This window comes from Pseudopipra pipra, chromosome Z, assembly GCF_036250125.1.
Source record: "Pseudopipra pipra isolate bDixPip1 chromosome Z, bDixPip1.hap1, whole genome shotgun sequence".
Taxonomy (NCBI): domain Eukaryota; kingdom Metazoa; phylum Chordata; class Aves; order Passeriformes; family Pipridae; genus Pseudopipra; species Pseudopipra pipra.
In genome coordinates, this window is record NC_087581.1 from 31,692,515 (window position 1) to 31,980,872 (window position 288,358).

At 38.9% G+C, this 288,358-nt stretch overlaps 3 protein-coding genes and 2 long non-coding RNA genes across 8 annotated transcripts; 2 read left to right on the plus strand and 3 right to left on the minus strand.

Moving 5' to 3' along the window:
* Positions 1-7,525: 7,525 nt before the first annotated feature.
* SNAPC3 (small nuclear RNA activating complex polypeptide 3) lies at positions 7,526-26,714 on the plus strand. 2 transcript variants are annotated; one of them, XM_064641047.1, is made up of 9 exons: positions 7,526-7,781; positions 14,313-14,390; positions 15,634-15,718; positions 17,701-17,805; positions 18,314-18,463; positions 21,585-21,667; positions 22,896-23,060; positions 24,090-24,197; positions 25,854-26,714. In XM_064641047.1, the coding sequence occupies exons 1-9, from the start codon at positions 7,561-7,563 to the stop codon at positions 25,999-26,001; spliced, it is 1,143 nt and encodes a 380-aa protein (XP_064497117.1). In that variant the 5' UTR covers positions 7,526-7,560; the 3' UTR covers positions 26,002-26,714. The 2 variants fall into 2 exon arrangements, with proteins under 2 accessions (XP_064497117.1, XP_064497118.1); XM_064641048.1 differs by lacking the exon at positions 7,526-7,781 and adding an exon at positions 7,853-7,969.
* A 1,880-nt stretch (positions 26,715-28,594) lies between these two features.
* Positions 28,595-33,265, minus strand: LOC135406684 (uncharacterized). The gene is made up of 3 exons (XR_010426412.1): positions 32,087-33,265; positions 30,272-30,354; positions 28,595-28,868 (listed from the first exon to the last, which is right to left on the minus strand). It is a non-coding gene; the product is annotated as an uncharacterized LOC135406684 (long non-coding RNA).
* Positions 33,266-33,645: 380 nt separating this feature from the next.
* Positions 33,646-68,526, minus strand: PSIP1 (PC4 and SRSF1 interacting protein 1). Of its 3 annotated transcripts, none has more exons than XM_064641045.1 (17): positions 68,509-68,526; positions 67,773-67,953; positions 67,091-67,167; positions 62,796-62,934; positions 58,299-58,415; positions 55,042-55,149; positions 54,157-54,219; positions 52,903-53,002; positions 51,200-51,275; positions 50,098-50,320; positions 49,402-49,520; positions 46,979-47,034; positions 45,777-45,847; positions 40,787-40,888; positions 39,880-40,099; positions 36,911-37,022; positions 33,646-34,433 (listed from the first exon to the last, which is right to left on the minus strand). In XM_064641045.1, exons 2-17 carry the CDS (start codon positions 67,842-67,844, stop codon positions 34,373-34,375), a joined length of 1,716 nt encoding a protein of 571 aa, XP_064497115.1. In that variant the 5' UTR covers positions 67,845-67,953; positions 68,509-68,526; the 3' UTR covers positions 33,646-34,372. The 3 variants fall into 3 exon arrangements, with proteins under 3 accessions (XP_064497115.1, XP_064497114.1, XP_064497116.1); XM_064641044.1 differs by lacking the exon at positions 68,509-68,526 and adding an exon at positions 68,320-68,420; XM_064641046.1 differs by lacking the exons at positions 36,911-37,022; positions 68,509-68,526 and adding an exon at positions 68,320-68,421.
* Positions 68,527-72,582: 4,056 nt separating this feature from the next.
* On the minus strand, positions 72,583-73,942 carry LOC135406680 (uncharacterized). Its single transcript, XR_010426409.1, has 2 exons — positions 73,839-73,942; positions 72,583-73,354 (listed from the first exon to the last, which is right to left on the minus strand). It is a non-coding gene; the product is annotated as an uncharacterized LOC135406680 (long non-coding RNA).
* A 26-nt stretch (positions 73,943-73,968) lies between these two features.
* On the plus strand, positions 73,969-219,974 carry CCDC171 (coiled-coil domain containing 171). Its single transcript, XM_064641049.1, has 26 exons — positions 73,969-74,080; positions 76,750-76,814; positions 77,071-77,224; positions 78,751-78,883; positions 80,335-80,509; positions 82,972-83,153; positions 86,948-87,094; positions 100,302-100,394; positions 101,679-101,839; positions 109,398-109,536; positions 119,189-119,291; positions 123,426-123,529; positions 126,360-126,449; positions 128,314-128,514; positions 130,367-130,534; positions 132,411-132,599; positions 140,574-141,060; positions 141,781-141,897; positions 146,299-146,525; positions 147,174-147,353; positions 148,978-149,163; positions 167,050-167,195; positions 169,964-170,018; positions 182,077-182,208; positions 202,084-202,234; positions 219,445-219,974. The coding sequence occupies exons 3-26, from the start codon at positions 77,178-77,180 to the stop codon at positions 219,588-219,590; spliced, it is 3,759 nt and encodes a 1,252-aa protein (XP_064497119.1). The 5' UTR covers positions 73,969-74,080; positions 76,750-76,814; positions 77,071-77,177; the 3' UTR covers positions 219,591-219,974.
* Positions 219,975-288,358: the final 68,384 nt, after the last annotated feature.

The window sequence follows — 288,358 nt, forward strand, 5'->3', positions numbered from 1 at the left end:
GTAGTGCAGCACAGAAAACAGCCTAAGAGGCCTGAAACACCTTTTTCGGGATGTCCCTTTAGTACTCAAGGCAATACGTTCATGTACAGGCAGACTGGCTTGCCCTCATGTTGATAGTTAGGAAGCCTGTCACTGACATAATGGGAGAGCCTGACAGCCTCAGTGGAGTTTCCTAATTAAAAGTCTAACTATATACAACAGGTGCTCTTATCTTATCTGAACCTGCCTGAAGCAGAATTTTCCCAGTCAGTTTTGTTATCTAAACAATGCTATGTTACTCATAATCTCCTCACTCGGGATACCTCAATGAATGGCACATAAAAGAAGAAAACACAGCATTCATCCACTTCAGAAACTAATCTGCTGTAAGAGACCAACAGGCACAAAGAAAGTTTGCAAAGCAAACTGAAAAATTTTCACACTCAGCTTTTATGCCAGGTGCAGACACTTATGACCAAAAGGCTGTCCAGAAGGTACTCTGTTCACTGACTGTTGGTAGGAGGAGAATGAATGTAGATGGACAATCTCTGGCACTCATTCTGGCAAATTGAATATACATTACTTATTTTCCCCCCAAAAGGCAACAGCCTGCTTTCAACAGAGGTTGTATCATCAATTGGTGTAACAGGAAGCCCTTTAAATTGCACAAAAATTGTTGCTAGGGGTAATTTGTGGAGATGGTCAAAGGCTAAGATGGGGGCAAGACCCGCAGGTGCTGTCAAGAACAATAATCATCAGGCTTAAATAGGGCTGGAATAGGGAGTTACTCCTCAGTAGGACCTGACTGCTGGCACCCTGGGCAGAACATTGTGCCACAGCTGTCTACTCAATAAAATAACTGCCTCCACAATAATTCTGTCCTCTTTCTTCTACTTGCAGGACAAAAAGGGCTACTTGTTCACAACTATGACACTTGGGGGAGAAAAATAATTACAAAAAGGAATAAATAATAGTTTGTTATCTGACAGATGAAGTACATACTTTAAAGATCAACAGGAACTTCTATATGTAGATTTGAATGTCAGAAAAACAATAAATGCAATATAGTCAACAGGCTACATCCATCTCTTTGAGAGGGCAACTTGACCACAAAAGAATAACAAAATTTATGGTGTTACAACCCTTCTGGAGTGGTGAGAATATGCCCTTCAGTTCATCCTCTTCTCATTTAAAAAAGGCAACAAACAGCCATGTCTGTTTTCAAGTCAGTCTCTGTTCAGAATAATTTCTTTCCTTTTCTGTGTTTTTTTGTTTTTTTTTTTTAAATTATACCAAAGTGTACAGATAAATATCTGGTGATGATAGCACAAAATAAGTACAGGAATTACCTAACTGGCACATTGACATAACTTTCTGAAGGTAAAGATAGAAGGATGTTATTTATTTCTCAAATGTCCAGGCAAATTAGTTGAATTAGGTCCTTCGTTTAGGTTTCACAACTAAACTATAACAATTCAAAACAGGATTATTTTGAGATAGGTATAGTCTTGTGTATATCCAAGCCAATGACATTTACACTGATATAAAATGCATCTTACTTTTCTTTGAAAGATATTCAAGAAATAAACCAGGACAACTTCTTTTTCCCAGAGAAGTAGAGTGTATTTCTGTGATCTGCCCTCCAAACCTATAAAACAGAAAACAATGAAGTATAGAGTTATGTCACAAGGTTCCCTTCATACTCTGTAAAGGAAAGTTTAAAATTGGAGGGAACAGTTATGCATCGTGCAAATGAAAGATTTGTTACTGAGTCTTCAGGTAAAGGGAGATGATGGATCAGATAAGACATCTTGCAGAAGCTCAGCTTTAGTCCTGCTTGGTGTCTCATAAAATCTTTGCATGCTTTAACTAGGAAATACTTCTTCTAGAAGGAAAAAAGTGCCTGGAAGAAGTTTATAGTTCCTTAGCTCTTAGTACAAACACACTGGCAGTTTACACCGGCAAAGGGCTAAGTAATTCTGTTGTAGAGCAAGCTAGCCCTGCAAATCTGCACCTTTTCTGTACTGTTTCACCTTCTAAGGTAAACTGATATGTTAAACTGTACCAGCAAACACTTTCTTAGTCTTTTGTTAGATGTGTGAAACAGCTAGACTTGCAAAAGGTTCCTATGTCATAAGAAGTCTGTAGTTTGGCTGCAGGAAGTGAAGTTTCGTTGACTGTCATTGAGATGCAGATCAAATTTTCTGGAAAGAAGACTTAAAGTTTTGATAATTGAAAAATTTTGGCAAAAATTTCCTGGAAGAAGAATGTATATGATAAAGACTACTGTGAACCTTGAAAAGAAAGGCCACCATAGTGGATCAATTACTTAATATATCTTATATCTTTCTCACAATTTTTAAATTTTAAATGTCCCCAAGGCTGTGTTATTCCCCTGATGCAAGAAGCAATTCATGTAACATCCTATTCTTTTCAGGCATTGCCCATGACAACATTCCTCTACAACTAAATCTGAAAACTCAGTTTCACAAAGACTCACTTTTCACAAAATGAATAGTGTATCTGAAGAGGATTTGACTCTCAGGCACTAGGGAATAAAAACAGAGGTTCTCTGGTGTGTAGTTAATATGCAAAAGTGTTTCACTGCACAAACCAGCTTTGAAATGAGAGTGCTGGGAAATTACTGCTGGAGTATAAGTTTGGTATAACTATAGCAGATTGAGTTCTTGGCCAAAATTTTCTTTATGGCTGTGCTAGCTCATGGTTGAAAGTAACATACAATATACTCTACAACTGTAGATGGTGCCTGCTCTGTGATATTACTGCTGCTTTATGTCTGACTTTGTTCCTTATTACAATTATATACCCAAATTCAGCTGTCAGAATAATGTAGTTCAGCAACATTTAAGGCCTAAAGACTAGACCTCTGTTTGATGTGGTTTTGATTGTATACATCCCTGTCATCATCTTTCTCTTACACTTGTCTTCTTTAACTTTCATCAGTTTTAATGGCAGGCAGGAACAAGCATTAGAGATAGATGAAAACCCTTCAGGGAAATAATTCTAACTGCTAAACATTCATGAGAGGAAAGCATCCTGTATTCATTTGATTCTCAACTGGGTTATGTAAAAGCAATATTCAGACATGGAGTAGTTCAGAAATTACCAATAACAGATGTTTCCTTCCCTTTTTTTTTTTTAATTGTTTCTGTGTACCTTGAGTGTATCTTGTCTTTGGACAGAATTCTATTTTAGTTACACAGCTGTTAAATTGCCTGCAGTTTTTCATGTAATCTGTTTAAATAAAGATCTCTACAGAGCCTTTATGACACTTTGTTGTGTATTAATATTTTATTGTATTTATTGTAAAAGTAACATAAGTTATGTTTGTTCCAACAGTAACTACATTTTAGGAATGGATCATTCCTGTTCAGGTGTCATAGTAAAAGATGCTAGTGGCTAACTTTTAGAGTCTTTGATGCAAATATTGTTACATCCCCAGACCGTTGTTCACTGGTATGTTTGGAAGCAGTGACAGGTCAGACTTTGCTAGGCCTTCCCTTTTGTTCCCAGTCCTGGTGAACACCAGGCTGGCTGATGCAACCCTCTGTGAGATCACATTATAAACACTATGGCTTATCTTAGGCCAAATTAAAAAAATTTCATCCAGAAGGGCTGGGGAAGTGCTTTCAATTGGGTTTGATCAGTGCTTTGGGTGCTGCTGTCCAGAAGTCAGCTGCATCCTCAGAACAAAGCCCAGAAGAAGAGGGTATGACAAAGAAAAAACTGACAGCCGTTGAATCCTTATCTCCTAAAATTACAGCCCTGGAACCTTCCCGTATCTCTGTAATTGCTGTGCTGAGGCAATCAGGTTTAAAAGACAGTGACAGTGTTCCTTATCTGCTAAGGTACAAAGATACCATAGAGCTCACACCATAGCACATGGTGTGAGGAATGAATGTGTGAGTAATGAAGAAGGAGAGAGATAATTCTAAAATATTGAATAATAATAATGCTTAACAACAGTTTCCCAAAGGTTTTTTTTAACTACTTGCAAACATTAGGTTTGTTAGTCATGAAACTCTTATTGAAGCTTAAGTGATGATCATGGTGATTTTTCTGCATTGGAGTGGAAGCCCAGGGTACTTTAAATGGCTTTTGTAATTTCCATAATGTGGACAAGGGCTGAGAATAGCATAAAATCTGATTTATGATTGAGGCACAAAATTACCCTATAATAAGCATTACCATGTAATTATATTAAGATTGTGTCTATTAGAACAAGTACTATTCAATACTGCCATGGAATGTGGTTAGCTTCACCAATATCTATGTATTTCTGGGACTGTGTGAATTGAGAAAGGAATGAAGGGTGTTCCTTGTGATAAAAGACTAAGGGGTTTAGTCTTTCCTTTGACCATTTAGGACTGACTTTTCAGAATGGTTATATATCCACAGCATTTACTGACTGTAGCCATAGTTGTGCACATGAAAGCTCTGAAATCAGCCTCTTAAGCTCGCAGGATACCACTGTACTGCAGAATACAGGCTACCTCACTACTTCAGTAGTACATTAGTTACAATTTTTTGACTACTCTTGCATGTACAGTGCTCTTATTAGTTTGTCTTCCAGCTGTCTTTTGTACTATCTCCACTACTCCTCTAAGTCCACTGTTCTTTCAAAGCTTTTTGGATTTCAGCGCTTCTTAAAGAACTCAGCTTAATACCTGCCAAGTTTACACTGCTTGAGTTCTTCACACACCCTTCATTGCTTTACTGTTGAATTATTAAAGTCTGTCCAGCAGAGAAAAGTAAGTACCTCTTGGAAACGTTGAAATGCCCATGTGCCTTATGCCTAGTATATAATAAAGGGCAGATTAATTTCAAGCTATAAAAATAAATAGATCTCTTTGTTCTTAAGAGGATTTGGATTGAGTGGAGTGGCTTTGTAAGTATATGATTTCTTAGTATTGAAGATTGGAAATGAAACAGAAAACATCCATTCACAGCTAAAAATAATCAGCTTTAGTATTTTCAACTTAGCTGCTCCTTGAGCTTCTACTTATCCAGTCTTCCTGCTTGAGGTTTATGTACTTTACAGGTTTTTTTCTTTTTAACTAATACAGAAGAACTCCAAATTCAAGCCTGCCATGGCGAGAAGGAAGAGAGGCAGTGAGGGAAGTTCATAAATCTAACTGAAAAGCCCAAGAGGATTTATTCCAAAAAGCATGAACAACTGCAGCACAGCAGCCTCTTCCAAAGCACACTTGCCTCTGCACCATGGTTGGCAGTGACCACTCTCGTGCTGGGGAATTCTGTGACGTCACTTTGATGAGGTCGTACAAAAAAATTCAGGCCACTGATTTCCACAGTTTCATGTGTTTGGTTTTCCAAAGAAGATTTTTGAAACAAGTATCTTATTTCCTTTCTATGAACACTAAAAATTCCTGATACTTTTCTGGAAGAGTAGGGTTTAATCCTGCTGCTCTTGGCTGAAATTGCTCCTACATGTTTATATCAACAGTGTACTTAGAACAATAGAGCCCTGTCACTTCCACCCTAGATGTGGCTACATCAGATAAGTGATAGAGTGTTTTCCAATTTCAGGCAATGTTGCAAGTACACTAAGGGGAAAGGTATGTTCAGAATGTAAACAAAGCATAGGAGATAAAAACAAACATACAAAAGGCAGGCATGGTCTTGAAAATTGGAATGAGAATTCCTTATGGAACAACTAATAGGTTTCAGGGAGGATACAACAGGAAGTGAGGGCAACAGCCCTTAATCAAGAGCTTCCTCCAGAGCTGAGGAGTGTCAAGATCCACAGAGGTGATGGATGAAGAAAGCAGAGGGTGTAGCTGAAGAAGGGAACAGAGACTGTCAATACTTACAGGAAAAATGAGCTGAAGCTTAGCAGAATTTTCATAATGAGGAATAATAACTGCATTTAAGAGGCAGAGATGAGGGAGAGCTAATAAAGGAATTCAGCATTGAAATGCAGTGCAAGTATAAAGATACTTGCAGTACAAGTGTAAAGTGGGGAAGTTGGAAGGGCTTTACACCATACTGTTATTGCTATAACATGCAGAATACGCTTTTATATCATCTGGCTGGGCTATTACATTCTTATCTCTCCCTTTATTACTTTCCTTTGTGAAACTGCAGGCAAATGTCATCCTATCCTTTCCACACAGCTTGCAAAGACCCAGTTTCCTTTAATGAAATTTTTCTGGTCTTATCCTCACCCCTGGCTGCAACAACCCACCTGCTAACATGCCTTCTCTTTGAGTTTTATTTTCATATATAGAGAAGTAAGAGCTGGGGTTGTTCAGCACGGAGAAGAGAAGGCCTAAGGAGCCTTCATCATAGCCTTCCAGAACGTGAATGGGACTTAAAAAAAGGAAAGAGAAGGAGTTTTTATAGGCAGATAGTGACAGGACAAGAGGCAATGGTTTTAAAATGAAAGAGGGCAAGTTTATATTAGATGTTAGGAAGAAATTCTTTACTATGAGGGTGGTGAGGTGCTGGAGCTGTGGGTGCCCCATCCCTGGAGGTGTTCAAGACTGGTCTGGATAGGGCTTTGAGCAACTTGGTCTAATGGAAAATGTCCCTAACAATGGCAAGAGGAGTTGTAACCAGATGATCTTTAAGGTCTCTTCCAACCCAAACCATTCTGTGAGTCTGTGATTCCATGAATATTTTGGCCTGAAGCAAGTGCGAAGGTTGTGGTTCAACTGGTACGTGCAACAGGTATATCAGGTTAGCTCAATCCAGATTACTTCTGCCTCTTTCTTAACAGGTTGTGCTCATGGTAACTTCATCACACTATTCCAGTGGACATTCTAGGTGGTTGGCACGTGCTTTAATACGAGCAGTGCTAGTAAAGTAAAAGGTTATATATTTCATCAACCTTGTTCATCATATTATAAAACACCTTAAACGCTGTAAAAGGAAAGGTTTCCAAGGCATTTTCACTTTGAGAGGAAAAAATGTGATTTCTCAATAAAGTAGAATGAAAATAGGTCATAGCAGGGCGGGAGTCAGTCTCTTCTCCCAGGTAGCCAGCAATAAGATGAGAGGTCATAGTATTAAGCTGCACCAGGGAAGGTTTAGGTTGGGCATCAGGAAGAATTTCTTCACAGAAAGGGTGATGAGATATTGGAATGGGCTGCCCAGGGAAGTGGTGGATTCACCGTCCCTGGAGGTGTTTAAGGAAAGACTGGATGTGGCACTAGACCAGTGGCCATGGTCTAGCTGAAGTGGTGGTGTTAGATCACAGGTCTACGATCTGAGAGGTCTTTTCCAGCCTATGTGTGAAAGTGTTTGTACCCTGTAAAACCACGCACACGGCGCGGTTTTAATGACTTAAGAACTTTTTTCTTCCGTGGCTGCTTTGGTGTTTTGTTTTTGTGGGCTTTTTTTTTTTTTTTTTTTTTTTTTTTTTCTAGTGAACGCTGCCGGGCGCTTTTCCGCCTCGCAGCACCGCGTCAGCACCTCGGAGCCGCAGCACCCTCACCACTCCCCGCCCCTGGGGCGGTGCTCGCCCTTACCCCGCCCGGCGGCCCCGCCCGCAGCCTGTGACGCGCGGCGGTGGCGGTGCGGCCCGCGGGCCCGGCGGCCATGGCGGCCATGGCGGAGGGGGCGCCCGAGTACGAGTCGGCGGAGCTGTGCACGCGCGCGTTCCGCGTGGGCGCGCTAGGCCGCGGGTGGCGGCGGCAGCTCGGCCCGCCCGACCTCTCACTGGCGGCGGCGCAGGAGGAGAAGGAGGAGACGGACGCGGCCGTGGCGGCGGAGCTGGGCTGTGCGGCGGACACGGCGGCCGAGCTGCGTGCCGTCTGCAGGTGGGAAAGTCCCGGCTGTCTCCAGGCGGGGATTTACGGCGCCGGTGCGAGCGGGACGCCTGTGGCGGGAGGTGGTCGGTGCTATCCCTCAGATGCCGCAGCCGTTCCTCAGGAGAGGTGGGAGGTGCACGAGTAAACACGGTTCAGAGCAGCCTTTTCCGGGCCTGTGCCGTGTGTTTAACGCCCAGGTAAATCATAGAATGTTAAGGAGTCAGTGGACCTTACAGACCATATAAGTACTAACCCCCATGCTATGTGCAGGGACACCTTCCATCAGACCAGGTTGCTCAGAGCCCCATCCAACCTGTCCTTGAACACTGCCAGAGTTCCGACATCCACAGCCTCCCTGGACAAGCTGTTCCAGCGTCTGACCACTCTCACAGTAAAGAATTTATGCCTAATGTTTAATATAAATTCACCCTCTTTCCATTTGTACCCGTTATTCCTTGTCCTGTCACTACAATTCCTGACAACGGGTCTTTTGCTAACGTCCCTGTGGACCAGAGAGAAGGAAAACAGTTTTTTTGGAGGATAGTGCTCAACTGGTGGAAATTTTATGTTACAGTCTTGAATTTGTGACCAAACAGTTCAGCGCTTAAGAAGTTACATAGGTAAATACTTAGCAGCGTAGTACTGTTTGGGTAAAACTTAAAGTATCTGAACGTCTACGTGGTTTTAGGAAGCCCCAGTTGCGAAATGAAGCATATACCTTATATAAAGAAATAAGTTCATATTAACATGGAATCATAAAATCACAGAATGGCTTGGGTTGGAAGGGACCTTAAAGATCATCTCATTCCAACTTCCCTGACATGGGAAGGGGTGTCAACCACTAGAACAGGTTACTCAGAGCTCTATTTAGCCTGTTCTTGGTTACTTCCAGGGATGGGGCATCCACATCATCTCTGGGCAACCTGCTCCAGCACCTCACCACCCTCATAGTAAAGAATTTCTTCCTAATATCTAATCTACTAAACCTGCTCTTTCAGTTTGAATCCCTTGGAAACATCATTTAGATGAGTTCAGATAGCTGGCAGCATACAGTACCTGTTGACCTTCTCTGGGTCCTTAGTTCCCACTGACCTGTTTTATTCAGGGCTGGTGGTGAAGTCAAGAGCTATGCAAGTGCTTTATGTGGGTTGAAGCAGCAGCGTGTAACATGCTATTGCTGGAAGGCTTTCAGGTCACATGGATAGTGAGACTCGTCTCTCACCTGTAGAAAAGGCCTGATTTCAGGAAGTAATTCCTGTAGAAAGCATCACATGTTGCGATTTATCTGCAGCTCATCAGTAAGGAAGATATGCCAGAGTTCTGTTCCTATCTGTATAGCTTTGTGCTTTGGCTGTCAGAATTCTGGTGACTAGCATAATTTTTTACCATTTAGGCTTAGTAGAAAGAGAGGCTGATATTACTTTTAAAGGAGTGTATTCTGCTGTGCAGGAACTTTGGGAATTGTTCTCTAAGCTCTCCCAGTGTAGATGGGATAGTCTCTTGATTGCTCCTGTGCTGCAGCTTATTCTCTGCAGTGATCCTGTCTGTTGATGTTTTCATTTGAATTCCAAGCTGGTCTTCCATGCTTTCTCTATTTTTCCCTGCATTCATTTTGCTTTTTTCTTCCGTTCTGCTTTCTTCAGTTTACAACTGCTGCATTTCACCTGCTGTCTGCATTTGCTGGTGTTACAGAGCAGTGCTGTCTGATGCTGTGTGTACAGTAAAGAGTGGTTATTTGGGAAAAAGGACTGGCAGTCTATGAGGTGGAGAGAACTGATATTCTGACAGCTAAGTTTGTTGGCTTTGCAGGAGAATGAAGATAAACCTGCACATCCTGGTGTGACCTTTCCCCTGCGCAGGCTGGAAATCCCAATCCCTAATCTTCATGTACTTTTGCTTTTAAATTAAATAGCCCTAGCCTCTTGAGTCTCTCCTTAGCGTTGGCCAACCTCAAATCACTACCTCTGATCCCTTTCACTTGCCTGCTCTGAGCTGCTCATATTCCTCCCCTGAGGAGAGATGAGAACACTGGGCTACACCAAGATCTATTCTGTGATATCCTGGAATCACATTATTGGCATAAATATAACTTTATAGGTGCTGAAATGAACACATGCTGGATATAAACACAGATTTTTCTGACTATGAATTATTTCTAAGGGAACTTCTGACAAATTAAGGAGGTTTTCTCTGGGTAGAAGAGAGAGAAGATGTGGATACTCCTAAATCTATTTTTAAAAGTGTTAGATTAAGAGAATCTTTCATGGACTCAGAATGAAGTTTTTCAATATCCATAGTTAAATATTATTTAGAATATAGTGACATAGTGTACACTTAAGTATTCTTGACAATTCAGAGTCTTCTGGTGAGGAGCAATGGTGTAATGTTTAAATGCTGTTTAACTCTTTGGGCATCTCAGTGTGTTGTGGTTGTTGTTGGTTTTTTTTAATTAATTTATTTTATTTTCTTCTATTTTTTCCTGTAAAACATTCCTGCAAACAGAATACAGGAAGAAATTTCCTTCTTCACTCATTTGCATTTGACTCAGTAAGAATGCCTTCCGTATTGCTCAGGTTGTATGCAAATAATCATTATGGAGATTGGTTGCATTTTCACCAGATTTTGGTGAAAATGGTGTCCTTAGCTAGGAAATTCCATCAGTAATTCTCTTAAATAACCAAAGTGTCAGGAGAGTAAAGTTCTAGGTTTTGTTCAAATGTCTCAGTGGTCTGTGAGTGAAGTTTGCCTTGGGATTCATTGTTGGTATTTGACTGAGTGAAGTCCTCAAATGTTGGAGATGCTGAGTTATGTTACTTTGTTTTGTCTTCTGTGTGATTTGTTGTGTGCATGTATGGGGCAGGCTAAGCCTCAAATCAGTGTGGATTTTAGGTGAGGTGAGGCGAGGCTTGCAGGTACCTTATTTCCCTTCAGTCCCAATGGACCTTCTTGTTTTATTAGAAAGGGTAGTTGTAAATATCTCTAGGGATGTGTTATAAAGCTGCATTAAGGTAGCATTAACCTCTTAACGTATTAGTATTTAATATCTTGTGGTATTAGTGTCTCAAAGGTGATGAAAGTACTCCCTTTAAAATAAGTACAATATAAGGAGTAATATGAACACTGTATCTTCTTATTACAAAAGTACCAGGCCAAATACTAAAATACCTTTGAATTTCTAAAACTGAGAAAAATCATTGTGCTGCTAGAATATTCTGAGAAAACTAAAGTCACAGTGATTAAAGGCTTCATTGGTAGTCTGTTTCCTTGTCCACATTTCCACAGAGTTGCTTCTGGGCTTTTTATTTCTAGCCACCTTAAAGTATCCTTCAAGGAGACATAAATTCATGTAACACTTTGCATGTTTTTTTCAAGTGAGATCTTCAGTGATTGTTCCTCATCACTTACACTTCACCTTGAGTTCCATTAAACAGTTTGGCAAATGCTTCCACCTCTGTGGTAGTGGAGTGCTCTGAGTGTATTTGTCTTGCATAGAGAATAGTCTCTGTAGAGACACTGTACTGTGCCTTGCTTGTGGCAGTCAGGAGTGAGGTGTGACCAGTGCAAACCTTGTGTTGCCTGCACTTCTGTCTCAGGTATACGGCACTGATTACTTAGCCGTAATTTCTGGAGGGTTCAGCATATAATTTCCATTTGTAAAGCCTGGTTTCCTCAGGACCGTGGACCACATATTGGCTATGTGGTTCCATTGGCAGCAGTGGAGTTACTCAGGAGGATCTCCAGCGTGGCCTGTGTGTAAGGCCATACTGTAGCATAGCCTTTCAAGGCTTCAGTGCACATGATTACAATTCATATGTAATGAATTATTAGACTGAACTTTAATGATGGCTTTTCCTTCAGAAATTGAGGGTTTCTGACTTTTCAGGAGTGAGAAATTGTGCTATCAGGGCTTAGAAGGGTCCACGGAACTTGTCAGAGGTTCAGTGGCAGTTCCTCTTTGCACTAGCTACCTTTCTGTCCTTACAAGGACAGAGAAGAAGCAGCTTACATGCCCACTACTTTACACAGTGTTGTAATTCCCTGCTTTCTGGGGAATGTTAGTTACTTTCCTGAGGCAGGCAATTAGTGAGCACGGTGTGGATGTGACAGCCAGAAATCCCTGGCCTCTGGCAGTGGAAGGAAGGAAAGCACAAGTACTGATGGTGAGTTCTGACATTGTATGGACAGAAGGGAAATGGGAAACTGTCACCTTTGTTGCAAGTGAAACTTCACAATGATAGGTAATAGACATTTTCAATGCAAGTAACATATGTGATGTTTAAAGAACTGAATACATAGTCATTTCTTCAAAATGTTAGGTCTTCAAGTGACAAGGGCTCTTTGGTGAATGGGATCACTGATCCACATGCAGGAAGACTTAAATAATCTAGACATGCTGTCAATTCTACAGAAAGGGTGAGTTGTGAGTCACTTTGTGCGTTGGGGGATGTGCTTTCCTTCATTAGGTGAGCTGTTCATAACGTGACTCTATGCTGCATGGAGAATAGCGCCATTTGAAAGGCTAGTGTTCTCCAAAGTGCTGTTCTCCTTCTTTATGTTAGTTAAATTACTGTTTCTCAGCTGTGGTACATTCTGCACTTGATACACGACTCAGTTGTCTCTGCCTCCACTTCCTCAAGTGAGAATCTAAGTTGATTCTATTTCCAGGAGGTTGTAGCTGATTGCTGCGTAGTTCCTTTTAAAATAGTGCTTCTGAATGAATCCCCTTTTCTCAGTAACTTAAAAAAAATTATTTTCTGTTTGGGATGAAATCTGTAAAACAGAAAGGTTAAAATTTCATATACAGTTGGATGGTAAGAGACTAACTAAACAATAATAAATTCAAATTATTGTGAATACAGAGTGACTCTATTAGCTCCTTAGAACAAGGCCATCTACCCACAACCAAAATTTTGTCTGACTTTTACTTATTGTCAGCTGATAACAGTTGATTCCAGACTTCTATTTCTCAATCACGGCATATTCCTGTGCATTTTGACTCTACAGGGTTATTCATTACTTCATTCATAGCATTGTTGACATGGGGAACATTATAAGATTATAATGAAGACAAATATAATGAAATAATAAATTGTATTGAGAATAAATGCTACAGTTCAAACGTTTTTCCTGGACTTCACTAGTCATGTATTTGTCCCATAAAGAAATGGGTTTGCACAAGAGTTTGCTGGGATTCAAACTGCAGATCGACTTAGGCAGTGGTATAAGCCCTGCCCTTATATAGTGTGCAGAAGTGGAGAGACAAAAGCAATCAAGTCTGATTCAAAGCAGGTGGAACTTCTCTGTTTTAAATATTTTTTTCTCAGACTATTTTTAAGCTTGAGATAAAATTCTTTTGTGATTAATAGAAAATGCTGCTGGGAAGGACCGCAGAGGGAGGGATTGCATATACTGTTCCCCTGAATCTGGTGTGCAACACTGTACAACCTGAAATGGGAATCCATAAATGGAACCCAGTGGTGAAGCTGCCTTCGGGTTCCTGCTTCTCATACTTCTGCCATTCCACAGACCATGAGAAATCAAAGAGGATAACTCTAGATTTAGATTGGTTATTAGGAAGAAGTTCTTTACTATGAGGGTGGTGAGGCACTGGAACAGGTTGCCCAGAAAAGCTGTGGAATGCCCCATCCCTAGAAGTGTTTGAGGCGAGGTTGAATGGGGCCCTGAGCAACCTGGTCTAGTAGAAGGTGGCCCTGCCGTTGGTGTGGGGGTTAGAGCTATATGATCTTTAAGATCTCTTCAACCCAAACCATTCCATGATTCGGTGATTCTATGAAACTAATACTGTCTTTGAGTCAGAATTACTCTGTATGTTTCTAAAAAGGAAATTGATATTATTAATATGACTCATCTGAAACCTGCATCACTTAATCTGTTTGTGGACCTTTGCAAACACAAGAAAAGTGAGGATGAAAAGGGGCTGAGGATGGAAAAGAGGATACAAGGTAGAGTGGACCTGTCGCTTCTGGCAGAAGTATTGTCTTACTCCTACTGGAAGAAATGGGGCATAATTAGTGCCTTAATAGAGCTACAACAGTTCATGTAAAAATGGTGGCTTGCCCATGTTTGTACTGGAGCAGGGGTGTTAGCTTTGCCATACACATTGAGGTTCTTAATTTGTTTCAGTTGAATCTCTTGTGCCATATATCATCAGAACATCAGAGTAGGTGCACGAGATTTGAAAAAGTGGCATTTTTACTTCATACAAGGTATTGGACGCACATTTTGAACTTAGAGGGCTTGTTAAACCTCTGGAGACAGCTGTGCTCCATTAAGACAGAATGCAAAATAGAGATAGGATTTACCCAATCTCTGTGAAAACCAGATATAAAGGCCAGGACTCTTTGTCTTCTGGTTCTTTATCTTAACAACCATACTGCCCTTTTGCCCTGATTTAGGCTATAAAAGCTATATCTTGTTTATTCACATTTTGCTCTCTTTTTTCCTTTTAAGGATAGATTAACTGATTTTTGTAATGAGGTGAGAAAAAATGTATATTAATTATTTTCTTTTTTGTTCTAGCATTGATATGTTAATGTCTTCTGATAAAGAAGAGGACCCAGATGTTATTTCTGAAGATAGCAGTCTGCTAACTCTTCGGTATGTTGTTATGGTACACTCACACTACCCTTATTTGGGGTGGAGTTGAAAACAAGCACAGAAGTATGGCTGGCTGCTTGTTCTCTTTCCATACAATGGTGTGTTTTCTGAGAAAGTGTGCAGAAAAACTCTAAGGCCAGAAACACCAGATTGTGATAGGATAATTGGTGTGAGTCTTCTGCTTGAATGTTGCCTAGGAATTTTTTATTAAGATATATAGAATGTTCCATCTTTGGAACATAATGGAAAAGCTTAGGATTTCTGGACCTAAATACTTCTGAAATAACAAACTAAGTTTGGAGCATGCAGAGGACTTCTCATTATCATGTGAGTGAGGTTCCTCCAAAGCCTTACGAAAGAAATCTGTAGGTTTTGCCTTTATTAACGCAAAGTCACATTGAAACAGCCAGAGTGTTAAGTACTGATGCAGTAACCAGATAACCTCTTTGTCTGAACCCACTCTGTATGGAATTCATTGATACTACTAGTGCATTTCAGAGGTTAAGCAATATATATTAAGTTTCCATCAGTTAGAGAACTTTGAACTCCTACTTGGCCAGTTCACAGATTTGCTGTACTTTACATAGTACTGATGTAAAGAAATATGTTAAGATTGTGATCACTGTTAAGTCTGATTGTTACTGAAAACCATTAGGAAGGTTTAGAGGGTAAGTAGACTTGTCCTGGAAGTTAAGGATTTGTTCATGCAGTGGTTAAATATATGTATTTTAGTAGGTATTCTGTGTATGATACTCTTTTTTGTACGAATGCTACTGAAATTTTTTTGGGTTTTTTTAAAGTCTATGCCATGGGCCTGAGAATATTTGTGGGGTTTTTTTTCCTTGTGTTTTGCTTGAACATCAATCCAGGGTTTTTCGAAGTGTGGAAGGGATAGTTGAAACAGCTTCCTCAAAGGTAGCAAAGTGTTCTTTTCTAAGACAGCCTCTTCAAACAACATTTTGCTGTTATTTCTTGTAAATGTAAAACTGCCCACAAACAACCTGTAACTTGCACATAAGGGGAAGGAGAAACACAAGCTGAAGTCCACAAGCTAGCCTGTGCACTATCAGGTTTTATGAGAATCGGGAGACTAGTATTTTAAGTTAGTCTGTCATACTAAGACAGACAGGAATCTTGCTCTTTGACAGCTGCTCTGTGGTAGCTTGTGTCATTTAAAAATATACCTAGAGATTCTGCATGAAAGTTGTTGAATGAAATTTTATCTTGTGTTTCTGCCCCTCAGAATTAGAAAGAAGGCCTTAGAGAGGAGAGAAGAAACAATTATTGTGGATCGAGCTTGCAGACAAGAAACTCTTGCCTATGAGATGGTAAGTTCCCTGTCACCTCACAGGCTCTCAAGACAGCCAAAATCCAACTTCTGGTTGGTTTTTTTTTTCCGTCACTATGAAATGTACACTGAAAAGGTTGGTTTGCAGATACAAGTTTGCAGGTAATGATTAAGGTTAAAGACATTTTATAGAAAGATAAGATAGGAAGTCTGCTCCTTAGAGGTGATTAGAACCTAGTTAAGAAGGAATTCCAGCTCATTATCACTGTATGACTACTTTTATTTGGTTAATACTGAAGCCTTTTGTACAGGATCAAGTGTGCTGGGTATCATGTGAACTTATCATAGAGCTAGATAAAATACATAGTGTTTTTGCTCCTGGAGACCTGTGTTGGAAACAAAGCTTTAATGTGTTGGTGAGCTAGTTTCTGTAGGGCTGAAAGAGGAAGACAGTGCCAGCATGGTGGCAGTAAATTTCTAATTCTGAGCTTTGTAACGCAAGTTTTTCAGCCATTTTGAACTGTCAAGAAACAGGAGTGTAGTAATCAACCCCTCAAAAGGCATACTGGAATTTCTTTAATTGTGTTTAGTACCTTTTTTTTTATGATTTCCTCACAACCATTGAAGTCGTAAACAGGAAAACTTAATTTCATAAATTTTCGTAGATTCATAGAATCATTAAGGTTGGAAAAGTCATCTAAGATTATCAAGCCCAACCATTACCTTAACACTGACAGGTCTGCCACTAAATCATGTCCCTAAGCACCACATCTAAACATTCTTTGAACTCTTCCAGGGACAGCAAAGTGCTGAAGTCCATGACTGGAACAAGCAAGCCATGAATTACTGAAAAAATTAGGGACGGGGTATAGTGAGGAAGGAGCCTCATGTGACTCCTAAACATTTTTTCCCCTTGACGTTTCCTGGTCTGTCATGAGTTATCATGTTTCAGCTGTTCAGAGACCCAGGCACATTATATAAACAGCATGATGCAACAGCTGTGCTGTTCTCTTAGCCTGAGGAATATGTGACAAAATATTTGCAACAGAAACCTTCATAAAGGCTTTCAGTGAGTGGTGTCTTACTACTATTTCTGAAGAACGAGCACATGGTCAGTTATTGCATCCTTTAAGCAAGCAGTGGTAACTGGTTTGTGTGTCAGAGCTGGTTGGTGTCCTCGTACAGGATGAAAACAGTAAGAAATACAAGTTTGGAACGTCTTGCATGAAGAAGGGAGATGGAAGCATTAGAGCTCAAGTATCTCTGAAGTCTCATAAGAGTACATGTTCCTCTTACTAAATTTGAGGAACAGTCCATGCTACTGGAAAGTGCTTGTGCAGTCAGTATTTTCTCTTGATTTGTTGGAAAAGGAGGAAACCGCCACATAAAAGTGCCCTCTCTCATTCTTACAGCTGGGCTATGTCTTAACACAAAGTAGCATGGAAATGTAGAGATGCTTTTACTTCTTTTCTAAAACATAGTAGTGTGGCAAGGGCAGTTCTGGGTTTTGGGTTTGGATTTTGGAGAAATTGTGGCCTCCAGCTATGTCTAGATTCCCCAGTAAGAGGAAGTGTTGCACTAATTTTAATTTTCATGTACTTGTTCCTGTGGCTAGTTTCTAGGTTAGTGTTTCTCATTTTGAGGGTTGCAGTCTCCTTTTACATATGAAAGTATTCAAAGAGCATTTCAAAGCATTAAGCAGTGGAAGTTGGTAGCAGATGGGTTCCATGAGGGGAGATTGACAGCAGGCTCTAATTACTTCATGCAGGTCCTCTCCATAGCCAAGGAGTAGCCAGCTACCTTGTAGCAAAGCTGAGAAATGAAGGAACATGCTTGAAACTGGTAATTAGAGCAGTTTGTCACTTTGCCATCTTGGAGGAAGTGGACTGTTTTCAATTCAGAAGGCTACATAGTCAAAAATGAGTTGGTTAGAACAGCATTTCTCAGACTTTTATCCAGAAGCTATGATCTTTTTGTGGTTGACAATATGGTATATGTATGTGTATGTATATATTTTTCCAGGAGTCACATGCAATTGGAAAGAGGCCAGACAATCCAACAGATATAGTCGAGGAAGGAGAACTACTTTTAACTCTGAACATCTTCTATCCTGTTATATTTCAGAAGGTTGGTACTAAATTCTCTAGGTTGTATTTTGATGTCTGTTCCCTATTCAAGTAATATCTTGCTTTCCTAAGTCCACTGAAGATGTGTAGTAAACCCTTCAACTGTGGTAATTTCTTAAGGCTTTTCAGAATCTGGCTTTTATTCTGTTAGTGGTTTACAGAACAAAACTTTTACAGTAATTACTCAGTAGTTAATTTATTTCACAGAAAGCTCAAAATCTGAAACGAAATACATGAAAACTAAAGTAGTCTTTCTGGATTTGTTAAATGACCTCAGACCTTCTATCTTTCCTGCACTTTGCAGTGGAGAATGTGACTTTTGAGTTTCTGAATATAACTAATAAATGTCAGTCTTAGGGGAAGCTGAGGCTAGATGCTGTTTAAAATCTCATTCAGAGAAGTGATGCACCATATGCTGCCAGTAATGACCTTAAGCTGTCAACTGAAGACCAGTGCTGATGCTGACAAGTAATAATTTATCTGAATCTTGTATGCTGTTTCCTTTGTAGCATAAAGATCACAAACCCTATCAAACAGTCCTTGTACTGGGCAGCCAGAACCTCACTGAGCTGAGAGACTCGATTTCTTGTGTCAGTGACCTCCAGATAGGTGGTGAGTTCAGTAGTCAGCCAGACCAAGCACCAGAACACATCAGCAAGGTAAAACTTTCTATGTGGAAACCTCTACCTGTAAAGGAGTTTTGAAAACATACAGGAGAGAGAGAGATAAGAGTTTTGTTTTGTTGTTTTTTATTCAGCACTACATTCACCTGCATTGCCTGTTGGTTGCACTGCAAGTAAATAGAATCATAGAATCATAGGATTAGCTGGGTTGGAAAGGACCTCTGAGATCATCAAGTCCAACCCTTGATCCAACACTGCCATGGTTACAGACCATGGCACTAAGTGCCACATCCAGTCTCATCTTAAAAACCTCCAGGGATGGTGAATCCACCACTTCCCTGGGCAGCCCAGTCCAGTGTCTGATTACCCCCTCTGTAAAGAATTTCCTCCTAATATCTAACCTAAACCTCCCCTGGCAGAGCTTAAGACTGTGCCCTCTTGTCCTACTGCTGGTTGCCTGGGAAAAGAGACCAACCCCCACCTGGCTACAACCTCCTTTCAGGGAGTTGTAGAGAGTGATGAGGTCTCCCCTGAGCCTCCTCTTCTCCAGGCTAAACAACCCCAGCTCCCTCAGCCTCTTCTCAAGGGACCTGTGCTTGAGTCCCTTCACCAGCCTCATTGCTTTTCTCTGGATCTGCTTCAGCACCTCAATATCCTTCCTGAACTGAGGGGCCCAGAACTGAACACAGTACTCAAGGTGTGGCCTCACCAACGCTGAGTACAGGGGAAGAATCACTTCTCTGATTCTGCTGGCCACACTGTTCCTGATCCAAGCCAGGATGCCATTGGCCTTCTTGGCCACCTGGGCACACTGCTGGCTCATGTTCAGCTTCCTGTCAATCCAAACTCCCAGGTCCCTTTCTGCCTGGCTGCTCTCCAGCCACTCTGTCCCCAGCCTGTAGCGCTGCAGGGGGTTGTTGTGGCCAAAGTGCAGGACCCGGCACTTGGCCTTGTTGAACCTCATCCTATTGGAATCAGCCCAACTCTCCAGCCTGTCCAGGTCCCTCTGCAGAGCTCTCCTGCCTTCCAGCTGATCAATGCTCCCCCCCAACTTGGTGTCATCTGCAAATTTGCTAATGGTGGACTCAGTCCCCTCATCTAAATCATCAGTGAAGATATTAAACAGGACTGGGCCCAACACTGATCCCTGGGGGACACCACTAGTGACCAGCTGCCAACTGGATGCAGCACTGTTCACCACCACTCTCTGGGCCCAGCTCTCCAGCCAGTTCCTAACCCAGCACAGAGTGCCCCTGTCCAAGCCGTCGGCTGCCAGCTTTTCCAGGAGTGTGCTATGGGAGATGGTGTCAAAGGCTTTGCTGAAGTCCAGATAGACCACATCCACAGCCTTCCCCTCGTCCAGCAGGCGGGTCACCTGATCATAAAAGGAGATCAGGTTGGTCAGACAGGACCTGCCCCTCCTAAGCCCGTGCTGGCTGAGTCTGATCCCTTGTCCATCCTGTAGCATTACCAAGATGACTTGTTTTGTGCAATGTCAAGAAAAACATCGTCATTTGATATCTTTTCACCTTGCCAATCTTACGTTTTCAGCTCCTTCCTCCCCACAGTCAGACTTTGGAAGAGGCTGCCCAGGGAAGTGGTGGAGTCACTATCCCTGGAAGCATTCAAAAAATGTGTGGATATGGCACTTGGGGACATAGTTTAGTGCTGAACATGTGCATGAACATAGGCTGGGTTAATGGTTGGATTTATGATCTTAGAGGTCATTTACAACCTTTATTCTATGTCCAACCAATTCCTAGGAAGCAGGGTCTCACCATGCATAGTGGTTGCTTTGGAAGACAAATTCTTTTACCATGAATGGCCCCTGCCTCTTTCCCTCCGGTTCTCTTCCGATCACAGCATCATGTAACATGGGATAACCTTTGGGCCAATTTGGATCAGCTCTCCCAAATATATTCCCTCTCAGCCTCTTGCACAGCTCCAGCCCACTGGCCTTGGGAGGCCTGGAAGGACAGCCTTGAACTGTGCAAGCACTGCTCAGCAGTGTATTATCAACTCTACCTAGCCAAAAATGCAGAGCACGCACTACATGGACTTCTGTGAGGGAAGCTGACTCCATCCCAGCCAGACCCAGTGCACCTGATCAGGATACAAAGTACTTTTTGCTGAAATGACAGAGAATTATTGAAGTCCATGCACACACACACAAACAAACGCACAACCATGTCATGGGAGCACTCCCTGGTCACATCTATATAAACAAGACAGACATGCAATTTTGGAATGTCCAGTCACTTCTAGGGTCTCAGAAGAAAATCTAACACCCTTGAAAATTCTTCCTTAATTATGTAGCTTGTCACATGCAGACAGTCCATTTGTGCCATTCTCCTCTGTCAAAACAGTTCACGGCACTTGTACCAGCAGTGCAAGAGTCACCAGATTCCAAATTAACTCCAGAAGCTGAGCTAACCATTAACCTACTGTCACCATATTCTCCACTAACCCATATCCCCAAGTGCCACATGACACACCTTTTCAACATTCCCAGGGATGGCGATTCCACCACTTCCTGAGCAGCTTATTCCAATGCCTGATCATTGTCTACTGGTGGGAAATAGAGAATAAATCTCCTTTTTTTGCTTTTCTTCTGTATGCAACCTTCGCTTTTTCTCATTAAACTGCCTTTATCTCAACCCACAAGCTTGCCTGTTTTATTTTCTTTCTCCAGTCGTGTTGGGGAAGAGGAGTGAGAAAGCAACTGGGTAGCCACCCAAGGTCAACATCTTGCTAATTTTTTAAAAAATATTATTAATCTTTTCTAAAGTCAGTGCCATGCAATTACCTAATTTGTGCAGTGATGCTTATGTTCTTGTTTTATGTTTTTGTAGAAATCTGTAAATGCTATGATGGGGAGAGAAATCAGAGAAAAGCAGTAAAGTAACCTGTGGCTGGAGAACAGTATCAGCAGAGTAGCTGCATAGATGGCAATCATATAAGTCTAGTTGTCACATCAGCATTTAAAGTCAGTCCAAAACTTTTATTAGAAACCTGTAGAATGAGGTTTCTTAATATAATTTAGATACCTAAAATACTTGGATTTTTGACATGTTCTTGTTTAAGGTGTTTAGTCTCTCATAACACTAATGTTATGAGACACAAGTGTTATATATAAACAGTTCTCTCTCTCTCTCAGGATCTCTACAAATCTGCTTTCTTCTATTTTGAAGGCATCTTCTATAATGATAGAAGATACCCAGAGTGCAGAGATCTGAGCAGGTAGGTACAGTATTTGTAGACGTTGACTAAGAAAAACCTTAAGGGAAAGAAAATTTATTTAGTTCCTGTGTTTTAAATACTGGAATATTTAGAGTATAGAGTGGGAATGGACTTTTCATAACTGTCTTTTCAGGTTGAATTGATTTTTACATGGATGTTTAACTTTACTTGCCCTACTTATTCCTTCCATTCACTTCCTTTTTGAAGAGTACAAATCCATTTTTTTACTGCATATCCTGTTTTGCTCTGTTGGGATGGGATTGCTGTGGAAGGTGGCAGATACCAGTTTGTACTGACTTTTTAAGTGCCCTCCCTAGTTATGATGACCATCAAAAGACTGTGAGGTAGAAGATGGGTCAGAGAGACAACAGGCTCAGCTGTGTGAAAGTTGCTTGTTCTGCTCAGTCTTGAAAATATGCTGAATGCCTTCACAATAAAGTCAACACTGGGACTGTGTGACTGTTCAGAAAAGAAATCTGAGATTTTAAGGAAGTATGGACTTGCTTACACTTCTGAGATTTAGGAGATCAAAATGTTTAAAATGGCTGGTATGGAAGAGCTGAGTTTGGACCCTGTTGTTTTGCCAGACTTGTTGTGTGACTTCAGAGAAATTAGTTATTTTACTTCTCTTTCTGTCTATGAGCAACATAGACAGAAATGATCTTTGCAGAAAGGCTTGTGATAACAAACACAGCTTGTAGAACTGAAGTGCCTTGTATGTAGGAGTGTACTTAAAAGCCAAAAAATAAAGAGTGGCCAGTGCCCTTCCAGTGCTAAATTTTGAAAATGTAACTGTGCAGTTGTCAGCTTTATGTTTCTCCTTGACAAAAACAAACCAAAAAGTTTTTTAATACTTTAAAACAAAGTTATTGACCAAAGGAACCAAATAACTTGCTAGTAAGTGGAATTATTGGACTGCTTGAGAAGTGTTGTGCTGCAAACAGTCTGACCTGAGTGGGTGCCATCAGGAGCATATGCTGACTAGAACTCCTCAGGAAACTCTCTGGTGGGGATTTAAAGGCAGATGTTCCACAAGAGCAGTGCACAGTGCTGTGGGGTTGTGGTATTGCTGTGAAATCACCTTCAATTATTAAAATATGTTGTCAGTTGTTTTGATTTATGTCATTTAACTGGTCTCAGTGAAGAGTCTTGCATGTCCCTCAAGGCATCTTTTTCTGTGCATTCACAGTTCATAGCATTCCTATGCTGATTGCCTTTCTGTTTTCAGAACAGTTATAGAGTGGTCAGAATCTCATGACAGAGGCTATGGAAATCTTCAGTCTGTTAAAATGGAGGACTATGTATTTAATGATGTGTCCCTTAAAATTGGCTTTCCATACCTTTTCTGCCACCAAGGGAACTGTGAGCACATAATTATAATCACAGATATAAGGTAAGTTACTGTTCTTTTGGGAGTCCTTATGCAAATGAAAGCAAGCCTTCTGTGGACAAACTTCAGACATGAAATGCCAAATATTTGTTTGACCAACTTATTAGCTTTAAGATTATTCTGCTGCCTTCTTCAGGGCTTATTAAAATTTTTATTCCGTATACATGTGAGTATCTCTGAAATAGAGTAATCTTCCTTGCTTTTTGTTTTCATCTGCATAAAAAGACTGCTTCCTAATTAGCATGGTATGACTGCTATACGACAGGAATGGCACTCACAGGGGAAAGCTCTTTTTATGCGGAGCCAGAGTGTGGCAGATGTACATACTGACTCTGGAATGGCAGGGAGCGGAATGGTGTAGGCTCTGGCTGGACTCAAATGGACTAGTTAGTGTGAGCTTAAAGCTAAGGGGCAGGAACTGAAAAGGGAACAGAGGAGTTAAAATAGTGGGCTGAAGTGGATAGGCAGGAAGGAGAAGGAGGTGGTGGTAATGACTGTGAGGTGGCACCACATCAACAGTAGAACAATGGTGTATACTCTGCTCAGTGCATTACAGGTAGAGAGCACTCCTTGGATTGCCTGTAGTGCGTGACAGGTCATTTTCAGTTCCCAGGAGCCTGATGTACCAAAGCATTGATAATATATGGTGCCTCCCAAGAGGAATACAACCCAAAGACTGGTATAGGTGTTGCAAGTAGATGATCTCAGGATTATGAACCTCTAGAGATTCACCTGGTAATAGTCTGTTAGCCTGTGTAGGAGATAAAAGCTTTGAAAAGACCATATACAGCAGATGATCTGAAGACTTCTGAGTTACTGTGCAAACCGAGTTTACTTGTGACCATAAAATCCACAGATGGTGCAACTAGCAGTCTATCTCCAAATTTTCTTCTGTGTCAAGGAATGTTAAGCAGAAATCTAGTCAGAGTTTACACAGGAATTTAAATCATACCATATTCAATGTCTGTGCTTATCATCAGATAAATTCCAGTGTGGCAGAGTCTTTATTGTATATTATGTATTTCCCTCAAGGCTCATTCATCATGATGACTGTCTGGACAGGAACCTATATCCCTTGCTAATCAAGAAACACTGGCTATGTACCAGAAAATGCTTTGTGTGCAAAATGTACACAGCAAGGTATGCTACATTCTCGATTCTATTATCTTCTTAAATAAGTCTCTCTAGGTGCTGATAAAGTAGAAATCAAAGCTCTGTATGTATTTCATAATAATGATAATAATAACCTTCACTCTTTGAGCAGTTCTCTCTCTAACTAGGAAAAGGCCTCCTGCAGGTAGCGTTCTTTTGGGGTTGATGATTCAGGAGGTTCAAAAGAACTAAAATGATGAAAAGGCTAATTATTTGGCTCATATTGTGTTGCATACATAGAGCTCGGCTCTCAATCAGTTACTTTTGAAAATAATGCTGCATTTTCCCCCTTTGCAAGACATGTGTTGCAAATGCATTTACCAGAAGTCATACAGAGCTTTTGTTTAATCTAGCATCTAAGCAAGAATAGATCTGTCTAATATAGTAAGATCTAGAGATTTTTAAAAGGCATGCAACTTTTTCCACAGGAAACTCCTAACCTCTACCTGAAAACTGTCTGCTCTGTAGTACTTGAAGGAACTTCTTGTGATGCAGATTTTCTGCAGTTAAGAGAGGAGTATGTGAATATGGTGTTCTTTATGCTCTTTAATTTAGATATGAAAAAGACTTTAATAGACAGTGGAAATTCCTCTAAAGGAGTTTCATAGACTAGGCTGGGCTCCCTGATTTTATAGGTCTGAAAGATTTATTTGCAAAATCACCTTTTGCCCTTTTTTTTCCCCCCAGGGTAGCTTATGCTCTCAGCCTTAGTTTGACACAGCAGCTGCATCTTTGCTATCTTGCTCGTTTGGCCTTAGACTTCCCTGGAATCAGGCAAAGAGCCAATTCCCTTTGTGGTGGGAGCCCATCCTAGTGTTCCTAGCAGAGCCCCTAGGATGCCATTACAAGTGGCTGTAATCTGGGAGGCATTTGGCCATAAGGGGAGGTGGAGCCAAAGGTCAATATGGTGGAAAGATGGGGTGGGGAGGGCATTACCAGAGGTGGTGTAAATTCATGAAATTAAAACCAGAATTATGCACTAAGCATAAGTGAGGACATGATAAACCATGGACAGCAGAGCTGCTTTGGCTGGCTGTCCTGTGTGTTCTAATCTTTACAGATAGCATCTGTAATCACTACAGCTGTTAATGACCTTTAGAGTCAGAGCATAAATTAGTTGCTCAGTGACATGGCAGGCCCTCCTTTTACATGTTAACTTGTGTTCATGGTAACTTCAGTGCTTGTGGAGTGTGCAGCAGTCCTCTCCTTCTTTCTTGTCTGCATCATCCAGGTCCTACTTTTAGACTCATAAAGGATTTGGTTACTTCTCAAAGTAGTTTAGGTCAGTCACGTCTGCTCTGTATCACAGTTTCTTACATTAATGGAAAACAGGGTGACTTAAATGGCCACAGGGTGAACAGAAGATTCCTTTTAATTTTTTATTCTGAGGCACTCTACCAGCTACGCAGGTTTGAGGAATTCCTCAGAAGTGCTGCTGTAGTAGCTGGGATTGACAGTGAATGGATGTGGAGTTTGGAAATAAGCTCTGTGCCTGGGGTGGGAAATATGCAATATTGGTAGTACCTGCTCTGTATAATATTACTGGTGTTTGGTGCTGCCATCCCCAACTGTAAGTAAAATGTTGAGATGTTTGTCACAAATGTGTTGGACTCATGAAAAACACTTGTGTTTTGTAACCTGCAGGTGGGTAACCAACAGAGACAGTCTGGCACCAGAGGATCCTTGTTTCTTCTGTGATGTTTGTTTTCGGATGCTCCATTATGATGCAGAAGGCAATAAACTGGGGGAGTTTCTTGCATATCCTTATGTTGATCCTGGGATTTTCAACTGAAACTGCCATGTGCCAGAGTGAATTCAGTGAAAACTACATTGTTGAATCTGTTGCTCTGGCTGTTAAAACCACTGGAGAGCTTGAGTTTTGAGCATACTGCTGGGTTTTGGGTTAGGTTTGTAACCCTCTGCCCTGAGGTGGAAGGAGCCCTTTGCACTTGAAGTCTTTCTGTTATGCTTTCTAAGTATGATTGTAAAAGCTAAGTCAGCATGGAAAAATATAATACACTTTTACAATATTACAGCGTTTTGGAGACTATGGACAAAAAATAGATGTTTAAGAAGAGAACGCCTGGCAAAAGAGCCATGATTTTGAGGAGTTCTGTGCATCCAAGGATCTGTAAACCTCCCAGGATGAGAACATGGACATCTTACCTTGAAAACTCATCATCTATGAATAGGGGGGCAGGGCACTGAATTTGTAGGGAGGAGAATGCTTTCTGAGAAAGCAGCTCAGAATTACGGTTAAATTCTTGGATCTTGCCTGCAAATGGGGGTGCTTGCAATCTGTAAGCTACTGCTGTCCATGGTTTGTGACTCTGAGGACTCATTCTGTGAAGAATAAACTACATTTCACTGATTAATGAACTGTAGCCTGCCTTTCAAATAATTTTGTTAACTGTTTACAGTGCACAGTGTTCACTGTGCACTTTTTTTGAAGTATTCTGTTACTGTAAGTAATGATGTTTTTTATTAAAATGTGACCAATTTGTACTTCCTGTAGTCTGATGTTAAACTGAAGTTCTGTCAAGACAGAATGTACTTTTTTTTAAAGTCTTCTGGAGTTAAGAGGATTATTACTGGAGTTCTTTGCAGTTTAGGAAAGTTTGTAGTGCTAACTGCTTTTCTTTTGAAAACCTGAGCTAATTCTCATTAGTGTAAAGACAGCCTACTCTGACAATCTGCATACAGCAAAGTGACAAACTGAATTCTGTTCAGGTCCTGTAGCTGCAGATTCTTCCAGAGCTTACTTGATTATCTTAGATGTCCTGAAACAAAGGTATCTTGAGCATTTGCAGGACTCCAGTGATCACTCATATACCTGTCTACTTTCTGGTGGTGTATTAGGTCACATGAATATAAATCTGTGCTGTTTTTAGGAACAAAAGAAAAACGGTTAGTTTTTTTTTTTCTGCTTGTAAGCCAGCCAGCTGTTGTATTTTAGCAAATTAAGCACTGATAACAGCAGATGGTGATAGTTCTTTTATCCTACAGGAATCTGCAAAAAATGGAGTACCTTATAAGTGCCTCATAAGCTGCTACTCTTCATCTTTCCCCCACCTCCTCCTCTTTCAGCTGTCTCCCAGAAATATATGGACTTTCCAGTCCTCTTCAGTATTGGATCTCGGATCATAAAGACAGCTGGCATAATTTCTAAATATATTGTTTGCTTGTTTGATGGCTTCTTATGCTGAGTTCAGCATAAGTTCTATGCAGTCAGGTTTTTGTCTGGGGGTTTCTTCCTTTAGCTGTAGGCAAAAGGGAGTGGCCAAAATGTGAGTTTATTCTTTCATTAAAATAATTTGCCTCAGTATGCTCTCTCACCCAACCCACTTACCTTCTTTCCATTAAAAAAGTTGCTGTCAAATCTATTTCAAAATTGGTGTCCCTGCAAATTAAGAGATTTTAGAGGGCCAGTGCCATACTTCCAGTCAGGCAGAGAGAAGCTGGCCACACTCTGGGTGTGGGAGTTAGGAGCATTCAGTGCTTAACTACAAAACAGAGAACTCTTATTAGAAACTTGCTGTTTGTGTGACCTGGTCCTACTTCATATTTAATGATTTAATTTAAATAACAAAGGAAACAAAAAGGTTACGTGAAGTCATAGTTTTTAAAGATACTTCCCAGAAGCTGTCACAGGACAACTGGGTCTGGTCTTGATTTGACATGTCTTTCTGAATTAGTCCTCTAAGTGAAATCCAGCATAGCACTCAGTGTCTGTAACTAAATTTTTATGACACCAGCTGGGTATTTGTGTTTTAGCAACTTGTTAAATGCTGTGAGTTTTTTGGTGATCAGAACTTCAAAGCAGCTTTATTAGTTCATGATGTAAAATGAGAAAGTTTTTTTTTTATAATCCCTCCTCTGTGTGTTTAGTAGTTTAATCTCAAAAGCATTAACCTGAACTTGTGGTTGGCTTTTTGCTTTGATCTTTTTTAAACATTTGGTGATTAGGCAGCATGAACCTCTTCAAGTTATTTCAAACTTCCCAAAGGTCTTGGAGATTCTTTCCCTCATCAAAGTTTTTGCCTTGCTGACAAGATGGTGATACAAAACTCTGTTACTTATATTGAGGAAGAGGAGATGTCCCTCTGATTTACTGCTGCTGTGAAGTTCCAAAACAAAATGTGACTCATATATACAGTGTCACTTCCCAGTGGTAATCAGGCACTTACAATGTTACTCCAAAAGCCCCATGTACTTGAATGATGAGCAACTCAATAGGGTTGCACAGTATTTTAAGCTGTAGTGAACTTGATTCTTGAAGTAAGGATGCTGCTGTCACAGCTAACTTTGCTTTAAATTTTGTGCATAGCTGTGATTTCTTTCTTCAGAAAGAATCAGCCTTATTCCTTATTCCTTATTCCAAACTTAAGTTTGACTGCCTAGTCGGTCTCAACTCTCATAAATTATATTTGTATCTTTCAAGAGACACAGTTCAAGGACACTCAGGCATCTTGGAAGGTGATTTGACCTTCCAAGTCAGTCAGTCAGATTTTGTGAATTTAGGTTAGTTCTGGTTTGTAAACAGTCAGTAAATTCAGGCAGTAAAAGCCCAAGCAGCTGCATGGACAGAGTATGACACAATCAGGAGCTTCATCTCTGCATCCATCTCAACTGAAGCAGCAGCATGGGGACCCATTATCTCTGAAACAGATGTGACAGATGTGTTAGCTCTAAAACACTTGTGTGAAAATTAGGTGGACTTGGCATCCTTGTCAATAACACAGTACCTCTTTTTTTTTTGGTATAAGGGGCTTGATACAAAGGGATGGTCAAAATTGAAAAGTGCTTATGTGAGGATTTCCATTAGCATCTTTACAAAAACAGTTTCAAGGGTTACAGTGAAAGTTGTTTTAGTTTCTTAAGGTTTCAATAAAATACACTTCGTGACTAATGTGGAAACATGAAAAATCCACTGTATAGTAATTATCTGTATTGGAAACTGAATGAGAATGGTGCTTGTCTGATGGTCAGCTGTACAGCCATGTCAGTAGTTCCCCTTAAGAGCAGTTTGTTGTGAAGTGCTGGAGATTGCCAAAACTCAAAATCTGTGGAGGCCAATCATTGTGCCCCTCTGCCGAAGCCAGTTTCATACTGGGGAGCTGCCATGGTGACTGAACTTGCAGGTTTGACTTGAGGTACCCTCTTCAAGACCTGAAGGCTATTCATTTGGGGTATATAAACACCTTCCATTTCATTACACAAGCACATACTCATTTTGCACATGAAAAGCTTTGCAAGCAATTTTAGCATTTAGTAACTATTTGCATGTTTTTTTACTTTGTGTGGGAAACTGCTGTATTCAAAATCTTAATTATACTGCTTTGAACTGAAAGATCTTTCCAAGACGTGTTTTAACTTCCAGTAATCACGTCAGTGGGTTCTGCTTTGTAAAGAGGTTTCAGTATTTAATCATTAACCTTTGTAAGTGCCTGCAGCTTGGGACTTTAATTTCCAAGGCAGCCAAGGTGTTCCTACAAAGTGCTACTGTAACTGACTGCCACTGTGTTTTGTGCTGTCATTCATGAGTGTGAGGCTTTCCCCAGGCACATCTAGCATCTCTTCCCCCTTTGACTGACAGAGCAGTGAAAAGAGAGTTTTAGATGGCTTGCAACTTCACACAGGTAGAGTGGAAATAGTACCAGTTTGTAAATATGGACAGTGTTTTTGTTAAGACTGGTACAGATGCCTGAATGTCCATGTGCTTCTATCTTGACAGAGATGACAACAGAGTAGTTAAGGAATGATGAAAAAATGTATGCAATTTGTAGTCCTCAATACAGTGAGGAAACCTTTAGAAAGCATGCAGCATGTTCTAATATTAAGAAGTCTGCAGTACAAATGTAGCAAATGGCTCCGTAAATCCAGCTGCTGGTGAACAGTGCTGTTTGAATGTTGAAATATTCTTCTGTTGGCTCTCCCACATTACCAAACCCACAATCCTGCCTCATCTTAACATTACAGCCAGTGTACAGAGTATTAAGACCAAAAATAAACACAGTGTGTTGTGCTTAGGGACAGCTTATAGAAGCAGGTAATTTATCCACCTGTAACGCTGTGTAAAACTTCAGTGAAACTACTCCAAATAGACACCAGCAGCAGCTTATGTGTGGGGAGACACCATTGGTCTCTGGAGTGGCATATTTAGCATGGGGAAAAAAAAATCCACTGTTACATATTAAAAAAAAAGTGCAAAGTTGCAAAGATATCTAAAAAGCATTTTTGAACGCAATAAACATAATACTGTTTGTGCAGTGAGGGTCAGGTAATAAGTTCTGATTTCAGGCTTTTCACGCTTTTTTCTGTGCCTCTGGTCACTAGTGGGGATTTTTTTGTTTTGTAAACCATGGAAGTGAAGTGGAGGTTCAGGCCAGGATCCTAAAACTGTTATGCAGTTTACTATTCTAGTTTGTTAAAAAAAGGAGGGGGGAAGAGGCAAAACAAAAAGTAGTTTCATCTCTCCAAATTAGGAGGTAAGAGAATAAGAAGTTACTTCATAGAAGGGTATAATTTCAGTGAAAAAAACCATTATTTTCAAGATAAATCTGTCACTTCCAGATTCTGGAAAACATGGAAGTTTGAAAGCAGTGCTGAAGCTACTGACCTTCCCCTGGTTGTGATGTATGGAGTGCTGGAATTGCTTTTTCCTATTACTGAATATCAAGCTGCTTGGCACTTCTGTAAGAGCAGAACTACAAACAAAAGTGAAGACTGTACCAAGCCGCTGAACTTGAAATGCGGGAAGCCTGTATACTTTGTTTTATTTATGAGGAATCCCCTTTCTCCATACCATGGGTAAGAACAAAAGAACCATAAAAAATCCAGGTGGGCTGACTGAAGAGGCCATGGCAGCAATTTGCAAGGCATGTAAACAATAATGTGACTTCTCAGTAGTGGATACTATGCTGTTTTGGTCATGTCTCAATACTGGAAACTCTTCCTTGTTGAATGGTGCCAGTTAAGGGTTCTGAACTAGTGGTCTCCATCAGGCTGTAATTGTGCTTTACTGTTCCTGCCTCGAAGGTGACACAATACAAAGTGATACACACAGCTGGAACAGTTGCCTTCCCCGATAACCCCATAACAAGATTTGGGTCCATCACTGCTGGTCACTTTGTAAATACCACCTCCTTAGAGCACAGGAGCAGTCAATTTCAAGTAAGCCAGCCAGGTGAGGCAGGAGGCCAGCTTGGTTGAGCAGGAATTTTCTTGGGAGCCAAGGCAGACCAAGAATGTGTATGCCCAGTGGAAGCATGGACAAGGCAACATGGCAGAAATACAGACATGCTGCTTTGCACTGTAGGGAAAAAATTCATGCAGCCAAAGCTCAATTGCAGTTGAAGCCGGCCAGAAATGTGGGAGTGATAAAAAGAGGGTTTTTCTTTAATACGTCAGTGGCAAAAGGCAGTGCAGAAAAACATCAGCCTGTTACAGGATGAGGATGGTCACCTCACAAACAGGGACAGAGACAAGGCAGAGGCTTTCTTTGCCTCTGTCTTCAACACCTATGACGGCCCTCGGGGGTCTCAGTGCCCTGAACTGGAGGACCATGAATGTGAGAATGATCAGCTCCCAGTTGACTTTGAAATTGTGTGGGATCCACTGCTTCAGCTGGATCCTTAGAAATCTATGGGACCTGATGGGATTCATCCAAGAGTACTCATAAGAGCAGGCTGATACCATTGCAAGGTTGCTAAGATTTTGGAATGGTCTTGGGAATTCAGAGAGGTCGTATCAACTGAAATCTGGCTAATGTCAAGATGGGCAGGAAGGATGACCTTGGAAACTACAAGCCTGTCAGTCTCACTTCAGTGCCTGGTAAAGTAATAGAGAAGTTTATTCTGGAATTTACTGAAAAATACCTGAAGGACAATGCAGGCATTGGTCAGAGCCAGCATAGCTTCAGGAGAGGAGAGTCCTGCTTATCCAACCTGATTTCCTTCTAGGACAAGGTAACCCACACAGCTGATCAAGAGAAGCCAGTTGATGTAATCTTTTTGGATTTCAGTAAAGCTTTTGATACTGTCTCTCACAGGATCCTTCTGGACAAAATGTCCAGCACACAGCTGGATACGGACAGGATGTGGTATGTGAGCAATTGGATCATGGGTGGAACACAGAGGGTCATAGTGAATAGGGTGACATCAGACTGGTGACCTGTCACGAGTGGGGTTCTACAGGGCTCCATCTTAGGCCCTGTGCTCTTCACTATATTCATTAACAACTTGGCTGCAGGACTTGAAGTAATACTAATTAAGTTCGCCAGTGACACTAAATTGGGAGCAGCTGTTGACTCCCTTGATGGCAGGGAGGCCTTGCAGAGAGACCTTGACAAGAGCACTGGGCAATCACCAACCATATTAAGTTCAACACGAGAAAGTGACGGATTCTGTACCTGGGATGGGGCAACCCTGGATGTAAATAAAGACTGGGGAATGAGATGCTGGAAAGCAGTGCCACAGAAAGGGACCTGGGGGTCCTGGTCGATGGCAAGTTGAATGAGTCAGCAGTGCCCTGGCAGCCAGGAGGGCCAACTGTGTCCTGGGGGGCATCAGGCAAAGCATCACCAGATGGTCGAGTGAGGGGATTGTCCTGCTCTGCTCTGCACTGGGGTGGCCTCACCTTGAATATTGTGTGCTGTTTGGGGCACTGCAATATAAGAAAGATATTAAACTCTTAGAGAGTGTCCAAAGGAGGGGAACAAAGATGGTGAAGGGCCTTGAGGGGAAGCCATATGAGGAGCAGCTGAGGTCACTTGGTGTGTTGACCCTGGAGAAGAGGAGACTGAGGGGAGACCTCACTGCAGTCACAACTTCCTTGTGAGGGGAAGAGGAGGGGCAGACACTGATCTCTTCTCTGTGGTAACTGGTGACAGGACTGAGGGAATGGCCTGAAGTTTTGTCAGGAGAGGTTTAGGTTGGATATTAGAAAAAGGTTCTTCACCCAGAGGGTGCTTGGGCACTGGAACAGGTTCCCCAGGGGAGTAGTCACAGCACCAAGCCTGACAGAGTTCAAGAAGCATTTGGGTGATACTCTAAGGCACATGCTGTGACTTGGGGTGACCCATGCAGGGTCAGGAAGCTGGACTTTGATGATCCTTGTGGGTCCCTTCCAACTGAAGATATTCTGTGATTCTCTGAAGATTCTTAGAACTATTAAACTCTTAATTTTTAACCTGGCTGGCTGCTATCAAATACCACACACAAGTTGTTCCTAGTTCTGATATCAGGCAAAGTGTGTGTTTCAGAAACAGCTTCCAGAGAAACTTGTACCTGTTGTGTTCCCTTTCATGCCTTCAGGAACTTTTCTTGAAATAATTTACCAGTGTTTCTGTTAAAATTCAAGTTAGGTGTCCCCAAGTTAATGCCAAAGCAATAAAATCAAAATAGTACTAAAATCAGACTCTCATTGCTCCTATGAATGGTTTTGTCTATACAACTCTCTCTTTATTAAATTCTTTAATTCCGTAAATTGTTCAAGACACTGTTTTCCAACCATTGTGCATCAACAGGTTCTGTGAGAATACCACACTTCTTTCCAGTATACTTACTATACCAAAAGCATACCATACAGCCACATTACAGTAAATTGGCACAATGCATTTTGCAAAAACAGAACTAGACTTATTTAAAAAAACCAGTTAGGTATACTCGTACATTAACATTGTAACAGCTACAAAAACGCTGCTTTCAACTCCTACAAAACAGTGAAAAGACATCCCCAGCAAGAGTTGAAAACCTATGGACAAACAGAGGTCAGTATCATAGGAAGAGAGGAGGTTTTATACAAATGAAGCAATTGGAAAATTAGAAGTATTTACACTTTTTCCTGCTATTAGCTAGACAAACATACAATAGTAAGTTAAAAAATATACTACAGCTCTAAGTCCTTTAACTTGTAAGCATTTGCCTTCTAACTGGGATTTCTGACTTTTGAAATGTGTTACCTGTTAATACTGGATAAAACTACTGGCAAAAGTGTTTACATACTTTAAAACCAAGACTAAAGGGGCTTTTATTCCACAAAATTTAACTTTAAAATACTATGCTTATAAAATTATTTAGAATTTCAGCAGTCTATAGATTTCAAATGCAAAACTTAACAATCCTCTTTAATTTGTAATTAAAAAAAAAAATGCTCCTGTGATGTCATTTGTTTTCAAAGGCAGAATCATCTGCTGTCTTTTCAAGCTCTCTCTCTTCACATGTCCTAGAAACAAAATAATGCAACATCATTGACCATAAAAAATGCAGCAAGCAAGACTTACTCCATGTGATTGTACAGTCTAGAGCAAGCAATGCTGATGCACATTTATCACAGTAGATGAAGTTTGTACAAGGAGGCTGGTAGTGATACCAGCGGTAGTATCATACGGAAAACGCTAGGCCCTCATATCTGAAGCTAAGATGGCAGTGATTGGCATCACTATTGATGTATGTGATGGGCTGTGAATAGCAGTCATTCAAAACTCTATTTGTATTCCATTAAAGCAATTCTCCTCAGTCTGCTGCCAAAGGTATGTCAGTTTAGGTGGAAAAGTGCTCTGGCTTAACATACCTTACCACATGTCCCTGCATAGCCAGAAATAATCAATCCACTGTCTCCCAAACACAGGTAACTTCAGGCAGCAGTATGTATTTTTAACAAACAAGAACTGAAAGATATTCTTAAGTGCCAATCAGTTCGGAAATATTACACAACTTCAGTCTTCCAAAATTTTTGACGTACCTCTTCAGAAAGGTACAGACGTATCTCCCCTCTATCAGGAGAAAAGTTCAGAACTGAATAGACAGCACTGTGATTGAAGAGGTTTACAAACTATATGCTTAGAGTCAGCAGTGGGAACCACACAGGTGTTTTTAACATTGATAATACTTATTTTGCTTACTTGTGTCTCACTTCTAAGCAACTGAATACTGTAAATAAAAATGTATGAAAAACACTGAAAGGAAGTTTGTATGATGGAGAGTCTGGAGTGTGCTTGAATTCAGAGCAGGTATGTGGATGTATTTCTCAATATGCAAATATCTGCATGAGGTGTTATAAAATCTGGTTTACAGCTGTTAGCCAACAGTAAATTCAAAGAGACTGTACCGAAGTAGACATAACGTTTTTTTGTAAAGAGGGTTTCTTTCTGTGTTAATGAAAGACTTTGACTGTGTCAAGAGTACAGAATTCAAAGCCACAGCAAACATCACATACACTTAACGATATAAATGTTTATTAGCAGAACATGATACCCTCACTAGCTCATGCATGGAAAATATATTCGCAAGTTCTACAGACACAATCACAATTACTGAAGTATTAAAGGTAGAAATTGTCTTGCCTCAAAGTTACTTTTTTGAAACACTATGCAACAGCCTTTTCCAGGCATGTTGTGTAACTGTCTGGAGTACTGGCCTTACATTTCTTTTGACCAATGTCCATTGAGGTGTCAAACATGCACCCAAATTTCTTAATTCTTTTAATCACAAATACAAAGGGCAATCTGACTGAGATTGTCTTCCTACCACTCAAAAATCCAAGTGTTGTCAGGTTCTAGAAGAAGAATGAGGAAAGAAGCAGGCCATGAAAATAGTCTACCCTGGACAAGCAAGTTTAGTAGTTGTTTTTTTTTAAATACTTGACCAAGTATATTCTATTAGAGGAATAGAACTGAACTACTGAACTGCCTTGATGTTAATGCCAAGTAGTTTGAGTGTTGCACTTTGTTAGTACCACACTGTGTGATTTGGCCAAATCACTTATTTAAGCAGCAGGTTACAATGTCTAACCTGTATGAGGAACCTACACTTGCAACTCCACTATGTTCCTGTAGCATGCTGCTCGCTCAGACCAAATGAATATTTGGCATCATTGGTCGAAAACTCCCAAACTTCTGAAAGCTGTGTAATCAGAAGTCAGTACTTCTGAGGACACCTCATATCAAATACCAAATTAATTTTCATCTTAAGGCGTTTTTTTGTTTTGTTGTGTTTAAGTTTACCTGCATGAAGCTACATTCTGTTGTGTATTTCTCCATATGCTGTAAGAGATTCACTGCCTGTTCTGTTTACAAAACAGCATTTTTTAGTAAGACCAAGGTTTAAATACTTAACCTCCTGACAAATTCAAGCTCTCTTAGGACTTCTTGTCTGGAAATGGTAAGTGCATCAATAAGCATTTGAAGTTCTGGAATTTCTCAGGTCTATGTTCTAGCCTGCAGTTTATCTGCATTTGAGCAATTCTATAGCTACACTGTAGAATACTAATTAAAGCAGCTTGGCTATTGATGAGAATACATGAATTCACAAAAAAATTAATAAATCCCATTAGTTTCTATAAGATTGGGTTCAGGCTTCCTTTGTTTCCAACTTAATAGCATTGAGTAGTCTAAAATAAAGGAAAAAGCTTTTACTTTGCCCTTTTTACTTTTACCACATGCTGATTCTCTCCTACAACAGGACATCCTGCAATTTTGTTAAGTCTCCACTACAGCAGTGAGTGAGATAACTTTTAAAATGTAAATTCGAAACTTAAGCAGAAGATTTACTTGCTATTATCATTCTCTGAAGTTGAGACAAAATTCAGTGAAGAAAACAGTATGCCAACATGGTTAAGTCACCTCAATCTACTGCTGTTCTATTTTACATCATTAAGCTAGAGCAGAACAAAACCTTAGCTCAGCAAGGTTATTAACTCACTTTTTCTTACTGCCAACTTCATGCCTATCTTTCTTTTCCTCAGCGCTTTCTCCATTGTGTTGTAACTGGTTGGTGTCCTGGGCTTCAGACCCTCCATTCAGAACCTTTGAACCTTTAAAATGAAAGTGCAGGAAAGCAGTACTGCAGACAGCAAAACTGTACTCAAAAGCCCCAGATAATTTCTTTATCAAATCAAGCATTATAAGTGTTTTCTCCTCACCTTGATACCCACACACCTGAAACAATACAAAAGACAGCAACTGATATGGTTTCAACTCCTGAAAATTCCATGCAAAGTGCCTCATCCCATAATTCTAGTAATGAGAATTGAACAGCGTATATCTTTCATGCAATTTCAAGTTCTTCTTGTGCTTGCTATGCTACAGATATAGGACTAATGCTTGTTTGTATTCTGACCAGTCAAAGAATATTCACTGCTGAAGTATTCTGTTTACTATTCTAACCTGGTCGGACCATTTATGGGGATTCTTGATACTCTTAACTGTACAAGTTAATAGTCCACCACATATCATTTACTCTCAACTCTAACAAATAAATGTGTGTAATCAAAATATGAGAGTGTATATAAAAAGTAAAAGTGGTTAGCTATAGCACGCAATTTGCAAGCAGGAAAACAAAATATGGAGTAGAAGCTGTATTTAGTGAAGTCCAAGCAGGAATACCTAACTTAATTTCGGTCATGACTACATGCTTTGCTCTGATATTACAAACCAGTGAATTTTGAGTGAACTGCTGAGGAACAAATGACTAAGTCAGAACTGAATCCTATACTTCAAGTTCCAGGTTTATAAAAAAACCCCTCTATTAAACTACTGTACTACAGCAAGAAAAAAATTCACGATGTTTCTCATCTGAATTCTTACAAGCTAAGACATGCTAAAAAGCAGACAAGATCATTTAAAGATGACATTCTAGTAGTGTATCTATTTACACTTGCTCAGAATCAATTCTGAACTTGAATGTTATGGGAGGCATTTAATAAAACAGTAAATGCTATAAATCTCTTGTTACTAAAGGGAATCTGATGCTGTACATCAAGTACAATCAATTACATTTTTTGTGTTTTGTAAAGATAGTCATAGTTCAGCAGTTCAGTTTGGGCAGAAGAGTGCACATAAGGATCAGAATTTCTCTTTATAGCAAATAAAGAAAAAACTACTTCCCTAAAATATCCCCCTACTCTGACAGAAGTTCTTTCCATTCTCTGTGACTGGGTAACAATATGGTATTTAACTGTGTCTTGCTGAAGTTGTGTTAACCTTATCTGGAGTGGCTACACTAGCCACACAATGTGTAGGAAGTCTTTCAGTTTAGCCCTTTGTTAACGTATTCGTTGTGCTGATCACTGGTCTGGGGGAAGATCTGTATGGAACATCTACTACATCACACATTCTCTCACCATAAAATGTTTGGATTTTATCATCATCCTTGCTTCCATAGCAATTAGAAATAAAGTAGCATATCAACTACAGTTTTTCTGAATCCTTGGCATCCTTTATCACCTCAATTACAGTAATTTGTTTATTCCAGATCCAGGTGTGTAATTTTCAAATGATTTCCTAAAACAGTTTTGCTCCCACAGTTCAAGTTCAAAGTAAATATAATTTCTGTGAGGTGCTTGTGGAGATTAAGGATCTAAATAATTTAAATAGATGGGTAGAATTCCTACATTTTCAAGGATTTAAATACATTTGAACACATTTAAAAAGGCAACTATCTATTTTACTACTGATGTATTACTGAGCATGCTTACTATGGAAAGCTTTCAATATTATGCTGTACTTGTACGTTACTGATTTATCTGTGATAGTACTGTTAAGAGCATAAACATTTATTCTCCCATAATAGTAGTTCTGTTAGACTGAACTACTGAAGTTGCATCACAGGAGTAGTACAGAAGTACTTAAAAGTTGCTGCTACACAAGGTAGAGTGTGCATGATACAGGAAGAGGCTAATGAAGGGAATGAAGCAGCTGCAAGTTCCATTGACTTGTGGAAGTCTACGTATGGGAGGAATGGAAGGTTTTGGCTGGGGTAGAGTTAGTTTTCTTCACAGTGTCTAGTATGGGCTGTGTTTTGGATTTGTTTTGGGTTGGTAATAGGGTAACAAGGTTCATAACGCAGAGATGTTTTTGTCATTGCTGAGCAGGGCTTACACAGAGACAAGGAATTTTCTGCTTTTCATAATGCCAATGCTGGCAAGGAGCCTCAGGGTGCATGGGCAGCTGGGAGGGGACACAGCTGGGACAGGTGACCCAAACTGACCAAGGGGATATTCCATACCATATGACATCATGCTCAGTATATAAATTGAGGGGAAGAAGGGGGAAGAGGAGGGATGTTTGGAGTGATGGTGTTTCTCTTCCCAAGTCACTGTTATGTGTGATGGGGCCCTGCTCTCCTGGGGATGGCTGAGCACCTGCATGCCCATGGGATGGATGAACTCCTTGTTTTGCTTTGCTTGTCTGTGTGGCTTTTGCTTTTCCTATTAAACTGTCTTTATCTCAACCTGTGAGTTTTCTATCACTTACCCTTCTGATTCTCTCCCCAGTCCCACTGGTGGGTAACTGAGCAAGTGGCTGGGTGGGGCTTGGTTTCTGGCTGGGGTTAAACTGCAACAATGGTAGTATGTAATTCTACCTCATGTCTAATTTTTTTTTTATCCTGTAATGTAATCAAGTTAGAAAATTTAAAGAAGTAAAAAATGCTAAACTCAATTTTTACAAAAGCCTTTTCCTTCAGGTAATAAGAAATAACATGGCCATGGAAAACATTACACTCTTGAATTTGAAAGTTAGTTATAGCAGTTTTATCCTTGACTATTTCAGTTATGTAAAGGTTTTCATAGATGGGCAGAATTCCTACATCGTGGATGTTTTGAAGCTGTCTCAGAAATTAATAGAGACTAAGTCTTTTATATGACAAAAAACTAAAACCACATGACTTACCTGTTTGGTCCTTTTCCTTTTCCACCTTTTTGTTTGCTCCTTTCTTCCACTGTTCTTTGGTTTTGTTAGCTTCTTCATGCTGCTTCTGCTCAGCAAGTGATTTATTTAGTACTTGGGAAAGAACAGAATCTCCTTCCCCAACAAGAAACATGGTCTTGAACTTGTTATATAGCATTGTAGATTTCTCCATGATAACTTGGCTAACTTTGAATTTCCGTATCTGAAATCAAAGTAATAAAACAATGAGCTTAGGTATTTAAATGCCTATGTAATTTCATTACGCGCTAGATGAAATTCATTTAATCTGAAATGACAGACTTTCCCATTCTCTGATGTATCACAGAAACTAAGAACTGCCAGGTGGGGAAGGACCTTGAGGGATCTCCTTGTCCAACCCTTCATGGAAAAGAGAGCCTGGATCAGGTTAATCGAACCCCCTGTCCAACTGCATCTTGAAAACTTCCAGTGATGGGGACTCCTCCACATCCCTGGGGAGGCTGTTCCAGTGAACAATTGTTCTCACTGTAAAAAAATTTATTTTTTAATATCAAGGTAAAACCTTTCCCAGTGCAACTTGTACCCATTACACTTCATCTTCCTCATATGTCTCCTTATGAAGAGAGAGCTTTGACACTCTCTTTGCAGCTGCCTTTTAAGGTGCTGGAATACTATGATGAGGTCCTCCCTTCAGGAAGGAAAGAACTAAACCCCTCAGTCTTTCCTTAAAAGGGAGGTTCTCCAGCCCTTTGATCATCTTGATGGCCTTCCTTTAGGTCCTCTCCAGCCTGTCTGCATCATCCTTGAACTGTAGGGACCCAAACTAGACATAGTATCCCAGTAATAAAAAAAAGCTGATATCAATTTAAAAAAACATAGAGGTTACTTTAATTAACATTGCAAATCTCACCTTCTTAAGAGTTAGAATCATCTCTGTATGTTTCTGAGCTTGTTGCATTGTGACTTGAAGGGATGCAAGCTCATCAAGAGCCTCAATACACCTGTTCACATCCTGTAAACAAGAAATTAGTTTGAAGACTTAACTGACATGTTAGTAATCTTTAAGTAGCCATACTAAATTAATTTCCATGCTCACTGACACCTTCCTATAACATCCTTAATTTGACTATGTACTTAATTGTAGAATACTTTATGCAGTCAAACTTGCAAACAAAAATTTAACACTAGGTGCCTCTCAGCTACTTCCATAAAAGGCAGATGGTATCTGAGTAACTTGTAACATTTAAAAAGAATTTTATCCTTTCAAAATACAAACTCAAGTTTTATGCTGGTTTCATAATTCTAGTACTTCTATGCTTGAAGCTGTTCTGTCTAGTCAGTCTTTACCATGCACGATTTTTCACAAGTGATTTGCCACTGGGAAGGTAGTAAAGGATATTAAGTGGACTGCAGTTAATATAGAGAACTGTGTCTTTGTAGATTTTTCAGTTAAAAGTTTGATGAACGACACACTGTGCAGGACATACAGAAGGAATTATGTGAGCTTCTGATGCATTTCTAAGAACTAGTGTACTAAAGTCTTCTTTCTATAATACTTCTCATTTTCCTTATCTTCTGCTAGTCTTTATTTTAATTACTACTTAGAACTCAAAAGAGTCATTGCTGGTACAAGTCACAATAATCTTCTGTATCTTGTATAAAGTTGTAGCTTCTGTTCTCAAAGGAAATCAGTATTAAAGAAATTTACTATTTGGCTCATGACAGAATGATTTAGGCCAAATCATGAAAAAATGCTGAAGGGAGAGCTTTCTGAATTTTCTTTAAGGTAAACTGTTTTTTGAGACAAAGTATTGGCATAGACTTAATAAAATAATTTAAGAACAGGCAACACTGGAAACTAACATTTCATACTAACACTGTGGTGTTAGCCTTGGCTAGCAGCCAGATGTCCACAACAGCCACTGCAAACAGGATGAGAAAGCTCATGGTCAAAATAAAGACAGGGATATTGCTTACCAGTTACTGTAATGGGCAAAACAGACTCTACTTAGGAAAATTAATTTATCATCAACTAAAACAGATGTGGGTTGTGAGAAACCAAGACAAACAGTAAACCAACACTTTTCTTTCCCTCCCTCTCCCATGCTCAACCTCACTCCAGACTCCCCTCCCCAGCCCAAGCAGTGCACAGTGGCAGAGGGTCAGTACATCACAGATCCTCTCTGCAACTCCTTCCCTCACACAGTCTGCTTCAGGTTGGGTTCTCCCCATGATCTCCAGTACTTCAGACCAATCTCCAGCATGGGTTCTCAACAGGTCACAGCGTGGTCTCTTCCACAGGTTGCAAGCAGAATACCTACTCCAACAACACAGAGCACCTCCTCCCTTATTTTTTGACCTTGGAGCTTCCTCTGCTGTTTCTCACTTCTTCCTCCCCACCTCCTCCTCCTCTTCTCTGCCCAGTGTGTTTTGCTCTCTGTTCAAGTAAGTTTCCATAGATGTATCTCCATCCTGGCTGAGGGGCTCAGCCATACCCTGCAGGGTTCATTCACTGGAGCAGGCTGGAGCTATCCAGCACAAGACAGCCCCCTGCCCTCACTACCAGAACCTTGCTTCCAAAACCCAAAACAACTCTGTATTCCCAAGTTGTAGTAGCTTGCTGTTCCTCATGCTGCCTACTTCTTCACTCACACTCATACTTTCTTATCTTCACATTTTCTCCAGACTGAACACTCCCAGCTCTCTTTGCCTCCCCTTCTATGACACGTGCTCCAAGCCCTTAATCCATTTTTGTGACCCTTAAGTGGGTGCCCTACAGTAGGTCCATATCTCTATTGTTCCTGGGAGCCCAAAACACGATCCAGTGTCTCATCAGTGCCAAGAAGAGGGCACCCACCATCTCCTTCCATGTTCTGGCAACTCTAATGCAGCCTAGCATGCTGGTTGCCGCTTCAGCCACAGAAGCAGATTGGTGGCTCATGCTAAGCTTGGTGTCCACTAACACCTCAGGTCATTTTCCCACAAACTGCTTTCCACCCACTCAGTGCCTGGCCCGTGCTGGTGCATGGGGTTGTTGTCCAGAGGTGCAGAACTGGAAATTAAGTTCATGAAGTTCCTGAAGGCCCATTTCTCCAGCCTGTCCAAGCCTCTCTGGATGGCAGCACTCCTATCCAATCCTTGATTTCAGTTCCATATAATTTTCAAATTTGCTATAGGTGTGGTCTGTCCCATCATCCCAGTCATTAACGAGATATTTTAATAGTACTGATTACTAGTGACTGGTCTGTAGCTGGACTCCCTGCTACAAATCAGTCTTCTGTGCACTGCTGTTCAGCCAGTTTTCAGTCCACCTTCCTATCCACTTTTCTTAGTCCGGACTTCATGAGTCTGTCTTTGAGGCTGTTATGAGAGACTGTGTCAAAAGCCTTTTTAAACTTGACACAAACTGTGTCCCCTGCTCTCCTTCATTCACCCAGCCAGTCATCCCATAGAAGGATATCAGTTTGGTTAAGCATGATTTCATATTCATTAACCCATGCTGGCAACTCCCAGAGACCTTACTGTACTTTATATTATTGGAAACAGTTTCCAGGAGGATTTGTTCCATCACCTTTCAGGGGATCACCACAGGACTGACTGGCCTGCAGTTTCCTAGACACTCCTTCTGCAAGGTGAGGGTGACATTTGCTTTCTTCAGTCCTCAGGAACCTCCCACTCATCACCATGATTTTTCAAAAATAAAATGGTGTGGATGCACAATGACACTATTAAGCTCTCTCTGCACTCTTCAGTTTATTCTGCATCAGGTGTCACTTTGTTTAAGTGTTCTTTAATTTGATCCTTGTTCTCTGAGCATCAAGGCTTTCCCATTCTTGATCTTTCCACTGGTCTCAGGGACCTAGGATTCCTGAATGGAATTGTACTAGCAAACTGAGGTGAAGACACTGATTTACCTTAGCCTTCTTTTTTACTAGGATCCCAACCCCATTCAGCAGCAGGCTCACATTTTCCTAGTCTTCTTTTTACTGGTGAGGTGCTTGAAGCTTTGTTGTCCCCCATTTCTCTCCCGAGATTTAACTCAAGGTGGGTTTTCATTTTCCTAAGCACATCCCTTCATGCTTGGACAGTGCTTGTATATTCCTCCCTGTTCACTTTTCACTGCTTCCACTTCTTGTATGCTTCCTTTTTTGTGTCCTTACTATAGTCAGGAGCTCTTTGTTCATCTGTGCAGCCTTCCTGCCACATTTGGTTATTCCTTCTGCTTGTGAAGATGAATCAACCTTGAGAATTGCTAAAAGTGAGCCAGATCTCCTGGTCCCATCTTCTCTCCATCACAGTCTCTCAAGAGATTCTTCCAAGCAGATCTCTGTAGAGGTCAAAGTTTGCTCTCCGGAGTCCAGGGATGAGATCCTTTTTGCCCTGCTCCCTTCTACCAGTAACCTGAACTCCACCATTGCAGTCATTGCAGCCAAGGTTGCCCCTGATCTGCAAATGCCTGACAGCTCTTTGCTGTCTAGAAAAATCAGGTCCAGCAAGGTGTCTTGCCTTGTTACCTTCTTCATCACCTATGTTAGGAAATTACCACACTCCAGAAGCTTCCTGCATTGGTGTGTAAGTCTCATGCCCCTTCAGCAGATACCAGGATGTTTCAAGCCTCCAATCAGAACCAGAGGTGTCTCCCAATTGTTTAAAGATGACTTCATTCTCTACTTCTCCCTGATTAGGTGATCTGCGGTTGACATCCTCAGGATATTACTCATATTGGTCTGCTCAATAATCCTGACCCATAAGCTCTCAGTTGGCTTATTAACTGCCCCAGTGCAGAGCTACACGTTTCCACTGATGTTTCACAGAGTTCTTTCATCTTGTCTTCCCAGCACCCATCTTTCCTGAAGAACTTCTCACTGAACCTCTGATATCAATGAAACCGCAGCCCTGCAACTGCAGATATCCAGCTCCCCTGGGTTGTTCCCCCTGCTGTAATGCATTAGTGTAAAGCCACCCCTAAGAGAAAAACAGTTGTGCTGACATTCCAGAAAAGTTGAAAGCTTTCCTCATAATGCTGTGCTGCCAGCACTTCCTCATTTCTGTGCTGAGGTGGTCATGCCAATTCAGTCCTGTTTGGCAGAAGAATGCTGTTGGTTACAAAGTCAGTTCTGTTTACATTACTCTGCTGACATTTGTTTATATCTGACTGCCATCCTGCTCCACACCACTTCCTCCTCTGCTACCATTCCTAGTTTGATGGTCTTCAACCAGGCTGGCCAGGTTGCCTCTTGGCAGCACTACTTTTGGGTGGATCCTGCTACCTCCTAGCACACTTATCCATTCCTTCACAAGTTCTTTTCTCAAGAAAGGAGGCAACCACCTGGGTCCCTATACCTTGACCATCACTCTCAGAGTCATGCAGTCATGCTTCATAATTTCCAAGCATCCCCTGACTAACACCATTGGTAGCCAACACAAAATCAGCAGTAGCAAATAAATAGTCTTACGGCCAGAAAGCTTTAAACATCTGCCAGTAATATTCCAAATCTGAAACTCCAACAAGCAACAGATTTCACTCACTTGACAGTGAGTGGAGTCAGCAGACTGGTGCCCCCAACTCCTTGCATCAGGAAGTCTGCCACTACTACACTCAATGTCTCTCCGATGTTTCCACATAGCTAAGCATGCTGATCTGGCACCAGATGCTTCATTTTACATCATTCCATCTGAATGTTTACAGTAAATAATTTATTATCAAGTATTTTCAAACAAAACCAATTTAATTTGCTGACACTCATTTTTCACTGCCCACAGTAACCACATTTAAACAGCAGTTATCTTTCAAATTTAAAGAATTCCTCTCATTTTCAGAATATTATTTAAAAACAAGCACACAATCACTTCCTACTGGAATTTGACATATAAATCAGTTTTTAAAAAAATATACTTACCAGATTATCAATTTTCAGAGAATTCTTTATTTCTGCATGTATCCTTTGAAGCCTAGAATCCATTGATGTTTCTGAAGATTAAAACAGTATGTATGAATATTTGATAATAATATCAGGTTTGTTTTTGCAGAAACGATTCTACAAATATAAACTTCACACAGAAAGCAGAAGAATATGGGCATGCATCCTACATGCAGGAGGGCAATAAATACACCGTAGGGCTTGCTATCAGAAATAAAATACACAGTTTTTTTAAAACTGAACATTATTAGCAACCCACTTAGTTTTCTCCTTAGGACTTAAAACTGAAAAGAATTTTCTATTCCAATACACAGCTTTCACACTCTAATTGTGGGCTAGCTTAACAAGAAGTTTTAATAAATACTAAGAGTTACAAAGCTGGAAGACTTAAGACAGGACACTTGGATATCAATGATTTGTTTTCAGTAAACTGGTCATGATTCAAGTCCAAATCCACCCAAATAAATTTTCCCAGTACACATGCTTCAGCAGGTGCGAAAGATGAACAAACGTGGCCTACTCTAATTCACATGCCGAATGCCTGTTTGGATTTGATACATATTCTGAACAATACTTCACGCAAACAGAGTTTTCCTTCAAGGCCAATCCATCTTGGATGAGTTTTTGTTTTCCCCCTGCTGTGACACTATGTTGGCTGGAGTCTATGACACTGGATTTGTACTATACTACAAATTACAGCCAGTGGTTTGGATTGCCCTCAAAGATGGGAGTATTGAAAAAGGAGTTACTTATCCCTGTGAAGGTCAGTCTGTGAGTATGGGTCAGTAGAGAAGACCACGGCAACCTGAATCTAAGCCTCCGGCTTAGTAAGAGGTAGTATCTAAATACTTTCAAGAGGTCTCTCAGAGTACAGTGTTATGAGAAGATAGAAAGGAAAAAATGATGGGAATAACTGAAGTGATTCAGTTCAAAGAGTAAAAGCTTTTGTTTCTTGCTCACAAGCAGAAGAGACCAAGGCTCAAAAACTCAAATGATAGTAAAGTCAGAATATCCAAGACCTGTTCTAATGCACTTCAGAAAGAAAGAACACAGGCAAGAAATGCACTGTTTCACAGACCTGAATGGATCAGACATCCCAGCCCACACAGCCACCCTCAGCAGTAAATTCTGCCCAAAATATAATATGACCAAGAAGTACTGTTTAGCTTCTTTAAACTAACCTCTCTTCTTCTCAATCTTCTTAACTTCTGCTTTCTTGCCTTCTTCTTTACTCTGCCTGTGAAAAATGTTAAAGTGTTTTTCCAATGTCGTACACCCTGCTTTTCATACTTTTTTTTCTAATTTTTGGATGAGATGCAAAATTTTGAAGCATTATCTCAGTACAACATTGACATGCAAGAACACAAAGAGACAAACCCAGGTTTTCAAAGGCTGAACAAAGTAACCAAATTAATTAGCTAAGATACTGCTGATAAATCGTCCTACTCACAGCTGCTTTTCCCTAGAAGCAGCAAATTACAGGATTTTAAAAACAAGTCACATTTCCAAACCATATTTTTTGGGGGGTTGCATGTATAAATTGGTAAAATGGCATTGTACAGAACTAACTTTTGGAGAAGGAAAATATTTTTATGAGGATAACAAAAAGAGTAAAACTATTTGACATTTCCATGGGGAATTATGGAAAGATCAATTAATCATAATCAATTCCTATATGACTGATTTTCTCAAATAATTAAATGTAACAGTAAACATATCTTACAAGTGACCATAAAGATATCAGTAATAATTTAAATATTCTTGAAGGAAGTAGTAATAAGGAAAAAAGATTTACTGCAAATGCATTGAAATCTCCTGGATCTTTCTCCAATTGTATCACTGAAAATAATGCTGGGGATCGTGAAAAGCAAAACAAAATTTGTCTCCATCTCAGTTACAGGATGAACACAGGCAGAAATCTTTCAAACACACTTTTAAACTCCTTACTCAGAGAAGATCATGAACTCCTGTTTAGCAATTTCTCAGTCTTGTCTTACTGAGGGGTTTAAAGGCCTCATTTTAGAATTTGCATATTTCAGCATCTCATAACTAAATGTCCTGTGACTAATTTACTTCCTGTCACAGTAATATGTAGGCCTGCATGTCTTATCTTCCATGTTTCTTTCATAATCTATCCAGTTATAGAATCAACACTTTCAAAGTACATAAAACTAGTTTGCTTCAACTGGCAGCACAATCTTAACAGCAGAGACAAACTGTATGGTGTAAAGCACTTTAATTAAATAAATACTAACAAAGTAGCTACAAAGACCAGAAAATGGATACTATGCTGACAAGCAAAGTAATCAAAACACATAACAGTCTATACTATTTTTAGTCAATATTGAGTTTTGTGATATTAGTCATCAGCTATAATTAAATTCATTATGCATTCAGAATCTACTTCTCATTTATCTTACTGAAACAAAAATCTATCTGCCCTCCAATGCATAAAATACGACACCTATTTAAAAGTAGAAATTTGATTATTATAACTAAATCAATATATGACTTGATTTAGTTCGATTGCAGAAATCAATCAGCATGTGTCAGAGTTAAATACTGATATATTAAGAGCTGCTAAGCTTCTAAGGACAATTTAATATCTCTGAAGTTGCTACAGGCAAGTAGAACAACTATGTTAGGTTTCCAGAGGAGTGACAGGAAGAGAAGAAAAAAAAGGGGCTGGAGGATTAAAAAAAAAAAAAAAAAAAAAGACTCCCACAAAACTAGATTCTTGTTAACGAACATGAAAAAGGTAGGATTTTGTTGTTACAGGTAAAGGGGACCATTATTCTCTTCCTTTTTCTCCAAATTTTTACCTTGTTCTCCCTTTCTTCTGCCCTCCCACCAACTGTGGGGATCATGCCTTTGTGGTGGCAGCTTCTTCATTCATTTGCAGAAAAGCTCTTGAAAATGACTCAGATTTCTTCCTACTGTTCCCCTCCTCCTTCCCCCCCAGTTTCTGGCAGGATCTTCTCTCCATTCTTATGCTTGATTCATTTGTGCTAAATTATTTTCCAAATGCAGACTGCTGTTGGTATCACTCAACTGGCTTTGCAGTGCTAGAGTAGAATAATGCTTAATTTTTTTAACTTCTTCTGTCCAACAGCGTGTGCTCCAGCTGCCAGACAGAGAAGGAAATGTTGTCCAGATAACCCTATGCATTCCACATCTGATCAAAAATCCATAACCATGATTTAAGAGGTCCTACCAGTTGTCAATCTAATGTATCTAAAAATTGTAACAAAAATACATGGCTGTCCTGAACAGTTTTTCACACTGACCCCTTTATACATGGTTATTCTTAGGTTAGTTCTAAAAAGAACCACCAGTTGTCCTCTGCTAGGGATTCCAAGTCACTGAAAGATTGACATCACTTAATTTGTATGTTCAATTCTTCCCATCCTCCCACAAAAGAACATACGGTTTAGAGGAACTTTTTACTCTCCCCTTAAAAATTAAAATAGAAAAACAAAAAGGCAAGGGGAGAAAAACAGAACACAGTGCAAACAAGTTTGGAAGTTTTTCAAATATTGTCCCCTCCCATTAGGTTCAAAGTATTCCTACAACTTGTGGGCATCACATGTCAAAATACACTCACGATTCAGATTCTGTCTGTTCCTCCTGTTTACGCTTTCTTTCTGTTACTTCTCTCTCATGTTGGCCTCTTACAACGCCCCTTCTGTGCGCTGCCTGAAAGCTTCTTCCTCCTTTTTTCTTCTGTTTTTATTTAGCATTTAATGGTTGGAAAGAGAAAAGCGAGATTATTGAATTATTGTTTCCGTAAACAGATAAACCTACCTACACAGGTATCTTTCTCTGCTCCATGGAGCAACCTGACAAAAGGTGGCTTTCCCTGAAACTAAATATAATTTCATTAGTCTTTTCTTCCTTTTTTCTTTTCATTGGAAGGCAATGCTAAGGACTAGAAAAATAAAGACATTACAAATTGTTGGCTAGGGACAGCTTTGCACCTTTCAAAAATGTGATTTCAAGCCAAATGTTCTCCAGATGCACCCAAGGAAAACAACATCTGTGTTTCAAGGAACATAGATTAAAAAAAAAAAAAAGAAAAGCCTTCTGACAAAATTAAGGCTACATATAAATTCTTAGAAAATACTGCAAGTTCCTCCAAGAATTATTTGAGGAAATTAAGTTTTGAAACTTCTGTTCTATACATCTGTAAGCCAAGTCACAGGACTCCAAACTTCACTAAGATCTAGCTTTAACTTGAAGAAAGATCTTCAGTGATACTACTTTCCTTTATAATAAGTTTGTCAGGAAAGCAAAATTATACCTTGTCCCCTTCTTGTTCTTCTTCATCTTCAGAATCAGAAGCTGATGTAGAACCCACTTTTGCAACATTTTTCCTTTTTGGTTCAGCCTCTTTCTTTCCTTCCTTTTTATCAAATTCCTTCTTTGATTTCTCCTCTTCCTTCTGACTCTCCTCATCTTTTTTCCCTTGCTTTTTGGGCTTTTCTTCTGATCCTTTTTTCTTTGCCTTCTCCTCCTCATTAACACTAAAACACGAACAGTATTTAGGCACCATGTCCACTACCTACAGCGACTTTAAAAATGACATTTTAACTCAGTGAGCTGATTTTTTTAACCACAGAATATTAAAAATTATGAAATTAATTCACTTTCGGTTAATTTAATGCCTTTTGAAAAAATACTTTGTGTTCTTCTAAAATTAAAGCCCCGTAACTGTGGGGAAAAAACCCCATAAAAATAAATAATAGTATGGAGGCTCCAATGAAAATAACTTTAATATAAGTGCATAGATTCAAACCTAAGAAGTTCGTGGTCAGCAAGTTCTCCACATACATATGGGTCTGCAGGACCAAGAGTGCATATACTGTAAACTAGGTTTATAAAGTGCCCTTATTTAAGGTGTACATATACCAAAACTGTGCATTTGCTAATTTATAGAAAAGTAAACCAATGCCCAACTTTTTCTTGAGTTTGCAGAAGCACTAAGGACTTGACATAAGAACTGAAGACGGCAAAAACAAAATTTAGGTAACTAATAGGGTTGGAATTCCATCAGAAGAGACTTCTGAAACAAAAAATGCAAGAAAAAAAAAATTGCTATTTCAACTTTGTGTGATCTTGTATTTTCTCTTAGTAAATATCTGTCCTCTTCACTCAGCAGGAATTTTGCACAGAATTTACAAGTTAGGAAATTCAAGATTTTCTGTTGCTTGTTCCAGAAACGTAGGACCTTGAGTTACTCTGTATTATAACTACATCAACAGAAACAGTAACTCATACTGAGCACTAATGGGGCAAAAACTGTCAGGAACTCACTGCTAACTATGAAGTCTTAACATAAGGAACAACACTGTTTACAATGAAGAAACTTTAATTTTAGAATTAAGGAAAAAACCGTAACTCACAGGTCACCCTCAGAAAGACATGATGGTTTCACCAACTTGGGTCTCCCTCTTGGTTTTGGAACTTTTACTTCAGAAGCTAGTAGTTATACAGAGATAACAGGTTAGTCCACAGCCACCACCTACTCCTTGTCTATGTGGAAAGATTCTTACTCAACAGACATAAGCTACCCTTAAATCAAATAAGTTAAAGTGTTGGTAGTTTTTCAGCTGACTGGTAAATTAAAAACTTTGGTGTTTTTCAGCCACAGGCTCCAACTACCAATTCTTGTGCTTTTTACAAACCATAGTTAGATTTGTTTCACACATTGCATAACTAATACAAACAAGTCTTAAATTAGACAATGAGAAAGTCTGAAATTAGAGAATTAATTCACTTAGTGCCCACATTAATACAGTTTGTTATCCATATTTTTAGATGTATCATGGGACTTCTATCACTCTTCATGGTAACAACCCACTGTCAGGAAGTTCTACCACCACACTATAGTGCAGATCAAACCCCTGCATTTCCTCAGACTCAGCACATTCTTAGGAGTAAGACAAACAGCATGTCTGTCTTCTTGGCACCTATATACTTCAAATGCTTTTCCAGTACCACAGTGAACATGTGGTCAGGAAACCTAACACTCACTATTTAAAGTCTTGTTGGTCTTAGCACGGAGCACTGCTTAACGAGAGACGAGGACATCATATCAACACCAGAAAAGGCTTTATAGTACACTTTCCAAAAAGGTATTTTATACTGGAGGCAAAAGCATCTCTTATAAATCCTTTCCTGCTCTTACAGATGGCAGTTAGTAAAAAACGGCAAAAAATGGTAAAGATAAAACCACAAATATTAAAGATGTACATTTGGTACATGTAATGAAATGACAGAGGGGCATGAATTAATATTTAAATTTCCTAACAACTCCCAAGGCAAAAGTAAATAAGTCTATTTAACTGTGGTTGCACTGGTTTTACATTGTCAGCAGATACAGATGACTAAATTATTTGTTTCCCTGATTAGATGCTCATACAACGCACTTAACTGCTGCAAGGACTGTTTTCTCTTGTATTAGTTAATGATCAAGATAATCTGCAAGCTTACCATAAAACTTACAATAGATCATTGCTACTTGGAAAGAAACAGGCACTATAGTGCCACCAAATGATTCTAATTATACATGTTAAAAAAGCAAGTTGTTTGTTTTTTAATTTGTCTATCAACCTACAGACTGCCTTAAACATCTTTTTAAACAAGTCTCTCCACCTCTTAGCTTTTTTTCTTGTCCTCAGAGCTCCACCTACAGGTTTGTTGTTCCCCCAGTTCTCTTGTGTTTTATGGATATTCTAACACAATCAAAGTAGTTTGTAGACCTTTAATGTATATAAACCTTTATGGAGCAAAAATGCAGAGAGAGCTCTTATCACATATTTATACTTCAGCAGTATTTTATCAAGAAGGTTTTTCTAAAGGTAATAATTGTATCCAAAACCAGTCTTTAATTTCAAAGACTGAGCATTAATGCTAACAATTTAAATCCATTTATGTCCTAAATTCATCAGTTTGAGATGAGGTTCTCATTATAATCTATTAGCAAAGCCCACCTTTAGCATGAAAAAATACTCTGTAGTACTTTAGGGGAAGGAGACAACTCCCTGACTAATTCTACACAGATATTTCTGTGGTGAAAAAAATTAGATAATTCTTCTGAAGTTACCTGCTGGTCTTCCTCTTTTGGGGCTTACTTTTGGAGACACTGGCATAGGAGCTGCTGCTGCTCCCACTGCTGCTTCCTCAGCTTCAGCTCGTTTTTCAGACTAATTTAAAGAATGAATTTCACAAGTGAAAAAAATACATGACCCCAGTATCTCAATTACTTTCTCAAACAACAGTTTTAAACTTCTAGAAATAAATTATTATGCTATTGGTTGTACACATGAAAAAGTTTCCAAATTCAGTAACAGATTATATTTAAGTATTACTAATTTGACCCTCTCCATACCATCACTACCTGATAAGAAATGTTTCATATAAATTCAACCAGCCCATTCATCTTCAGAACAAACTTATCTTGGTACAATAAAGCAAGGAGATTACTTGTAAGTATTTTTAAGATCACCATAACAGCACACCAAAACCCAGTTTTAAGCAGGCAAGTTCGTATTTCCACCTCCCAAATACTCTTCTTTTACAGTATCCCATTATCACCCAAGCTGCATCAAAGTACCAAGGCAACAGGTGCAGCTATCCAGAAAAATACCTGCTTCCAGCTCTACAGACCAATGTTATTCACCATGAAAAATTGTATGTTGGCCTGCAGCAATGGGACATAATGACCTGTATCTACACAGTCATTTCAGGGGGGTTGGGTTGGAAAGATGGATAGAACTTATAACAAAAGATCTCGATGAAAAGATATGTATCTCCCCGCAGAAACACTCCCTATCCATACACACAGATGAAAAGAATTGAGAAAAATCTCAACTGGAAAAAACAGTCAAGAATTTAGCATCTTGTATGCAGGACAATGAAGAGTATAGGTACAGCATGCAATTTACCTGTGACAAACATACTAGTCACAGATTTTCCCAAATTGAAGACATCACAAAATCACAAATTTGTGAAAAAGAGGAGTATTTCAGATATTGGTTCAGTGTGATAAAGATGTTAAAACATAGACTGTTTTATTAGCAGTCTAGCAACAGTTTATATCTTATTTTTTTCTTACTTGTAATAGTTTTTTTGGGAAAGATGGGAACTCCATATTCCACATCAAGTTCAAACAGAATTAAGACCTGTAAAACACACTCTGGGAAAACTTTCATTTCCACAAATCTTTCTGACATTTGAAAAAGGGGAGAAGGGTGTCAAGCACTTCAACTTATGCATAACCTGTCATTAAAGAAAATAACATTCAGTACTATCACAGCTGAAAAATTCCAGTAAGGGAACTAATTAAATGCATTGTTACCTTTCTTTTTCTTCCTCTTCTAGCAACTTTAGGAATAGAAGCATCATTTGTTTTCACCACATCCTGTGAAGATTAAAAACAGTGCAAAGAGTCTTAACAAAACAAAGATATATATTGAAATTATTCTAAGTATTTTTCACAACTGAAGCCTCTAGCACATAGTTTAAACAAGAATCCTGTAACGTATATGAAGACACTTCCTGCTTTTAAATTATTAAAGTCATTATTATGGCTTTAAACTGAATAAGGGTAGGTTTAGATTAGATATTAGGTAGAAATTCTTTACTGTAAGAGTGGTGAAGCACTGGAACAGGTTGCCCAAAGAAGCTATGGATGCACCATCCCTGGAAGTGCTCAAGGCCAGGTTGGATAGGGCTTTGAACAATCTGTTCTAGTGGAAGATGTCCCTGCCCATGGCAGTGCGATCAGAACCAGATGATCTTTAAGGTCCCTTCCAACTCAAACCATTCTATGATTATCTGGTACTCAGGACTTTTTCTTGAAAGATAAAAAAATAAACTAAGTACTAAATAATATTCTGTTCTAAATAAAGGTATGTAGTGATGTTTCAGTCTGTCTGAAGTCTTTATTTAGTCCTCAAAAAACGTACATCTGCGATACAGAGTAAGTGATAAAACCCACGGTGTTCCACCAGTTTTAATTCAACTCATAGAAAAGTCAGACTAAGTTTCCCCTCTGAAGAAAACTACAGTTCCTGGGAGCTTCAATGAGAGGTCTAAACATGAGTGAACACACAGAAAGTTTTATATAATTAAACAACTCCTGAGACTGTCACAGTAGTTAGTGTCTGAATACTCAGTAATAGATTTACACCAATCAACATATTAAGATCTTTACTGGTACACAGAAAAAGCTCTAACATACTTCTTTAATGTTTTTGTCTGAAGGTGGATCATCTTCCTTTGAAGTATCCATCTCCTTTTCTTCTGTTTCAGCTTCCGTAGGTAAGTTATTATCCCCTTTAGGGGATAACTGCAAAGGGAGTCAACACGGGGTAAAAAAAATGCATTAGGAGGTATTTTACAGTGAAAAGAGAACATGCTAATTACTATCAGGCTGTTCTTCACTTTAAATAGTTTAAGAAGGTAGTGTATCTACAGATTTAAGTACCCACTCAAAGCTTAACTGTACTGGAACACTTCCTCCTGCAGCATCTCTCTTACAAGGAAAGGCTGAGGGAGCTGGGCCTGTTCAGCCTTGACAAGAGACAACTGAGAGGGGACCTCATCAATGTCTCTAAGTATCTGAAAGGAGGGTGTCAAGAGGATGGAGCCATGCTCTTCCAGGTGGTGCCAAGCAATAGGACAAGAGGCAATGGCCAGAAACTGATGCACAGGAAGTTCCATCTGTACATGAGGAAGAACTTTACTGTGAGGGTGACCACACACTGGACCAGATGGCTTAGGGAGGTTGTGAAGTCTCCCTCACTGGAGATAATTAAGAACCATCTAAATGCAATTCTGTTCCATATGCTGTAGGATGACCCTGCTTAAGCAGAGGGTGGGACCAGATGACCCACTGTGGTTGCTTCCAACCTGACACATTCTGTCATTCTGTGTTGAATAACCCTTTGTCTAGTTCAGCCCACCTGTTGTGGCCATACCTCCCACGTTCTTGTGAACCTGCTTGGCAAAAACTAAAACAGCGTGTTATTGTTGTTCTATAATAATATAATATATCATAATAATAATATATAATAATAACAGTGTGTTATTATTCTCATACTAAATCAAAAATACAGTATTGCACCAGCTACTAAGAAAACTAACTCTATCCCAGCCAAAACCAGGAGTAGTAAACAGACCACAAACAAGCTGTTTCATCATTTGTAGATTGTAATTTCTGCCTTTTTTCCTGTTTTGTTGGGGTTTTTAAACCTTAAAAATACTAGGTTTTGTTTCAGGTAAGCAGTTAAGACTTGAAAAAATCAAGTGTTCGTAATAATTTACTTGAAAATAATCAACATTTCCTTGCAGCCTATGTATCTGCGTGTTTTTAAGATTTTCAGTTCTTTCAACTTGAATACTAGTGCCTTATCCCACTTGCAAGCCCTTCTTTTGCAATTCCTTTTTAAAGTAGCTAGTTTTTAAGATCTCAACATTAAACAAAGCAACTATCACACAATATTCCTAATTACCTGAACACATGTAATATCACTGAATCTCTTTACAGAATACAATTTTAAGACAGAAGAATTATTGGCTCTCTAAAACCAGAGGAAACCAGAGTACAAGGACTGGTTAACAGAATTTTATAGCTTTATTACTATAAAAGGAGAAGAAATTTGCTCCGTATTTTGCCTTAAACTGATTGGGACTCATAACAGAAATCTAGGTAAAAGGACCCGTTCAGGATCTTCCACTCCATCTTCATGTTTAAATTGCTCTTACATCTTCCTGTTTCTCTTCCACACTGACAGCACTAAACAGCCTAAAAGCACTTTTCATGAGAAACATGAAGCTTAAGTCATTGGCATCCCCACTAGCACATATTGCTTGAGGCATAAATTCACAGTGAAGCAAACTGATTAATCAGCCCAGTTTAAAAAAACTTTCCCCCTTGCAGTAGCAAATACTAAGAACAAATGCTTTTATCAGCAGTGTGCGTGGGCAAGAACAGCATTGGTTTACTGACACTGTCAGCAAATTATGTGTTGAAGAGTGCTCCTAAGGTATAGTAGACAGAACCCAAATCACCCATAACTTCTGCATGTGGAAGTAGTAAATAAGGAACTCTAGACAGTAACAAGTTCGGAGAAATAATCCATCAATAACCCTGTAGTCTCCAATTCATCAAAACAACTCTCAACATCATCTTATCAGTATACTACCACTAGACTAACTTTTTTCCTCCAATCAGAGGACTTTTTTATTCTTGAATAAACAAGCCATTACAGCTACTGGACACTAACCCCAGATAAGGAACACCTGCTATGTGTTTGACACACCGTAAATTGCTCAGTTGCCGCTATGAATCAATATTAAAGGATGGGCAACAACACTTACAGAAAAACTACATTAAAATCTGTGTAAATAATCAAAATGAAAACAGGCAGAATAAAGGCAAGTCTATTCAAAATAGACTGTTATTTAGGTTATTGGCACTACTTATCGTGTAGAGTAGTAATTTCCAAAAATTAGTTAGAAATAAATGAGATATGATAAATGTACTAGTCCCACCTGCATCACAATTTTTCTCACTTTAGGATTCTATTCTTCTTAAAAACACTGAGAAGAGTTGACAAAACACAACATCTCTTCCATGCCATATGAAAAATACTCCCATATGGAGGTAACAAAACACTCAAGAATAGAGAAAGTTCTAAGCAGTGTACTACACTAGTATTATTAATTGTACAGTACGCAAGGAAGCTTCACCTCCTACAGTACAAACTACATACAGCACCAGTAAGCTGGTGCTTATGATGTTTCAGGCAGAAAAACATTTTTCTTTTTAGTATGAATACAATATATTTTAAAAGAATTAAATCTTGCTTTGGAAGGATTCTAAGGTATGCACACATTTACAAAATGAAGAAGCTGAACTCTGTATAAACTACTGTATACTGATGACTCACAGATACTTTTATGACTCAAGAGTTGAACTGATCCAGCTATCAAATCGTCTATATTCTGATTAGTTGATTAAGAGTATGGCCAAATTCAAACTGATTCCTATAATCTGTTCTGGCAAACACACTGAAGTACCCTTTCAGCCATGACAGACCCTAATGATCTGTTTGGCTTTTCAACAAAAGCCATCATAATTTTAAGTGACAGTCATACCTGTCTATGGTACTAAAAATTCTTCAAAAACTCAAAACCAGAAACTTTAAGCTAATTCTTGGTGATCGGTTCCAACTTCTCCTGCCCAGGAAGTACCGTATGAATTTAATTCATTATTATTTAGAAATATAGGCTGGTAAGAAAATTAATTTTCAAAAACACATATAATACCATAAAAGGAATACAGAAAGACAAAAATATTACTGTAAGTATATCTGAAAAGAAACAAATGCAAGACAGTTACAACAGTAAGCCACTGTTAGTTTAAAATATTTAGGTAAAAACTTGGCAATAAAAATGTTTCTAGCAGAATAAAGCAGAAATTCAGTCACTTACTTTTGGGACAGAACACTTTTTTTTTTTGGCTCCTGCTTTTTCTTCACTCCCTTCAGCAGACTCCTGACTGCTTTCTTCAACGGTTTCATTGATAGGAGGGTTAATGGTTGGATGGGGCTTCAATGTAACAAAAACATAAAAAATGAGATCTAAATCCCTTCCTCAACTGATGTGTGTTCTCCCACATACATTACTAAAGAAAGCATCATGCCAAAGAAACCTTTTATTAGGATTACATGAATATTAAATATATCTTATTTAATTTCCACTGTTTTCAATCTAAATTGCAACTTCCTTATTAAACTTTCAAGCTCTAATGCTGTAACAACTTATTTTCACATTACTAATACTGCAATATAGGGTTTTTCTTATGTGTAATATACCTGAAAGGTAAAAAATTTTAAAAGTTTGTTTTGATCGAATACAGCTTCTGATGCTACTGTAAAGAAGTATATTTTTTAATAATCTATTGATTCTAAGTAATCCAACTACCCATTCCTAAAACGTAAGCAGAAAATATTACAGCAAGGTAATTACAGAATTAAAGTTAAAACCACAGAAACAGAGGAGATAAGGCCTAAAATACTCCTTTTTATTCAATTACATTGTGGATGGCTTTCTCCCTCTTACATATTAGCTGCTTCAAACAAAGCTGGCATTTTTAATTTTCCCCCCATTGAGGATGTGGGTTTGGGTTTAAGCAGAAGCCACAGGTTCCTTTCTCCAATTCCCTTACTAGCAGTTACAAGAAACATCTGCAAAGTATAAATACTGCTCTCAGAACATTCCAGTTCTGGGAATCAAACAGAAAATATGGCTCTCAGAAGGCCATGCTAAAACTATGCCCAGTAAAAGGACAGAAAAACTATGAACAGAATTGCAAGGGAATCCCCCTCCCTTTAATATTATCTTGCATCAAGAACAAAAACTCGATTCTGCCAACATCTTCATTCCCCTCTGACCATACCCACTACTTGTCTGAACACAAAATTATCTACTCATTCTGAATTTTTAAGCTCTGACACCTACTGTGTTTCCTGCTACTGTCCAGTAACTGTGTTTCACTTAGCTCTAAGAATCTTTCTTAAAATCAAAGAATTGGATGCAGATAAAACAAAGAGATCGAGGAATATCTTAAGATACATTAATCTCCAAGACCTCACCTAAAAAGTTATTCATTCACCTATGCACTGAATACCAGAACACATTAGCAGGCCATAGTGCACTATTCTACTTTAAAATGCTGTTGGGAAAAGTGTATTTACTCATCAGCGTCTCTATTACCTTTCCTCTCAGTTTTCATAACTAACTATTTGTCTTCACTTTTGAGATCCCTCGCTGCCTACACTGATCACTCATGCTCTGCAACAGCGGGCAGGTGCTGGTGACATGGGTGGAACACAGTCTGTCACTACTCTGAGCTGGCCTGGGTAACTGGCTGGCAAGGGGTGAACTGACCCACCCAACACCCCACCTCACCTGGGAGCACATGGTAACTCCACCCAAGTGGCAAATGAGAAGGAGAAGATGGATGAGACAGAGGGATGCTCATGCACAGAACAATATGCATGCACAGGGCACGAGGGACTCCAGGGAAAAAGAGATGCTACATCATGATGGTGGTAAGTAGAGGCACACAAGGCATTGCTCAAGCCAAGCTCCAGCCCAGAGGGGCTGCCTGAAGTTGAGGAGTAAAAGTAGTGCAGATAGCTTATGTCACTGCAGATTGAACTGTGGGTGGCAGGAGCCCGAGGCAAGAGACCTTGAACTGGCTCCGACCCCTTGCATAACGAAGTGCACAGGGACCTGTGGCACCAGCCAGGTGACCAGACACTCAGAGATACAACAGGAGACAAGGACTCAGCTAGAAGACTCCACATTTCCAGGCTTAGCCTGTAAGGGTATAAATATCCAGGGCTTCCTTTGTTTGGGGTCCCTCCCAGGAAGCACCCAACTCTATTTTTCTGTGGTTGCACCATGATTAAATTATTTTAAGGATCCAGACGTCTGAGACTCTGCTAAAGGAAATAGAGGGTTGAGCCAAAAAGAAAACCTGTCTGACTGTGTGAGTGTGGGGTGTGTAGGGAGTTGACGGAGCACCCGTCGGATCACTGGAGCTTTCTGCTGCTCAGGTGGTGCGAGTGTGAGTGTCAGGGCGGAAAAAACGAAATCATTAGTGTTATCAACAGGATTCTTACACTAAATGCAAAATACAGCTACTAAGAAGAAATCTAATTCTATTCCAGGTGAAACCAGGCCATTACAATCAAGCTCACTTAAACATGCATTCCCCCTTAAGTTCATCAGGGCTGAACAGCCCCAGCCCTCTGAGCCTCACAGCAGAGATGCTTCAGTCCATCATCTTCATGGCCCTTCAGGGTTTCTCTGTCCAGTATGTCTGTGTTCCTCTAGTACTGAGTAGCCCACAACTGGATACAGGACTCCATCCCTACTTAGAAAAATTTCTTTTTCCAGTAATTTTAAGGCTCACTTATAGGAGAAGATTTTAAATAAATCCTGTGGAACAAAAAGGTGTTTTTTTTTTCCTTTTAAGTAAAAATTGCAAAGAATAACCCAATGGCTCTAGATAGAATCTGACAAAGAAAGACGCTGTAAAAAGTGCTACCGCTGAAGCTGAAGAATCTGAATGGAACTCAAAAGGTAAAAGGACCACCCCACAGAAAAGCTGCTACACTAAGAAAACAGTCTGCACATATCTCTTGGCAGCATGTTATGTTATTTCTAATTGGACACGTATTTAGGAATGCCTGAGACGCTACTGGAAGCACTGCTTTATGGAAGTGACTGATTCCTGTAGTGAACAAAACATTAGACAAACCTGTTACTGTTGAATACTTATACCCAGATATTCATTTAGTTAGAATGACTGGTAACATACAAGTTACAGTTCACAGCTGCCTCAGCCACCCACGAGCATTTCTTAATTGTCACAATGAGGACAGCGAGAAGATACAACTTGTATCTTATGGTAGTGTCATAATTTGAAATTGCCCCCCCCCCCCCCCCCCCCCCCCCCCCCCGCTCCGAGAGTGTGGTGGGGAGGGGGCTCAGAGGTGATTCGGTGCCAGGGCAGTGTTCCCTGGAGAGCCAATCACCGTCCATTTTGAGCTTCTGCTCAAAATCATATATGCACAGCACCGAAAGCAGTTGGCAGTGTTGTGCTGTTGGTGTCTGCTGCGTGTAGGTGGAGAAGGCGAGGGCGTGGCTGAGCTCCTTCTTTCCCCGCTCCGGGGGGCAGAGGGGACCCCTGCGGCCCCACCGACTCTGCCTAGGCCAGAGTTGGAGGCAGCATTGAAGTGAGTGTTTGTGAGGTCTGAAAGTTTCTCTCCGGTGTTAGTATAAATTGTGGGAAGGGGTGGGGGAGCCTGAAAATTGGATTTTAGATTTCTAATGTGGCTCAAACTGCTACAGGTAGCAGAAAAAATCTGTCCCTTATGATTACAGTCCTTCTCACTGTCATGAGGGGATTAGCATCTCCCCATATCCTGAAGCAAAAAACTGTACATCTGGAATACATCAGCTCTCAACAACACTTCAGAAACTCCTTAAACTTTATCCATGTTCTCCTTCAAACTAGAAACACAGTAACTTGGGATATCTTATGAAGCAGCAATTAATTGGTGCTGAAATGGCAACCTGGCATGTGTAAGTGCAGCAAATAAAAGATAATTCTTTTTCTTATTACTGCAGTATTGCCTAGAAGACCCAGTATATGATCAGGGTCAGTGTGAATCCAGTGTGCATAACAAAACTAAGAGCTCACAGAATGTTCAGAGAAGGTAGGCAAAGACAAAATTAGCAAGGCAATTTCTTTGTCTTCAGATCAAATTTGGGTCTTTTTATGGGTAGCATTGCACAGCTCAGTCTAAGCTTGGAAGACTTACCAAGAGGTAAGAAATGAGGAACTAATGATGGACAAAAATTGAATAAAGTCATGTGACAGGGGGCAAAAAGCAGACATCACATCGCTTCCAACTGCTAGAATGAAAATACTGCACACTAAGAAAGGATGTACTGAAATCTTACAAGGATACTTGTGGAGAAAGGTACTTGGTTTTAGAATACAGAGACAAGTAAAGTGACCAAGATTTCAAAAAAACACCGCTTTTCAAGCACAGTTCCAAAAATAAGTATCTCAGGAATACATATAGTTCTTGTAAGTACGTTTATGTACATAGTTAAAATAAAACTGATGTGCACTGTAAAAAGTGTTAAACTTTTAGCCTTGTGCTCCAAACCTGTCAACATGATCTCTCATGAGCTTACTATGCTAAGCAGATATCTCCATCTGAACAAACCCCATCCCTTTATGCTATCAATACTAGACACCAATTAAAAAAAAAATAATATATGAAAATTTGTCTAACCTGCAGTTAAATAAGACCAATAATTTATAACCCTACAGCAGGAAAGCACTTATTGCCTTTCTCCCTTCCCACAAAAGCAACAAAGATTTGCAGCCTCTGCATAACTTACCTGCTGATGAGAGAATTTCACTTTGGGATTATTGTCAATTTCCCACAACCCTTCATTAAAACCCTTTCTTTTATTTGGTTTGCCATATTTATCTTTATTTTCTGAGTAAGGGAATATGTCCTTTGGTCCCAAAAATGCCCTTAAGGAGAGAAAGAACAAGATTCACATTTTCAATGGTTAGTCTTTTCAAAGAAGTATCGACCAAATGTTATTAAGATATTAAATTAATCACTACTGTAACAACTATTCTGCTACATAAACATCCTTAGTTTTTTAAACTTTCAACAGCCCAAGGTTTCCCTTACTGCCACCACACATATATAGACTTCCCTCCTTCCCAGAGTGTTGAGTGTCTAAGCAAGAAGTGGTCAATGCTGCATCTTAAGATTGCAGCTGACAGGTCAACCATCTACTGTGAACCAGATCAACTAAAAACCATTTAGCTTACAAACAAACAGAAAGAGCAATTGCTTCCTTAGGAGAAAAAAAAATCAGGCTTAAGTGTGAGGAATAAAGAATCCTTGAATCTGGACAATGAAAAGCAAGAGCACAAGCTAAAGGAGATGAAATGGTTTCAACATTTCAAAATTATTAAATTAAAAATAAGTTGAAATTTAAAGCTTAAGAATATGGTTTGGGACATGAAAAACACCACCTGAATACACTGACTGCCCACATCTTTTCAAGAATGCTATGCAATTCAGCATTAATTCAGTAGTTTTCTAGAGGGTAACAGGACCTCATAACTTGATTTATGAAAGTTAAATAATAAAAACTTTAAGATGTTTCTTATTTTAAGCTTCTCCACGCGCCATTTTCTTCATGAAGTAAACATGAAAACTATTTTACGTAATATACTCTTGTAGAAGAGGTCTTGATGCTCCCTGGGTATCTTTCAGACAGACTCCCGCACAGCGCTATCCCTATTGTAAGCTAACAAATGATTTTACCTATTAGCTTTTCTCACATGATAAAGTCACAGTATCCACTACTAGCTTCCCAGAGTCAGACTTCAGAAAACAAGGTACCATGTTACTGAGAAACAATTTTCTGGTTCATGCTGAAGAACAAAGACTATTTAATTCCTGCTCTCCCTTCACGACCTTTCGAAGTAAGGATTTCACCATAGCAATCCAAATGCTGCTACCAGAAAAAGACCACACTTTGGTGGTACCTTTTAAATTTCACTCTTTGCCTAGATATAGCTTTGTCTGATCGCAAATATATGAGATCCAACTATTTGAAAAGTTGCAGGTATTTGCTTTCTAAAGTATTGGAAGAGTTAATTAAGTACTTTTAAGCTCCACTCCACTATTTCCTTCATCATCCTTAAAAAAAGGAGCTACTTGAGACTTACACCCTACTAAACAAAGGAGAAAAAAAAAAGAACATCTCATAGAAAGCTTAAGCATTTTCACTCCAACAGTAAACACTCATCTATGTGCACAAGGTATTAAGTAAGCCACTGTCAGAACAGACTGCAAATCACCTACCTCTTGGCAAGAGACAGAGACAATTCAGCCAGTGTGGGAAATGTGCACCTGCAAAGCCTATTTACCCAGACCAAAAAAGATGGGGAGGAAGACAAAGAGAAACTGGGAGGGCAAAAAACTGGAAAAACACTGCCTCCCTTCTTCCCTGTCCTTTTTCCAAAGTCTGTAAGCCTCTACCCATATTGATCAGACACCGAAAAACATCTGAAACCAGCTGCTGTGAAAAGGTCACAGCGCTTACTAGGTTGCTGTAGTTAAATCCCCATATACCAAAAAAGAAAAAGAAACAAGAAAATTGAATGAAGAGAGATTATCCTAATACACAGGCTCCAGAAACTAGAGTTCAGTGTGACCTTCTCTCTGTGACCAAATAAAATTTGCACTGATGTGTTTACTGGCACAACATATTCAAATGAAGCTTTTATTAAAATACTGTTTATTTTATTACTCTCCCCAAGCAGTAAAACAGTTGGGTTTTTTTGAAAAAATTATGAGAAAACAAAGAAAAAAGTACAAGATTATACTTGTTCGCAGTAATCTGCAAAACTGAATTAATATTATTCCTAAAAGTCAAGTAAGAATTACTCCCAAACCAGTCTTGTTTTCCTTTTTCCCCACAGTTCCGTTTTCGTGTTGTAACTATCCACTTTTTAGCATAATCAAACTAATTTTGTGGATTTTCAGAGTTGCCACTACTTACAGTAAGCCGAACTGTATATGTACAGCCTACTAACATGCTGGAGGTACAGAGTGTCTAACTTTGCACAGGTGTGTAAGATTTAACTGTGAGAAGCACAGCACAGAACAAGTTTACCAAATTTACTTTATTTCTTATGAAAAAGTACAGAAAATTGTTAACTCGACGTAATTCCTGATGGATCACTAAGTCACTATTTACAACTACAAACCTAAACAAAACATGGAATATCATTCTCCAATTTTACCTGATCTGCTCCTTCCTATTGTTAGTTACAGGTATCTGCTGTAAGCAGTAAGTGAAAAAAAGAAATATAAGAGTTTCACCTGCTACCACTTTACAGAGCACTAGGTAAGCAACACACTTAACAAACACCAGGAGACAGCTGGGTCATGGAACACCCTGTACATCGCTATATGTATGAAATGAAGGCAAGAAGTTTCTCTTTATTCTATGGATCTCTGAAATGCAGCAAACTGGAACCCACAGGCTAACAAAAAGCAATCGCAGTAAAACTTTATTTTGTAACCATATCAATGAGTGAGGACTAGACATTTCAAATTTACTCACGTAAAGTACAAAAAAAACCCCAGTCACCAAATCTTCCAAATTCACTCATCTCTCAGGAGTCTAAGCTAAATCTGAAGTTGGCCATGATGCCTCACAAAATTTGCAAAGATATTTTTAAAGCTTTAGATAAGGAGTTCTGTCTCCCTTACATTCAACCTATATTCCTAAATTTACAACTGCACAAAGCCTCAGTGCAATACAGAATGACACACATATTATCGGAACAGAATCAAAGCAGTATCACGTGTCAGTGGCCAAAAAAAAAACTAAGAAAAAAAAGGCAACCTGCCACATTGTTTAAAACGGTAATTACAAAAATGGACAAGACAAACCTCGCTACGTTGAATCAAATTCCAGGAACCCCTCTTTACTCACAAAACCACACATACACACAAACCACAACCAAACTAAAAACATTAAAGTCATCAAAAGATCTACTGAAAGATGAGACCACTTCAAAAACAAAACCATATGGGCCAAGCATATAGAAATATTTTTCATCAGAAAAATCACTTCTTAAAAAAAAGAACAAAGTAACAAGTGATGTCAAGAGAGTAAGGGAATTCTTTAATTCAACTTCTTGTCTGAGCGTGGCTTACTAAAAGATAGATGCAAGCTACCAGATTAAGGCAATTTCAATAGATTTAATAAAATGAAGAGAAAAAAGCAAGGTCTTGCCATAAAATGGAAGAAATGTAGTACTTGTATACACAACTTTTATCTCTGACCTGCCATTTTATTAAGAAAAACAGAAGAATTAAAAGCACACCAGTACAGGTTTTAGTTTGGGATTTTTTTAAAATAACTCAACAAATGGAGCACTGAACCTGATGTTATAGATCTACACTAACACAACCAGTCATGCTACAAAGTAACACAATACCTTTCAATAAGGCAGAACTGCATAAATCCCAGCATATTAACAATCAAATTCAGCAGTGGAAGATATACAGTCCCTCAAAGCAAATGCCAGCATTGCTGAGAGTCCCCAGAGATCAGTATTTTGCTGGCTGACAGGTGTAAAGCTAACTGCACTTCCTCATTTTTCTCTATAGATCTCATAAAAAATAACAACACCCACAATCCAAAACCTCTCTAGAAAAAAAACCCCACAACAAAACCAACCCCAATACATGATCATCTGTCTGTTTCTCAAATTTTGACTACTTCGCTGTTCTCAGCCTTATTTCACTTTCTTTGAGAATATATTATTGAGCATTTTGAGGATATATAGGACTATAATTAAAACTCATTACTGAAAAAGGAAAAAAACCCATCAGTCATACCACCGTGCGTATGATTTTTTTCCTTCTGATTAACAAAGTGTACACAGTATGCTTATGGTCTACTGTTCACTTGAACAGTTTAAGCAAATGTTAGAGAAGCATGTCTTGACAAAAGAGACTAATTTAGGAAGAGCTGGTCTGTTAATTAATACAATAGTTAAAAACACATTACATTCAGAGAAGATGATAACTTCTTGTCACCGCATTTTAGAATGAAAAAAATATGACCCCTAAATATAAAGGACTTACGTCTCATGGGTGCCAAAAAAGAAAATAGGCATTTTATTCATAGGAGGTTTTACTGCTCCATCAGGAACTTCATCCACCTAAGGAAAACACAGACCATAATTCAAGTCAAATAACAGTTAAGAACTGTCTGGGGGAAATAAGTAAAAGCATTAAGCGTAATAAACTTTAAAAAAAACCCAAACAACTCCTAAGTCAGCATCTTAGCTAAATACTGTTTTAGCTACATTTCCACAGCCATCAAATGACCCACAGCAGTCCCAGTACCTGGCATGCCTCTTCCATGGGAGCAAGGAGAGCCTACTAAAGGACTGGACAAGAGTAACACTGTCAGAACTTCGTATTTTCCTTTAGCCAAAGAAGAGCAGTTATTTGGGAACAGTATTTTTGCACAGTTAGGGTTAGGGGCCTGCACGGCTCCAGCATCACACTACCATAGAGAGGTCTTCATTCCTGAAAGCCGAGTTACACAAATTAGGACAACTAATCACTACTGAACAGGGCTACTTGTTCGCAGTAGTACTTGTTAGGGGCCTGCAGTGTGACTGAGAAGCCGCTTCCACTCTCGGCAGTACGGCCGTGCCCTCCCTCAGAGGAGGGAGGCTGGAGGCCGGAGGCCCTGTCCCGCACAGGTGTGTGAGCGCATCCCGCACAGAACGGAGGAGGGCGACGAGGGGAGTCTTACCCTGGCCGGCCAATGCGGATAACCTTTCATCTTGGCAAAGATCAGGTCTCCAGGTTTGAAATCTCGGCTCATGTTTTCTCACCGACGTGCCGCCCTGTTACCGCCAGGCGAGCGGGCCAAGGAAGAGCTCTGCGCCTAGAGCACCCGTCGAGGCTCTGCCGGCCGCCCGAGGTGCCCCTCGCTGCCGGGATAAACACACAGGAGCGGTGGGGCAGGCACAAGGGCAACACGCGAGGGCACGTCTGCAAGGCCGAGCGGCCCCGGCCGGAGCTACCGCGCCGCGCCCGCCCCTCGCCCCCGCCGGGAGACCCCCGAGGTGCCACGCGGGCAAGGCCCAGCCGCCCGCAGCGCCCGCCCTCCGCATCCCCCCCAGGCCCGGCCGGCCACCCGCCCCCACGGGCACGATGGCGCGGGAGCGCACCGCGGGGGCCGTATGAGGAACTCTGACCGTCCGCCTGCCCTCCCTCCCTCTCTCCATCCACCCATCAACGCATCCATCTCCCCCTCCAACCTTCCTTTCTTCCTTCCCTCCCTCCCGCCGCCTCACCAGGTCGCTCCCGCTGTCCACCGCCCTGGCTCCCTGCCCGCCGCCCGCCGCGGGAAACACGGTCACGCCCCCCCTCCCGCCTGAGGGCGGCACCGCCCGGCACACTGCAACGCGGCGGCGGGGGAGCTCCGCGCTGGCGGGAGGAACCCGGCGCGGACATCGCCGTAAAACAGACGGCTCAGCTCCCACCTCCGCGCCTGGAAAAAACACAGGCAGCCAGGAAGGGCAGCCGTCCGCCGGCCTCGAGGCAGGGCTGGGGGAAGGAATGGAGCGAGACTCCTTCTCCATTCAGCCATAGAAGTGGTTCGTTCCACCCCAGTGGGGGCGGGGCAGGGGGCGAGGAAGAGGAGCAGGAGGAGCCGTGGTGGCGCAGTCGCGCGGCAGCCTTGGGCCGCGGCGGAGGCGGGAGAGCTGTCCGGGCAGGCATCCAGCGGGACCACGGGCACGGGCGAGTGGGACCTGCCCAGCCGCTCACAGGCTGGAGTGTCTAAGGATTGCCACGCTCGTCTGCAAAGGGGGCGGGTGCCATTGTCCCCGCGGGTTCCTTGGCCTGTCTCCCTCTGCACGAGCTCTTTTACTGAGCCCTCCCGTTCCTGGGCTTCTCATCCTATGTTGCTGCCAGCCCCAAAGCTACTTCTCTTTATGCCTTGACTTCCTTAGCATTCAACAAGCCGTGGTCTCAGTTTCTTAAGTCTACCGAGTTCTTACCTGCTACTCAGTCAGCACTAGCTCCTGAGTCTGGCGGGGGTTTTTTCGTTGCTTTTTTGTTTCTTTGGTTGGTTGATTGGTTTGGTTTTTTATAGAATCATAAATCAGCTAGGTTGGAAAAGACCTCTGAGATCAAGTCCAACCCTTGATCCAACACTGCCATGACTACTAGACCATGGCACTAAGTGCCACATCCCGTCTCATCTTAAAACCTCCAGGGACGGAGAATCCACCACCTCCCTGGGCAGTCCATTCCAATGCCTGATTACCATCTCTGTAAAGAATTTCTTCCTAATATCTAACCTAAACCTCCCCTGGCACAGCTTAAGACTGTGCCCTCTTGTTCTATGGCTGGTGGCCTGGGAGAAGAGACCAACCCCCACCTGGCTACAACCTCCTTTCAGAGAGTTGTAGAGAGCGATGAGGTCTCCCCTGAGCCTCCTCTTCTCCAGGCTGAACAACCCCAGCTCCCTCAGCCTCTCAAAGGACTTGTGCTTGAGTCCCTTCACCAGCCTCATTGCTCTTCTCTGGACCTGCTCTAGCACCTCAATATCCTTCCTGAACTGAGGGGCTCAGAACTGGACACAGTACTCCAGGTGTGGCCTCACCAGCGCTGAGTACAGGGGAAGGATCACTTCTTTGATTCTGCTGGCCACACTGTTCCTGATCCAGGCCAGGATTCCACTGGCCTTCTTGGCCACCTGGGCACACTGCTGGCTCATGTTCAGCTTCTTGTCAATCCAAACTCCCAGGTCCCTTTCTGCCTGGCTCCTCTCCAGCCACTCTGTGCCCAGCCTGTAGCGCTGCAGGGGGTTGTTGTGGCCAAAGTGCAGGACCCGGCACTTGGCCTTGTTGAACCTCATCCTATTGGAATCATGCTATCTCTCCAGGTCCCTCTGCAGAGCCCTCCTGCCTTCCAGCTGATCAACACTCCCCCCCAGCTTGGTGTCATCTGCAAATCTGGTAATGGTACACTCGATCCCCTCATCCAGATCATCAGTGAAGATATTAAACAGGACTGGGCCCAACGCAGATCCCTGGGGGACACCACTAGTGACTGCCAACTGGATGCAGCACTGTTCACCACCACTCTCTGGGCCCAGCTCTCCAGCCAGTTCCTAACCCAGCACAGAGTGCTCCTGTCCAAGCCGTGGGCTGCCAGCTTTTCCAGCAGTGTGCTATGGGAGATGGTGTCAAAGGCTTTGCTGAAGTCCAGATAGACCACATCCACAGCCTTTCCCCCATCCACTAGGTGGGTTACCTGGTCATAAAAGGAAATCAGGTTGGTCAGACAGGACCTGCCCTTCCTAAGCCCGTGCTGGCTGGTGCTGTGTGATTGCACTTAGGATGATCTGCTGCATAACCTTGCCAGGCACTGGGGTCAGGCTGACAGGCCTGTAGTTTCCTGGGTCCTCCTTCCGACCCTTTTTGTGGATCGGCATGACATTCGCCAACTTCCAATCATCTGGCACCTCCCCAGTGAGCCAGGACTGTTGGTAAATGATGGAGAGCGGCTTGGCGAGCTCTTCTACCAGCTCCCTCATCACCCTAGGATGGATCTCATCTGGTCCCATAGACTTGCGAGGATCCAAGTAGCTTAGGAGGTTGCTAACTATTTTCTCCTGGATTATAGGGGGAATTTGGCTTCCTGTCTCTGTCTACCAGCTCCAGAGTCCAGTTGTCCTGAGGACAACCTGTCTTACTGTTGAAAACTGAGGCAAAGAAGGTGTTAAGTACCTCAGTCTTATCCTCATCTTTGGTGACTATGTTCCTCCCCATGTCCAACAAAGAATGGAGGTTTTCCTTGCCCCTCCTTTTACTATTGATGTATTTGTAGAAGCACTTCTTGTTATCCCCAATAAAAGTGGCTAGAGTGAGTTCAATGTTGAGTTTTATGTTTTGGTTTGGTTTTGTTTAACTAGGTTGCTATAAATTCAGACTTTTTGTTACTCCCCTTGTCCTCTCCCTACCTACTCTCTCCTCGCTAGCTTACCCATCCATATTAAGCTCCCTTCTCACCCAGCATTTCAGCCACTGCACACTCCTCTCCCGTTTCTGTCAGATGGTTCCTTGCTGAGCACATCAGCCACCTCCAACATCTGATGCTTTGTTCCACTGACACTTTTGCTCCTTTCTTCAAACAGAAGACCTCAGATCCAAATTTAGATTCACTCGCTTCTTTCACACAGCCTGCCTGTTCTGTTATGTCTAGTTCTAGTTCTTCTGCATCAAAAATTAGCCAGCCTTTCAGCTCTCTGTGGCTTTAACTCTAAGTGATGGTCCCACACAGTGCCCCCTGCAAGTCATTGTACTGTATGTTTGTGCCATACACTAGCTGCCAAAACCTGTCAAAAGCTGTAAGAGTTGTAGCACAAAAGATTACCCCTTATACTGTTTCACAGGGGCAGACCTACCCATTTTGTGCTTGAGTTCTCATCCTCAGTGTGTGGCCTGATGCACAACTTTCAGAGGCCAATTTTCTGCCAGCTGCTCTCTGTGCTACTTACACACAAAGATAAGACCTTGTGAGAAGAATCATCTTACCACTTTCAGCTTTGATACTGAAAATCAAGTTAGGCTCAAAACACCCACTGGAGTTGCCACAGAGCAAGTTGTGCTTTTTCTAGGCTCTCTTGTCCTTAAATGCAAAATGTTCACTTATAAATGTTAACTGCAAAACTTCACACCATCTGTATGACTTTCTTTGAGGTGGGAAAGCTTATATTCCTGACATCAGTTTCCTAGAGAGTTAGACAAGATATCACAAAAAAATAGAAAATCATCAATATATTAGACAGATGAAAAGCTTTCTTCCTATGCACAAAAGAATGACCTCTTGTGACAAAAGTTAGTTAAAAAATAAGACTAAGGTGGACTGTACATCTAGAATTGTTTAGAGGAAGATAAAAGTTGGACAGTGGCGCATATCTGCATTTGTAGACACTTGCAGATATGTACGTCTTTACTTTGCTGTACTGAATCATTCTTATTTCAGCAATACGTAAAGTTTTATACTTTTTCCTAAATGAGAAAGTGTTGAGTACTGCAAAAACTGTGTATATTAATATTTTGCTACACAGGAATTGACAATCTGCAGGAATTCCCTTAGTTAAGTCACTACTCTGTTTAATCATACAGTTATATTTCTCTTGAGCATCAGATTAAATAACTTCACAACTTAGTTTTAAAACAATGCTTTTGGAATCTCTCGAGGATATTATAATTTCCTCAGCCTTTGGAACACTCCTTTGAGTCTGACATTTTTCAGGAATCAGAAGCTTTGCACCTTGTATTAAAATGCGTGAAGAACAGCTGAAAATATTTCTTTTTTTCTTAATTAAGGAAGCAACTCAAGGTGACTTGATGACATGAAAAAGTAGGGTAGGGTGTTATTCAAAAGACAGTAATGTGACTAAAGCATTTTTAAAGGTAAAGAAACCAAAGTATAATTTGGTTTTTTTTAAGAGAGAAAAAACAATTGTTCGAACAAGTTATGTTTTGTATGTAATTGGGTGCATTTGTACATGTTAAGTAACTGTAAGACTGAAGACAAAATACTGAAGCACAGAAGGAAAAGTGTATTTTGTAATCCAGACCTTGTACATGCAAGAGAGTAAGATGTCACACTGATGCTCTTACAAACTTCAAGGACTACATCAGCACTTTTTAGCAAATGGTTTAATTTTGAATGACAGAATCTGTAAGGCTTCAGCCAGACCTACCACCTGGTGCTTGAGTAAGAGGTCAGTAGCCTGATACACATTAAGTTGTTACAAGCCAGGAATGAGCTTCAGAGGTGAAAAACAGTTCTTCCTGTGAGGAGTTGTACATCTGGAGCTTCTCACTTTGAAACAATCATTCCAACTGATTTCCTGTAGGTGTGGATTAGGTCACATTGCAAAGAAGCATGTTGGTGTCATGTCTGCAAGTGAAGCAGTTGCTTCTTTCTCTACCAAGGCCAGACCCACACTTAAGCACCATGTTCTCCTCTCTTTTTTTCCCTGAACATCAAGCACTCTTTCTAAACACATCATCAACAGGTCTTTCTGAAAAATAAGTTAATGTTGAATTCCATGTGTCACATCACTCTGATTTGTTTCCACCTTGAGAAAAGGGAGCTGAGGGGAGACCTTATTGCTCTCTACAACTACTTGACAGGAGGTTATAGCGAGGGGGTTGTGGGGGTTGTTGGTCTCAGAGGTAAAAAGAGGACACAATTTCAAGTTGCTCCAGCGAGGTTTTGGTCGGACATGAGGAGAAATTTCTTCACTGAAAGAGTTACCAACTCTGGAACAGGGTGCCCAGGGAAGTGGTTGAGTTCCCATCCCTGAAAGTATTTAAAAGTTGTGTAGATGTGACACTCAGGGACATGGTGCAGTGGTGTACTTGGTAGTGCTGTGCTAATGGTTGGACTTGACCTCAGAGGTCTTTTCCGACCTAAATAATTCTATGGTTCTCTATATCAGTTGTATTTTTCCGTGTGGAAATAAGGAAAGGTGTTTGTTTAGCTACATGCATGCAGCAATACTTTTATGTCTAAAGTAATTTTTGTGAATCAGTGTAAGAAGGGGAGTGGTAACCTCATTATCCATCTCCCTCATCCACCCTGTTGTGGTTTTTGTCCCATGGTCTTTCCAAATAATTCACCTGTTTGTTTCTCTCAATAATTTGGGTGAAAAATGCGCCGTCCCGAATTGGAGGACATCCACACCTCAATCTGGCTCTCACGTTAGTCATGTCATTTTAATTTCCTTTACGCAGATTATATTTTTGGAATTCAGAATCCCTAAAACGTGTTTGTGATTGCTTACCCAGCTGTAAACATGCTCGGACGCCGGCAGCTTTGGGAAGGAGGGTGCAGCCCCGCTGCCGTCGGGGATGCCGGCAATGACGGCCCCATGATCATGTTCCGCCGCAGCCGGAAGTTGCCGTTGGGAAGGCGCCGCGTCCTTCCCGGCGGGACCAGGAGTTTGCACGGCATTTCCCGGAGCGGCCCCGGGGCGCTGCTGCTGGAGCTCTGTCCCGCCGCTGTTCCCGCAACCCTTCGTGCCAGGTAAAGCTCCAGAGCTGCCAACACGGCGCTCTGCCCCGGCACCGCTTCAGCCAGCGGGCTAGCAGAGCGAGGGGATGCTGCTGCTCTGGTTTTTAGCTTGCTTTAGTTTTTTTGGTTCGCTTTAATGAAAACCTAATGGTTCGTTCAGCCGAAATAAGAGCTGTTATGTTTTTATACTTTGCAGCTCAGGTGTGCTAGTTACGCCTGTTTTAAATTAAATAAATCTGGTTAGATTTAATTTGAGTGATCTCAATCACGGAATGGTTTGGGTTGGAGGCGACCTGAGAGATTATCCAGTTCCATACCCCTCCCTGGTGGGCAGGGACACCTTCCACTAGACCACGTTGCTCGGAGTTCCGTCCAGCCTAGTCTCGAACACGTACAGGGATGGGGCATCCACAACTTCTCTGGGCAACCCGTTCCAGTGCCTCACCATCCTCACAGTAAAGACTCTCTTTCTCATATCCGGTCTAAATCAATTACGTTGATAAAGTTAGTTAAGTGTATACAGAAGTTTGTGAGGAGACTATGACACAAGTTTTGTAGGTAACACCCCTCGAACGTATTATCTCCTCAAGCAAAAACTTCTTATACTGTTTTGTTTAGGTCTTATGAGCCGCTCCATGCCACTTGGGTATTTTTTTTGTAATTGAATTAGCATGTTTTCAGAGTGTATCCATTTGTGTGCTAATAAACTTTGGATATGTATCTTAACAAAGGAATGTTGCATTTTCAAAATCATTAGCATTCCCAGAAAACAGTAGTTACATGTTTTCCCCTGCCCCCATGTGACTTCAGAGTAATTTCAGAAATTATGAATTAGTATTATAAATCATATAATTTAGAATGATGTGGGTTGACAGAGGACATTTGGATTATGTTTTGAGACAGATTTTATTTTTGCTGCAGCTATTGTTTGTTGGATAGAGATAGTGAATTTTATTTTGGAGGTGAAAAAACAGATTTCGGAGAAAATTTTAGTTGTACCAATTTTTTTTTTTTATTTTTCTACTGTTCATTATCAGATTTTGCTAAAAGTTTCAATAAAGCATGAACAAAATATGGTATGAAAAACTAGTTTCATGGTGTTCAGAGCTACATCTTAATGTGAAAATTTGGCACATTTAATAGAGGTATAGTTTCCCATACCATGACACCACATTTTTTTTTATATCCAAGCAATCGATTTTTGTTGAGTAGAATACTCAAAATACTCTGTCAAGACCTTCTTCTCTTATATAACGTTACAGTTTTTAGTGTGTAAGTCACCAATAATTCAATGGGCCTTAAGAGGTACTTAGACAATTATACCACAGTCTGTACTTCAAAAATGAAGACTTTACTGTTTTCTCAGTTGAGATGAAAAGAAAGCTGCATCATTTTCTCTAGGAGTGTGAATGACTGTTGTATGGTAATTAAGTGTTTGGGGTTTTATGAACACATGTACCAAGGTGAATTCTGATGGGTGGATGTTAAAAATCACAAATTTATATAGAATTTATGTTTATATTTATATATATAAAAATCACAAATATATCTAGCTATTCTTTATAAATATACTGGTTTTCTGTAAGAACAGAGCAAAACAAAACCCAAACTCAGAGTTTTTAGAAATAATAAGTCTGGTTTTGCAGCATTTTCTGTTAAAATTATACATTGAAGCTGAAATGTGTTTTTTCCTCTTCATATTTCTAGTGCAGGTTATTAGCAACTGGAATGAATAAAATCAGTTTATAGTTAATATATTATAGCAAGTGCTGCTGTTGGAGAGTATAAAAAAGACATTAAGCTCTTAAGCATCCAAAGAAGGGCCACAAGGATGGTGAAGGGTCTGGAGGGGAAGCTGTATGAGGAGCAGCTGAGGTCACTTGATCTGTTCAGCCTCGAGGAGACTGAAGGGAGACCGTATTGCAGTCTACAGCTTCCTTGTGAGGGGAAGAGGTGGGACAGGTACAGATCTCTTCATTCTCCCAACCAGTGACAGAACTTGGGGAAATGGCATGAAGCTGAGTCAGGGTACGTTTAGGCTGGACATCAGGAAAAGGTTTTGGAAGTGGTCACAGCACCAAGGAAGTGGTCACAGCACCAAGCCTGACAGAGTTCAAAAAGCATTTGGACAATACTCCTGGGCACATGGTGTGACTCTTAGGGATGGTCCTGTGCAGGGCCAGGATGGCCTGATCCGATGGGTCCGTTCCAACTCAGCCAGAGATGGAGTACAGGCTAGTTTCTTGTTTGGACTGTAATGTGGATGTCCATGTGTGGCAGCATCCAAAAACAAACCTTAATGTCTTGTCAATCTTAAGTGTTGAATACAACTTGTTCTTCGTGTTACCTTGCTTTAATTAATGGAAAGAGCTCATTTATGAGTTTGCTGTTCAACTTGAAATAAATAATGGAATTTTTTAAAGTCTGTGTTATAAATATGTTATCTGTATTGTTTGCTTTTTTACTAATAACACTAAATTAGTGAGTTTTTTCTAAGTGGGTTAGAATGGAGTTATGTTCAATTTAGTATTTCTTCTTTATACTCCTAAATATTGCTGATATATAAACAGTAAAGATATGTCCAAGTCAAAAATTTTTAATGAAACATTTGGAAGACTTGCTATATTAAAAGCTGATGTCAGACATCATGCAATCATGGTGTATGCATTTATCTCCCATAGATTTATTTTGAAGAGAAATGGAGTTTGTAATCTTCTTAGGAGAATAGAGAACTCAGAGGATCAATGTAAGCAAACATATTTTTTATCGACATTCTGAAAACCTTAACAGTGGATATTCTACTATATTACTATATATATGTTAATCTACAATATTTAAGCTTAGAAGTACAGTTCTCATTGTTGACTAAAACTGATGTAAAATTACAGTTGGTGGTAATTATTCACATGACGTAGTAACACTGTTTCATAACTGATCATGAGTGTTAACCATAGATTCTTTTATTACATTGCCAAATAAACTAAAGCATGCCTCTGTTACAGGTTTTAATGCTTTTATGATATGGAAGAATAATCTTTGAAACTTATCAAGTAAAAGTCAAGGCTTAGTTTTCCAGAGTTTATAGACTAAAAGCTGCCTACTGGACATCATGAGTTCATCCTCTCCAGTCAACTGCTCTGTCACAGAAACTAAAAGGTGAGCTCCACTTCTGTATTTTTAAGTCTAGTAGTACAGTTACTGGTTTTGTGGTTTATTTTCTAGATCCCTGAAAGTACATAATTCAGACTGAAGAAGATGGTGTGGTACATGCAAGCTATGCCGTGTCAATACAGTCATTAAATCACAGAATCGTAGAATCGCCTCAGTTGGAACGAACTTCAAAGATAATCTAGTTCCAATCCCCCTGCTGTGGACAGGGACACCTTCCATGAGACCAGGTTGCTCAGAACCCCATCCAACCTGCCCTTGAACACTGCCAAGGATAGGACATCCACAGCTTCTCTGGGCAACCTGTTCAGTGCCTCACCACCCTCACAGTAAAGAATTTTTTCTAATATCTAGTCTGAATCTACTCTATTTCAGTTTGAAGCCATTCCTCCTCATCCTGTCACTACATACTCTTGTAAAAAGTCTCTTTCCATGTTTTTTATAGGATCCCTTCAGATATTGGAAGGCCGCAATTAGGTCGCCCTGAAGCCTTCTCTTTTCTAAGCTGAGCAAGCTCAATTCTTCCAACCTTTCCTTGTAGGAGGGGTGCTCCATCCCTCTGATCAACTTGGTGGCCTCGTGAGGACTTGCTCCAACAGGTCCATGTGCTTCTTTTGTTGGGGACCCCAGAGCTGGATGCAGCACTCCAGGTGGGGTCTCACCAGAACAGAGTAGAGGGATAGAGCCCCCTCCCTCGACCTGCTGGCCTCGCTGCTTTGGATACAATTGGCTTTCTGGGCTGCAGGTGCACACTGCTGGCTCATGTCTAGCCTCTCATCCATCAGCACCCCCAAGTCCTTTGTGGCAGGACTGCTCTCGATATGTTTGTCCCTCAGCCTGTATTGATACCAGACATTGTCCTGACTCAGGTGCAGCTTGTGGTGCTCAAACGTGGGTCCAGCTACCTGCCAGATAGTTTTTTTATTTTTTAACTGAAATAGCAGTGGAAATGAAGATAGAGATTGTTTTAGAGAACTAGACCTTTAATTTGTATTTTGTTTGTGATCAGTTGCTTCTCTGTAGTTTATGTATCTTTGAAAAAAAAATCTGGAAGAGTGAGGTTTGCACCCCATATATGCATTTGTTTCATGACAGAGATGTTTTTGAGATGGTAAACCATGTTAAAAAATAAGCCTTACTGTGGAGGCAACCAAAACCTTGCTAGTCATTTTAATGTATGTGATTGGAGTGGTGTTTTTTAAGCATTCTGGAAGTTTATTGAATCAATAAGGAAAATAATGAAAAATAATAAAAAAAATACTGAAATCAACTTTGGGAAATACAAAATGCATATCTATTTTAAGCTCCTGCTGCTACATCTCTTATATCTTGCATAATAAGCAATATATATAACCCTTTTTTCAAAAGAGGAATAGTATGATTCCAACTGCGTGACATAATTTTACTTAAATGAATGTTTAGAACTTAGGACTCAAAATCTAATAACTAAAATAATGGACCATTTAAACTTGAAAGGAATACTCAGTTTTTTTGATAACATTCTTATTTTGCAGCTTACATAATGTGGAGTGTGAGTTACTCCAGAATAGCAGTGAATCAGATTTGGATGCTGTTTTAGATCTGAGACGGAAACTTCTTCAAGCTAAAGCGGAAAATTTAGACTTAACTATTCAACACAATCAAGAGGTAAAGACTTTTGTTTACTTTACTACTCTCGAATAAATGTTTTCTTTTTTCATTAAAATAATACTCTCATGTGGCGGATCAAAAGCACAGTCACTAACTGAAAAATAACAAGGAAGGTGTCACTGTAGAGACCTCATACCTGCTCATAGGAACTGCTAGCACCTCTGCTGTCATAGTTAGTTAAAGGTGGATGTAGGTAACCTGAGCACTTCACAACAGCAAAATGTTGCAGAAGAATTTTGTGCACCCCCAGCTCAATGTAAGAGGTTGTTTGTTTGTTTGTTACTTTTAATCAAGATAATTCCAGGGATCCATTTTATAGAATCACCCCACAGTTGATGGGGCAGTGGGAAAATAATGACTTAACTGAAGCACAAGAGCAAATCATTGTGGGAGAAGCAGGCGTCTCTTAATTTGGGTACATACTCAGATAATAAATGGATATGAAACAGCAAACTTGGTTTTTGGCTGGATTTCGCCAAAAACAGATGAATGAACACCCACATCAACTGCACCTAGCAGACAGCTAAGAGTAGATTTGTTTCCTGTAGTAGTAATAGTACTTCTTCAGCAGCACAATTTAAACCAGGTTATCAGCTGCCAGATTGGCATTAGCAAGTGTGGGAGGTGTACCTAGTAGCAATAAATTGAAACCGGTTACTGCAGTGCCACACTCAGTGGCCACGTTTTCGTATGTTTGCTAATGAGAAAGCTGACATTCGAACTAAAGAAAAGATTAAGTAAGTATTTTCTTTTACTTCATTTGAACATGCTACTTTGTACATGTTCTGAAGAAATACGTAATTTACTTTCCACCTTCTTGTGTTGAAATAGCATGGAATTGATTTTCTGGATCCAGTTTTTGGCAGCAAAGATTACACTATGTTTCTTAGTCTGTATAATATCCCTTTTTAAAGTATTTTTCATTCTTAGTTTGTTCTGTTAACATTAATAGCATTCTGGTTTGATTTCTGGACATTACTGGACTGAATGTTATGCTTGTGCATATACTTGTGAGCTATTAGATATCTGACAGTCTACTGTCCCAATGTAACTGGTTTTGTGAGTGTTAAGGAAAGTTTCACAGAAAATTGTCTGTGAAATATAATGTTTCTGTTGTTGCATTTTTTCCTCTGAGTTGCAGGAAGATGACAGTATTAAAATGTTAATTTTCTTAAGGCAGTGTGTTTTTTGAAAAACAGGGGTATGCTGAATATACATGAAATTCATCCAGGAATAGGATCAGTTTGCATGAAACCAGTAGAAGTATCAAAATGGGCATAAATATGCAGTTGCATGAGTATATTTCAAATTCAAGTGGAATAAGATGGCAGTTGTGAATGGGATTCAAAATATCTTTTAAAAATATTCTGTAGGTGTATTTCTGTAACATTTCACAGTTTTTCACAGGAACGTTTTTGCCAGTTTTCTGAAAGAAATTTATTTTCTAGGTGTCCAACTATGAAAGCCAGATAATCAAATTACGGTCGGAATTTGAGAGAGGAGAGGCCATTCGACAAAGTCTGGAGTATGAATTGGCAGTTGCAAGAAAAGATGCCCATCTGAAGATGTGTACTGCAGAAGAAGAATTAAGTGATGCGAAAAACAAACTTGTGGAACTGCAAGGTAAGTTTCAAAGAAGCAAAGATGGGATAAAGGCTAAATCAGTTCCAAGTCAGTAAGATAAGTGAGAATCAGGGAATTAATTAAATTTTCTAGTTACTGCTCTTTTTCTTGGATCTCTCTTACCCTTCCCATCTTTTATCCATCTGCTTTTGAAAACTCATAAGAGTTTACAAAATTTCTCTCATATGTGGATTAAAACTAACCTGCCAGACCTTTTTTTACCTCTCGCTGCTTACCTTCTGTTATTCCTTCCTGTGTGTCTATGTACAGAGCTGTAATCATGATGGATTTGACTGTCTCCACATCATGGTTATCTCCATGCCCAGTAGTCCTTCTTTTCCATTTCAGGGAAAAAAAAGAAAGAAAGAAAGAAAAAAATCCATTCCTCTTAATTTGTTTGCATATTTGCAGCAGCTTTACTTCCAGAAGTTCTCCTCATACTGCTATTTTCTTTCATCTTTTCAAATGTTTCACGCTTTTCATTGTTCTTATCTGGTTTATTTTCTTCTTGTCATCTTTGTTTCTCTTTTTAAAGGTAATGCATGTTGTGACAGTGGTATATGGAAAGGAATGATTTTATCTAGGCTTTTTTTTTCCTACCACTTTCATATTCAGAAACTCAGATTTCCTTCATACTCCTCAAACAGAGAGAGATTTCTCATTCTTACAAGTAAGTGAGGTGCATTTTTAGTTACCTAAACTGGTATAGTATCTTCTTAATCTAGTACAAGAGATGAATTTGTGAGTTTGATGAACCTTTGATATTCAATGAGGAGTTTGGAGCACTACTCTTGAAGATTTTAACCTTCCAAGAATGGAAGCAGATTCTGAATCTTGCAAGGAGTAAAAGTACCAATTGCTTTTAAAATAATCGGAAGGCTGAACTTTCACTCCTTTGGAGAAACACACGATATATACAAATCTAATGGATTGCAGACTGGAAGAAGACATTTTTTTTCCCTTGGAAATTTCTCTGTGATTGCAAGCTGAAGACTTGAACTGCTAGTTTCTCACCTAGAGAAAAGCTCTTTCTTTCTGTGCATGCTCACTCTACTGCTAATTTCCTTACCAATTTAGAAGTGAGTAGTGCCATGCCAGCACCAAGAGGCAGGACTCAAAAGGGACTGATGCTGATGGAGGAACCACAGCACAGTGACCCCAGTCTGCTATGTTGCCTGTCACCTTCATGAAGGGACTGGGCTAACATGTGGTGAGGGGACTGGTGAACAAAAAGGGTGTAGGAGGGGTTTTGCAGAGACAAGGGATGTTTTCTTGAATGGATGTGTGTATATATGTGTGTGTTAGTTTCTTTCAGCACCATAGCCAAGAATTATAATCTGTCAACTGACAGTAAATTCCATTGGTCAAAATTTCTCAAACTTTTTGTTTCTTTGACAAGTACAAAAAACCTCAAATCATCATTGTGCTTAATCCTTTAGTTTCTTTTCCTTGGTCACTTGGAACCTTTCTCACCTCATGTGGTGCTTTGATGTGACCTCAACAAGGCTTCTTAGACAGAATGCCTCATTTATGCCTTGTCCTCTTCAGTATTTCTCCAAATTGTTTTTCTGCCATTCTCGTTGAATCCGACAGTCTTTTCCTATTGTTGTGTCCACTGACTCTCTGTGTTGTCTTAATGTGCCTCTTCTGTTCTTTTCATTCTTCTCTGACTAGGAAGAAATTTCAGAAAGCTGGGATGATTCGAGATAAAAATCTGTTAGAAAGTGGTGATCACTTAATTGCCAGTGTAGTTAGTTGTGTTCAGTAAAATGAAAGGCCAATACAAAGTATTGTCATCTGAAAGCCAGTTAGTAAAATTAAGCAAAGCTTCTATAAAACTTCCTGCAGGTAATGAAGCTTCCCCTGGCATTTGAGCTTTCACAGAAGAGTATGTGCAATGTTCCTCTATCTCAGGTTGTTTGCTGGGCTGAAGATTCAGATCTCTTGCACAGCTATAAGTTTCACTGGAAAAGCTAAGCCTTTGCTTGCTAGCCCAACATGTCTTAGGTTTACCTCCCTTGCATGGAGCAGGTGCCTGTCTTTACTGTCACTTAAATTGAGCTCAGATTTAATTGATACAGACTAACATCTGCATCAAAAATTACATTTGGAAATAAGCTGGCCAAATGTAGACATCTGAAAATAAATCCTCCATGCTATAGAGAGGTCACTTGAAAGAGTTATCTCAAGTTTTTATTCCTTTCCAAGAGGAGAAGAGTTTTAATTTGTAAAAATCTCTAAAATATTCCTATCTCCTTGTGTGAAAGATGCTATAGGAACACAAAATTTGATAGTTTCTTTGTAATGAAGGTGGTGCTCTCCAGTGCTGGAAGTGTTAATATTCCAGTATATCACAGGATATCACAGTACACTGAAGAACTGATGATCATCATACTTTTTTTTCTGGACATGCTTTGCAGAGCTACTTTTACTTTTTGTTTCTCTTTTTCTGTAAACAATAGTACTCAATGAAAACCTTCGTCAGAAAGCGACGGAGACTGAGAAAATATTTCATAATGCTCAGCAGAAGTGGGAAGAAGAACAACAAAGACTTTCAAGGGCAAAGGATGATATCAGCAGAATTTACAATAATGAATACATATTCCTTCTTAAGGAAAGAAATGAAGTAGAAAGGATTTTGCTGGTATGATATTAATTTTTGGAAAGTTGCATGAGATGATGGCTGGAACTTTGTTGATGTGAGATTTGTAGTGGGTTGAGGTCTTTCTGGTTTAGGAAAAAATCTCCCAAATAGCTAAATACTGCAGAATATTTCTGAAGTATGTAGCCTTAGAAAGTTATACTTAGTGTGTCACAGTCTTTCTTGCTTTGATGAAAAGTGTTGTGGCTGATTTTGATGGTAAACCCCTAAACGAAGGTACCAGTGCAGGGTCCATTTGCACTGTCATCTAATGCCGAGTTAGTAACATCAGGGACACCCAACACCCACTGACTCAATTTCCCTGTTGCTTCCCCGAGTCTGATATCCAATAGCCTATGAATATGAAAATAATTTGTATAATACGAAGACTACATACTTTCAGAGAACCTGAACAATGGTGACGGGATTTCCAGCTGTGCATTGTACATTATTCGCTCCATTCCACATATGAAAAATAACCATTGTTGGAAACTACCATTTGGTTAGATAAAAGTTACCTAATACTAAGAGATCTATTTTAGACTGTCGGTTTTTGTTCTTCACATAGTTAATTTCATCGTATTTCCTGAAAAAAGTAATTTTCGAAATTGTATTGCACTGATATGTATAAATCAGCTGTTAAATGTGTAAAAAGTTATAAAGGTGTAAACTTGTTTTTATTCTTTTTTATACAGTCAAGCTATTCAAAACTGAAATATGTTTCCAAGAAATCAAATAGTATTATAGTATGGAAGTGCTGACTTAACATACCTAGCTTTTACCTCCTCCACAGGGGCACAAACAATGATACCAATGTACTTTAATAATTTTTGTCTGTTTAAATGACAAGTGAAATACATTGTATATTAGCTATGTAATTATACCCTCTGAGGGAAAGCTAGAATGTATTCAGCTGTAGGTATCCTTCATAAAAAGAAGTTTAGTGCAAAGGCTCTGTTAAGGCTGACGGACATTTATATTACATAATGGATGCAGAGAACAGATTGCTTCTAAAAGATCAATTTTTAAAATTTTTTTCTTTTATAGCACCTTTTAAGATGTGACAAACTTGTGTCAGTTGGTCTGGGCACTGGTCAAGCAGTAGAAAATTTTCTGATTGCTTTCTTCCTGCCCAATCAGCTCCAAGCTGGGGATAGTACCAAATAGTCTTCCCAAATGACACTAAACAACCCTTACCTGGCAGCTTGATAGCCAGTTTCTGACATCAGACCTACCTGTTGTATCCCTTAATTATGTGTATTTCAAAACTACTGTTGCTGATTCCTCAGCTGTTTTAAGGCAAGATCTGGAAGGAGGGGTTTATAAATTATGACTTCAAATGTGTTCTAGTCTTTAGTGTTGTGTATTTACAATCCTGTTTAAAATAATTTATAGTTATTCTGAGTTATGAAATGAAAGCTAGATAAAAGTAGATTTAATTGTGGTTTTACTATGTACTTAGAAGTGAGATTCTTAGTATGTATGACAAATCCTGGTTGGCAAAGATGCACTTTATGAACTGTGAATCTGAACTTGGCTATGAAAATGCTCAGGTAGGCATGGAAATGAAGTCAGCTTAACCTACTGAAATTTGTCTCTATGATATGGAGGAAAAGTAATCCTCTCTGCTCTCCAACAGGTTTGTATTGTGCTCTGTTGAGCGTGCTTAATGTGCTGTCCAGTACATGATAAAAAGTGTTGGGGTTCAGTAGTAAGTGCAATAGCATCATCTTGTGGTTAATCAGGATATAATACTCCTTCCCAAAAGCACTCAGTTTTTCCTTAGCCTATTTGTGCGGTTGTGTTGTTTATACACACTTTAAAAAAAAGCAAACAAAAAGGCATGTTTTTCATAAGCAGATGTGTATAGAAAGTATGTGACATGCAGATATACATGTATGTATAACAGGGTTTTTTTTACATGGTGAAGTATGTTTCTCTTTGAACTTCCTAAGGGCAGGTGACTGCTGGAATAGTCTGACACAGTCATACCACATCTGGAAAGTTCATAGACTTTACAATTCTGAAATTCTACAAGTCATGTTGACTTGTTCAAAAAACTTGGTGCAATATTTTTGTCAGTTTTAGGCAGCTAGTGTTAAATACATTTCCAGTATAAAATGTTTTAAAGTCTTGATGTAGTATTTTCCAGCAAGCTATGTATTACTTATTTCATGTGCACTTTTCTCAGCTCACTTTTTTTAGTATGTGGAAGATAAATCTAAAGAGATTAATATTTCTGTATCTTACCAATGTGGTAAAAGTGGGAGTAGTTGTATATTTCAGTGAAAGTAATTTTTTTAGCATGCTGATGGGAAGAAACCTCTTCATTTCTTGATATTACAGGCAAAGTTAGAGGATTAGCTTAAATTTAATCCATATGCAGATAGACTATTTTTGCAATATTTTGATTTACCGAGGTTTACGTTTTTTAATCCACATGCATGCTCCTTGTTACCTTTCCAGAGAATGCCAAAAAAATTGTGACATAGTGCCTGCACATGAAAAAAAACCCCACAAACTTATTTTCTTCACTTAGTAGTTAGTAACACTTAGCACTGTGTTAATAAGGGAGTTGTGATTCTCTTATTGTCGTGTTTGAGTGTCCAAAACATTCTACCTTCAGTCGGGAAGAACTTCCAAAATTCGTTTTCCAAACTTTGGAAAAGACTTATATTTCTTTGATCTTCATATATAAACATGGTTCTGTCAAACTTCAATCTTCCAAAGAATCATTCTTTATGAATAATTCATTTTCTTCTCCTTCTCCTCCCCACTCTGCAGATACCTTATGATTAGTAATTTCCAGGAACAAAATTATGTGATGTAAGAGTAATAGCAGAATTTACAGACCAACTGGTTTATTTTCACAAAATTTCTCTTCCCATGATAAATGGTAGGAGTAAATGAACAGGAGGACTTATGGTAATCTTCCTGTGTTTTGCGCAGAAAGTAATTTTAACAAATTGACTCTCCAGAGGTCCTTCAGCTGAGTCATTAGATTTATAGCTTGTTTCTAATGCTAGTTATGGAAAAACTTACTCCTGTCCACTAGAACAAAGCTATTCTTTTTGAGACTTCTGGGACCTCCAACTGAAATATGTGCCAGACTACTGAGGTTCACTATTTGGCTACTTTCCTCCGCATGTGTTGTGGTGTGAATGAGGATTTTGTAGCAGTGCTGCTGAGTGCAATGGTGTTGGTACTTAAACCAACTTGTAGCTTGGTTCAGCTTCCAAAAGCAGAAATTGTGGTGGGGAACAGCTTAGTTATTTTATTCTTCTGAGAACTTTGTAGTTCATGTATGTAATTTTTTAAGTAATTCAGTTTGTAGGCAGAAGAGTCCTTCACAGAATAGCAGAAATTTGTTTATGGAAGTAACTTTCAATAAATGATTTGATTTGAAGTTCTAATAGTTAAAATAAGAACAAAATAGAGCTTCTGTCCCTAAGTTTCATGTCATCAAATGCACTTAACTGTTTCCCTCTCCATCATTACTATTGAGCTGGGAGAGAGAAGAGATTGGAACAGCAGCCTTGTACTCTGTTAGAGAAAAATTTCCTATGGAGAATTGGCTCTGATTTTAGTATTACCGCAGAAGGTCATGTTCATAGTGAGTTTTGAGCCAACACGTTACCTGTGAGCACATCTGCTGTTGGGCAAGTGGTTCTGCTGGCTTGTGCTGGTGTATTATTTTAATAACTTATTCTGAGGCAGTTGGCTTTCCTCTTTTGACCCTTCTGCTATAATACTTTATGTTAGAAAAAGTATCTCAGAATGCTTTATTTTTTTCCTAGGAGCTGAATAATGAACTGCAAAATATACGCAAGAAATTGAGAGATGTGGAGGTGGAACACAGTGGCTGTAGTGAGGTGCTGAGATGCCAGGCCCGTGAACTTAAATGCAGCACTGAACGAGAGAAGCAACTTAAAAAGGAACTCAAAGTAAGGCTTTTTCATTATTGCTATTAGGCTCAACAGGCATTGACACCGAACAATTTAATTTTTGAGGGATGGAACCTTCCAGTTAGGCTATGAATTCTGTCTACTTGATGAAGAAAATGTTGAGCGTTGGTTTTGCAGAAAAGGCTGAAGAGGTGAATGCCACTTACACTGTGAGCCTGACTTGAGACTGGTGTTTGAACATCAGATGGGAAAAGTTTTATGTAAACATGAAAACAAGGCTAACTTTACTTCAGGAAGTCTGTACATTTCCCCTGACCTCTTAATTTGTCTATCTTGTCTTTTTGGTTTATTGGATTTGCAGTGGAGAATCTGCTGAAGCTGAGAAAATTACTAGATGATGTGCTAGGTGAGGGAATAGCATACTGGAAGATCACAGTGGTGTTGCATTAGCCTCTTCTTATCTGTAGTTAACTGCTACAGGTAGTTTTAGTTTTCCTGTCTGTTGAGTGACACCTAATGCTGAGAAGTCTCAAGTCTTTGAGAATAATATCTTGTAAGTGTGCTCCTTATAATAAACTGCTAGTTTTCTCCTAGGTTTCAACATTTTGGTTGTCCACTTAGAGGCTTTGTAATGTCTATGTTATCTGTATGTACAGTCTGGATCAAGACTTTCTTGGTAGAACATTTGTCATTGCAGAAAAGTATAGTGACTGGATGATTCTTTATCCTTATGTATGTTTTCTACTAAGACATATTTAAATATTTTCTGCAATGAATTTTAAGGAACTATCACTTGCAGAATTTTAGGAGCCCTTAAAGTAACAAGTGACATAGTTTTCAGCAGTGTTTGTTTTCTGTTGTTTTTCTCTTAAAGGCAAAAGAAGTGTTTAAAGCATTGATTTCTAGGTAGGTAGAGTCCTGCATTGAAGCTGAAGTACAAAAGAAAATTCCTACAGGGAAGATCAAAGCTCATCAGCTAAAACCACTGACTTATTGACCAACAAGGTAGACCTTTGTGCCCTCAAAGAGTTCTACTGGAAATCTATTGTCATATATTGTGATCTACACATATTGGCCTAGGTGGAATTGCCTTCAGCTGGAAAGTGCTGCGTACTGGCGGGTTCCAATGACCCTTTTAAAAAACAAAGAGTTTTGCTTCCAAATACTCGAATAAGGGCTCTTCTTGTGACTTCGTGGCTTTTAATATACTAGCATAGGAATCATGAGCTGAAAGGAGGAGGAGCAAGGCAGCAAATTATTTATCTTTCTAAATATTTTGACTGAATGTACCCACCATCTGTAAATTTGAAAAGACAGCACTCAGTTTTTTGAAAATGTACAACTGCTATACCCTAAAGATGGTCATATCAGGGAATGTTACCTATTAACCCATAATCTATAAAATATTTTCTTTGCTTCTTTATTTTTGTTAAATTATTTTAACTTTCTGAATCTCTTAATAACGTCATGAGAAAATAACATATTCAGTCTACAGAAAAATGAGTCTTGTGGTACTTACTGTAAGTATAACTATTTAAGCAGTGATTAAGGAAAAGTATGTGAAGAAGCGTCTTGCATTTGAAAGTTTTAGCAAATTATCACAAATTTCTGAATCAGATAAAAAAGACTACGTGAGACTTCAATACATATGCTTTTGTCAGATTGCATCTCACTTTACCCTCTCAAAAGAAAATTGCATGTGTGTAACTGTCTGAAAGGGCCTACAATAATAACTTTGTAGATGGTGACTACCACTTTGCTGGGCAGCCTGTTCCAATGCTTTACAACCCTTTCTGTGAAGAATTTTTTCCTAATATCTAATCTAAACCTCCCCTGGAACAACTTGAAACCATGTCATCTCATCCTGTCAATTATTACCTGGGAGAAGAGACCGACCCCCACCTCACTACACCCACATTTCAGGTAGTTGTAGAGAGCAATAAGGTCTTCTTTGGGCCTTCTTTTCTCCAGCTTCCATTCACATGGAAGCATGAGAGGATCTCCCAGCTTCCTCAGCTGCTCCTAACAGGACCTGTGCTCCAGACCCTTCACCAGCTTTATTGCCCTTCTCTGGACTCATTCCAGCACCTCAATGTCCTTCTTGTAGTGAGGGGTCCAAAACTGAACACAGGATTTAAGGTGCAGCCTCACCAGTGCTGACTGCGGGGGGATGATCACTCCCTTAGTCCTGCTGGCCACACTGTTTTTTCTAAAAGCCATGATACCATTGGCCTTTTTGGCCACCTGGACACTCATGTTCAGTTGCAGTTGACCAGCACCTGAAGTCCTTTTTTGCCAGGCTTCTTTCCAGCCACTCTTCCCCAGCCTGTAGCACTGCATGGGGTTCTTGTGACCCAGGAGCAGGACCCAGCACTTGACCTTGTTAAACCTCATACCACTGGACTCAGCCTATCAATCCAGCCTGTCCAGACCCCTCTGCAGAGTCTTCCTACTCTCCAGCAGATCAACACGCCTGCTGAACTTGTTTTCATCTGCAAACTGAATTAGGGTGCACTCAATCCCCTCATTCAGAACATCGATAAGACACTAAACAGAACTGGCCCCAATACTGAGCTCTGGGGAACACCACTGGTGACTGGATGTCAACTGGACAATCCTGGACAATCCTCCACCACCCTCTGGGCCCAGCCATCCAGCTAGTTCTTTACCCAGCGAAGACTGCACCTGTCTACACCACAAGCAGCAAGTTTCTCCAACAGAATGCTTGGAAAATGAGGTCAAACGCTTTGCTGAAGTTTTAATAGATAACATCCACGACCTTGCCTTCATCCACTAAGCAGGTCATGATATCTGTATCTGAGCTGGATTTCCATTTGCATACAGAAGCCTTGAAGTAGTACACCCCAGACAGAATGGTATAAGTTTTTTCATGAAGTAGCCCTTTATTTCTTTCTCTCTCTTCATAGAATTTTTAGCTTGTGGGTTGAAATTGATAGATATAGGAGACATCTTCAATTTCCACGCAGAGTACCTTGTGTTAATGGTGATTTGGTTAGCAAATGTGTGCTTAATTTCTTGATGATAGCAGCAAACTTCTCAAGGTGATTGTGTGATGACTAGTGTAATTCTACTTAAAAGCCAATCTTAAAATCTTTTGTTATATGCTACTTGATAAGTAATGAACTCTTTGGAGTTCACAAAACTGTTCTTTTACTACCCTCTGCTGGATATAAGGGAGAAATCAAGGGGAGAATACTTCTTTTTCGGTAATTAAAGGAAATGTTAAATTTAAAACTCTTTCCTTTTGTACGATGGCACTCTTGTGAAGAGTTATATCCAATAGGCTATTATAAAGACGGGAATGTGAAAAAAATCTGCCTGCGCCCTGTTGGGTTTTTTCCTTGTTTATTTTTTTCTTCTTTCAAAATATTGTTCTGATTTTACCCCTCAAGCATTATTCTGATTGTGATCTAAAAGAGAAAATTTCTAGTTTCTGAAGTTAGAAATGAAGGGAAAGAGTAATAGCAAGTTTTAGTGGACTCTTCAGTTGAAAGACAGCTGTTGATGCACTGTCTAACCTGCTAGCTTTCCAGTTTGCCAGTTTGTGATACCAACATGCCATGCCATTGCATGGACATGGAGTCCTTCTGAAATAGAAAACATACTGTGCTAGAAAAATTGAGAATGTGAACCTTAATATCATTCTGCCTCTTTAGGCTAAGATTCAGTAGCCAGAGAAATTATTGATCTAATTCTATTGAACTCATCAAGATACTACTATCTATTATAATCAATTTCCCAGCACCAGTGTCTTTTATTTTAGCCTTTAGCTCCATACCTAATGATGATTCTTGGGAAATATAGAGTAATTTTTATATAAAAATAGTTTTTCTTGTGATGTGTCCAGCCAAAAAGCTGGGTGGGAAAGTAGTTTTGCAATGAGAATGTGGATTTTACCATGAGAAACAGAATTATTAGTTAATAAATTTCAAACTCTTTGCCTTGTTCACAAAAATGTAATGACTTTCTATTGTTTGTTTTATGTGTTTGAGGCTGCCAGCTCTCAGTAAGCTGAACTCAAGGTCTCGAAGTTTTTAAGTCTTTCTCATGAAGCCTGAAAAATGTCCCATAACTTGGTCCATTTAATATCTGAGACTGAGTACATTGTCATATTTCTGTGACTGTTAGTTACCAGTTAAAGACCATTCCCTTAGCTTTCACGTTGCCTTTTCTGCTCCCCCCCACCTTCTGTTATATATTGAGCTTTTCATGTCCTGCTGAAATATGTGTTCTTGTATTATCTTGGTAATGCTGGTATGATGGGGAGATGACTGCAACAAAGACTTGGGTGATGGTCCATATATGTATTTGCACGAGGTGTATGTACAAGCAATACTTTGAGGCTGTGGGTTTATTTCTTGCTGTATCTAAGTCAATGAAACAAGAAATTTAGGTCTCAGCTGAAAACAAAACTAAAACCCCCAAAACCTGCAGACCCGCTTTTTCTTTTTTCTCCTTGTTGCTATAATTCCACCATGAACTGCACGCTCAAGTAAGTTATGGTTTTCATGAGAAAAACTTGCAAAAGCTCTAAGCAGTGCAAGAGAGGACACATTCCTTAGTCAGTTGACAGTACTTTAAACTTTAAACTAGCGTTTGTTGTCTTCTACACACTTCTTGGTGGCTTACCCCTATCCTTAATCTTCTGCTTTCTAGTGTCTCCGCCATGCACAACTGGCATCTAGAAATTCTAGCTACTGTGACTGTATATAGTGTGACTATATTAGTTACTACACACTTAGTATGTAGTTTACTTATAATACATATATATATAAAACTATACTCTTTCTATATATATTTATAAATATATAATACTACATACTTGGAGGATTCTAAGCACTGCAGCTTTCGTAGTGGTATCTCTGTGGTGGCTCCAAAGTTTGTATTTCTCCAGCAACAAGCTCACTGACATAATGACTTGTGCAAAGCATTTGACACTGTCCCACACAACATCCTTGTGTCTAAAATGGAGAAATATCGCTTTGATGGAACACTTGGTAGATAAGGAATTGGCTGGATGGTTGCCCTCAAAGGGTTATGGTCAACAGCTTAATGTCCAAGTGGAGACCAGTTGTTGACCAGGGGTTGGGACTAGTGCTGTTTAACTTCTTTGCTGGCGACATGGACAGTGAGATTGAGTGCACCCTCAGCAAGTTTGCCAATGAGACCAAGCTCTGTGGTGAGGTCGACACACGTGAGGGAAGGGATGCCATCCAGAGAGACCTTGACAGGCCTGAGAAGCGGGCCTGTGTAAAACGCACGAAGTTCAACAAGGCCAAGTGCAAGGTCCTGCACCTAGGTCAGGGAAACCCTGAGTACAAATACAGGCTGGGAAGAGGATGCACCAAGAGCTGCCTTGTGGAGAAAGACTCGGGGGGAAGCTCAGCATGACCCAGCAATGTGCACTTGCAGCCCAGAGACCCAACCACATCCTGGGCTGCATCGCAAACAGCGTGGCCAGCAGGTTGAGGGAGGTGATTCTGCCCCTCTACTCTACTCTAGTAAGACCTCACCTGCATCCAGCTCTGGGTTCCCTAACATAAGAAGCACGTAGACCTGTTGGAGCAAGTCCAGAGGAGGGAGAACCATGAAGGTCATCAGGGGGCTGGAGCACCTGTCCTATGAAGACAGGCTGAGAGAGTTGGGGCTGTTCAGACTGGAGAAAAGAGGGCTCTGGGGACACCTTATAATAGACTTCCAATACCAAAAGGAGCCTACAGGAAAGATGGAGAGGGACTTTTTACCAAGGTCATGTGGTGATAGGACAAGGGGGAATGGCTTTAAACTGAGAGTAGGTTTGATTAGATACCATGAAGATTCTCTGTACTGTGAGAGTGGTGAGGCATTGGAGCAGGTTGCTCATAGAAGTTATAGATGCCTCATCCCTGGCAGTGTTCAAGGCCAGGTTGGATGGGAGTTTGAGCCGGGTGGTCTAATGGAGGGTGATCTTCAATGTTCTTTCCCACACAAACTATTCTATGATTCTATAATAATGGACTTTCTCTCAGAGAGGAGCTTCCTCTTCATAATCTCCTATGTCATCGTGTTATTCAAGTCTAGTTTGAAGATTGTTTAGTCTTACCTCGCTGTCAGACCAAAGTTGTTTCAATACTGTTTTATGTAGCCCTCACAAGGAGTTTGGAGTCACTGAGTCTTGTCTGTGCATGTATAGAGTAACAGTGTCAGTTTGTGTACTGTTAAGGGCTCTACTGAACATGAGAACCAACAGACATCTTTCCCCCTCAAGGTACTGTAGAAAGGGAGAGCAGTTCAGATGGCTTCTCCAGCTGCAACTCAGTAGCAGGTTGGAATGAACTTGGATTTTATCCAAAGGCAAACAAACTGTATCAATTTAGCAGTCCTAATTGGTTTTACTCTTTAACCTAAAGTCAGGCATATGGCTTAACTTGAAGCTTCCAGGCCAGCATACTAGCATACTTGTTTATCCAGTGTTGTGCAGGTCAAGCATGGCTACTCTGTCACTGAAACATGTTTCTCTAGACTTCAGGTACAGGAAATGTGTATAGTGAGGGTTAGCCACACTAGGTCAGGCTGAAAGAACATTAACTTCAATAGTTAAGAATTGTTTGCATTCAAGTAACTTATAGTTAAGGTTGTTTATTTTCCAAACAGGAGATGGCTCCACTTTACCACAATCAAGAGGCATCAGCATTTCTAACACTAGATAGAAGTGGTTGGCACATCTCCCAAAGATGTGTTTAGACCCCCTGGTTTGAGTTATGAGTATAGGGAAATGCTCTTAAGTAGGAATATCTTAATCTGAATATGGAAGCATAGAGTGGGTGGATGATGATCCAGATATGAGTACATGTGTCTTCTTAACTTAAAACTTTATCTTGGCTGAGTATTTCACATAGATGTTGGACGTCAGCTTTGGGAAAGTGTAAGTATCCTGATAACTTTTTAGTGAAGTGAAACTGAAACATCTTGCAGAAGTGGTCTAAATAGAAGCAGAGAAGAGAAAAATTACTTCGATTATTGTATCCAAACATCCTGTAAATGTACTTTCCCTCCCATTGTTTTCTTTGTTGCTTATCTGATAAAGCGTATTTTTATGTAAATGCAAACATCAAACAGCAAATGTGGTACTGCACAAATATAGGATACTGAATTACACTTTCAGTATGGAGTACACCAGTATTCACAAATATTGCATACTTGGAGCAAGTGCTAGGGGCTGAGAAAAGTGGAAGCCACGGAGGACAGTTTGCAAACTGTTAGCATGCAGAAAATGTCTCCTAGAAACCACATTAGCATTGATATACAACAGGACACTGGAAAAAGCAACTGAAGCTTAAGAGATTAGATTAAACATATAGCATGGTTGCCCACAAGTTTTAAGGCTGGCATTGAATTTTTCTTAGTCATGTTTATTTACAGTTTCTCAAAAGTCACAATTCTGTCTGTGCTGTTATGGAAACTGATCCCAGATATCTTTGTTCTTAAAATTAAGACTGAAATCAACTCAGCTTGAATATCTAAGGAAACTTTAGAAATTCCATGAGTTTGCATCTGACATCTAAAGTAGGATGTCTGCTTTCATATATCCTGTTAGGTGAACGTGAAGGTAACAAATGACTGAATCTTGTTGAATAACCAATGTTTTTGATGTTGGATAAGGAAGCACTTTGTAGTCATTGGAGAACTCACTTTCTGGTCCATCATTGAGATGGATTTGGACCTGACAGGAAGCTTTCAATATTGAAGCAGAATGTATTCTCATTTGACTCCCAGATGAGACCTCATGGTCAGGATATCTGTGGCCTGCAAGCTTGCTCTCTATTTTTTCACAGCTTCTTTTTGGAGACAGGCATTGTGTAAACTTTTCATACACATGATTCAGTAAGGATACTGATTCTTACCTTTCATTTGATTCAAAGAGGTTTGACTCTGGTACCACCGTCTTTCTGTTTGTCAGACAGGAACACAGAACTCCTCTCCTGCCTATTTTTCTTTCTGGATTTTTTAGCATGGCTTTACAGGCTAGTCTCATCCCTGACACTTTTCTTTCACTCACAGAATGTGTAATAGATTGTTCTCACTGGTGGAGCATGTAGCTTCTCACTGTGAAGGGAAGTGCATGTAAATAGAGCCTTTTTGAACCTTTACTAGCAAAGTAGAATGGATTTTCTATAGTATTTTGTTGCAGCTGTGTTCTTCCCAGCTGAGTCTTCAGACTCAGCTTGGAATCCAAGTTTTAAGTTCTATGGCTGATGTGCACTTTGATGGGTAGAAATGCCAAGAATCTTTTCCTTAGAACAATCTAAGCAAATCTGAATTTTTTTATATTTAATAACTCTGTATTGCTTAGAAATGCTTATGTGCTAATGGCTAGTTCAATATCTCTCATGAAGTTTTTGTTTTCTGACTAATTTCTCACTGATTTGCTGACATCTGATTTGGTTTTTGTATTTGCTAGATGTATGATGAACCATAAGCTTCAGCAAAAAATCATAGAGCAGATGAAAAAGAGTATTCATTGCTTCACCAGACACAGCATTTACATGACTTCCTCAATTCACATATGTAATTTTTCTGCAAGTTCCTTTAAGCATGTGAGTCTTTGGGGTATAGTATATATACTGGTAAGATAAGACTAAGGTTTGCGTGACTAATCTTCTGAGACTTTTGGGAAGAATACAGTTTATTCTTCATCTTTGGCTTCTAACAATAAAAGAAACTAGTGGCAGATTCTGTCAGAGCCCTGACAGTGACTTGTCTTGAATGAAAAGACATTTTATTTCTTTCCCTGGGTCTTTGTTTTTTGAAGATCCAGTGAACTAACTTAAACAAGATTTTAAAAATCAAAATTGTAACAAAGTGAGGCAAAGTTTTAAAGAATCAATTTCCAGAAGAAGAGGAACTTCAAAATCAAGAATTGGGCATTGATATTCCTAACTTTGTGAAGAAACTCCAGTTTTGAAAAAGTCAGTTTTCTCATACCTTTGTATGGGGATGTGATCTGTAAAATGATACTTACCTGTCAAACAGATAGTTTGATTTCTGGTTTCTAATATAATTTTTCTGTGTATATTGTCTTGAATCTATTTGAATACTTTCCATTGGACACCTATCAGGTGCATCTGGCTCTTCTTTGGTTGGTGTCTAATGTCATAACTCTTTGACAGTAGGCTAGACACACTGTCCTGCTTGCAAATAGGAGCTGTTTCTCCTATTCCAGGGATCATCAGGAATGTCTGTAGCTGAAACATTAATTTTCCCAGTGCTTCTCTTTTTGTACACCTGGTAATTCTACAAGTTAATTCTTCAGTGACTTGTGACAACTCAAGCAAACCAAAGATCTGCATACTTCAGTCAGCAAAGGAGTGATATGTTGGCACTTCTTACAGGTGTCTGCCTGATCCTGCTTCTCTTCCTTTATTGTCTCAGGATTTTCTTAGGACTGAGGTTTCTGTATTTTTGAGAGTTTGTGTTTCCTTTGGACCACATTGCTTGTTCTTGCATTCAGTGTCCATCATGTCAGCTCAAACAGATAGATGCTACTTTTAAAAAGCTATACCAAGAACTGATCCTTATGTGTTCTGTGTCCTAGTTAGAACAGCTGGGCCCAGTTCATCGCTGGATGGGTGTAAGCCAAAACTGTGTATTCTATACCCTTCCATGCCATTTCCCAGAAACTGTTGTCAATAGACTATTCACACCCTCTGCCCAGAGCAGCCTGACTCCTCAGGCTATAAACTAGGTGCTAAGAGGCCTGCGAGATAGGAGGGTGTTTTTGTCCTCACGCCCATTGAGGAATCCCTTGCCCTGAGGGAAGTACTGAGCATTCCTGCCTGAACTGGAGAATATATAATCTTGGAGTCTTGGGACCTTTTTTAACCACTCCAGAGGAAGACTGCAGCTCATCGCTCTCAACCAGACTGAGACCACCACTCTCGACCAGACTGCAACCACCGCTTTTCAACCAGACTGCAACCACCACTCTTGACCAGACTGCAACAGCACTCTCACCAACAGGTTTTCCCCTCTCCTTTTACTTTGGACTCGGGGGGAGCAAAGAACACCACTCTGTTCATGCCCCAGGGTGCTGGGTTATATATTTGGGTTTTGTGGGTTAAAACCAATTGTTTGTCTGTATAATCGTACTTATTGTATTATTTTATTAAATTGTTATTCTGACTTATAATCTCTCTTTTGAGTTGAGTTCATTTCCCCTGCTGGTTTACCTTTAAACCAGCACATTCTGTTAGAGAGAATCTGACTACTCCAGTTTTTAATTCTTGCATATGCCCTCATTCAAGCTATTATTTCTTATTTTTTTTTTTTATTTTTCATCTTTAGACTGATAAAATCTGACAAGTCTAGGGGGTTCCATTTGAGGGGATAGTAAACCATTTTGATGGTGTTTTCCAGCTCTGGTTTCAGCTGAAGAGAGGCTGAGATGAAGGCACAGTTCTACTTTGGAGAGGTACTCAGGAAATAATATTTAGAAGTCAAATTCAGTACAAAGCCTGTGAATTAGTATGTTGTTCCTGAAAACTTTACATGTAGAATCACTTTTTTCATTTCAGTGTTTGGTTTAAGAACAGACACTTGAACAAACCAGACAAAGACAAAAAAATGTTTTGCTCTTTAGAGTATGCAGTGAAATATTTTCAGTGAAGTTTCCATTTCTTCATTTAATTTTTTTAAAAATTATATTTCCCACTCTAAATGTTGTAATAGGTACCTTCCTCGCTGTTTCCTTTATCTTCTCATCAAGCTTAAAATAGAATTACTTTTAGATGGAGTTGTTAAATGTTTAAAAAAAATGAAATCCACATATATTTATTGTTGACTGACCACTTTTAATAGGCTGGCATTATTTTTGGGTAAAAACATCCTGTTGGCAGATGTTCACCTGTTGGAGGATGCCAAGGAGTCCTTCTAAACTAAAGCAGGAGGTAGTTTGCTGATTCTTCACTAGGGGCAAAGCAGATTAGGATGTTTAGAAGGAATAGAGCCTAGACAATATTGAGAGTCTTAAGCAAGTTTTTTTTGAAAGAGTCACAGAATGAGTAAGGTTGGAAGGGATCAGACAGTTCTTGAATATCTCCAGTGAGGGAGACTCCACAACCTCTCTGGACAATCTGTTCCAGTGCATGGTCACCCTCACAGGAAAGAACTTCTTTCTTGTGTTCAGGTGGAACTTCGTGTGCATCAGTTTTTGCCCATTGCTTCTTGTCCTGTTGCTCAGCACTGCTGAGAAGAGCCTGGCTCCATCCTCTTGACACCCTCCATTCAGATACTTGTACACACTGATGAGGTCCTCTCTCAGTTGTCTCTTCTCAAGGCTGAACAGACCCAGCTCCCTCAGCCTTTCCTCATAAGAGAGATGCTTCAATCTCTTATTCATCTTTGTGGCCCTCTGCTGGGCTTGCTCCAGGAGCTCCATGTCTCTTGTACCGAGGAGCCCAGAACTGGACACAGCACTGCAGATGTGGCCTCACCAGGGCTGAGTAGAGGGGCAGGATCACCTCTGGTGACCTGCTGGCAATGCTCTTCCTAAGGATCCCATTGGTCTTCTTGGCCACCAGGGCACACTGCTGGCTCATGGACAGATTGTTGTCCACCAGGACCCCCAGGTCCTTCTCTGCAGAGCTGCTCCCCAGCAGGTCAGCCCCCAGACTGTGTTGGTGCCTGGGGTTATTCTGTCCCAGGTACAGGACCCTGCACTTGCCTTTGTTGGTTTTCAGGCAGTTCTCTACCCGTCTCTCCAACCTGTTGAGGTCCTTCTGAAGGGCACCACAGCCCTCTGGGCTTCGTGTCATCAGTGAACTTGCTGAGGAGGCATCTGCCCCTTCATCCAAGTCACTGATGGAGAAGTTAAACAATAATGGGCCCAGCATTGAACCATGAGGGACAGTGTTGGTTACAGGCCTTGAGCCTCTGGTCAAAACCCTCTGGGATCTGCCATTCTGATGATTCTTAGTCCACCTCACTGTCCACTCATCCAGCCCCCTTTTCCAGAGTTTGCGTTATGATGATGTCATGGGAGACTGTCAAAAGCCTTGCTGAAGTCCAGGGGAATGGCATTCAGTGCTTTTCCCTCATCCATCCAGCCAGTTGCACCATTGTAGAAGGCATTCAGGTTGCTTAAGCACGATTTCCCTTTCCTAAATCCATGCTGACTACTCCGGTCACTTTCTTGTCCTCCGTGTGGACAGACATGGCCTCTAGAATGAAGCACTCAATCATCATTCCAGGGATTGAGGTGAGGCTGACTGACAGGTAGTTCCCAGGGCCCTCCTTCTTCCTCTTTTTGAAGACTGGGGTGACATTCTTATTTATGAGAATAATCTTAGCGTTATGAAAGTACAGTGGGAGTATTTGTGCAGGATTTGTGCATTTTTTTATTGTGTTAAGCAGATAAAACTCATGGCAGGAGGCAAAGTTTAAGCCTTTTGACAGACCTTACTACGGAGTAGGTTTGGTAAGCTCTTATGCTGTTGCTGATCTTCTCTTTAACAGGTCTTCCATGGATATCAGTTTCAAAAGTATTCCCTTTTTTTGTGTATGTGATTATACAAAGTTTAATTTATTGCCAGGAGCTTTTATTTTAAGATCTGCTAATGTTTCTCTTCTTTTAAATGTACAACATGATGTCTCACATACTTACTAATTTGTTTTACTTTTCCAAAATCAATAACTTAGTGCTTTAAAACATTACAGAGTTCAGAAATTTTTGTTGTAGGGAAACTGTGACTAGTCTAGAGCTGCAAAACACTCTGTTCTGGGCACCTTAATTGGAAATCAGGTGCCAGAGCCAACATACTTTTGAAGAATCTTCTCTGTGCTTCGTATCTCATTTATGAAATTTTAAATGCTTGATTGATGCATCATTGTATTTTGGAACATACAGAGTGTGGTTATGTTACCTGAGGTGAGCAAATAGTAAGGGAATAGGTAGAATATTTAACTTGATCTTTCCACTTGCTGAACCTGGCTGCAGTTTTCTTGATTATAAAAAATGCAGCAATAACATAATGCTACATCAATTTATTTACCTAAATAGAAAATATTAATTTCATATTCTATATATGTAAAAATTATTTATATATGTATTTTTTGGTATGGGTTTTCACAGTGCCAAAGTGCAAGCAGTTCAAATGTATCAGGTTGCTGTATGAATGAGCAGAATTGAGCAGACTTTGTCATGTTAACATCTCTCTGGACTTAAATATCCTCAAAATGGTACTTTTAGGCAGCTGCAGTGAGAACAAAGGAACTGGAAGAAAGCATTGAAGCAGAGAGAGCAGCACATTTAGAATCCAATTTCACTTCAAAGATCATCCAGGTAAACTTTTTGGTAAATATTTTGTTCAAGTTTACAGTAAAACAGTTGAAGTTTTGAAGGTACAGTGCTCCAAAAATGTTAAGACCATTTACTTGCTCCAGTGAAAACACTGAATAGATTTTTTGCAATAAGAGTCAGAATTGTAAAGGCTAATGTATAAAAGGAGAGAATAGAAGAATATCTGCTTTTCAGGGAACTTTAAAGTTATTAGAATAAATAATAAAATACGTCAGATTCGTAAGTTTGAGAATTCCCACTAGCATTTAAACAGTGAGGGAAAAGGCAATGTTTCACAATAGTTAAGCACTATACTACTGTTTAAATATCCTGCCCTGTATCTTTTGAATGGGCACTTAGAGCAATTTGGACATAGAGTGCATACATCTGGCTTCTTTAGGAGTGTGAGTTATATAATTACTCAGAGTACATTTGAGCCTCAAAGTTATGATATCTAGACTTACCAGTAAAGATGGATTAAATGAATAAATGTAGTATATATACTACATATTAAGTTCTTGTATTAAACTGTATCACACAGTGTCTAACCCAATAAAGCAATTATGGTTTATTTAAAAACTTTTTTGAGAAAGATAAATGGTGATTGCTTAGTACTAACAAGCCCTTCACAATGGACTTTTGAAAAATTAAGCAAAAAAAAAAAGGAATTTTGGTATATTTTTCTTCTATTTCTGAGTAACAAAAATAGGTATTGCCATTATTCTGTCAGTTATTTTCTCATTTTCATGATTTTCTGTATTTATAGGCACTTAAATTTTAAAAGTGATGATTCAACTAGTAGAAAAGATTTAGTTTCTTTTATTTCCTCTCCATTTTTGCAACATACAAAGCAACTGGGAGGATAACATTCTTAAAATGAGAGACCTGTCATTTATGGGTGAATAACTGATGAATTTTTCTTCCTTGTTTGTATACATGAACAAGCTCAAAGTGTGCTTTATTCTGAGAGGAAGTGTAGCCCTTACTGTTAGTCCCACACTTTCATGTCTATTTAAAAAACAGAATTCTACTGGAAAAATTCAGGAAAATGGGAAAAGCCAGACACTTCCAAATGAGAACAGAAGGTACTTTTGGTTAGCATATCTATTTGTCTCGGTTTTGAACTTTATGTATTCCTACATTTTTACACATGTTCAAAGTTTTTATGTGTGTATAGGCTTCTATGTAGAATTAATAGAATATAGACTCCTGTAAAGCAAAACAGTCCAGCATTAAAGATCGTAATCTTTCCTAACTTGCTTTAATTGCTTTCTTATCACTTGGTAGTTAAGAATTCAAGAACTTGAAGAAGCTGTGCATGTGGAAAAATACAGACGAGCTGAAGCTCTTTCAGATTTAGAAATGATCAGGAAAGAGTTCAAAGAGTTAGAAAATGCATATGAGAGAGAAAAACACAATGCCCAGGAGAACTTGGAAAAACTCAATGAGTAAGTTTCCTTTTAAATTCTTTGTAAAATAGCAGTAGGCAGCTTGATTACCAATTATAGTTTACATTTTGTGTAGTGTTCAGTCAGTATAAAACAACAGAATCTGATGTAATTTCCCAAACCAAACCGAGGTTCAGAACCTGATGTTCCAATAAGAATAGGTCCATGTCAGTAAGCATACATAGTATAGATTGGTAAATAAAGTAACTGATCTGTTACTGATTATTTGCCGAAGCAAAAATGTTGAAAATGATAGTTACAATAGGGTCCTGTCTCCTGTATGTTTGGTAGGAGTGTGGGAAAGCACATGTGGCAGGGTTGGAACGGATCTTTTTTCTTCTGTATAAACTTACATTATTATGAAAATACTATTTTTCAGTGAGCTAGATGAATCTTTCGGAGTCCTGCCTAGAAGTTGTGTGTAATTTATAGTGGATTATCTTCATTTTCAGCTTTTGAATGATGGTGGGAAGTTTTAACTAGGTAACAAAACTAGAAAAAGGAATTAAGTGTATGAGAGCAGATGAAATTACATGGGATTCCTTTATACTCAGCACAATCTGCTGTGTCTGTGGTATTAGATGGTTTCTGGAAGAACGGCTTTGCTATATTCCCCTGGCAGATATAGGATGCACTGTACTGAGTCTTATTCCTTGGCTGAACCAAGTTTATATTGGGGTGAGAAAATGTCAGTAAGAAGAATGGTGTTGGAAGACACAGAACTGAGGAGTTGGTGAAATAAAGATAGCAATTGGTTAAATTTAGGGAAAGAGGGAGTTTAAGAAGACATAAAGTGGGTGGAATACAGTAGGGGTGTGGGAAGAGACTCAAGCTAGTAGAATGGGTTGGAAACGACAGAGTTGGCATCTCTTTCAATCTAGGATTATGCGGGTCTGTACACAATGGTATTTATGGTGACTTATTCATAAGAACAGTAGTGGAGAAAAAAGAAACTGGTTTCCCTACAAAAAAGGAAGTTTGTGGCCTGAGAGAGTCTTTCTATCCTCATGCTTACAGAGATGTTTTTAGTTACATAGTTGAAACGTGCTGTATTATAAACACCTTAAAGCTCTTCATTAAAATAAGATCAAAAGAGGTCTGAATATAAGATTGTGCATTTAGGTAAACCAGAGTGAAAGTGAAAACTTTTTTCTCAAAGAAAAAGAAATAGTTTTTGGGAAAATGTATGAAATACATTATGATAGTAATCTAAAGTGATGCTTCAGGAAGACTGCAGTCTTCACAGGTGGGAAACCGAGTATGTGTATTTCAAGATTCTCTATTGTCCTGAAATAATGTCAGTTAATTAAACTGTAATCTTATCCTGCCTGGTTGTTTTTGCTTTGAGCTTGAGTTTTCTGTCAGCAAATATATGACACTAAACTGATACCAAATTCTTTGCCTTTTCTTGAACTGGAGAAGGCCTATACCATTGACTTGACATTTTATTCCTTTTTGGTTGCTTGGTTTTAAAAAAGCTCCTTTGTGTTCAAAACAGCCGTTTTCAGAGGAATGGCTGTTGCATCACTAGTTTTACTGGCTACTTTTACAGGCTGCTTTCCACTGTCTGAGTTTTTCTGGTAGCTAACTTCCTATTCTTACACAGAATATGGACTATTGTTCTTTTTTTCTTTTTGTTATAGTTTTTTTTTAGTTTTTAGTCTGGTCTTGTGGGTTTTTTCTTTTTCTGGTAGGTTTCCATATTTACATGGTACAGAAAATATGAAAAAATTGATGTTACAGAAGTTTTCTTGAACTACATTCTTCCTGTGTTTGTTCTTGAACCACTTCTTCACTTCTTCCAAGGTTCATCTATGTATTTGAGGTTAGATTAGCCAAATTCATCATCCTCAAGTGAAACATGGAGCTTCTTTAGGTTTTTTTTTGTCTAATGCTTGTTAAGATGGAGTAGTTTTCAGTCTAGAAAAAAAATTGTCGTCTTTTCAACATGACTGCCATAGCATCACTTTCTTTAGTAAATCAGGGAGCTGTTAGTGTGAATATGTTCTGAAAATCAAGAGATGATTACAGAGATAAAGTATAAGCTAATTAGCAGCATTTTTAATAGTAGCTTAAACATCTGTTGAGGAATTTTCCAAACCATTTCCAAAACCAAGATTTGTTTTTTAAATTTTAAAATCTGTTTTTTAACTTTTTTAGTTAAAAACTGTGAACATCCATAAGTAGTAATTTTCCAATTAAGTCTTTGAGAAACTCTTAAAGATATTTTTCTGTATTAGATTATTCAGACCAATGTAAGGATAATGGTTAGATATTGAATTGCATTGTGCATTCAATAATGTTTTGTTCCTTGTGAGAATATTTTATCTACATGTATAAAGCTATTTCTTTGAGAACTGAAGGGATTTATTTCTAGGATATTTTTAATGCACAAAAGTTATACTTTTGAAAAATGCGAAGAAATCTTAAACAAAAACCTTACCCTCAGAAAAGAAAAAGAGAGGATTTTTTTAGGCTCTTGATATGGTTTGAAGCTGGCTCCCTGCCAAGTCTCCAAACCTTACCACAAGAAGTCCCATCCTTGCCCAAACCTCAGGGAGAAGAGGGAGAAAAACAACCAAGAAAAACCGAAACGAGAGAGAGAGCTAAAGCAACATATATATATATAAATATATTTACACTTATGTTACAGTTATATACAATTGAAATATATATACAATTTCACAAGGGAAAGGGAAGGGGGAAGGGAAAAGGAACAAAACCAAAATAATATATATATATATATATATATATATATCCTGATTAGTAGCCCAATATCTAGCAACTAGAAGAGTTAGCAAAGAAATATCTCACTACTCTCCTTGGGACAACCGAGAGTCGCTCTGGAACGATCACCAGCAGCCTCCGTCTCCCAAGGTCGACAAGGCCTTACCAGGCCTCGCTCCCCAACACACAGACTCAACAGCAGGGAACCTGCACCTCCAAGCCGCCGGAAGGAAAGAGAGCGAAGGCCTCTCCTCCTTTCTTCTTATACCCTGGCTTATGTAAAAATTGTAGGGAATACTGAGTAAATCTGGACCCTTCCTTGGTTACAAACTGGTCACCAAGGAAGGCCTAGACCAAACTACCACAGCACTGTATTTCATTGTTTGGAATTCCTGCACAAAATACTTGAATAGGTGTATTTTTTGTGGCTAAGACTATGAAATACAGTTTTTACAATTATGATAGCATTTGCCATAGAAGTGTCAATATTACTGCTTACAGAGAAGTAAATACTTGTGTTTCTAAAATACAACATGAACCTTAAAAAACCTTGCCTTCTTCCTCTAAAGAGGATGATTATGTTCAACGTTTCTTTGCCCTATCTTAGGGAGGTTTTTGGTATAAAACAGAATTTATGCCTACTTGGAGCAACTGTTCTGTGTTAACTGGGTATGAGAACAAATGTTGCCTAATATCCAAACAGTACTTTTCACTACTTGCAATCATGTGTTGATTCAGGCAATTATTCCTAGTGACTTTTGCCAACTGAGTTTTTGAGAGCAAATTGTCCTTTGTAATTTCAGAGAATGCAAACACAGTTAAAACACAATTAAAACAGTAACTGGTTTTGTTAACAGAACTTGAAGAAGCATGAACAGTCTATCCTTAAAATTTTGTTAGTCCAGGCACCTAGATTTCCAGACCTCTTTAAAGATAGGTAGTGAAGGTCAAGCTTTCTCTGAGGTGGACATTAATCTGCTCAGTTCTCTTGAGGTAATTATGTGGGGTGGGCATGTACTGACTCATCAGTTTCCTGTGCCCTTATTATTCTTTGAAGCATACAAGTCTCAGTAACGCTGGTGAATATCAGTGATTGCTTTCACCAGACACCTTCAGAGAGAATACAAGAGCCTTTGATCTACTTACCTTTGAAGGCTCTGGTCCTTGGACTTCAGACAATGTCAGGATCTTGGCTTTTCCTTTTAAGCCATAGTTTGGCATCCAAACATATTTTCTCTTTTTCTAGAAGAGTTGCACGAATTTGTCTTTAAGCCTTAGCCAAATAAAAGTATTAGAAACTTTCATTTGTTGTGCTAGAACACTTGTGTATCTCTTTAGCTGGACTTGATGTACGTAAATAATACCAAAGTTGGAAGCTTTGTAATGCTATGAGAATTTATTTTCTCAGAAAAAAAGTTAGTTGTGATAACTGAAACCAAGCAAACGGGCTTTTCTGGGTTGCATAATTTTTTCTTTTCTCACAAAAAAAGATAATCGTAATAACTAAAACCAAACTAACAGGCTTTTCTGGGTTGTATAATTTATTAATTAGCTCTGAACCCAGTAGCACTATTTAAATTGGAAGCAACATGGGATTTGGGTCGCTGTGTGAATTAACTTTTCAAGAAAAGTGAGAGCATGACATAAAATAATTTGGAGCTGCTTTTGCTGTTTTTCCAAAAGCTGTGAGAGTAGAAGCTATTTTGGGGGGCTGAAACAGGCAAGTTCTAGAAGAACAAGAAGTAACCATCTACAGCTAATTCCAAAAATCAGCCAGGCTGATGCAGAAGCACATAGGTATTTGGAGGACTATATGAAACAATCCTTCAGCTAAAAAGACACATTGATCTATAAGGAATAAATCAGAGTCAGAAAGTGACAATACTGATTCAAAAGCTTCAAAGTTGGAAGGACCTTGAGCCTGTTGTGTTACTTTCAGTTCTAGTGAGACAGGAGTGATAGGAGAAGAGAAAAGGAATGAGTGAGACCTGGGTGTTTCTACTGCTGAGAGTTACATCAAGGATTAGTTGAGGTTGAAAGGAATTGCAGAAGATCTGTAGTCCAACTTGCTGCTCAAACGAGGATTAGTTATGAGATCAGACTGCTCAGGGTTTCATCCAGTTAGGTCTTGAAAACCTGGAGAATGGAGGTGACACAACCTCTCTGGGAACCTGTTCCACTGTTTAATTGTCATTATGTTGGAAAATGTTTCTCCTTGGCTGAACCACTTTGGATTCTGTTCTTGTTCTGTAGCCAAACATTGCTGTGAAGTGACTGGCTGCATCATCTTGATAATCTCCTTTTAGGTATTGGGGGGCCTGTTACAAACCCCGAAGTTATCCCCTCTCTGGGTGGAACATACCAAGTTCCCTCAGTTCTTACATGTATTTCAGCCCCCGAGTATGGTGATGGATATCTCCTTAGCCCGCTCCAGCTTTTCTCCTGTGTTAGGGGGAATATGTGTAGTTAAAACTGGTCATTGGCCTAGACATGCTATAATGAGTACCAAATAAAAGGTGATTACTCACTTCCCTTGATCTGGCTACGCTACTATTAATACAGCCCAGGTTGCTGTTAGCTCTCTCTACTTGTATGCCATGCTGCTGATTTGTGGCTGTGTACCATGGTTACCATGCCCTTTTTGAGCATAGCTGCTCCCCAGCCAGTTACCAGCCACATCACTTTAGGGGGCTCTTGCTTCCTAAATTCAGGTCTTTGCACTTGTCATTGTTGAATCTCAGAAGGTTCATGCTGTCTTGTTCTTTCTCAATGTCTAGAGAACAGCAGCTCTTCTGTTGAGTGTATCAATTGTATTGTGTCATGATCTACTTACACCCAGTTCACTGTTATCCGCAGGCTCTGTGAGATTGCCCTCTTGGCCTAATTCAGGTGATGAATGAAGCTGTTAAACAGATTGTAATACAGACTCTACAGTATGGCACCTCTTACCGGCTACTACCATCTGAGCTTCATCATCAAATAATTTTTTATCAGTGTTGTAGTTCACATATCTACACTGAAGTTCTAACTTAGCTATAAAAATACTCTGTGAGAAAGTGCTAAAATCCTTGCTATAGGAATCTGCTTGCTCTCCTTTTGTCTATAGATCTGGTCATTTTATCATGGAATATAACTGGGTTGGCCAGACATGATTAAACCTTTGTAAATCCTCCCTGTGTTCCCAATCACCTTTGTTTCTTTCATGAGCCCAGAAAATTGTTACCAAAGGACTTGCTTCATAACCTTCCAGGGACTGAAATGAAGCAAACTGGTTTATAGTTCCTTGGCTTCTCCTTTTGCCCTTTGCCGAATGTCTGTGTGACATTTGCCTTTCTCCATTTGCCATGGACCTCCCCCAATTTTTGACTTTTCACAGCGATCATGAGCAATCTCACTGTGACATTGGCCACCTTTGTCAGAACCTTTGAGTGTAGGTGAACTGGCCTTTTCAATTTCTATGGGTTAGGCTCTCACAAGTTATCCCAAACTCAATCCTCACCTACTGCTAGCAATTATTATCCTTTTTGAGCCCTTTTACTGATTGTAAAGGCTTGGGAGGAGACCTTGTCAGGGAAGACTGAGGCAAGAAAGGCATTGAGTGTAGTAACCTTCTCTCTCTGCTGTTGATTAATTAGCTGTTTGTCTAGAAGCCTGTCCATGTTTTCTTTCCTACCTTAACAGAGTGGTAAAATCTCTTCTAGTTGTCTTTGTCATCTTTTGCAAAAATTAATTCTAGGTGACTTTTCTGATACCAGCCCTACATACTCAGGCAGTCCTTCTAAATTTTTCCTTCGATTCCTGTCCCTGGCTGTGTGCTGTATACAATGTTGTTTGGCCTTGTAGTTTTCTCATGAGTTGCCTTTTTTATCCATGCCAGGCTTTCTGTATCATTTGTTTTCCTGAGTACCAGGAGGACTGATACAAACAAGAGCTGTTCGAAAATTTGGATACGCTGCTTTTGAAGTCATGCCATTCTGAGAGGAATTGTCATGGTTTAGGAATGGTATTTCCCAATTTAGTGTTCCCACTGAAACACTCCAAACCACATGCCCCTGCCCACCCCCAGCGGGCTGAAGAGAAGAATTGGAGGCACAAAACATAAAGATCACAGGTTGAGATAAGAACAATTTACTGGAAACAGCAATGAAATAAGACAACAAACTGTAACAGCAGCAAGTACTAATGACAGAGTGTACCGGAAAAAAAAAAAAGTGAATGATTCATATGGAATTGCTCACTGTGGAAGCCCATGACCATACCGTACCATTCCCTCTGCCAGGGAAGGGAGCCCTTCCCTGTTTCTGGAAGATGAGGTGAGGTGATATAGGATAGCCTTCAGGTCCTAGCCATGCCCCCTCCTGGCTACTGCAAAAATTAACCCTGTTGTGGCCAGAACCAGGGCAAGAATATAGTGCAGTACATGGGAACTTTAGAAGCAAGCTTTGTACTTGAAATCAGGGTTGAAGATGCAAGATGTGATATGGTCTTTCTGAAGAGAACTAGAGCGTTAATTGAAATATGATGACTTCTGTTTATTATGTGTAATTTGGAAGCTATATCCAAATGATCAAATTAATTAATGACTGGAAGTCTAACGCAAGCCTTGATACTGGAAAAGAATGTAACCATAATTGAAAAGTCTTTCTTAGAAGGAATATGTAAGTTTCTTCAGTTAAAGAAAAAATAAGGCAAGCAGCTTCAGAAGCCATATGATACATAAATCAGGTGATAACCTAATATGTGTGATACTCGTAGATTATCTTTTAAAAGTATACAGTATACTTGACAAAAATATTTTTGATAAAAATGTTCTAATGTTCAAACTTTTCAGATTAGAAAGAGAGTGTTTCGCCTCAAACAATGAAATGAAAGAAGTCATTGAGGAAAAGAAGGTGGTAATTAAAGACCTCTCTGAGAGACTAGGGAATACTGAAAGAACCTGCAGAGAATTAGAGGAGGAGCTTGCAACGGTAAGACAAAAAGCCTGTGGCACTCCTTGTTTGGGGTTTTTTAAACATACTGTGAACATAATCTGCATTTACTGTGCTGAGCTGTGGAATAAATCTGCCTTTGTGTTACTCTGATTTCATTTATGTTACTTTGTTTTGTAAAACATGAGTAAATATAGCTAATACACTGGAGAAGCCAATTCAAAAATGCTCATTAAGTGATACACTGTGTACTTAACTGAACAGTTATTTGCAGAAAACAATTATTTTGAAAGTATGGCTATGAGTGTAACTTGTGCTTGCATGCCTAATGAAGAGGGCAGTTTGTAGGTATGGATTATGATTTCGTGCAAAGAATATTCCATCTTTCTACCCAGGCTTTTTTCTCTGAAGCTTGATTAGCTACCATTGTAGGCTTGTTTACTTTTATTTCACACAGTTTTAGTGCAAGCATTTGACTGCAAAAATTGTTTGAAAACGGCTTGTTTGAAGGTGACAAAACAGAGGGATTTTTTTGTTTAGTTCTTTTTTGGTTTGGTTTGGTGTGCATTTGGCATTTTGGATGTATCTTACAGGTTTATTTTCTGAAATCTTTTTCCTTTTATATGACCGGCTGGGGCCTTTCCATGGTCTCTATCCACCTCAACTTTGTATTACAAGTTTTGCCATCCTGTTTTATAGCAGTAGGATCAAAGGAAAAATTTTACGATGTCTTCATTAAAGATGCAAATGAAGGGACTGAGTGCACCTTCAGCAAATTTGCAGATGACACCAAGCTGAAAGGTGCAGTTGACACACCTGAAGGACGGGATACCATCCAGAGGTACCTGGACAAGCTCAAGAAGTGGGCCCATGGAAATCTCATGAGGTTCAACAAGATCAAGTGCGAGGTGCTGCACCTGGGTCAGGGCAAGCCCCAGTATGTACAGGTTGGGGGATGGACTGATTGAGGACAGCCCTACTGAGAAGGCCTTGGGGGTGCTGTTGGATGAGAGGCTGAACATGAGCCAGCAATGTGAGCTCCCAGCCTAGAAAGCCAGTTGTATCCTGGGCTGCATCAAAAGCAGCATGGCCAGCAAGTCGAGGGAGGTGATTCTGCCCCTCTGCTCTGGTCTGGTGAGACCCTGCCTGGAGTGCTGCATCCAGCTCTGGGGTCCTCAGCACAGGAAGGACATTGATCTGTTGGAGCGAGTCCAGAGGAGGCCACCAAGATGATTAGAGGGATGGAGCACTTCTGCTATGAGGAAAGGCTGAGAGAATTGGGCTTATTTAGCCTGGAGAAGAGAAGGCTTCAGGGTGACCTAATTGCGGCCTTCCAGTACCTGAAAGGAAGAACAGAAGATGGAAAGAGACTTTTTACAGGTCATGTAGTGATAGGACATGGGGGAATTATTCCAAACTGAAAGAAGGTTTAGATGAGATATTAGGAAAACATTCTTTACTGTGAGGGTGGTGAGGCACTGGAGCAGGTTGTTTTCACAACAGAGAAGTTGTGGATGATTCCTGAAAGTGTTCAAGGCCAAGTTGGATGGGGCTCTGAGTTTAGTGGAAGGTGTTGCTGTTCACAGAGAGGTATTAGAACTAGATGATCTTTAAGGTTCCTTCCAACTCAGGCCATTCTATGATTGTATGAGCTAGGAAACCTTTTCTCTTTTCATTGTGTAGTATCATTTGCGGTATTTCTATACATAGCCAATGTAAACTTGCAAATTTCTCCTCTTCCTTTCCCTTGGAGCTGTGAGTATAGAAGGTAATCATGGTCTGTTCCCTGCTACTGACAGGCATTGTGCTAATCAGTGAGTAGGAGCAGAGACCTGCATCAGAGAGTGTAAGACCCCAGGCCCCGAGCTGTGAGCTCACCAAGGGGTTTTACTTTAAAAATATGCAATGCTCCAACAATATCCACCCTCTGGAATATTGGAAGAACCCTTGGTTCTTTTAACACTTTAAGAGAGAGTGCAAAGGAGAAAAGCCACATATGTTTTCTCGGGAGGTACTTTGCTGGTAAACTTTAGGAAATAAGAGATCTTGGCGAAAGTTTAGAGGGTAACATACAATCAAATTAAAGCATTCCACAAAGCATTGACTTAGCACATGCTAATACATATAACTTAGCCAAATCCAACCCATTTGCTCTCAAGTTACCTAAAATATCAAGAAAGGAGATTAAGAGAAGTAGCAGTAAAGAAAGAGAGAGAAAAAGAGAAAATTTATAGCTACCACCAGGGTCCTGTGAAAGTTCAGCTCCCATGTGTCCAGGTGGCCTGTATTTGCTTTGGCCCCCGTGGCCACACCCCCCCGCCAAGTGGGACTCCTGCTGTTCCAGCCCATGTGGAGCTGGGTTAAAGGCTCTGGAGTGTGATGTGGGAAGTGCTCCTGGTGTCCAGTGACTGACAGCTACTCTGGGGCTGCCCAAGGAGGCTTCAAGGGGCTGGGGTGTGGGACAGGGCATCACCTCACCTTCATGAAATTCAGTCTTACCCCTTCTTCCCCACACACACACTTGAGTTGGTTTGAGCCAATACTTAATATAATAAACCAATGTCTCACAGAGAGTCTTCAGATTTGTTGGTATCTTCTCTTCAGTTGATGGACTTATTCCATACATTGTCTTAGTGTTTGCCACTTTCCAGGTAGATTGGTAATAAATAAATTGAAGAAAAATAAAATGTAAGAACCCTTTTTCTTTTGGGAGAACAAAGCTTCTTCAGTGCAAGCATTAAAGTGTTAAAGACATTTGCTGCCCTAAGTCAACTGGGAAAAATCATTTTATCAGGAAAAAAGGAATAAAAACAAGAATTTCTTAGTAAAGTGTGTTAAACCTGACAAGAATTCAGGACAGAATTCTGTTCATGTTCAAGGTTTCTGGTAATGGCAACAGTATTAAGTGGTATATTCAAAATGGACATTATGTTATTGAAAGGTAAAAGCAAAACAGATTGTCCCACTTGAAAGAAATGCCATGTTCATAGAGCCTGTTGTTTTAATTGTTTTACTGGAATGATTTTAAACCACAAGACTGTCTTGAACAGGTAATAAAAATACTTATTTTCTGAGGAGTTCTATTAGTGGTCCATGTGGGATTAGATTTTTATCACCTTGGGCGACTTTATATATTTCCTGAAGACTTTTGTATTTATTTGGGAAGCAGGAGTGCCTGTGTGTGGTCTTGTTTACTCAGTCTGGACAGCTTTTTTGTTGTTTTGCTTCCCAAAATCAAAAAGCAGAAGGCTATAGCAAAAATTAATTCAGTATACTGTTATTAGGCTTCCCTATACCCACACTAAAATTGTGTGAAAATGTCAGTGTGTTCTCTTACCTTAATTCCCCCCTCCTGGTTTCTTCATCTTTTAATTACTTTTTTATATTTTGTACTATTATTGGACATCCTGAATATGTCCTTTCCACTTCAGGCTGATAATCTTAAATTGGTTTCTCACAGTACTGTTACCACACAAGTTAGTGTTTTTGTTTGTAAAATAATTTGAAGATATACCAAAAAAATTCTTTTGAAGCTTTATATGAAAAAGTACTTTTCTTTTCCTTAATGGATCAGTTGAATGTATAGTAAAGTAGTTATGATGCTTGTAATTTTAAATATCAGCATGCGACAGAAGTTTGCCAGAAATTTGCATGGATCAAATGTTATAGGATCTGTTGCTATCAAACAAAATTGCTTATGAATGTTCAGCATGAGCAGGCTCTCAAGATTTCCATTATGTTTTTTTGAGGAAATTGGTCTCAAGCTTGTAATCATTTCTAGCTAGGGTTTTTAGAAATTTTTAGCTCCAAGAATAGGAATTTATAAGGGTAACCATTGTGATTCAGGACTTGCTTTAAACTGAAACAACCTCAGCTGTATTCCTGTCCCATAGAAAAGAATAAAAGGTGTCCTTAGTAGTTTTAAGTTACTCAGGATATTTACATTTCTAGAACCTAATAGTGAATGCTCTTAGTAGCGGCCAAGCAGGAGATGTGAAACCTTTATTTTAAGAGAAACACGTATTGAAATTTGGAGAACTTGCAAGTACACCAGAATACATATTAGGAAAGTGAAATAATTAAAATATTGTAGTTTAGTATAAATTCCTTTAGCTTGGAAGAAGTGTATATTCATTTCCTCCCTTTTGTATAGATTCTATCAGAACCAGCATGATTTGTGTATAAGTGGTATAATAGATTACAAAGTGATATAATAGATTACACACGGCCTGTCTTTTTCCCTGTGGCATATAAATCTTTCTCTTACAGCCATGCCTGCAGTCATGCACTGTTTATGTCTGAGCTGTCCGTAAAAGCCTTGTAGGTTATCTTAAACTGAATGTCAGAACAGAAGTGTTTGAAAATCTGTTTCCTGGACATGCGCATTAACCAATGTTCTTTAACAGAAGTGTCTTAAGTCTTGACTGAAGAGACAATGAATCACCCTGAAGATTGTGATTCTTTTCTGCAAATTCTGTGGAGTAGAAACTGGTACATGATGGCAAAGATGTAAATGTCAATTATTGTAAATAATTATATAAAGGACAATTTATTGTGGACAGAGCATTTTTTTTCCAAACTAAAAAAATCCCCCCAGTACACAATCCTCATTAATTTTTCACTAATGACTATTAAATGTTGTGTTACCTTGATTCCTGTTTTTCTTGCTTTAGTGCAGAGGTAGAGTGTTCCTAGATGCTATTTCTGTTATTGTCCTAATTTAAGAAGACTAGTCAATCTGAAGCATAAATGATCTACAAAGAAATTAATTTTGTAGTTTATTCTGGAAGAGGTCATTCAAGCTGTGATGTCCCAGTGTTGTACGACAGACATCTAAAAAATGCTTTTAAAGTTGCAGTTTTCAAAAAATTTTTTCTGCTTTGAAAAAAAACAAACCCAAAACCCTGGAGTGATACTTCATAACATTCTCTTCCACCAAAGGTTGTTGCAAATCTCTGTTTAGGAGACAAGAATAGTTCTAATAAAACTTGGGCATTTTGATTAATTTTATTTCAGAGATATTTAATTTCTTGAGAGATTGTATTTAGTGTACACATGGATAGACTCCTATAGAATTTTGGATATTCTAGCTAATATAAAAAAATAAACTCTATTAAGGATTCAGTAGTTAGATAACTTGAGCAAAAATAAAGAGTAGCTGAAGGAGGGAGATGGTCAGTAAGGGTTTTCTTTTGTTTTGTTTTGGTTTTTATACTGCAATTTATGCCTGGTTCTTTAAAATTTGTGCCACTATTCTGTTTTACTGAACATCACTTGAGTAGAACCTGTTTTTTGTGAACTGTGGAACAGTCATTTGGAACCTATTTCTGTAAATGCTTTGATTTGCTGCCCCTAAGGTTAGGCCTGGTAAACATTCTGATACTTCTGTAAAGAATTGACGTAAGTGCTTTTCAAGAGGTATCTGAACATACTGTTCCTTGGTGGCTGTGTGGATAGTTCTGGCTTTGGCATTTACTCTGCCATCACCACATGGGATTTATACTGCAAAGTGAGTGGGTGTATTAATCCATGTGCAAGAGAGCCCCTTAGAGCACCTTGTACCTGTAAACAAAGTAGAGGAAGTTCCTCAGGAATAATGGTGGTTCATTGTAGGACTGGACCCTAATTCCCTGTGTACTACTGCTGGAGTTTTATTAAGGTAAGACCTCAAATTCTTGCCCACATGTTTATTTTTAAAAATTGTTAACTTGACGCACATACGCACATTTGCAGCATCACGTTCTGTGGACTGTCCTAGAAGTATGCATAGAGTTTGCATTTATTTTAGTCAACTGTGGCTTTTGTATGAATACTGAATGCTGAAAAAATGCTGAAAAAAACAATGGAACATCATTTCTGTATTGGAATAGGTTATAGAAAGATACCAAAGTCAAATACTGGTTGTTAAGGAAAATATGTCTACAACCAAGGTAGTACGAAATTGCCCAGATAAATATAAATACCCTTCTTGTGGAAGACTAACTCAATTCTGGCAGTGAGTGGAATAATTTTCTGGTTATCCTTATAGATAAGGATACAAAGTATTTGGAAAAAAGATTTTCTCCTGATGGGGGTATACAGTACATTTCATGAAAAATGCTTGGCTTCTATTTAATTTCTTTAGAAGTGCAGTTATGTTTTGAAATTGATGGTTAAATAAATATGTTGCCAAGTACATTTTCTACCAGAAGTATTTTATCCTTCGTGTTGTTTTGTCGTAATAGGAGCCGTCTTAAGGATATGAAGGGAAGCATTATATATACTAAAATTCAGCATATATTCTGCGTTCAGAAAGTATGATTTTGCTCCCATGATGTTTGGTTTCTGTCCTCCAGTGTGGAATATTTTGTGAAGGAGGGAATTGTCTTTGGGGAGTATAGGAAACACTCCTAGTATATTTTGAGAATTTTAAATTCTCAAGTGTCCATGTAAACTTCACAAGAATAATTTACCGCTGGTCTCAGGGACCTGGGATTCCTAAAGGCAGGTTCTACCAGTAAAGGCTGAGATGAAAAAGACATTGAAAAGGATTTTTCTGCGTCGTAGTCATCAGATTGCTGCCTCATTAGCAGTGGGCCCACATTTTGCCTAGGCTTGCTTTTGCTGGTGATACACTTCAGGAAGCTTTTCCTCTTACTCTTCACGTCCCATGCCAGATTCAACTTTAGGTGGATTTTGGCATTCCTAAGCATATCCCTCTAGGCTATCCCTCTAGGTATTTTTCCCAGGTCACTATGTCTGATCGGCCCTCTTTATGCTTCCTATTAATATTTTAATTTAGTCAGGAGCTCCCTGTGTATCCGTACAGACCTCTTGCCTTTGATTTTCAAGGTCATTTTCAAGGATCGCTTCCAAGGTCAAGAATGGTCCATTCTGCAGGAAGTCGAGCAAAGTCAGCAGAAGCCTTACTTCATGAATATTCTTTCATCTCTTTCTATTAATGTGGTCTGTGAAGCAAACTGTCTTTAAGTAAAGGCTTTAGCAATTTTGTTACGTGATTTCCCTTTTGGAGTAATCTAGGAAACACACTACTTTTCCAGTAGTTCTGTAGGAATAGCATCCCCACAAACATGTTGATGGATGAAGTTGTTGAGAAGGATGTAACTGCATCTCCTGGAATAGTTGAATCTGGACATAGATTATGTTTGACTCAACAGTTGTGGACTCAATTTTCCTTTTCAGAGTGAAGCATTATGCATACTCCCTGTGTTTGTTCAGAGTGAAGATGATTAAGGGATAACAACTACTGCTATGAACTGTCAAGTGGGTGCTTATGGAGAAGGTAGAGCTGAACTCTCCTTAGATGTATGCAGTGGAAGTATGAGAGAAAACAGGGAAATTCTAATTACCTGTAAGAGGGGAAAAAAACTTTACAATGAGGACTGTGAGATATTGGAGCAGGTTTCCTGGAGGGCCATCTTTGAGGATACTCAAAACTTGACTGGACGAGGCTCAGAGCAACCTAAGCTGACTTGGAGAACACCCTGCTCTGAGTGGGGAGCAGGACCAGATGATCTCCATAGGTCCTGTCAGCTTAAATTGTTCCATGATTTTATGACTCTATACATTCTTATTAGATACCTATCAATGAGACATAAGAAATCAGATCAATATTAGACCCTTTGGACTCTTAACCTGTGCCTGGATTTTCAGCACTGTAGTTTACAGTGTTTTTTCTTCAATTTCTGATAATGGGGACAGTGATTGAAAATGGAAGTCAAAATGGAAAGATGCCAAATATTTTGCAGCTAAAATGTAGAGAAACTGGCTAGTCTAGGGAGTTTCCTTTTGGTCTTTATTGCTGTTGAGAAAGAGACTGAAATTGGCTTAGGAAGTGTAGGAGCAGTTAGCAAATAAAGCACGGAGAAGTGGTGAAGGCTGAAAAGACTGGAATACACTGACCAAATTATGGTAAATTAACTAAACAAAAAGAAAAATTGGATGTGGAGATTGAAAGAAATTCTCACATTTGACTTTTCCATGGGAAGATGTTTTTCTGGGGAGATTTACTCTGACCTCTGTGCTGGCATAGTTTACGTAAAAAGTATTTCTTTTATCGTGATGTTATATATTGTTATATTTTATTGGTTTTAGTGTGTGAGATCTTTAGGATGATATCAGTACATGAGAGCAAACTTTAATGTGCTTGCATCCCATAAAATATTTTTACTGGATCTTAGCATTTACAAGCTCTATTCATATAAGTAATTTTATGGAGTAAGAATTAAACCTAGTTATTTTTCAATATATAGAAATGGTTTGGAAAATCTTTATGAACTGTAGTACAAACTCTCACACAAGGAAAGGCATGTAAATGCTACAGGGGACTGAAATACACATATGAATAATATATTAGTTGATATACAGTACATATAATTAAAATTGAAAGAGTAAGGCAAATTTATAAAATATTTAGCTCAATAGTGAAGAACACTGCAGAGAATTAAATGCATTTCTTGGGTTTTTATCCTGACAGTTATATGCTAGCAGTATGTAACAATTTTCATGGGGAGGATGTTTCCCACACATGAGAAAATGCCTGCATCCTTTGACATGCAGTGAAGCATAACTAAAGCGATAGTTTATAGATATACTAGAAAACAGTAGGATTTTTCTCAATAAAAAAAGGTTAATCTTCCATTACCAAGTAGAAATGGAAATTACTCAAATAGGTTTTAGAATTTAGAATGTAAATAAATTGAGCAGTTAAAAGTTATGAGACATCTTTGAGCATAACCTTTGTCATAAGAAAATAGTGAAATTATTTAAATCTGATTTCCTCTGGAACTGGGGGGAGAGGTGGTTGGTTTTCGTTTGTTATTGCTGGTTTTTGGGGTTGTTTTTTAAATTATTGAAATGTATTACTTTTTGTCAGCAGCTAAAGTTGTACATTTCTTTGAGAAGTTAAAACTGCATATACCCAAAAGGACCTTGGTCTTGTCTGGAATGACAGATGCATGTCTTTGAAAACTGCAAGTTATAGTCTTGGTTATAGATTGAAGAAATGATTTGATACAGTCTTTCTATTGTAGCAATTAAATTTGCTGTAGTACCTTTCTGCCCTCAGAATAAAGTCAGTGTCTTGATTTGAACATTAGTCTGCATTTAGTGGACTGCTTTCTTTCAGAAAATACAGTAGTAGGTGTTGAAGAACTCTGCTGCTTTATATTCCGTGCATAAGGGTGAGTTTTTGGTATTGAAGAAATCACTGTCTAGCATGGAAGATATTAACAATTGAAGTAGGCAGGTTTGCAGTGAGGGTAGGTGTGGGATTTGACTGAGTGCCAAATCATGGATTTCTAGCCTGTCTGCCAGTAGTTTGGTGTCTTTCTGGATGTCCTTGTAGGGTGTAACAATAGATTTCATTGCTTGCATAGATGGGCACAATTTAATGTTCATTAAGATATTTTTGAAGCAGAAGGTGATCAAGACTAAGTTTTTCTGCAAATATCTTTTGTTTTTCTTTTGAGTATCTGAAGTCTTTAGTTTTATTTTAAGTGTGTTTCAGGGTTCTTTGTTATGTCATGTTAAGTATCTTGGTCAAGAAGAGGTGTAATAAGAAGTATGGCAGGAATTTAGATTTAAAGGGGAACAAATATACCATTGTGAGATGTATTTTTTCTGTTTACTATTTTAATGTGTTTCATTCCCTGCCCCCCCTTGTCTTGTCTGTATCTCCTGTCAAATAAAGGCCAAGAAACACCAGGTCTTTCTAACAGAGACGTATGAAAACAACATGAGAGAGCTGGAGTTACTCTTGGACAGCTTTGCTATGTCAGGCCAGCGGACAGCAGGTTAGTTGAAGGTATAAAATGACAGATGCATCTGTCAATGTTCCAAAGTCACTACATTGTGGGAATTCTGCAGATGCCTCTTGCATTCCCTCTTCTCACCATGCTTTGATTTGATGACATGATAAGAGCAGTTCTCACAGCAGTCAAATGGCCTTGCTAGCTGAGAGAGGGTGACGGAATGTGGACCTGCTGTTGTCAGCCCAGAACTCGATATACAAATGCTGGGGTGTATATGCCGGTCAGAAAAGGGCTTACTTGCTGTGCTCTAAATCCAACTGAGAAAAAAGTCCTTACAGTATACCTGCAAAGGGAACAGATGTTTTGCTTGAACTGAGCCAAATTCTCAGGCAACCTTCAGCAACTTAAAGGTCATAAATTCAAAAAGGTTGTGTAGGACACTTGATATAACACAATACTTTTACAGTTGATTGTGGACCAGTACTGTATTGCTTTCATTTGATCTAGTACAGAACAAATATTTCTCTATTTTCATTAAAATTAATTGTAAGTCAGTGGTTGTCACTGCTACTCGGCTTTATATGTAATGTATCAAACTTAACAAACTGCTGCCTGGTTAGACATTTGAATTAGTGGCTAACAAAACCAAACTGAACTTTAACATCAAGCTAGTAGTTTTTTACAGGTAAAAGTTGTACACTTTTTAAAATCTTCATTTAAAACAATGTATAAAATTTCTATGATATTTCAAAGATATAAATTCTATAAAATTTCAAAGATATTTCTATGTAATTCCTATTAGAATAACACATACTAGACATGAAATGCTTCCAACTTAGAGTGAAAGTAAACTGGAAGAAAACAGGCAGAATGTGGCTTAAAGAGCAAACAGGTTTCTTTTATATAAATCGTGATGATTTGTTTTTGCACTTTGTAGGAGCAGTAGACATAAATAGATTGTGTAACATCATTAAATGAAGATGCATTTTTTTTCTGTCTTCACAGAATGATTTTTTTTTTTACAGCCTGGTACTGTTAAATTTCAATAAAGGAACAACTTCCTGAGATTTCTGTTGTCCTTAAAAGTCTTTGAATCTGTGATGCATTTGTTTCCTCACATGGGCTATATGATTTTTTTTGTTTGGGAACTGGTATCAGTTTTATTCTGTAATTATACATGTAATTCCTGTGGGCAATACCTATAGATTTACCGTAGATACATCAGTCTGAAAAGCTCTTTAAGACTGTATGTTTTGCACATTCTTGCCAAGTTCCACATGCTCAGAGGGACTTAAGCAATTCTGGCGGGAGCTGGATGCTGCTGCCAGAGTGCAGTTTCCAAAGCAGTAATTGTCTTTCAGGTAGGTTTTCTTTCTCCCTGGTGGTAAACTTTGCAGAGAACAGCTTTGACCTGTTTCTATAACAGTAACTTCAGTATTAATTTGCTTTGTTTGAGGTAAACTTTGAAAAATCTTATTTAAAGAGATCCTTTTTTAAGCTTTAGCATCTCTGCAGAGGCTTTGTTGAGGCAGATAGTAAAATTTAGCTGTGCTGTGGATTGAGTCTTTACAGCTAATATTAAAATAGATATTGACTAAGACATTTGTTCTACATATTTACTATGCTTCTAAGTGTGAAATCTAGTTTTTAATGCTTTTTCATTATTATATTATTACTCTGGGGTACTTATGAATGTATTATGTAGCAATAGTTCTTCAAATTTTAAAAAAAATATTTATTGTAATTATATTTGAAATGAGAATGTCCAGGTGCCAGTAAAAGTAAAAATCTTAAATAAATCTTTGTAGTCTGATTAGCAGGTGAGGCGCTACATGAGCCACACCTGACCTGGCAGTCTTTCTTGTTCTCGTTTCCAACTTTGAGCTCAAGGGGTTGAGAGATCTACTTAAAAATCTGTCAATACTAAAGATCCGGCCCCTTAAGTGCTGATTGGACTGTGATTACTGGGCTATACAGGAAAGAGAAGATGAGACTTTATATTTTTGAGATTAAAGAATTTTAGAAAGCTATTTTTCTTTATACATACCATAATAACAAGCATAAATCCATGTTTTCTCCTTTTTCAGTGACCTTTATAAATTTTCCACAGCATTGTTATTGGGCCATTTGCATGCTTTCCTTTTGTATCTGTTCAGTTTATCATATTTTGCACTTATTCAGCAACAGAATTTGTTCTCAGGTAAATTTGTCTCCATTTCAGGAAAAAAGTAATTGTGGTTGTAGTATTATTAAAAAAAAGTGAAATGGGTATAAAGTTCTAAGAGTGTTAGCTGCTTTGAGTTAGCCTCACCATTTACTGCAGGCCACCAGTACTGTTTTAGCCAAAAATGTAAAACGCAGCACCATATGAGCCTCTGTGAAGGAAATTAACTCTATCCTAGCCAGGCCCAGTACTACTAGCAGAAAGTCCAGAGCAGCAGGTTTAAGAGTTTACTCACTTGTATACTTCCTGATAGTCTTCTATTGAACTTGGCATTTTCTCAAAATTCTACCCTCAAACTCTTAGGCAATACTGGGCATATGCTTCCAGATTTTTTTTTTTTTTTTATATTGCTGACAGAGTGCCTCTGCAGCAGCAGAGTGCCATTTGGATTATGTTGCATGTCTCCTGAATAGTTGTATGAAGATGGACAACATTTAACCATAGACTTGTTTTCAGCTAGTGCAGAAAGGTTGAATCTAGTATTTCTGTTGGCAGACTGAGCTATCTGGAAGTAGGATTGCAGCAAAGGTAAGAAATGACAGCATGGAGAATTTACTGGCAAAAGTCTAGTTTTGGCAAACATGATGTAAATTAATGTTTCTTTGACAGCATTGCAGGTTGGGACTTCATAAGAAATGAAGACCCATTATTTGGACACCTTGATAGAAACTATTGGATGGAAGAAAATGCTTTTATTGACTTAATAGGTATTATTTGAAACTAAATGAGAATTGTGAGTTACTGCTTCTCCAGAGCTACAAGTATGGAAGAATAGTAGTTAATTTTTTCTGTGCAACAGGATCACTGCAAAATGTTCTTACAATGGGTAGCATTGAGAAGGTGGTCTTGTAACTGAGGAGACTGGACTAGAGCCCTGTGTATAGCTGTAGCTGTGGTTAAGTGATAAAAATTATAGTAACGTGTCCCTTGTCACTTTCTTCAAGGTGAAATCTAAACTTCTCATAAAAGGTCCGATTTTATGAATTCTTACATTGATTCTAAGTGTAACATTGCTATTTGGGACATCTTTAGGATTCAGAGGGCTCTGGTGTCCCCTTATTAAGATTTTGCTTTTCCCTGACTCTGTAAAAATAAGTTTATAGATGCTGCATAGTAGTATAAACAGTGCTAACAATGATCTGTCAATAATCTGGTATTGACATGTAACACCAGAAAAAAAAGAAAATGTTGTGACCTCTTGATCGATATAGTGTTGTTTTACTCTCTTAGTGCATTGTGGTACGGTCTATGGAATGGTCAGACTTGTTCATATGTCCTTAATTAAGGCAACCAGATCAGAAGTCTCTGTAAAAATGTTTAATAAATAAGTGTAGTGTGTATATAATGGATATATCAGATTTATAATTGAAAAGTTATGTAGAGCTGTGTAGACAGATAATAGTTTTAAAAAATTATTTCCTTTGGAATGAAATTCAAGATAATTTAAAATGTTTTTAAGTTATGTTTCTCCAAGCATAACATAATGATTTGATCTTTGGCTCAGTAAAGCTTTAAGTGAATGAAGTACTGCATTGACATGCTTAGTCACAACAGCAAAATAATGTCAGAAAAAGTATAACATACTTGACTTTCAGACTACATGCTTTTCAAAATGTTTAATTATGTGGTTTTGAAGTTGGCTTATCTGACTGAACAACACAGACTTGACCATGGTAGGAATTATATGTGAGACTGCATACCAAATACATAAAGTGTTAATGTAATCCAGAATTTACAGGTCTATATCTTGAATTAAGGCTTTTATAGTCTTTCAGCTACATTTGCTGTGAGAGTGTGGCTATTCAGCTGCATCTCTTGTGGCAAACAAGGCTGCTGTTCAGCATTTTGTATTGTCACTGAAGCCCTGACTAGTTTTAATACTTCTCATCCAGGATGAGTAATTTTCTCTCTGTGGCTTTAAGGCTTAATTTTCATTCTGTGTTTTCCTTCAGGCACTTGCAACGACAAAGATAAACCGCCAAGTTGCTCTGTCCTTGAGACTTTGAGGTGTATCTTGACAGCTTACCAGAACAAGCTGGAAGATACCTCTAATGAGGTAACACTTGCAATGTTTGGCTCTATATGTATCGCATTTGGCCTGCAGCAGTACATATGCTTTGCTTGTAAAAAAGGGCAGAAGAGTGGGAATGTTGAGTTGACAGCTTCAAGTATACCTAAAGAAATAATCTCTGTCACTGCTATTTCTCTAAGCTTGCCCTACAGTGAAGTTTCACTTATATTTGTGGAGACAGGGAGTAGAGTTTTTTGTCTTTCTAGTTTAATTTAGTTTTGTTTTCTTGTTAAACCTTTTTGGGATTATTTTTCAATAAATATTTAGGATAAGAAACTATTCATATCTAAGACTTTAGCTAAAAGATGATGATTTAAGAGTGTGGCAGCATATACCGCAATATTCCTAAATACACGGCGCTTGAGCCTCAGTAGTCATTGCTATCAGTTATACAAATGATCATACCCTCTGTACTTTTAAAAACCAGTGTAATTTTTTGGAAAGAGTGTGTTTTCCCTGGAATCTCTTCTGGAGGTATTTTGCTGTCCTTTCACTTAAAATAGGACCACTACAATACTTTCTTTAAGTTATCTGAGAGGATAATGGAAATATTTCAATTTTGGGATTCTTAGGGTTGAAAAAAAACAGATGTTTTCCTTCAGTCCTACTGTCCTTTTATTTCACTGGCTGAGAAGTCAGAGTCTTGCATTTATTTTGTTATTTGTATTGGTAAGGTGACTAAATTACTCCTCTTGTATGTAAATGTTTTATAAACTTGTGGCTTTAAAGGCTGTAGAGAGAAGTTAACTACACCATTAAAACTTTTTGTACAAACTTGTAATTAGCTTATGTTTGCATAAAATTGGCAAATACAGAAAGGCAAGGTGTGATAAGATTGTAAAAATGTCAGTACTATATTTCATTTCTAGGTTTTGTCTTTTGTTTTGACAAATGCATAGTCTAGGTAGTCACTCACAACATTGAAAAAGAAAAAAAAGAAAAGAAAAAAAAGGAGAAGTATATCAGCTTTGCCCCTTTTATTGTGAAAAGAACAGTCTCCCACAAGACCTTTGAGTGTGTTTAATGGACACAAAAATAAGTGACCATGGAAACAATTATACTTTTTAAACAGCAAGCTCTGTTAAGTCTCTCCCAGTGAGATAAGAAAACTGATGTGTATAGTCATTATGAAACTCTTCTGAGACCCAAGTCTGGAAGCTGAAGAGTAACTAGGAACATATTACCCACAGCGAATTGTTATTTGGGAGGAGGAATGTCACGTGATAGGCAGCACAGTTGAAAAGTCGACTCAGCAGGCTTTGGCTTAGTGATGTGCTTTGTTGTGAAACTGTGCCAGAGACAGCAGTGGGGAGACCAAGGGGGTGGCTTCTAAGAAAGCAAAGACAGTGTTCTGACAGAAAGAAGAATGAACTGTCAAGGAAAATAAATCGCAAGCAGAGCAGGACCGACAGATAACCTGCCACAAGACTTCCCAGTAGGACTGCGTGTGACTGACCCTGAAGTTGTCATATGGAGCCAGAGATCACTGAGCACCTTTATGGTGCATAGAAAGGGCAATGCTCTGTCCTTCTTGATTACCCTCGCCCCCACAGAGAATGCTGCTTTTGGGTTTTTATGTTAGATATGTTTAATAATAAAACTTTTTAATAATACAATAATGCACAAGGGTACTATGAAGGGCACTGTGCAGTAAAACCAGGATATTTTAATACACAACAGTAAGGGTGTCGTTTTGAGCAATTATTAGATGTTCTCTTTATAGAGAGATTTTCAACAAGACTCCACATATTGATGAATTTGTTAATGTATGTGTACACCTGGATGTATACTTGAAATATGCTGGTAAACTTGTCATGTGTCATCTTTAACTGGCTGTACTAAACATTAGATTAAATGATCTAGTTCATTCGTGTGACTGAAAGGTGTATAAATGTTTTGATTTTTGCAGACAACTAGCTTCTAACTTTTTGTATAGTGCAGACCACTAGAATGTTTAGGGAGAGCAAAAAGAATAGTAATCCAACAAAAAGACTGGAAATATTCCAGTAGCATTCTGTAATTTACTGTAATTATTTCTAAGGGTTTTGCCAGGTCTGCTGACATCAAAATATAAAAATAAACAAGAATATAATTTCCAAAGTAATTTGTAAATTTTATCAATGGAGTATTTTGCTTCTGAGTTGTTCGTTAAATCTCAGGTGCTTTCAGTAACCTGTACTAGAATACATTTCTAATCCATGCTTTCTTTCAGGCATTTGTATTGCTAGCCTCATAATCATGTAAACAAAGACATATTATTTTGATATGTTATCTTTTCTGAAAGTGCAAAGTACACATTATGGTCATGAGCTACCTCTAAGATAGTTGCTTGTAATCCTACGAAGATTCAGTAGTCACTGTGCCTCTCGGGAACATTGCTGCTTTGCTGCTTTTACAGTATGTGAGTGTTCAGTAAAGACCCATGCTTATAGCTGGACAATTTCTGCGAATGGCCACCGAGTGGAAAACTTGTTTTCTTAAACCACTCCTCAGATCATAATCTAAATTTATTACACTTTCAAGTGCATTTCAGTGCATTTCTATGTTCTTGTCAGATATTTTGAGAGTTAATAAGATAGTTAATAGTGGACTGAGTTTGGGATTCTGCCACTACTCTGTATCTTAAATCGTTATAAAAGAGTTATTTAGTGCTTTTGTAATGGCACATTAATTACATTGTATGGAGTACAAAAACTGTCAAAGGAATTGAAATCAATTTTGTTGTTTTACTTTTATATACAAAGTTCTTCCTTTATATTGAAGGGGTCATGCAACCTTTCTGTAAAAGCCAGTTTGACCTCCATATATTTTACAGTTTGAGAAAATGAAGGCTCTGTGTAAAAAGATGACAAAAGACCTTGAGATATCCGAGGAGAAAGTGTGTACTTTAAGACAAGACCTTAAGGTATGTTTAATGAATTTAGCATAGAATTTTAAAGTTCTCAAAAAATTATCTTTCTGGATTTAAGGTATCTTTCTTATGAGAATAAGTCTCCATATCATTCTGTTCTGTTGAGCAGACTAGTTTACCTTGCAAGCTTGTTAAGCCATGCTGCTTTATTCTGGTTACCACTGTAGACTACACAACTGGTCATTTCAATGATTGTACTTCTGAAATAACTTGAAATACATTTATCAATTTGCAAAATACTGTTTTGTATTAAAATTGGCATCAGTATTTTTTTCTTTTAATATTTTTCTCAAGAAAAGGGGAATTTAATTACCTCTGTTCATATGACGGTATATTTTCTTAAACATATCCATTCCTTTATTAATTTTTTTTGTTTGTGTTTATCAGGTTAATGCATGTAATGCATAAGGTTGTCTTTAACACCTATACAATATGCAGCCTAAAATTTCTTAGAGTAAAATCTACCTGAGAACTGATAAAAACACTTGAGAATTCTTTTCTTTACTTTCTGAACAAGAATTTTTTTTTGTCTCTGTTTTTGGCTGACAGCACTTCTGTGATGTCCTGTCTGGTTACATCAACAGCCAAGGGAGTGAGGAAGTCCTGAGTCATGGTTAAACTTAATCTCCTGACTGGCAGTGTATTGTATTATTGCCAAAATAGTGTGTCTCTAAACCTGGTGTTTTTCAGTCTCTTTTGCTGAGAATATGCTGCGTTATGTTTTTATGCAGTGTTTTTCTGCAACATTCATTGAATCTTCATATTAAGGGCTACTTGCAGATGATGTCTTGTCATCTGATCTGAACTTTCTTTACTAATTTATGTTTGGAAGACTTCTGTTCCAGCACCTGCTTCTGTTCCAGCACCTTTGTAAGACACCTAAGATTTCTGCAACCCATTGCAAGTGATATTTGTATTCTTCCTGAAAAAACTGAGTTTGCTACACACAGATAGTGCTGGTTTTTATGCAGTATGCCAGTTTCAAATCTCTTTAAATTTTTAGTAATAAAACTGTAGAGATAAGCAAAAGCTAGATCCAGTCTGAAAACATTTGTGTTCGAAATTTAACATTGTTTTAATATTTTAATGTTTTCATGAAGAAGAATAAAAGTCATTGTCTAATGAATTGGGAGTATCTTTTCTATTATATTTTCCATATAAGAAGCTACGATTTTGTGAAAAATGAACAATGCTTTCAGTTTGACCTTTTGCAAACTTTAGCAGTGCTGGAAATCCAGTGCTTATAGGAGAGCAAAGCATGTGTATCTGTCCACTCTGTCTCACAAATATTTTGACTGTAAAGGGGTAGTTTATTAATTTCTTTGTTTACCTGGTGAAATTTGGTGCTGGTAACATAATGATTCTATTTATGACCATTTCTGATTATTCAGTTACTTCCCATGGTCAAACCTCCAAAGAGGGTCCTCCCATTTTTTTTTCATGGCAATAAAAATACAGTGAGGAACACGAGCTGTGTTGCTTGCAGACTCAGCTACAACAGATCAGAGATTTACTTAAGAAAATAATGTATGTTTTCACTAGCTCTGAGAGCTTTGCACTCTGCAGAGGATAAGTTGTGTCCCTGCATTCTGCATCTCATTTGTGGGGGTAGAGGGTATTCTGAAGGTCACTGCATTGTGGAGCTTTTACCAGTCAGGGGTGGCCATATTGTCTAGTTACAAACTGTAGAAGAGGCCTATTGTCAATTTTGAAATTCAGATATTGAATTAGCCTGGAATCTTATGAATACATGTGGCTTTATGGCTTTACTTCCTCAGATGATGACCGCTAGACTGAGGTAACATTTCACAGACTAAAATTCTTACCAGCCTTTCTGTTCCATGCTTCTGTCTTACAGGAAACTCAGGATACCCTGGCTGATGCCAGTAAAGAGTTAAATCATCTGCACACTAAGTGTGCAGACAGAGAGACTTTAATAGAAACTTTAAGAACGAAACTACAGGATGTACAACAATGCTGGGAGAAAGAGAAAGTACGTGCCACAGAATCAGAAAATGAAATCCAGAAGCTTACCAGGGCTTACCAGAAGGATATGGAGGTATTACTAGAGACAAGATGACTGTCAAAGAGTCTTTATTTAATCTCAACTTTATACATTTACATACATCAGATGGTTACTCTTAGTCTTAACAGATTTATCTCTAAAATATGATTTTAAGATACATATTTTGAAATATGTATTTAATATCTATGAGATCTCAGGACGTATCAGTTCTCCTTTCTTCTGTATCTGAACTAGTAGCTTAATCATTCCAGCATTTTGAATTTCTGAACAACTGAGTATATTTAAGAGCTACACCTGACGAACAATTCTTTCTTTCTTTCAAACTAAAAGTTAACAAAAATGTTTTACAATTGGAACATAGAGTAGTGTCATTATCATTATTACTAATTCACATATCGTTGAGGTAGTTTTGCATGCAGGCCACAAAACCTAGAAATTCTTATTTGTTATCTACTATGTCATTGTGGTGTGCTATATGAAGGAACGAGTTCACAACATCTTATTTCAGAACTATTATCTCTCTCCTTATATATATTAAGAGATGTTAATTTTGTTGCTTTTTCCCCCCAGTAAAGTGGTTCTGTACTAGCATTGGCAATGATGTACTTTTAGTCGTGCATATTGAGCTCATTACTTCCACAGATTTGGATATGGATGCCAACTGAGTGAAAAGGAAACATTCTTTCCATCACTCTTACAGTCTGGTATTTAAATAGGGTCCGCATGAAACAGCTGAAATTGTTACACACATCAGATAATGATTAAAGTGAAGGAAACTAGAAGTCTGGCTCTGTTGTAAAGTCTGCATGTCTACAACACTGTGGTTGCATTCAACATGTGTGAATTGATTTAGGGTCTTGGAATCCCCTTTTTTACCCCAAATGGATAATTATCATCCTCGGTTTATTACAGCCAAGCAAAAATGTAATGAAGGTGGCACACTGGGTTTTCCTTGGAGAATTTGCAGATCTGTTAGAAAAAAAGTTTAATTACAATTTCTTTTTAATTGCATAAAATGCCATGAAATAATTGTGAGCAACTGCACCTAAGTGTGATGGAAAGGGCTCAGAAAAACCCTAGTTCCCCATCTCCATTATCCACAATTTCTTAATGTAAAACCTCATCCAAGGCCCCTGAAAAACAATGGGAACATTTACAATAATTTGACTTTTGAGGTTGTTGTCTGTTGTTGTCTTAATCAAAGTTGCTAAGTTGCATATATGTACTAAAAGCATGAAGGCTTTAATTTCTGTTGCATGCTATTGTTGCTAAAGTTTATTTATAACCTGCATCAATTTATTATACTACTGGCTAAAATCAGTGTAACTAAATTAGACATGGCTTGTGGAATGTAACTGATGAAGCTATAAGCCCGTTTTATCTGGCCATTTAGTCTCATTCATGATCCATACAAAAACAGTTTTAAAAAGACTTTAGAGTGATAGTTGTATAAACGGTGTGTTGTGCTGCCAAGCCAATCAGACAATTTTCTACATGCTGTGCAAATGTTGGAAGTGGGTACAGTTTGAATGTAACTGGAAGTGTTAACATGAATAAATAAATTGCATGTACTAATAGCATGGAATTTTTTATCTGTGTCAGCTCCTGATTGTGGCCACTGCAGGACTGGTCTTTCTTTATATACTCTATGTCTAATTAGACATAAAGTATAAAAATTAATTAGACAAATTTTGTAAAAACTGTTTTCTTACACTTGTTTTGATATGTATGACTGCAAATATTAGCAATTGAGGAATTTTATAAAAGGTTTGAGAATGAGCTTTGTGGGATTTTTTTCACCTGCTTGTATTACTATCCATATGATGCATGTATTTAGATTCTAACACTGTTTGGGTACAACAGTAAATTTTTCTTTTTGTTTCAGGAAAAACTAACCTTCCTCCATAGCTTATACCAGTGTTTGGTAGCAGGCCGTGTACTTATAAAACAACCAGAAGGCATCCTAGATAGATTCTCTTGGTCTGAGCTTTGTGTAGTCTTGCAGGAAAATGTTGATGCCCTGATCTTAGACCTCAGCAGGGCTAATGAGAAGGTAAGTGTCCTTAGGCACCATCTACCTCTATTAAATTCAGTGACATTTGTCCTCATCACAGTATCATTAAAAAGGACTGACATTCATCTTGTTTCAAAAAAGATTTGGACGTTAATAATTCAATACCATTAATTATGGCTTGTCTACAACTCAGTTTGATGCCATTGCTGTGGGCATGTAAATGTGACTGAAGTCGGTATGAAGTCTCTAAGCTCCAGTTTCAGTGCAGGACATGCTAATAGTACTAGCCAATATTAGCCACAGGGACCTAATTAAAAGAAAATAAATTAATCTTACTGATGAAGCAATTCAAAGAACTTAGTCATTTACGCTAATAAAACAAGTCTTTATTTTACCGTAAAACAGAAACAAAATGCACTTACTCTAGGAATATCATCTTTAAATTATATGTTTATGATTCAGAGGTGCTGTGCCAATGTATTTTTTTCATTTAATTGTAATTTATGTATTATAAAATTTGTATTCAGAAACACAAATAGAAAATACCTATTTTTATAAAACATGTCAATATTTGTTATAGGAAGAAGCTGTACTTTTCTGAATTATTCTGATGTAAGCAAGTTTTCATGGCCTTTCTCCACAGAAATCCCTGCATTTTTAGGAAAGAAAATAAGTTTTTAAATAAGTTAAACTGACTTCACAGGCTAACATATGCCAGTCTTCAGAATTTCAGTTTGTTTTCTGGCTCCATTGATCAGGCCAGTACTAAATGTAGTAAAGTGACTCCAGAACTTGGCTGCCTTGACATTTTGGTTTTGAGTCATAGAAAGGGAAAAGCTCTTTTGAACAACTGTCATCTTCTGGAATTGTTACCACTCTTTTGGCTCAAGTAAAGTGTAGGGATGGTTACGGTGAATTGTTTTAACTCTGCCCATCATTTAATAAATACCCCAGCAGTCAATTGAAATTACTAAAGAGGGATAGGATAAAATCTGGATTATTCAGATTTGATGTGCATTTCTATTTTCCTTTTGAAGTAAAAGAGGAAAGGGAATAGAGGAGAAGGGAGTAAACATTGTTGAGAGTGTTTGGGGGTGTTGTGTCGTATTGTTTCTTGCTTTTTAATTTAGTATGGTTATTGATATTGACTGTGAGGTCTCTAGGGCTCTTTTCATGTACTTACTAGCTTTTCAGGGATTTTGAACAGTATTGTTACCTGTGTTGTACCCTCTTTCTTGAGAACAAAATTTTTCTCTTGCATTTCTGTGTGACCTATTTTCAAGGTATCTTTCTGACATTCCCTAGTAGTAAAAGTGTGTAGATGTGTGTATTTAAAGATCATTGTTAACTTGATTAATTTCTCCGTTTAGTTTGCATGGGAGCTGCAAAGTTATCCACAGAGTGAATCCCTTCACACTTGTTGAAAACACATCATAAACTAGTGAGCTATTTGTGAGAAAAACATTCTGTACGCTAAAATTTCCTGAAATTCTTTCAATACTTAATAACGTCTTGGCTTTCCACTAAAACAAAAATTAAATTAAGGGCTGGTTTTTTACTTATTATTTGCAATTCTTGCAAACTGCTAAAGGACTGGTGTACTCAGATTACTACTTTAGCAGCACAAGATTTAATGCACTTATTTTAAAAAAATACAGGAAGTGTCCGGTTCAAGTTTTCAACAAAAAAAGCACCAAATATCTGCAAGGTTGTATAAGGATGGCAAAACTGAAACCAAATTTTTGTTCATTTGTTGCACAATTCAAATAAATAATCTGTCATTTAATGAATATGTTGAAGAAATTACAGATTACGTTTTCTGCTGGAATAGTCTGTGGTTAAATTAATATGTACAATAAAGTAAAAAGGTGTTTAGAGAGGTAAGAGAATTTCTTTTTAAATGCTTGTCACACAGATATCTCACCTAGAATATATTTGTAAGAACAAGTCCAATACTTTGAAGGATCTTCGGCAGAGCCAGGAAGATGCTTTTAACGAAATGGCTGAACAGATGAAAACACAGGCAAGCTGCTGGCAGAAAGAAAAAGCGTATTTGGAACAGCAGTGCTCAGGTCTCCTTGGGGGAGTTCATGCAAGGGCACAGGTATGGTGCTGTGAACTTCTGATTTTTTTTTTTCTTGTAAATATTTAGTGGATTATTTCAGTAGTTTAAGCCCCTAACCAGTTTAAGGTTGTTTAAAATTAAAAAAAAAACAAACAACCAAACAAAACCCAAAACCCTGTGTATTAACTTCAGTTATAATAAGAAATAAATAACTTTGTTAAAACATTCCAGAGGTGAACTGCCTAATTTGACCTACAGTTGCTAGGGACTCTTTTTTTTTTGAGGATATTAAGGCTGCAAGATTGAACTTTAAGAATTATATAGGGCAGCAGTTATTTTTTCAATGTCATGCTTTGCAAAGACTGTGTAGAGTAACAGTAATGTCGTATCATTGGGGGATAAATTTAGGTATATACATTCTGACCCTAAGAAGCAATTAGCAGTTACAGTGGTAGATTTCAATGCTGTTGAAGGACTCTGTTACAAAAGGAAAAAAAAGGTGAAAAAGTGTAAAAAGTGTAAAACTGTTGCCACTGATTGTTAGAAAGGTTAATTGCAATCTAGAATGTTCGCTGTTATTCTACAACCACTGATCACTATATTTTCAATCACATTCCTTTACATGTGTTTAGATTAAAAGTCTTGTGAAATAGAAGAAATAAGATATGCCTTGTTATTTGTGACTGCCATCTGAAACTTACTTCATCAGAATAATACTGTATTTGACTCAGATTTCAGACTTGGAAGTCTTTCAATGGTAATTTATTAGGAATGAGTTATAATCTTGTAGATACTCTTTGCTTGATATTTACATTTTACATCAGAAATTACAATTGTAGAAATGTCCCTGTGAGTGGAATAAGTGGCATCCAGATTTATATTAAACTTCACCTGTAGTTTCCTTTTATGAAATCATTGCCAAAAAAAAGAATAGTGAATGAAGGCAGCTTAATTTTAATTTTAAAAATGAGATTTCCTTCCTAAAGAAAAAGTGGATTTATGCAATAAAGATAGGGTCTGAGTCATCTCTTTCAGAACTGTAGTATTTTGTGAAAAATCAGTGCAGTTTAGTGTGCCATTCCTTGGCATGGTGCTGAACCTGCCAGTCTTCACAGCTGAATTGTGTAGGAGCATGGCGAGCATGTACTGAAAATGTGTCTCTCTTTTGTGGAGCACAAATTAGGCATGTCTTTTGGAAAAAACCTTTATCTATCAACTTACTGTACAAGACTACTGAGTTTCTAAAAGGGAATTGTTTTCCCTTAGAAAGTCTGGACATGTTTTCTAACACAGCTGGAGTAGTGCAAACTGGTAGTGTGTAATCTAGGTACTGCAATGTCTGTATACACTTAGGTGATTCAACAATCTCTTTTCCATCCAATGTTCCAGTTTGTCTTCTTTACCATTCGGTGTTAAACTATCAAGAAGACAGTCTAATTTCTTCTGGAATTCTAATACATGACTGACTTTGGATTTGCAAATACTGAATTAAGACTTTCCCTCCCTGGGATCCATGAACGTCTGTTATTAGAGCTGCCCTAATCCTGATTGCCTGTTTTTCCAAACTGTATTTGACCTGTTGTATTTTGAGCCTGCTAGCCATATTTGTCTGCAAGGTCTCTGCTCTGTTTGATCAGAGGTGTGCAGACAGACTGTCACAGCCTTATTACCAAAGGAAACAAGGAAAAATGTGCCACTAGTTTTGGAATGTCTTCAAAACGATCTTTTAGATTTACTGACTTGCCAGTGTTTACATAAAGGTACAGAATGCAATATTTAAATTTAATGATTTTAGCGGACTTTATTAATTAAATTTTATAATCAGTGCAAGTGGAATATAATTTGTCAGTATTTCATTGTGCAACTGGGGGTCTCCTCACTCTAGGACACTTATTCTAGCACTACAAGGAAACTGTAGAAATTTGCTGCATTTTCCATCCAAAGATCTGAGTGTAATTGCAAGCACTTTAGTGAACTAACCCCTTGTAGGGTTTAATTCCTTTCTAAAAAGGAAAGATGAGTGATTTTTGCTGTCCTGCACCAAGCTAATGATATTGTTACTTTGTCTTCAACCAGTGTTCCATGACTACTTCTAGGTATTTTCTCGTCAGAAATCCTGTGTCAAGACTTCGTTAGTTTTTTGAATCGTTGCTACATGTGTGAAAACAAACTGAAGTGTGTTAATTCATACTCTCAAGAGTTAACACAGAGCTCTAACTGTGCAGCAGTATCAGTAATGTATCTTGAAAATGATTGTTTTGGTTTATTAAAACTCCAGTAGAGAGTTAGGCCTTTTCAGAATGATCTTCTTATAATTAAAATGTAACACTCCAAAATCTGGAGGTTTTAGTAGCAGTGACACCCGCTACTAAACAGTGCCCAGCCAGTACTGTTCAGGGTCCCTGGTTCCAAGGTAGGATCTATGAATGTTAATAGGTACTACTTCACAGCTGGTACTGTAGATCAAATGGATTATAATCTGAAGGCAATTTCACTGTTTTTTTGTAGGGCAGAAATTCCCAGAGTATAGCCTTATCACAGATCAGCAATAACCAAGGCACTCTATAGATATCACTCTCTGTCAGTGGTCTCCATGTTTGGAAAGTCAATGGAGCTTAAAGTGCATATCCTTTTTCCTTGCCTGTTGTAGCAGGAGTCCAGTCCTCTTGATTTGATAGTGTTCCATTTTGAAAATGTTACTGTGCCTGTTCCTTATACTCACACAAATTATTTATTCAGGCTGTTCACAGTCTCATAGGAAATATCCTCTGAATTTTAACTACCAGTTGTTATTTGCTTATTGTTTAGATATTTATTAATCTGTCCCCAATTTTTTGTGGCAACCACTTAAAATAGAAGGGTTTTGTTCTGATATGCAAAAACATGTTGTAAGAGAAAAATTCTGTAACTACTTTAAAAATGTTAATTCCAACAGAAAAATAAAAGGTTTGCTGAATAAGAAAAAGAAAAAGTCCCCTAGAGAGAAAAAAAAGGGTTTTGTTTTTTTTTTTTCTTTATTTGGAGGCCTTGCTTTTACAGCAAGGCAGGTAAATTAGATAAAGGATATAATATATTGCAGTTGTATCAAAAGTCAGTGCAAAAGGAGGAGGAGGAGGAGTATGTGTAACTCTACAGGTCCTGACCCACTAGGTGTCTTTGGTAGACATGTCTGGCCCTTGTACTTAGACCACAGCAAAGGGAGGACAGGGCCCTTGATGTTGTTTATTTATATGTATAGGTGTCTATATTTGGAAAAATACAAGCGCTGAAATACAGGAATCAGAAACTCATAGAATGGCAGAATGGATCAGGTTGGAAGGGACCACAGTGGGTCATCTGATCTGACCTCCCTGCTCAAGCAGGGTCATCCCAGAGCACACGGCACAGGATTGTGACCAGATGGTTCTTAAATATCTTCAGTGAGGGAGACTCCACAACCTCTCTGGACAATCTGTTCCAGTATATGGTCACCCTCACAGTAAAGAATTTCTTCCTCATGTTCAGGTAGGTGTCATGTGCATCATTTCTGCCCATTGCCTCTTGTTCTGTTGATTGGCATCACTGGGAAGAGTCTGGCTCCACGCCCTTGACACCCTCTCTTCAGATACTTATAGACACTGATGAGGACACAGAATCTCAGAACACTCAGGGTTAGAAGGGACCTCTGGACCTCATCTAGTCCAACCTTCCTGCCAAGGCAGGATCACCTACAGCAAGTTACCCAGGAAACCCAGGTGGGTTTTGAATGTCTCCAGAGAGGGAGACTCTACCTTCCTGGGCAGCCTGTTCCAGTGCTCTGCCACCCTCAACGTAAAGAAGTTCCTCCTCATGTTCCAGTGGAGCTTCTTGTGTTTTAGTTTATGGCCATTGCTCCTCATCCTGTTGTGGGGCACCACTGAGAAGAGTCTGGCTCCACTGTCTTAACATCCACCTTTGAGATATTTATCTGCATTAATGAGATCCCCTCTCAGCCTTCTTTTCTCTAAACAGGCCCAGCTCCTGCAGTCTCTCCTCATAAGAGAGATGCTCCAGACCCCTGATCATTGTTGTGGCCCTCTGCTGAACCCTCTCCAGTAGCCCCATGTCTCTCTTGTACTGAGGACCCCAGAACTGGACACAGCACTCCAGATGTGGCCTCATCAGGGCTGAGTAGAGGAGGAGGATCACTTCCCTCAGCCTGCTGGTCACACTCTTCCTCATGCACCCCAGCACATCTCTGTAATTGCAATGAGACTCAAAGCCCTGTGGCTGCACAAAGATCTCTTGTTCCTCCTGTTTGATCCCCATACTGTGTGCATTGGTGTATAAGCACTTTATAGAAGTATTTGATTGTGTCGATATCCCAGTGGGTGTGCAGAGGGACACCCCTAAGTCCTGTCTTGTGGTTACATCTTTGGGTGCTTGTACTCACTGGAGGTATCCCCTCTTAAGCCTCCTTTTGCTTCTTGGGTGGTCACTGTAGTTTTTATCTTCCCACACCTTATATCTGTTGAGCCTGGCTCTATCTCCATCCCTCTCCAAACCTAGTTTAAAGTTCTCTCAATGAACCCTGCAGGCTAAGATCCTTTTTCCACTTTGAGACAGGAGGATCTCCTTTGTTGTCAGCAGACTCGGTGTCATATAAACTGACCCATGTCCAAAAACCCCCAAATTCTGCTGGTAACTCCAGTCTTTAATCACACCTGTGAATTCTGTGTGATTTTCCTGTTTCTTGCCCCATCATTCCCTGAAACTGGTGCGACAGAAGAGAACACAATATGTGGTCCAGATCCATTGACCAGTTGTCCCAAGGCCCTGAGATCCCTCTTGACCATCTGCAGCCTTTTTATTGGGACTTTGTTGCTACCCACTTGGAAAACCAGTAATTGGTAATAATGAGTGGGCTGTACCAGGCTGGGAAGTTTGTTGTGATGTCTCTTACCCAGGCCACAGGGAGGCAACACACCTCCCAGTGGGTTGGGTCTGGCTGGCATACTGGACCCTCCATTCCTCTCAAAACATTTGCTACTACCTTTCTTTAATTCAGGAGGTCATGATGGGGGAGGTAGGCTGCCCTGCCCTAGATGATCTGTCCAATCCAGATGGACTCTCATTCACGTTCTCATTTCCCTGGTTCTGAGATTCCAGGGTCTCATGCCTATTGTGTAAGGGCACCTGGGAAGGTGAGGTAGTTTGGGAGGGGATTCACCTGCCACCCCAAGCAGAAACCTGTTTCCACTCACCTCGGTCTCTAAGGTCCCCTCCTTCTGCCTGGTGTTGAGAGGGTGGGGATCCATTGCTTCATATGAAGTGGACAGTTGGTGCATTTGTCTAAGGCATGGTAGAGTGTGGCTCCACCACTCCATCTCTTCCTCAGAGTCCCTAATACTTCTTATTCTTTCTACTCCATCTTTCAGCTCTGCCATTAGGCCAAGCAGATCATTGACCTGATCGCATTTCACATAACTGTTCTCTCTGCTGCCCTCTGAGAGCAGCACCAGGCTGTGGCACTTCTGCAGCCTCTGACCTGGGCCCCTGCATGGTTTCGTGAGTGCTCTGTCTGGGTCACACTGTCCTTTGTGGTGTGTGCACAGGAAGCAACTTTTGTCCAAGTGGACAGTGCACCTGCGCTCTCTCAGGGAGAGTGATGATCACCAACTGAGCTAAGTGCTTGAGTTGGCAGCACCTCAGTGCCCTTCCTGCTTGCCCTGCCTGTGCAAATGGCATCACGGTGCCCTGGCTGACATCCAATGCCCTGTTTGCCTGCTCTGTTCATCGTTCTTCTGGTTGCTTGCCCTGCCTGGGGGACAGCTTTAGTACATGTGGGGTAGGCACTGTCTTTGTGCTGCCACCCATGCTGAGTCAGAGCTGCAAAAGGATAACCTTTTTATGTCTCTGTGTCATCATATTTCTAGTTTCCAGTTCTGTTTCCATGCCAGAATAAAGAGTAAGGGCACAATAAGAAGTAAGATAAAGTAGTTTTTCTAGTAGCACCTGATTTTTGTTAAGATTTCTTGGAGTCAGTGAAGCTCTGCAACCCAGTGAAGTGCCTGTCAAAGCTCAAGCACCAAAGGAAAACAGCTTGCCAATGTTTAGGAAGAGAAGTATGTGTCCTTTTCAAAAACTGTGCTTTTAAGCTTTAAAGAAAACACTAGAAACAGTGTGTTGTAAGACAAAAGAAATTATTAGCATTGCAATAAAAGCAAGAAGGTATCTTTTCTTACAAAACTTTTACATTTCTGAAGTCAGAGATTGTCTTATTTACTTTTGCATGTTACCATATGACCGTAAGCACAAAAGCAAGCGTTAATTAGCCAGAGCACTGAATGTTGGTATTGCTGCCAAAGAGCCTTGCAGGGATCACAGTTTGTTTACTTGGATATTGGCGTTTCACCTGTGATGGCCAGAAACCTAAGATATTTTCTAAATTCAGCTTGCTTCTTCTGTTCCTTCCAGTCATGCTATCAGGGTTTTTATCTATAAAAATCAAACACTGTAAATAATGCAGTAGCACTGAAAGTATTGTACATGTTCATACTTAATTTTAGCATTTAGTGACATATGTGGCCTGTAAATTGCATTTTGAAATTAGTAGATCTTTTAGTGGCCTACTCTATTTTTGTATCACTTTAAGTATTTTAATAGAATTACAAATTGTTTCACTCCTAAAAAACTGCTAAAATATTTATTTGGTCAAAGACATTTTGAACTGACATTTTGACTAAGATATAGTGTAGAGGCTTCCATTTTCATTCTAGAGATAGCTGTATATTTTTTTAATTCTGTTGTGCTTGCAGGATGGAGGAGGGAAAAAAATTAGGGTACTCCCCTCATCACTTGCTTGGAACATGTAACAAGTAAAACACATGAGAATGTGGCTGGATGATATCGTTTTACTTCTCTTTTGACCACTGCTAGCAGGAATGATATCACACCATTTTAACAAAAATATCTGTAGCTCTAAGAGAGATATCTGAAACTTAGCATAATCCTCAGTTTTCTTCATCATATGGGCTTGTCATTCCATCCATGTTTTCCTTTTTGTGACCATGGACTGTAAATGGAGCATACGCATTTAACTTGATCTTGTGAGTTCTTTGTGAACAATGCCTAAAGTTTATTACCTCCTAGTACCAGTGGATCCTGTTTAACTGTAGTCACCTTCCCAATCACAAAGGGCTCTCATGCGTCAAGTCTCTGAGGTGACTTAGAGCTCTCAGCATAGTGTCTTGATTCCTTTACAGGAACTGCAGTCTGCATAATCTAACCTTAGTCCTGGCATTCCATGACTTGTTAGCATCTTCATTTTGCTACACCAGTTTGATATTATAAGTCTCCCTCTTTCCCTGTTTCAGGGCATATAGAGGAAAATAAAAAATGTTCTATAACTTGGAAAAACTGTAATGGCACTAGTCAAAATAAAAATATCTGTATTACATTGTTCCTTTGAAAACCCAATTCTTTATGAGACGTAATTAATCTGTGAATATATAAGTAGGGGGTTGATTACAAAGTAATTAAGAGATCACCTTTACTTCCCCTTTTCCAGCTGCTGCCAATCTGTCAAGGTTTATGTTCCAGGGTCTTCCTTATTTTTTTTTTCTTTCCCTTACGCTAACTTTCTTTCTGCTTTGTTGAGCAATGTTCTTTCTGAAATTGGAGGGCATAATTGCTAACTGTTAAGTCAACTCATAAAACTGTATTGTGGACAACCAGATGCTTTTGGACCTTGTGTACTGCAGTAGAAGTGGATTATCATCAGAAACCAGGAATCTGTTTGTAGCTGAAGATTGTGAAAACTTTCCTTGTACTATTGATTCGTTTTCATCTCTAACTGTTTACTAGAAGAGATACTGTCATCATCATTAGTAATAATTTTTGTCCTTTAATGTGTGTTATTTGAATGTGAAAAAATTAATTTTCTTCTTTTTTAGCTTTTGTGTTAGTAAAAATGATTTTGTTGCTTAAAAAAAAAATCTTATTGTTAATATTTATTCTGGCTTTGTTTGTTTGTTTTTTTCTGTTTTATCCCAGGAATACCACGGAACAGCAGAGAAAAATAAGGAAAAAGTGCGTGTCCTTGAAAAAAGTCAGGAGAAATTGGCCCTTGAAAGTGTTTCTGTGAAAAATACGTTAACACAGTTTCAGAAGGAGCATTCATCTCTCTTGGCAGCCTGTGCGCTATTGGCAGGTGCCCTGTATCCTCTCTATGGCCAATTGTGTGCTATGTCTTCCCAAAGAGACCTTCTCCAGGATCAGGTCAACATTTATGAATTAGTGAACCAGAAGATTAGGACCCTAGTTCATGCTCTATCTGATGGTGAAGAAAACAGTCAAAATGAAGTAAAAATAAAGAAAAGAAAATTTCAAGGCCTGATTTATGTATTCCGAAGAGCTGTAATTGCAGTTTTGGCAGCTAAGAGACTTAAAGTTTTAGCCCAATCTTCTAGTTCCCTCTTCATCTGGACAAATGGCTTAAAAGAAGGCATTGGAATTCGAGTTTATGTAGGAGAATCTAAAGGCAAGCATAATCTATCAAGTATTCATAGTTAGAGAATAACATATAATAATATTACTATTAATGGAGTGTAAAGACAAATTTAATGACATTTTGACAAATGTTATTTCTAGATTTGTGATTTTTAGAGTACTTGACAAATGTGATTTCCCCTAAAAGGAAATGCTTAGGCTGTTAAACACTGCAAATAAAGTTGCAACTACAGATGTGAAGTCACACTGTTTGATATCCTTGAAATTTGTGTTATGGATTTCAGAACTAGGTACATCTCCTCTATGTGGTAAATATCTTGAAATGTTCCTACATTATTAATCATCAGCATATTTTTTGAAAAGGTATATCCTCTTATTAATAACTTGTAATGTTTATTTCTTACTGAAAAATGCAAAAAAATTGCTTACTGATTCAGGTAAAGTACTAGTGTAGGATTTCTCAATTTTCTTTAGAGATTATGTAGTCTTTTTGTCACTTTCTGTTGCCAAACCAGCTCATGTTTCCCCCTACAAGGAAAAATGGCATAAGAAATGTTTTCCAAACTAGAAGATTGATCTACTTTTCTGTTTTAGTAGTTCTGGAAGCATATTTAATACAGTCTAAATTGTTCTGAAAGAAGAATTAGTCTTTCCCTTATGTACTTAGTCAATGTCTGAAAAAGCTGGGGATAGTAGTGCCTTATCTAAGTTATTCAGTTATAATGTTGCTAGGTACGATTCTGTTTCACAGGTTGTGAAGAGGAGGAGCTTAACTGTGTTGAAGAACTCAGCTGGTTTACTAGTTCTAACCTCCTTGCTGCTATAATCGGTTCCGTCACTGAGTTGCAGGATGTTATTAACAAATCAGGTAATTTTAAAAGTATATTCTTGTAGTAGAAGATTAAAAAACATCGTTTGCATCTTTAGGATTTTACCTAAACTATTCTGGATCAAATCTCCTGAGACTTATAGTGTTGGAACAAATTAATTTTCTTTAATTGGTGATATCATACTTTATCCTTTTGGTATATAGAGTCATGGGAACAGAAGGTTGAAGAGTGCTTTTAGAAGTATGTAAACAGTCTCAATTGACACAGTTTATAGCAGTCCTTATTTTATGTCTCTCTTGTGTTCCCTCTCTAAGTTTATTTTTAATTAGATTTGTGTCTATGTTCCCTAATTTTCTCAGTCTGTCTTTGTATAGAATTCTACTCTGCCTATGGAAAATTGTAGTGTCAGTTTCTGGAAATGTCACCTCGTTATTCCCAGCTGTTAACTATTTTTCTTAATTTATTTGCAGTGAGAACTGAGGTAAGGTTTTACTTGGTTCATCTGCATTGCTGCCATCCTTAGTTCTCTGGTAACTTGTAGTTTTAAAGTACCAACATTACTGTCACAGAATAAAGGATATTAAAGGAGGGGTAATTTATATGAATAAAGGGAAACAGTAGAACAGAGGGAAGGTGATTCATTTCCCAGAAGCCTAGACAGTAAACTGGTACTAGAAGACTGCCATTGAATCAAAAGCGTTTTGATTCAATTTCAGGTGCTCTCTTAGATCATCCTGTTCTCAGTAACTTAAATTTACATCCTTACAAAGCAAAATTTGAACCCTGTTTCAGAATATTTACAGGGTTTATCATGCAAGTGTGCCTGTGTATAGAGTGTTGTGTAGGAACAGCAAATTGAAAAAGAATCAAGACAAACTCATCAGCAGCACAGATGTGCTGAAGTGACTAGTTAGAATACTGTAAACATCATGATATTTTGCCAATTGGAAATATATGAGAATTCTGGTGGGCTCAATTTATTAGATATCTCTGCATTCAACAGAGGCTTGATTTTTGAGAATTAGGAAAAGCCAAGCTCAGAATGTTATGGACACAGTCAGTTTGGTGATTCTTTCATATCTTATCTCTATTTAAAGTTATTTGCACAGAACCTCAAGGTCTAACTGCTTGTGTGTTACTTGGAATTCTGTTCCTCATGAGATCAAAAGTCTCCTAGGAATCTTTGGTTCAAAAAATAGTAATAAATAATTTAAAGTTTGACATGAAATTTCCAGAAGTATTGGAGTAATTAGGCTCTGAAGGAATATATTAGAACGAAAGCTTCCACACTTAGAAAATTATTTTATGTTCTGTAACTAATATTTTAAGTAGGACTTAAACCTTCAAACTGACATAAAAGAATTTGGAATTTTTTAAAACTGTAAATAGGCAATCGGAGAGGCATCTGGTCTCTTCAGATCTTTAAATAATGACAGTTCCAGATTAGACTGCACATCACAGGAGAAAGTAGGTACAAGAAGGTGCTGTCTATATCAACAAGATGGAATGGTTCAGTGTCTTAAAAATTATGTTTAAAAATGCCTAGATTTTGAAGAGACATTTGGGGCAGTTGAAAGAAACCAAATCCAGATCACTCAGATAATACTGGAACATTTAGGCTTGGGTGTCCTGGTGATTCGAGTCACATTTCTTGATCTTTTAACTTTTAAATATGTGGTTTTGGTTTGATATTGATGTTCACTTCCCTGCATAGTGTTTGTTAGTTTGGTTCTCATTCTAACATGTCTTGGAGTGATCTCTTAGCTTCAGTTTCAATACAACTTCATTACAGTGTTGGAGTTTTTTGGTTTTTCTTTGTTTTTTTGTAAGGTTAATTTTCTAGGTCTGTTAGAACAGCATCTGTACTGTGATAAACCAGAGAAAGTAAAGGCCAAGATTTTCAATATGTATCATCAACTGTTACATATGCAAAACTTTTGAAGCTTGACATGAACATTCTAGTCTTTCATAGTACTAAGTTAATCCTGCTGACTGTTCAATTTCACCAAAACAGAATAAACAAGAATTGTTTTTTTATGTCAGTGAAGTAAGATTTGACACTTTTCATTGTCTTTTTTTTCATTTATTTTATATGACTTAATTACTTTTTGTGATATACATTTATTTGTGTTAATTAATTCTGATACTCATCATAATGTACATAATTTAATGGTTTTATTGTAATTCCTTTTTCCTTCATGACAAGTACGTAAAATGTATATATTTAAACAGTGTATTCTCTTCCCAATTATTATGGATACAGTTCCTTGTGGAATTGTATTAAATTCTCATTTTGTCTTTCAAAGCAGTCAGTGACTTACTTCAGCATATTTCTGTGTATTTACTCCAAGCTATTCTTCATTAAAAAAATAGAGGAGATAACGATTAGTCCCTATCCCAAGAAAGTGCCTTAAGTTGTGGATGCTGAACTCTACTGAATAGTGGGAGTCCTGTTTGTGAAGTAGAATAATCATTTCAAATTGCTACTACACATCTGTAGGAACGGTTATTTTAAATTTAAGGTGAGATTCTAGCCATAGGGAAAGGGGCTGCCATGCTAGGTGCTGCACATATGGAGAAATACTGTGTTTTCTGACAGGCAGACAATCTTATAAACTGAGAATAGCAAGTGGAAATACTAGGAAAAATGATGGAACAGTAGCTCACTGGTGGTGTCCTTGTTTTGATATTTATCAGAAATCATGGCAGAGTTTTTTACATGGAAAGCCATATAAATGTTCTAGTTTTAATTTTAGATTAGTTTCATTAAACATTCAAACTGATGAATGTATCATGACTGGAGTAAAGAGAGGGTCTTTGAAGGTGACTGACAACTCTTACAGGATAATCTGTGATAAGAGGTGAATTGAGGAAGGTAGCTTTTTCTTTTTTTGTGATCAGTAATAGAGAACCAGCATAAGAAAAAGAGAGGACTCTTGGCCAAGGTAGACAGAGCATTACAATAGGAGGTTTTTTTCTGGGTATGAAAAGAATGTGTTTTTTTTTTTTTATTTCAAAGGATGTATTGTTAGTTGAAGTGCAAGATAAAAATGCCTCATAAGATTTTTAACTTTAAAGATGAATAGAAAGAATGCTATCATAGTCATGAAGAAAAGACAGATCTACTAGTAACTGGGATTATAGAAAATGTGTATTCAAAAATGATACTCCATTTGAGCACTGGAATCATTGGAATGGTGGTATTTCAAAACCAAGCAGGAGAATAACTCTAAAAATGGAATATGTGACTTTATCAAGTGCTTTTCTTTTTGTTATTTGCTTATAGATAAATTTCACCTTGTGTAAATGATCTTTATGGTGAAAATTGTAATATAAAAATATTAATAAACATGTTTTTGTGCTTTTAACCTTCGGCTTTTTTTCTTCACAATCTTTAAAAAAAACTTTTTTAACTTAAGCTGTGGTTATTTTTTTCTGCTTATAGTCTTAAGTAAATACTTAGTTCACTGCAGCAACAGGAGATCTGCTGTACCACTGAATGTAAATAAGCTCTTCCATGCTTGTCATCTTACACTGATAGTATCATAAGACAAGTAATGACAGATTAAGACCTGCCTAGCTGAGGGAAAACTAAATTACAAGACTTTTATTAAGGCATAAATAAACCTATTAACTGTTATCTGGAATACCAATTAGTGGAAGGAGCACTGACAATTTTATTTATCAACATTAAACACAATTATTAATTACAGACCTGACGAATCTAGCAGTAAGCAGGACATGTTGGGTGTGCTGGGGCCTTAAGTCCATTATATGAGAAGGATGATTACCAAAATCCTATGGGAAAATAAGTAATTGTAGCTGTAAAATTTTAATTGCCTTGGAATAAGGTAAATTATATTCTCTTGTCTCAGAATATAAATAGTACTGTGTTAAGGTACCAAGCCTCACTAATTTTGAACAGCAAATGACTTAGACATCTGTAGAGGGGAGGGAAGAGGAGCCCGGAAATCCTCAGAAATTTGCATTGTAAATATTGCGATAAAGTGACTTACCATGTGCTATCACATCTGACTTACTTCACCTGACTTGCATTTGCATGCATTCATCTTGCATGGTTTCTGAATTACAAAATTAGAACACCAAAGAAAGTCTTAAGAAAGTATAGTATTGGGGAAGAACATGGTAACAACTGAAAAAATAGTCTTTGGCAAACGAATCCTATTCTTTAAAATCCTATCCTACCCTTCCATTCAAAAAGTGATAAGAGTAGAATTTTCATTGCTAAATACACAATTTGTCCTGTGTCTCTCTGAGATATTCCTGTGAACTCAGTCTTCCAATCTTTAATAGAAATTTCCTACTGAATATTTTAAAGATGTTATTTGTTGTTGCTTTTTTTTCGCTGAAAGAAACTGAAATTAATAACCTACTTGATGTTTCCTTTTTTTTGTTTGGTTTTTTTTTTTTTTTTTTAGATACAAAGTCCTGGCTTTCTGGAAAGTTACTTGTAAGTGCAGCCAGGAACTCCTTTTCAAAACTTATGGACAAGCTGAATGTAATAATGGAGACGGTTCCATTAGACCACAGCAAGTGCATTATTTATTTGGAGAAAGACTCTTTGGTACACAGTCTGGCTCATGGACTTCACAAAATAAATACCCGGGCCCTGGAAGCTGGATTGTGGGACAGACGATCCAGTATGGTATGCATATTTATTGTGCTACTTCATGTAAGCAGTAGATTAATAAAAAGTCTTATGATGAAGCTTCCTTGATAGTACCATTAATTTTGTTTCAGATTGTTTATGAGTCTGTTACATTGAAGTCAACTATGTAGACATTAGAAGCTGATTCGTAACAGCTAGAAGCATTAGGGCATGGATAGTTCTTTTATTTTATTGTCAAAGAATTTTAAAAAAAGATTTGATGTATACAAGAAATTTTTTTTTTAAAGTTCTATCAAAACTATATTTGCTTTATAAGAACAAACTTGCTTGTGGCTTTCAGTGAATGTTAAGGTTCTTTTTTTTTTTATTTTCTGTTTTCTCCTGCTTGGTGTTCTGTCTTTCAGTAAAGATAACCTTCTTCCTTTTAACCAAAATGAAAGGATAAACTTTCTCAGATAATAAGTCTTTTATTGTGGGCCATTTATGAAAATGTTACTTCCTTGAAAACAGAATTTTCAGTAACCCCCAAGAGTAGGTGATACAGATTCACATTTTTACACTCCGGTGTGTCTTTTAGAGATGGAGGGCAAGATGAGAGCTTTGTCTACTTTGCTTGGGTATTATATGTGATTTAACTTATTGCTAAAATACATGGTACATTAATTTATTTCTGACTACTCACAGAAAAACATAGAATCCCTGCAGGAGCAAATATTTGAATTTACACAAAGACTTCATACAGCAGAGGTGGAACGCCGCTCACTGCGTCTACAACTTGCAGAATTCAAATGGGATTTCAGTGAGATGAAGAAAGAAGCTGACAAAGCCCAGGGCCTGCAAGAGCAATTAAATATGCTTAAACAAGTAGGTATATTTGATTAGAGGAGACTGCTTGTAAGAAATCCTTCTTTTTACACTTTTTTTGGGGGGGGAGTATGTGTTCTTTTGAAAAACAAATATAAAATCATTCTCCTAGTAAAAGAATTTTCCAGAAAACTTTCCTAATAAATGTCACTGAACTGGAAGTCAGATGTATTCAGAAATATCTGCCCTCCACAAGATTTTCTTTTTGATTTGTACAATGAATTATTCTGTGTAAATTGCATGTTTGGTTTTCAGCAACCCAGGTCTTCTTCCGTATGTTTGAAATGTTGATGTGATTTATATACCTGAAAAGGATTTTTAGATTTCACTTCAACAGAGTAAAGTCAGCTGGAATGAGGGTATTCAATAAGTACGTTCATGAGCAGTTTATAAACTTTGCGTGGATATTGCTGAATGTTATGATAGACATTTTGCTGTATCTTTGACTCTGGTTTATATCCTAAGCTAGTCAATACAAATTTTAGTGTGCCAAATTCCTCTGACTCTTCGCTATCACTGATGACTTTACTTATGGATTCACTAACCTCTAAATAGCACTGATGACAGGAGTGAGAAGACACAAGAAAAAGGTTCCTTAACTGCTTGAAATCACAGTGTAGTGAGAAATGGATGTGGTGATTGAGGGACTGATGCCATTTGGTGGAGGGACTGATGCCATTGGGTTGTCAGTTTGATCCCTGTCATACTTTTGGAACTGTGCCTTCAATCCGTGGAGAGAAAGAAACTTGTCTTGCTTTAGCATGCTGGAGGTTCATGAAGCACCTTTCCTACTAAGTGTATTTCCTATAGATTGTGTTCAAAACTGAACTCCCATTGGAGCTATTTGAGAAGGTGAATGGATAAGGATTCTTATACATGCTCTACAGGTATATAACTGAAAGAGTTGTATCCCAGAATAGTCAGCATTTTCTGTAGCTGTACCCAACATTGATACTGAAGTCTAGTTGGTAGAACTGTCAGTGTATCCCAATCAAACACTTCCAAGCAGAGAATATTTAACAATTCATGTCACATCCATTCTCTTTTCTGCTCCTAGCTGGTAAAATGTTGTTGTTTTTTTTTCAAACAAACAAGGTTATATCCAGTCATCTTCAGTTTTGCTCTTAATGGGTTTTATTTCTTACGGTTCTGGCACAGTTAGAGAAAATTGTCACAGTTTAGGTTTTCATTTAAGTGTGGACAACAATTTTCTTTAGAGGATTATTTCATCTTTCTGGAATGTTTCTGGAAGGGAAGAAAGAGTCCAGGAAGATATTTACAAGGGTTAACAAAATATGCACTAAAATGTGGGACGTTGATCTGCATATTTCCTTTGAAATATTGTTTCTTTACAACCTACAGTACTAATTTGAATGGAATAATGAATGCATACTGTTTACAGTAGCCTGAATGCTATTTTGAAAAAATACAGTGAATATAGTTGTCTGCCCTCTTATTGCCCCATGGTCTGTCTTTGAGTTAAAAAACCTAACCTAAATAATAATAATCTTTAGCATGCTTTTGTTTTAGAATTTGATATGTTTGCAAGTGGAACTTGGAAAGTCAAGCGTGTAAACAAGTGAACATAGCTACACAATCAAACACAATTTATTTCTCTTAGCAGAAATTGATCACCCATGAGAAGTTTGAAAGTGTATGTGAAGAATTAAATAATGCATTGCATCGGGAGCATCAGGCACAATTGCTTTTGAATGAACAGGCACAACAGCTACAGGAGTTAAATAATAAACTAGAATTGCACTCCAGTGAAGAAGCAGATAAAACCCAAGTATTAAGTGAATCTGTAAAGGTAAGATGAATATTCATCTGAATTAGACACCTGAAATTTACCTTTTGGTAAATAAGCCAAATGTTGCAATTCTTGTGGAAATAAAATTAAAGGAGTAAATGCACACATACTACTTAGTCCATTGGAATTTCAGGGTAGTCAGAAAATACTTCCAAAATGATACTTAAAGGTATAATATCACTTCTCTGCTTTTGGAACTGGGTGGTGTACACCAATATATGTAGTCTTTGAAGTGTCTGAAATTTACAGGAGACATAAGAGACAGCAGTTCTAGCCATCATGAGGTGTTTGCAATTCATAGGAAAAATTAATGAAGAAATACAGGGTTACCTTGATTTTTGATAGAGATCATAATAGTATTTTAAAACCTGAATTAGCTGTTTCCTCAGTGTAATCTCAGAGTAGAGAATGCATTTGTCAGTTTGAAATATGCTAGGTGACAATAAAGAGAAATCATTTTTCATCAGGATTTAGAATTTTCTGCAGACATAATGAGTAATGAGGGAAAAGATGTTGTTATCAGAATCTCTGATAGCAAATGAAGGAACAGAGAGAGTATTAGAGGTTTGAAACCAGCTGGACATGTAACACGGGAAGAGAAGAAACTTTGTGATATCAAGCCAATATCTGGTGACCTAAGCTCTGCAGCTTTATTTATTTTTTATTTAAAGCAAGCTTTGCTGCTTGCATCTGCTCTTCATCCTTACTACTGTCTTTCCATTCCCCAGTATTCTTCTGTGACTTGACAACTCAGCAAATAACACTTCTTCATCCATATTTTGAGAAATAGAAGAACTTGTGATTCTGAGGAAGATTTGGGGAGGAAGCAATAAGAAATGTCAAGAAGCAGGAGAAAAAAAAATTCAAGCTATGACACTAGCAGAAATCTCATAAACCATTGTTGAGAATATGGCAATGAAAATGGGTGTAAAGGAGGGTGACTTGCAGCAGAGTTGAGATTTGAAGTAATACACAGTGGAAGATGCTGAAGGATGTTAAATTTATTAAGGAGGGTTTTCATTACTGGTATTATTTATTAAAAATGCCTTACCTAATGAAAGACAGTGACATTTCCTATTTACCAATTGGGTTTTGTGGCTTTTTTTCTCTCTCATAATTGTCTAACTTTAGGTGTTTCATTTCAATGGAAGAATAAAGTTGTTTAATGTTTTACATCAGGTTGCTTTTTGATACTGTTGCTATTTGTTTCTGATACAGCTGCAGTATATATAAGCCATTAGTCTTGTATTTCTTGAAATCAAACACTGATGCAAGATTTTTTAAGTAGATACTAGTATCGTACAGAAAGGAAGGAATAGAAGAGAGATGCTATTTGAAATCTTTATTGCAGTCTACTTTATACATTAATACGTGGTATTTCACCATGTTTTACTTCATGTAAAACACATCTTTTCATTTGTTCAGCGTAAATGAAAAAGAAGTCAATTATAGGCAATTAAAATGTAGTATGAAGTTTTAAACAACTATATTATATAGATTATTGGATATTGAATTAGATTTTGCAGATTCTGTTTCTTACTAATTAAAGGCTAGTTATAAACTTTTTTGAAACAGTCGTGATCCTAAAATGCATCCTATTTCTGCAATCCTTTAGCAGTTGTTTGCCGCTGGAATAACTTGGTTTAGTATAAAATGCTTGATTATTTCTGGAGCTTTAAAGATACAACGCAATGGAATAAAATAGCTGTTGTGATAGGATGGAGGCTAAGACACTTGACAAAATAAACCTTAAATTTGAAATTTACAACTTACAAGTACACCGATTTGATTCATTGCTTTATAATTCTTCATCCTTTCCATGGAGGAATTCTAAACCAAATTCGAGTTGTAAACTTGAGTGCTGTCCCTCGGTTAAGAGAGCTCTTAATTTCTTCATGAGGTCAATAGTTAGCACAAAATTGCATTGTGGTTGTAGCAGCCTGTGTCTGTGACTGTAACAAGAAGAGAGACAATATCACTCGTGGTAGCGTGGCAACACAGGTTCATAATCTAGTGGTTCTTGATTTTTTTTTTAATCGTGTGTATATGATTTTGTAATGTATACATCCTAAATTGTGATCTCACCTTCAGTTTTTATCGTTGCTTTTTACAGTTTCAAATCTGTGCTGAATAAGTACTTTTGAAATTCAAATAGCAGTCTAACATAAACTACTTTGATATCAAGGGGTAAAAGAACTATTTTTTTATTTTGAGCTCTATAAGTTTTGGTTTTTAAAATTTAAAAAAAAAAGTCTTTATTTTCTCTCCCACAGTATACCACAATCCAACTTTAATCATGTCTTTATTCATGACAGGCAGTAATGGTCTCTATCTTTGCCTTGGCATTTTAACTGACACACCCTTTTCTCCTAGCTACTTGGGTTTTGTGACTTAAGATGTTTGGTTTTTTTGTGTGAGCGTTTTTAGCTTTCAGTTTGCAGTACAGTGAAACAATCACATCTTTGTAATAATCAACCTTGACCTTGTAAGACAATGCTCTTACAATTGTATAGGTTTTCAAGCTCTTAAATAATACAGAAGTATGAAAAAAAAGAACTGTTGCACTGAAAAAAAGTAAAATAGAAAAAATATGCCTCCATCTTTGTCTTAAAATGCAAAATAATCTATCAATCTAGACTAAGTGTATATAAAAATTTGGTGAATGTGGTGGTATACAAGTGAGTTCAGGTGGAGTAGAGTAAGAATAATTTGCTTTGAATTATTTATTCATAATTCTTAACAGGTAAGAAAGGGAAAATTAAAATATTAGATACTTTAAGTTTTGATAGGTTATTTTTAAACTTGTTCACACTTAACAGCAATCAGTAAGGAGATATTTTGGTATTCATGTACTTTCATAAAATAGGCTTATTAAAGGAGTAATACTTAATTTCTTAGCTTTATCAGTTCAGATTTTAATCCTGTATATTTTTATCTTCTTAATGGCATATACCACAGAGACATCCAAAGGAGCCAATTACATTCAAGGTCAGTTGGAACTAGCAACTCTTTTATACCACTTTTTTTTTTTTTAGATGAGGTGAATCAGTAGTTCTGATTCCTCAGTCTTTGAAGAGAAACTTTTACACGAATGCTAAACAGGTATCAGTAACAGACATAATTTTTATTCCTCATACAAGCTGGTCTTAATCCCGTAGAGGTATTTTTTATTTCCTTTTGACAGACGCTGTGTCTATATTTACTTCCTTTTAGGTATGTTAGTACCTGTAATAAAAATAATATATTTTTAAGGTTCTATTTATGGATCAAGTCCTACAGATTGTTAATCGCTCAAGTTATATGTTAAATCATGTAACTTGCTACTGATATGCTTCAAAATAGTCTTCAATACATGTTTTAGAAAACGGTGCCCTAAATATTGGGTTTGTTTAATTTGCTGAGTTTAGTGAAGCTGCCATTTATTTATGACAGCATAAGTGAGAAAAAAATCTCAACCGAGTCCTTCGATAACAGTTATAGAAAAATGTTTTCTGATGGGAAGATTTGGAGTGTTTATTTTCAATAGCTATGTCATTCAAATCATTATATACATACTCTCTCTTCAGAAAATGTAGTATGCTTCGCTAAACAGGCATATCTGAATTCATTAGATTCAGATCACGATTGGGATTTCTACATTTGTCAGAAGTGGATGTTTTCCCTGAGCAGGCTCTCAGTTCTTGGGTGGATTTCAGGTGAAAGTGGTACACAATTTTCTACTTTTCATTACTTTTCCTCTTCATACATTTATGGCCTCATATTTTTCCTGAAAAACCATTTCAAATATATATACAATTTCCTTTATTAATACTATTACACACACACACTTTGTAAGTTAGTTTTATAGTTAACTATTTCTGAAAATTCTAACCTATGGAAAGGCTAAAAGCCTTCACTTATATGAGGAAGACCGAGTGATTTTCATGTTTGTCAAGTAGAAGAGCAAAGACTGCAAGAACACTCTAAGACTGTAGGAAAAACTAAAAACAGAAAGAAGATTTTTTCTTTTTTAAATCTGATATCCTCAGTTGGAAAGATTGTTAGGACTTGGATGCACTGAGGGATACTGTTTCTGAAAACTTATCACTTTGCCAAGAAACTGCATTTCTGTGCATTGCCTGGTTAAATATAAGGCTGTTCTTTAAAGAAAGCTGTATAGCTGATTACCATTAGCATCTAATTTAACAGAGAATTTTTGTTAATGAAATTAGGCATGTTAAAGAGAAGCAAGCTCCCCTCTGAATAGGTTAGAAACTAAAATTTGTAATTAATGAAATGTGGGAGGGTTTTTTTTTTTATTGTTCTGGTTTGTTGGTTTTTGGGGGTTTGTTTGTTTGTTTGTTTGTTTTTTGTTTTGTTTTGTTTTGTTTTTAGTTTCTGTATTTCAATGTTCTAAACACCTAAATAATTTATAAAGTAGGTAAGAATGGATAAGTATTGTCATCTGCCCTATTCTTAGTCAAAAGAGGCAATGTGTTTTCTTATTACAATAAATTACAGGTTAAAGAGGATTGTCAGGTATTTCAGTTTGCATTAACGCTATTTGTAAAATAAGTAGGCCTGTTCATTCTCCTTCTCTGTTACATTACTTTCACTACTACTAACTTCTTAGTCTTCCAAGAGTTGGGCTTCCTAGGCTTCCTTCTAGCAGCTGCTAGAAGGAGCAGCTAGTGAGATAACATACATTGTGGACTGGACCTGAGAACTTTTCTTCACAAAGGGAAAAAGAAGACAATTGTGGTAAAGTCTGCTTTGTATTACTTAATCTGTATTTCAGATGTCTAAACTTAAACTTCATGTTAAATTTTGCTCTTCTGTGGTTTGTCCGTGGAGTTAGAATATCCTGAGTTGGAAGGTACCCACTAGGATCATCAAGTCCAACTCCTAACACTGCACAGGACAATCCCAAGAGTTATACCATGTGCCTGAGAGTGTTCTCCAAATGGTCCTTGAACTCTGGCAGGCTTGGTGCTGTGACCACTTCCCTGGGGAGCCTGTTCCAGCACCCAACCACCCCTCTGGGTGAAGAACCTTTTCTAATATCCAACCTAAACCTCCCCTGACACAACTTCAGGCCATTCCCTCGGGCCCTGTCACTGGTCACCACAGAGAAGAGATCATTGTCTACCCCTCCTCTTTCCCTCACAAGGAAGTTGTGACTGCAATGAGGTCTCCCCTCAGTTTCCTCTTCTCCAGGCTGAATAGCCTAAGTGACCTCAACTGCTCCTCATATGGCTTCCCCTCAAGGCCCTTCACCACTGGTTAGTTTGATTTATTGTCTTACTGCCTGTGTTATTATCTTACTGCATTAAATCTGCTCTTGGAAATAAATATTTGTACTCTCTTCTGTTTAGCACTTTGAAAGCAGATCTTTATGTTACGCACAGTTCTACTAGTTTTGCTTCTCTAGTTAGCTGCTAAGATTCAGGGTACAGGGATTGCCTTATTCTTTTTCTGCTTTAGAGATCACCTCATTAGCAATATTGATCCCTGTATTTCCTCTGTGAACTAACTTATTTCTAGGCAGGTTTTAGGTCTGTGTATTTTCTTTGTTCTGTATCTAGAACATTCATCAGTATGAGCATGAGTAGTCTGGAGCGCATGAAGTCAGTACATGGCCTTTAGAATTGTATTTGTGCCATAGTAATAAGCAGAATGGGAGAAAGAATAAAGTTAAAATTGTGGTTATGAACTCTTTATGAGTTTGCATTAACATGAAGGTCAATACAACAGTTCAAAATGTTGTAGTATAAGGCACACAAACATAATTTATGGGAAGCTCTTATTTTGAAAGGGTTTTGACATTACTGTTGTGTTATTGTTTCATTCCTCTACGTTTCTTCTTTTGTCCAGTTTTGCAAGTTGAATGTTGGTAATAGTTCATTTTAATTTGAGCAATGTTAAGGTTTTACCTTGGAATTAGAATATGTATTCATACCATTGTTTTTTTAAAAATTATGCTACTATACAATATTTTATTGGCTGTTAGAAGGAATATTATTCAAGCAAATTATTTGTTATCTTTTTATAGCAAGAAAATAATAAAATAGTATCCAAATAGCTTCTACTTTACATTGGAAGAAGAATGAAAGGAATTGGGAGTTTATTGCATTTATGTGGAATCTAGTTCAGATGTAAATATCACAGAATGCCGAGTTGGAAGGGACCCAACCCTTAGCCCTGCACAAGACTATCCCCAAAGAGTCACACCATGTGCCTGAGAGTATCATCCAAATGGCCAAGGGAGGTGATTGTCCTGCTCTGCTCTGCTCTGCTCTGGTGCGGCCTCACCTTGAACACTGTGTGCAGTTCTGGGCACCACAATACAGGAAAGACATTAAGCTGTTAGAGCACGTCCAAAGAAGGGCAACAAACAGGTTCCCCAGGGACGTAGTCACAGCACCAAGCCTGACAGAGTTCAGGAAATGTTTGGATGATATTTTCAGGTGCGTGGTGTGACTCTTGGGGATGGTCCTTCGCACAGCTAAGGGCTGAACTCGATGATCCTTATGGGTCCCTTCCAACTTAGAAGATTCTGTGATTTTATTTTGAACATGCTGAAGAGTTTAAGATAACTGAGGAAAGTGCTCTCATCATTAAAGCAATTTTGGTGTAATTTAGGCACTGAGATAGAACCCTGGAACAGGTCGTGATTTCATAACATCACTTTGGTTAATCTTTGAAAACAAGTAATGACCAGGAGTTAGTTTCCAAGTAAGGATAGGTTTACCCTTCTGTAGGATATTGTGGGTTAAGTTTGATAAGCCTGATCATGCTGATCAGTAGTCTGATTCAATAGACATGCTAGTCTGATTTTGATAGTCATTTTAGAGTCATGCACTTAAGCGCACTTCAGGTGTTTCGTGGAAGATGGCAAGTAGCCAAGACAGACAGAACTGTGCCTGGGAATAATGAAACTATGTGGAAACAAGTGTTAATAGTTTGGTCTACAAGTTACTTCTCCACAGATGGTTAAGACCTAGGGTTTTTGGGTCCCCTGTATTACTGACTGGCACGCAGTGAAATCTAGAACACTTTAGACTTTACAGTATAGTAACATTGCCTATTTCGGAGAATACTTTTTATCCTGAGTCTGTTTGCTGCACTGTGCTATTAAAAAAAAAAAAAGTTAAATCTGACATTCTGTTAATGGAGAAAAAGGAAAACTTATATAAAGTAATTGCACGAAGCAGAGCATTTTAATAGTCTTTTAAAAGTAACTTTCAAGATTTTCTGGGTATTCCATTTGTAGGAACTATTTTCCTCCCTTGGGGGAAGGGGAGAATAAATGGAACAATATTGGGATGTAAAAGCTTAATGGTTTTATTGCTGCACTGTAATTATACTAATAAATACCTCTGTCCATGACCTTGGAATTTATGGTGCAGTGAGAAAGATTTATTGACAAGTAATTTGGAAGAAAAATGAGATTATTGTGTAATTACAGTGTGCAGTTATTAAGCATATGTATTTACGTAACATTTATCCCTGTTATTTCAAGACCTTCAACAATGTTTCAGTTTTCACTCAGAAATACTGACAGGCTTCTTGGTAAATCCAGTGCCTGAGAGATCTTTGTTATATTATTGGGTCAACTACAAAGTAACTTTGTTACCTTGAGATGTGCAGAGGGGATCAATAGATCTTTAAAACAGCATGTGATTTTTTAAAGGAAACGTTCTAAACTCTATTTTTCCTAGTAGTATAGATATCAATGTGTAGGACTTTCTACTGTACATGTACTTAATATACAAGTCCTTTATACATAGATTTGCTTCTTGCTGTTGTTTATCAAGGATCTCTCCAGGGCTTCATCATTTTTTCACCTTAGTCAAGTTTTCCCATGATCTCCCTTTCTGTTTGTGTGAAGTTGGAAAGATCTTTATATATTCTTATGAAACTGTAAGTAACAATCTTTCAAATACCTATTGGAATATAATTAAGTATGTATCTGACTGACATAAGGCTGAAACAAGAGACGCACTCTTTTGCACTTTGGTCTGTTTGGCTACATACAATGACAGCAGCCATGCCTATCTTTCATGTAATTTGATCTTTTAATTTAATTTGACACTCCATTAGTTATTCACTCATTTTCAAGGGGAAGATTTTTCAAAATTTATACCATTTTCATCTTCTAAAATCTGTAACTGTGCTATCTGCTTTGAATTATGAAGAGCATGGAAGCTCTTTGAGATAGTAGCAGGGCAACAAACTCAAAACAGAAATTACTCTTTTATTTTGCCCAATTTTTTATGTTGAATTTTACAGTATGCATTTATGACAAATCCAGTGAGGTTCTTGTTGCTACATCTTTTTACTGTCTCAGTTAAAAAGACTTCTAAAAATGTTTTAAAATCTTTCTAGTTTAAGTAAACCCACCTTAATTGTTGGTTTGGGGGGCTTTTCTTTATTTGTTTTTTTGGTTTGTTTGTATTTTTTGTCTGTGGACTTTGCAATATGTAATTAAGTGATTTTAAAATTATGAATTTAGGATTCTCAATTTTAAGTAGCAGTCCCAAGATTTTACTTATAAATAGTACTTCATTGTCCTACAAGAAAATTTCTGAGATGAGAGAATGAAGAAATAAGTGTTCCTAAAAAAAGTTAACAATAATTTACTAAAATAAATGGTTGTGTGGTATCAGCCAATGTGTTTGATGATATTGCATGTTTATTACTCTTGCTTCTGTAGGTGGGTGAAGCAGGCAACTTTCCAAGTTTTGTACCATCATGGTGCCATTTTATTTTACAGTTAGGGAACATACCAAAAGAGAAAAATATAAATAATAATTCAATTTAACAGTTGTGGTGATTTATCACTGTCACTGTTTAACATGCCTCCTTCAGGATCTGTGTGTGCCAAGCTCAGGGAAACTTATTCCTTGTTTAAGCTTTGTGTTCTCAGTTGGCACTTGGTATGACTCAAAGCATACCCAGAGGGAAGTGTGGTATCCAATCAATACGTCTTTATAGCACTTTGATCTCCTTGCTGAATATTGGGATATAATATATCTTCCATGCTTTTTCAATAGAATGATTTAGAAACTGTCTTTTTTATAAGTTAAATTTTGTTTTACTTTATCTGTTCTTTCTGCTAAGTAGACTACTCTCCAGCTTTTAATGGCTGAAAGAAGAGAGTGGCTGGTATAAAAGAGTAGATCTTTTGGTATAAAATTACTTATTTACCAATTCTTTCTTATTTTATTGAGGTTTAAAATATAAAAGAGATAAGGAGAATCAAGTATGTGTGTTTTCTCCCTGCAGATAATTCATGCAGCAGGATGTGGCTGGCCTGATATTAAAACAAAACATGGAAACACATACCTGAATGTACAGTATGGTCAGAACTTTTCTGAAGGGGAATGCAGTATTTGAGTGTAAACTGTGTAAAGTGTTAAATCTTGTGAAGCTCACATTAATGTTAATGCCATGTTAAAAAAAGATTTGTCTAATTAATTAATGAAAGAAGATAAAAAAATCTTGATGAAGCAAGATTAAAACTTTGTGTGGCACAAACTGACATTCTCGGCATTGTCCCTAACTCCTTAATGTGATGGCTCACATTATTGCACTAATGTCTGGTGGAATTGTGCAGCAACCTCTTCCAAGAAATGGCTGCAGAATAACCTACAACAGTAAAAAAAGCTTAACTGGGACCACCAGTGTATTGAGGTCACAGGCAGTATATTTTCTTACTCAGAACTAACTGAACCTTAGGTTCTATTTAGAAAATTTCTTGAAACTGTTCTGAAGAGAAGACATATAGCTAGGGTACTGTAATATTTGTTTCTTAAATATGCTTCTGAAGCTGTGTGTCAGTCAGCCTGACCCTGATGACTTTTTCTCTGTGTCCAGATGCTCCCCAACTTCAGATTGTATGCCTTTAAAAATAAACAGTGGGAATGAAATTGTGATTATTTAGTTTGTAGGTACCATTTTGTTGTCATTGTTAATATTCTTTTTCTGTTGTTTCTTCTTCTTCCTGAATTATTTTAACTGACTGTTAATGTTTAGAAATGTTCCAGAGAAATTGAGCGATACAGATCTAATGCAAGGGTGTTTCTGGAGAACTTAAAAAGTCTCTTCCAGGGCTTAGAAATGTCCCTGGTAATGCAAGATCATTAAGACCAATAGGACATGATGGGAGACAGATGGTTTGAGGCTATGACAGATGACAGACGCTATAATGAAATGCAAGAAATTGGTGCAATATATGGTATCCTCGTAGAAATCCAGCTAGATACTTTTGTGTATGTACATGTGATATAGCAGCAATTGTAAAGTGAAGATAAAATCTTAAGTGCTGTTTGTGTTTTTGTCTTGTATACTGTGTGCTAATGTGCACAATTCGATAACGTATAGCAAAATTAAGCAACAGTATTGCAGAGAGCAGTGTTACAAAGCAGCATCAGAATTTGCTTGTAAAGTTAGTGCCTCGCTTACAGGTACGTGACTGTTATGAAAAGTCGTCTTTTGCAGTAGCAGGTGTAAACCATCTTTTTGAAATCTTGGGATTGTAACAACTATGAGGCTGGTTGTCTACCAGGTTGTAAAAAAAGAAGTGTAACAATGAAAAAAAAGTAAGATTATCCTTTTCCATGGCACTTAAATATCTGATTTAAAGGTGTGAAACCGCCAAAGCACAGAAAATCTGCTGCTTCTGCAGGGCTGGGTCTTTTCTAGTCTGTGGTTGTAGAGAGTTAAGTAGTGCGAAGGGGGAGGAATTTACATTTCTAGGGAGAAAAAAGAAACATCAGTCCTGAGGTAGTGTGTCAGAAATTGAACAAGTAGTGAATGATCATGTACTCATGCCAACATGCATGTGATTCCAAAATTTTATTCCATTTAACTTCAAGGGTTATTCTTAAAACTCACAGTGATAAAGCCTGAGTTTTTCTAGAATTGTTTTTGTTCTATTAAGGTGGTATAATCCCTTTCTGCAGCTTTCCAGTGATGCTGTTGCTTTAAGATCAGAAGCCAAAAAATACTCCAAGCAAATTTAGTATAGAGATAAGATAAAGAGAGCAGGTCTTTAATGACGACCTCCTGGCCCGCAGAGTACAGACAAGATATGCGCACCCCAGGCAGTGGTTCTACAATTTTATAGTATTGTCCATCCAATCCCAGAACTATCCGCCCCTAGTTCCTCCCCTGGCATGCCTCTTTGGAATTTGAGTTGGGAGTCCTAAGATCCCTTTCGGCATCATTTTCCTCTTCTTCACAGCATGTATTGTCCTTTGGAGCCTCTCCAAGGTTCTGGGCTTGAAGGTTGCTTTGACTACCATGGTATCTTGTTGTTCAGGCCTATCTTAAACAGAGATTTTTTTCTACAGATCAACCTTGAAAAGAAGTCTAAACGTGCCTGAAGAATTTAGAGAATTTGACATGAAATGGGGAAAAAGGGTTTAGTGAATGTAACCTACTGTTCTGAAGTGTTCTAAAGTATGACAGACTATACAGCTACATTAAAATTTACGTTTACTACACAATTACTTCTAAAATCTACAAAAAGCAAAAAATCTAAAAAGATCAAAGGCATCATTCTAATGTAATTTGCTTAGCTTAGAAGCTGATAAAAATTTCTAAATTATCATGTGCATAAGTTTTATCATGTACTTCAGCATTTTCCAAAATGTAGTTTAAAAGTAGATCTTATTTATTATCTCTGTTTAGATTACTGTATGTCTGAAGGGCCCAGTGCATCTTGGTATTCAAAAGGGTGTGTCTCAACAGTCCATGAGGGTCTAACCTGTGTGTGGGTGGTTTACATTTTGTGATTACTTCCCATAAAAACTTTTAAAGCTTTGTTTAGTTGTACTTTGAAGCTGAGTGAACACAGGATGTCTCTTCTAGAAGAGGTGTTATTATGTGGAATTATTCAGGAAGAACTACTGTGGTTAAATTAGTAAGCTGGTTTAATTCACAATAACTTTAAAACATACACAGCTCAATGACTTCATAAAGCACTTTCGGTCATACTTTGCTAAACATCTTGAGCTAATACAGTTGAAAAATGTATTCCTTTCTTGTTGATCAGAATAGATTTTCTCTTGAGAAGTGTTTGATGGTAGCAAAGAGATATTAAACCTATCTATAAGTCTTGGAGGCACTGTAATCCATCCTCAACCACTCCAGGTAAAATGCTCGTGGTACCTAAACTTACTTGAATGTCTGAGAGCTATGTTTCAGTCAATAAACGAACTGTTGTCTAGACATACATAGGTAATGCCATTTTCTTTCACAATGTGCGTGCCTCAAATTTCAAGTGCCTTTTTTAAGTAAAATCTCTTGCAAAATGAAAATGTGTGAATTTTCTCCATCCCATCCATTGAGTCATTCCAAAATAAATTTTTATTGAAATGTTTCTTAATACTTGGACTCTGGATCTTGTACAGTAGCTGCATATCACAACTGCTTTTAAAGCTACCTGTACTGTCATTTAAGTCATAATTGTCCTTGGTTGATTGCTTGACATTTTTCTGATACTGATTTGGCTAAACCATAATTTGTGCTCCCATATTATGAGGGTTTCTTATATGAAACAGTCATGAATGATTGTATTTGACATTTTATTAGAAACGTGAAAATATGTCTGCAGGTATCCCTTCATTCACCAGTATTTTGTTGGTGGTTATTTGTTAAAATGATTGTGCTGGTTGGTATTTGTTTTGCTTAATACTCCCCTCAGTGCTGTGTGACCTCCTAACACAAGACACTTTCAAAGACATGAAGAGCCGTTTTGCACCTTGTTAGATACACTGTAACTGTAAGCTATTTTTAACTGCTTCCATGCTTCACATACTTCAGAGAAGAGTCATCGGGTATGTACTTTCTCTCAATGCCAGCATATGAAAAGATTGCTGCTTTTCATATGCTTTTCAGGACAGGGGTCCAGTTGCAAAAAAGGTTAAAAAAATCACTGTTTCTTTCTGCAAAGCAGATACAGCTCATTCAAGTGTCCTTTTGAGCACTCATATTTCTTTTTCTTGAGAAGTTTAAAGGGCATATGAAAGCATTTGTTGTTGAAGGAATATCATGGGCGGTCAGCCTCAGGTTAGCTGTGCTTGCATGAGCAGATCGACCACATGGAGTTCATTTCAAACTGTTTTAAGACACTACTGCAGCCACTGTGAAACACACAGTGAGTCCGGTTGATATTGCAGTTTAGTTTCAATTTGAGAAGTGTAAATCCATCTTTATCCTGACACAGGGCTAAGTGTATGCCTTGGATATGGTTTTTTTTTTTATAGTATTGATGAGAAATCTCAGTTATGAATTTTTTTTTTTTACAATGGAACTTTTCCCCTGAAATTTTTAATTCCCTCCTAATAGAAGAAGCTTCATTTTTTTGTTCTTGTCAAGTAAGAATTCTTTTCAGAAAACATTCTGTGGAAATTTAGCTGAATAATTTGAGCTATTGTACTTGGTTTGCATTGCAGTCATGGTTAACATTAAATATTAATGTAGCTTGTTGTACCTTTTGAATTTGAACCATTTGAAGATGCAAACTTCTCTAGATTACTTGTAGACTGTCTTTTGAGGGGCGCTCAGAGACCATCCTGAAGATTATATTTGCCAACAAGGATAATGGGAAGTCTGTTTAAACTGGATGCAGACTAAACTTTCTGTACCTTTTTTCATTGTGAAATTTTATTAGCTGTGTATGTAGGACAGCTTTCAGAATGTATTTTTTTAAAAGTAATATTTTGCCTCTAAATAGAAAATATACATACTTCATCTGGAAGAGATAATCTTTAATTTCAAAATTAGTTCATAATACACATACTACAGTGTATTTACGTATCTTATACTTCTGTATTGTGTTTATGTAATTTAAATCTAATTTACTGAGAAGTTTAGTCTAGCTTTAGGTGATCTTGGAAAATGCTCTCCAGTATAAATGTGTCACACATGCTTTGCATGAATTTAAGCTGTATGGCTGTCATCATTCATCTGGAGTGCTTGTCCATCTGTTATCTTTCAAACAGAGTGGTTTTTTATGTATAAAGAATAACAATGTTAAGCTTTGATTTATATTTGTAACTGGTTTTGAATAAAAAGATTCCTCACTGGAAAACCTAAACTTGTTAAAGGGAGCTTGTGGAAGGACCAAACGAACAGACATCCAGTGAGATTTTTCTTCAGTGCTATCAGTTGCTTAATGTTCTTTCCAACAACTGTTTTTTCATGCTTGATTTTTGGAGGGAAAAAAGCCTAAATCTAACATGTCTCTAAAGGAAACTCCTTCTAAGGGTTCTGATGAAAGCTGAACTGATCTATGAGATTTTGGTAGATGATAAAGGAAGGAGTACAGTGATGTCTGAATTAGCACCTGAATGCATAAACGTCTGAATTAAGCAGATAACTGGCATTTTATAGAATGCTAATAAATTGGAGTTTGGCTTCTAAGTTGGTTCAGAATCACTTATGCTTGAAAGTGAAAGCTCAGCATCTTCACAGAACTATGTGCAGACATAGTAGGTTTTTAAAACCTTCATTCTTCTTATCATATTTAGCCTCAACTTTCTAACAGTTGTAATTGTCCACAGAAAACATTTCAAGATAAATGCATTATCAGGTTTTGAAATTTTCTTATTTTTGTAAATACTAAGACCTGGGGGGCAAAATAAGGGCTATATTGTGGATTAAGTGAAATATCTCAAGGCTGTGCTTTTCTGATAACTGAACCTGAAGTGACCTTTCTCAGACACAATTACAGAGCTGTATGTTTTTCCTTTAATTTCATCAGGGGTTTAATTAGTATACAAATAAAACTTCCCTTATCTTCCTTTCTACCTAATTGGCTTGTCTTTGCTTATATATGAAGAATGTGAAAATGGGCTGTAATTAGGGTGACCGTGTTAACCTTTTTTCCTCAAATGTACTGTTGCCTAAAGGCCTCAAGGCCTAAAACCAGTGCTTTGGATTATTGCTTTGCAATCACTATGGCTCTCCCATAGGTTTTCTCATGAGCAGAAGGGCTTTGGGTGCTGCAGGTTCCCACTGCTTAACGGGATCTTCATTCTTCTCCCCACTAAATGTTTATTGATTATCTCACTGCTCCACACTCAGCCTCCAACAACTTAATATCAGGTGACAGTCAGGAGAGTTCTCCAAGTAATTAGAGTGGAGCATTGAGGGAACAATTAGGAGCAGAGTTATTAAACTTGATTTATCCTATTCTCTCCTGAACACTTTCTTGGATATCAGAACATCACACTTTCACAATCTACCCTGGCTGAGAAATTAGTGGCTAACCTGCTGCTTATCATTGTTGCCTTGCTGCCTTGAGGCACACCCTCTTGGTTTCAGTCACTCAGCTGGAAATATTAGAGTCCATAAAGTTTATCAAGGGTTTTAATTAGATCAATCTGAAGAAGGGGAAAAAAGAGGCTTACCAGCTATTATTTTATAATACTCCACACTGTATTTGAGCGTTTCCAAGGCTTGACTTTAACCCACAGTAGCAAGAAGCTTCAAGTAGTTGCTGAAACCGCTTTTGGAGTGCTAAAATCAGTTTCCATTTTGCTTAGATATTGAAGTATTGCTGATAGTCCTAATCCTTTGGAGATTTCTGTAAATAATGGTGTTCTTTTTGAATATAATAAAGCTGCTGTTCAGTGAGATACTTAATTTAACCATTTCTATATTGCTTCATCACCAGTTAGTGTGGATTGCTGGTCATGCCCCTTAACAGAGTTAGGCTTCATGCTTTCATCCCTGCTATTGCCTCGTTAATAGGCCCGTGCTTGCAATGGGTAACCTAGATTAGTTAGCAGCTCTCAGAAGATTTTGACACCTAGTGGATCTCTTCACCATTAGTGGTCAGTGATGAAAGCTTTACATGGGAGCAGACAGCTCTTCAACCCCTGTAGAAGCATAACTAGCTTGAAATAAATATGCATAATGTTCCTATTATATTGTCTCTCTCCACTCTTAGACCACTAGGATCTTGGAGCCAAAATCTGTTCCAGCAGCCTCTACATCAAAAATTTCTTGCATCAAAATATTAGCAGGATTATTTATTCTAAATCATCAAAGCTCAGGCTTGTCATCTTAAAAACAGGTTTTTCAATCAGGTGGGAAAGTAGGTTGAACAAAGTGTTGGCACCAGAGACCTTCACTGTTCAATAATTTCTGTTTGTCAAAAGCTCGGAATGTGGGCAGAGGGTAGACTTGACTTGGTTTTCACAACTTTATCCTCAATGCTAACTTAAGCAAGCAAACAGTTAACACAAAACGCAATAAATGGAACAATATAATGTTCTTTATTTTTAAATTAAAAATGGCTCCCATTTTCCATGCTAATCAACATCTTGTTCCTCGGAAAAAACTTTTCTGAAAATCTGATAATTCACTAATTCAGCTGTTCAGACAGGGCTTTAGTAGCTGCCAGTGGCATTAGGGTAGAATTTCTGAAAGCAACACTACCAGTTTTGGGTATCTTTGTGGAGTGGATGAATGATATCTGTGTATTTATCTTTTTTTAGGTGAAAAATATCAAGTGTTCATTGAAAACAATTACCTAAGAGTCTGAATAGAGTAATTCAACCTGGGGTCATTAGAGCAAGAAAAATATTAGCATTTCTGGGGTTAGAGTTTCTTAGATAAACTTCTGATTGCCTTTTTTTTTTTTTTTCATTACAGCTCTGATTAATTTCAGCCTAGATTTTGTAAATTGCTGAACAGACAGTTTAGGTAGCAGTGCTGTACCTTCAAAATACAACGTTGAAATAACTGGATGCTTTTTTGACTTTAGAAATGTGTGAAGAAAACTTACACCAATCAGCAGATTTCAGTTTATTTTGCAGTCTCATGCTGTACTTCATTACTGTGTAGAAATTTTCTCTAGCATGTTGTTTTTTGAAGTACCTTTGACTCTTAGATAGGTCTCTAATTTTTTCAGATTAGTTGAGTTCTCAGCGTCCTCCAAATTTTTACCGGCCTTTTGTATATACTGTTCATGATACATATCCACATCATAGTACATCATCTTCATGTTCCACAGTCCAGGGCAAGTACTCCTGAGTACAAATTATGCAGAGCATTCTCAGAACTTGAGCAGAAAACATCCATAAATTTTGAAAACAAGGTGCAAGAGCTCAATCTTGCAATTATGCAGCCTTCTCTATTCTTCTACGTCTGTTTAGAATATGTCAGGAAATACACCTTTTGTAAAAGAACGTTTATAACCACCTATTATAATTTCTCTCTAAAAAGGCAATTAACAGCTTTAAGTAAAATGAAACATTTAGCAAATTATGAAATCAAATTATTAATACTCCAGTCTGTAAATATATTGATTTATCCCAGCAGAAAGGAGTAGTAACTAGACAGGTTCTTTATTAATTAGTCCTGTGTGCTATTTTTCATTTATTGGATTAATTCTCAGCAGGAATTGTGCCAAATTTTACTTGATGCACTAACAGAGAATATTAGATACTTTTTTTAATCCTGAAATTTCTGAATAGTGTAGAATATTTAAAAAAATGCTTCTTTGTTTATTCCCTTTTTTTGTGAATTCTTTTCTTTAATGTTTATTTTAAGTATCGAGAATATTTTGTGCTCTTTAATGGTGTACTCTTGATTATTGTGTTTAGATCTGATATTTGTAAATATAGTACCTGTAGCACAGTATATGTCCCTGCTTGATCAAAAAATCACTTTATTTTATGAACATATTTGTACATAGGCCATGTACTACAAACTGGGGAGTTGCTGGGTCAGTAATGTTTTACCTAGAGAATTCAGAAGACTTTAGTATGCAATGGTCCAAATCTACTTCACAGTCAGTCTGTTTTCCACTTTGTTTAATAGCCTATGGCATAAGCTGAAGTTAATTATTTGGGCTGACAAGTAACTCTGTTTTCTGTCTGCTTGCAGAGCCTCTCGGAGGCAACAATGGAGCTGAGAAGAAGAGATCGATTTCTGCGTCAGCAAAATAGACTTCTTACCCAGCTGGAGCAGGACAAGCGTTGGCTGAGCAAGAGCATCCGTGATGCAGAGAGTGCCCTCTGCACGGCAGCGAAGTGAGCGCTGGGACCTTGGGGAGATCACTTAAAACAGACAAATGATCAATTCTTACTTTCATGCACAGGGTTTTAGCCTTGGCTAATGTATTGCTAGAAAACAAAAGTACATCTATCTGTCTTTGAAATTCAGGAATAGTCTTTGAAAAAGAAAACTGTTAGTTCAAGGTACTAGATTTAGTTCAAGGTACTAGATATTTTGTTTTCTGTAGTTATCCCATAATAGTGCTCCAGATTCTTGGTCCTGAAATACCAAAAGCATTTTGTTTGCTGATTATCTTACTGACTTGACAACATGCCTTTGGCAGATCCTTAATATTCTGTTTATTTAAGAAACGATTGTTTGTTCTCTCTATTTTCATGTCATTTTTTAAATGGATACAATTTATTTATAATAAATACAGAAACATCAGCTAGATGACAGGTCTTAGCTGCCAAAGGGGGTGAAACCTGTTTTGGACCTAGTCTTATCTGTAGAATAGGATATTTGTGCTGAATTCAGAGAGTTTTGGATTTAGACATAAACCCCATACTTTTTTATACCATAACTTGAAGAGTGGAAGGAAATGTTCAGGGACCAATCTTGAAAAGATTGATAGTCAAAAGGTGTTCTTTGACTTGAATGAGATTGTTACTAACCTCTTACAGTTATATAGTCAGATAAAATTATAAATCCTTTCAGACTTCGTTGCCTATTACTTTTATTGTAGTATGCACTTTGAATATTGTTGGTCCATGGCTAAGATTTAAAAAAAAATCCAATTTAAAATTAAAATTTCTCATTATACCTGAGGTTCATTTGACCTCTGAAGAATAATAGCTTAGAAGCTTTAAGGGTTTTATGCAGCAGCGAAATAATGTAATTAATCTAGTTATAAGTGAAATGTTTAGCAACCTAATTAAAATGACAAATATTATTTGATATGAGTGTATCAAAGCAGATGTGACCTGAAGAAGGATTTGTTCTGAAAAGCTTACCCCTTTTCACCCTGCCCCAGTCTATTTTATGCTCTCTAGTAAGGATCATTCCCTGTGGTCATTCTTGTGTTCAGAAAGGGTTATTTTAATGTGAAGTGGTTTTAAAGTTGACTTTGTTTCTGTATAAAGTGGTTGAATATTGATTAAGAAAGCTCCAGTACCATTTATTGTTTTACAACTCTTAATAACAATTTTTTTTTTCCCATTGGAACATAAGCAAAGTAGCTGAAAAAGAGTTTGCTTTTATTCGGAAAATATTATTTTAATACCTATTCCATAACCTGAGTGATTGTGAGCAGTTGAAAGGGTGTCTTTCAACTTCTTTCCTAAAGTTTTGCAGAGCTTTAAGGACAGCAAGATGGCTAGCTCATTCTGAGAATGGCTATCTTGATTTTCTTGAAGTGGTGACCAGCAGTTCTTTCCACTTTCTTCCAGAGTAGGAAGCAGTATTAATAAATGTGTCTGATAACAGTGACCATGACAGAAATTTAGTAGCCTTTTGGTAATTTGTCTGTGTTGTAGTTTAACCCCCGCCAGAAGCCAAGTACCCAGCCAATCTAGTCCAAAGAAAAGCAGGATCCTAAGAAGAGAAAAGTCTATGTGACAAGCTTTATTAGGAGTGTAAAAGCCAATCCTACTTTTCTGGCCACCTTTCTGTATTTGCTGTTAAGATATGAATCAAGAAATGAGAAAGCAGCAGTCATTCCATGGAGAAAAATGCCATGGGTTTGGGTGGAAGAAAGGAGTCTGGGGGAAGACCTGATCCCTCTCTGCAGCTACCTGAACGGAGGTTGGAGTGAGGTGGGAGTCAGTCTCTTCTCCCAAGTAGCAAGTGATAGGACAAGAGTAAACAACCTCAGGTTGTGCCAAGAAGTTTAGATTGGATATTAGGAAAAATTTCTTCCCTGAAAGGGTTCTCAACTGGAACAGGCTGCCATGGGAAGTGGTGGAGTCCCCATCCCTGGAGGTATTTAAAAGACGTGTAGATGTGGCCCCAGGGGACATGGTTTAGTGGTGGACTTGGTAGTTCAGGGTTAATGGTTGGACTCAATGACCTTTAGATTTTTTTCCAACCTAAATGATTCTGATTCTATGACTTCTGGTTTGGATGCTTTAAAAGCTCAAACAAAATATTCACATAGCTGGCAAAATAAAAGGCAGTCCTGGAATGTTAAGGTATATCAGCTTTTCTGGCATGGATCCCTTTTGAATTCCTATGGTGTTTGGTGGTCATGCTGTCCTTTCTCCGTAGTCATATGGTATTATGCAACTTCAATTCTACTTCTGTCAATTGTCATTTGAGACCAAGGTTTTTTATGGCAAAATAACTGATGAAAACTGTCTTTCTTGCCTATTCTACAAAAAGGTGTAAGAGTATTGTTTCATTCTCCAAACTTCCCTTTTGTAAGGATAGGATCCTTGACTGAACTTCTTTTAGAAATATATGAGAATGTATTCTCTTCCTGCTAAAGCCTGGCCTCCTTTCAACATGCCCCTTATATCTAAAACTGCATATTTCTTCTCCACGAGCATGATAGTTGTTTGTTAATATGCCTATAATTACAGCTGGTTTAATTGGTAATCCAGAACATTCACCATGCCAAATAGTGGCGGATTAACTATTTTTTAGGATTTACATTGGAGATGTAAAAAGGAGAGAGAAAAACAAACAGTTTGAGTTATCAACAATTACTTGAAAAGCTGTGATAGTTAAAAAATAGCAGAAAATGAATTTCTAAGTTAGTAGAGCTTCAGTTCTATAAGAAACTTTTTTTTTTTCCTTGTAATAGAGACAAAGAATTGATCATTAGTCATATGAAAGCTGTGGAAGCCACTCTTCATAAGGTAAGAATCTGGTTTGTGTTTCCGAACGTATCAAAGTTTTACAACGGCTTATTCTCAGGGAAGGAGGAGAGTAGAAATTGTTGTAAAGCAACTTCCTTTCCTTAGAGTTTGTTTCTACCTTCAACTTCTTTTATCTTAAAAAAATATTCAGATTTAGTGAAATAAAATGCATTTTTGTACTACAAAACCATATTGTTTTTAATATAAAACTTATTACAAAATCCGCTATCCTAACCTTAATCACTAGGAGCACAATTTCTGATTACCAAGTGAAGACTATTGGATATCCAAGGCAATTGCTGTGGAGTTAAGTCTCTACTGTGTAAGGCAGCAGTCATTTGCTGCAGTCTCATACATGGTGGCTGTAAAGCCTTTGTGCCTGCTGGTTTAATCTTTGATGTATGATTAAAAAAATAAGGAAGATACAGTAAGCGGTAACCTGTAGTCAAAAACTTTAATGATAATTTTTAAAAGCAGTTTTAAATTGAGTAATAATCTTAAGTGACTTGCACTATTTTGCCCTGGTTCGGTATTTTTGAAAGTCCAACAAAGCTGTATATATTAATTATTTGGGAGATATGACTGTTTTTAACTGTAGCTGTAAAGGTTAGGTTTTTTATAACTGTTTTTAGTCTAGAGCAACACGGAGCAGAATAAGTATTTTTATTACCTTGGAGTGTTAATTTCCCTTATAACATCTTGAATTCTCAGCAATATGGCAATCTATTCCTTATTTTAGTTTCTGTGTTCACCAGAAGTGTTGCTAATTTAATTTTCAGATACCTTTTTTGAGTTTCTCTTTGCATTAATGTTCATGGAAAATGACAGAGCCTAAAACTGTGTTTTAACTGCAGCAAACTGTGCTGGTAGAGACTGTCTTGCTTTGTGCCCCCTCCTTTTTTGTAGTGGCTTCTTTTAAGCCTAAAATGTATGCCATGCAAAAAGTGCTGTGTTTTTGCAGTAACAAATGCAGTTCTTGGCATTGAGAATTTATTGTTCTGGATTGCAAAGTTACATTTTTATTTTGAAAGCTGTGCTGTTATATGCATAAGGACTGAAGTGTTTTGGGGAAAGGTTATAGATAAGGTCACATGCTTAGTAGTGATTATCCTGATGCAGTAAATTGATCAAGAAACAGCCATCTTTTTGTGAAAATTTTAGTTACCACATCTGCTTCTTAGTTTTTGATGTACACAGTTGTTAAGACCAAATAGCATATTATTGAGCAGCAGAATAATTTATCCTTTCTGGTTTGTCAACCTAGAGAATGAGGAAAACATAAGAATTAGACATGACAGGACGCTCCTTTCAGCAGGAACTAAAAAAATTGATTGTAAATAATTCATAATTTGACATACCATTTCTCCTAGAAGAACAAAGGGAAAAAATATTGATCTTTGTTTGGGAAATATCTGAAATGTAAATCCTACATCATAATGGTAGCTAATTACCTAGCGTTAATGAACATGGCTTATGTGTAAACTATCAAGTTTACACTGTTGTTCTTAAAGGGTTTCTCATACAGTGAAAAATCAGAGCATAATGAAGTGGATGAAATACTAGTAAAGGAAGCCCAAACTTCTCTTTTCTCTACTAGAAATTCTGGAAACTGCTTTTATGTTCAAAAAAGAAATGAAAAGAAAATGGATAAAGTTCAGAATCATTTGGAGTTGAATATGTATTACTATTAGCTGCAGTTATATGTACGAGAGTTTGAAATTGAAGATTGTAGTATTTCTACATTGATATATTCATGAACAAATATCCAGAAAATTCCACTGCATCACTTGCAGAATCTGTATTATTAATGTATAATGCTAAATTTTTGCCTATAGACCTCAAAGGGATTTTATAGACATCCTTAGTAATCTTAGTTGGACTGAGGATAAGACAGTATTCTCTGATCCATTAAAGTGGCCTCATTCTTTTCTAACTCTATTCCTATAAGAATTCCAGAAGGCAGCAATACAGGTACTAGATAAATCTGCCTTTGGGCATACAAAGCAAGAAGAATCAGAGCAGAAGGAAACAATCTCTGTGCATGCTTCTAATGCAGCTCTAGACAAGGGATCATTTACACCACTTTCTGCCCCCTGCTGTGCCTGGATGGAAATTCTAGTATCATACATTTGACTAAGTCAAAAAGTGCTTGGCCATGCTTGTGCACAGAATGATTCTTTCAAGACCATTTGAGAGCCACCTTTTATAACCATCACGAATATTTATGGAGCATAAATGTTGAAGAATTTGAGCACTGCATACACTAAGAGAGAAAATATTTTTAGCATCTAGTTCCATATTCTTCATAAATTACAAGATATTCTTTGAAAGGTTATTTTTTGTCTATCCTGGATCTCGTCACATTAGCTATATTTATCCTACTCCTGGAGCTGAATTATTTGCACAAAAGCTCCTGATATCATTAAAATGAGAGATCTTTCTTTGTCTTATACCATCTAAATAGTGTGGATAAATATCTAAATGCAAAATGAATGTTTTAACAAATTAAAAAACCTCAACAGAATATCACCAAGGGCAAACAAAGACCTCAAGAGGATATTGGTTTGGCTCAGTTTTATTTTCAAAATATTGAAGATGACCAAAAGGTAATAGAAAAATGATAATAGACATAAAATAATTTTTAATGAAAGAGTTCCGAGAGGAACATAAAGAGTTCAAACATAAAGAGTTTTCTTAAAAAGTCTTCTAATAGAAAGAAAAAACATTTAAGTGAATGTCTTTTTTTAGAATCCATCTGCAGTCCTTTTTTAATGTATGAAAAATAAATTATTTCTTGAAACACTTTCCTCTCACAAAGTTGAGGTTATTATTTTTGTTATAAATACACCCTTCTTATACTTGCTGATAAACTATCTCTTTATTAATTTCTTCTTACTTCTTAATATCATGTTTGTATAAACAGATTAAGAGACATTAGATCTGTTCACTTTCTATAACTAGATTCTTTAACGTGCATAGTTAATGATGTACTAGTTATGGTAATACCATCAGCAGAAGAAATCATTTTACACTATCTCTACTAAAATCTTCAACTTTCCCTTTATATTGCTTCTTCGTTTGAGTGCTTGTGGTGGGTTAGCCTTGGGCACCAGCCAGAGGCCCACTCAGATGCTCTCTCACTCCCCCTCAACAGGACGGGGGGAAGAGATTGCATGAGAAAGCTCATATGTTGAGATCTAGATTGAATGCTAGTTACTGTCACAGGTAAAATAGTCGACTTAGGGAAATTATTTTATTTATTAAAATAGGTTTGGAGAGTTTGAAACAACAGTTAAAAAATAAGCATTATCCTACCTTTTAAGCTTAACTTTGCTCATGACTCCTTTGCTCGTGCTCTGAGATAGAGGGCCTTGCAGTCAGTCCATAGTAACTACTCTCCTGTTGCTTCTTCCTCCTCATACTGTTTCCTTGAACCAGTGTGGGCTGCAGACCTCCAAGAATACCTGCTCCAGTATGAGCTCTGCATGACTTTCAGTTCCTTCAGGAACTATCCACTTGCTCTGTTGTGGGATCCTTCGTGGACTATGGTGTGGACCTCTCCAGGGGCTACAGGGAAATACCTGATCCAGTGGCTCAAGCATTTCCTCCCCACTTCTTCTCTGACTTTGATGTTCAATCTTTTTCTTCCCTCCTGCTCTCCCTGTGTGGTGTGCTTTTTCCAGTCTGAAATTCATTTTCACAACGGGGCCACCAGCAGGGCTGTGGGGCTCAGCTGTGTCCTGCAGTGGTCTGTTGGTGGTGGCTAGAACTGGCTTTGTCCCATCTTACAGAGGCTGCCCTCCAGCCCCTGTTGCCAGCACCAGGGCCCCTGCACCTGGTACAGTGCTGTAACTGCCTCCTCTTCAGCCTGCCTATATCCCTGTACTCTACACTCAGCCTCTGCTACACACCATTATGGGAAGTTATCCCAGCGAGTCAGCCTTTACAGAGGCAGAAAATTGTTTCTGTTTCTCCTTGTGCTCTTAACTGTTAAAATCTTGACAGGCTTTATAGTCTGTCAGAGTTTTCAGCCTGTCGTGGCTGCTTAAGATTTGGCCATTTTAGCAGGTAAAATACCATGTCCTCACCATTTTTCCTAATACCAGTTAGCAACCTATGCATTCTGACATTTTAGAACAGGTCAGGGATCAAAGCATCTATCCAGTTTGCTCCTTTCCTTTTGGCACTTGGTCAGAAAAATTACTCTTCATTCACTTCTGTAGTGCACTTCATTTCTGCTGATTGAAAGGTTCCTATGCCAGCTGGCAGAACAGCTTCCATGCAGACCTGTCAGCAGTCATGCCTTGAAATCCTTCCGCTGTTGTGTTTCATTGCCTCGCTGCCACTCCTGTTGTCTTGTCTGAAATGTCCCTAAACTGTCTATATATGATTTCTGAGCCCCACAGTTCTATCAGTTGAAAAAAATAGGAATACCATATCATCTATCCTTGTAAAAAATACAAAGACATCTTTCTTTATCTGATTTAATGATGTATTTTTTTTTAATACAGCACGAAGAGACAGTGGAGACAGGGTGAGGCCATTGAATACTTGAGAATTAGTAAGGTTGTAACATTAGATTGTTGTTACTGATGGGGTCCATAGCAATCAAGTGCATTTCCTTAGAATGGCTGTTTTACAGCCTGCGAGGAATTAATTTACAAAAGGTTTAAGTCCATATACAGGTGACTACATCAGTAAAAACAGTATAAGTGCTAATAGTTGTTGGTTTCAGCAAGAAGATCACAAGTTGACCAGGCCCTGGAAGAGCAGAACAGTTATAAGTCTTAAGTTAGCTACCTCAGTTGGACTCCAGTAGACATGACCTGATATACGTAGGTATAGTGATCAGCCACATTTCTCTCAGTTAACTGGGATCTATAGTCCATCATATTATTTATTTATTATTATTATTTATTGTTATTATTTAGTTATCTCAATAGTAATTTAAAAGCTCTTGTTTTAGAGATCTCAACTTAAAATTTTTCCTAGCCTAATCAAATACCCAGAGCCTATTTTTCTATGTGTTTAGACAAACTAACATTAAGAGTGAAGCCTGCTTGTGTTTTCAAGGTCTATCCATCACTGTGGCCCTGGGTTGTTCTAAACTGGCCCTATCAGAAGCGTATTGATGCAAAAAATCACAAAGAAAACTGAATTAGACTGTTTAAATTCTAAATAATTCCTGTAAGAAGTTTATAGTAGGAAACAAGCTATTATTTCTCTGTGCTAAGAAAAAAATGCAGTAAAAATATTACTTTTTCTCCTCCTCCATCTCAAATTAGCACCTCTTAATTTCAGGGTTTGATGAATGACTTTTTTTCCTCCCCTAGTAATCTGACTTTCTCGATCTGTGTTCCTAAAGATCAGTTGTGCAGGACATACAGGTGTTAGCACAGCTGGCTTGCTGATGACAACTCTGTCCATATAGCTGTCTTGTGTGTCATCACTCATATTGTTCAGTGTCATTCTGACCTAGCCAAGCTAAAAATGGTACTCCAGCTCAAGAGGGATTTAGAAACCTTGACAAAGTAAAGATAAGACATTGCCGAATGTCATATCCGTGTGCTTAACTGTTTTCAGTTTAGACATATCTAAATAACTAATTTCCGGGTGCATATTTCTTCTTTATCTTTTGTTGGTTTTTTGGTTTGGTTTTTTGTTTGTTTGTTTGTTTTTGGTTGGTTGGTTTGTGTTGAGTTGGGCTTTTTTTTTTTTGTTTTGTTTTGGTTTGGTTTGGTTTTTTTTTTTGTTTTTTAAAGGCTGAATACTTTGGTGTAGTTTGCCTTCAGTAAGGAAAAATCCTTGTTAGGAGAACTGTGGAACTACTGAATACATTAAATGTTGTTTTCTTCAGACACAGTTTCATTTTCAGTCCAAGGTCACTGAAATCCATTCATAGGGAATGTATTATAGTGCACATCTTGGCAACCACAGCGAAGCCTAGGTGCAGTGGTCATCATTTGCAAAAAAAACCCCACTGGGTCAAATTAACATCTTATTCAACAAAATGTGTAGTGTATGTGTGTAGTAATGTGAGAAAGCTTGAATTATCTTATGAGTAAGTCTGGGATGGTACTCTGCTTTGAAAATTAATTTCCATAATCTTGACTAATCTGGAAGAGGGAAAAAAGAAAAAAAAAGCCAAGCACACCCAAAACATCAGTTTTATGATGTTCGAGATAATCATAATGAGATATGAGATACCTCATATCTCATATGCGATATCTCATATGATATATGTCTCCTTATGCAAATGGTGTTATGAAGGAATTAATGCTCTTTTAGAAACCACCTGTGAAGTGGCTTGTTTTGTAATTAAATGCAGATTTATATGACAGTAATCAGAAAGGATAGTCTCTAAATCTGTATGCTAATACAGAAATTTTCAGTAGTTTTTCAATTTAGTGAAATATTTTATATACCTAATTACATTACTGTATGGCTACCTACAGCAAAGTATGTTGAAAAACTTTAAACTTCCACTATCAACAGAAGTCAGACCCTTGGGCTTGAGGATATATTCCTTCTTTTGATGAAAGACGGTACAATAATCTGCCGACCTTTAATGAGTACTCAAACCTAATTGTGATGGCCATATAACAAGTGTCCATTCAACTCTACCATGTAACTCTTTTTCCCTTTCCCTCCTATTAGACACTATTTTGTCTAAGCAAAATATGTTGTGATTTGGTGTAGTTTGGTTTTTATCCTTCTTGAGGAAAATAAAAGAAGTTTGAGGGGTGTTTTTTCAGTTCATTTGACTAGTTTAGTTCCCAACATCATTGTTCACCTCATTTGCTCTCTAATTGTGGCAATAGTTTTCCAGTTTTCAGGTGTTTGATTTAAAATGCCTTCAGTTTAACCTGTGCAAACTTGTCTCGGGCAGTCTTTCTGCTTCTAGAGTGATCCTTGATTGCTGAAACATCCTGATGGAAAATATGTTGTCCAGGATTATATAGGCCTTCATTCAGCAATATACATATACACTTTCTGAAGTGATTTCCTTGTTTTTGGAGCAGACTCAGACTGGTGTCTATGAGCAACTGATAATAATGGGTTGACTCTTTGATCTAGCAGGGTGCCATGGTTTGTACTTCTTTGGATATTGCATGTGCCAAATCCCTTATCAAATCTTTTGGGGTCTGTATTCCCTTAATGGGCTAACACTTCAAGTGTGATCACTATTTTCCAGAGAGCCCATAGTATTGGGATGTAACATTAAGAAAATAACCTGTATTGGCAATTTAGTTGAAGAACTACTGTTATCAGCACTATTCAGTACTATTGTTGGTGCAACTTCCTTCCTGTATATTCACTTATATTTTCTAGTATAGAGTAAGAAAATATCAATAATTCATAACTAAACATGAAAAAAATAAGAAGTGTTCATGAAGGTTTAATTCTGTCCACCAATGTGTATAAATTTTTTTTCTTTAGTTCCATGATAATTTGTACCACTAAAACAAAGACTTACCCATTCCATTTAGTTACTATATAATTTTTTCTGTTAAAATACTTCTCATTGAAGAAGGCAAAGGACCATGTTCAGTAGACGTGTGTGTCCTTAACTTGTGTAATATGGCCTCCATTGTACATGCTGCGCTGGAGGTATGGACATCATGTGGCTAAATCAGTCACATACTTACAAGGCTGTGGTTAAGACTAAGATGTGGTTTGCATTCAAACTGCTTTCTTCTGTTCTAAAAAGTTCTAGAACCATTTTTGTCCATTATATGTCATATGCAGAACACATAGCAGTATGGTAGAAACCATTTTGTTTTCACTCTTCTAGAATGATTTGTGTATTTGTAGCTTCTGTTATATCAGTAATATGGTCATCTCAAATCAAATAGATTAAATCAGGGTTTGCCATTCACTTATCACCATATCACTGCATTATTGTAGTTCTGCTGCTGCTTAAATTGCAGATGATATGCTATTAAAAAAGTATCAGGAAATGAAAGTATAATAAGCCCAAAGTTTTTTACTCTCTAGTAGTATTTTTTTAAACTAGAATTGGTGAACTTTGAACTTATAAAATATTCCCCTATATAGATTACATAGTGAAATTTATATCCATAAATTATCTTATTTTCATAATAAAAAAACCACTGAATTAGGCACAAAATAGAAACCAAAATCTCAGGTTTGTTGTACCAGTCAGACAGTATCTGGGCACAGACATTAGGAAGGCCTAGGCACATTCTAATATCATTTGCAACTTGCTAGCATTTAGTACCATATCTCTATTGGCATAACTGGACATACCAGCTTGAACTGTGCGGAGGAAAAACACAGTGAGCCCAGAAGTGGTCTGTGGACAAAGCTATTGTTATCTTGAATCAGCAGAAAATTTTGAAGTCAATTTTTGGACGTGCAGAATTAGCCCATCAAATTCTACACCTTGGTTCAGTCAATAACATAACTTCAGTTTATTATTCAGTTTCAGCTTTGATCTGAATTAATGAATACTTTATTGATTTTAATTTGAGTGGCTATAGTCTTGTCTTCTTTGTTGCTGTCTTAATTAATTAAAAAGTTAAACACCATCATAAGTCACTATGCCCCTTTGTTTTAAAATGTTATGAGTATTGTAGTAGAGTTGTGTGGATCTATTTGTGATTTTGCCTGGTTTTGGATAGTATTTCTGTATGGCTAAACTGAAAAATCTAAGGATCATACTCAGCTGTGCACTGTCACAGCACTTAACTATGCTCAGTATAAAATCACTCTAGCAACTTTTCACCATTGCAGCTAAAATTATGTTTACCAAAATCAGAAATAACCAGAATCTTCACTAACATTGGATAAATATACATTTATATAATTTTTCTCTATATTAATTTTAGAGTATAGAGAAGTGGAACTGGTTTTAGACATTTTTAATCATTGCAGTAAGCCTGATTAGCTGATTACGTTTTTTAGATTTTAGCATTATATCTCTAGCCTAAGGAGACGCCTCAGACAAAATAGCCTTGCTTTAGAGTTCATATATATATAAAAAAGAAAGTCGTTAAATACAAAAAAAGCTCTGAAAGTTGCATCTTAAAGCTAAACTACATAGGATGGTTTTCCTGGCTGTCAAGCTTCCAAAAAAAACCCCCTCTTTTTTAAAAAAATAAAATTACCAGTTTGACCTTTGCATCATAGTTCTCTAATGTAAGTCTGTCTGTGAGTATTGTGCTTGCTCCATTAGAAAATGAGGAAATAAACTCAGTTTCCCAACTCTTGTCATTATATTTCTGGATCTCAAAAAGCCAATTGACAGAAGTTATTAAATTAGTTTTTAATTAAGATTTTGTACAAGTATAGTCTATGCAGCATGATTCTGTGTAGGCATGGCCATTGTAGTTTTCCAGTCTTTTAACAGGTAGCCAACTTGAAGACTATTTTCATTTCTAGTGAAACAATGTAATGATATTTGTACAGTATACACCCAGTGTTTTGTTCTTTTTTCTGAATCCTTGTGAGTATTTTTCAAAGGAAAAGTCTGCCTTAATTTGTTATTTCTCAGTATGCATATTGATAATGAGATTTACTCTTTACAATCTAAGTATTTGCAAACAGAAAATGTTGTGTTTGGGTTTTTTTGGTTGTGATCTTCCTGTCAAATATCATAATCTTTAAGAAGCTAATATGTACTTTTCTGAAACAGTGGTATTAATGGTATATGTTTATCAAAATGCAGCCATTTTAAAAAATGGGTTTTATTTTTTATTGTTCAGTGAATGTCAGGCCCCAATACCGAAATGGAGAGTTTGAAACTAATAGGGTTAAAAGGACTTCTACTGTCTGTACTGTGTATGTATTATACCTACATTGCTTATACATTGTTTTTTTCCCTCTAGTATTAGCAATCTGCTTTTGTACTTTGACACAGGGATTTCCCTTGTGAATTTTGTCACAGAAAAAAGAGAATCATCAATATCGCGGTTAAACTTGACTTTCAAAGCTAATAGTATCTCATTTGGGGGCTGAAATTTAATAAATTTTCTTTGATTCTGTTTGAGTTTTTAAACATCAAACAATGAATTGGCCAGGGTGCAGTAAAATATTTAGATCTATTGACTATGGTTCAGAAGGGTAGAAGGCAAAACACTGGTGGTTTGATGTTGATAAATTCTTAGTACCTTAATCCACATTAATGTTTTCTTTTATCTGTGTGCATACTGGCAGCAAAGACACTGAAAAGTTGGTATATATAAGCTATAAAAATGTAAATCGTGTGTGTGTGTGTGTGTGTGTGTGTGTGTATTTAAAGCAATGCATTTTGTTATATTCAGCAAGGTTAACATCTGACCAGAATTACACATGCTGACAGAACACTCTAGAGAGTATATTTGTTCCATAGGACTGTATATCCTGAACCTAGTGCACTATGTGTGCAAAAAATGTGTAGAGGACCTTTCCTGTTATAAAAATTGCATCATAGTGCATATGTTTGGCAGCCACAGGTATTGACAGGAATTCTTTAGGTCAACTTGGGAAATGTAGGGCTCCCTATTCCCACAGAACAGAGGAATGAATAACATAAAATCTTTTCTTCTTTGTGTCAGTAGATTTGCACAGCTTCTTTCAATCAGAGCAGATTTCAAAGGCTCTGCTATTATTTGAAAGATGTTCACTCATAATCAACATTTTAGAAAAATCTAATTTTGTAAGTAGTTACAGAAAAGTAATCTGGGATTTAAAATTAATAGACCTAGGTTTTAATTCATGTTCGATGTGTTCTTGTGGGCAAGAGAGCCTTTAAGAAAAACTGAAATATATTTAAATAGTATTTAGTAAATGGTTTATCTATTGAGTTATGGGTATTTAGTATATATTCAGTTTATGTTTTATTATCAGACTGTATATTGTTTAGTTAAAGACTATGTTTGCAACACTTGCTATTGCTACTCAACACATGCAGTCTACGCCTAATGAATGGATTTCATCTATTCATTTGTACTAATATATATTTGTATGTGTGACTATCCATCTGTATTACAATCTAATGTGACTACTGGGGTCTCCTGGAGGTGGACATGGTAATTTTTGTATTAAATAGAATGAAAAATGGATGTGTGGCATCATATGGTGTACGAACATAGCTGATGCGCCTGTGGAAGTTACGTGTTAAATACATATAATTTCACGTCCACGCTGACAGACTCTGGACACGTTGCGAAACGCGGGGAAGTGTTGGATTTCGGGCAGAGTCCGATGTTTGTCGGTGCCCGAGGACAAAGCGGCGGCGGTGCTGCCGCGCGCGGCCGGCAGGTGGCAGTGCGACACCAAGGGCGCGGGGGCTGCGCGGGGCCGCCCGCGCTCCGCGAGTCCGACCGCCCTCCGAAGGACTGGACATCAATCTGTCTGGGCTTTGTGCAAATCGTAGCATTTCCCACTTCAAATTGGCACGGTCAGAAACTGTACAAAAGTCGATTAATACCACTTAGTGCGTTATTTCTTACAGTGAGTCTGCAATAAGAGATCTAGTAGCGTTTTTTCCTTTTTTTTTTTTTTTTTTTTTTTTTAACCCTTGTTAATTGGAAAGCTACAGGTTAGTTCACTTTGCTTTGTTTGTGGATTATTCATTTTATTTTGGATTTTAACTGAATTGCTACTAAATGAACCTTATTCTGGAGAATTGATACAATCTCCCTATAGTGCACAGAACTCACATGCCAGCTTCTTGCTGGTGTGATCGCATGAACTTTTTAATTTCATAGCTCATGTTTGTTTCAGTTAGAAGTACAACTACTATTGTTTTCTTATGAGGTTTTTACAGGGGACAGATCTGTGAAATGTATATGCCAGCCGGACTAGTGAGCCTTTAGTGTCTCTTATTCTCGTTTCAGACCAGGGGAAGATGCTTTTTCTTCTTAACATTCTCTCCCAGCACTCGGAATTAGAGATTTATTTGCAACGAAAAATCAATTAGTCCTAAATTTATTCATGGATTTCAGGTCCAGCGATCAATGCAAGTCCACTCAGTGGGCTCAAGGGGACCCAGTTCATCCCAGTTAATGTGTCTGAAGGGGAATTACCATTGATGCTGTTTTTTTCCCTTTAGGTCAGAGATCAGGCCTTGCTGCCATGTGCTGCGGCAGCCACGAATGACTTCACCCTGGAGCTACCCAAACTGCACTTAGAGACCTTTTCAGAGGAAGGGCTGAAGGGCAGGCCAGAGGCTGCAGCATTTCAGGTTAGAGTCTAAGATAATCCTGATTCTTGTTTTCATTTTTGGCAACTGAAATAGAACAAGAAGCTAGACTTCTCTGAATGTGTGGGGAACAAAAATCTTCAAAACTATTGCAGTGAACAGTTGAAAGAGGAATAATTTCCATTTATACTGTTGTATATGGTATTTCAGAGATGATGTGAACTTTTAATTCTGCAGTAATAGTGTTAAATAACTGTCAGGAATATGACCATGGAAAAATTCAAATGTTATATTTGAAATGTAATATCACTCTGTGCCCCCCCCCCTCCCTTTAATTTAAGCAAGACAAATTAAAAAAAGCCCATGATTCTTATGCTGCTACGTGTATCAGCAATCTGATTGTATCAGATTTTTTTGTATTATAATTTTAGAATTAACAGTGATTTTTAGCGGTTCTAATTTAAAAGAAACTGCTACTTAGAATACCTTAATATGGAAACTATTTGGTTCATGTAGATTTATAGGTTTATGTTTCAAAATATTAATTTTGTTAGTGGAAACAGTGGGGGGAAAAAGAGAAATCAGTTGAAAATGGACATATTTTCAGCTCTGAAAATTGATGCTGTGCAATGCCTCCTTATTGTTTTTAAGTTTGTTATATCTTCTTCTATACAAACTATACCTTAGTCTTTATAGCTGTACAGAATACATTGTTTTTAAGGGCAGAATATTTTGTTTTTCTAGTGAGAGAACAAAAGGCAGAGTGAGTTCCTAGTTCTTTCATTGTGCTCTTCTGTCTGAATCAGAGGAAAGGTAGTCAAGAGAAATGCAAGGACATTAGACAATGCAAGTATTGCATTGCGTAGTAACCCTTTTTTCTGTAGTAACCCTTTTGAATTTATTATAGGTGTTGTATTCTAGATATAGTATGTAATGACAGGAATAACGTTACAAAATTAAACATTCAAGAAAGACAGATTCTAACTTGGAAATTTCTCATTGTTGCCCTCTTGCATACGTGCGTTTTAATATGACAAAGATTTAAATTATGTATTTCTTTAATAAAGCAATAATATGTAACACCTTCAGATTCCCATGAACTTTAGTTGGCACAGCTGTATGTCTCTAACAAAGGGTATGTTGCAAATGCTTCCCCAGCATAGTGATGATCACTTTTAAAACTGTGCTAAAAGTTCCACAGGTGGCGTCTTTTCAAAGAAGCTGTCATGGAAATCACCAGCTTTTAGATGCTACTTTTCTATTCAGTAATAGCTGTTCAGTGATAGCTGTTGCTTTTTTTTTTTGTCCCATCCCAACTTCTATTCTTTTTTGACCTTACAATGATGACAGAAGCATTTGCAAGACAGCCTATTTATCCTTTCTTTTTAAGAAGATGAAGAGAAACAGAAATATAAAAAGTTACGCTTCACATTTGTACAGAGTGCTTGTGGTATAGATAACACATAGCAATGTATGTGCTGGATAGCTCGTTGGTGGTGCAGTGTTGTAAACCTACTTTTTGTTTGCCTGACAGCTTCAGTTACACTTGGTTACTCTGTGCCTACGCAAACAATACCGAAGGTTCAGTCCATATCACTGTGAAGTTCCTTTTCTCCTTCCCTTTCTCCTTTTCTCTTTTCCTTCTTTTCCTTCCTCTTCTGTCCCTCCTCCTGTCTCTGTCCCTCTCCTGCTCCTCCTCCCCCTCTTTCTTTCCTATCTCTGATTACACAGTGCCTGTTTGATAAGTTTCTAAAGTACATTATAGAGATTTTATTATGAAATTTGCCTTTTATAGCTGGGAATCAGATAATTGATTTTAATTTCACTGTATGTAAAACTATATTATGGACAATCGTCTAATCCTGAATGAGGTGAATGGTTAGTACATTTATATGTTAGAACAGTTAGAACATTTGTATGTTCATACGCATCCTCATAGGTTATCTTTCTTCCAAATTTTTCAGAAAGCAAGTGGCTCTCAAGGTCGTTTTGAATGAAATCCAGTATCCTTAATTTACTTCATGGGCTCAACAGCATTAGAGATCTATATTCCTTGTCATTGGGAATATGGGAAGTCTTAGAATTTTTAAATTGTTGTTGTCTTTGTGTAAATGTTTCTTGTGAAAAATATACTTTCTTTATAATAGACAAGTGCAAAGAAGGTTGACATGATGAACCTAAGTTGCCTGACTGTGAACTAAGCTATCAGAGATTTGGGGTTTTTTTGTGGCATGCTTAATTAAATATCTTGTTTTTTAGCAAATGCATCCAACATTCCAAATACCATGAAGACTTACAGGGCTGATCACACAAACACACAAATTTCATTCCCAAATGAAATAACCATGTAGAAGGTGTGCATCTTTTAAATAGTTTAGTTTACACTCTGACCTTTAGGTAATGAAATTAAATGGTTCATGCACAAAGTTCTATGTATCTTCTCCAAAGCTTACACCTTTCGTAATGGCTCTTGAATCGCAAAATTATGCAGTAGGTTGAAATATTAAGTTATTCAACAAGAATATCCTTGCAGTGAGTATCTTCTAAAACCCTATACAAGTAGTGAAAGTGTGACTTAATTTGTAGGCATTTTTAAAATTCTTGAGCACTTCAAGAGAATTACTATAATAGTTTGAAAATGTCACTTCAAATGGATAAGTAAAGAAAAAGTGGAATATCTCGAAGAGTAAAATATCATTGCTATAGCTTTGAAGCATCTCACCCTGTATGTAATTGCTGTGAAAAATGTTATGTCACAAAGTAATACTGTTTGTTGCTCATTTAAGTTTGAAAGTGGAAAATTATAGTATTGTTTTCAAGCAACTGAAACACAGGAACACAGGATTGTTCTGGCCATGCCTGAATGTTCCTACAAAAAGAGACAAAAAGTGGAACCATATATGAAGTCTTCAGTGAATACAGGATATAGGGTTAAAAAAGCAACTAAAATGACATGGCATTGCTAATTGTAGTAGTCTTGCTTGGCAGATGACTATTTAAATTAACAAATAAAGGTTATCAGCTCTTTCTAAAATAGAAAATTCAATTGTGTTACATCTTTAGGAAGAGAATAAGGTTACTTACTAATATTAACTCTCCCTTCTGAAAGAGTTTATTGGCTCACAGAAAAAGTGGTTCAGAAGATTAATTCTGAATTGTCTCAAATACTTTTACATCAAATATGTAATTGACACTTATGCCAAGAGTTTTTACCTGAAAACAATGAATAAAGCCCCCAAATAAATCATACAAGATTTAAACATTCATGTATAAATAATTAAGCATCAGTATATTCTCACTGTGGGTTTCTTCTGTTTGGAGATATAGACACAGAAGGGTAAGAACTGCTGTGAAAGAAACTTCTTGAAGCAAATTTAGATACCTCAGACACATATGTTAATGTTATGTTTTAAAGCAATTATAGTTGAATTATGCTAAAACTGCTTCTAAATATTTATGAGCATGATACAACATATCTGAAGACATGACTCCAAGTTACTAGTTGAACACACAAAGGAAACCGGAAAGGGACTTGGAGGTGCAGGCTCATGCTAAACGTGAGCCAGCAGTGTGCCCAGGTGGCCAAGAAGGCCGGTGGCATCCTGGCTTATATCAGCAATAGTGTGGCCAGCAGGACTAGGGAAGGGGATTGTCCCCCTGTAGTCGGCAGCGGTGAAGCAATGCCTCAAATTCTGTGTTCAGTTTTGGGCCCCTGATGACAAGAAAGACATTGAGGTGCTAGAGTGTGTCCAGAGAAGGGCAGCGGAGCTGGTGAAGCGTCTGGAGAACGAGTCCTATGAGAAGCAGCTGAGGAAGCTGAGGGGTGTTTAGTGAAGAAAAGGTGGCTCATGGGACACCTTATTACTCTCTACAAATACCTGAAAGGAGGTTGCAGCAAGACAGAGCTTGGTCTTTTCTCCCAGGCAACTAGCAACAGCACAAGAGGACTAAGCTTCAAGCTACGCCAGAGGAGTTTCAGGTTGGACATCAGAGAGGGTGGTTAAGCACTGGAATGGACAATCTAGGGAGGTGGTGGAGTCACCATACCTGAAAGTGTTCAAGAAACAGTGTCCTCTGTTTTTATCACTCTCTGCCACATGCTGTTGTGCTCTGCTGCCTGTCCCCATGTCCTTCCTGCAGATTCTCCATGACACATGTGCTCTCGTGGCTGAGTACTTGCTTGTTGCTGTGCTCACATTGAGGCACATGCTCTTGCTCTCCCTCTCCCTGCATGTCTGCTCTCTCTGCCCTACACATGTTTGTGCTTTCCTTCTGTCAATCTCTGCCTGCTGCTCTGCCTGGGTCTCTCTCAGTCTCTGCCCCTCTCTTCTGCTCCCTGTGCCCATCTTTCCCACTCTATCTTGCTTGATCTACATCAGTCTTTCCGTCCTCATTGTCCCTCCCTCCCACCTGCCCCATCTTGCTTCCTCTGTCACTGTCTTCAGCATGTATCCATCTGTTCATGCAGGTTTAGAAAGTCCACATGGGATTTATATGCACTTCTTTGCTTTTCTTAGGTGTTTTGAAGTAATTTGGAATGAAAAGTGTAGTGATAACATAGAGTAATATAGTCAAGTACTAACATATCTTCAGTGTTAGCATATAATCGTTACAAATTTACAAAGAAGTAGGTTCTTACTGTTTATGCATTCATGCATGATTTAGTCATGCATTAACTAATTGTGTTGTAGGTCCACTTTTTCTAAATAATTTGACAAACATAAATGTAGTTTTAGAAGCATCCTAATTTGTATTTATTTTAACTTGTTTATTAATTTTAGATTTATGCTTAATAGATTAGAAGGTGAAAGATATGCATAATTTTGCTGATAATTTTCTTCAAAATAATAAACACTTTCTCATTCCTGAGTTTGCTTGTCAGTAAAAAAGTTCTTACCAAATTGAGGAAGCAAGTGATTTCAAAGGTAACATTATCATTCTGTCATCAGATTTTATCCTCTGCATAGGGCATGTCTTTCAAACATAAATCAGTTCTGATATGGGGACTTAATAAGAAAAATTAATCATGGAGTAGCTGCTTAAAAATTGGATTATTAGTATTTTAAATCTTGTACTTCTGTTTTAGAGCCATTTGCTTTTTTTCAACGGCATGACTGTAAAAGAAAAAAAATGGTTTTTTTTTCTCTTAATACTAAAGAAGAAGAAACCTATTTTAGAGTTTTGAAGATAGTGCAGCATGCACACACTTCTAGTGTTTTCTTTTTACTTAAACTGTTTCACCAGAGAAGGAACTATCCATTGTATTATAGATGCCGGAATGCTGCCTCCTCTGGAATTAGTTGCTGTTTCTTGTCAGGTAAAACTGGGTCTTCATTTTCCAGGAGTTCTACAGCAGCTTTCAACAGCAACTGGGCTGCCCTCACACTCTTTTCTTCTCCTATCCTAATTAGATAAGACTAATTTCTTAGCTAGTGTCAAAATGTGCTACTTCTAAACTGACTACAAGCCTGCCTTTCAATATACTGTTCAAAGAGAAAAGTGATTCTTTATTACTCTAATGCTGCTTTACACTTCCACTTTGAGCTGAAATACTCATAAATAAGTAGATGTTTTAAACTCACTAAAGTGAGACGACATCTCTTGCGACCCTGACCTTTTGCAGACTTCAATTTGTCAAAAATAAAGTGTGTACAGGACTTAAGAAACAATAATTAACAACTAAGTAAAATCTGAATAACCAGATTGAAGAGATGTAACATGAAGAATTCTAATTTAATCTCCTTGAATGTCTTTTGTCTCCAGATAGCAGCTGTATCATGATGCTAAATATTTAGAAGCCATTTTAGCATAATTAAACTATAAATACTTCAAAACATACTATTAGTTTATACTAGCAAAATACTATTTAAAACATAAAAAAATGAGACATCTTTTAAATGCCAGTGACGTTGGAAATTTGCCTTCTGTAATTTGAATTTCACACCACTCTCCTTTCTGAGCAGTTTTTTCCTCCCTCTTCTCTATGGGATTTTTGTTGCTCTCTCTCCTTTCCTCATTTCCCCCCTCTTGTTATTAACCTCTTTTCCTCACTTTTTCAGCCACCTTTGCACTTCTTGTTTCTTCCCTTGTCTTTCTTTATTCTAATAAATTAGTACAGATAATATGAAGAACCTTCTCACAGGACTTTGTAGTTAGCTGTACACTGTTTACACCCCAACCATGCTAATTAAGGCTTGGCCTTACGGGACCATAAATATCAAAGTCAGTATCTGTAATCACCAGCTAATCAATTACTGAAAGCTGTCTCTTTCTGCCTGTGACACTACTAACTCTTGTCCAGCCCCTTTCATAAGCACTATTAGTTTTGTAAAAACTTTTCAGTAAGATGTACTGATGATTATCTTGAATGCCAAAGTTAGTATATAATCATTTAACCTTCCTGTAATCTTTCTTAATGGAAAATGTTCTTTCTTGACCCTGTCAAGCAATCATGTAGCTATCCGCCTTTGTCCATTTAGAGTTTTTCATACATTTATGTCTGTTGTGTGTTTGTGATCTCTTAGGAATTATCTGTGCTGGTATGCAGGAAAGCTCTGTAAGAACTGTGTAAAATACGATCTTAATTCACTAAGTTTATTTGTTTAGTTTTGCTTCTGCTTGTAATCCTGGGAATTTTTTCCCAGCTGGTTACCAAGTTGTTGCATCTTATAGCAGGAAGCATCTTTCTTGTTTTCTGTTCACTATTCTTTCATGAGAAAAATTACCCCAGAGTCATGGTGATCTCAATATGTACCCAACGCTGCCTCAGTGAATAAGGACAGACTCCTAAATGCTATAATTACAAAAATAAAACATCACAGAAGATATGAAATATAGTTTTCACAACACCTTGTTTGTTAGACAGATTTTCTAATTTTAGAAATCGTTTCTTTCAGAACTGCACAGGTTTATCTGTGCACGGTATCTTCAGAAAAGGAGTAATTTTACCAGATAACTGATGTGACTGTATTTTTTTTGTGCAGTTTATACCACTGTAACACAGACAAGTCCATTCAGAAGCATAGGTGTTTAACTGTTGATAATAATGTGGGTTAAAAATTGAATTCATGAAATGAATACTGTGAAAGATTAGGAATTGTCTGGAGTCCTTTTTTTGTTTGTACTGGTTCTTTTAATTTCAGAAACTAAGAAGAAATACTGAGCAGTAGAAATTAAGAAGGCAGTAGACTTTATTACATAAATATTTAAGTAGCAGAAACAGAATCAGACTATTTTCTATTCTTAATTATACATAAAATAAAAAACCAACTGTCAAATGCTGAAGCTTTTATTTATTTTTTTTCTGCTTAACTGCTTAGTAGTCTGTTATGATAAAACATGTCTTTCTCTTTGTTATTCTTATCAATAGCTTACAGAGTAAGAAAAAATTATTAAATATTGCACTATATTAGTACAAGAATTTTGTAATGGAAGAGAAATTTCTGCCCAGATATTGCATTTGGTGGTCCTTGTAGTTAAAGACCTGAGAAAGGAAGGGTTATCTACAACTTGAGAGAGTTTATTACGGCTTAGTGATTTGCTGATTGATTTCATTTACTGTCGGTTAAGGCTCTCTTAATGTCAGCTTTCTTTGCATAGTGCCTTGAAATAAAGACTGATGAAGATTTTTCAGATTGATGCCACTTACATAAACTGACCCTGATTTGCCCTTCTGCAAGACAATATAAGTGACAGCAGTTAGAAGAAAATACAGCAATGAATTAAGAAAAACACTAAATCTTTCAGAATATAAAACTAGGCATAAAAACCCAGGCTGTTCTGTTATTTCCACATTGTCCTGTATTGAAGAAATAGACTGGGATAGCATCCCAAGTGGTGTACTGCTGAAGTGAAATTTGAAGAGGACAAGCTTTGAAAGGATTAAAAGTTAACCTGTTTTTTTACCAAATTCTACCAATTTGGCCTTATTTATTTTGGTGTGGGTTTTTTGTTTTGTTTTTGTTTTTGTTTTTTTTAAGGGAGTGTGGCTGGCAGGAAGAGTTGTGTAAATTGTGGCTTGTAATTCATGTATGTTGTTACCTGCAAATTTTATTTTTTACATTGTTATTTCGCAGGAATCATAACAAACTGTTTTGAAGCTGTTGTCTTGATTTTTCAATAACTGAATTAATTGATTGGTCTAGTGACACATGTTGCTAGTATCCTAAGATCACAAATACCAACATTATATTGGACTGTGAAAAGCACAAATTCTTAGGTTTCATATGGTCTATTCCTATAGATGTTCCAAGGCTAATATGCTTTAAGTAGGGCACTCAAATTAATATTTGTCCATTGCCGTACCCAATTCTGTTATGGTGTTTTAAAGTCTCCCTTCATTATGGTCTTTTCCCTCATTTTGGTCTCTTCCTGTTAGAAGCAAAAAGGTGGTAAGAAATTAGGGGGTGAGGAGAAAATGGAGGGTCTGGAAGGTACTGTAACTAATGGAAATTTCATGAATGTGGAACTGTTTTGTAAACCTGAATAATGGGGATACACAGCCTGCATGTTGGCAAGTTTACCTGCAAAAGATTGAATGTTTCATGGCTTTTGAAAAGATAATATTCATGGAAGGACCAACATTGTTTATCCTCCTGGAGCCTTGTTAGAACTTAAATTACTTTGGATTGCTTCAACATAATGATCTTTTTTGATAGAAGTACAGTTCTAAAGAAAAGATCAGGAGGGAAGTTTGCCCCCTAGGGGGCAAACTTAAAATGTCCATTTAATACCTGAAGACTATATTTTAGTTTCTCTCTGTTCAGAGGCAGATTTTGTGTTCTTTTCCAGTACCAGCCCCCAACTGGTGGGTCCCCCTCTTTCTGATTGTATAATAATTGACAAATGCTACAGGGAGAGATTAGTATCATGTTATTGCCACAGTGTACAGTGCCAGACTTTCCCTCCATCCAGTTTCCCAATCTTAAATGAATATTTTTTTTAGATTAATATTGTGCAAGCTAAAGATTACAAGTTGAAGTTTAAATTCAAAAGTTTTTACACATGCTTGCAAAGACGACAGGACTGGGTTTTGAGCAGAGAGTCTCCTACATGTCAAAATGTGATGTTTGTCTGTACCTTGGCAAATGTCACTATCTTAGATGCTTGATTTGTTCTGCATTTATTGCACGTGAGACTTGCTGCAAATTTTAGTCCTTTGGGAAATAGTCTGTGGGACTGAGTATACATTTAATGCCTCCAGGGCACGAAGAATAGCAGCAAATCGGGTTGCCCCTGCTTTAAAACAGGTTGGACAGGGGAAATATTAATAAAAAAAAAAATTATAAGAAACTGGGCTAAAATGTCTCCAGAATTTCTCCCAGCCTCCACCATTTTTGTTCATGGACCTTCTGAAACAAAATTAGTGTTTTTGTGTTCAGCACCCGTTCATTTTCCCATTGCTTTTTGAACCCATGTAAAGGTAAATATTCACATGACTTGCAGAAATGACTTTTGCAGCTTAACTACACACTTTCTGAAAAACTGTTTTCTATGTTTATTTTGAAAATGGCTTCTACTATTTCATTTAATATTAATATTGTTAATTGTAATAAATATTCCCAGTTTACCTTATTTATACTAGTCATGTTTTAGCATTGATTGTCACCTCACATTCTTGGATATTCCATCAGAAATTGTTTCTTTTCAGGTTGCTTTCCTCATTTCTGAACTACAAGAAGATGGAAACAGTAGAAATCATTTGTAGTTTCTAGAATTCTTAAGTTGTGGAAGTGGTTTCTCTGTTAGAAACATTCATAGGCACAATTACTCATAAATGACCTAACTGCAGGTAGCAGTCCAGCTCTGAAAAATGGATTAGGAAGTACTAACCAATTAACATAAGAAATAGTTTAAAAAATGCTATCCTCTTGGGTGTTTGTAAGTTAGAGTAGCCTGGGATTCTTGGATAAGAACCAGTTGCTTTTGTTGATCCACCATTAAGGACACCACTCAAGTACATGCTAGTGCAGTGCTTGCATTCATTACCAGATTTGGTAAAAATAGAAAGACTAGGAAGGGCTTTCTCAGTCTCATTACAATAGCCTATGATATGGGATGTTTTACGTCTGATCTTACTGATGAAAAATACTTTATGCTTTCTAGGCAAACTCATCTCACCCGTGCCTATCCTCCTGAGTTTTCTCCCTTCACTGTTGCTATAAGCATCCAGTTCCATTAAAATTCAGAAAGTCACTCTGTATCTTAGGCTTCTAAGGAATTGGATCTAATTGTTGACTCTTGGCTCTGGCCAAGGAAATGAACCATAACAGCCTGTTCTGTACTTGCCAGGCTCCCAACCTAATAATTTGAATCATATTCCGCAATCTCATTTTAAGTTTCCATTTAACGGAAAGACAGTTGATGCATTTCATAGAATCATAGGATTAGCCGGGTTGGAAAAGACCTCTGAGATCATCAAGTCCAACCCTTAATCCAACACCGCCATGGTTACTAGACCATGGCACTGAGTGCCACGTCCAGGCTCTTCTTAAAAACCTCCAGGGATGGTGAATCCACCACTTCCCTGGGCAGCCCATTCCAATGTCTTATTACTCCCTCTGTAAAAAATTTCTTCCTAGTATCCAACCTGAACCTCCCCTGGCACAGCTTAAGACTGTGCCCTCTTGTCTGAAGACAAAGCTAAAAATATTATGTAAAAAGCTCATCTGGTAGCAACACATCTTTGAATTCTTAGTCTGAATGAGGACAACCAGAGGTCTGCCATCAGAAAAGTTAGTCCTTCTTTTGTTAAGGAAACTTCTCAGTCTGACCATTCATGCGACTCTCTGGCAGTCACACTCCCAGTGCCAGAGACTTTCACTGTTGGGACTGAAGCCCCTTCACAGCAGGTGGCTCAGTGAGCCCACGGGTGCTGCACTTGACTCCCTCCCCCCCCCCCCACACTCACACAGTCAGACCAGGTTTCCTTACAGGTTTGGCCCTGTGTTTCCCTTAGCAGCATCTCAGATGTCTCATCCCCTGAAGTCGTTTATTCCTAGCACCGTAACAGAAACAACTCAAGCTGGGTACCTCCAAGGAGGACCCCCAGTGAAGGAACCCCTAGGCTTTTATACCCTCACAGTGTCCCTGCACACAAATCTTGCTCGTTCTCCCAAGTCCTTGGCTCCTGCCCTCTCTCTGTGTGCATCCACCTCACTGACCGTCAGTCTTCATGTCTTTTGTTATTCAGAGGGTTGGCAGTTTCCAGCTCCTGCCTTCTCTCTCAGTGTCCATTCACCTGACTGGCTGTCAACGATTCTCATGACTTTTGTTATCCCAAAGTTTGGCAGTTCACGGCCTCTTGTCTCAGGCTCCTACCCAGAGCTCCATCTGCCTCTCCATTTACAGTTTGCAAGCTGATCTACTTGGGCTGGGCGTATTCCTCAACACTTTAAAACTGTTCCAAGTGAACACCATTCTCACCTAGCTTATTGACCTCTTGCACTGAAGAGGCCAGACTTCGGTATAGTGCAGTCTCATTTTCCACCAACTTTTAGCATATGTTGGTTGAGATTTACACCTTTCTGAGTTGAGCTAATCTGTGATTTTATATGACAAATGCCAAAAAGGCAGACAAACAGAATCATGTTTTCCCAACGAGAGTTTTATTCAGATGTACATCCACTGTTAGTAGAACTTGATATTCAGGGATGATGGGGATTATTTTATTTGATCTTATTCCTCAGATTATGATGGTTAAAAGCAAACTTTGAGAAGAAAATATTTTATTTATATAATACTAAGCTTTAAGGATAGCAAGTTGTCAAGCTCAGCGATGGTGCCAATTTTGTAAGACATTGCCAATATTCTCCAGCTTTTGCTTTGTAAAGGGAGATGCTAATGTGTATGCTCATTGTGAGGATCAGTAGTAGGTGTACCATGTTCTTTAAATTTCCTTTGACTCCTCAGATTTTGGAACATGAGCTGTTGTTACTGAAATTTCTAATAAAACATTTTTATATCATAAATTAGGTCTTGAAAGCAAGTCTGATTGAAAATCTAGCTGTTTGCATGTTGTTGGGGTATTTTTTAGTAAAAATTTCATTAAGTTTAAGCATGTATGAAGCAAACTAGTTAATCACTAACATCTGAGTTTAGGCAGAATGAAGTGAGAACACCTGTCCATCCTGTATGTGCAGTGGACATTAGATTAAAGGTGCGAGGGATGCAATTCAGCTTTTCTTGATCATTATGTTCTCTACAGAGATAGAAACTAGTGCTTTTGCCTGTGCTGGCATCATGAATCTATGTATATAACTGGAGCTTCGTGAAAAGCCAAAATGAAAAAATTAATTTGCTATCCAACCTAATAGCTTAGAATTTCCTTGCAAAACTACAAAATGTTGCTTTATGTAGGATGAAATATCTATGCTGACTTAAAATGCAGCGCTGCCATAAGCATTCATAAGAAAAGCAAAGGAAATGAAGTAGCTATTTCACAAAACTAATGAAGTAGCTATTTCACAAAACTTTGCACCGTTTCCTAGCCCCTAGGACTTCCTAGCCCTCATTGGACTTTAGCATTCACCCAAAATCTGATATAAAGATTAGGACTCAGTAATGAGTGTTTGTGTATGAGCTTCATAATCACAGTTGTCATATTGACTAAATCTGCCAGAAGGGGTCTTTGTCTCTCCTAGTAAATGGCAACTAGAGCAAAGACTACACTCAGCTTTTTGCATGGAAAATACAAAGTGGACACATTTCCACATATGCAAAACCTTTTATCTACTTCAATTTTAAAATGTTTTAATTTACAATTGAGAAGCTGTTTCTCGTGGCCATAAGGGAATAATCTATATCACTTCATAGCTCTAGTCAAAATACTCAAGGAAATGTCTATACTGAGCCCAGATTTTGTGGGTTGATCATGTTCTCTTGGAGTCAGCAACAGACTTTTTCTGTGGTGGTTAAAACGAAGTATTTTTTCATGAGTAAAGCCTATTTCTTTGCTAAGAGTAATTGAAAGTGGTCTTAGTTAACAGAGCACTCTTTAAAACCAATGAAAAACCACTGTTTTAATTTTGAGTAAGCTACAATGTTGGCAAATAGTTGAGTTAGTTACTTAGGTTGGGTAGTTTGTGGACAGCATTTCAAAGAACAGAAAAGTTTTTCAGATTTCACATTTACCTTCCACGTGAAGTTGCTTCAGATTTTTCTACTTAGTAACTTGATAGATTAATGCCTGCTTCTCTCCCCTCCTTATATTGTTCTCCTACACATGCATCTATAACTAGTCAATAGATTTTAGACTTAGTGTTTAGGTAGCATTTATTTATAAAAATTGTTTTGCTTATATAGGATATCTTATCCATATGTAAGAGTTCCTGAAAATAGGAAAGAGTATGCTTTTTAAAATTTATTTTACTTCCATGAATTTGGTTGTGGAAAACAGAATCCTGTACTTCAACTTTTGTACATCTTTTCTGGTTCCAAGATGTCGCTTCAGTGGGCCAAAAGCAACATCATCAAGATTCAGACAACTTGTACTTTCACTTGACATTTCATCTGAATTTTGATGAGAAATTTTACTCTCTTCTTTCTCCTTAAGACTGAATGTGTGATGGGGCACTGTCATATTTTATAATAAAAGTACATCCTGACTTTTTCTGACTGCTGCTGTTTGGTTCCTCTCATCAGTGGTAATATATTATGCTCACACTAAGCAGATTTTCATGCTCACAGTTGAGGCACTTTAATGTGGACTTTATAGTATTTTCATTGACTATCCGTCTCTCTTTGTTTCATCCCTGCCTAGAATGTACACTGCAACAGAAGTTGTAGGAAGGGTACCAGCCTGAAACTTCTTTCTCACTCAAATCATTTGCTTGAAAAATTCCCTCCCTGACAAACTGAAATGTTCTTTTTGTACCAAAATCTTGTAAGAAGATGGGAAGAGGTACAATGTAGTGGTAACATTTTCTCCATAGCTGTAGCTTAAACTAGAAGTTCTTCAGGGCAGTGATTGATTCTCCTTTACATTTTATATGTAACTTTGCTTGACTTAGTGCAAATGACAGGGAGAATGGTCTTTGCATGTAAACATTATTGGCCTAAAAAACCTAATTTTGTTACATGGTAATTTTCTTGCATAGTCCACAGATATTTCTGAGTAGTCAAGGCTGCAGGTAAATCCTTTGCTATGAAATTCTGAGGATGCTTTTCTACCTCATCATACCTACAAATACATTTGTCTTAATTTATCATTTTCTGAAAGATTGATATGATTTTTGAAAATCTTACGCTTTGTAACAATTTTCATGGCAATTATTGTTATGCCCATCTGCTGTGGTTTCCAGTAGAAGCACTTTCCCTTCTATTGCTGTCAAGTTCAATGCTCCCTTTTCAGTTTTCTTGTAGGAAGTCATGTCATTACCTCTTGCAGAGAATCTAGATTTTTATTTAGAGCTTCACTCCCTTGGGCTGTCCTCTGAGACCTACAGGGTAAAGTAATTGTTATTGAAGTGAAGGGGATAGAATTGGGCACCATGTGTGGCACTGAGTCAGCTTTTGTTGGGGGAAAAAAAGTTGTAAGAAAACTGACCTGCTTTTTGGCACATTTAAATTGTTCATGCCACACTTGAATGGAATTGAACAAAATGTTTAGTGTTGAAATGAAATACAAGGAGAATAGATCATTAAAGAAGGGCCAAACAGCTGCAAAAGTGCAATTTTGCTGAATGCTGTTTCCCTTGAGGTTTTTTCCTGATGCCTGAGAAGCTGCTGTATTTGTATCCTCCACTGATGCCACTAGACATTTTGGACTATGGCTCAAGGCAACCAAGATGGATTTTCAAATGCTAAAATGTGTGTGGGAAATTAATTTTATCCTTTCTTCTCCAAACATACCTCTCTTAAATCTATAAGTATCCTGAAATCTTATTTCTGAAAACAAAAACTCATTGATGTATATTTTGTTTTCTGGACTCATTTTAATGAACCTTATTTATGTCAGTTTGAAGCAAGGCATTAATGACAGGTATGCAGAACTCCAGCCAAATTCTGCACCATAAATGAAATTCTCAGTCTTTTCAGATTCTCATGTAAGCAGTTTGCTGTGCTAGAGTTAATCTTTTATTTGTCTGAAGTCCATTTGTTATTCCTTCTCTCGTTCTTTTTTATCTTTTGTATATGTGGGCCTGGGGTATTTTACTACCTGCTAACACTGTTTTTAGTTGAAGAATTTCCTAAAGGGAGAACCAAACAGTCAAACGTGAATTTCAACTTTTTTGTACTTTTTTGGGTTTTTTTTGTAAAGTAGATGGTCTTGTTATTCTGACTGCTGCATCGGATGCTACAAAGTCAATGTTTATATTGTCAGGATGTAAGTCTTTTTGACACCTCTTGATAAGCATCATTTCAACATAGGGTCTCCTTCCTCTAGTTTTGTTCCTTCCAAAGACAAGCTGTGGTTCTGTGATAACAGCAGGCCCAAGAAGATCCTGAGTTGAAGTTATGGATATAAAAATAAAGAAACTGATTCTTAATAACCTGGTATTTTATTTATAACTTTGGAGGAGTCTAAAAGTTTAAATGGAAATTTTTATTCTCTACCACTTGTAACTCATAATCCAAATAATTTCATTTTTAACTGTGTTCTCCATAGTGAGACACGGAGGACAACATCTACATTCTTTTAATTTGGAATTTAAAAGGCCATTTTTATAATGTATAATAAATACATTAAAACATTGATGAGAGGTTTGCTAATTTGCATATGCCAATCTATGTATTTCTTGTCATATGTTTCTGCTATAACTTCATTGAGAGCTGATGTTTGAATAACCTTTGAATTTCATAAATTAATTTTTTAAAAGATTTATCTTCTTTTCATGTTTCCAATTTCTTTAAGATTGTTATGTAATTTGTCAGTATTAGCCATTTTTCTATTTAAATAAAATACCTGTGGAGACTGGAGTCTTTCAGTCTTGTAAATTTAGAGCCAGTAATACACACAAAAGCTGTTTTACAGCATCTACAGCACTGTGCTCCTGAAAATTACTGGTTCTAGAAATGGTGTACAGGACTAGGCAATGATTGGTTATTCAAAAGTACACGGAAGGAACGTTAGAAAAAATTAGTTTTAATGTCCCCTGGAGAACTGTCCTAAGTTTAAGTGTTCTCAGTCCTTTTAAAGATTAATCTGGACGAAGAAAGAATAGCTTCAATATCGCTACTTTGTTGATCTGTAGTTTGTAAACAGCATCCACTTTGTTTTGTTTTTAGTCCCAATTTTGGTTTCTCAGCTTTACCAACATGTAACCTAAGCCAAAAAATTTTTATGCAGTCCTCATATTACAGATGAGACATCTTTGAACAGGTTGTAAGGGCCTTTTTCCACTCAGAATATTCAGAGACCCTTTTTCTAATTGAATAAAGATCTAAAATTTAAAATACTTTCTTCCTTTATGATATGAATAGCGCTTAACTGATTTTTTCAAATTTTTCTGATTTACTTTGTGCTCTAAAGACGGTTAGAGTGCTTTTAGGGATTTTCTAGATGAAGATACTGTTTTCAATGTTTGAATAGCTGTAAAGAAAGATGATCCTTAGAAGTACTTAGACTTAAAATAATTTGTCTGTTAACAGTTAGATTTGAAAATGGAACTTGGGCATTCTTGCAAATTCTGTGTCTAGTCCAGCATCTTCATCATAAAAGCATCTTTTTTCCATGTCAATGTTATGAATATATTTTTAGCCTGTGAGTTGCAACCAGTTATGTGTAAAGTCACGCGTCTGTTTTCATGAGGTTGCCTGTGCCTTGTTTTAGTGTTGGAGCATGGGTCTCCTCTCACATTAAAAACACTTTTGGCTTTGAAGACACTCCTACCGTTTGCTTCTGCCATATCAGTAGCACATGATGTAGAATGTTAAATACTAGTGATATTCTCTATAAAATAAAACATTGTGTGGAGTAAAAGGAAAGGAAAGAGGTTACAGGAAAAAATCACTTAGCATCTGATTGTTTTCCTCTTTTTGTCTTTGATTAATGTGGAGTAATTGCTTATAATTTGTGGTCTTAAAGTTGACAGTCCTATGTAAATTTCAGCTATTAACTTGCATCATGTTCCATCCTTAGGATGACTTTTAATCACTGAATTATGTTGAAATTGAAAGGAACCTCTGGAGGTCATCTGGTCCCAGCCCCTTGCACAAGCAGGGGCACTTAAAGCCAGTAATGTTCAAAATTAGTATTCTTCAACTCCACTGGTTTTGTGGCCTCCTTGGTTAAGTCTTCTCCCCTCTAACTTTCCTATAATACTTGTCTGTCTGAAAATGTTTAACTTTTGAAGTAGTCTGAGTTGCAATAATACTGGTTCCTATAATGTGTGGGGATCACTACCTCTGGCCTTTCTGAACAGAATTAATTTTCTGGTGTCTATTTTTGAAATATTTTCATTTGTAACTGAAGACTATTTTTTATTGTTTTATGTTCTGTTCCCTGTTTGCATGTCATAGTATTGTGAACACATTCAAAAGCAGAAGTGCTCGCTAAAATGTAGATCTTGCAGATGTGTATGAATGTCAAATTTTATGTTATAAAAATTAATCAGGAGGGTTGCTGAAGCATCTTATTGTTGTGTATACTTAAAAGCTATACATACATCTTATTTGTACGTATACTTAAAACCAAAAGAAAACATTCCATAGCAGGAAAGGAAAAAATTTCTACAGAACTAGGTTTGCATTCCAGGAGATTCTGTCAACTGATTTTCTTGATCATGGAACAGTTTTCAGAGGTGCAGATATATTTGTGTCTGTAATATTCAAATAGGGATCTAAATTAAAGTTCTGAACTCCTTTAGAGATGCATTTAGTCATTAGGTGACATCTTGTAATTTGCAAGTGGCCAGGTTCTCTGCCCATTCCCCGTGTATCAAGCTTTCTAATAAGTGGAACTTTTGTATGACATAAAGCAGATAGGTCACTCAATTCGTGACCGACATGAGTTATGTAAAATCATTCGTGCCTTCCAATGGCACATCTGAAAACCCAGTGTATTTACCTTTCTCCATGTCATTTAGAATAAATGTTCTGCACACTCATTATCATGGATTCCATGCCACCCACTGGAAGACCCAAAAATGTTGATTGCTCTAACCTGGTCCTGAGCAAGAGAAATCTAAACTGACCCTGGCTCTTTGCTGGGGAGTTGGGATACACTGGAACAAGTGTGTACCTGTGGGTGTATGAATGCTGCCTTCCACATTGGTAATGAATCATTAGCTGCTGCTAAGTCGCTTCTTTCTGGACTAAAAAGAAATCTAGAACTCTTAGAAAAATAGAATTGCTGTGTCTGAAAATAAAAGCTCAGGAATACATTTTTCCTAGACTGAAAATTTTCAAACTTATTTAACAAGAAAAACAAATTAAATAACTGAGTAGATCAGCAAGGAATTAGAAAACACTATTTCAAATATCTGCATGGACTTAGAGTGGCTGTGGAGCTGTAGGATGACACTGTATAGGTTAGCGGCTTCACTAGCTTTGGGAAAAGGAAGAAGTGAGGAAACATCTCTATATATTCCAGTTCAGTGACAGCTTTAAGTATCATGTGTGAAGTAATCAAAGGAACACCTAAGATTTTTTTTCTGTGAGATTTGAGACACAGCTTGTTATGATGCAATGGTATAAACCTCGTTTATGAGTTACAGGCCCAGTCCGTAGACCTATTTCAACATGCGTCTAATTTTTAACATGTGGGCAGTTGCCATATGTCTGAGAAGACTCTCAGACAATTTTATATAGAGTGTGAGATATATCCACATTCTTCCTTGGTATTGTTTTTGAAGAGCTGCAGCATTTTAGTCATATTGAATGTGGAATGAAAAATTTTACAAGTAGGATCAGAGCTGACAGTGGCAGACTTACAGAGCTATGTGAGTACACTTTTAGGACTAGCACTATAGTATTTAAAACATTTTGGATATTATTTCTGATGAGAAAAATTATGATGTTGTTAATTTGCCACTGCTGTTTTCTACACTTCACAATAAAATATCTTTATTGATTTCAGCTATGTTAACTTTTATTCTGAAAAGCAGTATTGTGTTTGAGAATAAAGAAAGGAAAACAGTAAAAAATCTTTGTGAGTGCCTGTTTGTGGTACTAAGTTTATATTTGTCTATACCACAGTCTTATATTCCAAAAGTCTATTTCATATTATCTGTAATATGTTCTTACAGTAGAACTCACTACAGGTAATTTCAAAGGGGAAAACTGAGCTTATGAAATGTGATTAACCAGTTGTAAAGAAGACCAATAATCTGAACAGTGTTAGACTGTTTAGGGTAGATATAAAGTTACCAGTAGTGTCAAATCATTTGTACTCTCTTGTGCTGCTAACTGTATTATCATTCTGATCAATATTACAGGATTGGGACATTTTTCCACTATATGCATGAAAACAATATATTTTCCCAGCTGTACTGTAATGAGATTATTTACCTTCAGAGGTCTGTAGGTTTACCATGTTTCTTTTGTTTCTGCCAAATTAATTTTCTTAACATGAAGTGGAAGGACTCATTCTGAAAGCATGAAAATTTACCTGAAATTGTGTAGTGATTCTTTGTAAACAAATCGAACACACACTGAGTCTTGTAGTTAAATGAAATGGAAAATAGTATCAACTCTTCAATGCAGGATTGCATGACTGAAAACAGTTTATCAAAACACCTTCTAATTGGGATGCACAGTCATTTGCTTTTCCTCAATGCTATTAATATTTCAGATTTTAGAAGGAATACCATGTTAGACCTCTGTTTAATTGCTGAGACTGAAGTTTTACCTGGCTCAGAACTTTTGTTTCATTTCTCCAATTAAAAAAAATTAGGTATTCTCTATGAATTTGGATGTATGCTTTTGGCATTTAAGTATAGCTTGCCTGGCACTGATGATTTGTTTTACTTTCTAAAGGCCATGATTCAAAGTTTCATGGAACTCTACCAACTTGCAGTTTCCAGAGTTGAAACATTAGTGAGAGAAACAGAATCTCTACAGCTTCACATTGCAGCTCTAAAGTCCAGGCTCCAAACAGCGTGTCTTCATGAAAGTGACCTTACAAATGGTAAGTCTGCTTTTCAAGAAAATTTTGTCATTTGGATGTGGTTTCTTAGTCAGCATTTCTCTTCATGCTGTATAGTTTCTGTAGGGAAATACAATAGTATTTATCTATAAACATATTAGAACAATAAAATTAGTGTCAACTGAATTTTTTTTCAGAAGAGAAAGGGATGATACTAGTTAACAGAGGGATTAATTTTACTACTGTATCTTCTACAAGGACCTGTTCATTGCTGCTGTTGCTGGAAAAGTATACATTGTGATTTCTTTAGTTTTGGCAGTACAGTAAATAGTTGAACTTTGGATCTGAAGAATTGCACCATTTAGCATGTAGCATGTTAAAGAATTTCACCATGTAGCATGTTAAAACAGAATGTTATTAGCTGTTCACATAAACAAAATGTTTATTAGGGGATTTGGATTTTAATGCTTCTCACAAAAGTTACAAAGGTTAAAATCTGATTTCAGAAATAATTTCTGGTCTAAAAATATTGTTACCCACAAAGGTACTTGGATTTGTTTAAGGCTAATAAGGTGATTCTTCAGATCTGAGATCTCTCTCTAGGGGAATTATTGAATACAGATTTATTTGTCTCACAGAGGCAGGAGGCCAGACACGTAAACTGTTATAAACATGTAGCCAAGTATCTCTAGAATGAGACTGTGTAGGATGTGCAACTGGCATACACTTGATGTATTTGTCCTCCATTTTCTTCTTACTTTTTTACAGAGGACAAAGGAGAAAGCTTTGGAGTTTTTTTGGTTGCTGTTGTTGTCCTTCTCTTCTTTTTTCTTCTTTTAGTCTTGTGTAGCAAAGGACCATAAAGAAAATGAGGATTGTCTTTGTTTTTGAAACAGAAGATCTGTAGGAAGAGAGCTGTCACTAAAGCAAATGTCATAAACAACTGGAAAATGTATATTCAAAGGCTGTGACTGTGGCTTTGGTTGTCTCCTACAGAATTATATTAATTTCTTATCCTGCTTCTAACAGCTGGGAAATTATTGTGAATAGAAACTATATTAATCAGTGCTGAACTTCAGTTTTAACATCTTGAGGTGATAATTATTGAATGAAAACTTGGACTCTTTTGATGTTTTCTATTAGGTTTATATGTGTCCTGCTGAGCTTGTGGCCAGTGTAATTTTGGGCTTCTCCTTTGCCTATTATGATTGTTTTTGTTGTTAAATCAAGATGACCACTTGTGTACTAAGATTGGGAAGTCTGCAGAACTTTCAGCAAGGTTTGCTTTTGTTTGGATTGAGAGAGCTTTTAGCAAAGATGTTGCTAGTCCTGTCTATGAAGGACTATCCAGCTGCTTGTTATGTTACAATGAAAACAAACGCCTTGCCTTCCCTAGCTCTCCAAAGCTTGTGATTCAAGGCAGAGCTTTTTAAGTAATTTGTGTCTGCCTGCAGTCTCCATGTAAAGATGATACTATATGTATTGAAGGGATATATTGGCCCTCTGGGAGAACTATAGTTCTTCCTTTAGATGCCATTTAATCTGAATGTAAGCATAAGCATTAGTAGGAAGTGTTTTAAAATTTTAATATAAAGGCAAAAAAACCTCAGAATGAGAGTCTCAGGTTGCTATTGTTGCCGTGAAATTTTGATGCTGAAAAAAATCTCCGGAGCAGTTAATTAGGGGTGAGATAAGAAAGGGTTTATTTTGCCAAGGCTAAGATGTTACATGACGCACACGCCGGCAGTGCCTGAGATGTTACATTTTATAACACCATCCATCCAATCCCAGATGTGTCCACCCTGTGGCCTTTACTCTGGTCCGCCCCGGGTCCACCCCCTTAAAATGGGTCTGGGGTGTATTTCGGGACCACCTCTTCATCCCATCTTTGTCTTCATCAGAGCACAAAGGGTACATAGTTACCTAATTCTTGACCGTATTCTGTGGTTTAGGCCCTGATATGCTGTTCTACCAACAATCTAGGCCTGACAAGAGACTAAACATTTCTGCTATATTCAGGGGTAGGATTGATATAGGGAGCATAGAATGGGGTAAGAGGGTTAAGGAATGTATAAACAAGGGTACTGGAGAAAGGGAAAGGGACAAGGGACAAAGAAGGGAGGGGTTTCTGCTTTTAAAACCTACTTATAAAACTTACAAGTCTTACAAATATTAGAAAAATAAAAAACCATTAGGGGCTTAAGGCATCACTATGAAAAAAAAAGTGATTATGCTATATTTTGTATATTTGGGGTTTCTGTAAAGCTTTTTCCTAATATTTGTAAAAGTTGTATTAAGCATGACACTTTTAATAACTTCAACTATCACAGCTTTGTGGAGTGACTTACATTTTAATATTTCAGGTGGTACTGTTCTGTTCTGATTTTGGGGAAGAAGTTCTGCACTAAATTTCTGTATTAAAATAGAACAGATTTTTTTTTTCTTACTTTAAATGAAAGGGAGTGATGACTTCTTGATATGTGTTTGGTTTCAAAATTAGACAGTCCCCTCCCTCCCCTCCCCTCCCCTCCCCTCCCCTCCCCTCCCCTCCCCTCCCCTCCCCTCCCCTCCCCTCCCCTCCCCTCCCCTCCCCTCCCCTCCCCTCCCCTCCCCTCCCCTCCCCTCCCCTCCCCTCCCCTCCCCTCCCCTCCCCTCCCCTCCCCTCCCCTCCTCTCCCAACCTCTCCTCTATTTTCTTTTCTATTGTTCCCTATTCTTGTATCTCTCTTTTGTTGGTTGGGGGGTTTCCTGGTTGCCATTTTTTTTTTTAAACTTCTGTTTGTTTTTTTTTCTTTACCAAGTTCTTCTGAAATTTTCCTTACATTTCTAAAATGTTATACAACTATTAACATTTTGTGATGGTCTTCCTGCCTACTTCTTGTTCAGCAGCATCCAGTAATATGAACACTATGAATGGACTATGCTTCAAGGTTCCCTGTTAAATGAACACTTGACAGTTCTGAATTCTTACCAGTACTGAATTCTGCTGCTTTTATTCATTTTAATTCTTCTTCAAATACATTAGTTTATTACTATACCTGTACATTCATTCAGAGGTGCAATAATAAGTAGACCTTGAACTGAGAGCTTTTAAGTGCTCTATTGTGCAGTAGTACAGTCATAAGCAATTATTTTGGGGGTGCTGTGGGGCAACATGTGTCATCATATTTAGTCATATGGCAAGCATGTGAATCCATGCTGTCCAAGGCTTTGTTGCTGCAAGCACAGTGTTGCAGGGCGTGGATGCAGTGGCATTGTTTTTCCCCTATGCAATTTTTTTCTCTGTCACCAATTCATCTGTATTGTAAAGCTAAGAACCTGCATCTAACAGGGATACATTGTCCCAAAGTTAGAATTATGAGGATGGAACTGGAGAGAAAGAAAACATTTGCTTTTCCACTTTCTGCATAGGAGAAAGGCACTCACTCCATCGGTGTTGTGTTAAATATCAGAGGGTGTCTTTCATGGGCCAGAGCCATATCTCTTATGTAGCTGGAAGAATTCTTCCCAGATGTTGCAAGAAACAGATAGGTCCTTGATGAAAACTCTCCTTGGCTTTTTCACTACCTCTTGCTAGCCTTATGCACAGTTAAACTTGTTTTGTGAAAGATTTGGAGATGCTTATTTTTAACTTGCCTTGCAAAAAGTCATCGGACTTGTTATGTTTATTGTTACCCTCTTTCTTGATGTGATTTCCTGGAAATAGTCTAGGACAGACTTCAGTAAATACGGACCTCAAATAATAGTAACTTTTGCTCAGTACTGTTAAATGCCAGTGTGTGGTTTAAGTGCTGTGAAACATATGAATGTTCCTAAAGTGATAGTAAGTAAAGAAAATTCTGACAGGTCCACAAGGAAAATTTCTCAGTTATTGAGATGGTCACAGACATGAAAGTATGGAGATATCAGATGGGCAAAAATAGAAAACACTATTCATAGGAGTTAATAAGCTTGAAGTCTCTATAAGACTGAATCCACTAAAGAGTAATATCTCCCAGAAATTATGTTTTTACTGAAATATTTGCATTTCTTACCTGATTTTAAGCAGTTGGGCATCACTTGCCAGCCTTACTGCATAGCCAAGGAATGCAGATACCCCAACGCAAATGCTCACCTGGTCATGTGATGTTGCTTACACAAGTAATAGTTGTAACCAAAGAGTATAAATCATGTAGTTTAAAATAATAATAATATGAAACCGATATTATAAATCACATTATGTAACTTAAGGCAAGGTGTTCAAAACCAGTTACAGTAATCCAACATCACATTTGCTATTTTGTAAAGAATACTTCCTTCTCTATGCAAAAATTTCTTGATACTCAATATGCTAGGTATGTGAACTTTAAACTTGTCAGACTGTTGTAACATATTTGAAAATTACAGTAATTTGATTGAAATGTTGCCTATAAGGCAAAAGGTTCAGTTAATAGAATCCACATGTAATTAAAGTGCAGAACCAAATGTAATCAGACCTCAGTGACTGGTGCCTTCATATTGATAGTTTTACAGTGGCCTCTGGGGTTGAAAGTTTATGTTAAAGTTACTAATGTAGCTATGCTTCAGAAAAAGAGCAAGACAGTTTAGCTGTTTTAAGAGGTATGACAATGTCCCAAAGTGAGAGTCACACAACAAAAGTAGTTGATAGTCTGAATTTTAGGGGTGTCTTCCACTTGACAGGTGGAAGAAGCACAAAACTGCTGGAGTGTTCTAGTCAGAGAATTGCATTCTGCAGCAGCACTGCTAAGTAAACATTCTCATATGGGGGATCTTGCTGTGAGCAAGTAATGGTGTATTTTTTTAATAATATAGTTACTTGATTTGTGTGAATTCATGTTTGAATCATCTGAAAGTTATAGACAAAACACTATGTACCAAGCCACAAAAGAAGTTTTAAAAAAATTTCCTGAACTTAAAAAAAAAAAAAAATATTTTCTCTGGACAGTTTAAGACTCGACATCCTGTGTTAGAGTTCTCTAATCATCACCAGCACAATTTACAATCAGAACACACAGAGAGCCAGTTCAGACCAGCTCATCTGTTGACTTTGGCAGAAGCCCTTAATCTCACTGTGTGCAGCTGCCACTTGAGAGCTGGGGACTCGGCAGAGAGCCGAAGGAGGGTGGGATGCAGAGTTGGTCAAGGCATGAACACATAGGCCTGCTTCATTTCAACAGCCATACACTGCTTTTTTTTATACTCTTTTCATTTTACAGCCTTTTTTTTTTTCTAACCTGAAATTAAATGAGGACCTCTCATGATCCACTGCGCTCCAGGCATAAGAAATTGTAATGTATGGCTTCCAGAAACTGTCCCGTCAAAATGTGCTTCTGATTAGGTGGCTTAATTACAGCTGTGAAAACAATGTTGATTTAGGCCTCAAGATTCCAGTGCATGTCAGCCATTATTAGCTAGCCTTGGACTGAAGCCACCATTTTAAAACTCTGTACCACTAAAGTCACACACTGCCTGACAACTTTTTATTTAGGCAGAAATGTTGCCAGAAGCAACACATTTTATGCAAAATATTTTTCGTTGCGCAAATTTCAAATGTGACACTGTTGATGCACATAAAATTGGTTGTTATGAGTGGACCTCACCAAGTCCAAAACCTAACTTTTGCAAAAAAACCCCCACCCCAGCATCTCTCCCCCACCATTTCAAATAGTTTTTATAAAGTTCGACTGACATAATGCTTAATTTTAATTCCTTTAATTCAGTTTTATTCCGAATCCAGCATGTTGGTTTAACCACCCAATTTTATTGCATCTAAATTTTCCTGACAGTTTCATTTGCTGTTGGGAAATAAAATTGCCATTTTTGCAACATGGGAAATAATGGCTAGTTTCAAAACCAATATGTTTGAAACTTCCTTTGCCTGAAGCAGGTTAAGGCACACAGTCAATTTACTTTAGGGGGAAAAAAGCTCATTAAATAGTTTTTAATATTTTAATATAGTTTAAGTAACTGCTTTCACAATGGGAAGGCTTATTAGGCCCATGTATTTACACCTGCAGAGGGGTAAATGTTTGGGTAATTAGGTGGTTTCCAATAATTCAGTTTTTCAATTGCAGGGTTAATGCTGTAAACACTGTAAATGGACACAATGAGTTTGCTGCATTTAAACATTACATTTCCACTTGTACTATTTTACTTTTCAGTGCTTAAGAAAGACAGTTAGGTGAGGTTAGTTTGTTTTTTTCGTTGGATTTTGTTTTATTTTGGTTTGTTTTTTTTCTTTGTTTGGTCTGTTCTTCGAGTCTCCTTAATGACATGAATTGGCTAAGGAATATGAGTGAATGTGTGTGGGTGTTAACTCTGGGCAGAGGTCGGTACTTTGGAAAAACAAGATCCACTTTCTCACTTCACAGTTGCCATGAAATTCCAAACGTCCATGCTGTGTGGTTTAATGGAAACCATGAAGTTCCTAAATGACTGCAGGTTTGTTCCAATGTTAAGCGCAAAACAAATCTTTCAAGTCATTGGCTAAGTCCAAAAAAAGAGGGGTCATTTTTTTCAGGAAGGTAATCTCCTTTCCTTTTTTTTTTTCCCCTTTGTGGTTTGCATTTCTATGGCATTAAAAATATGTTTCTAGTAAGGTACTGGAACTACCAGCTCACAAACAAGGGTCCTCAGTTCCCAGGACTGAAAACAAGACATTTGGAACCTAAAGCTGTATTCACCTCTTATCCTAAATGCAGGCCAGTGCAACAATTATACCTCCAGGAGAAACTAATTGGAAATGTATTTAGAGAAACTAAAGATTTGGATAAGGAGGCAAGTCTAAAGTATAGGTTTAAGTTTGTCCTGTAACAAATCATCATACATTCATTCTCTGCCTGCAGCAGATTAGCAGAGAGCAAGGCAGTTGAATGCCTACACTTTATTTTATTCAGTTTTTGAAGGAGAAATACTGGAACAAGCCAGTTTTCTGTTTTCTTTGCAAAATGGTATGTAGGGTTTCCTGAAAGTGAATGTTTCAGAAAGGCCCCAGTTGCCGTGGAGGGCAACTGTGAGTTGGGAGACAGCCATGTGATGCCATTTTCCTTATTAAGACACCTTTGCAGTGGTAATATGCAATGAGGTTTTTTCACCTGCTGTGTACATTTGCTTTGTTTGCCACACACCCCTGTTTCTTTTGCCTTCTTTCCACACCTGCCAAAGGGACATTTCCAGCACATCAAATTAAAAGAAATTTTTGTACATTATTACATATATTGTTAATGCTGCAGTAGAAATAAAAGTATTGGGAGTGCTAGACAGGCTGTTATTTTGAGAACTGGGTATTACAGACCAGGACATTTAACCTGCGAAAAAGTTTTTACAAAAGAACAGAGCCAAGGACACAATTTTACTGGCTTTATAAAAGAAAAGGAATATTCTCTACAAAGGCAGACAAATTCACTTCTTTCCAGACTCAAGGACTTTTACTCAGGCCAGAAGGTGCTTCCTTCTCCCTTTTGAAGAAGTTATTTCAAGAAAGAGAGCCGGGAAGCTTCTATTATTCCCTGCTAAACTGTGGGTTAAACATAAAGGGAACGTCTGTTTGTTCTGTGACTCTGAATATGCTGAGAAATTTTTGGAGGGGATTAAAGCATGTGCGTGAATGAGTCTAGCTCAGATACTTAAATGGCGAATGAATCCATGCAATCCAGTCTGTCATCTTCCTGATATTTTCTTGACATTTTAAATTTAGATCCTACAAGGTATACTGTTGTGAATAATTATTTTCTTGTTTTGACAGCTGTTTGGTTTTGTTTCAAACTAAGTATGTAAAGCATTTTTTATAAGGAGAAAATTCAGTGCTGATCTTTAGGCATTAACTTTGATAAACAGTGCAAGATATGTAGATGCAACCTGTGGATTCAGGATGACAGATGGAAAGATTTTTGTCGTCTTTTGTGTTGTTTCTTGTTTACTTTATACCACAGCCTAGACCACAGGGTAACAAAAGAACAAGAGTTTGATCTAGGGCAGTGTTGCAGGAGTCTGCCTCTTTCTCACCTAGCCTGCATCTATGTGCAGCATATGCCCCCACTTATAATGCAGGATGGATAATGTTACATGCACCCATTAAAAAAACCAACAAACCCACGCTTTAATTTTGTAAAGCAAAATCTCGTGTTTAAAAGTTAATGTTTCCCTCTGGATGGCAGAAAGACAATCATAGCCCCAGCACGAGAACGTTTGGTGCCAGCTAGCTGGCAAACTTCCCTCCACAGGAGACAAGTGTCTCTGATGCTCCATCTCCTCTTAGTCTCTGTTTCTGAGGCACAGACTGTGGTAAAGTCATGGCAGCACAAGGCTGGGTATTGTCTCCATCCTAAGTCCACAGCAGACTTCTCTGCTGAGAACTACTCTACTCAGAACTAACCTCACTAGTCCACGCGGAGGAGGGTGGATCCTTCTGAGGTAGTGAGAACATTAAAGAAGGGTGGCTGCAGATCACAGCAGTCTACTTTATTTTGTACCTTTCTAGAACTTATGAAATCAGATTGTTTTTCTGGTGGTTTACTCATGCTCTCTTCCCTTGCCTTCTCATATAATTGTGCATATTTCCAAGTTTTTCAACTGTGAAAAACCTTTGCGTTCGTTTCTGTGACATTTTTGCAGTAATGTGTTTTTTGTCGAAATACACGTGTCTACCTGCTTCCATTTTCTTGCATTTTGTATTTAAGTATGAAAGTTAATGTAAGATATGACAAAAACCCAAACCTTTTAAATATGCTAGAGTGTATGACTTGTGGAGATAAAAAGACAGGAAATTCAGAATTAGTGCATGAAGCATAATATTTCTTAACTCATATTATTCCTGTAATGTTGACATGATTTAAGGGCATACAGTCAGCAAGTTGCATCTTACTGTGTCTTTTTATTGGGTTTTACGTATTTAAGACAGACTGATACTTACCCAGCATTTGTTTATTTATTTATTTGGTTTTGTGTCTAAACTATGTATAAAACCTTTTCATGGAATTCTGTGAAACCAACATTATGTAGTGAAGGCATAGTTTTTGTAGTTGATCTTAGTAAGGACCTATTTTCTGCAGTGACTGGGCTCTGTGAAGCAGCTTGGCCTGTTGAATAAATTAGTCATTGAACAAATTTTAAAAATGTGAAATGAATACTCAGTAGGGTAAAGAGCTTCACTGTCAGCCTAAAGGATGTTATTATGATAATAATCTTGATTATTCAAATAACGCTTGTTTTCTTCAGTTTGTGTAATAGTTCAGTTAAAGAAAGGGATTTAGAAAGAAATGTGTTTCTTAAACTATAATTTTTCTTCTCCCTTTTACAAGAATTTGGGGGTTTTGTTGACTCTTCAGAAATGCCAGCTTTTGGAAACGAAGGATCCTTTTATTTGTTGACAGTCAATTCACCCTTGTTTTTGTATTTGTAATGGAAGGAAGGGTACCTTTGCAATGCACAGTATGATAAAATTTACTGAAAATATGGGCAAGAATAGTGTGGTTAATCACCAGCAGTGTTTCCTTGCTACATGTGATGATATTAGGAAAGCAGTGACATTATGATGATGCAATGGTTCCAGTTCATCCTTTTCAGATGGTGTAACTTCTTCAATTCCTAAAAGAATTCCTCTTTTTAGAGAGGCAGCTATAGAGCTTTTAAAGTCATGTTACTCTAAGACACCACACTTCTGGACCTGAGTCTCAATTGAAATTGGCCCATAAACCCATAGTTTACTCAGTAAATGTCGCCATAAAGCGACTGTTGCAAGACTGGCCTCTCTTAAATTTGTATGTTCACCAGTACTTTGAAAGCCTTTTGCCCTATCTAGGTGGTGCAGGTGATTTGACACATACAGCCTCTGAAAGCCAGAACCCCAATAATGAAATAGTTCACTAATTTTTCAGCTTTTGTTGAGTATTGAGGGCCTCCTTTGATCACAGAAGCTTGTATAGTGGTTATATGCTTATGGTCAGGGACTTTCAAGACTTGTGTGACATCAAGTTTCCTTTCACATGGTCTGTTAAATCTATTGTACTCTTTTGGGAGTCTGAGGATGTACTGTAACTTAACCAGGACTTTGCAAAGCTTCTTGACACTTGAAGTCCTCCATTTTAATTTTAATTTGTGTATGTCAAAACATCCTATTGCTTCAGGTATTTCTAGTTTAATTTAATAACTTAGTGAAGTTTACTACACTTTAAATAAGAGATTTTTTAAAAGAATGAAATCTAATCAGGAGCTCTGAGTGAAGGAATTTAATTAATAATTCTAGAATGTACAAGGCATGCCAAATTATTGAAACATCCCTGTTTTCTTTTTTTTTTTAGAAAACTCATTTTTTTTTAAGTTGTGTTACACCTTTCTTGTTTTGCAAACCAAAAAGCTTAAAAAATCTATCTCCAAGCCTTCTCCAATGTTCTTCATGACTCTTCTGATAAAAATTTTACGTGCCTGTTGAAAGTTTGGAGTATTGTATGTGTTGGTGGTTTCAGTATTTTGAGCCAGTTTTTTTATTTGTTTGTTTGTTTGTAGTGTTATATATGGTGGTAATGGTGTCTTTTTTTGTCTAGTTGGGGGTTTTTATTGTTTTTAACTCTGTGCTTTCAGAACACACATTTGGCATATATATATATATGAAAGGATGAAATTCAATTAGGATTTTTTTTACTGTTTATTCACATAATATATGATTGGTATGCAGGAAGTATTAGTTTCCTTTGTCTAGTGGACTTACTCAAACTGCAAATTCAGCCTCACAGAAAGTGATGATCTAGATCTGAGCTAACAGCAGTTCTTAGAGGCTGTGCTCAGGAATCTAGGAAGTATAAAAAGTTCTGTTGAAGTAATTATTATATTTTTTAATTTATTTTTATTCTGAAGTATAGTTGTATATATAAATTCAGCCAAACCCAATAGAGACAGTAAACCTAGCTCACCCACACTGAAGTTGTTTATAAATGATAAGCTTGATTCCTTGCCCACTTAGTGTAATTTGGATCTTGCATTTATGAAAGACCTATATGTTAGCCATCAACTGAAATTTAGCCTAAAATATTTTTTCTAGGCTATTCAGATATCAACTGATACTTATAAGCACTACTGCTGGAAAGCCAACTGTTTTCCCTGACCACTACTGTTACAAAATTACCCTTTAGAACTCTCCTGAAGACAGAACTGCTTCAGATGTTGCATGTAATCTGTGGGAGAGGGAGTAATTCCCTCCTGAAATTACTTCAACTAAGTTTTGCTGGGGATTAAAGTCCTTGCCTTAGATATGCAAAGAAAAGTTAGAAAACTATCCTAAACTATAGGGAGCCAGATATACCTCTTCCTGTTGAATCTTTCCATAATCTAATTTACAGCAGAGTGGGATGGAGCCCGTATCAGGATTTTGGCTGGGAGGTAGCAGCCTACACATCTACAGTGTGCACATCTACAAATCTGGGCTATCCAGAAAATGTACATGCCTTGGCCAGTGCTAAAAGGGTGGAACCCTTAGTTCTCCTAATACCTTGATGATTTTAATAATAAAACTTCATTTTGAAAAAATTAAATTTTCATTAGTAGTAGTTCACTTCTAAACATGTGGAATAGGTCAGACATTTTTTGTACTATCATTAGAGGATCTTTTTACTACTACTACTACTACTACTACTTGGTTTAATACAGTTATTTAGATTAACTGAGAGATTAGCCTGTAGGCTAATGCAAGTGCAGGTGTTCTTACTCAAAATGCAAGTGTTTATATTTTTGATAACAGATTCCAATCAGTCTGTTTTTCAAATAGGTGCAGATAGGTTGCATAAACTATGTCTATATCCATTTTATGCTCCTAAGTCCATTGTCTCTGAAGAGCTAACATTAATCTGCTCTCTGTTAGGGGCTGGGAAAAGCTGTCAGTTCTTGAAATCAGCGTTTCCCTTGTCACTTCCTGATTATGGACAGCACTAGATTATACTCTCTCAACCCAATGAACCAAAATAACTTTTTGTTCACCTGCAAGTTTTTGGGGAGATCTGCAATAATGTTCACTTCATTTTAATTCTGAGAAATACTGTTTTTCTGCGTGGAATCTGAGTGAAGTGTTCACTACATTTTTTTTTCATTGCTGCAAAACTACCATTTTTGAATCAGCAGCCTCTTCCAGAGGTGTCCAAGCTCTCAAGGTGGCTTGCTGCTTTTCACCACCTTTCATAAAGATAAGTTGGTTCTATGTCCTTGCCATAAATTCCTGGCAAGAGAGGTGTCTGCTTTACATTGCAATCAGTGTATTTCCTTTTTGTTTTCCTTTCGTCATGCTTTGGGCTTCTCTTGAGCTTCCACTTTTTACAGCCTGAATGTCTGCTTCTCTTTGTGAAAATCAGATTTCTTCTGTGGAAAGAAATGCCCTTTGAAAGATTTTTGAAGAGAACTGCAGGGGGACTTGTCCCCATGGATAAATACGCTGCAAAAGCAAATAGATTACGTAACCTATCTGAGCAGCAAAACAGAATCTAAAAGAGCTTTGTGGATAGTCTTTTGTGTCCTGCCTCGTTGGAATTGTGTAGTTGAAACCCATAAGGCCACCAGAAGGCATTGCTATAGTGGCTCTCCTAATTTCAGTGTCCAGGAACCAGTGTTCAATTCAGACTGTTCCACTCTCTTTAGCAAAGATTGCTTGAGCTTCATCAGTACTTATTACCTACATACTGAATTTTTAAGGATCTTTTCTGATGAACTCTATGGATTTAATACAAATATACTTGAGAGAAATAGTGAGCAAATTGGAGTATTCTCAAGGCACCTGTCTGCAAAGTAACAGAGAGTTTCATGTTCTTGTTTCTATATAAGCTATCAGGAGAATCTTAAAATGTTGATTTCCATTTTTTAATAGTTCATTTGTTTTTTTAGCTACATAGATTCATATTTCTGAATATTATTCCTCAAAAATTGCATATTTGGCAGAAATGCATGGCAAAAATTCATCTTCTGAATGTGTAAAGATTTTTTAATACAAGAAAGCTGAATCATAAAGACACTTGTGTTGTTTCTAGACTTCCCTCCTTTATGTTGTTAAATTATTGGAAAAAATTACTTTTCCCCCTCATTCCCCCTGAATCAAATTGCTGATACAGTATATTTTTGTTAATTGTAAAGTGATTGAAGTATTTTACTGAATCAGCGTAATTTCATTTCTTGCCAAAATGTTTACGATTATTAGTACTAGGATTCGGCATTAAAAGTAGTCTTGGTAAAAGGTATGTAAACGTGCCACTGGCAAAGATCTGCTGTCCTTGTCCCACTTAACAGCAAAATGCCTAAATTGTAGTGCGGCAGTTCATCGCAAACAGACACAAAGCAAGGTAGCTTAGCATTTTGCTGTGCATGAGCTGTTAGAGGGCAACGCAGACACCGTGCACCTTGACCACCTATTATGAAGCTTTTTGCTGCAATGTCAAGCGAAAGCGAGTTAATTGGGTGAAGCTGTAGAGCATGTTAGGGGCATGGTAAAGGGTTGCTGTCTGACAGCTGAATGGCAGCAGAAGCTAGTGAAGTGTGGCTGAGAGACAGAGACCTGTCACAAAGTTCATGTGGACTGTAGCACAGTTGGGGAGATGAAATGTGGTTCTGTCTCACTTTCTCCCTCATTGCATTCAAGCACCTTAAGATTTCACAGTGTATGTGTCAACCCTTGTTCTCTAAGCTGTTTTCTCCTAACACTTCTGCATTCAAATGATTGGACAGAAGATGCTAATGTTTGGCAAAATGAATGTAAATATACTTTTTTCCTTTTTCTGCTAGAGCAGCAGTATACTTGCAACTCAGATGAAACTTTGAAGGCTTACGTCAGATAGTCACACTGTTTAGGAATTTGGCTGATGGCTGAATACATTTCTCAAGAGAATATGAAGTTTGACACATTAACTGGTTGGATAGGGACTCTTTTCCCACCAACACTGGCAAAATAAAGGGCAATGGGGGGGACTACTTCATGAGCTGGTGCCTTAGTATGGTGTCATGAGTTTTTTAGTCTCTGGTTGTACTCCTCTTCTCCCCTTCCTGCTAGAAAGAAGCTAAGAGCTGAAAGGGAACATGAGAGAGAGAGAGGCTCATCTGAGGCAATGAAAAGCTGTGGGAAAACTCACATAATAGGAAAGCCTTTCTTGGAAGCAAGAGAAGCATCAGTTAAAGACAGCAACAATCTTACACACTGCTGCAAAACATGGAGTGCTGTCACAATAGTAAGTGTACAGTGTACCTTTCCATGTTGTTTGCAGCATGCAGCACAAAATAAAGCAATAATCATCTGGGTTATCTACTCAGGTTCAAAATAAATAAATAAAAGTTTGCTTCCATTCTTAGACAAGTGGAAAGACAGTGGTAGGTGGCATGGGCAAAAAGTACAAAAGATTTGGAAATTCTTATTGAAATCAAAACAAACTGATCATTTTACCATGTAAAAAAGAGCACTACATTGTTTGTCTGATAGTTTGCTATTATTAGTGTAGTGCAGAGAATTTGATCTGAAAATGGGGGACTTCCTTGTATATTCCAATGAAATATCTGGTACAAAGACTTACTGTATAGGCTGTGTATGGACTTTGGCCAATATATTTAAAAAGCATCAGAATAAACTGTGGTTTAGAAAGTAATTATTCCATAATATAGACTAACTTTTCATATTTTGGTCTTTGGGAAAATGTGTTTTATAAAGTCAGGCTTTTGAAAAATGCACATAGGACATGACTAATTACTTTCAAAACATAAATATTTTGAAAGCTTATTTTTGCTAGACATATATGTCCTAAATATCTGTTTACCTAGTGAAGTGTTACAGTTCAGATTGAATCATGTGCACCTTATCTGGTAAATAAAAGTGCTGTGCTAAAGATGTGCCTGAACAGACACTTTATTTAAGATACATAATTCCTCTTTCAAAAATTACATAAATGCATAGTTATATGATGGATTAATATCAGAGCTGTGGCATAGTCATTTGAGTTTGTCAATTTAATACATGTTTTACAAAGATACCTAAGTACAATAATGTTTAAAGAGGTCTATTGGGGAAACTATAACTGCCTTTAAAATTCCTGTGTGAAGGTATGTGTTCAAACAATGAGTGTTATAACAGTTCTGAGTATTTTTTCTTCTAACCTATAAAATTGTATTTTCTTATTCATCATGAGGGCATATAATGAGATTGGATCAAAATAGTTCTTATGAGAAGGAGCCAAGATTTTTTTTTTACATCAATCACATTGCTATTAGATCTGATTTTGCTTCTACTCAATGACTAGCATTTTGCTCTTTGTAAGAAGTACAGCAGAGGATCTGGATAACTAAACCAGAGCTTTTTTTTTCCCTAACAGTGAAGCTTTTACTATAACATACTCTATTGACTTGCTGCCAATCAGTAAGTTTCATACGGTTTTTTTGCAACTCTCAAAGGAAATCTGATTTCTTATCTCTGTATTGGGATTTTGATACCATATTCTTAAAAAATCCCCTCACTACAGCTTGAAAAAGAGTAATATGAGAATGTAGTCAAAACATGTGATTTTTTACTTTTTGTGGCATGCTGTTTAATTGAGGTGTTGAAAGCAATACAAACCAATACGTTTAAATTTGTCTTCAATATTTGTTATCCAGAGTGAGACCTGTTTGCAGCTTATATCTTTTTAATTTCATTTTTTTTACATGCAGAAATGTTTTTAGAACATCACAAGTTACTTGCATATTTCAATATTCTAATAATTTTAAAAATTAATTATTCTTACTTTAGAGAGGATTTTGTCCATGTGGCCAGCTGATTAAAGTGTACAAATAACAAACTGTTAATTGGTGTGATAGCCTTCACTGAGATCTCATTTCACGTCTGCTGGTACAAATGCAGTAAATCTCATTTGTGCTTTGGTTCTCACGCTGCAGAGAGTCAAGCCCAGAAGGACTGAAAAGAGTGTTACAGATCTTAGTTGCTCATCCTGCTGGTTATCTCATCCTCATTACCTCTATCATTTAGAAAAACCCAAGGCACTACCTCATTTTAACTATCTACTCGAAACAGTCATCTACATTTGCTACTGTATGGGTTCTTAATGAAGGTCTAACATAACTATTTGTTTACAGTAGCTGCAATATAGCTAGTGGTGAATCAGGAAATCAAGAGTCCATATCAAAGAGAACTGTTGAGGTAGGTGTTAGAGGCAACAACTGATTTTTCTCCAGCAATAGTAACAGAGGAAAGAGGAATCTTTAAATGTATGATTGAGACTGGATTTGGTGAAATATGAATATACACACACCCTTCAGCCTCTGTCTGGATATCTTTGTGTATTGGAATCCTTGTGTCTGTATATGTGTGTTTCTGCCTCTGTGTATGTGCATCTGTGTTTATATATGCATGTATACTCTTCCTTAAATGCTGACTGTTTTAAACCTCAAATATAACTGTCATTCAGTATGTTAACTTTTTTCGCCATCATTACACTTTGCAATGTTTTCACGTTTTATGACCTGATGAAATGATTGTTATTTTCACAACTATACAGTGCATTGGTGAAGGGCAGAAGAGCAATATGGCATCGTGTTTTCTTAAGTTTGGTTAAGGGAATATAGAATGCCTTCCTTTAGAATTTTTTTTCTTAATTATTAATGCTGATATACTGATATTATCCATAATCTTTCGAAGTAGGATGCCTAATATTTTGGTGCTGGAAGCTCTTCAGTGTTGAATTTTAACTAGTCTAACCTTTATATCTGTTTGACTGAATGTTGAGACTCATTGAAATATGAATCATGTTCCCATCAACTTACAGTCAGTGAATATTCTCTGGCCATCATCTAACAGGCTAACATTTGAGGAGTATTAAGTGTTTGATTTCAATTGATGGTAAAGTATATTTAAAAGTAACTTAATACCTTCCATGGTTAGCATGGTGTGTTTCTAATAACAGTGACAGGGAGACTGTAGAATAAGTTTGTTTATTTGATTAAAAAAAACACCTGGAAATTATAATGGAGGGGTATAAAAGTTCTCTGTAAGTGTTTGTAGCACTTCAAATAAAGAAGGCTATTGTCTTCTAACACTAGTGCAGAATACTTGAGATAATGTCCTTTGTTTCTTTTTATTAAAGATAACTGTAGGTAGTCAGGTACCATGTATTTTAAATAAGTGTTTAAAACAAGAAGCAAACACTTGCAGATACTTCATATACATACCTTTGTGAAAGGTATTTAACAGTAAATGTATATTCTCCTTTTTTGTTGTTGTTGTTTTTTATTCTTCATTTTTTATTCCAGGAAACAAGAGGGAGTTCAGACCTCAATGTGGGTCCAAGCGAGAAATTCAGTCTGATCAGAGTTCTGTCCCAGATTTTTTGGCATTGCAAGCTGAACCTGACATAACCTACAGTGTTACGCAGAACAGAGACAGTTCTCTGTCTTAAATCTGTTTCTTAAGCCTGGAATCACATCCAATCCCAGAAGAACAATGGAAAATGGATTTTCAGATTCTTAGTATCAATAGTCTTTTAGAAGGGAAAAATTGTATTAATGTAAAATCACTCAATTAAAGTGTAATTTTGTTGTTACCTTTGAATTGTAATTAACTATGTATTTTTTAATATAAATTTTACATTTCTATGAAAATGTGCACTTGTATGTTCACATTTCTGTGCTTTTCATTCTTTGCATACTGGAGCAGTTATTGTTTAAACTTTTATATATTGCGGTTGTTCATTTTTTATGTAGTATATTTTTAAATGTTAAAGAATGACACATTTTGGGTAATTTTCCTCAGACTTAAAAAAAAAAATAAATCAATAAGCCATTTTAGTCTCTATCTATCAAAGTTGTTTCATACTTGTCTATTTTAAAGCAGGACTGCAATACTTTAATAGGATTGAGAGAGCTATTTGAAATGTATGCCAATGATTCCTGTCATTTCATGGCAGCCCTGCCATGGTTCACTGAGCCCCCTCTTTTCTCTTGTCAGCTCAACTGAAGACAAGCATTTAGTTGCAAACTTTAAGCAGGTTGTGCAAAACAGAAATGATGTGACTGCTTCTCTTCCTGCACAATAATGTCACTGCTGGTCAATGTGAGAAGGTCAGGTTGCTCCTTGTAAAGCTACATGATACCACTTGCCTATTTGAACAAGTTAAGTTAACCACTGAATCTGGTCCCTGCAGGCACTGAAAACTCACCCTTTCATCAAGTGTGCATTTCATAAGAAAGAAGAACAATTGTGGAGGGAGGATTTCTGATGATATGTTTATATACTTTATAAGGACAGTTCCCAAACCAGTGTTGCAGTTAATATATTTAGTTTAAACTGAAAGACTTTAAAGTAATGGCTGTTTTGACCTTCAAATAGACTCCTTTTTTGTTGTTGTTGGTAGGACCCAAGAGTGACGCCCATCTTTGATGCTGACAGAATTTAAAACAAGGCCATTGCCCTGCATTTTCTGCCTTGTAGCACACAAAAGTAAAATTTTATGTCAGGCCGAGATGTCGGGGAGCTGACAAGATGCCCCAGTGACATTTCAGCTGGAAAGAGCAAGTGTCTTGCAACCAAGTGGTCAAATATCAAATAATAGGTCAAGCAGGAAGGAGCTGAGTTCTAACCACAAAGAGGTTTCTGTTAACTTACTTGACAAGCTTTTGGGTGCTTTGTGGCTTGACAAAGTGATGTTCTGTTGAGTATCACTAGACAGACTGTTCTTTATCACCTTCAGAAGATCAGACATTGACATTGATTAAACTCTTTAACCCTTAAAGGTTAAATCCTAGCAGTTTCATCATTGTGAATGAAGAACAAAAGAAATTTTGAAATATACCATTTGTTTTCGTATTAATCACAGAACTCCCTGGTGCTATTAACTTTTGATGTGCTATGTAGTTTTTGACAAAAAGATTGAATGCAAAATCTATGTAATAGATTGTTTCTCATTATGGGCCAGTGATACATTAGAAAAATAATATTATGCATTATGGAACCTATAATTTCTTCTAATATGTCAAATGTACAATTTGATTTTTAAAGCCTCAGGACTACTACTGAAATTCCATTTTGGATGGAAAACAATATTTGCATAAATTATATACCACTTAAAATGAACAAATCTTCCAACTACCCTTGTTTTCAAGTACCCTAGAATCATAGAATATCCTGAGTTGGAAGGGACCCACAAGGATCATCAAGTCCAACTCCTAGCCCTGCACAGGACCATCCCCAGGAGTCACACCATGTGCCTGAGACTGTTGTCCAAATGCTTGAACTCTGTTAGGCTTGGTGCTGTGACCACTTCCCTGGGGAGCCTATTCCAGCACCCAGCCACTCTCTTTTCCTAATATCCAACCTAAACCTCCCCTGACACAACTTCAGGCCATTCCCTGGGGTCCTATCACTGGTCACCACAGAAAAGAGATCAGTGCCTGCCCCTCCTCTTCCCCTCAGAAGGAAGTTGTGACTGCAATGAGGGCTCCTCAGTTTCCTCTTCTCCAGGCTGAACAAACCAAGCCACTCCTAATATGGCTTCAAATTTACAACAGAAGAACTTTATTCAAAGAGTTTTCAGATATTCTCTTACTGTGCAAATCCGTTGCTCACAGCCATGATGTGCCTGTATATATGTATATTAATACAGAGCCATGCAATACCAGATAATAAATCCTGTAGAACTCTTAAGTGTGAGAGTTGGCTAATAGAGGCATAACATTCCTTTTCTTTATGGTGGTATATTTAATCTTGAATAATGAAGAAAGTTTTTGTTTCCCTCCAAGTGTCTGGGCTCCACTCTTTCTGACAGTGACTGTTCTTAAAGGCACCACAAGTACTGTATTGTGCTCTTCCAAATATAGTGTCAAAGATCTGCTATACTTGTACAAAGAATGAAAGAATATATTTTACTTGACATTTTATTGTCTACTACGTATAGAAGTATGCATGCACTTAATTTTTAATGTATATTCTAATGTTAATCTATAGTTTGAGAAAGAAAGTGCCTATTTTTTGCTAAGCAACCTCAAACTACGCAAGATTTGCAGCATATTTGTCCCTTACCTGTCACTGCAAGTGTATGTGGCAGTGTGCATGTAGAGACAGAAAAAGGATTTCTTTCTGAAATCTGTTTTTCTTTCTGAAATTACTGTCTTACTGAGAATAGGACTATCTTGTCCATTTACTCCAGTTACAGCTCCAAGCATGGGTTTGTGTGATTTCACAGGACCATAGTAATGGCAAACTGACTATAGTTAATAGGAACAGTCTAGTGAGCTGTCATTTCTTGCAAGAACTAGCTTCTAAGTTTTCATTGAAAGAACGGTTACCTCATTCAATACCTCTAAGTATTGACCAACTGTGAGTTATAGACTGTTTTTCTTAAAGCTATCCACTTTGAAGGACTTTGAAATATTTTTTGTTTGTCTATCAGATGTCCCATTTGTAAAGAAAAGCTCCTCATTTCTTATGTTGTGAAGAAGTTGTAGAGTAGTAAACTGGATTATTGTTAATGCAATACTCCTGAATTGCTTTTCCAAGCATCTAATAAGTTGAAATGTGTGATAAATTCCAAATGAATAGAAGATTAGAAGATCCCCTGTTGGTAGTTTACCAAAGCATAGCTTTCCCTATCTTTTGGGCACACAATAAAAATTGTGTAGAATGTGGCAACACAGTTCAGTAACAGTAGCTGTCAAAAGAGCACCCTTACTGTTTTAAAGAGCATCCTGACTGTTTTATATCATCTGCTCTCTCTGCCTTGCTTTGAAAATTGCAGAGCTTGAGACTTTGATCCTTACTTTCAAAGCTTTTCATTGTTCAGACTGGGAATTTCAAGAGGACTGCTTCTACTACTCCATGAGAACAATGAGTTTCCTTAGAAAAAAGCCCATGTTTGGTGGGTCTAGAATACTGTCTGTGTTTTTTTAAATGTGGTCCAGCAACAGATCTGCCTTCTGGTCAATCTCAAAATTCATATTAATTTATTTACCCACGAAGCAACTCATCTCTGAAAAGAGACTGAAATGTATTATTTCTTCTGTGCAGTAGGTTTTATAGCAGATAGTGCAAACTATGTGTGTGCCTGTGTGCCACATGTATGCATATTTCTCAACAAAGATTTTGGTTATTGGGCTGACTGCATTATGACTCCACATACTGTAAGCAATACCAGTAGTGCTGAGGGGCTTTTTGGCTCCCCCTATCTCCCATACCTATTTGCAAATTCAGCAGAAGATTTACTGCCTGTCAAGTTTGATAGACAATTATGGTAGTGTCCACCATTACTGGAAAAGGTCTTGAATACCTTTACCAAGTTAATCCAAGGCAGATGAGGTTGGACGGGCACCTCTGGAGATCAAGTAGTCCAGCACCTCTGCTCAGAGCACAGTCAGCTACCACAAGTTGCTGAACATCATGCCCGATTGGGTTTGAATATCTGCAATGGTGGTGTCTCTTTTAACAACCCATACCTGAGTGTTCAGTCACCCTCAAAGTAAAGGCATTTTTTCCTATATTAAAATGGAATTTCATGTGTTTGAGTTTGTGCACATTGCCTCTTGTCCTGTCACTAGGCACCACAGAGGCTCCATCTTCTTTACTTTGCAGGTTTTTACACAGGTTGGTGATATCTCCCTGAGCCTTCTCTTTTACAGGCTAAAAAAATCACAGCTCTCTTAGCCTCTTCTCATGTGACAGGTACTCCACTCATTTTACCAGTCATCTTTTTGGTCCTTCACTGGGCTCACTCCTGAATTTCTCTCTCTTGTACTAGGGAGTTCAGGACTGGAGCCATTACTCCAGATATAGTCACCAATGCAGGGAAAAGATTGCCTCCCTTGACTTGTTGGCAGCTCTCTTCCTGATGCATCCCAAAGAGGCAGTTAGCCTGCTTTGCTACCAAGGTACATTTCTGCCTCATGGTCAACATGGAGACAGAGAACCTCCAGATATTTTTCTGTCAAGTTGCTCCCCAGACAGTTGCTCCCTGGATACTCTTGGGTCCCCAGGCTGTCCTGGTGCATGAGGTTATTCCGCTCCAGGCAGAGGACTTTCTTTTCTTTCTTGAACTTTGTCAAGTTCCTGTCAGCCCTTCTCAAGTCTGTCAAAAGTTCCTCTGGATGTCAGCAAAACCTTCTGATCTAGCAACCACTTGTCCCAGCTTAGTATCATTGCAAACTTGTGAATTGTCCACTGGGTCTCATTGTCCAGGCCATTGATAAAGTTATTAATCCATATTGGCCACGTATTGACTCCTGGGATATCCATTAGTGACTGGCCTCCAGTTGGACTTTGTGCCACTGATAACAATCCTTTGAGCTAACCAGTTCAGACATTTTTGAAACTGACTTACTATCCATATATCTAGTCCATTTTCCTTACTCAACAAGTGGGCCATTCATGGTGTAAAGTGTTCCCAAACACTACTAAAGCCCTGGATTAAGAGAAATGCAATATTTTATATAACCTCTTTGTCATTTAGGTCAGTTTGATCATTTGATCACTTATAAGAGCATCTGATCATGCTGCTGTCATTCTATACTTAGAAGGTTTCCCAACACTTTAAATTTTAGATAAATCCACGTGTTCAGTGGTTTAACTTAGATCCTAAAAATATTTAAACTCCCATCTGAAATACAAAATTACTTTAGTAGCATTTTCCTCCTGATGCTTTTTATTGTTCTTTGATTATTCTCCAGTGAATAAAACTCAAAAAACCCTTGGCAGCTTCACAGTCTGGATCAAATATATGTCAAATAACACCTCTCTTCCATTGCTGGTGATGAACACTAAGCTTATTCAGCATTTCTCTCTCCATCCTTTTATTGGTTGGTCTTGAAATCCAAACTAATAATATGAATCTATTAGGACATTCTTTCCTATCTTGTCATCTTGCCAGTATGAAATTACTAGATTTTGTCTAACTTTTCTGTTCATAACCTCATTGGTTTTGGACAATCATTTTGTATCATACTCTCCATATGGCCCAAAAATATAGCTCTGTATTTATTTGGAAAGTGTTTAAATGTCTTCTTTCCTCTTTACCGAATATTCACCTAAACCAGTCGAATCTACAATGATTTCTACATAAATTATTTAACATCTTTACGTACAATGTTTGAACTGGTTTGATAGGTTCTCTGTCTCTAATGTGACTTCAGTTTTACAGACTTGACTTTCCATTAGGTCTCTGCAAATTGTCCTTTGCTATGACTGGGAGAGGGAAAGTGACATGCTCTTTGTCGTGCTAACGTGGATCTGATTGATGTCAGGGGGAGCATCATGTAGGAATTTTGGGCAATTTATGTAATCTTATGTATTGTAGACCAGTGCTTAGCGACGGCGGCCAGGCTGCACCACGCTTGGATGGTGGCCAGGCCGCACCACACTCCCGGCAGTGGTGACGGAGGTTGTGCTCTCGTGGGAGTGGAGAGGAGGAACGTCGGAGCACACAGAGGTTTGCCAGTCCAATCTGGGGGAGGGGAGGGGGGTCGGGCGGGCCAAGGGGTCCCCGGGCCGGCGGGAGGGTGGGCGAGACAGTCCTGCGTGGGGTGTTGTGGGTGGGCAGTGCGATGGAAGATCTATGGTAACACGGTGAGGGGAGTGTAAGGTCAGGGTGGATAGAGAGTTCTTCCGGGGAATTGAGGGGTTTAGGCTGGGCTGGGGCCGTGGGAGATGCCCAGAATTGGTTTGTTTTGGAATTACAGCATCCTGAAAGTGTGATCAGGGCACGGGAATGTCCCTGGGAATATCCCTGGGCTTGAGTATAGGTGGCTGGCAGAAAAGTAGGGAGTGAAAGGCTTGCCCTAACCATTTTAGTGGGGAAGAAGCTGGTGTGCCCCTCTGAGGTTGTGAGCTATGCTGGCAATGGTACATGCCTTCGGCAGGGTCTCCCATGCCAGACAGGTCAAAACTGAAGGGTCAGATAAAATATGTCCTTGGGCAGGATGAGCTCGTTAGCCTTCTGGCACTCATCCTAGGAGAAGGACAACTCTAATTCCAAACCTGGGCAGATGGAGCTCGCTTAGCCCTGTAAGGCCATCCATCTAAAGGAAGGATACTCTAAACCTACGTCTTGAGGACCTCGCTGCCACCATCCAAGCTCGCTCGGCCCTGGCAGATGAACCTTAGGATTAAAGGGTGGGTCCAGTTCTGCGCATGCCGTGTCTCACTTAAAAAATCCATTGCGCAGGCTCGAATGTATACCCACATCTGTAAAGCCCTGTAGCAACAGGCGAGGGTTGAAACGGCAGGTGAAAGGTGCACTGGAAGCCGCAGACCCAACCCTGCATGCAGGCGGTTCAGGATATTGGTCGTCAGAGATTAACTGGAGGTAGACAGTCTCATTCGGCAGCACTCTGAATGACCAAGGAGCCTTTTTCAAGGACAGCACTGCTTGCTCCACTCAGAGAGGGGCCTAGAAAAGGTGGCCTAAACAAAGCTCATCTCCACTTTCACCCGATTGGTTAACCGTGGCCAATGGGCATCTTCTAATTGCAGTCAAAGAAAGATTAAGAGACAAAAGCATACACCTGCCTCCAAAGGTGTAACCAAACTGACTCTAGCATGCTGGAACATCAGAACCATGCTTGATTCTGTGGATAGTGGACATCCTGAGCATCGTTCTGCCCTAATATCTCACAAACTGTCATGTCTTAACATTGACATTGCTGCTCTCAGTGAAGTTCGTCTCCACGAGGAAGGCAGCCTCAGAGAACATGGTGCTGGTTACACACTCTTCTGGTCAGGTAAACCCAGAACCAAAAGGCATCTTTCAGGAGTTGGCTTTATGATTAAAAACTCTATTGTCCCTGAACTTGAAAATCTGCCGACAGGTCATTCTGACCGCATTATCTCCCTACGCCTTCCACCACACAACAAGCAACATGTTGTCATCTTTAGTGTATATGCCCCAACTCTCCAAGCTGACCCTGCTGAAAAAGATAAATTTTACACTGACCTGCGCTGCCTTACCCAAAAGGTTCCTGCAGACAATAAGATCATTATCCTTGGTGATTTCAACGCCAGAGTAGGAAAGAACTTTAAAGCTTGGAAAGTAGTATTAGGCAAGCATGGTGTTGGAAACTGCAATGATAATGGACGCCTTCTACTAGAATTCTGTACAGAGCAGCAGCTCACCATCACCAACACTATCTTGCAGCAGAAAAATAGTCTGAAAATAACCTGGATGCATCCTAGATCTAAGCATTGGCACCTCGTTGATTATGTCTTGGTGCGACAGAGAGATGTTCACAATGTCCATCATACCCACGTGATGCCCAGTGCAGAATGCCAAACAGACCATCGGCTTATGCCCTGTAAACTTAACTTCAACCTTAGGTTCAAACCCGAAAGGGGCAGTATCCCAAGGAGGAGACTCCAAGTTAACAATCTTCAAATAGCCACAGGGAGAGACAGATTCCAGGCAAACCTTCAAACTAGGCTCGAAGATCATTCCATAGATCCTTCTTCTGAAACACTTAGGCAACATATTAAAAATATCATCCAGCAGTCCTCTGAAGAATCCTTAGGGTTCTCCTTCAAGAGATTTTTTTCTTTGATGAAAACAGTCCAGAGATCCAGGAATTGTTGAGGAAGAGAACTGCTCACCAAGCACACCTTGCACAGCCATCTTGTCATGTAAGAAAAGCAGCCTTTCATCTTGCAAGCAGCAAGCTCCAGCAGAAACTTCGTGACATCCAGAACAAGTGGTGGATCAATCTAGCTGAAAAAACTCAATTATGTGCAGATATGGGTGATCACAGAGGATTCTATGAGGCCTTGAAAACAGCATACGGGCCTACATAGCAGATCCAAAACCGCCTACTCAGCGCAGATGGTCTGGTGCTTCACACAGATAAAATCTCCATTCTGAATCTATGGTTTGAACACTTTCAGACTCTCTTCAGTACTAGCCATGTAGTGCAAGACTCAGCAATTCAGTGCATTACACAGCAGCCGGTGAAGAATGAATTGGATATTGCCCCTACTATGGTAGAAACTCTTAAGGCCATACAGCAGGTGAAAACTGGCAAGGTAGCTGGGGTTGATGGAATTCCACCTGAAATCTGCAAACATGGGGACCAAGCACTCCATGCTAAATTTCATGAGTTTGTGGTACGCTGTTGGGAGCTAGGTGAACTACCATCAGACCTTCGTGACACAGTTGTCATCACTTTGTACAAGAAGAAAGGAGTTAAATCAGACTGTTCAAATTACTGAGGTATTACTCTGCTCTCCATTGCTGGCAAATCCTGGCAAGAATACTTTTGAACAGACTAATACCCACTATAGCAGAAGAACTTATACCTGAAAGCCAATGTGATTTCAGAGCCAACAGGAGTACCACAGACATGGTATTTGTTCTCAGACAACTGCAAGAGAAGTGCAGGGAACAGAACAAAGATCTCTATGTAACCTTTGTTGATCTCACCAAGGCTTTTGATACTGTGACCAGAAAAGGTCTATGGCAGATTTTGGAATGTTTAGGTTGTCCCCCCAAGTTCCTTAAAATGATCATCTCACTTCATGAGGATCAGCACGGCCAAGTCAGATATGGCGATGCACTTTCTGAGCCCTTTCTAATAACCAGTGGTGTGAAACAAGGCTGTGTTCTCACACCAACCCTATTCAGTCTTTTTCAGCATGATGCTCCAAAGGGCCACAGCAGACCTCGATGATCAGGACGGTATCTACATTCGATACCATACTGATGGAAGCCTATTCAACGTAAGGCGACTGAAGGCCCACACTAAGACCTTAAACCATCTTGTCCGGGAGCTGCTTTACGCTGATGCCACTGCCCTTGTTGCCCACACAGAAGTAGCTCTGCAATATTTAACATCCTGCTTTGCAGACACTGCTGAACTCCTTGGGCTGGAAGTCAGCTTAAAGAACACAGAAGTTCTCTATCAACCTGCACCTCAGGAAGTCCCCCATCATCCCCATATCACCATTGGCCAATCAGAGCTCAAATCAGTCCAGCAGTTTAATTACCTAGGAAGCCTCATCTCCTTGGATGATAAGATTGATGGAGAGATTGACAACAGGTTAGCAAAGGCATATAGTGCCTTTGGAAAACTCCATAAAAGAGTATGGCATAATAAACACTTGAAGAAAAGCACAAAAATGAGTGTTTACAGAGCCATAGTGCTGTCTACTCTTTTATATGGATCTGATTCATGGGTCATTTACTGCCACCACCTGCGTCTCCTAGAACACTTCCATAACGCTGTCTCCGTACAATCCTAAACATCCACTGGTCAGACTATGTGACTAACACGTCTTTTCTAGAACAAGCAGCAGTCACAAGTATTGAGGCCATGTTGATGAGAACACAGCTGCGTTGGGCAGGACACATCTCCAGGATGAAGGACCACTGCCTCCCTAAGATCCTGCTTTGTGGTGAACTTGCCACTGGCTGCCGCAAGAGAGGAGCCCCGAAGAGGAGATACAAGGACTCCCTGAAACAACATCTCAGCCTTGACCATATTGATCACCATAACTGGTCTACTCTGGCCTCCAATTGGGAGGCCTGGAGACTCATCATCTATAACGCTGCTGCTTCTTTTGAGAAAGCACGCAGGATCACTCTGGAGGAGAAAAGACAATGCAGAAAGAATCGTGTCTTGCCGATACCATCTGAGGAGTCCTTCTGCTGTGCCTTTTGCAATCAAATTTTCTATCTCGCATTGGCCTCTTTAGCCACAGCGTGCTTGTAGCAAATGGAGGTAGAGTCCTTCCCAAATCTTCTTTCACAAAGCCTAGTCATGATGAAGATCAGTGCTTTACAAACCAGTCATTCAGCAATGCATGTGAAACTGAATCTTTTCTGCCGTTTCTGGTGTCCAGTGACTGATGAATAAAATTGGACAAGGAAAAAGAAAGATATGAGGAAGTGTTTGAAAACTAAATTGTTTCCAAGGACTGCTCAGCACGAGGTAGGGAGATGCACTGAATAATTTTTCTTAAGTTTTTTATTTGCCACCTCTACTTTACCATACTTCTTGTCCTTTTATAAGCTAATAGTACTAATAAGTATTACTGACATTAGATTGACTTCTCATGGCTCTGCTGTGCCTGATTAAATCTTCATAATTGTTGTATTTTGTTTTGATTTATTCCATATAAGTCATTATTTTAAAAATGAAGAACATTGGATTTACTTTAACCACAGGTATTGTGACCATTATTGTGCAAATATCCTTTCTTTTTTCTTGATGAACAAATTTTTTAATCTCCCACTGCATAACAGTAGCAGGGAGATTGTTCAAAATTAAAACAATGCTAATTATGTTAAAAAAGTTACATTTTTTTTGTGTGTGATTCACAGCTAACCCATGTAGCAGCCCCACTAACTGAACTGCCTGTACGGTTTAATTCACACTAGTGGTGTGGTTCTGAAAGTCCTGGCAACAAGTGTCAGAGACTCTGTACTTGTGAGTAGTACAGTTAAGTAAGGCATACCCCTTTTATGCTCTCGAGAGGAAATGCTGTTAGGTGTAGGAATCTGGCACCTCAGCATAGCAATGCCATTCTAAATGGTGGCAACTTTTGTAGGAATCAGGCAAGAGTTTCAGTAATTTTCAGTGCATGCTGACATGAAGTCCTCCTAATGCATGGGATTCTGCTGGCACACATGGAGAGAAACCCAAAGCTACACTCTATCCTGTGACATTCATATGGGATTTGAGATTTTTGCTGAATAAAAATTTCTAAACCTCAGTCCATAAGGTCCATGAAGTCCATAAAAAAAGGAAGGAAATTATAAATTAAATATTAAGTCCTTTCCTGCCCATATGCCATGTGAAGGTTAATAAAATTTGTTCCCATAAACAATAGAATGAGAGAAATCTTAGTTGCAGTATGTTTGCAGTAGTAGATAAATCCTGGTTTCAGGCTTCGTTCTCGATTGGCTTACTGATACAAATTTATGTCAGACATTTGGGGTGGGAAGCTGTATATATTAAAGCACTGACCTTAACAAGAGTCATGCAGCTAAAATCCTGCACCGTTCTTTTAAAATGTCAGGGGTTAATGTTATTTAAATGCAGTATTTGGTGGTTTAATTGAGTCATGCTTCGTTGTCTTTTACTGCACATTAATGCCAATGAAACCCTGATTGTTGACAGAAAGTTCTATTCAGCAAAGTATACACTGACATATTGTGCTGCTATAGAAAAAACAGTACTCTGCTGGAGTAGGAATCCTGTACTGTCTAAATGGTGGCAACATTAATTATACACTGACAGGAAATGTGAACTAGGCTTGGTTTTGTTGTATGTGTTTTCAGGCTGCCTCTTGAGAGAACTGGTGAGACTTAATTGTTGGTTCTTTAGATAAATTAATCTCAAGATTTTTTTTCTTGGGTGTGTCACACAAGTAAGTAAATGTACCTTGAAAAGTACAAAGCCAACTCCAGAAAGCAGATGTATTGTAGAAGTGCTTTCTGATAGCCGTTGTAATCTGTTAGGAAACACTGATAGTTTCTCATCTTGTCTTTGTCTAAGTTTGGAAAAAGTAACTTCATGTTATTTCTCTGAATACTTCTCAGTGTTAAGTCTCCATGCCTGTCTAAAACCCCCAAGAGGAAATAGACACTTGCTTGGCAAGTGAGAAGTAGAAAATAGTGTAAATTATGGACACAAAAGCTTTTGAAGAGGAGGAATACAGGAAGCCACAAACTCTAGTAAGCTTACAAGAGCTTGTATGCATAGTGGTGGCATATATTTTCTATTTGTGTTTTTACACAATACAAAATAGTTATTCTATTCCAAAGTAATTGCCCTCATATGGACAGCTGTTTTATACTTTCTTGTTTTGGCTGGAGTAGTCTGTATGCTGTTTGTCTAGTCCCATAGGACTTTGTTATGCTTTTGGACTCTGAGCTTTCCAGGATTTTTCTCATGACTACAGGGTGGTTTCTGGAAGTCATTAGAATTCTGTGTCTTGGAAATGAGTTTACAAATGCTTATGAGTTACGACTTTTAAAAAAAATTTTTCAAGACAGTGTCATTTTCCGAGTTGATGTCAGCCAGCCTAGTTGAAGCCTGCAACTGCAAGTGGATCTTTGATGCATCTTTTGATGCATTTTGTGAACTTCCTGGTCGTTATACTATCTTACTAGGTGGCATTGGGACACCATGCTTGGGATTCTTAAGTGTTTGAATTTTGTGTGAGTAGCAAATCACTAAGAGCGACTGTGCTGGTTTAAAGGTAAACCAGCAGGGGAAATGAACTCAACTCAAAAGAGAGATTATAAGTCAGAATAACAATTTAATAAAATAATACAATAAGTACGATTATACAGACAAACAATTGGTTTTAACCCACAAAACCCAAATGTATAACCCAGCACCCTGGGGCATGAACAGAGTGGTGTTCTTTGGGCCCCGTGAGTCCAAAGGAAAAGGAGAGGGGAAAACCTGTTGGTGAGAGTGCTGTTGCAGTCTGGTGAAGAGTGATGGTTGCAGTCTGGTTGAGAGTAATGGTTGCAGTCTGGTTGAAAAGCGGTGGTTGCAGTCCAGTCGAGAGTGGTGGCTGCAGTCTGGTTGAGAGCGGTGGTCTGCAGTCTTCCTCTGGATTCCACGAGTGGTAAAAAAAGTCCCAAGACTCCAAGATTATATATCTTCCAGTTCAGGCAGGAATGCCCAGTACCTCCCTCAGAGCGGGGAGTTCCTCAATGGGCGTGAGGACAAAAACACCCTTCTATCTCGCAGGCCTCTTAGCACCTAGTTTACAGCCTGAGGAGTCAGGTTGCTGTGGGCAGAGGGTGCAAATATTCTATTGACAACAGTTTCTGGAAAATGGCATGGAAGGCTATAGAATACACAGTTTTGGCTTACACCCATCCAGCGATGAACTGGTCCCAGCTGTTCTAACTAGGACAGCGACTTAGTGGAAAGTCATAATAAGTCAGAGATTAAAGATGCATCATTTAAGCCCACTTAAGGACCTGCCTTTAAGTAAATGTATTTAGCTTTCTCTTAGTGTCTAAGTACAAAATGACTGTTGACGTTTCCAGATCCGTCTTCTTCCAAGAAGTGCACCGAGTCTCTTTTATACTATGGAGAGCTGGATAGTTCTGCAGGCAGCACCTATAGAGCTCTGACCTGTGGGAACTCAATTCACTCTACCACTGGCTCAGGGGCAAAAAAATAGATCTTTCCAGCTTCCAGGAATTCACAACTATGCTGCAAAGAGGACTGAGCAATACAGAGGTGTGAAGCCATAAGGAGACTTGTGGGAATCTGCTGTAGCTCAAAGTCTAATTGTCCATGCGATGTATTCATATATGAACATATGAGTTGAGTGTTGGCTTTTTGTACATGTTAATGCTTTATTTTATTTAATGTATTTTTTGGCACTCTGTGGTGTATGTGCTGTTGCACATATTGTGCACAGTGCACTGAACTCCTTATTTTTCCCAGAAGCACTCATAACAGTCAGGTAGAACCAGCTGTTGCTTGGTGAACCCTTGAACCTCTGTTAAGGCATAGTGTGTTAAATTTTTAGCAAAATAGAAGAGGAAACTCAATTATTAACAGTAAAGTGTGAAGAATTTATTGTTTGGCATTGTAAATAACCCCCTTTTTAAAGGGATGAGCCAAATCTCACAATTTTAGGCTAACTACAAAGCAGTGCTAGTCATTTGGTCAAAAATAAAGAGGAAAGGCATGTAAGACTGACCAATTAGAAAAATTGTGTAAATATTTTCTTTATGGACACCCTAATTTAGGAAAATAATATACAGGAGAAGGGCTAGAAGCAGCTTTAACTGTGAAGGACCAGAAAGATAGGAAGACCCCTGAATCTCTGAATAGGTTCAGAGGACATCAGGTAACTTGTAGCCTTATTCAGTCACAAAAGGCTCTCATTATTTCTAAAGAAGAGGCTTGTGTGATTTTATCAATAAATTAGGATTTGAACACCAAATGCTGGCTGTGGCTCCCTATAAGAAAAAGAGAAAAAAGCCCTTTATCTTTCATGTCAAGTGCCATGTGTAAAACCAAAACCAGCCAATCAAACCAAAGCAAACGAAACAAAACAAACAAACCAAAAAACCCCAACAACAACAAGCCCCAACCAAACAAAAAAGAAATAAATCAAAAAAACCCCAGCTTACCCTTTGAGATGGAATCCCTTTGTCTAGGAGTCTGATTGTAAATTCTTATTAGGACAGAATTTCCACCCATTTTGCTCCAGTACTTCTAAAAAATGTTTTCATTCTCAGATGAAAAATGTTTTCTGTCTGCAGAGTCTCTACATTGTTATCTCTACTGTATTAATGTCCTGCAACCTGTGAAGTTATCTGAATTTACTGAAAATGCAAATTTCTTCCAGTATGAAATACCTTTACAACTGTAACTACATCAAAAGTCTTCGTTAAGTATTTGTGGAATACTTGATTGTGTTGCACTTTTGTAACTGTATGACTGGCTGAGCACTGCATAAGGAGAGGTAGGAAAATCAATAAACGTTACTACTGGGATATTGGATTCACTAGAATTTCAAACAAATTGCTTAAAACCTAGCAGAAAACAACCTGACTGAACTGACTCTGTAGTAATAGTAAAGTTAAAAGGAAGTGATAAATAAGACCTTTTATGAATGACTCAGGCTTGTTTACCTGCAAACTAAACTTACAAGCTGCTGCTTTTAAGCATAAATAGAACTAAATACCTTTGTTAATGGATCTAGTGCCCATTTTCTTTTGGGGAGAAACTTGCCTACATGGTCCCCTGTGATCACAGGTTCTGAACAGATTACAAAAGGACAAAGATTCACAAGCCATATAATGCTGTTTTCTGCAAAGGAAAAGTATGTTCCTTCCCCTGTAAGAAGCAGGTAGTTTTACAGTGGGTTGAGCAGAACAATATCATTCTTCCTATTTCAGCAAAAATGCGTCTGTCTCACGTACACACACAGCTTGACTTTCTAAAGGGTACGGATTAAACAGTTGGGGTTATTTGAAAAGTGTCTGAAGTGCTCTTCCTAGCCATAAAGAATTGCACTATAAAGATTTATAATTCGAAAGTGAGGAGTTTCCTCTTTTCTTCTGCTGCACAAAAAGACTTGGTTTCCTTTAATAATTGAAATGATTTCTACCTCTGTCTGAGTCTAGAAGAACCTCTTAGAAAGTTCATAGAGGACTTACAGTTCGCCATGTGAGCTAGTCAAATGCAAACTTATTTCTTTGAGCAGCCACTAGCCATCTTTTCCATTAAACTGGTTGTTTAATGCACATCCAATTTAGATATTACAATTTTTCTAGACAAATTTGAGTATTTCAGGAAGATTTAAATGTTAGGGACATGAAGATGAAGTGTGGGCCACTTGGGTTGACTTTAGACTGAAGTCTGGACTGTAGTCCTAAGAAAGTGTTGTGATAGAAATTTCTGCATGGCTTCCACAAGCTTTTTTTTTGATCCAGTTTCCAATTCTTCATTTCCTCCATGCCTGTTTTGTTCCTTCTATTGTTTGTATATGTATGTTTATTTGCACAATCAAAAGTCTTCCTGAATTAAGGAATGCTCTGTGAGAATGAATGAAGGAAGAAATAGCTGACAGTATTGTCCAAACACTTCTTGAACTCTGTCAGGCTTGGTGCTGTGAGCACTTCCCTGGGAAGCCTGTTCCAGTGCCCAAGCACCTTCTGGGTGAAGAACCTTTTTCTAACATCCAATCTAAATCTCCACCAACACAACTTCAGGCCATTCTCTCAGGCCCTGTCACTGGTCAGTATAGAGGAGAGATCAGTGCCTGCCCCTCCTCTTCCCCTCAGGAGGAAGTTGTGACTGCAGTGAGGTCTCCCCTCAGTCTCCTCCACTGCCGGCTGAACAGACCAAGTGATCTCAGCTGCTCCTCATACGGCTTTCCCTCAAGGCCCTTCACTATCTTCATTGCCCTCCTTTGGACACTCTCTAAGAGCTTAATATCTTTCTTGTATTGTGGTGTCCAAAACTGCACAAAATATTCAAGATAAAGCCACCCCAGTGCAGAGCAGAGCAGGACAATCCCCTCCCTTGACCAGCTGGCGATGCTGTGCCTGATGCCCCCCAGGACACAGTTGGCCCTCCTGGCTGCCAGGGCACTAATGACTCATGTTCAACTTGCCATCAACCAGAACCCCCAGGTCCCTTTCCATGGCACTGCTTTCCATCATCGCATTCCTCAGTCTTTATGTACATCCAGGATTGCCCCATCCCAGCTGCAGAATCTGGCACTTATCTTTGTGAAGCTTCTGGTGATTGCCTGTTTCTCTGATTTGTCAAAGTCTTTCTGCAGGACCTCCCTGCCTTCAAGGGAGTCAGCAGCTCCTCCCAGTTTTATATCATCTGCAGACTTGCTTAGTATCCCTTCCAGTCCTGCATCCAAGTAATTTATGAAGATGTTGAAGAGCACAGGGCCTAAGATCCCTGCGGAACCGCACTAGTGACAGGTCACCGGTCTGATGTCACCCCATTCACTGTTACCCTCTGTACTCGACCCATGAGGCAATTGCTCACCTACCATATGATGTTTTTATCCAGCTGTGTGCTGGACATTTTGTCCAGAAGGATCCTGTGACAGATAGAAAACTTTACTGAAATCCCAAAAGATTGAAACTGGCTTCCTTTGATCTACTAGGTGGTTTACCGTATCATAAAAGGAAAATCAGGTTTGATAAGCAGGACTTTCCTCTCGTGAAGCTGTGCTGACTGTGACCAATGGCTTTTTTGTCTTTCGGGTGTTTTTCATTATCTCCTAGAATGATCTTCTCCATAACTTTACCAGGCACTGAAATGAGACTGACAGGCCTGTAGTTTCTGATGCCCTTCTTTTTGCCTTTTTTGAAAATTGGGACGTTTACCAGCTTCTAGTCAGCTGGGACCTCTCTGGATTCCCAAGACCACTCAAAATTATCAAGAGAGGTTTTGCTATGATATCAGCTAGCTCTTTGAGGATTCTGGGATGAATCCCATCAGGCCCCAGAGGTTTCCAAGGATCTAGCTTGAGCGGCATATCCCACACAATTTCGGGGTTGACTGGAGTTGATCATTCTCACAGTCATGGTCCTCCAGTTCAGGGCACTGAGATCCCCTTGGTCCATCATCCATGTTGAAGACAGAGGCAAAGAAAGCATTAAACATCTCTGCCTTGTCTCTGTCCCTGTTTGTGAGATGACCATCCTCATCCTGAGGCCAATGATATTTCTATGCTGCCTATTGACATTAATATATTTGAAAAAAACTCTTTTTATTGTCCCCCACATATTTGGCCAGCTGCAACTCCAGTTGAAATTTGGCCATGTGAATTTTCTCCCTACAGCAGCAAGCAGCATCTCTGAATTCTTTTGATGTCACTTGACCTTACTTTCACTGGGCATACATCTTCCTTTTTTGTCCTATTTCCAAGAGAAGATTCCTGTTTAGCCAAGCCAGCCTTCTGCCTTGCCTGCTTGACATCTGACAGTTGCTGCTCCTGTGCCCTTAGGAGGCGATAGTTAAAAAGTGACCGGCACTGATGGACTCCAACACCTGCAAAAACATTTTCCCAAGGGACCTTACTTACTAATTCTCTGAGCAGCAGGTTATACCAGCTGTGTGATGCTCCCAGTTAATTTCTGGCAAGCTGAACTCCCTCATAAGGACAAGAACCTTAGTTCCTCAAAGAATAATTTTTTGGCATCATTGTCCTGGCCAGGAGGTCTATAGCAGATTCCAACAGTGACATCCACATTATTTGTTTGCCCTTTGATTCTTACCCAGAGGCTCTCAACTGTGCCATTCCCAACTGTGAGCTCCATACATACAGTCTCATGCTTCTGCCCTCTTCCACCTCTTCTGCCCTGCCTATCCCTCCTAAAGAGGTTGAAACCCATCTAACAGGACAACCCAACTTGTCACAAGTCTCATCCTATCAGGGTTCACTTATGCCAGTGATGTCAAATCCCTGGGACTGGGCCAAAGCTTCAAGCTCCTCTTGTTTGTTTGTTATGCTGTGTGTGTTAGTGTAGAAACATTTCAGGTGCGGTACATTGTAGCCAACACCTCCTGAGGCAGATTGAGGGATCCCACGAGTGCTGGTTTTCTGAAGTTTTGGCACAGCATCCCATCTCTCATCTCTGGCAAGGCCGGTTTTGTCCCTTTCCCCTTCCCAATTTAGTTTAAAGCTCTGTCAACAAGCCTTGCTGGCTCCTGCGCTAGAACTCTGTTTCCTTTCTGAGATAGGTGCATCCTGTTAAGTGTCAGTAGACCAGGTGTTGAGTAGATCATCCCATGGGGAACAAACCCAAAATTTTTCTGAGCAACCTCATAGCTGCTCATTGACCTGATGGATCTGCCTATTCCTATCAATATTATTCCTTGTCGTTGGAAGGATCTAGGAAATCACTGCCTTTGCTCTTGATACCTCTACCAATTGTCCCAGGACCCTGAAGTCTCTTTGGATTGCCTTTGGGCTTCTCTTTGTTATCTTGTCACTGCTGGTTTGAACAATTAATAGCTGACAGTAATCACAGGGCCTTATTGGACTAGAGAGTTTTCTAGTAATGTCCCTTACCTGAGCCTCTGGGAGACAGCAAACTTCCCTGTGAGTTGGGTCTGATCTGCATATCAGGCCCTCTGTTCCCCTTAGTAGGGAGTCTGCTATTACAACTACCTTTCTTTTCCTCTTAACAGAGGAGGTCGTGATGTGGGGTGCAGGTGGTGTTGCTTAAGTAGGCCCCTCTATCCCAGAAGGACCTTTGCCCACCTCATCAGCTGTCTGGCCTTCTTGTGCCAGAGCATCATACCTGTTCTAGAAGGCACCAGTCCCACTTGTCAGATTCTGAGGAGGAGGAACCTTCCACCTGGTATGTGCAGTGACCAGCTTCCATCCTTCATCTTTAACAGACTCTTGACCAACAGTCCCTTGACTAATTACTCTGTAGGCTTCTAAGTCCATCTGCTTCTCCACTACAGTGGAGGTTCAAGAATCCTGAGAATCTTGAGGCTGTAGCATCTCTGAAAATAACTAGTCAATCTCCTGCTTGTTTGCCCAAACACTGTGAAGCCTGTTCACTTCCTCCTGTAGCTCCTTCTCCTGGCAACACGGCTCTTCAACCACAGCACACCTTCTGCAAAATAACTGTTTATCTGCCCCAGCCTCATAAGGAGGCATCAGGCACTCCTGGCACCTGTGACCTTGGAGGGCTGCATCTGCCTCAGCAGGTCTGGCTGGCTGGAGAGCTCTGACACAGCTGGTTCAGTGACTCCTGCAGCTACACAGGATTGAGATCTTGTGGAAGTCCCTCTGCATGGCAGCAAAATGCCCTGGTGTATCAGTCACACCTCCCAGTTTTATATCATCTGTGAACCTGCTGAGGATGCACTTCATCCCATCCTCAAGACCGTTAATGGAGATTTGTACAGGAAAGGGCTTGATTGTTCAGCCACTTTTTAATTCACTTCACTGTTCATTTTTGTAACCTGTATTTTGTTGACCTCTCTGTGGTGATGCTACAGGAAAGTGTCAAAAGTTTTGCCAAAGTAAAGGTAAAACCCTTTCACTGGTGGGGGTTTTTTGTTTGGTTGGTTTGGTTTGGTTTGATTTTTTCCACTCCTGGAGTGATAATTCTCTGTTCCAGTCTTCAGGAACCTTTCCTTTGAATGATCTCTATGACCATTCAAAGACAATTGAGAGAGGTGTCATAGTGACATCAGCAGCTCCCTCAACACTTACATATAAACACTGATTATTTGCTCCCTGAACTGGTCCATGTTCACTAAGTCAGTCTTCCTTGCTCCAGACCTCTCTGGTCTCCAGGATCTAGGATTCCTGAAAGCAGATTTTACTTGGCAAGGACTGAGGCAAAGAAAGCATCAAGAACCTCATCCTTCTTTATGTCAGTTGTCACCAGTTTCCCTGCTCCATTCAGCAGTGGGCTCATGTTTTCCCTTTGTTGTTCAGTCCTTGTAGAATATTTCCAAGGAAATCTGGCCCAATTCCATATGGGCCTTGGCTTTCCTAACCCCATCCCCAGCAACACCATACTCCTCTGGACTCCGGGTCACTTGACTCTGCTCCCACCTGTGGTCCACTTTTGTTTTATGTTTGAGTTCAATTGCATGAATAAAATGGAAATGAGAGATCAATGAGAGTAGTTCTACCATGTCTTCACGTAACTTGATTTTGTTGATTAACAGAAAGGGAGACAAATATGAAGGCATACTAACTACTACTGTGTGCTACATGTGACCAAAGATCTGCAGAAATATGTCTGCTTTTTGGTAGGCTATTACTGACAGACCTTCAAAGATTTTTGTTTTGATGAGCTTATGTGTCACCTAGAACTCCTTGGGTTAAAAAGTTAGACTAAATCCCACAACAAACAGCTTAATTGTATTTGTAGCAGGGAAAATTACTATGTTTCCTTCATCTATATTTTAGGTTTTGTAGATACATATAAAATTATATCTACAACTAAAGTTTACTCTTATCTGTTTATTACATGTCAAGTGAGAAATTCTGAGAATAGAAAAGAAATTTTATAAAATAATAATTGTAATCATGGTAATAGAACCTCTGCAGTTTTTAAAAAGAACACTTCAGAAACAAGTGGCAAGTAAGAATGGATAATATAACACATGGATGAAAGTGGAATTTATAGAAACTGCTGATGTTCAGAAAAATGAAAGAGCTGGTAATAGCAATTAATGATTGTGAAGTCTGCTACTCTGTTCTGTGAGATGTTAAAACCACATCTGAAAAGGGAAGAAGATTAAAATACGTATTGATTGGCTGATGGGCAGAAGGTAAGGTTTAAAGCAAAGAATTGACAAATATATGTGGTATTAATTAAACTCTTCTCATCATTGTGAATAAACAAGGGCTGATAACCCATATCTGTAAATTCCTGAATTGATTCCAGATTGAGTGTACTTCAAAGGTCTGTGCCATGTAAACCAGAAATCACCTTCAGAAGGGTCTTTTCCTGCAGCTCAGAGGAACTACAAGACACAATCTTTTCTGATGCATGGTTTTCGTTCTGAGTTTTCCTGATGGATTAATACTGGTGGATTGATAAGATAGGCCCCAGAATGTACAAGTTTGCCAGATATATCTGTGTCTTCCATGAGGACAGACAGCATAGAAAAGGCAAGTGTTTCAGTTTGATCAGCTGTTGATAAGCAGATGTGGCCAGTTATGAAATATTTGGACTAAACCTGCAAACGTGGAGACACCAAGATCCTGTTGAGAAAGGAGTGTAAAGTTGGTACTTTGAAAGCAGGACTAATAAACCATACAGAGATAGGATGGAATGCCTCCTGTGGGAAATCCTGACCCCACTGAAATTTGGCCTTTTATTCACTGAGACCTATATTACATCCAAAATCAATTACTTGTCTTCTGGGATGCCCCATGCTTTAAGGAATATTACTCAGGCAACATGTGCTTCTCAGTTTCTCTTGCCTTGGGTGGAGATATTTTTGCTAGGAGAGACAATAATAATACTAAGCATTTATTTTCTCTGAGACTTTGAAAGCTTTTTGTAAAGTGCCTTTAGCTCATTTTAAGACTTCTGTAGCTAGGACCCAAAAAAGTGTTTAAGGTAAAACACTCCCTATTGTGAGATAAATAGAGCTGAATATTCTGACTCCTTATATTATATGAGCCCCATTTCCCTTATCTGTGGTTTTCTCAGATTTTGTTGCCTCACATTTTGATACTTGAAATAAAATTTAAAAAGTAGAATAACGAAACCTGGGTTAGAGGAGTTCAGTGAAGAGGAAAAAGTGTCTTCCTCATAACTACCTGGTCTCCCCAGCTTGTATGCAGGTTATATATGTTTTTCCCCATTTTACTTTCTATGTCTTTTCTAAAATATGTTTTAGTGAAATTAAAGACTATTCCGTCATGTAGTGTTGTATGACCAGGAAAGTTCTGTAGCACAAATAACAAAGAAATACAGGAGAAAGTATGTTACAGCTGATAGCACAGAAGGGTTTCTATAGTTTAGCAGAGTCTCTAAGTCCTTAAGTCCTTTAATTGAAATGCAGCCTGAGTAAGTAGGGTTGACTCAGCTTTGTGTACTAGCTATCTTGAGTAGTTGTTTTTGAATTTAAGTAAAATTTAGGTGTCCCAAAATGTCAGAAACGGAGCTGCAGCCTGGCCATCTCCATGGCACGGGTCCAGAGAGGGCAGCAGGGCTGCAGCCTCCCGCCACTGCCTTTGTTGGTGCAGCAAACTACCTCACCCAGACAGCTTCCCCCAGTCACTAGTGTTTCTGCTGTAGTCACTGAAAGCATTGACTGGCAGTTGTGATGGCCATGCTCTTTGCAAAAATTATCCCTTCTTCAACCAGTCGCTTTTCCAAAAGCCTTGATGCTTTTTTGGATTCCAAGCTCCTTGCAGGTAGGAGGCTGTGGCTGTCTTGGCTGGCCAGTCATTTTCTCTGAAGTGCTGGCTATCCCTATATAGGGGCATACTTCTCTAGTATTGGCAAAGCCAAAATGGACTGACACTGTTGTAAACCACTTGTTATTTCTTGCATTCTGATCACGTATTCAGACAGCAGTGCTGTGTCAGTTATAATCTTTTTCACCTGCTCTCCTTCCCTTGTATCTAATGCCCTTATAAGAGTTTTCAATTGATTTCTGCCGTCACATCATCCAGTCAACACTGGCCAGTGCAAGGTTTTAAATGCCCTGGTTACTCCTTGTGTTGCCTATAAGCTGTTCAGGATTCCCTGCTGTTTGTTTCCACAAAACATTCAGCACAGTTTCTAGCAAAGCCAATGAGCTCAATAGCAAAGTTGCAGCGGTAGCATAACTATGGAGATTTCTCTCTGTTTTTCTTTTCAAGCTCGTTGAAAAAGTGAGGAAGTTGGTTATCACACTGTTTTCAGTACTTAGCACTGGTCTAGATTATGTGAATATGTATGAGAGAGGGGAGCTTCGCAGTGATGGTGCTCAGGCATGTATTTCCAAAGGCATCAATTAGCAGATTAGCAACCCTACCTCGTGAGAAAATTGAACAGGTTTACTGTATTTTCGCTACCATAACAACATGCATTACCTGGTGCTTTTAATCTACAGACCCTACTAGCTCATTAGAGCCAATGGAATATTAAAATCTGTTATTTGCAGAAGTAAGCTGAGGAACAGGGCAATTAAGTGACTGGGCCCAAATACTGTTCAAGAGTAAATTTTAACATAGACTTATGGGATCCAGGTTCTCAGCCCCCGTTCAAACACCAAATTTCACTAAGGTTTTTGTGTTTCTAATTCATTTTCTTTCCACTTGTTAAAAAAAATGCAACAAATTAGGTCATAATCTATGGTCAAGACCTAAGACAACCAAGGTCAAAGAAAAACTGTAGTTGGCTTTAGAGATAAATATTTCAACCTAGCAGCTCAATAGGTGAAACCTAGCCCTGGCAATCTCTTTATGAAAATGGTCCATTTTTTTTACAGTGGATCAGAGAAACAGGTTCTTCACACAACCATGTTATAATTTGTAAAATGTCTTAATTCTCCATTCTTTTTTTTTTAATGTAGTTGTATAAAGGAGGGAATTATGGTCACACAATTCCTGTTGTGTGTCTCCTAGTGCTTCAATTCAGTTAGTTTCTTCTGAAGACCATCAGGAGGTATGAGTGGAAAACCATGTGTATGTGTAATATGACTTCTATGATAAACTGCCTGAAAATGATGAGTGAATAAATATGTCTAAATGGAACAAAGTGCATTTACTTGCCCTTTAAATCCACTTAAAAATTGACACCAGTTCTCATTTTTGTTTGGTTTCCTTCTTCTGTCATGTTAAGAAGTGGTCTGTGCTACTACTGTCTGTCAAGCTCCCCCCTTGTACTGGAAACACACTGCAGCTTTCCCACTGGATGTATTCAGGTGTATTCCATTTGAACGTTCGATGTTCACTAGGAATAATTAGGAGTAATTATGATGACATCTAGCAAATTACTAAAACCTGAGAGATGCGGTTGTTTAAAAAAAAAAAAAGTGTTCACAACTAACTTATTTGATTACTGGGCAACATGCAGTCCAGCGGAAGAGACCTCTAGGACTAAATCGTCCTTTTATGATTAAGGTAACACAGCTAGTTGATCAAAGTTGATTTAATCTTTTTGGATTTCAGTAAAGCTTTCAATACTGTCTCTCACAGTATCCTTCTGGACAAAATGTCCAGCACACAGTTGGATAAACACATCATGCGGTGGGTGAGCAACTGGCTCAGGGGTCAGGCACAAAGAGTTACAGTAAAATGGGTTACGTCAGGCTGATGACTGGTCACTAGTAGGGTTCTGCAGGGCTCCATCTTAGGTCAGTGCTCTTCAACATCTTCATAAACAACTTGGATGCAGGACTTGAAGTTTGCCAATGATGCTAAATTGGGAGGAGCTATTGACTGTCTCACAGGCAGAGAGATCCTGCAGAGAGACCTATACAAACCAGGGAGACAGACCAACTATATGAAGCTTCACAGAGACAAGTGCCGGATTCTGCAGCTGGGATGGGGCAACCTTGAATGCACGTACAGTGCCATGGAAAGGGACCTGGGGATCCTGGTTGATGGCAAGTTGAATATGAGTCAGAAGTGCCCTGGCAGCCAGGAGGACCAACCGTGTCCTGTGACTGCAATCTACATTTGTGTAGACTAGTGAACCATTTCCACCATCCTTTAAGTTTAGATATGTGCAATTCCATGCAAACCCAGTCCCAGTTAAAGTGGCGACAGCGTGGGATACAGCACAGCTACTGCCCAGCTCTGCTGAGTGATCTTTGTCCTGGTTCTTCACACCAAAAGCAACTTCACTTCTGTAAGGGTGATATTGCACATTCCAAAACAGATCCAGTAATGACTTAAGCTAGTGAAGCTTAGAGAGTTACCATTATGCTGAAGTGTTAACTAAATAGCAGTTTAACCAGCTAAACCAAGACCTTTAGCGATCTTCCATTCGTAATCACGGGTGAGCTGGCATATGTTAGCTCATGGCTTAACTAATTTCCTTTAAAGTGGTTGCATAACAGTTGTAAATACTTTGTGCAAATCAATGTTAGAGACATTAATTCAGAAGTTTTGTCTCTTTATGTCTGCTGCCTTCCCTGACTTCTTACTATCTCTGCATGGTGCATTATGAGATGATGGAAAGCCGTGCCATAGAAAGGGACCTGGGGGTCCTGGTCGATGGCAAGTTGAACATGAGTCATTAGTGCCCTGGCAGCCAGGAGGGCCAACCATGTCATGGGGGGCTGTCCTACTTAGGACAGCTGAGACCAGTTCATCATGGTATGGGTGTAACCCAAAACTGTGTATTCTATAGCCTTCCATGCCATTTCCCAGAAATTGTTAGCAGTAGAGGCCTGCGAGATAGGAAGATGTTCCTGTCCTCATACCCTTTTATGGAATTCCCCGCTCTGAGGGAAGGACTGAGCATTCCTGCCTGAACTGGAGAATATATAAACTTGGAGTTTTGGAACCTTTTTACCACTCGTGGGATCCAGAGGAAGACTGCAGCTCACTGCTCTCTACCAGACTGAGACAACCACCCTCAACTGGACTGCAATCACCACTTTTGACCAGACTGCAACAGCTCTCTCACCAACAGGTTTTCCCCTCACTTTTTTTTTCCTTTGGACTCAGGGGGCCGAAAGAACACCACTCTGTTCATGCCCCAATGTGCTGGGTTATATATTTGGGTTTTGTGGATTAAAACCAATTGTTTGTCTGTATAATCGTACTTATTGTATGATTTTATTAAATTGTTATTCTGACTTATAATCTCTCTTTTGAGTTGAGTTCATTTCCCTGCTGGTTTACCTTTAAACCAGCACAACCTCGCTGGTTTAAAGCATCGCTAGCTAGTTGAAGGAGGGGATTGTCCCACTCTGCTGTGCACTGGGGTGGCCTTACCTTGAATATTGTGTGCAGTTCGGGACACCGCAATATAAGAAAGATATTAAGCTCTTAGAGAGTGTCCAAAGGAGGGGAACAAAGATGGTGAAGGGCCCTGAGGGGAAGCCGTATGAGGAGCGGCTGAGGTCACTTGGTCTGTTCAGTCTGGAGAAGAGGAGACTGAGGAGAGACCTCATTGCAATCACAACTTCCTCCTGAGGGGAAGAGGAGGGGAAGGCACTGATCTCTTCTGTCTGTGCTGAGCAGTGACAGGTCCCAAGGGAATGGTCTGAAGTTGTTTCAGAGCAGGTTTAGATTGGATATTAGGAAAAGGTTCTTCACCTAGAGAGTGGTTGAGCACTGGAACAGGCTTCCCAGGGAAGTGATCATGGCAGCAAGCCTGACAGAGTTCAAGGAGAGTTCAAGAGTTTGGACAACTCCTCTCTCAGGTACATGGTATGATTCTTGGGGTTGTCCTGTGGAGGGCCAGGAGCTGGCCATGATGATCCTTGTGGATCCCTTCCAACTCAGGATGCTTGATGATTCTATGAAATCATCTAGTCTGGGTGAAGAGTGGAGAAAAAGGGTGAAGATATTGCTCATGGGCACTCTGTTTCCTTGAAAAGATGCCGTACATCTAGTGATTGTCTGAAGATGTGACTCAAGGATCCAGGTGTACTTTCATCTTTCAGTGCCAAGCCCTCAGTCAAGAACATTCCCATCTTCCAAAGTTTGGAAGGTGCTTTTTGCTATCTGTTAGGCCAAGACAAGAATCGGTCCCACTAGTGGGTCAGACCTGAAGGGCACTCAAAGCAGCTGGATGCCAGGCCTGGCTATGTGTAATGCAGGCTGAAGAAGGCATACTGGAAGGAAACTAGGCTCTAATCTGACAGAAATGTTATCATTTAATGAACGAATGAGGTGATGCTGTGGAAGACAGTATTTTACTGCAAGGGCAAAGCAACAGCAATGAGTTTCTAAAATTGTGTTGAGACAACTCAGCATGTCTCTTTGACCTGTGACAGTTGGATTTCTGTAGCACCATACACAACCAAACTATCTGTTTGCATACACAAGATGTTGACACCCACAGTGCCTGGCAGGATTCTGCTAACAGAATTTTTTACAGCCAATCCTTTTACAACAGAAAACACAGCAGAAGTTTTCAACTGTACAACTTTTTTTCTCATTTATTCCTTCTAATCATGTACATCTAGGTCTTGGTTGCTGTAAAGCCTTTTGTGCCTTTCAACTGTCATGTAATAAAGAGCCTATTTAGCTGGGCTATTTATGTATTCTACTTTGTCTGGGGTTTTCAGAAATATTTTGATTTAATATCTATTCTTACATGGGCAGGGGAAGGAGAACTACAACTGCTATAAAGTCACTAAAAATAATTATCAACTGAATTGGAATGTCAATAATCTGAAAAGAAAGTATAAATATATGAAACTGGTTTTTCTTCCTACATGTTACTTCCACAGTTTCTTCTCCCTGAATAAGAAGGTCTGCCAAAGAGCCACACTTTCAGTGACATAGAATATATTCAGCCACCCCAAATTTCATCAGGAAGAAGAAGCCAAATGAACAAAAATATGGAACTTTCCCCAGGGAAGAGGGGGTGTAGTGTCTCCAAGAGGCAGCAGAGCTGTTCCCAGTCTTCCCAGAAGGAGGGGTCATTTTGTCATGACAGAGCTGCTTGGTGTGCTGCCAGTCCCAGCTGACATTGAGAAGCAGATTCCCCAAATGCTGTGGGCACATTGTTGTGTTTGGAGTGGAAGTCTGCTGCAACTTATTGTGGGAGTATGAATTATGAAAATTTAGTATTTCTACTACACTAAATTTTAAACAGTCTGACACTGTCTCTGTTAGTAACTTGACAGAATCTAGCAGATAATTCTAGTGCCAGGGTTTTTACTATGCTTCAGGAGCTCAAAGTTTTTTTGTCAGAAAGTTACAAAACCCCAGATTAGTTAATTTGCAACTAAAAGCTAATAAAAAGGACTTTAAACTGCAAATATGTCATGACACAGATATTTTGAAAAGTGTTTCAAGTGAAAACACGGGCATATTACTTCCTGTTATCTGCATAAGACTTGAAACATAGACTGAAGTGTGAGATAAATGGGAATACATCCCACATACTAGGACCATGCCACAGTGCACTCTGATAACCAAATACGAAAACTTACAGTTGTCACTGCAAATTCACATATTGATGGGTATAAGTGAATCAGCTCAGAGCACTAAAACAAGCCAGTTTGGAGACTTCCTCTGGGAAGAAGCTACTGTGAACATGCCGCCAGATTGGCAGGCTGTGATGTGCTGCCCGGGCAGGCAGAAGGATGGTTTGTGCTGAGAAGGAGCTGCAGGGCCCCAGTGGCTGGGTGTCCCATGCTGGGCTCTGCCTGAGGTATCGCTGAAGCGCAGTGTGGCAGGTCTTGTGGTCCTGTGTAAACAGATGTCCATGGGATGATTCACAAAACTGTAATTAAGCACAATAGTGCAAATGTTTAATTAATCAGGTCTCATGTCCTTATTATCCCCTCACTGGGTTTCACTAATAATGACCCAGAGGAAAATTCTGCTCCTTCTGTGTATTATATTTTATTTACAAGGGTTTCATTTCTTAGATGATTTTTCTCTTTTGTTCCTGGGTAGCACTACCAACAAGAAAATAAAATTATGGTGTCCTTTACAAGTAAAACTTGTGACTGGCCTAAAATTCAAAATTAAGGAACGCTTTGTGCTACCTCATATGGTTCCTTTAGCTGAATAAATTAGAATAACTTAGCACTTAATACATCTCTTGCCTCACATTCAACGGATGCATAAATATTTGGCAGTAATCCTATGGCTAAAGCTGAGAGGAAAATAAAAGAGGTCTTGAGGGAGAACTTGTTCTGTTTGAGGAAAGCAATTCCTTCCAAGTTGGTTTTTAATCTATATGAAGGGTTAAATCATAGAAATGTGACTGGAGCCAAGAGCAGAGTTCCAGCCTCCTTCCCTGAAGATGCCTGTGCCACCTCCAAAAGCCAGCCTCTGGAAAGAAAGTGTTAAAAAGGATATTGTTTGCATTAAGGGGTCGAATTTTCCACTGGGTAATCATCAGTGAAACCTAGTGAAGGGCAAATGAGGATGGCAGGTCTGATTAATTAATATGCTATGATGCTTAGAGCAAGATTTATGCTATTGGTTTTACGAGAGTAATTGATATTAATACTGCTAGTAAAAATTTTGTGCTGCTGTTTACTCTTTCCCTTTACAACTGCAAAAATGGTATTATAAGTACAAATGAGGGTTGTGGACTTGCTGTAACATTGTAGTTTCACTCTTTAAATGTTACTCCTGCTCTAGGAACATCTCTTGCAGAGCTGCTGTTAGATGCGCAGTTGCACTGTTTTCATTATAATCTACAATTCTGAAGGTTTTTAAAACTGATTAAAAAAATTTACTTTGGGATTAAATCCACTTTGCAAAGATCTCCATCCAAAACATATATATGCCTACTTATTAATACATGACTGCACCCTCATTTATATAGAATTTTATATGACACTTTCTGAAAAATTGGAAGAAAAATGACTGTGTTTGTGAACAGGTGATCTGCAAACCTATACACATAGTGATGAGTGGCATTGCATTCTGCTAAAGCTGATTGACATGGTCAGTTCAAGCCTGAAAGAGACAAGTGTCATTACAAAGCATGGAGTAGAACAAAATATTTTGGGGATAACAAGGGCTACTGTAAGGACACTCATTCCTCTAAGCAAAAAGAGGCTCATACAAAGGTCTTAAATAGTTCCAGGTTGATATGCAGTACATTCAGAATTATCTATTTCATAACATCTTAATAGAGTAGAAGCTGAATGCCTTTGAACCATAACACTGTTTCAGAAATGTATTTATAGGCAACTTTGTTTTTGTTTATTAGTATGCCGGAAGCCGCGCGACCCGGGGCCACCCCTGGGCCCATGCGGGGCTGCCCACCCCCTTCCCCGGAGGGGGAAAGAGAGAGGGAGCTTCGCCGGCATGGCTTTGCGCCCTTGTGAGAGAGGAGAGTGGAAGCCTCAGAGCACCCAGAGGTTTGCCAGTCTGGTTTGGGGGAGGAGGGGGGGAGGGGAAGGGTACCCAGCCGTTGGGGTCCTCAGACTGGAGGGTGGGTGGGTGGGGCAGCTCTGCATGGAGTGTTGCAGGTAAGCAGTGCGTGGGAAGATATGAGGTAACACGGCGGGGGGAGGATAAGGTCAGGGTGAATAATGGTTTCCTCTGGGGGGCTGGGGGTCTTGGCTGGGCCAGGGCCTTGAGAGGTACTCAAGCCCTAGGTGGGTACAGGGGCCGGAAAGATTTTGTTCATTTGTTTGCTTTTGGCTCACCTGCGACTACTGCCCCAGGTTCAGTATGTTCTGAATATATTTGTTACATCCTGAAAGGGTAGTCAAGACAAAGGGTTGTTCCTGGGTATTTCCTTGGGATTGATTATAGATAGGTGGCAGAAAAGTAGGAAATGTAAGACTTGCCCTAAGAGTTTTAATAGTAGGAATGTAGCCTGTGTAATCCTATGTGGTTGCGAGCTATGCTGGCGATGGTACATGCCTTTGGTAGGGTCACCCATGCCGGACAGGTCAAAACCGCAGGGTCAGATACAATACATCCTTGGGCAGGATGAGCTCGTTAGCCTTCTGGCAGTCATCCTAGGGGAAGGGCAACTCTAATTCCAAGCCTGGGCAGATGGAACTCGTTTAGCCCTGTAAGGCCATCCATCAAAGGGAAGGACACTCTAATCAAACCTATATCCTGAGGACCTCACTGCCACCGTCCAAGCTTGCTCGGCCCTGGCAGATGAACCTTAGGATTAAAGGGTGGGTCCAGTTCCGCACATACTGCATCTCACCTAAAAATCCACTGCGCAGGCTCAAAGGCTTTACCCACATTCACAAAGCCCTGTAGCGACAGGCGAGGGTCGAAACGGCAGGTCAAAGGTGCACTGGAAGCCGCAGACCCAACCCTGCTTGCAGGCGGTTCAGGATATTGGTCATTTGACACTGACCGGAGAAGACAGTCTCTTGGGGCAGCACCCTGAATGACCAAGCAGCCTTTTCAAGGACAGCACTGCTTGCTCCACTCGGAGAGGGGCCTAGAAAAGGTGGCCTAAACAAAGCTTACCTTCACATTTCACCCAGTTGGTTAACCGTGGTCAATGGGCATCTTCTACTAATGCGGTTACACTAAGATCAAGAGACAAAGGCATGCACCTGCCTCCAAAGGTGTAACCAAACTGACTCTAGCATGCTGGAACATCAGAACCATGCTTGATTCTGTGAATAGTGGATGCCCTGAGCGTCGTTCTGCCCTAATCGCCCATGAACTATCACGTCTCAACATCAACATTGCTGCTCTCAGTGAAGTTTTTCTCCACGAGGAAGGCAGCCTTAGAGAACACAGTGCCAGTCACACACTCTTCTGGTCAGGTAAACCCAGAACCAAAAGGCATCTTTCAGGAGTTGGCTTCATGATTAAAAACTCTATCGTTCCTAAATTCGAAAATCTGCCGACAGGTCATTCTGATCGCATTATCTCCCTACGCCTTCCACCACACAACAAGCAACACGTTGTCCTCTATAGTATATATGCCCCAACTCTCCAAGCTGACCCTGCTGAAAAAGATAAATTTTGCACTGACCTGCGCTGCCTTACCCAAAAGGTTCCTGCAGACAATAAGATCATTATCCTTGGTGATTTCAACGCCAGAGTAGGAAAGAACTTTGAAGCTTGGAAAGTAGTATTAGGCAAGCATGGTGTTGGAAACTGCAATGATAGTGGTCGACTTCTGCTAGAATTCTGTATGGAGCAATGGCTCACCATCACTAATACTATCTTTCAACAGAAAAATAGTCTGAAGATAACCTGGATGCATCCTAGATCCAAGCATTGGCACCTCATTGATTATGTCTTGGTGTGACAGAGAGATGTTCACAATGTCCATCATACCCACATGATGCCCAGTGCAGAATGCCAAACAGACCATCGACTTATGCCCTGTAAACTTAACTTCAACCTTAGGTTCAAACCCAAAAGGGGCAGTATCCCAAGGAGGAGACTCCAAGTTAACAATCTCCAATCAGCCACAGTGAGAGACAGATTCCAGGCAAACCTTCAAACTAGGCTCGAAAATTAATTCTATAGATTCTATAGATCCCTCCCATGAAACACTCCGGCAGCATATGAAAAACAGCATCCTGCAGTCCTCTGAAGAATCCTTAAGGTTCTCCTTCAAGAATAACAAGGACTGGTTTGATGAAAACAATCAAGAGATCCAAGTATTGTTGAGTAAGAAGAGAACTGCTCATCAAGCACACCTTGCACAGCCATCCTGTCACGTAAGAAAAGCAGCCTTTCATCTTGCATGCAGCAAGGTCCGAAAGAAACTCTGTGACATCCAGAACAAGTGGTGGATCGATCTAGCAGAAAAAACTCAATTATGCGCAGATACGGGTGATCACGGAGGATTCTATGAGGCCTTGAAAACAGCATACGGGCCTACATACCAAGTCCTAAGCCCTCTACTCAGCGCTGATGGTCAAACGCTTCTAACAGATAAAACCTCCATTCTGAATTGATGGTCTGAACACTTTCAGACGCTCTTCAGTACTAGCCGTGTAGTTCAAGACTCAGCAATTCAGTCCATCTCACAGCAACCGGTGAAGAATGAATTGGATATTGCCCCCACTTTGGGAGAAACTCTTAAGGCCATTCAGCAGGTGAAAATCGGCAAGGCAGCTGGGGTTGATGGAATTCCACCCAAAGTCTGGAAACATGGGGGCCTTGCACTCCATGCCAAATTTCATAAGTTTGTGGTGCGCTGTTGGGAACTAGGCAAACTACCATCAGACCTTTGTGATGCAGTCAAAATCACTTTGTAGAAGAAGAAAGGAGTTAAATCAGACTGTTCAAACTACCGAGGTATTACTCTGCTCTCCATTGCTGGCAAAATCCTGGCAAGAAAACTTTTGAACAGATTAATACCCACTATAGCAGAAGAAATTCTACCTGAAAGTCAGTGTGGTTTCAGAGCCAACAGGAGTACCACAGACATGGTATTTGTTCTCAGACAACTGCAAGAGAAGTGCAGGGAACAGAACAAAGGTCTCTATGTAACCTTTGTTGATCTCACCAAGGCTTTTGATACTGTGACCAGAAAAGGTCTATGGCAGATTTTGGAATGTCTAGGATGTCCCCCCAAGTTCCTTAAAATGATCATCTCACTCCATGAGGATCAACACGGCCAAGTCAGATCAACACGGCCAAGTCAGATATCAACACGCCCAACCCTTTTCACAATCTTTTTCAGCATGATGCTCCAAAGGGCCACGGCAGACCTCGATGATCAGGACGGTATCTACATTCGATACGGTACTGATGGAAGCCTTTTCAACCTAAGGTGACTGAAGGCCCACACCAAGACCTTAAACCACCTTGTCCGGGAGCTGCTTTATGCTGATGATGCCGCCCTTGTTGCCCACACAGAAGCAGCTCTGCAGCGTTTAACATCCTGCTTTGCAGATGCTGCTGAGCTCTTTGGGCTGGAAGTCAGCTTAAAGAAGACAGAAGTTCTCTATCAACCTGCACCTCAGGAAGTCTTCCATTGTCCCCATATCACCATTGGCCAATCAGAGCTTGTTATAGGTTATAAATTCTATAGGGGAATTTTTCTTCCCCTGCTCCACTCAAAAAAAACCCAGAGTGAGTGGGGGGAACGGAGTCAATTAGCTTTACAAAAGATCTGGCCGAATTCCTAGCTAATGGCCCGTCAGAGAGGCTGGGGGGAGAGGAGAGAGAAGTTTTGGGAGGGGGGCAGACTGCGGAGTTTGCTCTCAGGGACGGAGACGGGGATCTGCATGCAGGCATTTGGAGAGAAGGCCTGGAAGTCTTTCTTTCTGGCTTTTTTTCCTGGTGAGGCCAGACCACCGGACTCAGTCGGCTCGCACACTGCCTCATGACTCCAGCCGGGACCTACTGGGTTTTCATCGGAGACGTCTGTGCTTTCCAGGAGAGAAGGGAAGAGCCTCAGAACACCGTCATCTGGGAACAACAAGAACTGCAGGCCCTACACCTTCAGCGATCCAACAGCGCCTCCTGCAGGCCACGATTAGGACTGCACTAAAGGACAGAGAAGTATTCATTCAGACCTTCTTTTTTCTAGGACTACTGTCTAGTTTTTTTGTGTTCTGTTACTGTTTTTGCCAACATACATATATCTTTTAATAAAGGGTTGTTATTTCTTCTGGTTTTTTTCCACACTTCCGCGATTAAAGCCCCTTAATTTTGAATTTACAATTGCTGAGAGAGAGGAGTTTAGTCTATCTCATAACTCATCCTCTTTAGCAAACATTCCAGTCTCCTCTGACTGTGACAGAGCTCAAATCAGTCCAGCAGTTTAATCACCTAGGTAGCCTCATCTCCTCGGATGGTAAGATTGACGGAGAGATAGACAACAGGTTAGCAAAGGCATATAGTGCTTTCAGAAAACTCCATAAAAGAGTTTGGCGTAATAAACACCTGAAGAAAAGTACCAAGGTCAGTGTTTACAGAGCCATTGTGCTGTCTACTCTTATACGGATCTGAATCATGGGTCATCTGCTGCCACCACCTGCGTCTCCTAGAACACCTCCATCAACGCTGTCTCCGTACAATCCTAAACATCCACTGGTCAGATTATGTGACCAATACATCTGTTCTAGAACAAGCAGCAGTCACAAGCATTGAGGCCATGTTGCTGAGAACACAGCTGCGTTGGGCAGGACACGTCTCCAGGATGAAGGACCACTGCCTCCCTAAGATCTTGCTTTATGGTGAACTTGCCACCGACTGCCACAAGAGAGGAGCCCCGAAGAGGAGATACAAGGACTCCCTGAAACAATATCTCAGCCTTGGCCATACTGATCAACATAACTGGTCTACTCTGGCCTCCAATCAGGAGACCTGGAGACACACCATCTATAACGCTGCTGCTGCTTCCTTTGAGAATGCACGCAGGATCACTCTGGAGGAGAAAAGACAATGCAGAAAGAATTGTGTCTTGCAGAATATACCACCTAAGGAGTCTTTCTGCTTGCCTTTTGCAATCGGACATGTCTATCTCATATTGGTCTTATTAGCCACCAGTGTGCTTGTAACAAATGTGGATAGAACCTTTCCCAAATCTTAGTTCACAAAGCCTAGCCATGACTAATATGCCACAGGAAATATAGTAGTAAAAACTGAAGTGTGGGGTGTGGATGTGTGTTTTGTGGTGGAAGGGAGGGATTGTCTGTTGCAAATGAGCTTGTTCACTTCATGGAAGCATGAATGGCAACCAACTAGATCAGGCAGGCATTTTGTTCCCTGATAATAAAATGTGTTTACTTTTCCCTTTACAGTAACATGGAACATTTTTCGGAATGATGCCTCTTCCTTTTTTTTGAGAAGAAACTCTCAGTGGTAATGTAAAGCCCAGTAAAGCCTTAGACTTTGCAGTAACTTTGCAAGGTCTCAGGACTGAGGCAAGCTTGCCTGGCATTATGGGGGGGAGGGGGGGGGCTTCTTGGCCTGCCTGGTGCTTTGGTTTAGTTAATCTAACTGTAGCAACAATTCTTTCAATGATAGGTGACTGTTGCCCAATTTTTTTTACTTTTGTTTACCTTTACACAGTCACAGAATAGCCATAATTTTATACTTTATAGTATAAAAATATCTCAATGTCTTTCTTGTCATCAGGGGCTCAAAACACAGGATTTGAAGTGCAGCCTAACCAGTGATGAATACAGGGAGACAGTCACTTCCCTGGTCCTGCTGGCCACACTATTTCTCATACAGGCCAGGATGCTATTGGCCTTCTTGGCCACCTGGGCACCCTGGTGGCTCATGTTCAGTGGCTGTCAACCAGCCAGGTCCTTTTCCACTGGGCAGCTTTCCAGCCACTCTTCCCCCAGCCTGTAGCTCTGCCTGGGGTTGTTGTGACCCGAGTGTAGGACTTGGTGCTTTGCCTTATTGAACCTCATACCATTGGCTTCAGCCTATTGATCCAACATGTTCAGATCCCTCTGCAGAGCCTTCCTGCCCTCCAGCAGAGCAATCCTCCTATCTGATTTGTGTCATCTCCGAACTTACTGAAGGTGCACTTGATTCCCTTGTTCAAATCATCAGTAAAGATATTAAACGGACCGGCCCCAGTACTGAGCCTCAGGGAACCCCACTAGTGAAATGAGAAATTGCTCTTTGTTTTGTTAAGCATTCCTGTCTCATGAGGGATCATGGTGGGTTTAAGTATTATAGCACAGACAGTGCCTACCTTGAAATGGGAAAACAGTTAGGACTTTCCTATAGTAACAGTCTTCCTGTATTTATCTTCTTAAGGTAAATAGCAAGTGACAGCTTTGATGGAAAATTCGTTATAATATGTACTTCAAAATGCTGTACAGGCTAAGCCAGTAACCTCAGAGAAGTATCTCCCTTGATTTAAAACAAAAACATTTATGGGGAACTCAGCAAAGACTGGATCTTCAAGCAAGTTCAGCAGCTCTAAGCACATGTCTGATGCCGGGGTATCACACGGAGTTTCTGAAGTTATGGGTACCCAATATCTCCACTTTTGTTCTGGTATCAGAGGTGCTGGTCCCTGCAGCCTCCTGACTCCACAGTATCGTGCAGAGCTCTCTGTTGAGCAAAGACTCAGTGGTGCCACTGAATGGTAAACTCTCTACTAGGGTCATGCCTTCATTTCTTTATGAGCCACATATGCTCTTCTCTCAACACCCATGAGTACAGGGTGCCTTCTGGTAAACCAAAAAATCACACGGAGAGGGAGACTATCCTGAAAACCAGCTTGGCAGTGATGCCAGCATGCCAGAACTGTCTTGCAGTGATGACAGCTGGTTTTTGTGGTGGAAGACACTAGGTGCATCAAAGCATCTGGTGACTGCAGGCCTCTCCTGATGGTAGTACACGTCTGATGATTGATTACCTGCAATATGTACAGGAGGAATTTCATCTCCTTCAGACCTTGATCTGTCTGGGACTGCTAGATCACTAATGAAGCTTTGCCTTTGTCATTTCCACTTGTGAAACACAAAAGAAGTTTTGAAAAAGCGGTGACCTTGCCTGCCTGTAAATTAATGCAATAATTTTCACGCAGCAGGACATAATTTCCCATTTTGTATGGGTGTGGCATTCTTGCCTGAAGTCTTGCATCTGTCAGTTCATCATTGACAGCACATCAATGGATAAAAGCATGACTGCTGACTTCAAGTGTGGGAAGACCTCTATGCATTTGTAATTCTTGTTGCAATGGGCTTGATTCCTTGAAAAGGATCTGCACTAATTAAGCTGCTCACTGCTGCAGAGCTCTTCATTCAGGTGTGTCACCATCAGGCACTGGGGAAAACCAGAACCACTGAGATCACTTACAGGTGTGGATTTGTTTGACTGATGTGAGGATGTCCTCCCTCTTCATCCACTTTGTTTATGGTAGGGACCAAATACGCTACAAGCTTAAGACCCTTGCTTAGACATTGCTAAGTAACGTTAAATTAGGTGACACTTCTTTGATTGGAAAAATGGGGTTTGGTTTTATATGACACATAAATATGGATGGAAGGGTCACATCTGCAGTATTACACCTGCTGTGTCAGCTGCAACTTATATTTGCTATTCATCTCTCATGAAACCAGTCCTGATGTATTGTCAACTTTGCAAGACACTGTGATGAAGTAATTTAACCTCTCCGTATCTTAGTTTTCCTCATTTACTTAAAAAAATGTCTTACACACCTTTCATACAATTATATGACTCTAATTAATGATTTGACAACAACTTGTATGTTTTCAAAGGAGCTGTTTTAAAAGAGCTCTCATATGCAAGCTTGGAACATTTTTTAGTTGTTTCCTGAGAGTCTGAAGAGTGGTAAATGTATTTGCATCTTAGATGAACAAATGTGGCCAGGTGAATAATGCTGCCAGGTAAAACTTCCAAGAATATTTCAGTATCTATTGTCTGTTCAAAAACATTCCTTTGGGAAATCTTAAATAATATCTAATTTCTTTTCTAATTATGTTTTATTATGTTTTGTGTAGTGGTTTGAACTAGGTTTTCCCCCTGAAGCTAAGAAAAAGTGGTAACCCCCAAGGGGTGGTGACACGGGAGATTTGAACCAATCTGCGCTCCTGTGAAATATAAATATACCACAACCAAACGGAAGAGAAGAGTTGTAGTTTGGTGGTTGAAGAACTGGTAGCCATGTTGTGAGCCACGAGGAAGGGGCTCGGAGCCCCTTGGAGGGCTCTGGCCCCCTCCCAGCCCCGACTGGGGAGACTGCAGAGACTTGGAACAGTGTTAGACTGAGCTAAGTGTTTGTAGTTATGCTGGGAGATGTTTTCTCCACTCTGGGCAGTGGCAGGAGTAGTGACAGACCAACACTGACCGGAGAAATGGTGGCACAGGGCCAGAAGAGATAAGAAGCAGCAACAGAGGCATGCAGCACCGCAGAAAGGACTCCTGGAAGGAGAGCCGAGAAAAAGAGAGTCAGCAGCAGAGTTACAGAGTTTTGGGGGTACGAACTGAACCAGATCCCCCAAACTCCTTGGAAACCCCTCACGTCCTAGAAGGGAGGGGTGAAGTGCGACATGCACTGCAGAGAAGAGCTAAGAAGCTCAGTCGTCCTGAGAGTTCAGCCAGGACGGAATGCGGAGAGGGTGACCTTGGGTGTTTTGTCTGGAAAAAAAACCATCTCACATTAGGTTGAGATGTGACAGGGGGCTAGGACTAGGGAATTTAGATTTTGGGGCTATCTCAAACCATGACATTTTGTTACTTTTCCTTAATTTTTAAACTTGCTGGTTTTTTCACTGTTCTGCAGCTACCATCCCACTGCCCCAGCACCTATCAGGTGGCATATATCGCCAATGTTCCAAAGATTGGTTTTGAAATTTTCAAAAATGGTACATATTGATTTTCTGACTTAATATGTGTTACATCCAAGTCTGGGAGCTTTATGCTAGTCTTCACCTTGAAAAGGAGAAGTTGCTTCCAGAACTTAAAATTAGTGATTTTTTCAATGTGAATTGTCTCAACTAGATTACATTTGTTACATGTAAACAGGAGTACCAGCAGTACCTGTACAAAAGGATATTAACAGATCGCTTTCACAAATTTGGAAAAAAATTTAAATGAGATCATCTAGAAAAAGAATCTTGTTATTTCTTATAAAACATTTCACTAGCTGCCCAACAAACTGACAGTCTAAAGGGCTATTAGGGTCTGCGGGTTTGGGTTAGGAGTTTAAAAATATTATTATTGTTCTTGTTGTTTCTTAAGCATTAGGCATAGAGTTGAAAATAATTTTTTTCCAAAATATATAAAAATTATTAGAGAAATAGAAAATAGCACTGGTGAATGTAAGTTAAAAGGGAAGTAAAAGTTTGTGAAGAGGAACCTGTTTATGGAAAAATGTACTGACAAACAAAAAAAGCTTGCAATAATCCATTGCTAGTTGGTACAGTTACTATATATAGTGCAGAAAACATGATAATTCAATAAATACCTTTGTTACAGACTTGATAGAAGTCTCTACTTCTGTCATGTAATAGTGAACACTTCTCAGTTCCAGCGATGATGAAAGATGATGTTACAGAACATCTCTGAAAATCAGATTGTTTAATCACCTATTGAAGGAGCCTACACCAGCAATTTTAACTCATTTAAACAAAATGGCTTAACATTCCTGTGAGTCATGAACACCAACTTTTTTCCCCTACCATGTGCCATAACCATTCCAAGAGACTTAAGCAAATACTGGGTCAGAGCACGAAGGAGTTACTCAGCCTGCTGTTTTGGACATTGATACTACATAAATAGTGGAAAATCAGCATAGACCCTAAATAAAAAGATGATATTTCTGTTAGCAATCAGCATGAGTTAAGAAAAAAGGTCTGAGGAAAGGTCTGGTGTATTTGTGACATTTTAAAATTCTGTTTGATAAAAACAGCTTGTTAATTCAATAAACTAAGAAATCTCTGATGCATTTTAATTTGTGTTAGCATACCATTCAGTTTAAAGCCTAGAATGGTACCAACCCAATATAGCACTCTGATAATGGATAAGGGACAGGTTTCAAGAACATAGTAGTGAATATCTCCTTTTCTCAGGCCACAGATATTTGACCCAGCCTTAGTGCTGTTTAACATTTCCCTGCGCAATGAACATACCTGTTGATGTCACATAGCTGCTCATTCCACAAGAACAGGGGGAAAAGCAGATATAAAGATTGGTTATTTAGTATAGCTAGGATCCAAGAAAGCAATATACGTTTCCATGGCTCTTTCATTAAAGATAATCTTATAACTGAAAGGCTCTCTAATGGAAAAAACCCACGGTAGCTTTTGGTCCTCATGAGCAAAGAGGGTTTTTCTGTGTTCAACACCTGCAAAGCTGGCACTGGACCTGCCTACTACTGGTCCCATGGTCCAAGAAGGAGCTGAGATATGAAGAGAGTTCAGGGAGAGGCCCCAGGTTATGCTGGAACCTGAGTGCGAGCTGAGTGGGAACCTGAGTCACTCCAGTGTGGAGTGACATGCAGACTACTCTGTAGGACCATTTTCTCTGTTCACTAAACTCCTAATAAGACTAAGAGATGGGGAATTGAAGTTAGACAAATTCTGACTAAAATGAAGACAGTTTTTCAAATAGTCACTGAAGCAACAGGGGTCATGATTCATACCTGGGGGAAATTATTTCAGTCTAAATTTCTTCTTTATTTTTTTGTTCTCTTTTCTAAAAAATACACTCTAGTTCAAGAACATGCATTGCGCAGGACCAGGCATTCCTTAAGGGAAGTTTGTTGTCTGTTGTTATGCTGAGTCTATTCTGACATTAAACCCTATTGATCTATTCATAAGGGGCCAAAGTCAATATTTAGGCATACAATAACACATCTGACTTTTCAAAATTCTTCATTTGATTTCATTAACCTTAACTTCTGGTTGTTACTCTACTTCTCATTGATTACCTGTAAATATAAAAGAATGAGGATGCATTAGTGATTTTGACTACTGAATTATTATCTGTGTCATTATCACAGGGAGGTAGAATTTCATGGTGTACATGTTTTTGTATATATTGATATCATATATTTTCAGTTTCATGAAACAAGAAGATGACACTGGTGGAGGATCTTTCCTTTTTTTAGGTGAGTAAAGTTAGGTACCTGGTTAAGCACTATATTTCTTGAGAACAGATATAATAAGCCTCTTGCCAAAAACTTGTAAAAGTCTTCCCTTCAGCTGCAGAATAATTCCCTGTGGGCTGAGAACAAGAGATCCCTCAGTCATCATACAACCTCTGATATCACTAGGGATGCTTCATTGCCAGTGAGCTGGAATACCCACTAAAAAGCAAAACCAGGGCTTTCCTTTTCAACATGGTTTATCTCCATACTATATAATATACAAATTGAAAGATATTGTCAGTTAGGTCAGATACTAGAAGCCCATGTATGACACTGTCATCAGCATAAAGCACTCAGATTAGGAAGAAGCACCACAGGATTTTTCTTTCAAGCAGTCAAGATAGCCAGTTGGGGTTTGCCTTGATCTTTGAACTTGTCTTTGTGCAGTTTAGGTTTTGGGGTACATCTGAAGCATTTGAAGGCAGCTGTGCTTCATCAAGGCTGGATTCAGGAAACTTTTACAGTTTGCGTAGCTAGAGGAAATTGTCATCTGACATTACAGAATCACAGAATCATAGGATGCATAAAGTTGGAAGGGATCACGTTGGGTCATTAGGTCCAACCTCCCTGCTTAATCAGGGTCATCCTAGAGCACATTGCACAGGATCACGTCCAGATGGTTCTTGAATATCTCCAGGGAGGGAGACTCTACTACCTCTCTTGGCAGTCTGTTCCAGTGCACAGTCACCTGCACAGTAAAGAAGTTCTTCCTCATGTTCAGGTGGAACTTCCTGTGCACCAATTTCTGCCTGCTGCCTCTAGTCCTATTGCTCAGCACCACCGAGAAGAGCCTGGCTCCATCCTCTTGATACCCTCCCTTATATACATTCATGGGGTCCCCTCTCAGTTGGCTCTTCTCGAGGCTGAATAGGCCCAACTCTCTCAGCCTTTCCTGAGAGATGTTCCAGTACCTTGATCATCTTTGTTGCTCTCCACTGGACCTGATCCAGAAGCTCCATGTCTCTCTAGTACTGAGAAGTCCAGAACTGGACACAGCACTCCAGATGTGGCCTCACTAGGGCTGAGTAGAGGGGCAGGATCCTCCCTTGACCTGCTGGCAATGCTCTTCCTAAGGCACTGCAGGATCCCATTGGTCTTCTTGGCCACCAGGGCACACTGCTGGCTCATGGACAGATTGTTGTCCACCAGGACCCCCAGGTCCTTCTCTGCAGAGCTGCTTCCCAGTAGGTCAGCCCCCAGACTGTGTTGGTGCCTGGGGTTAATCTATCCCAGGTGCAGGACCCTGCACTTGCCTTTGTTGAATTTCAAACAGGTCTCTGCCCATCTCTCCAACCTGTCGAGGTCCTTCTGAAGGGCAGCACAGCCCTCTGGGGTATCGGCCTCTCCCCCCAGCTTTGTGTCATCAGTGAACTTGCTGAGGAGGCATCTGCCCCTCCATCCAAGTCACTGATGGAGAAGTTAAACAATACTGGGCCAAATACTGAACCTTTTGGGACACCACTAGTGATAAGCCTCCAACTAGACCCTGTATCACTGATTGCAACCCTCCAGGATCTGCTGTTCAGGCAGTTCTCATTAACATTTACCAACAGTGACTTAAAATGTTATAAGATACATGTCATATATATACGTATTTATATATATAGACTCAAAGTAGTCTACATGAAGAGTAACTTCCCTATCTGAATCTTAACATTTGAAGATGAGCAGTAAAAATTATTTCTTCACATAACTCTACTGAAGAACAAGAAAGCACAACCACAGAGCAATTAAACCTTAGCACTATTTGGCATTATTTAGAAGTGGATATAAGGAGACTCTTCTACTCAACTGAACACAGTCTGAGTCACTTCAGAAGGAAACAAGGAGCTAATGGTTTTTCTGAATTGGAGCTTTGCCACAGCCCTCTGTTGAACTGGAGCATGTGTTAAGTGAGGTTTTCCACAAATACTACAAGTAGGTAAATTGAGAGCAGTTTTGGCACAGTTGTTTGCTATACGTAGGAATTAGGTTGTTAAAGGCAGTGGACAGAATGTTCAGCCTCTGAAGATGCTGTGCTTCATAAGAAAACTCAATCAGAATAAATCTCCTCTTTTAGGGAGACTGAAGGGAAGCCTTCTGTGCCGAGGAGGAATGGGCACTAGCTCCAAGTGACAATTTCATCGACAAGGCCACGTTCCACCAATTTAATAAGACTGTCTGAAGCTTTTTGCAGAGAATCCAGGGGTGGTCAAGCTGAAAAAAAACCCAACCACCACCACAACAAAAAGCAAGCAAACAAATAAATAAAAACAAATACAAATCTGGAAAAGAAATCAATATCTATTAAAAATAAAATGAGTAGCAGCAGAAACAACAGTGGGGAAAATTCAATTTAAGTAAGAGAAAGAATGAGCCAATGACCTTTTCTATGAACTCCAGTATTCAAGTTTTCTATAAACACCATCAAACTCATGCAAATATGTTGTGCCAAAAGCATCTGAGACAAAGAATAAATAAATAAAAACCATATGGAGATCCTTTTGGTCACTGTGCCAGAACTAACCTTTGAAACAGGCTATAGTTCTAAATATGGGTAAGGGGATGTGGGGGAGTGGGTGGGAAGGGGGCCGGGAAGAGAGAGAAAGAATAAAAGACCTTTTGTTTTCTTCACTGACGGAGAAGGCTCATTGCTCCAGGCAGTCTTCATGAGTTTACTGTTCCAGGACACTTTGTCATTGTGGTGGCGTTGTTGCGTTCCTTCTCTTTGTCATATTCTATTGCAGTCTGGGACTTGACAGCAGCAAAGGATTTTTCTGAAATAGATTCAACTGGTTAGCATTGCATCCACCCACCCACATGCAAAAGTCCCAAAATGTCATCAGTCACAGATAATTTTCTGAAAAACGTAAACTCCTTGGCTCTCTCAGGAACCATGAGAAAAAACACAGCCTTAGCAACGATTTAGTAAATAAAACTCCATTTTTTTAACGTGACCTTTTTTTCCTTTTTGTTCTTCCCAGTCTGAAAACACAAAAACATTTGAATTCTTTTGTGTCTGTAAAGGAGTGGAAGTCAAGTCTTTACCACAGTTTTGTATACATGTGTCACATTTAGGCATCCCTCTCCTTTTGACAGAATAGGTAACTAAATGTAACTCACCACTTCCTATTAGGACGTGCTGTCAGAAACTTTGTATATGACAGAAAGATGGATATGACTTTTCTGTTGTCACAATTGGGTTTTGACTGATCTGCCCAGCACTATGGTGCAGCCCTTGAAGTAGAGCATTGCAACCACATGTGTTTCCAGTGACACTGATATTTGTGCTTCAATGTTAGTGGGCTTCATGAGAGAGTGGCAGTCCATTCCAGTATACCCAGTTGCTGATTACATTGTGAGTATGACAAGAAACCTAACTCCACACATAACATGATAAATGTAACAAGAAACTCTTGCCCAGCTGTATGTTCAGGGATGGGGGAGAAACTGTGTTCCCTGTTTCTTGGCCAGAGTGAGCACTTGAGGCAATAAAATAAAAAAAGCAAACCTCACCTCATGGTTCAATGGAAATCCTAAGTCAGGTAACTACAATCACTGAAGAGTGTAGGTCATAAACATACACACACACACACATATATTTATATATATTAGTAGGGGAAATTTATTCTGTGTTCTCCTGCTGAGTATTAACATATGAAAGAGAAAACCTTCCTGTTGTGACTGATGTATTTGTGTGGGCTAGCACCAGCTGAGTAAAGATGTGAGAGGTGTGTGGAGAAGAGTGAGTGGGACTGAAGAGAGAACTGACGAGGGAGCAACTGGGGACCTTCAGACAAGCCAACGATTTCAAGGGATATAACTTCACAGTATGTATTCAAATTAAATCAAGAGAACCAGTTGACTGAAGAGGGAAGCTTTAATACTCGTAAAATACAATGAACTCATTTAAAGTGTCAGGGGATATGTAAGTGGACTGACTCCAAACCAAACAACAGTTTGTCTCCTTGTTTGGCAATTATTAACTTCTACTATTATTAACTTTTGCTAAATCTCAGGGTGAGCAAAGCCTACATCCATCTCCTTAGAAGTGTTTATTGAAATTAGTTCTGGAAGAAAACTAATATTCCAATGCTCTGCTAAATACTTAATAATGAAAATATGTTTAGGCATAAAAATTAAGCAACTGTCAATTAAGGGACAGATCCAAAGGAGCAGGTAGATTCTTAAAGTTCTCCTTCATTTTCCCTAGGTCAAATTTTGGCCTCTCTGAATTCAGTGGATGATCTTATTCTGTGAATTCAAGTTAATCTATAACATATTGAAGAACAGGTTGCATTATATGGAATTTGGGTCAGGTGTTTGCTAAAGATATGTATTGTTCAGCTTTGCAGAAAAGGCCTTGGGGATCCTCATGGATGACAAGCTGAACATAAAACAACAACATGCCTTTACTGCAAAGAAGGTTAATATCATTCTGGGCTGTGCTAAGCAAATTGCTGCCAGCAGGTCAAGGGGGATGATCTTTTCCCTCTCCTCAGTGCTGGTAAGACCACACCTGGAGTTTTGTGGCCAGTTCTGAACTCTCTAGTACAAGAGAGACTTGGACGTACTGGATAGTGTCCAGCAAAGGGTCACAAATGTGTTTAAGGGAGCATCTCTCCTGCAAGGAAAGGTTGAGAGAGCTGGCACTGTTCAGCCTAAAGAAGAGCAGGCTCAGGGGGATCTTATCCTTGTGTAGAGATGCTTGATGGGAAGGTACAAAGAAGGTGCAGACAGGCAGTTTTCAGTTGTGTCCAGTGGCAGGACCAGAGGCAGTGGGTGCAACCTGAAACACAGGAGGCTCTGTCTTAACATCAGGAAACAATTTTTCACTGTGAGTGTGACTGATCCCTGGTACAAGCTGTCCAGAGATGTTGCAGTGTCTCCATCCTTGGGATATTCAAAAGCCCTCTGGGTATGGTCTTGGGTTACTGGCTCTGGGTGGTAGGTAGACTGCACCAGTTGACCTCTAGACACCCGTGTGAGATTCCTGGATGGCTATTTCTTGCACAGTAGAAAATCTAGTTCAACTGCCTTCAAATAATTTACTATCTTCATAAGAAAGATCAGCTGCACTGGGACTGATGTGATGGACTTCTGATCATAAAGTATTTATTTTGCATTCTACAATATGGTTTAATTCCTACAGTTTATAAAGGGTTAATAAATGCTTACTAGAGGTATAAGCCTTGCAGTAACAAGTGATATCAAAGCTTATAAGCATGTCAAGATGAGGTGTAATACGTGGTTTTTAGTAATGGTTGGCAACCTATTGACTGACTGGATTTTAAAACTATTGATTATTTATTACAACATCTATTAATCATTTATTGTTATTAACCATTTAGTAACTTTCCATTTGCTGTTTTTAAAGGGAAACTTGATATAAAATTATGCCTCCAGTGGAAATAAAGAAACCAAAGTAAATGCAGAATATTGGAGTCTCGCTTTTGTATGAAAAGGTTGAGTTTTGATTATAGGTTTCTCGTGTGTCTCAATCTTTCTATACAAAGATGTGTAGACCTGATTAATTTTGGCTCACACAAATATTTATTATGTGTACAAAAGCATTTCATTTTTTCAATTTATAAAACTTAGATTGTCCCCAGAAGTTTTTCAAGAACTCAATTTTATAAGGGAATTCAGAAATTCTTCCCAGGAAGAAAAACTTGGGCAAAAGTCTGGGGTGTGATCCTTTCCTTTAAATGCTGAGAGAGATATTTATTGAATCTAAGCAAAAAATATTAGCTTTGCTATTTAATCAAATATGTTTGATTAGTATTCCAAGAAGGGTTGTTTATAAGCACACCATGAGTACAACCTGACTCTGGGCCTGGATTAATGGGAAGCTTCTGTATAGTCCTTTTGTTAACTTCATAAAAACATTTGTTAAGAAGGACATGTAGTAGGTCATCTGTTTCAGCATCCACAGTGTAGTTATTTGTGTTGAATTCCTATCAGGTTGAAGGGTAGAAGGGTGGAAGGACAAAAGACATAGTTTTGAGGTCAAACTGCTTGCCCAGGACATCTCTTGCCCCTCTCCCCCCGCCAAGCTCTGCTGTCACGAGCACAAAGGATTTCCTGCAATCATGTTCTCCAGCCTGAAGCTTTTCTCTGTTGAGAGAGTTTTGGGTGACACTGATTCAGTCTCAGAAGTAGAGACACAGATCAGTAGTGGTTTGCTTTCCATTTGATGCTACCTGGGTTTCAATAGTACAAAGCAAAAATCTTTTAACTGACTCTCATTCCACGTTAAAATAAGCAGAATCATAGAAATATATTCAACTGGCCAGGTTAAGGCCTGGATGAATATTTGAAGAAGGAGAAAGTCTTTCTGCCATTGTCTCCCTATGGTGGGAGTTTAACTCTGTGAGGTCTTCATCCTGGCTGCTCTGCTCTATGCTGGGATGCAGGAAAAGATAAAAGGTCTGTTCTGCCCTGAATGTCTCTAGCTGGCTCCCTTCTAGGGCTTGATTCTTGGGCCTTAGAAGAAGAAGACCTTTTCTGTGTGGACTGTTGGTAGTGGTATATGTGGGAAGATTTCTTTCCATTGCTGAGCCACTCACCAGCTCCTACTGCTCACAGAGGTGGCTTTATGTCTTTCTCTGGCAACAGGCTGCTAGAAACCTTGCCAGAGTTTATAGGTATATGGGATATTTATTTCCTACCTCTTGGCACTCACCAGGAAGATGAGTGTGCACTCCACAGCCTGTGAACCACTCTGCCACTGCAGACTCAAACAAACAGCCCTACATCATGTTTCCTTTGACAGTAAATACTTCAGTATATAAGCATGTTGCTCAACAGTCATGGTGTAGCTTAGAGGAATCCCTCATTGTTTCTCACTGTCCTAGTGTAGCCACCATAAGCATAAAACTAAGCTTTGCCCTGCTTTTCCACAACACTATCATAACTTTATAAGTGTCTTATTTCAATGGTTGGTATAAAGCGTCCTTCTAAGCCAAGGAAATTCCTGTATATCAAATCAGAAGATCTGACTGAATTGGCTACTTCTTGTAACAGCAGCAAAAGCAGCAACTGTAGCACTGATAGACAGAAATCCCACCACAACCACGACCATTTGTAGCGGTTTAACCCCAGATGACAACCAAGCCCCAGCCAGCCACCTGCTTGCTTCCCTCACCCTGGTGGGATGGGGTCAAGAATTGAAAGAATAAAAGTGAGTAAAGTTAGGAGTTGAGAAAAAGACAATTTGATAGGTAAAGCAAAAGCAAAGCAAAACAAGGGAGTTACACACTGCTTTCCACGGGCAGGCAGACATTCAGCCATTTCAGGAAAGCAGGGCTCCAGCATGCGTAACAGTGACTTGGGAAGACAACAGTCATCACTCCGAATGTCCCCTGCTTCCTTCTTCTGCCTCCAGGTCTATATGCTCAGCATGATGCCGTATGGTATAGAATATCCCTTTGTTCAATAGGGATTACCTGTCCCAGTTGTGTCTCTCAACTCCTTGTGCACCCCAGCCCACTCACTGGTGAGGTGGCCTGAGGAGCAAACAAGGCCTTGGCACCCTGTGTGCACCAAGTGCTGCTTAACAGTAACTTAAACACCCTTGTGCTATCAACACTGTTTCCAGCACAAATGCCAAACACAGCCGCACACAAGCTGCTGGGAAAAAAGTTAACTCTACCCTAGCCAAAACCAGCACACCATTTTAGTTTGAGATCCCCGACTTAGAAAAATGCCTGGAGTCTTTCACTTTCCTTTTTACTCTAATTTCCAATCACTTAAGACCCCAACTCCACCATTTTGCTAAGTCAAAAAGGAAGATTAACATTGCTTTAATTAAAAGTGCTTCCAACATCATGCTTGCTGAAGAGAATATCCATGTGACACATAGCTTTAATGCATGATACTCTTAATCCAATACTAGTCTTTGCTCTAGGACAAAGGAATAACTCCTGGTCAATTTCACCATGGTGGACCTATCCCTCTGTAAAGCTCAATTCACCAAGCAATCTTGAGATGTGGAATGCTCTTAGTACATTTTATTCAATCTAAACTTTCCAGGATTCGTCCTCCACCTTGTGGGAGAATACAGACAATTAAGTAACTTGAAGAAAAATGGTGGCAAAGAGAGGTGGCTTCCTGAGAAGGATGACAGTTCAACAGAAAAACTAAACCCTACTGCTTCCACTCTCTTAGTAAGATTATGGTTCAGTTGCTTTGGCCTTAGCAGCAGTCTACATGGAGCTCCCCGTCAGTTGCCACGTCACATCTCATTCACTTCTGCATTGTGTCATTGCTCTCACGGAGAGAACAGGCAACTCGGAGAATTTCCTTTGCTGTTACCTGGTATACCATTATTCACCTCTTATCATTTTAGCAAAGCAGTTACACTGCTGTCAGAGGTAATGGAGAGCATGCCACTAAGAAAATTGGCTGTAATTTATTTATCAATTTCTTCTACATACCACAAAAAGATACCATCTACTTTACAACTGGGTCTAAGGTATCTGAGAGCCCTTGAAGTTCATGGTTTTCCGGTATTCTAAATTCTACTTATGGCTTTTCCTGTATATGACACATAACACCACCCCTGTGGTCTTCAAGGCCAATTTCTTCTTTGCTTTCTTTAGTCACAAATCATTCTGAGGCATCCCTTAAGTGCATTTGTATTGTTAAGTGCACAGGCCTGATTTGGTGTTAATTCAATTTGAGTGCCCTTAATATCTTGCGGGAGTGAGGCAATGCATGCAAGCTGTACCTTGTAAAAACAGGTTCCAGGTCTGCCTGAGAGCAAAGCACCTTTCCCACAGCAATTTACCAAAGTTGCTGATAAAATTTTCATAAGGAAACCTTTTTAGTCTGACCCTATTGTGTTGTTCTACCATTAAGAGTTGGGGAACTGAGACTGTATTCTGGTGACAGTTTATCACAATCTCCATTATTTTAGTGTACAGACAGCCTACTGATGGGTCAGAGCCTGCATCTTGTCCTCTTACAGTGTGGAAATGGCTTTCAGGACTGGAGCCCAGAGGCCTGAGTATGCCAGTTGCAGCATGTGTGTGTCAATACAACTGAACTCTAAATAAACCAGTCACCTCTAACCCTCAAATGATGAGAGATGGGACATTTTAGTGCATTTGGGGCCAAGCAAAAAGAAGGAAAAGCAGAAATAGGAATAGTTAGCTCTAAGGAATGTATGAAAGGAACTATCACATATTCATTAAATAAAAGATATTTGACTAACAATCAAGGATGAAAAGCCAGTTTTAAAGTAATTAGGATAAGCAAATGATATCTTCTTATGTGAGGACTAATTTTGCTCTCAAATAAGTTATTGTAAACCCTAAACAACTCAACATTAACTCAAAAGGTTTATCTTATAATGGTGAACCAATATCTAATACCAAGAGAAGTGCTCTTCTGCCTGACAGATTTCCTCTCTACGCTGCTTTCCCCCCACCACACTCTGGAGAGCAGGTAGCTGCAGCAAAGGAGTCTGAGTGAAGGGTCCAGCTGCTGTGCACGTGATATTCTAGAATCTGTATGTTCTGTCATGCTGTATGAACACATTTTTTTCCAGCCCTTTTAGAAAGCATAACCAAAGTAATCTGGATGTCATCTGAAGACCTCAACACATCTTTTGAATTGCTATCTAGTATTTTGAAGCAAAACAGAGAAGAAAAAGTTAATTATGAAACAACCAAGGAAAAGAAGAGATTACACAGAAAGAGAAACAGAGAAAGTGGGGCAGGGACAGAGAGATGGCAGAATGAGAGAGTGAAAGAAACTAAAGGAATGAGGAAGAGGAAGAAAGAAAGAGAAACAGAGACAGTTAAGAATGTTGAAGAAATGAAAAGAGAAAAAGAGAAGGAAGGAAGAAAGAAAAAGAAAGAAAGAAAGAGAAAGAAAGAAAGAAAAAGAAAGAAAGAAAGAAAAGATGGAAACAACCTTAGGGTTTTACAGTGAGTTTAACTGAGGCTGAAATGGAGGTCTGGGAGCTTAGCCAGTGTGGCATGGCTGTTCAGCACAGGTACCTAAATTCTGTGGCTGCATGGCTTGATTATAAGAAGCATTTTCTAGCACACAATGATAAATCTGTTGCACTGTAAGTTGCCTCTGGGAATCTTGCCCTCCCTACCAGCATGACTTACTCTCTGTTGCTGGTGGGCAAAAACCTTGATCCTGTGTCATATGGAAGTCAATTGGAGCACTGCTTGTGACATCAGTGAGTGGTGGATCACACCCCAGGTGTAAAACAATAGCTTTGCTTCTAGTCAGACCAAATAGATGAATAAATCAGAGCTTGGTGTGTGTGGAATCAGGGCTGGTTGTGCATGTTTCTTGCAGGGGCATTTTACAGTCCAAATGTGACCAAGGCAATCTGATTAATTATTGGATAAGGCTTGAAGCTAGCACAGAGTTACAGATACAAGCTAGAGATCTGTGGTACAGAGGAATTTATAATACCTTTGACCATGAGCCTCTCGATCTTCAGGGATATTCAAAGAAGACAGAGATAAGGCAATTCTTTCTATGTGTTTTTAATGGGGAAGAAAAAGAGACAGCAAATGCCTACATCTGTTTCTCTCTCTGGCACTCAGTATTATACTCAAACATTGTGTTCTACTTCCAATTTCTTTTGGAGAAATATGAAAGGTCTCTGAAAAGATCTGAGCGCATTTAGTATTGTACACATACCCTACACCAAATTGCAAGCTTGTACTGTTTTAGGTGTTTGAAAACTGCCTTGTCACATATAAACAAGGCAGAAGTGGCAAAGGGCAGAATAAACATCACCACAGGCCCTATGTATCTGTGGCCAGTTTTGCTTCATCTCCCTGCACCAGTGAGGTCATTTGCAAAGCTTGTACTGCAGGGTGCTGTGAAAATGCTGGGCCACCTGAGGTAAGTGCTTTCAACCCTGATTCAGCTTCAGTTGTTTTGTTCTAGTCTGGATCTGTGTTGGCCTTCAACCGACTATTTCCTCACAGCTTTTCCTGATTTCCACATAATGCTTTGTGACAAATTTTTGGGGGTGGAGGGAATATAGTCTGACATAGCTTTCCTATTCAAAACCCTGGGAAAATTATTCCTTTTTTAATTTTCTAGTTTTTTGTTTTTGGTTTTTGTTGGTTTTGTTTTGGGGGTTGGTTTGGCTTTTTTTTTTTTTTTTTTAAATTGTCATTAACACTGAGATGAGCACAAAGAGTTAGTGACTTCAGAGAGGAGCCCACCAGGATGTTCTGGATGATCTTCTGCGCGATATGTTTCTTTGAACTACAGTGAGCAGCTGTGGCTAGTAAGAGAGAGATCATGAATGTAAAGGGGCAGATGATGTGCCACTGTTTCTGAGGGGCCAGAAACAGTTCTTTAAGATGGTTCTTTAAGATGCATAGATAAATTCCACAACAGCAGCTGCAGTAACTGCCCCACAGTGTGAGTGGGTTAGGAGGTCCTTTCTGATGGATCAGAAGTAGGTCAAAAAAAGGCATAGAGGAAAAGTCATAGTTTCTCTCTCTTGCTCTCATACTGTAAAGCAATTTTACTTATGGTTATAGTTACTGCAATACGGGGTTTTTAAGAATTAATGGTTGAAGGTTATTTGCACTTAATTTCAGGGGTGGAAAGTCTGTGTTGGCAGGATTTGTGCTACCCTTCAGTAACACAGCGGGAAGTCTGTGTGAGAGATGGGACACAGCACTGTGCTCTGGAGTCTTCCAGCATTGCTCTGCTTCCATCTATGGATAAATAAAAATGCCTCTGTGTATGGTGTTTTGAGAGAGAAAACTCCAGTTCAATAAGGCAAATAGTCTTCGACTTCCTAATCTTGTGAGAAATGGAAATGCTCTTCTCTCTCCCTTCCTATTCATTAGTTCATGTACCTCAGCTCCTATCATGTTTACCCATGAAAAGAATTGTTTCAGTAGGACTGCTATCTTTGTATCTTTCTCTATAAACACTTCAAGCCCCATTGTATAACTTACATGGAAGCAAATAAACTTTCAAATTAAACAGAAAACCTCAGGAGATCTTGCTGCCTGGACATAAATTGTGTAGTCAGGAGAAAAATAACCAAAATAAGAAGCTAAGGGCTGTGCTCATGCTAACAGAGACAGGTGTTTCCCTTGACTATTTTGAAATAAGGTCTCAGCCAAGCCCTCTTCACATGGCTTCAAGTGGAAATGTCTCTTATTGCTCAAGATGCTAAAAAATCTGAGTAATTTACACACTTCTAAACCTACTCTGCACTTCCACCATTAATCATACATAATCCACAACAGTGTCACTCTCTTTGTGCACCACGTCGGAAGTATCTATGTATCATATATTCAAATTACATTGTGTGCTTGAGGGATCTCATGATCCCCAGAATACTTCTGTGGCAGCATGGTTTGCAAGCTCCACACACTACCTGCAAACATCTATTGTGTATGTGACTGAAAGCTTGAATCCCTGCCTGGGATTATCTGAAAACTCTGGAACTTGCCAGCAGGAAAATTTACAGCTAAACAATTATATTGTTGAAACTCTGACAAATCCACACCAGTTTATGACTTTGAAAATAGGGCTAGGTGTGAGCAACTGAATATATTATACACTGTAGTATGGCCTCCTGGGGGCTGCATTATAGAGTCTGTTTACTTTGACTGACACTTTTCATTTTTCTTTTTTTCCAGATGTTATTGCTGCAAATGATATCTGCTCAATATGGATTTGCTCCTCAAAAAACTGTTTAGATATTTGGATAAACATCTTCTGAACAAGTTCTTTTATTATTATGTTGATGATTTTTGGAAGCAATCCAGCAATAATGCAATGGACAGCCAAAGCAATGAGTAAAAACAAGCAGAACTGCATTATAGTGGTACATCAGACTACATGGAGGTGGAATTACCAGAAGTTCTCTCCAATGCAAAGTAGTTCTAAAAACTCCAAACCTGGACACAAAGGAGAGCAGATTGTTTTTCTACCCATCACTTTTCTGTAAACAGAACTTTAAATCCCCCCCAAATAAACTGATGACTTCTTGCCAAGGGTGAAATAAATCTCACTCAAGCACAGAATGGCATTCATTTTACTTAGACCCCCATAAGCAGGCAGAGACATTATTGCAAAGTAAAACTACTCAGAAAAAGGAAGATTTGTTGTTAAAGCCAATGACAGTGTTTCCAGATAGAATCAGCGCCGGATCATGCAGAGTGGCAGCACATTTTTCTTCCTGCTATGTTGGTACCAGAAACTGGAAATTCACTGCAATTTTCCAGTTCCTTTAGAAATTCCAAGATCTCTGACCCTGAATGCCAGAACAGATGGCAATAACTGGTGACCTTGTTGTACACAGGTACATGAGCCGGAAGAGTGGTGGGTTTTTTTCTAGTTCTACAAGAGAAAAAGTAGAAGAGAAAAATTTCTTTCCAAGATCATTTCCTGATTGACAAATAAATCATTCTTCATCTCACTCAGGAAGGGCTGAAGAGCACCTTTTATATAAAGAGATGGCTGAGAAGTAGCAGTTTTTTCAATGTGGGCTTGAGTTATAAAACACAAAGTATACCTTTTAAGTATAATGTTATGAACAGAAAAAGTATATTTTGGTCTGATGCATGAATCTTTTATCTACTTTACTCCTGCCATTTGTATTTCCTGCCAACTGGGAATATCCCAAATGGTCTCTACTTCTCTTTGTTGTTTTATAAATTCCTTTTGTACAGCAGCCAATGCTAACATTTCTTTCTGAGTGCAAAAGTTGCTTATGGTTTTGATGTACCTGTGCTGTACAGTACTTGCCAAGTACTTGGGGTGGACAATGTGCTTTCCGAATTCATTAAGAAGAAAATTTGACCTTGCTCACCTTGAGGAGGGAGAATTTCTACGTTGAGTTCCTGTAGGACATGACATACGCAGAAGAGCTGCTGAAGCAGAGGCCAAAAAACCCTCAAAATAAACTTCAATTTCTCTAGCGCCTTCACAACTACCAGTAATGGCCCTTGCTCTGAAGTTCATGGGGAAATATGAATGCTGCATAGGGGCCTGGACTCCATCTAGAAACTAAAAAACCTGCCTTGGTTGTTTCAGAAGATACTTAGAGTGGATCTCAGAGAAGCTCAGTTCCACTTGCTTGCTGTGCTCTAGTGTAGCTCATGGTCTGCTATGGAAAGCAAGGATGACATAGGCTCTCGTTCCCAATGTGGAAGCTTCCTCTGTCTGAATACCAGCAGTGTTCTCAGATCTGAGATGATGTAGCCATAGGGCTGAGGACACTGCTCTCTGAACTAAGAGGTTTTTTTGTCCTGCATTGTTACGCCCCTGTGGAGTTTTTCCCATTATCGGGGAATCCCAAGAAATCAAATGAAGGCAGCACTGGTACAAATCCAGTGCATGTAAAAGCTCACATTTCTCTATTTCCCTGAATTTATGTTGTTTATTTATGTTTTGTGGTGTAAATGGGAATAGAGGTCTAGGCAATAGCTAGCATCTTGTAAATAAAATTGTGTAAATGTGTTATGCAGTCATCACATTTGCACATATATTAGAGATCATCAAAACCTAGAAGGAGAGAACAAGGGACAAGTCACTCTTTTCTTGCAGTGTCTTCAACATATTTACTGCTGCATGAGAATTTTCAAGGCTGGCCATGCATTCAGAGTTGTTCCTACCCGTGATCAGTTTGTGCTAAATCTGGCTGACATTTTGCTGAGGACTGAAAAGAAAAAGACACTAAGCAGTTCTTGTGGCAGAAGTGGCTTCCATTTTTGGCTTAAAGATTGACCAAATTAAAGCACAGGCTCTGCAGTAAAGAACTGTTTCAACTGAAAATATTCTACTGTCTTGACAAGTGCTCTGCACTCTGACATTATAAGCATAACAGAAAATTTACTTCATTCTGCAAAGAAGGGCAAAGTTTTAGGGTAACTGAGTAAACTTATCTGCTGAAGAGAAGTATATAGTTTGCTGGATGACCATGACAGTAATTAGGGTTTTCCCTGAAATTTTCAGTTTGGGGAAAAATGAGGATACAGAGCTGAAAAAGGAGACAAGTAGCCCCAGTTATTCCCAACTTGCAACCACCTCAGATTCCGTACCATTTTTCCTTTTTGCAACTTCAAGCACTACAAAGATGGAAGATGGAAGTAGGGACTGTATCTAATTATCAATTATCTTGCCTCCACTTCCCAGAACCCATGGAAGTTCAAGCTCCCTGACTGAGTGGAATCAAAAGGGAATCAATCAGTCGTTACTGTCAGATGGTTTTGTATTTTGTGAATGTAATTTGTGGCAACAGCTAGCAGTAGACATGGTGTGGTGATTTGCTGAGTGTCTATGAATAGTGTCTTACCTTCAATGTAGTACTGGGCAAGAGGCTATGGAGAATCTACTAAGACCTAGACAGTATTTAAAACCTGCCATTCAATCCAGAAAGCTGCTTTTCACTTTGACATCCCATGTCAGCTCCTTAAATCAAACTCCTCGTACTCAGGAATGAAGTAAATAAATTATAAGCTTTATTGATTATGTCTACTGTGTGCATGTTCTTTAGCATTGACTAAGCCATTCAAACCATTGTCCCAGCATGGATCAGGCTTCCCCTAAAACCCAAAATGGCTACTCAAGAGGGAGCAGAAATGTTTTCTTTCGTTGATCCAAGATTCTGTCAGGGAGGGTTTTGATCTCTACAACTTTACAGCATCCATATGGTCAGGAATGAGTTAGTTGGCTCCTTTCAGTGGGATATGGGATCAGAGTCTTAGATTGGACAGAAGCCCACTGTGATATACTCATTTTTTTTAATGAGTATTAGTACATTTCTCAAGATTTTTGGAACCATGCCCCCAGTTCGTCTCTTACTTGGTCTGTTATTCCATCTCTATGACTTTGTTGATTTCAACTAAATAACTGGTATAAACACATCTCAGACTTCTCTTCCAGCTAATGGAAATAGTGCTGGTTAGGGGTTATTTTGGGGGAAGGGATTGTTTTAGCTTCTGCTCTAAAACAAGGAGGAGTGGTAAATCACAGGCATCTTTCTTGGGATAGAGATAATAAATCACTCTTCCCAGGTGAAATCTTTTATTTATGCCTTAGGATTCCATTTCATTGAGGAAAGGTATGTTCTTTCAGCTTCAGCCAGGCTGCACTTTAGCAAGTGATTCAAATCAAGCTGACACTTATTAGTGAGCATGCTGAACACTTTGCTCTCAGGCACTTCACTGGGCAGCCACCATTCTCCATTCTTCACAGATGTTTGTTCTCTGTAGGTTTCATCTGAAAGCAAAATCACTGCCTGCTCCTCATGTCAGTGGGAGGTCAGCTGCAGAGAACAGTTTGATTTTAGACACAATGGATCACTCCCACCAGTAAAAAACAACAAAGAACAAAAAAAAAACCCCAACAAATAGAAGGGGAGATAGAATAAAAGACTTGTAGATCAGCTTGAGCTCATTCTTCTGGTCTGAAAGTGACCAAGCAAGCCTCCTATTATCATTTATTACTTGTTGAGCTTGTCACCTCAGTCAGTGTTGGACCATACACATTCAAGAGCAGTGGCTCCAAAGACAGTGTCAGTAGTATCATACAGATGGCAAACTATTTAATTGCAAGGAAAGAACTGTTATTGCAAGCTCATGTTTATTTGAAAAAAAAAAAAAAAGAAAATCAAACCCAAATCTTGAACAAAACAAAAAAAAAATTATGGAAATAAGTAGTTTTAGATGCTTTCCTTTCTCCAGCAATACTCTAAAGTTAACCTCTACACAACCATGCTTGTGTTTTCTTTGCAGTGCATGCACCTATGTATCACCCCAAGAAAGTATGCAAGGCAATGCAAGAGCCTGCAGCAAAGTCCTACTGCCAGGGACTAGGGAATCCATGGCAGTTCACTTAGATAGCCTCTTGGTTAAATACAGGTTTAATTGTGTCTGCAAAGAGGTAAAACATCTTAACTCACAAGATTAGAGATAAGTATGATGTACTCGAGACAGATAAAAAAAGAGGCAGCAGACCTAGAGTGCTGGTAAACTTCAGAAGATATCTGGATCATCTGCCCAGGCTGGCATTTCTGGTGATGTGAAGCATCTCTGTGCAGGCTATGGTCACAAGAGAGGTGTGGCTGCTGTCAGGAATAATAACCTGCATGTGTCCAAGTGACCCTGTGAGATGTGTGGGAACTCTGAGCTATTCTGTCAAAGGCAGGAGTGTGTGATTATCCAAGCTGATACAGTAGCACTGGCCATTTCTTCCTGCTTGCTTTGTAACCTAGCATAAACAGGGGAATGCAACTGCAGAAAAATGCAGGCTACTTATTACAAAGACCTGACTATTTTGTAAATTCACTTCACCACATGGCCATCACTGGGCCCTTCCTGCAAAAGTAAAGAAGGCAGCTTGCTGTTTCTTTAATGGGATCTTTGGCATCACTGTTGTAAATGGAATGCTTGTAGTAAGGAAAAAATCACTACTTGTAGCATGAGTTAGTGTGTGCTGCAGTTTGAAGGCTCAGGTCATATTTATACAAGAAGAGTGACTATGGAAAAATGAATGACCTGCAAAGGTGACCCTGCCATTTAAACAGTTGTGCATGGCTAATAAACAATGGAGGAAAAAAATCTGCTTTTAAAAAAAAGAGGCTCTTTTAATTTTTTTTAAGTTAGCATTATAACAAGTAAAAAAAAAAGAGAGAACAAACTGCAAAGGCAGGGATCAATGTGTTTCTTCCTTTCCTTAAACATTTTACAGTATTTCAACATATCCAATATCTGTCTAATAGGCCAAGTATTTTAGGATATCAGTATATCTACAAAGTTTGTATAAAACTGTAGCTACTAAACCTTTCAAAATAAACTGTTCCTATCCTTTAGTAAGGGAGACAAAACAGAAGGTATGTTGCAACAGGGAAAGAGCAGGTTCCTGTGGGAAGGTGAAAATCACAAGCTCTTTCCCCAGCAAAGTCACAGGTGAGCTAGCTGGCTGCATGTGCAGTGAAGTGAACCTTGGGTTCGTGGGAATCTTCTTAATTCATAGGAAACTGAGCAAGAGGGAATGCACTGTGGACATAGCTGCAAACTGATCTGGGCACCTGCTAGGAATGGAGGAAAATAACTGACCAGTTCTCGTGGACTTCCGTGACATGCTTCTAGATACAGCCTTAGGGAAAATGGGATAGTCAATAGCTTTTAGGAATGGCAGATGATTACCTGCATGGGCTAATATGAGCCAGAATGGCTGTGTCAAAAAATGTCCAGGTTCATTCTTTGCAATAAATTACTCTACTGCTTACATGGAGGAAGTTTCTTTTTCTATATAACGTCATGATGACCATGAGAGGCCCCCTACCACTTTCCCAATTCTATAACAATAGACAGACTTATTTACCAGTGGCTCTTTAGTCTAATCTTTGTTATCTTAAGATTGATGACACTCTGTTGAAATCAGTGATGATATAGCAACAGAATAGGCTGTATCCAAAGCTGTGTAAACTATTGTGAGTTGGAATCTATCAACTAGAAAAGAAAGTGCATGTTGTTATGGTTGCACTGCTAAGAGGTTGGTTCCTTTAAATCTTGACATTTGCGGGTTTTTTCATGCATTACCATTAATAGGAATGGTTGTCTATATGATTGTATTGATAGCAATTTTATTTGAGAAAGAATTTTACTACCAAATATAAATATAGCATGTGTTCATTTTTTTTAATTATGTGTAACATTCAGTAAAGTGATACATTATTAAGAAAGGTCATTGATTGTTCCCAGGATATGGCAGCAAAATATATAGTATGTACTAAAATTGCAACTAGTTTTAGAGCAGCTTAGTGTGGAATAATGCAAAACAAAAAAGGTGCCAAAGTTAACAATAAATCTATGAAGAGAAAAAAGAGTGAAAATTATGCCTTTTTATCTGATGATAACTTGACTAGATTCAGAATTAGAAATGCAAGCAGCTTTTATGAGATTGTACTTGTTCTTGGTAAGATAAGAACAGTTTGGTAGCCTGCAAGACATTTTTTTGGGTTCTCATGACTTGATGAGAAACACCAACACTAAGATTATGAACCTAAAAAATTTAGTGAGTGCCAGCTCCAGTGAAAAATCCTTGCTTCTAAACAGACTGCGTTGTTTTGGCAATACAATATTAAGTCTTTGAGATCCTGCCAAAATAATAGAAACCTGTCTGCTTCAAAAATACATCTCTCAATATTTCTCCATCCTCCATGTCACATTAAGGTCCCGATACTGTAACCCAAGTTTCAACAGGAGGTTGCACCCATGCAGCAGCATGTGTGACCACCATCTTGAATTTGATGGGGTGAATTTTTAAGGTGAGATCACAATTAAAGCATACATGATCTCAAAGTATTTAATAAGTCTTCATAAATAGATTTGATGGCTCTAAAATGCTTTTCAAATATTTCAAATAAATTCCTAGCTAATAGATGCTGAAAACCCTTAAAAAGCCCTCTCCAGATTAATGAACATTTCATGAAAACAAAAAGAAACATTCTCTTGTATTTCCTTTTTCACTTGCACTTTTATTTCATATAATAGTTGAATGATGTTTTTTGGTAAAAATAAGGCAGATCACGGTATAAATAGCATGTTTCATTGCTTAGGGTTTTTTTGTTCTTGAGTTGATGAGATCCTTGCCCCAGCTCGCAGCATTTCCTTACATGTGCAATGAGTATTTGGAAATGTACCTTTTGCTCTTTAAAATGACCAAGCAGCTGGAAGCAAGGTATTAAAGCAGTTCTGTGTGATCAGCATATTATTTGTGGAGTGTATGGATAACACCTGCCAACATGCACTGAAAAAAAATGCACTGCAAAGAGCAGCAGAAGGCCATAGCAGAGGCTACAAAGTATCCCACAATGCAAGAACAAAAGCAGAATCTTTGAAAAAGATTGTAAGGAAAGGAGAAAGTAAATTGTCTATTTAACCTTTCCCTTAGTAAAAAAAAAAGGAGCTGAAAAATGAGACAGTGATGAAACAAGCTTTTTATATGGTGGAAGTTCTGATGTCACTACTGTATTTGTAACTTACTTTTTAATGATTGCTGTTAGTTGTTCTTGTTGGGTTTGTTTCTTTTTCTTAGATATTAAAGTTTGAAATAATCCTTTCCAAAGTACATGTAAGGCTATCCAATGCCTTGGCCACTGTAGTGTATCACTGAGATTAGGAGCATAACGAGCTCCATCAAAGCATCAGACAGCACAGAGATAATTACAAGATCTATCATTATTAGGCAAGAAAAACAAATGTGTCTTATAAACCCTAAAGCTCTAGAGCAAAAACCACTCACTAATTGAGTGGAGGGTCTAGGAGGAAGCTTCTCTAGGGGTCAGTTTATTCTAGGTTAGTCTGTTACACCATTATTGCACCTTGCTCTGAAGCACAAGTACTCAGTGAAGTTAGTGTAGAATGATATGGCAGATACCTCCCCACCATAATCAGTGTTCCCTCTTAATGCACCCTCATTGAGCAGCTCTATTGGCTCCTACAGTTGCTTTAATGAATTCTGGCCTCACACTGAAAAAAATCTCTTTCCTCTCTCTAATGCTAATTGGTTTATTCCTCCCTACTCTCTCATCTTCTTCATAAGAAATGCCTTATCCCTGGAAATCATTCATGTATTTATGTGAAGCAAATATTTTGCCATTGTAATTGATTGGATTGCATGAAACAGTAGTTGCTTTGTGACAAATTAGCAGAGGGACAGCATTTTTGTGTTTCTTTTGAAGCCTACTGTATTGTGCCCTCACAATGGCATTCCTTGAGAACATTAGAAATCTCTTATGTGAAGAAATGAACAAATATGGTCTGTAAATTCATCATCCCCTCTCAGCTTGTGAGGCTTGAACTGAAGGGGCTCATCATAACTTAGAGGCAAATACTAACTTAGAAGACTGTCAGTGGAGTTTCAGGGGTGATGAAGGAACCTTTTAAAAAATGCTGTCATACACCTGACTTGTTCTTTCAGTTCAGCCTCCCTCTCATCCTGGTGAGGGTAGCCAAAGAGGAATTGAAGACTTTTCTTTTAGTTTTAGATCAGTGATTGATAGATGAATACGACAGGTTGCAGGAGTGGAACATCTGACTTGTCTTTCAGATTTGTAATCAGATCTTATAATCACATGGCTACTTGACTCTGTCAATAGCACCTGCCCACAGGTGAGATCTGCAGACATACAAGGGTCCAAACTGCAGTTCTCAAGAATCTTAACTTTGCCTATACTGCACACAAAGAGGAAATCCTTCCAGTATCCTTGAAATGTCCTGCTCTTTGTTCTCCCTAGAGTGCCTTGCCACCCCAGGGGACTGACATAGTAAAAGGAGCAAGATATCCCAGGCAAGGAGAGAGGTGATCCTCTCACACTAGAGAGTAGTGTTGCTGCACTCTGTGGTCTGGGTTCCAGGAAGGGAGACCTTCCTGAATTAGCCTGAGGTACTGTGTGGCACTCTGCTAAGCAAGCAGGAGAGATGCTGGGCCCCTGGAAGTCCTAACTGTCCTCTGTGCCAAGTTCTCTGGCTCCCCACACCTTGCTGGCATCACTGACAGATCCTTTCTTTCCCCGCCGTGTGGTGACCAGTGTAACCTGTAGAACAGTATGCTACCTTCTCAGCTCTGTGTCAGCAGCTGACACCAGTCTTCCAAACGATGTCATACTCAGTTTTGAAAAGGGTATTCTTGATGCTCTCTATGCTCTTGATCAGCATAAAGAGTTCAGAGACCATCTTAAGCTAAACCTGCCTCCCTTCCCACTGAAAACCCTCCTCATGACCAGTCTGGAGGTTGTAACTCCTTCCCTTCTTAAACTTATGTCTTCACCCAAGACCACGCCCACCATTTTTCTTTCTTCAGAATCTGACTCAGAGACATCTTCCTCCTTGGGTGGTCTTCCCCGTACAGCCCCAAATTCCCACCCCACTGTATATATAACATAACACTACAAAGTGCTGTTTGCCTCTGTGGGTCATGATAAAAAACCAGACAAGAGGGAGCACTGGACCTTGTGACCTTTCCAGGGAGCATTGTGTAGAAAGCAGAGATATATGTAAAACCAAGGTGCAAAGCCACTTTATCAACGTCCAGTACCCATATCCTTTCTGTGTTCAAGTGCCTACATATGGCAGTGGTGTCACAGACTGTTGACGGGGGTAAGCCCTGAAAGGTGACTCACAGTTAATGGCATCCCAGAATTGTCTGCTCAGAAAAAAAGACAAAAGAAAACATGTACATACAGGTCAGTCCTTATTAAGGTCAGCCAAGATTAGGCATGATTCTTACAAAGATAAACCCTGCCCCCACCTGCCCCAACTTTGATGGATCCAGCTGGAGTGCCTCAGAGTTCATGCAGTATAAATGCAGATAAACTATAGTCTGAAGCATACTACGGGGAATGTAAACTTCTGCCAAGTCTTGACCACTGCAAATACCTGAGAAACATAGAAAGTGAGCAAACAAAAAGAAGAGGGAAATGTCAGACCACAAATACAGGCTCTGGGCTGTCTCTCTGTGAATTTTTTTTTTTTTTTAAATACGAAGTCCCCTATGACCATTTCTTTAAGGACATAAAAAGAGTACCTTACTATTTTGGTGGCAAAAGAGGAGGGAAGGATCCCACCTTCCGAACAGCATGGAGACTTCTAAGGGATCCTGATGCCCACCAACCTTGCCTGCCTATGTTCACATCTGTTGTCTGGGTGATTTCAGTCCTCCGGACGCTTGGGCCACTGGGCACTAAGGGCTTGGATGAACACAGTCATCTGATGAGCAGACTGTTGCATTCCTGCTGTTTGATTTCTCCTGCCAGGAGCCTGGTGAAGCTAAATCTCTCATCCCAAATACTTTACTGCTCTTCCTGGAGTCATCTTCAAAGCTGGTGAAGTGTTATTTTTCTCCTTTATCAAGTTTGTCAACCTTGCCTAGACACTTATGGGTGATGATGCCAGGAACATGAACTCCTAAAATAGGATTGCATTTCAACCTAGAACAGTTATTCCCATCTTTGACAGCAATAAATGCATGAATAAACTCTTATCTTAGCACCTCACTGATCTCCAACTCACTGGTGCCCATGAACTTACAATAGGATTATCTTGGACAACTTTTCAAAAATTTGTGAAACTTCTGCCACTAATGCATGAAAAATAGAGCATAGGAGTTTTCCCTGATCCCTTGACCCTTCACAAATATCCCTTCGACAATAGCTAGCTTGAGCAAGCTGTGATGATAATGTGGTTCTTGGCAAAATATTGCTTCCAGAGTTAGTTGTTCTGAGTGTTCATGGAATTTTATTTCTAGAGCCCTGATAGTCAAGTCTGAGAACACATATGCTGTGAAATTAAAGCTGAGGAAAAAATGGCAATTCACAAGCTGTTCCCTTGTAGCAACTGTAAACTCTACAGAAAGCCAGATAAAAGAGAGCAAGAGTAAGGACAGACAGGAGACTTGGCTTTCATCAGTGGCTTTGACTTGCAGCCTCCAAATATAGAATCATAGAATCAGTTGGGTTGGAAAAGACCTCTGAGATTATCAAGTCCAACCCTTGATCCAACACCGCCATGGTTACTAGACAATGGCACTAAGCGCCACATCCAGTGTCATCTTAAAATCCTCCAGGGATAGAGAACCCACCACCTCCCTGGGCAGCCCATTCTAATGCCTGATTACCGTCTCTGTAAAGAATTTCTTCCTAATATCCAACCTAAACCTCCCCTGGCACAGCTTAAGGCCATGCCCTCTTGTCTTACTGATAGTTGCCTGGGAGAAGAGACCAACCCCCACCTGCTACAACCTCCTTTCAGGTAGTTGTAGGGAGTGATGAGGTCTCCCCTGAGCCTCCTCCTCTCCAGGCTGAACAACCCCAGCTCCCTCAGCCTCTGCTCATAGGACTTGTGCTCCAGTCCCTTCACCAGCCCCGTTGCTCTTCTCTGGACCTGCTCCAGCACCTCAATATCCTTCCTGAACTGAGGGGCCCAGAACTGGACACAGTACTCCAGGTATGGCCTCACCAGCACTGAGTACAGGAGAAGAATCACTTCCCCAGTCCTGTTGGCCACACGGTTCCTGATTCAGGCCAGGATGCCATTGGCCTTCTTGGCCACCTGGGCACACTGCTGGCTCATGTTCAGCTTCTTTTCAATCCAAACTCCCAGGTCCCTTTCCGCCTGGCTGCTCTCCAGCCACTCTGTCCCCAGCCTGTAGTGCTGCATGGGGTTGTTGTGGCCAAAGTGCAGGACCCGGCACTTGGCCTTGTTGAACCTCATCCTATTGGAATCATGCTATCTCTCCAGTCTGTCCAGGTCCCTCCGCAGAGCTCTCCTGCCTTCCAGCAGATCAACACCTCTCTGGGCAGCCCATTCCAATGCCTGATTACTGTCTCTGTGAAGAATTTTCTCCTGATATCCAACTTAAATTTCCCCTGGCGCAGCTTAAGCCCGTGCCCCCTTGTCCTATTGCTGAGTGCCTGAGAGAAGAGACCAACCCCCACCTGGCCAGAACTTCCCTTCAGGTAGTTATAGACGGTGATGAGGTCACCTCTGAGCCTCCTCTTCTCCAGGCTAAACAACCCCAGCTCCCTCAGCCTCTCCCCACAAGATGGTGTCAAAGGCTTTGCTGAAGTCCAGATAGACCACATCCACAGCCTTCCCCTCATCCACCAGGCAGGTTGCCTGATCATAAAAGGAGATCAGGTTGGTCAGACAGAACCTGCCCTTCCTAAGTCCATGCTGGCTGGGTCTGGTCCCTTGTCCATCCTGTAGGTGTTGTGTGATTGCACTTAGGATGATCTGCTGCATAACCTTGCCAGGCACTGGGGTCAGGCTGACAGGCCTGTAGTTTCCTGGGTCCTCCTTCTGGCTCTTTTTGTGGATTGGCGTGACATTCATGAACTTTCAATCATCTGGGACCTGCCCAGTGAGCCAGGACTGTTGGTCAGTGATGGAGAGTGGCTTGGCGAGCTCTTCCACCAGCTACCTCATCACTCTAGGATGGATCCCATCTGGTCCCGCAGACTTGTGAGGATCCAAGTGGCTCAGCAGGTCTCAAACTGTTTCCTCCTGGATTACAGGGGGGCTATTCAGCTTCTTATCTCTGTCTACAAGCTCCAGAAGCCAATTGTCCTGAGGACAACCTGTCTTACTGTTGAAAACTGAGGCAAAGAAGGTGTTAAGTACCTCAGTCTTTTCCTCATCTTTGATAACTATGTTCCTCCCCATGTCCAATAAAGAATGGAGGTTTTCCTTGCCTTTCCTTTTGCTATTGATGTATCTGTAGAAAGACTTTTTGTTATCCTTAACAGAAGTGACAAGACTGAGTTCAAATTGTGCCTTTGTCTCTCTAATTTTCTTTCTACATGACCTAACTACATTCCTAAACTCTTCATGAGTAGCCAGCCCTTTTTTTCCATAGTCAGTAAGCTCTCTTTTTTACCCTAATTTCCTTCAAAATCTCCCTGCTCAGGCAGACCCACTCGCTTGCCTTTTGGCACATGGGATGGCCTGCTCCTGTGCATTCAAGACTTGCTTCTTGAAGTACATCCATCCCTCCTGAACCCCTTTGTTTTCAAGGGTTGTTTCCCAGGGTATGCTCTGAACCAGTCTTCTGAATAGGCCAAAATCCACCCTGCGAAAGTCCAGCGTAGAGGTTTTATTGATGGCCCTCCTTGCATCCCCGAGTATTAAAAACTCTACTACCTCATGGTCATGAAAGGCCCCAGATGGCCTCTGACCACCACATCTCCCACCAGCCCCTCTTGTTTGTGAACAGCAGGTCTAGCGGGGCTCCACCCCGGTAGGCTCATTTACCAGCTGGAGCAGAAAATTATCCTCTATACACTCTAGGAATCTCCCGGACTGCCTCTTCTCTGCTGTGTTGAGTTTCCAGCAGACATCCAGAAGGTTAAAGTCACCCACAAGAACAAGGGCTGGTGATTTTGAGACATCCGCCAGCTGCTTGTAAAATAAATCATCACCCTCGTCATCCTGGTTGGGTGGTCTGTAACAGACTCCCACCAGGATGTCACCTTATTGGCCTTCCCCCTGATTTTGATCCACAGACACTCAGCCTTATCATTACTGACCTCAAGTTCTACAGTCAAGAGACTCTCTAACATATAGAACCACCCCTCCACCTCTCCTACCTTGCCTGTCCCTTCTGAAGAGCTCATAGCCACCCATGGCAGCACTCCAGTCATGCGAATCATCCCACCACGTTTCCGTGATGGCAACTACAGCACAGCTTTCCCGCTGCACGATGGCTTCCAGCTCCTCTTGTTTGTTACCCATGCTGTGTGCATTGGTGTACATGCACTTCAGCTGGGCTGCTGATTTCAGTTCTAACTCTGGCTTTCCACCCTCAGGGTCATCTCTGGAGAGCCCAGTTTCAATCCCTTCCCCCTTCAAACCTAGTTTAAAGCCCTTCTGATCAGCCTCGACAACTTAAGGGCTGGAGTCCTTTTGCCCTTGCTAGATAGATGAAGCCCATCTGATTTGAGGAGACTAGGTAGCATAAATTTGCCCCATAGTCAAAAACCCCAAAATTCTGCTGGTGGCACTAATCCTTTAGCCACCTATTGATAAGATGGGTTTTCCTACTCCTCTCCTCATTCATCCCTGCTACTGCAGGAACTGAGGCGAACAGCACATGTGCTCCTGTCCCATTAACTAACTGATCTAGCACCTTGAAATCCTTTTTAATTGCCCTGGTACTTCTTCCATTAATGTCATCACTGCCAGCCTGTACTACCAACAGTGGATAATAATCAGAGGGCCGACTTAGCTTAGAGAGTCTCCTCCTAATATCCCTCACCCAGGCCCCAGGAAGGCCACAGACTTCCCTGTGGGATGGGTCTGGTTGATATATAGGGCCCTCAGTTCCCCTCAGAAGGGAGTAACCTGCTACAACTACCCTTCTTTTTTTTTTTTAATAGCTGTAGTTGTAATCCGTGTGGTAGACAGGGTGCAACCAGGAGACCCTCCAGACAGATCCTCTTCTTGACTGCCCTCTGCCTGACTCTGTTCTTTAAGAGCACCCAGGGAGGTGATGGGGGTCAGGAGGGGATTCTTTTACCTCTCTGGTCAGGGACCTGTTTCCACTACTCCCCATCTACTCGGTTTGCTCCATCTGCCTGA

Excerpts from the sequence above, each read along its gene's own strand:
- SNAPC3 (XM_064641047.1), top strand. The coding sequence starts at position 7,561 with ATGGCGGCCATGGCGGAGGGGGCGCCCGAGTACGAGTCGGCGGAGCTG. Across the intron at positions 7,782-14,312 it reads GAGCTGCGTGCCGTCTGCAG|CATTGATATGTTAATGTCTT; the intron begins GTGGGAAAGTCC and ends TTTTTGTTCTAG. Across the intron at positions 14,391-15,633 it reads AGCAGTCTGCTAACTCTTCG|AATTAGAAAGAAGGCCTTAG; the intron begins GTATGTTGTTAT and ends TCTGCCCCTCAG.
- PSIP1 (XM_064641045.1), bottom strand. The coding sequence starts at position 67,844 with ATGAGCCGAGATTTCAAACCTGGAGACCTGATCTTTGCCAAGATGAAA. Across the intron at positions 62,935-67,090 it reads TTTTTTGGCACCCATGAGAC|GGCATTTTTGGGACCAAAGG; the intron begins GTAAGTCCTTTA and ends TCTCTCCTTAAG. Across the intron at positions 37,023-39,879 it reads AAAGGAAAAGGACCAAACAG|GTTCAAAGGTTCTGAATGGA; the intron begins GTAAGTCATGTG and ends TTCATTTTAAAG.
- CCDC171 (XM_064641049.1), top strand. The coding sequence starts at position 77,178 with ATGAGTTCATCCTCTCCAGTCAACTGCTCTGTCACAGAAACTAAAAG. Across the intron at positions 128,515-130,366 it reads CTTACCAGAAGGATATGGAG|GAAAAACTAACCTTCCTCCA; the intron begins GTATTACTAGAG and ends TTTTTGTTTCAG. Across the intron at positions 167,196-169,963 it reads GCCCTCTGCACGGCAGCGAA|AGACAAAGAATTGATCATTA; the intron begins GTGAGCGCTGGG and ends TCCTTGTAATAG.